The 288,358-nt window shown below is 45.8% G+C and overlaps 1 protein-coding gene across 2 annotated transcripts; it reads right to left on the reverse strand.

Moving 5' to 3' along the window:
- Positions 1-64,469: 64,469 nt before the first annotated feature.
- TMEM154 (transmembrane protein 154) lies at positions 64,470-194,947 on the reverse strand. Of its 2 annotated transcripts, none has more exons than XM_086963299.1 (6): positions 194,646-194,947; positions 131,432-131,764; positions 117,019-117,046; positions 96,769-96,854; positions 83,418-83,475; positions 64,470-65,687 (listed from the first exon to the last, which is right to left on the reverse strand). In XM_086963299.1, exons 1-6 carry the CDS (start codon positions 194,740-194,742, stop codon positions 65,672-65,674), a joined length of 618 nt encoding a protein of 205 aa, XP_086819425.1. In that variant the 5' UTR covers positions 194,743-194,947; the 3' UTR covers positions 64,470-65,671. The 2 variants fall into 2 exon arrangements, with proteins under 2 accessions (XP_086819425.1, XP_086819426.1); XM_086963300.1 differs by having other exon boundaries at positions 65,092-65,687; positions 83,418-83,472; positions 194,646-194,812.
- Between the last annotated feature and the right edge of the window lie 93,411 nt (positions 194,948-288,358).

The following is a 288,358-nucleotide window of genomic DNA, read 5'->3' on the forward strand; positions in this document are numbered from 1 at the left end:
ACCTTTGCGCCATAGCGCTGGGTGTGTACGTGAGTCTAGCATAACAAAATACCATGCCAAGACAAGTTTAAAAGCTTTTCCCATTTCGTATGTGTGCTGCACAGTGCAGCACGCATGCAAAGTCGGAAAAGAAAGGAGAAAAAAAACAGTTCGCCTGTTGGCGCCTCCTTTGATGTGGCATTGACTTTTGGTGCTAAACCCTGTCTACAATTGTTTATAGATAGGGCTTTGTGTCAAAAGACATGGGTGGCTGCATGGAAACATATATGTATCACGCATGTAACACCCTCCTGGTGCTGAGTAACTCAAAGCAGTGCTTCACGCTGCTTTGTGCGACTTTTAGGGTACTTTCCAGTGCCAAACAAGTTTTACGCTAGCAAGTAAATTCCCAAAAACATGTTGTGCTGTTTAGTATCACTTTTGTGACATTAAACCAATTCTAAATGTTTGAAAATCTACCGCTTAATTTGGTGCCCAGGCCTGTTTTCTGATCCAGTCCGACCTTGCTGTTGGACTAAACAGGAACTATAGCAGTACTAACCCATAGAGGCGAAACACGGAGTAAGCTGATTGATTACAAAGAATACCATAATACCCTGCAAGTGTCAACTGAAGTGCATTCTTTTGTTGATTGCCCTGAGTTGCCACAGCACACAGACCCTTTTCCACAAAATAACAAGGATACAATAGATGCTTTATAACTTCCTGTGCAAACAGCCTACATTGGAAAGAACACTGTGTTGTTTAATGGAATCAAGTGTTCCTAATTTGGAGAAGTGTGCTCAGATATGGGCCCCAGCTGCACTGCTACAAGGGATTTGGGGGCAGATGTACCAAACAGTTTTTTTGTCGATAACGCTGCGATTCGGTAAAAAGCAGCGTTTGCGACAAAAAAATCGGAAAATGGAATGTACATTTAAAACGCATCGCAATATTAAGGAATCGCAAATTTTGCGATTCCTTAATATTGCTTAAGCATTTAAAGAATCGCTAATTGCGATTCCTTAAATGCTATGTAAGAAGCAATTAAGTTTTGCGAATTTACACTAAGAAATCGCAAATTACCACCAACTTGTAGTTGGTGGTAATTTGCGAATTCTTTTACAAATGCACTTTTTGGCATTTGTAAAGGTGCCTTAGGGCATGTATGTGCGCCATATGCGCACACATGTAAATTTCAGGGGTGCAGCAGGGTGTCCTTAAGACACCCTTGCACCCATGAAATTATTCTCAATTTGCGATTAGCAAATTGCGAATCGCAAATTGAGAATAACTTCCCATTCCTTCCTATGGGCCTCCTGGCCCATAGAAATGAATGGGAAATTATTCCTTAATTGCAATTAGCAATTTGCTAATCGCAATTAAGGAATTTTAAGAAATCGCAAAAAAAATGCGATTTACTACATACATACCAATTTGCAAATCTCAAACAGCGGTTTCTAAAAAATCGCTATTTGAGATTCGCAAGTCTGGATGTTGATACATCTGCCCCTAAGTTTCTCTTCACTAATTCAGTTTCCTAAGACTCAATGTTTCAGCATACTTGTGGTGCCTTTCAGGAGAGACAATGCCTAGTATTTTCAACTAGACTGCATCTTAGGTTCTCCTGTGCAATCGCAAACACAAGCTAAAATATGTAACAAAATGTTACCAAGGAAAATTCCCAGAAGTTAAGATTTAATCACATATTCCCATTGATCACTTGTATCCTGTTCAAGTGAATATCACTAATTTGGAGAAGTATTGCCCACATGTGGGGCTAGAGCTTACGGTGCCATAGGGACTCAAGGGCATTTCACTGATAGATTCCAACAAGGCAAAACTTGCCTGGCATTGTTTGTGTTTCCATTTATGAAGCCCCTTGCTATTACTTTAATCTAGGAAGCTCCTTTTTGAAATGGAGCAAGGACTGATTTGCTTATGGCTGCTCCTCTTCTGTATTGTGTCCTGGACTGGAATCCCTGCTGGATCCCCTTCTTGATTGCTCCAGGAAAGGGAGACTCCACCAAGAAGCAAAAGTGCCATGCTGCACTGAACAGCACATATGAAAGCAGTCAACAATCTCCTTCAGTGGGTCCCAAATAGGAGGAAAAAACAAAAAGTGATTAAAGACCTCCTTGGCAATCATATAGCTCTTGATTGAAGATGAAGATTAATACTGATGTTATTAGCAATGCACCAAAATACCCAGACATCGTGGAACAGGAAAGTACCAAGCAATAGCATCCAGAGGTAGGACCTATATAAGTATCAACTGCAAGGCACAAAGCAATCAGGGACAAAAACAGTAGCAACAGGGTGAAGAATGGAATGACAAATAAGGGAACAAGTGTGTTGTGACACATCCATGGCTTGAAATTGCCTTATTTCATATGATTCAATAAGGTACTGCCATCACATGAAAATACTCCACTTCATCTTGGGTTGGGTGTCCAGTAACATGCTGTCTTAGAGCATGAGGAACAATCTTTCTAGCGGGTGCATGTAAACTCTGGTAAGCTCTAGGAACAGCTCTTGGCACTGCCATGGTTCTTAGAAGAGTTCTAACATAGTGGCACAGACAAGCTAGCAATACCTGAGGGGATGGAATACAATCCAAGGGAATCCAGTGGTTAAGAATAAATCAAACATTGCCATCATCAATTGTGAGCTTTCATAATTCACTTATCAAAGCCAACCATTTGAAATAAACTATATTTTTGATAAGACAAAGTATATCCCATTGTAATTGTTAGAGTTGCTGGTGCATTTAACCCCTCCCATGCTCGTGATGGAACCGTTCCGTCACGAGCCTCGGGTGGGCTGTGCTGGTGTCGGAACGGTTCCATCATGGCCCTCTCGCCGCGCCTGCACGGCACGAATTCCACGCCTGCGCTAACGTTCTCTAGCGTGGGCGGGGCCGTGACGGAACCGTTCAGTCACAAGCACAGCTCACCGGTGTGCCGTGACGGAGCGGTTCCGTCACGAACACGGGACCGCCGCGCGGCCCCCCCACCCCCTTAGCACTGCGGCGGAATAGCTGCCGCAGTGAAGGGGTTAAATAAAGTGTTTTGCCTCTCCAAATTTATCTGGAGACGTTCCTTTGCCCACCTTATTGTCCCTCCCAGGGGGTTTGCATTCCAGACAATTAGGTCTTGTCTTGGAATAAGGATGGAGGAGCTACTATCCTCTCTACTTCTGCTACCACAGCTTTCGAATTAAGGGGGAATTGAATGCATGGTCACTGTCCACCATTCTACCATTATGTTTCATTATTGGAAGGATGTCATGGCTGTTCAAAAACATTAGACCAGAGACACTTTTGTTTTCCTCATACGATGCAGTTCTTATGCTACTTGCTTGAATACTAATTCCGGTCATTTCTTTGCAATTGTTAAAGCCTATGCAACTCCTCCTCACTATTCCACCACGCTTCTGTGGAGTTTACGTTTTTTAAGTATTTTTTGTTTATATCAAGAAAAAAGGTAACAGGGATATATACATGTAGTGGCTTGTGCCAATGCAATATGGTCCACATTTACATATTCACCTTTTTGACACAGAAGACCACATACACATATCAAATAATCTGTGTGAAGATTTGATAAATGTGACAGTTTTTCACCCAATGAATGCATCCAGATGTGTGGAATGTGTGTGCCTCTGCACGCAGGTTCCACTGTTGTAGATCCCCTGAACACATGCGTCTGTAGGAGCAGGTGGGGTAAAGTGAGTGTAGGCATTGCCTGGAAAAAAGCTTCACATCTCAAATGGAGGCGGTTCGCTGAAGAAGAGAGACGACATGACAAACCAATAGAGCTTAAACGAGTGATGTACAAAAACAGCAGTAACGAGTGATGTTGCCAAACCAATGGAGCTACCAGATTCTCACAAGACTTGAGAATGGTGGTAGCCATCTTGAAAACCTGGAGTATACGTTCCTCATCATTCATGCCATCCTTACTTGGCAATCATGAATCATAGTTGCTGCAGTCTGGACTTGTTTAGAAGTTTGGAATGCTTGCACTCTCTTAATCTTGGAAGTCAACGAAAGTAAAACCTGAAGTCAGAGGAATACTTTAACAGTAGACTTGTGTAAAAGGAAATAGACAAGAACATTATTTTAGGATTTCAGCATTAAGGTTTGTGAACTATTTTGTACTTCAGCAATCAAGTAGGCAATGGGTGTTCATAATGTGCGGAAGCAAGGCCAGTGAACGTGTCATTTGAGTGGTCATACCGAGTTTTGGCCTTTTGAGAGCATCCAGCCAGTTTCTGGATTGGAGCTGCAGGCTCCTCTTTCTGGCATGGCTGCCGGCCTCCTTTCACCCTTTCTGCACCTGCACATGCTATCCAGGAAGTCTAACAGAGTACACTTCCCAGGTGTGATCATGTAAACAAAGTGCAGCCTTTTCTGGTCATGGAGCTGGCTACTAGGACGTGTGATGAGCAAAAAACACCAGCAGTTTTTGTGGTGACCCACTTCCCCGTGGACCAGCAGCCGCAGGGTCATGGCCAGCCCTGGTAATGCCGAAGTGAGCAGCCACTGATAGAGTCTTCTGGGCCGGAACATACACTGTTATCGAGAGCAGAGGACGGCCTGGGACCAGGGTTCGAATCCCGGCGCGGCAGGTTTCTGGACCAGGGTCAGCGGACTCGATAATTCTCTCGCCTCGGTGCCCACTCTGATCAGCGATCACACTCGGCAACTCTGGGCATTAGCTTGCCTCATCTTCACTAACGGCCCCACCAGACCGCCGGGGATGCCTGGTCTCACCCTGGAGATACCCATTAAGGGACCATCTCTCAGGGAAGCCAGGAAGGGTTTCGCAGCGGTCGAAGCGCCTTGGGACCCTACGGGTAAGTAGTGCGCTATATAAATGCCAATACATTTACATACATTTACATTACAAGTAGGGCAACAGACCTGGTCATTTATCATGACTAAGGGTTGCTTCAATAGAAAAAAAAAAACAGAACTCAGGGACATATTATTAAGGAACGGCGTTAAAATTATTGCCGCTTTAGCGGCAGGAAACTACTGCTAAAGTGGCAATAATGGGCTTCATAATATGCCCTTGAGAATTCCAATAGAAGCCCATGTTCTGGTGTTAACATGGGCTTCTATTGGAATTCTCTACGGCATATTATCAAGTCCGTTATCGCTGCTTTATCAGCAGTTTCCTGCCGCTAAAGCAGTGATAATTGTAACCCCGTGCCTTGATAATATATCCCTAAGTTTTTAAATCGTCCACAATTCATTTACTCAGACCTACTAGGACTGTTTGAATACGGAGAAGTGGTCTGAGAATCAGGTTGTTTTGAGGAAGGATAGTTCTACCATTTTGAACATTTTGACTTTCAGTATTGGCAAAGACTTTAGGAATTGTAGTATTTAAACCTGGGTTTTTTGATCCTCTGATGGAATAGGAAGAATTATCATGTCAAGATAATTTGACACCAATGTATATATGAGTATGTATACGGGACTAAGATATATCTACTGCCAACAATAGAGACACAAAATAATGCCTGTTAATTACATTTCCAGTGTCACAAGAGATGAGTAGAAGCTAAGCATATCTTCATCGGAGAGTGCGTAGTTACGCAGCTTAAGGTAGTTTCTTTACCAACAGAGGAGAGGCATTGATGAAAACATATAAAAGATTTTCCCTCCTGTTATGCTTCCAGTTCAGGAATAGCAACTTTCATAGAGGAACACAGAGTATTGTTACACATAGATATAGCTAAGGTATACCCAGCAGCGGCTCCTGCGCAATGGCAGAGGAGCGTCGCCACACTGTCTGGCTCAGAGCCCGCAATTTAAAAATAAAACGATGTTCTAGCATTGTTTTATCTTTCTTTTGCAGGCTCTGAGCCAGCTTGTATAGGGAGGGGCGGGACGGGGCATGCGGAGGAGGAGTGCTATGTGCACTCCCTAAGTGCGCATATGTGTTTGGCTGGCCGTCTCAGGCCGACCAAAACACACATGCACACATAGGTTTCTCCAGCCCAGCTGCATTGAACTGCTGGGCTGGAGAGAACCCCACAGACTCCCTGGTCTGAGCAGAGTGTTTTTCCAGGACACTCAGGCCAATCCCCGCAATGCTCTCTTAGTATGAGATTCAATTTAAAGAATGCTACAAGGGACTTGTTTCAAAATTATTCAGTTTGATTAGTAAGTTGTACCAAAGTAACACACTCAGTAGTATCCACAGGATAACAATCTTATTGCACAATTGTAAATAAATTAATGGAAGGGTAAAGGAGCACGCACAGAGCAAAAAAGTTATATTTCAAACAAAGTTTTTACTGCAAAAAAGTTTTGGGGAGATAAATACAAACAAATCAATTAGAGCAAAAAGTCATGAACAAAGATGGACAATGTTTTCTCTATAGTTCATAACTAAAAGCATCAACTCCTCGTAAATGAAGCAAACAACCCAAATTAATCAATAAAAAGTGGTTGTAAGTTGGTGTAAAAAACAACATTAAAGGAGATGATGAGGTGTCGACGTTTCGGTCTTGGCTGCAGTCGTCAATAAGACCATCATCAGGACGATATTTATTCAAATGCTGAAAGAACTCCCTTAAAAATTGAAAGGTGAGACCACATCCGTTGGTCTAAGAAAGACTGGCTGTCCACGAATGAATTCTTAAAAATTGAAAGGTGGGACCACATCCGTTGGTCTAAGAAAGACTGGCTGTCAAGTCAAGTCGAGAGAACAATCCGGTCGTTTTGAAACAGCAGCTCGAACGGCATATGTGTATCCTGACGGGTTCTCTTAGTATGAGAGCAGCATGGAGATTGCAAAGGGAGTCTCTGACACGGGCTGAGTGCTTGCTGAGACCAGGAAAGACGAGACACAACGCGGGAGGCAGGCGGCACCTCCAGATAAGTGATTATTTTTTTATTATTAAACCAACCCCACGTGCGCTTCCCCTTCCGTGATCCCCGTGCCCCATCCACCTGCCCCACCACCTCTTTATTGTGATGGCCCCCACTGGGTATATCCTTTCACAGTTACAAATGGATGCAGGTCTTTCATGACAGGCTAATAATATATCTCCTATTGCCTTTAGATACCCATCTCACGGGGGCGTGGCTTTGACTCCGCCGAGCATGGTCGCCTGAGCCCCGAGCTCCGGGCTGATCTCGGTATTTATCCTGACCGAGAACCTCCCCGGCGGCGCCACTGACCCGGCGTGGTTCCTGACCGACGTGGAGCACCTCGGCATCGGCCGAACAAGAGAGGGGACCCGCGGCTGTCTGCAGGCGGCCACAGAAACGGAGCCCGGACTGCGGCGGTTGGCCATTTTGCAGAGGGCCCGCTGCGGCCCACTGATCCCCGACCTCGATTGCTGAGGGGTCGACTGGGGACCCGGCCTATGTGAAGGGCCAGGGATCGGAGCAGACCGGGACACGGCCCATTGGCGGGGATAGACGCGGGCGCCTGGCGCTGGGGCCCGTGTACTGGTGGTCCCGTCTGACCAGCGGTAACGACCGGAGGTCCCGACGAGAGGGGGCTGTGGCGTCATCGCCTCCGGGCGGCGGAGTGGAGTGGTCCCGGTAGGGGGCCCATCATACGGCGGACCCGGCGGGGCAGCTACTCGGGAGCGCCGGTCTGCCTTGTTTGGTGCACCGGAACCACGGACCCCGACTGGGGAGCAGAGACACCTCGGAGCTGTGAGAGGGGAGTGGCGCCTGGCCTGCTGGGGCCTCAATAGCCATGCTGGAAGACTAGAGGCCATTGGATTTGCGGTTTGCCCAGGATCGGACGGAGAGGGGCCCTGCCCTTGGCCCAGTGCAGACACGGTTGGTGACGTCTTGGTGTCTACGCCACAGGTCCCTGGACTTGGGAGGACTTCTGGCCCCCCGGCGCGGCCCTCCTGTGCACGGGTGAGGACCTGAGGGCGCGTTGGCGCTCCCCCTAGATCTGCCATCTGGGTATCCTGGTTCTCACAGAGGGGCCGGGGTGGCCTAGCGTCACTGGTGGGCCTCATTGACGGACGTAGGGCCTAGCGAGTGGGAGCCCCCATTGGAGCACCGGGTACCTGAGGCCGGACGGCACCACCCGGAGCGATCTTGTGGACGCAGTTCCGGCTCTTTGCTCAGACCGACCTGAGGGGCGGCGGCCCCCATTGCCAACCGGAGCACACCTCGTGACAGACTCTTGGCGATTGGCATAAGTGCGAGAACCGGTGGTGCGACATGGGAAAACCACGGAAGGGAGCGGGCACGGCACCACCGGACCAGTCTGAAGATTCTCTTGAGGCCCATGACCAGCGGCTGACGGATGGCCAGGCTACAGGGCTGCAACAGCAACAGATGGACCAGATCCTCAAGGCCATAGGGGACACAAGAGAGGCGCTACGACAGGACATCGCTCAGGTCTCCACAGGCCTTGGCCTCCTGAAGGCGGACCACGACAAGCTCGCTGATCGAGTCAAGGCAGCGGAGCTGGTGCTAGAGACGCTGGAACCGGCCCAGAGAACATCGGACGCCACATTGGAGGATCTAACGCGCAGGGTGCGGCAACTGGAGAAGAGAGCGGCTGACGCAGAAGGGCGCAACAGGCGCAATAACATTCGCGTGGTGGGTCTACCTGAAAATGTCGAAGGGGGCGACATGGTCTCATATCTGGAGAACTGGCTGCGAGATGTGGTGGTCCCTGAGGGCCTGACGCACTTCTATACACTGGAAAGAGCTCATAGGGTTCCGGCTCGACCTCCGGCCCCGGGCCGCCCCCCCCGACCAGTGATAGCCCGGCTGCTACATTTCAGGGACCGGGACATTATCCTGCGGCACGCCAGGTCGGATGGCCCGTACAAGGTGGACAACGCATCCGTGTCTCTATTTCCCGATTATTCCCAGGAGGTCCAACGCTGCCGCTTCTCCTTCGTCGCTGTTAAGAGGGCTCTCCGTGACGAGGGGGTGCAGTACTCTTTGCTGTTCCCTGCGTGCTTGAAGGTGCTGGTAGATGGAGTGGCGACGTTCTGCGACACACCGGACGACGCTTGGCAGTGGTTGGAACAGTACAGAGCGGGCAAGGATGGCACGGGTACCTGGGCGGAGGCTGCGGAGGACCGACCGAAACCGCGTAGGAGCAAGCGCAACCGGAGGCGAGAGCAGAACAGGCGGTCCCCATCGGCGTCGCAGACTGAACTGGAGAGGCAGGCCGCCCTTCAGGCGGTGTCGATCATCTCTGGAGTGGTGACGGAGGCCCCGGCGGTGGACTCGGGCTCCCGGTTGGGCTCTGATGAAGCGGAGCGTGGAGGTTCGGATGGGGGCTCGGAGAAGGACCCTGAGGAGTTGCCTCAGGTCACTCCGCAGACTGCCGATGGACTGATGGACGAATGATCTCCAGGAGGCTGAGTGAAGGACAGTAAGGAGGTGGGCTCAGCCTGAGGGGGGAGACATTACCGGGGTTGATGGGGTCTTGCTGCCTGGGGCGCTAGGAAGGCCGCTGTCACCTGTCCTACTGGGGTGTTGCTGGAGCGCGTGGTGACCCTGGTACATTCAATGGGTCGGTGGTGCTGCTGGGGGACAGGGGGGAGGTCTATTCTTAGTCGGGATCGGCTTCTCCCGGTGTGGTGGGTCTCTGGCTATCCGGCAGGCTGGTGTGGAGTCACCTCCTCGATCTCACATAACTTGTGAGTCTCTGGTAGTTCCCAGAGTTTCCCTCGTTAGCGGGGGTAAGGTTTGGATGGGTAACAATTGTTTGGCGCCTGTTCTGGGGGTGGGTGGGTTGGGGGTTGGTTGGGGCTGTTGCAGGTTGCAGGGGATTGTTAGTGTGCCGACAGGGCTGTCAGGGACTGGACTCCGCTATAGACCTATTGATGGCGGCTAGATTGGAACTGAAATGTGTTACCTGGAATGTGCGGGGGCTCAACTCCATGAGGAAGAGATACAAGGTGCATGCATACCTAGTGCGCAGGGGGGTTCAGGTAGCTTTTCTGCAGGAAACGCACTTAACACTGGCAGAGGGGCAAGCGCTGCAGCGGCGATGGAGGGGGCAACTCTTCTATACTACCTATTCTGCTCATGCTAGGGGGGTGTTGATTTGGGTGCGAGCAGGTGTCCCCTTTCAGCCCATGACGACGAGGGTGGACTCACATGGGAGGTTTGTGGCAGTACTAGGGCGACTGGATGGCCGGGATGTTACGCTCTGCAGTGTTTATGTTCCAAACTTTGACCAGGCCGCGTTCTTCTCTACGCTGTCGAGGAGGTTGGCGTCTATGCTGGTGGGCACGGTGTACATGGGGGGGGACTTTAACTCAGTGGTGGATGTGGAGATAGATCGTTCCCACCCTCCGCTGGCTCAATCGGTGGTGCGCAGGGTGGCCAAGGCTCGGAGGAACTGGCAAGAGCAGTGGGGGCTTTTAGACGCCTGGCGGACGCATCACCCCGTCGATAGGGATTATTCGTTCTACTCCACGCCACATGATCTACACGTGCGCCTTGACGCTTTTCTTTGTACGGCTGGGGCCCAGGAACTCACACGCAGCAGTGAAAACCTGGCGAGGACCATCTCGGACCACAACCCTTGCTTACTTACGGTCCTCTGGTCCAGACAGCGGCAACCAATCCCCACGTGGCGGCTGCACCCGCTGGCACTGGAAGATCCGATATTTCACGCAGAGGTGCAAGAGTGCATTGAGCGTTACTTTCAAGAGAACACGGGTACCGCGACCACTAGAGCGATCGAGTGGGACGCCTTTAAGGTGGTGGTGCGGGGCGCATGCCTCTCGTCCTCGGCGGGGGTACGTAGGTCACTGTTGGCTGATGTAGCGCGGGAGGAGACCTCACTGCGGCAGGTGGAGAAGGATAGCCACGTGGAGGGGGGCAATAAGGAGGAAGTGTTGGCTGCTAGGGAGCGAGTTGCCGTCCAAGTGGAGAGGCTCCGCTGCCATGATTACCGGGATTACATGGTCCGAGCACACGCAGAGAGGGACCGGGTCGGTTCGCTGTTGGCGTGGCTGGCCAACCCTCAATCTAGGGGTACGCCAATACTATCGCTGACCACACCGGCCGGGGACTTGGTTTATTCGCAACAGGAAATCAATGACCAGTTCCTAGCTTATTACTCGGAACTCTATCGGAGCAGATTGTCGGCGTTACCGGCTGGATTGGATGCCTTCCTCGATGTAGCGCAGTTACCACGGCTAAACTCGGAGCAGGGAACTGCGCTGGGTGCAGCTATCACCCTGGAGGAGATCAGAACGGCGGTTAAGCACATGGCCAGAAAGAAAACGCCAGGGGGTGACGGACTCCCGGTGGAGTTTTACGCCGCATATATTGACCTCCTAGCGCCTCAACTACATCAGGTGTATAGGGAGGCGTGGGATCGGGGCAGGTTACCAGTGTCGACGAGGGAGGCGATTATAGTGCCGTTATTGAAGAAAGGCGGGCTTCCTACGGCTAGAACGGCATATCGCCCGCTCTCGATGCTCACTGTGGACTATAAGGTGTTGAGCAGGATCCTGGCCACACGATTATCTGTCCATATGTGCTCTCTGGTACACCCGGACCAGTCGGGCTTCATCCCCACGCGGAACACCTCGACGTGTATACGGCGCCTGATACGGGTCATGGAAGTTGAGGGGGAGGGCCCCCAGGGCGCGGCCGTGCTCTCGGTAGACATCGAAAAGGCATTCGATAGTGTGGAGTGGCCATATCTGTTCTGCGTGCTTCGTCGGTTCGGGTTAGGGGACGGTTTCGTCCGCTGGACGCGGCTGCTGTACGAGTCTGCCACTGCTAGGGTCCGCACGGGCCACTCAATATCTGCGGCATGCCCGGTGGAACGAGGCACCTGACAGGGTTGCTCTTTGTCCCCGCTCCTCTTCGCTTTGGCGATTGAACCTTTGGCAGCACAGGCTCGACAGGGACGGCATTATGAGGGGGTGTCCCTGCGCGGGGTGTCGCATTATATTTCCTTGTATGCCGACGATCTCCTGATGTACTTGGCTGATGTGGAGGCTTCGGTGCGGGGTGCGCGGGCCTTGCTCCGTGAGTTCGGCGAATTGTCGGGGCTGCAGGTTAACTGGCTTAAGACCTGTCTATTCCCCTTGACTCCCCGTTGCATCCAGCCTGCGGAGCTCGGGGGTTTGCGCTGGGAATCAGAGTGCCTGCCATACCTCGGAGTCTACATTTATCATACCCACTCGCACCTATATGAAGGGAATGTGGGCAGAGCCCTGGGGGGTATTAGAGGCAGCATGGGATTTTGGCGCACTCTCCCATTGTCTGTGGCCGGTCGGATAGCGCTGCTGAAGATGGTGGCCCTACCACGCCTGCTTTATTTTTTCCGCACGCTGCCGGTGTGGATCCCGCTCTCTTTTTTTCGGATGCTGCGGTCGATGGTGATAGGGTTTATCTGGGGCTCTGGCAGGAGACGTGTAGCTTTGAACACCTTGCTTAGGTCCCGGGAGGAGGGCGGCCTGGCGGTACCGGATTTTGAGTGGTATTACCTGGCGGCGCAGCTACAGTGGCTCACGATGGCTGTGGCGCGGGAGTTTAGAGGCCCGGACGGCCCGCAGGGTCGAATTATACAACGACACGTCCTGTCCTTCATCGTGCTCCAGCAGGGGCTTCGGTTGGATCAGCTGACTTTGGAGGAGCGCACCCTTCGCCAGTGCTGGCTTCGTAGCCAAAAACGGGCGGGATGTCAAACTCCTTATGCGCCGGAGATCCCCCTGGGCATGTGTACTGCCCTCCCGCATGGTGGGGACTGGTCGGCGCTGGCCACCTGGGAGGATCTCGGGGTCCACATGATGGGGGACTTGTATGGGGACGGTGCCCTGCTGTCGTTCCACGACCTACAGGAGGCCTTCGATCTGCCGAGGGGTGACTTTTTGCTCCATGCGGCTCTAGTGACTGGGATTCAGAAACGCTGGAGGATGGGGCTGGTAGAACCTCCCACGTCGTTGGGCTGCCAGTACGTTGTGATGGCAGATGGCGCTCATAAGGCTATCACCTGCCTATACCGGAGATTGGCGCTGGATGGGCCGCCCCCCCTGGATAGGTTGCGGGAGCGCTGGGAGGGTGACATCGGTCGGCCGATACCAGAGACGACCTGGCCCCAGCTTGTACGTAGGGCCTGGAAGGGCACGCGCAATGTTAGGTTCCAACTGGTCCAATACTTCACTCTACATAGGGCGTATTGGACGCCGGCCAAGATCCAACGGGTCTTTGGAGGCGCGCACTCGGTATGTCCTCGCTGCAATACGGAGGGTGCTGATTTTGGGCATATGTTCTGGGCATGCGCGGGGCTTGGCACATACTGGGCTGATGTTATGTTTTGCTTGAATGAGGTTACGGAACGACAGATCGATACGGACATGGGGGCCTGCCTCTTACTCTGGTTTCCACATACTCCAGCCACGAAAATTACCAGTAAGTTCTTCGACCTGGGGTTAATCCTGGCCAAAAGGGAGCTCACACTGCACTGGAAATCTAGGGGGGGACCCAGCTTCCTGAGGTGGCGGGAGTGTTTCCAGCAATGGGCGACTAGTGAAGGGACACTTAGATTACAATTAGCCAGACACGCCGCTAATGATAAAGCGCTAGATGCGGCCAGGGCATGGAGCGCGCTAGTGGTGGACCTACAGGCACTGTCAGAAGCTGATGGGGATGATGAGGTTGACGTGCCGGCGAGCCAGGAGGGGGCGACAGAGGGGGAGAGAGCGGGGACATTGGTTGAGGATGTGGCATGCTAGACCGCGTAACCTGCAGCAGGCGAGATTGACGGCATGGGCCGAACGAGATGGAGGATGGAAGGGGTAACGTGCGCGGATTGGGGCAGCGCCTGGACTCCCGCTTGGCTGGGGGGCCGAACTTGGAGAAGCTCAGGAGGAGTCGCCCGCTTTCTTATGGAGGTCTATAGTATGTCACGAGAGAGACAGTAGAGGGCACACTGACAAGGGGGGGTGGGGGTAGGGGGGGTGGTGGGAGAGATGGTTAGGGCTTTCTTGGTTGGGGATGTTGAGACGCTGCATTATTGAGCATCAGCGCGATGGAGGAACGTATGAAGCGTGACTGTGAGGTGCTACACAGACTCAATAATGATCTGTTTGGTTAAAAAGAAATTCATTTGGGCAGTAGGGCCAGTTCTTTGTTGGGGTCAGGGGTGGGGGAGAAACGGAAAAGCAGATACCAGATCGTTCTGTCGAGCAGATGTCACTGTTTCCTAGTACGATTTCCTGGTCCGGTGTTTACTAGCTATTGCCGCTCGACCTCCGGGATGCGGGTTACACGGCTGTGTAAAACTTGTTTTACAACTGGTGTAGGTCATTGCTAATTGATGAGACACTCGAAATAACTGACTGTATGTTTACTATATATCTGCAATAAAAATACAGTTTACAAAAAAAGATACCCATCTCACACTCTATATGGCAGTGCTAGGAAGTGACAATGCAGGGTGGTAGTGTCCAGTGTCTTTCAATTCTCTCCTCTCATTCCCATTCCCTGTTTTTGCTACTAGCCACCATATTCTTGTTAAATGTGGGCATTGCTGGAGATGGTGAGAGTTGCAAGAGTGCATCCCATTAGAGCCAGGAGAGGGGAGAGGATGTGGCCTAATGGCTACAGCAATCAACCTGGAAGCTGGGGAACCAGATTCAAGTTTTGGCAGGGATGCTCAACATCTTGTGATATTAGAAAAATCATGTAATCTCCCCGTGCTTAGCACAATTAATGTGTCCGTCTGTAATGCAACTGGTGCTCATGTAAAACACTAGGAAACCTTCAGGTCGAGTTCGCGCTATATAAACCTCCCCAAAAAAATAAGTTTGTGCTTTCTGAGAGGTGCCCTGGGCGCCTGGGTTGGCAAGGAGCTATGGGTATGTTCGCCAGTAAAAAAGCTGGAAAGACCTTTTGTCAGTACAACATTGCTGAATCAGTCTTTCAGGAACAGTTCCATTTGCTGACCCTCTGATTTTTTGGGACCGACCTAGTATTACATTGAATCTTCAAGAGAGGTCCTCTGTGCGTCTGCTTGGTATTCCAAGAAATGGGTCTTTTCCTTTAGTTCTGCTACATGTATTTGTAGTCCCTTGTTGTCCGACCAAAGAGGTGTCAGCTTACTTTTGTTCTGTCAATTATTCAGACAGCTTATCCTGTTCTACCCGTAGACGTTTATGTCCAGAACTACTATATCAATCTGCTTTACTAATGCTTCACTAGTGTCTTTGAAACTGCTCAATATAATGTATTGTTTACCCAATGGAAACTGTGTGACAACCATATCTGAGGATGCTAATGAGGTTTTGAATTCTGTGGTTGTACAGCATTTATTTGTGTCTGAGGCATTGATAGATGCAATTGTGGTCTCATCTCTTCTGGCTGACTAATTTGAGCTCATGATAGGTCTAGGACTTTGTACTAGATCAATAATTTACCACGTGAATGGCCAAGGTACACGCACCCCACAAGGATACACGCTTAAAAGACTGGATCGCCAGACCGGGAGAGGTGGTGGATTGGCCATCATTTATCGAGACAGCTATAAATGCCGTATTACCCCCACCACCTCACCAACTTGTGAGAGCTTACATTTTTCACTAGAATTCTCCCCCACTACCACCTTTTCTGGCATCCTAGCCTATCGCCCACCTGGCGCGCTTAACAATTTCATTACAAAAATAACAGACCTTGCTGCAAGTCTCGTGTTGTCCTCGCCCAATTTCACTCTGTTGGGGGATCTTAACCTACATCTAGATGATCCTCACGACACTACAGCTAATAATCTTCGCTCCAACTTACAAGCCTTGGATCTACATCAAAAGGGCTTTCACGCAACTCATAATAGGGGTCATCTTCTTGACCACATCTATAGCAATATAGACGCCCTTGTGGTGGAACCCCCTACACCACTACCCTGGACCGACCACTTTTTGATACCTTTCACGTGGCGCACAAACCCCCCTTCCTCGACTCTCCATCCTGCCAGACATCGAGGTAGGAAGTGGTCCTCAATCCCCCTCCCTGCATGGGAAGACGCCCTTGCTAGAGACCCACCTAGGAAGGTAACGAATCCCAACACAGCCACCAACAATTTCGATGGCTGGATCTCTAGCACACTCGATCTGGTCCTCCCCATACAATCCAGTAACTCCATAAAAAGACCCAAAGCAGCCCCATGGTACACACCTGCCCTTAAGACCATGAAATTAGCTTGCCGGAAAATCGAGAGAGCCTGGAGACAGGACTACTCCCAACTCAGGAAAACTGAATACAGAGCTGCCATTAAGCTCTACAAACAGGAGATAAAGGTGGCACAAGCTTCTTTTTACGGTGGCAAAATTAACGCAGCCGCTAATGCCCCAAGGGAAATTTTTAAAATTGTCAAATCCCTTATTTCACCCCATGCTGAGAGTCCCTCCGCCGAGGGCGCCCAAAATCGTTGTAACGATTTGGCCGTTTTCTTTTCCCAAAAAATCGAGGCCATATACTCCTCTTTTAGGGACGCTAACAATGATACGGAACCCCTCGTATCTACAACTTTCGATTCCTCTGCCCTTTGTACGCTTGATACAATCCCACTTTTGGACATTCCTGCCTTGGATAAACTCATCCCCAAAATTACCTCTGGTTCCCCCAACGATCCAGCACCCCCTCAGACCCTCACTAAGGTCACGGACATTATTCGCCCGGTCATATTGGACGTTCTCAACACATCCATCACCTCTAAATCCGTACCACCTCCATGGAAGTGCGCGATGGTGAGGGCTCTGTTGAAGAAGCCCAACCTCGACCAGAACAACTTGGCGAACTACCGTCCCATCTCCTTACTCCCCTGGCTGAGCAAACTGCTTGAGAGGCACGTAAATAACACCTTGATGAACTATTTGGAGTCTAATAGTCTTCTGCAGGCCTCTCAGACAGGGTTCCGTCCTCTGCATGGGACTGAAACCGCTCTCTTAGCGGTGACGGAAGAGGCAAGAGCTGTGTTGGACCGGGGCGGAAAAGTCGCCATCATCCTTTTAGATCTCAGCGCCGCGTTCGACACGGTGAACCATGTCACGCTATTACAACGACTGGCGGACATGGGCGTGTCGGGCGCGGCCCTGGAATGGCTGACATCCTTCCTGGCTGACCGTTTCTTCCAGGTCTTTGAGGGCGAGGCGGTGTCTCCTAAACACCCACTCAGGTGTGGGGTCCCTCAGGGCTCCTCCCTGAGCCCTACCCTGTTTAATGCCTACATGGAACCCCTAGACAGGATAGTCCATCCCTTCGGTGTGTGTATCGTCACCTACGCGGACGATACCCAACTGGTGGTCTCTCTAGACCACTCTGAGGGATCGTCCCACACCTTAGGCCCCTGTCTGGAGGCTGTTGCCAGATGGATGCAATCTTCCTGCCTAAAACTTAATGGGGAGAAGACAGACGTCATCTTATTGGGTAATCCTTCTCCCTCTGTTCTTGCATCCATCTGGCCACCATGTTTGGGCCTGCCCCCCGTCCCCAAGTCCCAAATAAAAAGCCTCGGGATCTGGTTCGATAAAGCTTTGGACTTTTCAGTCCAAGCCACAAAGACCGCCGCCACCTGCTTTGGGCTTATGAGGATGTTGCGGAAGGTGCTCCCTCTGCTCCCATTCCAGGCAAGGAGGATCCTAGTCCAGGCCCTCATACTCTCCCGCCTGGATTACGGGAATGCCCTCTACATGGGAGCTCCGACCTTTGCCACCCAGAAGCTCCAAGTCACACAAAATAGTGCGGCCCGCCTACTCTATAACCTCCCTCGCTGGCAGTCAGCGAGGAATGCCCTAAGGGAGCTTCACTGGCTACCTATAGTGGCAAGAGTACAATTTAAGGCTATGTGTATCCTACACAAAGCCTTTCATCGCACAGGTCCCGCCATTCTGCATCCCTTGGCTACTCCCTACGTCCCGTCCCGTTCCCTCCGTTCCTGCACCCTCCGGCTGGCCACTTCTGCCAGGGTCAGGAAAGCTCGATGGGGAGGCTGCTCTTTTTCCCATACTGCGGTCAAACTCTGGAACACCCTCCCTCTATCCCTTTGAGGCAACAGTAACCACCTGTCCTTCAGGAAAGCCTTGAAAACACACTTGTATGTCAAATTCTGCTGACCTGCCCTGAGCCTGCGTTAAGCAAATTCAGTCACAAGCGCTACGAGGCCTCCGGGTAGTTTAGCGCTATACAAGTGCAATTTTCATTCATTCATTTCATTCAGGTACATTCAGCCATCTGAGCTTGAGCCCTTACTAGAGTAAGCTTTATAGTTGTAGCTCCACAGCACAGTGAGAGAGTAAGATGCTGCTTCACCATTAGTCATCAGTGGTCAGATTTTGTTGTCCTTGGTGTTCATTAGATATGTTTCCAGGAATTTCATTATGGATCTTCCAATTTTTCCAAGCAAATGCGCCCATTCTGGTAGTGGTGCTCCCATAGGTTGACAATTCCACCCTCCCTTTTGGTGAGTGAGGGGTAAATGAATGGAGGAGGGGCACAACAGGGCTAGAATACACCACACGGGAGAACACCAACAGTCCATTGGGAAAAGAAGGGATGTCACTACGCCATTGCACCAGTTGAGACTAATGCCAAGCAGCGCTTGAGGCCTCAGTGTGATCTTCTACGGGACGCCCACCTACACTGAGTGGAACTGCTGACTCACCTCTTGGCAGGTCTACTTTCCCAGGTCCATCACTGTGGGCGCACAAGCCAAGGTACCAATTTTATGTGTTCATATCAGCACCCTCAGTGCATTAAGACGGCTTCTTCCTCCCTCAATCATCAAAGCAAAGAGTTTGCCTGCATCACCCTATGTGACCTGGGCTAAGATACAACCAAAAGGGAAGATGGCCTGAACGTGGTAGCAAATCTACATCAATCCAACCTGTGCTTAATTTGAGCCGATGGTTTCTGGAGAGTGCATGCCTTATACGATTGGATACCTCAGGCGTAAGTAGATAATATACATTCTGCCGTAATGAGATGTGGCACATCTGGGAGTATATAGAAGAGTTTCACTTCAGTATAAATGTATTTTAGGTAAAAGATTAACTTTGAAGATCTTCAAAGAACCTTGTTTCAGGAGTAACTTGGTGTTTGGCGAGCTATGTAAGTTCCTATTATTTGGGGCAGGTGCACGTGTTGGTCCACACTAAGATTACTCACCATTTTGGGTGACTTGGAAACTTTGCAATGAATTTGTAGTTTCGATGAATGCCCTTCCAGCAGTTCCACTCCTGTGAAGGATCTTCCTTCACATAGATTGTAGACATTGGTAAAGGTGCACTTTTGGTGTTTCCACGCATGCAGATGGGTTGTACATATACATGCACAAAATTATCTACTTGACAATCACAAAATGACCCACTGATAACAGAGAAAATATACACAAAGGTGCACTATAATACATTATGGCAGGCCTATTGGCAGAGCGAATTGGCAGTGGTGCATGGTATAAAATAAAAGACCCTTCGGATTTTATGAGGTTTATTGTGGTTTCTACAGAAACCGTTCTTGTCCTTCCATGGTCCTGAGGAGACCAATAATGATTTGGCCTGACACGCCTCGACCTTTCCTGTGGTGGGGCCTGGCAATTCAAAATGAGATATAAACAAAAGCAGGAGCAAGAAATTGAAAGAAATTATTTCAGAAACTGTTCTTTTATAGACTCATGTTTTAATGAACGGACTACCTCCTGGTGGATTAAGGGGTGGAACAATTTATATGCCACCGAACCCGGAAAGTCATACACAGAAAGAGAAGAAGGGATTTATTGTTTGTGATATGGAAATGATATAGATCACTTGCATGTCTGTTGTGTTGTCATGTTTATATTGAAGGTGAAATTAATGTATAAAGGGATTTAGGGCAATAATGAATTTTAAAATAACTATGGTACCATGCAATGTGTTGTCTTTTTAATGCTATTAATGTTTCTTTAATCTGTGAAAGGTGAATGTTAAAAAAATATTATTTTCAAATTAGTTGACGATAAATACGCTTCCTCCCTATAGCAAAATGTTCAATGATTGTTTTTTCTGTGTGTTGGATTGATATAGATTTGTTCTCACGTTCAGGCTTTCTTACTTATTTATTGTTCCTCCTCCCTCAATGGCAGCTGCTCCACGGCTGAGTCCGGGCAGGCATCCTGGGAACCAAGGTATCTCAAATTTCCATGTACCGGATATTTCTGGGTGATCAACCTCTGTAAAGCCAAGGAGGAGTACCAGGATCCATTGTAAATGGAGACTATTATTTATTGCGAGGTAGGTGTCAGCAGAGCTGAGGAAAGGCACGTCTTATTCCATTGTTTGCAACCCGAACCACCCTTTGCATTTTATGTTATACATGCAAAAAGAACAGTTCTATGCAACGATTCCGGTGATTGTTGACTTCTTCACAAAATTAGCTAATTACATTTGTATACAGTGTCCTTTGGCTGTAACCTTGGGACAATTATTGAAAACAATATGGTTAGTTACATGCGTTACCAGGTGCGAAAATGACTTGCCATCGGTCTTGTCTATGTCTCGCTTCTGGAAGTCTCACTGGTCTCCATTAGGCATTGAGATCTGCTAATAAACCAGCTACCACCGCCACACTGATGACTGGAAAGAAAGAGTCAATGAAACTCACCAATAATATGTAATTTCCTATCCATCTAGATCATGGTTTTACTGGATCAGTCCTTTATGGTTCACAGAGAATTTGCACAATCTCAATTGTCTAAGTATAACTTCCTTCATTTGCATGCATAGCTCTCATCCTAGGATAAATCCATAATCAGTCATTTAGCATAACCTAAGGGGATTTAGTAACTCCGCAGTAAACAATGCAAATGCCTCTTAAGAAAGCAGGCAAAATGCAGCTAAGCTGATCACAGCACATGTCCAACACTACTTATCCACTTTTGAATGAAGCATCACTATCTGCACAACACCATGTTTTGAGGAGGGTACTATCTACGTTGAAGCCTAGTTACATTTGTCCCTACACTCTACTCAATTAAGGTGAATCTGAAGGACATCCATCTTCAGTTCACCAAAACCACAAAGTTCTCATGTGTCATTGCTGAAGCAAGCAGACATTTGTAAGGTCATGAAGAAGGTGGCACTCTTATGAGTTCAGGGGAATGAAAATGGAGACATAAACAGATACTTAGACAAAATGTCAAGCGATGCTTTGGCACTTTATTGATTGTACATTTTATAAAGATAAAGTACAAATTCTTGCAAACTTGCAATGGTAGTACATGCTGCACTTGTAGTTTCCTTTTTTGGACATTGCAGTACCTGACAGTATTACTGCACAAATGGTTCCTGCACGTATCGCCAACGTAGTTGTTATAGAGAATTTAAAAATGTTTTTCGGGGGCGTGGCTTGTGCCCGAAGAGGATGGCGGTAGCTCCGTGACTCTCTTGAGGTGACGGGAGCAGGGACGGAGCGAACGCAGTGATTTTACACACGCTTCATCTCTGTAGTGTCCCAGTAGGGGCCTATATATGGAAGACACAGGACACGTGTATTGTAGTTGGTGGCGGCAACTAACCTGCCCACGCCCAGAGCCCTGGGCCTTTTATTGCATAACTTGCGTGTCCACGCTTACGCCTGGACTGAACCAAAGACCCCTTACGCTCCAGGGGTAAACTACATAGGAATAGTGGGAGGGGGCGTGTTCTGCAGTGGTACACCCCACTGTCAGCAACACTACATTCCTCCTTTACCTAGGGATAAAACAACCTGGAAAAATACAAAAGCACACAAATGTCTCTCTGGTCAGCGGAAGTGCTGTGACCATTAAAGCTGCTATGACACGCCGGGAGGCGTCACCAGGCGCTTTACAAGCTCTTTTAAACTTAAACTATGTTCGACAAAGTCCGCTAAACAGTCTCTGGTGCAGTCTCTGAATTTACTGACAAATCCAAAACATATAAGGCATAAAATATAACAGTCTTACTTTATTCTCGGCGGGGTCAGCCATCTAGATCATTTCACCGCCAGCATTGGGCCACAAAGTCTCGGTACCTCTGGGAAGGTTTGGGGCACGGACGTAAGCTGTATCTCGCTTGTCTGCGACCTTCCGCCGCGGCTGGGGGTGGTTCCTCTGCTTCTCTGGTCTCGGCGGCGCTGGGGACTTCAGCTGGTCTCGCTGGCTCCTCGTTGCTCGGGGTGATGTCACCTGTTAGGTGTGTCGTGGTGCTTGTCCCGGTTGGTTCTGATGGTCTGCGCGGTGGACTCAGGTGCCAGTCATCCGGTTCCGGGTCTTCTCCTCTCTCGGGTACTTGTTTGAAAAACGAAATGTTCCTTGTGACTACTTCCCCATTCCTGACAGCCGTGATCATTGTCCCGTTTACCTCGGTGACCTTCCAGGGGTCCAGCTCGAATGGCAGGTGGAACTTCCCGCCGGGATGGCGGTCTTTCACAAGAACCGCGTCCCCGACTTGAATGGGGCTGTCTGCGGCCCTCCGTCTTCGGGATGCTTCCTGGTTGTTCTTGGTGCGCTGTTCCATGGACCGGTTTCTGGGATTAGGGGCCAGCTCCCACATGGGGTGGTGTGGGATGGTGTCAGCAATGGCCCGGTTGAAGTAGAGTCAGCTTGGGGAGACTCCTGTGGTGCAGTGTGGAGTCTGGCGATATTCTCGGAGGAATTGGTAGATGGCTAGCTCCAGACAGTGACCATCGGCGACTGCAATTTGGATTGTTTTGTTCAGAGTTCTCATTAGCCTTTCGACCTCTCCGTTGGCCTGCGGCCATCTTGGTGTTATCCGTTTGTGTTTGACGCTATGGCTCTGCAGGTACTCTGTAAACTCGCTGCCATTGAACGGGGGTCCGTTGTCTGTGCGGACTTCCTTCATGATCCCGTGGGTGGCGATGATATTTTCGAACTTTGGGATCACCTCAGATGCTGCTGTCGATGTCACAATTTCTACTTCGGGGTAGCGAGAGAAGTCATCCACCACGACAAGCATGTACTTGCCTCCGGGAAGGCTGCCGAAGTCTGCACTCACTCGTACCCACGGGGCTGTTGGCCCTTCTTCGGTGATCACCGGTGCTGGAGGGTTTGGTAGGCCCGTCGCTAGGCACACCGAACAACTATGAACCACTTACTCGACTGCTCTGTCGAGCCCGGGATACCACAACTTGCTTCGGAGTCTGTTTTTAGACTTGACGATCCCTTGGTGCGATCCGTGTGCCAGCAAGGCAGCTTGCTGGGCGAGGCTGCTGGGCAGTACAAGGCGCGGGCCTCTCAGGAGACATCCTTCGGCTGAGACGGATAGTTCGTGTTTGACTTGATATAGGGCCTTCAGGACAGCTTGGGCGTCCTGAGTGCGAAAAGATGCCGGGCTTTGCAGCGCCTTCCAGTCGCCGGATTCTAATGCATGGATCGCGATCTGGAGGCAGTCATCGTCCTTAGTGGCACTTGCTACTTCCTCCAGGGACATAGTACGTGGCCTTGACCGTTCGACGATTAGCCGGACGTACTCTTCCGTGGCTGCTGCTTCAGCTGCTTCAGCGTCGGTAACTCGACGGGCGTGTCTTGACAGATAATCCGCGGGGTTCCTCGTGCCAGGCCGGTATTCTACTGTGAATTGGAACTCCTGCAATTGCAGCACCCATTTTTCGATTATCGTGGTGGGCGAGAGGACGAGCCTTGGAAAAGTGGTATGAGGGGCTTATGATCAGTGATCACTGAGAAGGGATGTCCATAGAGGTAGATATGGAAATGGCGGCACCCCCATAGAATGGCGATCGCCCCACGTTCAATTTGTGAGTAACGTTGTTCGGTAGGCGTCAGCGTGTGACTGGCGTACGCTATGGGGGCCCACTCTCCGCATGTCTGACGCTGCGATAGGACCGCTCCCAGGCCAGTGGGGCTGGCGTCAACTAGCAGTTGTGATTCGTGTTGCGGGTTGAAGTAGGCCAGGGTCGTGTCAGCCGACAGGGCTGCTTTGGTGTTCGTGAACGACTCCTGTTGTTCTGGGCCCCATGTCCAGGCAGCATTTGACTTAGTGAGGTCGCAGAGGGGCCCTGTCAGATCTGACAGATCCTTGATGAAACGCCCGCAGTATGTCACCATACCTAGGAAGCTGCGGACGGCTGTCACAGACGTGGGGGCTGGCGCGTCGTGGATGTCTTTGACCTTTTCCAGGTCAGGGCCCACTCCTTGGTCGGAGAACTTGTATCCAAAGAAACTAATGTCTTTGCGTAGAAACTCGCATTTGTCCTTGTGGAGAGTTAGTCCTCTCTCCTTTAGCCGGTTGAACACTGCTTGGAGGCGTTTGATGTGTTCTTCCAAGGTTGGGGCATGTACCAGGATATCATCGCTCACATTGAGCACACCGTCGAGGCCTTGGAGGACATTGTGAATGATGTTTTGAAACACTTCCGCTGCACTTGAGATGCCGAAGTTTAGCCTTGTATATCTCCACAGGCCTGCGTGGGTGGAGAAGGTCGTGATTGGGCGCGAGTCTGGGTGGAGAGGGATCTGATGGTACCCCGACAGCAGGTCCATCTTGGAGAACCACTTGGACCCTGCGAGCTCCCCGATGATGTCGTCGATGGACGGCATCAGGTGACGTTCTCTCTTAATTGCTAGGTTGGGGAGGTGCATGTCCACGCATATCCTTACTGCTTCAGGTTGCCTCGGCTTTTTGGCCACAACGATGGGAGACACCCACGGCGTGGGTCCAGTCACTCGCTCGATGATGCCGGCTTGTTCAAGCATCCTTAGCTCAGCTTCGACTTTGGGCCGGAGGTGAAAAGCGATCCGTCTGTGCCGGAGGGCTACCGGGGCTACCGACTGGTCAATGTGGAGTCGGACAGGGGGCCCTCCTAGGCATCCGATGCCCTCGAACAGCGAGGAGTGCTCTGCAACTAGATTGTCATGTCCTTGGGCTTGCACTGTTAGGGCAAAGTGTATGAGCCCGAGCTCCCATGCTGTCTTGCAACCAAGAAGGAACCCTGATCCCTCTTGGGATACGTAGATCTTTGTCTGTAGCTGCGTTGAGTCGTGGACCACTGTCGTCCGGAATACTCCGCACAGGCGCAACGGGCGCCGGGTTCCGTAGGCAAACACTTGCACTCTTGTGGGGTGAAGCGTGGGGGCGTCTTCGAGGCATTGGTACACGATGGCGGCCATGAGGTTTATCGTGGCGCCGGTGTCGATGAGGGCTCTGACTGCTTGGCCGTGTACTTGGACGGTGCACATCGGTTCAGTCGAAGACGCGGTTGCTAGGGTAGTGAGCATGCGCACCACGTGGACTGACGCGGCGTCTTCCTCGTCGTCGTCCAAGTCAAGTCAAAAACTTTATTCGGAAACATGTAAATCATGTCCATAAAAGTACATACATACAATACATGTTAAAAGAAAAATACACTTGACAATCGCAATCCGCTAAAAATACAGTACGATACATATAATGAAGCAAATAACACACTTTAAAAAATTTACAATGAATAAATTATTTTAAAAATTATTTGTTTAAAAATTCATACTTTTCCTAGAGCTGATGGCCCTGAGTAAATAACTAGCCGTATAAAAACAGATGTCAGGGTGATGCAAATTAAAAAGTAATTTCATTGCCGCTTTGGTGGTTCTTGCTCCAAATTTAATAAATAAAGGTTTTAAAAAGAATTTACGATATTCACTATACAGGTTACATATAAGTAGGAAGTGCTCTGTGCTTTGTTCTGAAATGTTGTCGCACCGACATGGACCTGTAGGGCGCATCTTAGTCTCAGGGAATGCAACCAATAGGTGGACCGTACCCATCCTCATCCTGGTAAGAACAAACCGATGTTGCCCTTTAGTTACCTGGGAGAGGTAAGGGTGTAGGCCCACAAATTCATTCAATTGGTTGTAACGTATACAGGTAGAAAGTTTAAGATCATCCGTGGCTCGTCTTTCTGCACAATGATTTAAAAATATTGATTTCATACTCTCTTTAGAGAGATCCGATGCAGAACAATGATCTAATGTAACGTTTAACCCAAACACATTAGAAAAGGATTCAATTGTGTATTTAATCCATGGGATTTTGAGAAAATAGTCTAGACGTAAACAATCCTCAATGATGGCCCTATTGAATGAGGTTTCGTCTTTCATCCAGACTGAACGCCATAGCATCAGAGGTCTCAACAGTAATAGATCATTTAGATGATGTAGTCCTAATTCCTTGTGGACCAAACTGTTAGCAGTGGATGTCGGGAGACACAATAATTTTTTCAGAAACATATTCTCTTCTACCTGTAATGGTTCTACCCTGGATACCCCCCATACCCCTGCACCGTAGAGAGCAGCCGAGAGACACCTGGCTTCAAAGATCTTAAGCATTACTTTAGGCCTTCTACTACCTAATTTACTTGTGAAAGAAAATATTCCATTGGCGCTCCTGATCATTTTGTCGCGCACCACCTTGTGCTCGACATCCCAGCGACCATTTTTGGAAAAGGTAACCCCCAGGTAGCAGAAATTTTCCACACACTGCACCACTTGGCCATCAATAAGATACCTATAGGGCTTTTTAGTTTTAACTTTACTAACTCCACACTCCATCACATATGTCTTGCTCTTGTTAATGACCAACTTTCTTTTTTCAATAAAGGCCACAAATTTGTCCATCAAAAGCTGTAGACCCCGAGGAGTCCTAGAGAGCAACACAGCGTCGTCCGCATAGAGTAACACGGGGATGGTACTTGTGTTTACTCTAGGGGCGTCCGCTGGTGCCTTCTTAAGGATCGAGTCTACTTCATTAATAAACAGAGTGAAAAGCAGGGGTGCCAAAACACACCCTTGTCTAATACCTCTCCTGACCCTGAATTTGTCTGTGCATTCGCCCGAAGGCCCGTACCGAACACTCGAGCTAAGCCTCTCGTACAAACGGGCCAGAAAATATATAATTTCCCTAGGTGCTCCCATTTCTAGCAAGGTAGTCCATAGTATGGCGTGATCCACCAGGTCAAAAGCGCTGCTCAGATCAGCGAAACAAAGGTAGAGTGAACCACTTTTTGCTCGGCTGTATTTCCCTATCAGGAGTTCCAGGTTTAAGCATTGTTCAATGCAACCTCTTCCTTTCCTGAACCCGTATTGGCAGTCTGTCATTATCTGATTAGACTCTACCCACTCTTCTAATCGGACGAGGAGTACACGGCTCATAATCTTGACGGACGAATCCAGCAATGAAATTGGCCGGTAGTTTTTAGCGTTTCCTCGGTCCCCTTTCTTGTGAATGGGAACTATTATTGATTCAGACCAGGTGCTCGGGATAGTATAGTGGACAGCAGCATTAAAAACTTTGACTAGTACTGGCCCCCAAGTCTCAGGTGCGAATTTATACACATCAACTGGGACACCATCGGGTCCCTGGGCCTTTCCGCCCTTACTAGCCCTGATACTACTTAGGACCTCCTGTAAGGTGATATCTAGGCTAAGTACTGGCCAAGAGCAACTTATCGGCAACATTACCATATTAGGATTAAAAATGCTAGAAAAATGCTGTACCCATGATTCCTTACCTACGTTTGAGGTTAACACGGGGAATTTATCATCTGTTAAAAAAGGGCTGTTTACTACTGTCCAAAAAAGAGTACAATTATTCGATACAGCCGCTAGATCGAATCGCTCCCAAGCTTCCTCACGTAGTTCAGCTTTCCTTTGCTTGAGAGCTAGGTTATAGTCAAATCTAAGCTTAGCTACAGCCGTTTTGTCTCTAGGTTTGATGGATAATGCCTTTTTTAGCATCTTCAGTGCCACAGTACATGCATTATTGAACCATCCCTTTGCTTTATTGTTAGAATTTCCAGCAGCCCTAGTAAACTTACCACTAATAAAAACATTGATTTTAGTAAAGTGAAAAATACAGGCCTCCATATTTGATTTCTCGTCAATAATTGTTGTAATGTCATTTAAGCAGCATGAGATAATGCAATTAGAAGTTACTTCAGCTTTATCCCCAGCCCACCTTATTCTAAATCCGTTCGGCCTATGTACCTCAATGTTTGTGATAGGGCTACTATCTGGAATTATGCAAACTTCCCAAAACCAAGTTTCAATAACAAGACAGTTATGATCACTAACCATGTGGTCTACAACCTTGACATCAGAGCTAAAATGAGCTAGTTCGGAAGACATGCAAATGAAATCAATTACAGTGTTCGCCCCTCTCCCTACAAAAGTTGGCAAGCTATCACCCTTCCCGTCCTGCTCAATCTCTAGGATCTCCATATGATAAGCGAGTAGGAAGGAGTTCAGAGTTTCTCCATATGTATTGTGTTGGAAATGTGTAGCTGGCTCTCCAACACGGTTCAAAGTGCCACACAACTTTTGATTAGAGAGAGGACAAACAGAAATGTTAAAATCTCCAACATATATGAACTCAAAAACTGTATTAGAAGCTTTCATCAATTGTTTGATTGCGACGTCTAATTCTAAAATAACCATGTGTCTGCTGGCATCAAAAACATTATTATACATATTAATCAACAGAACGTTTTTGTCTGCCTCATCAGCTAACCACAGCAGTTGGGAATTGTTGCCCACGGTAATATGCTCCTTCACCCTAATTCGCATTTTCACAGAAATCAGAATTAGCAAACCACCTTTGGCCCTCCCTGAGGTAGTTGCCACTGCTGGTAGCTCATAAGCTACAAAACCATCAAGGCCCTTAAAATTAAGACACCAGGTCTCTTGTAGACATAGGATAACGTGGCGCCGGTGTCGATGAGGGCTCTGACTGCTTGGCCGTGTACTTGGACGGTGCACATCGGTTCAGTCGAAGACGCGGTTGCTAGGGTATTGAGCATGCGCACCACGTGGACTGACGCGGCGTCTTCCTCGTCGTCGTCCATGTCGCTGCTGTTCGACGTATTCTGTAGTGGCGCCATCTGTCGTACCCTCCTGGGTGGGCCACTCTGCTTCTTCCTTTGAGACGATAAGCAGACACTTGCAAAATGATTTGCTTTGCCACACGCGCTGCAGATTTTGCCATGGGCCGGGCAGGCGCCTTTGTGGGGGGTGGCGCCTCCGCACCACATGCAGGCTTGGTCGTGGGTGGATTGGCCTTGTTTCGGCCGCCCTTTCCTGGGAGTTCTCATCCGGCTGTCTGTAGGTTGCGACTTGATGGCACACACGGGTTCCGTCTTGATTGTTACCGTTGGTTTCGGCTCCATGTGGGCAGCGCGGGCTTTGGAGAGTTCTTTAGACCGCCCCAGGGCTAGGATGTCGCGCATGGACATAGCGTCCGTTTCAAGCACCCTCTCTCGCAGCTTTAGGGAGGCGCATCCCTGTATGAATTGGGCGCGAATCTCATCTTCCGCATCCGGGAGAGTGCACGTGCTGGCTAATTTCTTGAGCCGAGCGTAGAACACATCTACGGACTCCTCTGGGAGCTGGCGTGCCTGACGCAGTAGAAAGCGTTCGTAATCCGCGCTAGCAAACGGCTCAAAATACTTCGTGATGGTGTCTCGTAGGGTGTTATATGTGTGGGGCGGGTCACCCTCCGTGATGTCCTTGGAGATGTCGTGGATGGCTTCACCCCCTAGGTGTAATAGCATTGCGTGTCGTCGCTCTGCAGCAATATCTGCCGCGATGAAGTAGTTTTCAAGCCGCTCTACCCACTTCTTCCACCGGGCAGCTTGTGAGGGGGGGTCCCTGTAACTGCAAAAGGCTCTAGAGGCGGCACGGTGGCCATGATGGCTGAAACACTGCCGATTTGGGTGACAGAAAGGGCTTCAGGAGGCTCCGCAGGCTGCTGCAGGTATCAGAAAACGGATTCTAGAAGCGCAGAGGGTTCCAAGGCTGCGTTCCGCGAGATGCGTGAGGTTTGGCAGGGTCCTTCCTCACGCGAGATGCGTGAGAAATGGTCGGGCGGCCGCGTCGCACATGCCAGGAGCGTGGTGCGGGCACTCACTGCGCATGCGCGGGAAGGCCGATGAGCCGACCGGGGGCCGGGGGGCCGAGCAAAGTGGTGCAGCCAGGGGCTGGAGGCAGCGGGGAGCAGCGGGGGCACCTGGGGGTACCTGAGGACAGCGACCAGGTCCGTGGAGCTGCGGATGACGCCGGACGGCACAGGAGGCGGGCCGGAGACTTCTCGGGCACCGGTGAGTGGCACGAGTCACTGCAGGGCTCAGGCAGGTCGACGGTGACACCGAGGCGGGCCACAGCGGGCCGTCGGCGCTCGGGAGTGCCGGGCAGTGCGCCACGTGCCGGCCTGCACGGCGCTAGGCAGCGGAGCACGCCTGGGTCGCGGTGGTGCAGCAGGGCACGCGATGGGGCGGAACGTAGACCACCTCGTCGCCAGTGTAGTGTCCCAGTAGGAGCCTATATATGGAAGACACAGGACACGTGTATTGTAGTTGGTGGCGGCAACTAACCTGCCCACGCCCAGAGCCCTGGGCCTTTTATTGCATAACTTGCGTGTCCACGCTTATGCCTGGACTGAACCAAAGACCCCTTACGCTCCAGGGGTAAACTACATAGGAACAGTGGGGGGGGGGGGGCGTGTGCTGCAGTGGTACACCCCACTGTCAGCAACACTACAATCTCCAGAATGCAGGATATGCAGTGCAACTGTTTGCAGCGCGGAAAGAATCCCTTTGGATAGATTTTCAACATCGGCAGGCAAGGTTGTGGCGCAAGTAAGTCCCAACACATTTCTGACATAGTGACACCCGCAATTTTGATGTCTCCATAGCCGCCGACAGAGTTTTCTCCAAGCGGCATTTCCCCTGACACGAAGCGACTTGATTCCTGCCAGGGGATGACTTCAATAGTTCCCCAAGCCAGCGCAGGTATATTTATGGCTTTCTGTATTTTGGAGGTCCTTTTTAAACCTGGTCACAGTGCAACACAGCTTTCCTGAATATATAGCCACCATTTTGTGCCTCACCAGCTAAAAGCTCTTTCTCAGGATGATGCCTTCTCACCCAATCCTACGAGGACTGAAAGTTGAATAAAAAACACCTGAATGCATCTTTCTTCTATCATAATTTCAAATTGTGCCTCTTATTCTCGTCTTTGTCCATATTTCAAGCCTGCAAATCCATATTTATTCGCTGGAGTGCTGTTTCTCTCACAGTCAAGACTGAACTTTTCTTATAGCATATTTCATTTCCACTGTGAGCATATTGCATTTCATGAATATTACCTATATGCTGTTTATGATGATGATTTGCTTTTTCCTTAAAAATGGCATATTACTTTGTTTATGCATATCTTTCATAGACAATTGCATGTATTGGTCATGACATATTTTTGAGGACGTTTGTTCTTGACACACAACTAATTTTATATGTCTTTTTTTTCCTGCCCTCTTGCAGCCATTTTTCATGTCATTCTTGATATCTGCATTTTAAGACCAATTTTTCTTTATTCTTCTTAATTTTATGACATTAATAGTGCTGTGTGCTCTCATTGTTTGAACAATTTGCTCAATTACATAACATCCTAATTGCCACTTTATATGTTTACATCACACAGTTACTTTTTCTGGCTTTTGTAATTTCCTATGTAACTATCGCTGATATTAGTTGCTGAAATTCATCACTTCTATTTTTGGGTAGACTGCCTAAAATTTACCTTATTTAAACTGGCATCCCGTACTTTTTTGATTCACTCTAGCTCACGCTATAATTGTTTATCCATGGATGACCCAACCAATACTTCACCTAAGGGTACATCTACATCTCATGCTTCTAAAGCATCAACGAAAAGATTGAAGAAAGATCCTCCTTCTCCACCTAAACAATCTACTTCTGTTACAATGGACTTGTTATTAGAAGAAATTAGGGCCTTGCGCCCATTTATGGAAGAGACTAATTCTAAACTTCAGATGCTCTCTGATAAATGGCTAAATATGGAGGAGAGAGTCACTACACTGGAGCAGAATTTTGGTCCTTCATCTTCCTCTACTTCCAAAGTTGACTCTTTATGCTTCCAGGTCTCAATGTTACACAAGCAACTTGAACATTTAGAAAACAGTAATAGGAGGAATAATATGGACTTTGGTGCTGTCAGGACACTTTTGGGGGCATCGTCTTTTACCTACCTGCTCCCTGCCTTCACCGCTGGTTCTTTCGGTCTCCCTCCCGCCGCCGCAGCACTCCATCTTCGCGGCTGCTGTGTGGAGGGGGACTACCCCCCCAGGCTCCTTTGCGGCGGAAGCCGCCACCGCCATTTCCGCGCCCGGAGGCGCTTTAAAAGAGAGGACAGCCCCGGCGGAGCGGGCGCTGGGAGGACACTTTTGGGGGCATTGTCTTTTACCTACCTGCTCCCTGTCTTCACCGTTGGTTCTTTCGGTCTCCCTCCCACCACCGCAGCACTCCATCTTCGCGGCCGCTGTGTGGAGGGGGACTACACCCCCCAGGCTACTTTAGGGCGGAAGCTGCCACCGCCATTTCCGCGCCTGGAGGCGCTTTAAAAGAGAGGACAGTCCCCGCGTCACGGGACCGTGCACGGGCTAAGTCCGGGCAGAAGATGCCGGGCCGGGCTAGCCCCCTAACATCTCCGCCATCATTTTGGACTAAAGCATAGCCAAGTGAACCGTCGGACATTTATTGACTTGAATTCTATATCATGTATATTACTGCAGGATTAGCGTGGAAGGGTCCTACTAATATCAATAGTAATTTGTCTGTAAATATGAACAAATCCAGCATAATGGGGGGTAGGGGTAGGGGGTGTGGGGACGTTGGATGCTTTTCTCCTACGGGCTGAATCAGTAGTGGCTAAGGAGATAGGGCTCGCAGAGAGGAGGCTCTCACTTGATCCACTCAATCAGATCTTAAATCCTGTACCGGGGATAGAGTCAACTGGAGGCAGACTTGTCTGCCCCGATTCACTGCAGGTGTTAACTTCCTTTCCCCACGATGACCTGGTGCTGGCTACACATATATCAAACACTACTTGCTCATCCACACCCAGTTCCCCTACCTCACCACCCACTAAACGCACAAGGCAGCTAAGGGCTCCACAGGTTGTTAGAGGCAAAGACTCACCAGGGAAAAGAAAAGCTAATAGTGCTCCCAAAGGAAGTCGACAAAATGAAAAACAGCTAGGAAAAAAAATTCCGCACCTGGGTTGGGAAGCCAAACTGAAATAGTAACAAATCAGTAAACCCACCCCACAATCCAAGGAGGGAGTAAGTCAACCACACCGGTACCAGACTCCATTGCGGGGGGTATCATGCCAGAGCTTATTGGGCATATGGAGGAAAGGCTCAGGGCACTTATTCATCCAGTTATGGAGAAACTTGACTAATTGACCGTAGACCTAATGTCTTAGAAAAGCATTTTTTGAAAGATCAACCTCCCATTAAAGGGACAAAATCTATAGAAGTACGTCCCGACAGTGCCTCTACACCATCGGCCACTGGCTTGAGCGGCATGCCCGTGGCTCCAGTGGCCTCAGTGCCAAACATATCGGCCCCTGCTACAGGCATCAATCCTGGAGTGAAGTCTGGTCCCGGGAGTCCTGTAGGGAGATTACACCTAACAGGAAATTGCTCTCCTAAAGAGGTATTTCTTCACCTCCCTCCGGACCTTGTCCATACTCTATTATTTTGGCAAGTGTCCCAAAAATTTCGGACAGTGAGGGGGAACATTGGTCCACACTCAAAAATAAAGCTCTCTATTTCTTGAATAAGAAAACAGTGTTAGGAGAACATCTCTTTAAAAATGTTAAGATGGCGAGAAGGGTGGCCTGGGTGGGAAAGATCAGGAAGGGTATAGAGGGAGACTGTGTTGTTGTGAGTTTTAGTTCGCCAGAATTGGTGGAGCATATCCTGAGGCAGAGATGGTTCATTTAGGATCCATCATGATTGCATTAATGTTTTACCTTTGGGTTATTTTTATCCACCTACCCATGTAGGAGCCCATAATAGGAGAGATTCAGGCAGATCCCCCCACCAGTTTCGTCCCACTGAGTAATAGATTTGAGGTTTTTAGCTCACTGGACATTAATGATTGACTTCTGTGTGAACAAGGTAAGGAACAGCTGGAAGTTAGTGTAGCCAATTCCTATAGAGTGTGCTCACCCTTGGGCCCCCATTTCACAGGAACTGAATCCCCTTGCCTTGGCAGATAGTGTACCATCTAGTAGATCTGCCAACACTAATAGCCTGTCCCAAGAGGCTTATCCAACGGGGCAAAAAGTAAGTGGAGGGCTAGCCGATGGTGGACTTCACGGTCAATATAAAATCGATGTTGATCCTGAGGTAACATCATTGGTTTCATGGAATGTGGCAGGGCTTAGAAGCAAGGTGACATCACTAGATTGGTTGTCGTTTTTAGACAGCAAGGACCTAATATTGCTGCAGGAAACTTGGTTGATTTTACCAGAGTTTAGACCTGGATTTCTCAATTTTTATGTTCCAGCTATCCCAAGTTTGCTCGGGAGAGCCAAGGGGGGTCTTCTAACGTGGGTAAGACAAGACAGCAGATATACTGTAAATCAATTGGATACAAAAAGCAATGATATTCTATTAATTCAAGTTCATTGCCCTGAATCGAAGGTTCTTTTTGTTTTTAATGTCTATTCAAGGGGTTTGTCAGGGGGTAAACCCTCGAACACTATAGAACAGTTAGATGCACTCCTTGAGTTTTATCATAAGAAAGGTAACATCATAGTAGCATGTGATTTCAATTGCTGTTTTGAACCGCTGGACAGCAATGATATAGATCTCACCTTGGAAGAAGATCGTTCATGGAATATCCCTCAGTTGACAATATTGCCAATTAAAAAGTGGACAGAGGCTGCACTTCAGCTCAAGGTCTTATGTGTTGGACAAGGGCTACGTGCAATAAATGGTAGATCAGCTTCCGACAAACATAGGGCTTTTACTTTTGATAATGGTCTACGTAAGAGCCGCATTGATTATATACTCAGTAATAAAGAGAATTGGCCCAATATTAAGGACATGAAGGTAGTTGAAAGGGTCGAAAGTGATCATTATCCATTACTCCTATCATTTAAGTTATTTAAATCTTATCGCCAGGAGGCTTCCTCTGATGGTGTTGATATTGTCCTCTCAAATGATACAAGACGTATTAAATGGGCAAATTGCTTAGTGAATCAGGATAAGATAGTGGCAATGAGGGAATTGACAATCCAGGCGACAATTGATCTCCAAAAATGTACTACACAGGAGGAGGCGATAGCAAATGTCAATCCGATCCACAACAAATTTTTTAATCAATTAAGGTTTTTTTTTATAAAAAAGGTTTCTAATAGACAGAAGAGGCAAGTCAAAAAGGAAGAACAATGGTATGGGAAGTCCTGCAGGGCCGCGTATAAAGCCCTGGCAGAGGCAGTTAAGACAAAAGATAGAGACAGAGTTAAGAGTGCCCGTGCCCTCTATAAAAAAGCCCAATACGATGCCAAATGAGCATGGGATGAGGATTATTGGAGGGAGCTTTATTGTGCTAGTAAAGAACGATCGATGTGTACCTTTTGGGATATGGTTAAGTGGGGTAGGGGGATTCAAAGGGGAGAACCATTAAACTACGTTTTGCCTAACCTCTGGGTCTCGCATTATGCGTCCCAGTTTGCATCCGTAGAAATGGTTAGTGAAACGTGTGAAGATCTTCTCCGTTTCAATAAGGATATAATCCCTTTACACTTCGAGAGAATTGAGGTGGAAAAGATACTGAATATTATCCCTAAGGGTAGAGCACCAGGACTGGACTTAGTACCAGCTGATTTATTTATGCACGTAAGGAGGTTTGGGCACCGCACATTCAATCTCTAGCAAATGGTATTGCCAATGGCTCACCCATACCGGATACCTGGAAGGGTGCAGAGATCATTCCGATTTACAAAAAGGGGGAGGGCTCAGATCCAGGAAATTACAGGCCTATAAGTTTAATAGACTTTATACAGAAGGTGGTAGCAATGCTTATTCTGCAGAGAATCCAAGGGTGGATTGAGGAGGAAGAAGTACTGTCACCTCTCCAGGCAGGATTCCGCAGTCACACAAGCACAATAGATCCAGGGGCGTAGCTAGAGCTTGTGGCGCCCGGGGCTATCCCTCAGATTGCCGCCCCTGATGAGGAGGCGCAAGGGTACTAGCGAAAAAGGACTGAGAGACACATAGTATTGCCACTAATAGTTACCTCGATCATGCAAGTTACATGCACATACATGACACAGCCCAAGGCTACACAGTTAAATACACCGGTGACCGTCAGTACAAAGGAGAACACACAGACTGCCACCCTGCAGGATTTCAGGAAGGGCCTAAAAACATGGTTATTCGATTAACGTCCCTCATCAGCAGCACTGTCCCCAGTGCCTAGATGACCTCACAGGTGATAAGTAGCGCTATGCAAATCCTGTTTGTTTGATTGATTGACACCAGATTTCCACACATCGTTTGTGCGCTATATTTTATCTGTAAAACTGTATGTCTTTGCAAGTTAGAAATGACCAGCATTCGCAGGGTTCTATACTTTATGGAATGTTCTCTGACACCCCACTGTACAACTGACAGCCATGTCTACGTTTCTGCAGTTGCAGGGCAATGCCTGCAATGTTCAGCTCATGGTTTGTGCACGTGGAGGGGTGCAGCTGGCAGCAGAAGTACGTCTAACAACAGCAGGCCGGACATAAAGGAAGCATAGCTGCCATGGTTTCAGATTGCTAAGTGTGACATTTTTATAATGTCAGCGTAACTATGAGTGACATTTTAACAACTATGAGTGACACTTTTTTAGCTAGGAAAATCAAGCAATAAAAACAACGGAAACATAAATATCCGAAATTACATCCATTTGAGCAACAAGAAACTGCAAGAAGATTGTTAAACGGCTGCAAAGCACTGAAATGGAAGGGTACACATGCAGCTTAGAGGTCACAACCCCTCAGCCGACTGTAATTTATGTCAAAAAGACACACTGAGCAATTTGATAAAAATCAATTTGCTGATAACAGCAGGGTGTGCGGTGCCGCCCTTTATTAACAACCTAAGGCTGAAGCTGTTGCATTGCTAGTCTAAGCAATTAACACTGAGACACAATAGAGCATGGGGGTGCATGAAAGCCTCAGGAGAAAAGTTTGATTAAAGTACACATAGCCTAGGGGTCACAACTCGGCTGTAGGCAGTTTTATTTCAAATATATACTTTTTGAGAGAGTGGGCATTAAAAAGCTTGAGCTATCTGACAGTACTTGCACCAGTGCATGTTATGCTGCAGGCTGTAAAAGTAGTCTTAAAAATACATATGGCACTGCACACAAGTATTTGCTTTAAAACATACTGGCACTCCTACTGACTCCTGAAGATGAATGACGTCTTGTGGCAGCTGTGCATCGAATCCCGCGCGCAGGTGCCCCCACGTGAGAAGCTTAGACAACTCCTATACTTCTGCACAGGTTTGCCGGCGACTCAGAATGCCTGCCTCACTTGAGTAAGCCACAGGTAGGCCCGAGGTCATGGGTCGAGTCGCCAGGCAGGATCTCATCATGCTGCTTTGAAGCCCAGCACTTAGCAGGCAGTTGACTGACTAAATTTAACAGCAGCCGGCATTGCCTGGAACCGCCTGTCCCGGATGGCATGCGTCGGTGGTGGGAATCAATCCATTCCTCAAGATCCCCACCCACCGGGCAGGGTCGAATAAATTGAAGCTGTCTTCCAGGCTGTCGCGCAGTTTAGAATTACAGGCCTGCCAAGTGTCACACATTGGGCGTGACGCTAACGCATTTCAGTGTGGTGTACCCGCAACACCGCACTGAAATGCATTGTCACGCATTTTTGTTACTGACCACACTCTCTGCTGACAGTGCTGAAACTTGCTGCCCGCTACGCCAGGTGCTAGCGGCACTGGCGCTCAGACACGGATTGGTGTCACTACAACGCAGGCTATTACAACGCCTGCCGTTACAACGCGGTTTTTACATCGCATACCACTACAACGCATAGTGCTTTTAAGCGCTGGATAGTGATTTATTTAATTTACTATTCCAACTCCAGTCCCCGTGGATAGTAGGGAAGGTGTTGGATAGTAAATTAAATATATTCCCTATCCTAGAGCGCCCCCCAGCGCAATGCGTTGTAATGGTTTGCGTTGTAATGGTTGCGTTGTAATGGTAGTGCGTTGTAATAAATGCGTTGTAAGTGATGTTCCCCGCTCAGACACACCTGTGTGTGCCCGGGGCCGCAGGCAGTAGACTTCACTTGCGGCCAGCAGCAGCACAGTTAGTAAACAGCTAACTCTGTGCTCTTAGACTCAGTGCTACAAATGTTACCATTTACCCTGATGCCAGTGCCTGCACGGGGCTGTCGCAGAGAGTCACTGACTGACTGCCCAATTACCGAGACCCGGGCGGGGCCTGCCCTCCGAAGTAGTTTCGTTTACAGGCTGTGGCACCGTGGATCAGGATGGACAGACGCAGGGGCACCAACACCGCAAAGTTCACTGCCGCAGCTGTAGACAAAATAAAGTGCGACCACCGCTAATAACGCAGGGCTGCCTAATTGTAAATGGATGTTCTGGCTCCAATCCATGTTTAATTCGTCCAGCAATGCCAGCCGAGACACAAGATGCAAATTTTAAATAGGACGTGGTGCTGCACGCGGCGCGGAAATGGGCGCTAGTTATGAAACTTTCTAAATGTTTAATTCTGCCAAGGGACAGCTTACCTGTGCTTGCACCGCCAGCAGTATTTGGTTTGTGCCTGCTGCCTCTCCATAGCTGCCAAGGTTTCAGATTGCTATGAGTGACATGTTCATAATTTTAGGAATATTATGAGTGGCATTTCAACGACTATGAGTGACACTTTTTTGCGAGTAAAATCAAGCAATGAAAACGAGGGAAACGTAAATATGAGAAATTACACCCATTTCAGCAACGCGACTGTGCCACCAAAAGCATATTTTCATAGCATAGCAAGTCAGCAGTAGGAGATCATGACGTACACCATAACAAACACCTTTTCAGGTTGCCCTCATATGTTATATACCTATTTTGCATGTCAGATTCCGTTCATTTAAGCTTACTTAAGGATTTTACTTTATTCAGAAAAATCAGCAGTCCAGCCTGACAAGGCCACAAACAGACAAAAAAGAAAACACCCCACACACTGTGACCTGACCCGCCATCTGGAGATCGGACTGTACTGGTGGCAGAACGTAAACTAAAGAGATAGCTGCAACCTCATCTCAGGGGAAAATCGCCATGGCCTCAGCTGCACCCTGCATGCGCTGCCAAAAAGCTTGTGTCCAGTTTAGGCTTCATTGAAGCTCCGGGGCGGCCCGCCGGTCCAGCTCCATATTATCTATAGATTCTCTTCCCCCCTCTTCCCTCCAGGGCATAGGCTTCCCCGCTGTGCAGTTCAGGGTGAGGAGCTGCGACCTGCTGCTGTGCTGCCAGTGCTTGAAAATCTACTGCTATTGTGTAGTGCACATCATGCACTTTGCAGCTGCAAACTGACTTTTTCCTGCACCGGGCAACATAAAGGAACTCTGGCCTGTGTCACCCGAGATTCAATTTGGACAGGCAGGATCCGGCTGGCATGGATCCCTCCCCCACCACCACCACTTCCCGATATTATCCTGACGTGGTCCTTTCTGCCTGGGAGTCCCGGTCAGAACCGAAATGAAAGGCCACCGGGCACTGATGCAGGGCCTTGTCCGGTATACTGTATCGAATTAAATCGGAGTAGACAGCCAAGCAATGAGAGCTGTAACGGGCACACTACAGTGATTAAAAAAATAAATAAAAGACTATCAAATTACCTGGGTACTTCTGGCACAGCGATCAAAGGAGTATTGTCGGGCCCAGCGTTATAAGAGGTTGAATGCAGGCAAAATGTTCTCCGGCAGCCGCACCTGGGCCCGAGTCATGCAGCATGATCCTTACAGGCTACAGGCACCAACTACAGTCTGTCCGGCAGCCTCGGCGGATGTACTCACTTGAGAGCCGGCGCAGCCTAAAAGTGCAGCACAAACCTTTGCGGGCGGCAGCTTACCCCCGCATGACTGCGAGACCGTAACTCGTCCCTGGCTCCCTGCCTTAGCCTCTGTGCGTGGATTGCCCGGGAGTGACAGAGACTGCATGCTCTGACCTCGCGCACACACCACACCTGCGTGCAGCGTAGAAGGTCACGTGAGTTTGCTTCAAACGGGGGCTGCGCGCGCGCGGCACTGGTGGCCCGTTGCGGCGGCCTTTAGAATTTATTTGGGGACACTGACTGACAAAGTGGCAGACAGTGAGTGTTCCCAAATAAATTATAAAAGCCACCTCAAAGGGCCACCAGTGCATGTGGCCGCCGCCTCCAAAACAGTGCCGCCTGGGGCGGTCCGCCCCCCTCGCCCCCCCCTAGCTACGCGAGTGAATAGATCAAGTATCAGCGTATCAGCCCTGAGCAGCCTGATACGCCCATACAAACCCTCACGAGCCCTGAGATCTGACCTTGAAAATCTGGTCATAGTCCCCAGAGTCAGAAAAGCTCGCTCGGGAGGCCGTCGCTTCTCGGTAAATGCAGCAAAGACCTGGAACGCCCTCCCTAGACACATCCGCACGGAACCGTCCCTTAGCAAATTCCGCAAATGTCTAAAATTTTTTCTTTTTCCCAAAGCCTCTTAAAAAATTCCCTTGTCCCTCCTCAGAGCCTCTTAATTTTGCATGGTAGCGCTGGGACGCTTACGGGCAGCCATGCGCTTCACAAATCCAATTTCATTTCATTTCATTTCATTTCAAGTTTTTAGATTTGTTTTAATTTATTGGCGGGTGGTATTGTTGGGGGGGGAGGTACGCTGTTTGCAGCATTCGTCGACCTTAAATCAGTGTTCGACTTGGTGCCTCGAGCAAAAATGTGGGCTGTTTTTGTAGACCAGGGCATGCCATTAGATATTTTGTCCTTTTTAAAGAAACTACACGAGGACAATTTTGCTCAAGTTAGATGGAACCAACTGGTGAGTGTAACAGATAAGTTCCCGATAGCCAGGGGAGTACGCCAAGGGTGCGTACTGGCCCGACCCTCTTCTCACTATACATCAACAGGGTGATCAATTACTACGAGCATCAACCCACTGATGCCCCCAAGTTGGATGGTAAGTTGATCCCCCTATTGATGTTTGCAGATGACACTCTATTAATCTCAAAAACACAACAAGGCCTCCAAAAGGCCATAGATGTGTTTGAGGTATTCTGCAAAGACCATTGACTTTCCATAAACGTGAGTAAGACCAAGTTCATGGTCCTCCACAAGTCCAAGCACGTAAGAGGGAATGTGGTCATGAATGGGGTCCAACTTGAACAGACTCAGGTTTTTTCATATCTGGGTATAACCCTCGCCTCCAAATTAGACTGGAAACCTCATACCACTCAGTTGGTTACAAAGCATGCACAGGTAGCAGGCGCCTTAGGCGCCTTAAAAAAAGAGCTACTTCTCTCCCACACAAGGCCAATTACCCCAGCACTTAAAATTTACGATGCAAAGATTGGTGCAGCAGTTCTTTACGGGGCAGAATTGTGGGGCTACAGCAATCTTGCCCTTTTGACTAGGGGCCAAAATAAATTTATACGTGGAATCACGGGCCTTCCAGTATCGACCCCCTTGATTCCTCTTTTCTATGATTTGGGATCCCAATGTCTGGAGGATATGGCCCGTTATAGACCAGTGGCATACTGGAGGAGATTGTGGGTCACCCCAGATCTCTCCCAGTATGCACGGGCATTTCTGGAAGTTAGAGATGCTGATAGGGCACAAAACATCCTGTGTATGAGAGAGGCAAGGGCAACTTATATCGCTATGGGCCTAGCCAGTTTGTGGGATGACCCAACTGCCAATACTTGTCCACCTAGAAAAACATTTAGAGAACTTTACTGGAGCATGGTTCCTTTAAAAGGATTTGGCACTTGTACCGGGCCGTCACTTACTGCGGACTTTTTGGAACTAAAACATTCAATTGCTCTCGAGGGATATTGGGATTGTATTACTGTTCCCGAGGATAGGAAGAGATACCACCAATTTAGGGTGGGCACACTACCCATTAATTCCTTTACTGCTGAATGGAGAGGTGGCTTTGACCATAGTTGCCCTATCTGTCCTACCCAACGGGAAAGTATTGGTCATATTTTATTTATCTGTCCCGAATACAAAGCCCCAAGGCAGACTTGGTTGAAACCTATCTGCTTGCAGTTGGGACTTAAAACAGGTTGTGAGGCTCTAAGGATTCTTAAAACAAATAGCTCTCACCCTGTGGTTATTGCCGTTGCAAAGTTTCTACACTGGATTTGGATAGTCTGAGCACGTAAATTATATTTACTTTAAATATTATAGTATTGCTACCCAAAGAACATAAATGGATACATATTGTACATGGAACCTTCTGTACCCCCTTCTTATTTCTCTTTAAAACATTTTTTTTATATGTAATCAAACGTGTATAAAACTGAAGTTAAAATGAATGATACACGTCAATTAATGAACTTAAATTATTTTTTAGTAGTAGTGGGACGGTTGACAATTTGTTATATTGCTCTGATGTCATTTTGTATACTGTGTTATGAAATTATCTACATGATATGTTACCTTATTAGTTTTAAAATTTTTATTTTTTATAATGTCGTCTTTTATGATTCTAAAATCGAAAATAAAGACTTATGAAATGGAATAATCTCCGCCTTTATGGTTTACCTGAAGGAAAAGAAGGTTCGGACCCACTTAATTTTTAAAAATCCTTTCCTCCAAAACTTCTTAAACTACCTGAGAGCACTACTTTGAACATTCAGAGAGCTCATCGTCTGGGTCCTCCATCACGTCCATTGTCTTCTTCATCAACACAAAAACCAAGAGGAGTGATCTTGTATTTTCTAGAATACACAGGCTTATTACAAATTCTGTCAGCGGTCAGAGCAATCAATCGCATAATTTGGTCAGGAAATTCCTTATTTTTTTCTCAAGACTATGCTGATCGGCGCAAGGAGTTTTTAGGACTACAACCGCAATTAAGATCCATAAGTGCACAGTATGGTCTTTATCACCCCAGCCTATTTAAGGTGACCATTAATAATAAAACTACCACATATGACGACCTGATAAAATTGAAGAGTTTCTTAAACTCTTACCATGCTGACACAATGGATACTTCTTCTTCATTTACTCCTAAATAGACAATTTGTGGACTTTGTTATGCTTACAAATTGTTTATGATCTTTGAATTTAGACTGGATTCATTTATCTCTTATTAATATGTACACATCTGTTAATTTATAATGCTATTGCTTACATTGTCTAATTAACCTCTTTTTCCTCCACACAGGTTGTTCCCAGGTGCTCTTTTTCCCCTATGTTATGAAGTCTGTTCGTTCTGTTCTCCCTCCCGCCTCCCCACATGGGTCTTGGATGTGTCGGCATTGTTCTGTGTGGCCTTCCATCCCTCCACCTTCCCATATGCCCTGGATTGTATGTAAGTCTTTTTTTTCAATTGCTCTCTATCTTTTCTGTACTGTTTTTTTTCTTTCTCTTTACTCCCCTCATCTGTTTTCCCAATTTCACAATCTTCTTCTCCCGTTCAGAGGCTGTTTTTTCGCTGCTTTCCCTTTTTTTCTAACTTTACTTTCCTAGTTCAATTATCTCACTCTACATACAGTTGGTTTGATGTCAATCATAGCCTAACTAGTTTAAGATGTTGTTCTCATTGGAGTTTTTCACATTTTCTTAATTTTAATCTATGCCTTTAAAACGTATTTTGTGGAATGTCAGAGGTTTACATTCGCCTATTAAATGACAGAGGGTTTTGACCCATTTGGCTAAACTGAAAGCAGACATTGCATGTGTACAAGAATCTCATTTAACATCTGAGGAATCTGCAAAACTAAAAAGAGGATGGGTGGGTGAAGTTCTCTTCTCGCCAGGTGATGGCAAACGTAATGGAGTTCTTGTTCTTTTTCGTAAATCCCTCTCTGTTAAGATTATATCACACTGTATAGATCAAGCAGGTAGATGGATATGTGTTAAATTTATGGTGGATAATCTTCTGGTCTTTTTGTTGAATATTTATGCACCCACAGTTGGTGATCCTTCTTTTTGGATTTCCCTGGTCCAACAAATTACACAATGTTGTTGATGATAATTTTATTCTTGCAGGCGATTGCAATGACATTTTGGATCAGTTTCTGGATCGGAACTCCTCATCTCCCCTTGTACCTCATAAATCTCATAAGCTATTCACACAAACAATAAAACAAAACACACTTATAGATGCCTGGAGACTATGCAATCCTACCTTGAGAGATTAATTCTTTCACTCGCCAGTGCATCATACTCAGTCACGCCTAGATTATATTTTTATATCTCACAACATTTCTCAATCGCTCACGAAGGCGACTATTGGTTCTATTCTAATATCTGATCATGCCCCTGTTACCATTCACTTTGAGGTTTTACATAAACCCAAATTGCTTTGCATATGGCGCTTTAACAATTCCCTACTTTTAGACCCAGTATTCAAATCATCACTCACGTCTTTTTTTAATGAATATTTCACTATTAATCAAGTGGATGATATGTCTTTTTATGTAGTTTGGGATGCCTTTAAGGCTTCAGCCAGAGACTTTATTCTTCGTTTTGTTTCCAAGAAACGTAAAAAAGCACAACAAACCACCAATGCTCTGCTCTCCAAAATTAAGAAATTAGAACACTCTTATTATTATTCTAAATCAAAGACCTGCTTATCTGAACTCCTACAAGCAAAATTTCAATTTAATCGAGACACTACTAACAATGCTTCAAATTATTTATTGAAAGCTAGCGCAAAGTTCTATGGTGGTCAGAATAAAGCCGGGATATTATTGGCTAACTAATTAAAAGTTAAACAAAATAAGCTTAATATAGAATCTATTTTTGGCAATGATAATTCATTAAAATTTAAGGATGGAGAGATTATAAATGAATTCCTTCATTTCTATAAATCATTATATACATCTGAAACCCTTTCCTCTGACCATACTATTTCTCAATTCCTTTCCAAAATCCATTGTTCCTCTGATATGCGTCCAGATCTCTCCTTTTTAGAATCCGACATTACACAAAAAGAACTTCCTGCCGCCTTAAAAATTCTCAAAAAAGATCAGGCCCCTGGCCCAGATGGTTTCACTGTAGAATTCTTTACTCATTTTGCTTCCTTGCTTATTCCCAAGCTGCATACCCTTATACACACCTTTTTACAAGCCGATGGGTCTACTGGATCTTTTTCCGATGCTCTTATTTGCCTCATACCTAAGGATGGTAAGGACCCCCAACATTGTAAAAATTATCGACCTATCTCCCTGGTTAATATAGATTATAAAATGTTCTCAAAAGCTCTAGCATTGCGGCTGGAATCTTAAATGCCTGATTTGCTGGTAACTGAGCAATCCGATTTTGTTAAGGGGAGACTTATCATGGACAACACTTGTTTATTTTTCGATATTCTCTCCAAAGCGTCACACTTTTCTCATCCTTAGCAGCCATAGCTTTGGACGCAGAAAAAGCTTTTGATAGAGTCGAATGGCCCTATCTTTTTCGTACACTTCAATGGTTCGGTTTTAGTCCAAAAATGATTGCTTTAATTTCTATCTTGTATTCAAACCCAAGAGCAGCTGTAGCAGCTAAGGGTGATATCTCCTCTTTTTTAGGTCTCGACTATTCTATCCGGTAATGGATAAATAGACGAGAGTATAGAGGGAAAACCAAGTTCTGAAACCATAGCGGATTGCGTCCAGTTCATGTGGTGCACTTGTGCGGAATGTGCGTCCACATCAAAGCCATCAGCCTGTCTCCCACAGACATCTGAGGCTTCCCCAACGTGCGCTCGGCCTCAGGCATTCAAGCGTGAAGCTTCCCGAGCGCGCGCTCAGCCTCACTTCTCCTCCCCCCTAATTCACCCCTGCCAGTACCCTAAGGCTGACTTCTTAGGACTGACTTTTCCAAATCTCTATCCCTCACCCCTTCTTTATTTCTTCTTTCTCTCACCCCTTTCTTTCTTTTCTCGTCTGCTTCTTTTCTATGTTTACTTCTCTCACCCCTATCGTTTTCTCTCGCTATCTCACACTTTGTTTCTTTCTCTCTCCACACTATTCTTTCCTGCTTCCCCCTGTATTCCCCCTCTCATCCTCCTTGTTTCTCTTTCATTTCCCCTCCCCTTCTATCCTTCCTGCCTCTCTTTAGCTCACGCTTCGTATTGTCGCGTCTTCTCCGGTCTCTCGCCTTTTCTCTTGTTTGTTCTCTTTCTCACCCTCTCTACTGTCTTTATCTCCCCCTCTGCTTCTCAAGTGACTGAAAGGGTGTGTTCTGAAACAGACGATTCAATAGAAGTTGGAATTTACTTGAAAAGCCCACTATAAGCTACAACATAATGCATTTAAACCTGCGAGGATTGTACCTCAGGAAGATTGGGATAACTGCTGGCTTTGCCCTTTCATGAATACATGCCCTCTTTTGTTTGGTTTCAGTGCGCCACAGTTGTCTTCTGTCTGTGTACACACACGTACAAACAAACCTGCCATATGAATGCACATGAACAAATGCTCCCATGTGCAACCTCTCAGATACATATCTACCACGCAAAAATACACACACACCTAAACAACCAACCACACAAACAAACGCACACACAACTTCCCAAATATACATACACAGTTACACACACAGACGCAACTATTCAAATACACGTATCTGGGCAAGCAAATACACCAGACGCCTCACAGACACAAACAACCACATAAATACACCTACTCTGTTTGCGTGATGTAATTCTTCACGGGGCACAATTTGAGTCTTCACCTTCTTGGTGTAACCTGCATGGGAGACATGATAACAAGCATGCTACTTCTATGATACGTGTGGCCATACTGTTACCCAAAAGATGTTCTAAGTCTTACCAATGTGACCCTGGCTGTTACTTTCTCTTGTGTGTATGTCTAGTCTTTGGTTCTGATTCTGTACTCTGAAATGGGATGGCACGCTTAATTAATATCACTCTAATTTCTATAGCATTTAGATGTATCTAGTCTTACAGGTATTCACCTTGAACCAATATTGCGTAGTCCTTAATTAAGTGTCTACATTTTCATTTCCTGTTGAAGTTTCTTGAACAATTAACCTTGTAACTGTTACTCAATTTCTCTAGTTAAAATCTTGTTTGTCATATCTAAGCAGTTTCAGATATATTCCAAAATTACCGCTACTCTGGAACCGCCACTTGAACTTGAAAGTTGACTGAGCGAGAATTCGGTCTTCTCCTTCACTCGGAATCCCTTGTTGCGCATGCGTTGTTGAATTCGCTGGTTGTTCAAGGTTTCTCAGTTTGTTTTCTAAATCACTGAGTCTGCTGAAAACACAAAAGAAACATGCGCAGAGGAAGACACTTCTTCCTCACGCAAGGCTACAGTTGAAGTGCGAAGTTCCTAATTGGAACGCGCGCCTCAACCCCTGTGCCAGTCGCGCGATCAAAAATCCTAGACCGCGAACTGACATCTAAATAATGTCCACTTGTCTGGCCATTTTCTTCTCCAGAGTTTTGTATGTACTTTAAACAATGTTTTACAAATAGCCTTGTCACTGGTATTCTTGTGTATCTACATGTGCGCTTCATTGGATTCTGCACCTGTCTATGAATTACTGTAGCTATACTCGTAGTGGAATTAGTTGAGTTAGTGGTCGTGACACACGTGCATAAATACCTTCAGTGGTTCAGTTGTTTCTTTGACTATGCGGTAGTCACTGAAGCAATATTCTCTTGGTGTTTAGTAAATATGTATACTATCTGCCCGTGACGTTTCTCTGGGCTCAGATAGCTGGACCAAGGAATGTAATGTTTATGAAATGCGTGAATGGCCCCTCCACTGTTTTCCTCGTTAGAGTCAACAAAAAACAATATAGGGTTATATCTAATGTTTATGAAAACAAAAGTCCTGTAGCAGGACCCATGGGAGTCGGGAGAGATACAGGCACAGCCTACGCTTTCAAAGTCATTGTCTTATCAGACTGTTCGACCTTCACCATCATTGGTCGCATTAGAACACAGGTAACTGGAAGCAGATAGGGAAAGGCTGGGAATTTCGAGCACATAGAGGCAGTAAAGGCCTGTGTAGCCAGAACCACCACAGCACCACTCAGCATCACCACAGCATCACTCAGCACCACCACAGCACCACTACAGCACCACTCAGCACCACCACAGCATCACTCAGCGCCACCCCAGCATCACTCAGCACCACTACAGCACCACTCAGCACCACCACAGCACCACTCAGCACCACCACAGCATCACTCAGCACCACCACACCACCACTCAGCACCACCACAGCACCACTCAGCACCACCACAGCATCACTCAGCACCACCACAGCATCACTCAGCACCACCACATTATCACTCAGCACCACCACAGCACCACTCAGCACGACCACAGCATCACTCAGCACCACCACAGCACCACTCAGCACCACCACAGCACCACTCAGCACCACCACAGCATCACTCAGCACCACCACATTATCACTCAGCACCACCACATTATCACTCAGCACCACACAGCACCGCAACAGCATCACTCAGCAACACCACAGCACCACTCAGCACCACCACAGCACCACTCACCACCACCACAGCATCACTCAGCACCACCACATTATCACTCAGTACCACCACATTATCCCTCAGAACCACCACAGCATCCCTCAGCACCACCACAGCACCACTCAGCACCACCACAGCATCACTCAGTGCCACCCCAGCATCACTCAGCACCACCACAGCACCACTCAGCACCACCACAGCACCACTCAGCACTACCACAGCATCATTCAGTGCCACCCCAGCATTACTCAGCACCACCACAGCACCACTCACCATCACCACATCATCACTCAGCGCTACCCCAGCATCACTCAGCACCACCACATTATCACTCAGCACCACCACATTATCACTCAGCACCACCACAGCACCACTCAGCACCACCACAGAATCACTCAGCACCACCACAGCATCACTCAGCACCACCACAGCATCACTCAGCACCACCACAGCATCACTCAGCACTACCACAGCATCACTCAGCACCACCACAGCATCACTCTGGAACACCACAGCATCACTCTGGAACACCACAGCATCACTATGCGGTACCACAGCATTATTATGTGCCTCCACAGCATCACTCAGGGCCTCCACAGCATCACTCAGGGCCTCCACAGCATCACTCAGCGCCTTCACAGCATCACTCAGGGCCTTCACAGCATCACTCAGAGCCTCCACAGCATCACTCACGGCCTCCACAGCATCACTCACGGCCTCCAGAGCATCACTCACGGCCTCCACAGCATCACTCAGGGCCACCACAGCATCACTCAGGGGCACCACAACATCACTATGTGCTACCACAGCATCACTGAACGCCACAGCATCACTCGTCGCCACCACAACATCACTCCGCGCCATCACAGCATCAATCTGTGCAACCATTCAACAACAACTGGTTCAAATATGTTCTCTCAATGTTTCAAGCTTTATTACAAATGTCACAAAAAGATGTCAATATTTCACTTCTGTTCTTGGATTTTCGTAACAATAAAATACACTGAACATAATCTTCACAAAAGTTATTTACAAAAGTTTAAGCTATTGCCATTATAAATTACAATCACTTTTATTTAAGTATTATTATTTAAAAAAATTAAAAGCCATTGTTATTTGTAAAATCAATACATCTAAGTCACGTAAATACAAAACATGTTGCATTACAAATGCTATAGGTCTCACATTTGCGAAAGTTATAACTATTAGCATTGTAAATGACAAAGCGATTAATTTAGCTATTTTCAAAACAAACACATAAATAAAAAAATTGTAATTTACAAGCCCAATAGCTCAATCATTCCTAATACGAGACCTATTGCATTGCAAATGCTTGTTTAACCTTGGTAGGGTAGTTAGACAAGGTTGTCTTGTTTCTCCGTTCCTTTTCAACATTGCCTTAGAACCTTTTTTACTCCGGATCCGTCAAAACAATAATATCCACGGCTTTACTTTTAAGGAGACCAGTATTAAAATGGCAGTGTATGCTGATGATGTTCTTTTGTTTCTTTCGCAACCTCAAATCTCTATCCCTGCTTTTCTGCAAGAAGTGGAATCCTTTGCGTATGTGTCTGGATATAAATTGAACAAGGACAAGTGTGAAATTTTACCCCTGACAAAATATACTTTTAGAGCTGACTTTGCTACTTCAGGTTTCTCATGGAACCCCCAATTTATTAAATATTTAGGCTTGCATTTTACTTCTTCCATATCGGGGACGGTGTCACGTTGCATGGAAAACTGAATACAAAGATTATCTTCTTTAACGTCGAAATGGCATACCCTATACCTATCCTGGTGGTGTCGTTTAGACACCATAAAAATAATTCTATTCCCCATAGTCCTTTATACAATCTCTAACATTCCAGTGTCAATTCCTATTAAACATTTTAAGAAACTCAATTCTATCTTGTCTTCCTTTTTGTGGGGAAGCAAGAAATCACGTATGTCCATCCACAAACTGATTCGTTCAAAATTGGAAGGTGGGACGAACTTTCCTGACTTTCCTCTTTATCATAAATCCTTCATACTAAGTCAGTCATCATGTTGGCTCTCCGATCCTTCCACAAACTGTCCTCTATGGACTACACTAGAACGATCTTTCATCTCTTCCTTTTCCTTCCAAGAGTATTTATCCTTCACGCGCAAACCACAATCTGTTTCCACTCCCATCCTCAAGCATACTTCCAAAATTATTCCAGAGATTCCTTTGACGTCTTTTCTCAATTTTCCTATATGGCACAATATACACATTTTAATAAATAATAAACCTATATTTTGGAAAACTTGGAGACAACGAGGGTTGATTTTGGTGCACCAATCATACAATCAAGATGAGATCATACCCTTTGTACAAGCTAGTACTATTTTTGGCTTCCCCTCAACTTTCTATTCCAAATACTCTCTCTTAACACAAGCTATCTAATCTGCTCACTTACAACATACAACATCCCATGTTAATGTTTCTCCTGAATCTGCTCATGTATATAAATTGCGTTCCTTATTACTTCATGACTCTAAAGCCTCTACTATATATAAACTTTTAGACAGTTCACCTATTCCAAGAGATAAAACTAAGATAGAATTATTGTGGGAAAAGGAACTTGACACCTCTTGGCCCGTGAATTTCTGGGATAATATTTGGCTTAAATTTAGGAAACTTGCTGCAAACACGACACAAACAATCTTTTTCATATATAATAGGCTCTTACTATCTCCCCTTGCCCTCAATACATATCATTCTGATACCCCACACACTTGTTGGTCTTGCTCGCTACCACATGCGGACTTATTCCATCTGCTTTTTACATGCAGTTTGTTCGGATTTTCTGGGAAAAGGTGTGGTCACAACTTAATTTGATTTTTCACGCTAATCATTCCTTCTCTATTTCACATAACTTTTTAGGTAGCTTGACCTCTATATGGAACGATTGTGACATCAATGTAAAAGTAATTGACCTGTTATTAGCAGTAGCCTTCCAAAAAATTACTAAGAATTGGAAAGACTTTACTAAACGTTCATATCAAGCGTGGTGGTACACTGTTTGTTTCAATCATAGGCTAGGCACCACATGTGTGTACCCGACACATTTGTCATCCAAACGTTTAGATCTGTGGGCACCTGTTAGATTATATATTGATACTAGTGCTAAATGCTCTGTTCTCCCTACACCATTGCAACAAGAAGTTACTAAACCTCCATGACTTCCTTTATGTTATTATACAGTTATAAGCATACTTCATTATATATTATAATTTTCTGAAGAATATGTAATACTCTCTTTTTTCATTTCGATGTAAGTATGATATGGTTATATTGATTGTATACGAAATATTTGATTGACTGTTTTATATCCCTGATATTTATTTAGTCCAACTGTTATATTGCAGGTAATCTCTTTCTTTCACTGTTCTTATATTTTATAATTATTGCAATTCTTTCTCCTAATAAACCTATTTTTGAACTAGAAAAACGTTTTTCATACATTCTTAATCATTACTGATTGTCACTCAATTACAAAGTAGGTTCTTTTTTATGTATTTAAAATAAATTAAGTCAATAAATAAATGCAAAATAACAAATATACTGCTACTGTTTGTTTATAAAAGAATCCAAAACACCAACTTTCCAGCCTACCACCCCAACACCTCATATTACCATTTGCCTAGGTTTAGCCATGATCCACTATGGTGCCTCTCCAGAGGCCATATAACAAGCTTGGATAGAGCTTAAATGGGCCAGGTATTGTTTTTATATGTCACAGTATCATATACCAGCTAGACTGTAAAGTTCAGTCTATTTATTTCTAACAGAATAAAGACACTCAAAATAAGTAGGAACTATAAACCTAGTCAAAACCTTTTTAGCGTTTAAAGATCCCGTTACAAATAAGGACATGCCAAAATTAATATTTATTAAAATATCTAATATGAATGTTGGAGTAACAATAAATAATTTAAACTCCTACCACAAAGCCATTTTCCCTTGCCTTTTTTAAGAGTTCATTTTTTTCATGCTTGTTCCACTTCTGTAGAGCTGAGCGAGTTTCACTGTATTGCATCTACACGCTTCCCCATCACAGACTTGGGAAAAGAGCTTCTTTAAGCATAGCAACAGTGACTCAATATAATACAAATGAGAGAAAGGTAAGAAGCATTTTTTTATTTGCTTTAGTGGTATGGTGGCGCAGTCTCTAGTTATTCCTATGTGGGTGGGATAGGGTTTTTTAAAGTCCTCTAAGGTAGTTGGACACAAAGTGAACAGCTGTTTTGAGTGGGCACCCACTTCCACTCCTGACATTCTTAGCTGTGATTATTGGGGCATCATCAGGAGGCCCCCACTAAAGGAAAACTTGCAAGAACTCACTCAAATATCTGCTACATATCAGCATGGATAAGAACAAAGATATTCTCAACCATGGGAGCTTGGCTGGAAATCATAAATTTCCTTCTCTATTTTAAAATTATTATCAAGACAAATTAAGATGGTCCAATTCATAAGAGGCAAAGGCATGACACACCAGGCAGTTATTGACCAAGGGTGGAGTAAGAGTAAAAAAGTTAAATTGAAAATCATGTGTGTTAGGACATAATAACAATAACTGTCAATATTATGGAATTGAAAATAGTCTAAAACTATTGCAGACAGAGACATTTACTTTAACAAATATAAAATACATATAAAAGTACTATACAAAAAGTAACCAGAGATATCAAAAATAATATTTTTCACATCAATAAATGTATATCTATACACATTATCCAACTGAAATACAATATGGAACATTAAAAAACGTAAAACATATGGAACAGATACATTGAGATACATTGAAATATCTAATAGCATATTGGAAACAATACTGAAATCTATTTTGGCTTGACATTTAGTCATGGAAAATTGTGATGAAATTGAGATGAGCTTTAGTTTAGTCAACAAATAAACATGGAAAGTTACATTTCAATAATTCATGTTGTACTGAATCGGGTTCATTGTTCATTTAAATTACATCTACCACGTTCCTTGAGATGGAAATTAAAATGGTAGCAACATGAAATCAATAGTACAGAGTATAAATGTTACATAATAAATTAGCCAACTGCACAACAACATGTCCGAGAAGAATAAAGATCTCAAAAATAAGTTCATGTATACGCACAAGGCAAATGTAAGCACAGATTTGAAAAGAAAATTATCAGCCTAGTATATAGATTCACCAGTGAATAATATTGGAAAATACTAAGGCATGTGTTAAAATACATGTTACTACAGTGTACCAGAAGGCTAGAAAACTAAAATGCATGCATGTATACCAATTATTAGTAAAAACAGAAAACGAAATACAAGGTCTTGATTCACAAATTTGGATATCTGATATACAAGATTTATTTCTACTCCTGTCTTAGATATTCATGTGTTGGTATTCAAAAACATTTTTTAAAGGTACCGAACCTTTAAATTAAATCAGGTGTAGATTTCCAGCAGTACGTCTGCACTCTTTCAATATTCTTTTCTTGTTGTGGAAATTTCAAAAGTGTAAGGTTAGTGCAACTGCTTCCCGTCAGACTTGAACAGTTTGTGTGGACAGAATATTGTGTCAAAAATATCGAGGACCAAAATATTGAGAAGGTAAATGCAAATAGGTAAGTATAGTTTTACTATTCTTAACTCTACATCTATGTACCTTGAATATCTCTATATATACTCTGTAATGAATTTATTACACCCCGTGAACTATGCCGATCCACGGCTGAATAACCTACATCACACACGATAGGCGAATATAACTTGCACAAAATGTGATTAATTTTGTAAACAAGAAATGTCAAATACTCGAAATTTTTGGTTGAAATGTATTCCATAGAGCCTTTCGTGAATGTTTTTTCTGAATGTAAAAGTAAAAAGTAATATACTAAGTGAAATATCTATCACGGGGGTAAACGTCAGTCCTCTTTCTATGTACATGCAACAAGGCGCTGTAAAGGTTTTAAACCTGCTTCCTTCCGTGTCAATGGTAGACACTGACGAAGGAAAACCGAAACGCGTTTGTCTGCTGAGTGTGTTGAGTAAAACAAATCTAACACTTTCCCTGCGAGTGCCGTAATTTCTTTCTGGAAAAACTGAGAGAGACGGAGCTGGTATTTTTCACGTGGGGCGCCACCACGAGAGGCACCCGCCTGCGAGTGACCCGGATCCTTGGTGCAACGGAGCTGCAATATATATATATATATATATATATATATATATATATATATATATATATATATATATATATATCATCTAAGCACACATATGTGGCGTTAGTAAACCTATATATAAAAACTTACCTTCATGATATGTTTATCCTCAATTACAACGGTTTTGGTCGAAGGCCACTGCTACAGACGCATCTGTTCAGGCTGCCTCTGCAATTAACTGCTAGAAATGGCTAAAGGAGGGCACTAGCTTAAAGCTGCTGTACAAATGTTCCAAAGCTCAACAACAGAGAGCTTTGATTCAAAATTTAGAGAGTCACCCAAGCTAAAGTGTCTTTGCTCAAGTAATGTAACATAACAATGACCCTACCCTAAACAATTGCAAATTGCTGAGGGTTTGCCATAAAGTGCAAAATACATTGAGCCATAAATGCTTGGAAGAGAAATGGATATCCTGTGAATTTTTCAGGTGGCATTAGAACAGAGGATACATAAGGCGCTGCTCCTGTTTGACTTTACTAGATTACTCCCTCCTGTATCTGGGGTGGTATTGCTACTAGAAGATGCACTGGGATTCAGTCTTCTTCTCCTGGATGTTCTGGGAGGGTTGATTGCCTGGTTTCATTTCTCTAGGAACAATGTGTGCTCTCGATAAGCAACTTCAAGATCATCGTGGATCTTGCTCATTGTGTGTGACATTACCCACGGGGATAAGGCCTCAGACCATTTCATGGGATCCGGCAATTCGTTATGAACACAGTGATTTGAGAGTTTGGATATTGAGGCCAATCCCTCCATCTGCCCCAAGAGGTCCCCTTGTACTGGGTCAAATATGTTAAGGAAGATCCAGACTAAGGAGAAAATGGGGTAAGGGGAGAAAGAGAGGGACACACGCCCGCAGACTAGTGTTCTGCAAACCCAGAATGGATTTCTGGGGCACAGTCTATCAAGGCCAAACTGGGAACAATGAGGATTCCACCTACTGGTGAGGGAACACAACTTACTAGAGGGTTAACACGATAGCATAGAAATTCGACTTAAAGGAAACACATGCAAGCAGGGGGGACGCTATAACCGTAACCCCACTCAGGAGCTGAAGACGATATGGCAATGCTGCATTTGGGGCGAGAAGGCCCCGGACAAGGAGACAAATGAACATGAGGGTAATTAAGCAGGTAAGCACAAAAAGAAGGCAGGGGAACTGGAATACCATATGGAACTGAACAGGGGAGAAAACTACAAAGGTAGAGGTATGGAACTAGCTGAGCGCAAACTGAAGTGAATAGTGAACAGCCACAACAACCACTTTTGCAGAACAAGGGAAATCTCTACAGATGGGGTTTAAATCCGTGGTTTACCACTACTGACTCAGAAATGTGCCTAATTGTGCTGGCCCTCTGGTGGCTAGGGCTGCTCATGTGGGTCTGGGAAATGCAGATTTATGGGTACAAGTGTGTATTTTTCACTGCCCAGTGTGCTATCTCTTCCAATTTCCCAGTCTTCTGTATCTTAACGTGTCTTGAGACCTGATATTTCATTAAACCTAATGGCAGATATAACATTTTTCAATGAGCTAAATTTCATAAATAAAGAAATAATAATATCAATAAATTATCCATTCATGCCTATGTGAAATATATGAAAATGCTAGGTTGTAAAAACTGAACCTAAGAACACTGCCAAGAAATGTATAAGCAAAAGCCAGAGTCTCCAATCAAATGATGTAAAATGTTTCAAATAAAACAACCCTAAATAAAAATCAAGTTAAAAAGTAAATATTACAGCATATAAAATGTACGAAAACTTTGAAAGTTATTATTTAAAAATATTTATTTTCTAACAGTAGCATGTGCATGTTTTAAGGTTCTTAGAACTATTTCATTGTATTGTTTGCCACATAATTTGTATACGATAATGAAAAATGTACTGATCAATAACGGTAATAAAACATATATTCTTTTGCTCAGAGCTATATTTCACCACCTACTTTATGCATCGAAATGAAGGTGGTTGCCACAAAGTATATTTCACCACCTACTTTATGCATCGAAATGAAGGTGGGTGCCACAAACATAGTTCATGTTACAGAAACAGCGACTGTGCTCTAACAACAGTCATCATAAACCCAAAATTAACATTTTAGGTGACCAGATATTAAGTTTCAGACATGTCAAATATAACCACTAAAATAGCTGTATGTCGTTACAACAAATTTTAAATGTATTGGTGCTATTTTTGATTTGGAAAACAAATGACAACGCTGGATATTTCCCCAACTAAACTACAATCTCAGTACGTATACAGATATTGAGAAAATATACAAATTAGTCAGTGTATGCTTATGTGCAATTAAATAACAATATTATATTACATTTAGCAGTTTGCTCTATGGAACGCTAAAAAATCTGGTGGGTCTCACAGTTTAGCACGTGTTTTTTCATCATCATTTTTGCAACAGGTATGCAACCTGTGATAAAATTGCTTTATAACTAAACTAGTATGCCTGCCTCAGTGCTCCCTGTGCAATTATAGAGTTAAAAACACCACACGAAAAATTTAAACTCGTAGCACAAAGCATATTTTAAAAGTTACTGTGCAAATTAAGACCTTTTCCTCCATTTTAATTTGTTATGCACATGTGTATAACTCAGTTTCTTGCCATATTATGCTCTGGCAACAGTTTAGTGCCGTGCAGCTACTAACTTGTTTTTATATAGTGCTTTAGAACGGATTGTCATTGCTAAGCACTGTACGTAACAGAAACTACTATTGTCTTAATTCTTGCTGTGTATTCTGTCTGTCTAATACATTTCTGGTCTACCTTCCCTCCATCCATTTCTCTATGCACATCTATTTACAGTTCTGAGATGTTGTTCAAATATTTTGTTTTTTATAAACATTTCTCTAAAACAGAATCTGTCTCTGACCTCGATAAAGGTTCAGTAGAAAATATATTTAAAGTCTTCACATGTATGCACAGCCATTGCAAAAAACTAAAGTAACATTGAGAACCCAAATACAATCGTCCATAATCTTTAAAGATTAGGAGTAAATGTTCGTGGTATCAAATTTAACCTATTAGCAAAGTACCTTCAAAGGCTTATTCTAACAAACTTTCATTAGCTTCCTTAGAGTCGAGTCAAATTCGTATTACACTTCATGATACATTCGTTTACTAATGGACAATAATCAGATGATATGGGAGTGACTGGACACTATGCATGGTAGTTTTTACTCAATTATTTGTAAAGATTTCTGAATTTTAAGGGGGGCACTCAATGATTCACAAGAATAAACATCACAATCTATGCAGATGTTAGATTTCCTTGTGCAAGATAGCTCTGTGAGTTAAGCGCATATTGCTGACATCTTGTGTAGTGAGTTTGAACCCAGCAGTAGCCACTTCTCCTTTCCTCTTTCATTGGTAAATATATTAGGTCCATTCAATTCAGTACTAGTAAGACTACTTGTTTACAGGGCTTTCACATGGCAAAACTGTGGTCGCACGTTTAATATAAGAAACAAGAAGTAGGTGCTCTTCCAGCCTCGTTTGAATAGTCAGCTGTTAAGGCAATCCAGAAAACGTATTTTTGAGTTTATGAGCATTAATCCCTACCTCTGCACGTCCTGTAAATGTTTGAATATTTTGAATTTTTCACGCTAAACTTCAATACTTATTACAGTCTTGAAAATATTGTAATACCAGCTTCATATTAAACATGACGAGCAAACGTAGCATGAGATGGTGAGTATTTGGAGGAGGGTTTAGGATTGCAGCCAAGAAAAAGTCTAAAAATAGGAGCAGACAATTCATTTGGCAGCAAATTTTCCAAAGCCGTGAGTATTTGTATGCTGCTCCATTGAGGTTGCTTCTCAATTTGGTTGTCCCCTCAGCCTATCAACCATTTGAAGAGGCAACTTATTCACTGATCCCCAGCTTTCCAGGTGTTTTGTATGCACCCCATGTGGCTCTCAGTTGGCTTTTTCTGCTGCCTTGGGGTGCATTAGCTTGTGACTCCTTTGGTAGTGGTCTGTTTTGCTCAATTTTGGTTTTCTTGTATATTTGCTCACAATAAACATGGATGCAACATTATGTTTGGTGTGCCATCACATTCTAGTGTTTATTTAGTACAGCCACATCCAGTTGGCTCCTGCCCACGGTGTAAGGATTAAAGGACAGTAGTGATGAAGTCTGGGCGTCTATTTAAGATCACCTACTTTTCGAGGCCTGATCTCTATACATTCCAAATTTATCCAGGGGCATAGCTTCAGGGAGGGTGTTTGGGATGTTATGCCCCCCTAAAAATGTATTCCGTTGTAAATGGGTACAAGTGATTTCATTCGGGTATAGTGAAATGTCTGTCCAATTCCACCAGAACTTTTTACATGCCCACACTGATAACAAGCATTTACAATGCAATGGTTTTGCCTTTGTTAAAGTTAGAGCTATTGGCATTGCTCTTGACATTATATTTATTTATGTTTTTTTAACATAAATAAATGGCATTGCCATTTACAATGCCACTAGCTTTATCTCTTGCAAATGACACACACAAACACACACAGAGCCCCCCCACACACACACCCATACAGAGCCCCCCCACACACACCCACACAGCCCCCCACACACACAGCCACACAAAGCTTCCCACACACACAGCTACACAGAGCCCTCCACACACACCCACACAGCACAAGCAGGCAACAGGGGCACACGGAGGCACAAGCAGTGGGTGCATCGGTGGAGCTGAGTGGTGGGTGCATCGGTGGAGCTGTGTCAGCTGAGTTGTTACCGAATTGTGATGGGGCTGTAATACCATTTACTGTGTAATATGGTGGAATATGGACGGAAATGGGAAAGTCACAGATGTGGCTGTAAATTTTCCTGAATGTCACATGGCATATTCCTAACTCCCAAGATGCCCCTGAATCATGTCAGACAGCTATATCCCAATCCTCGTTTTTAAGCAACACTGCTTTGCCTTCTAGGCGTGTATGTAGTCTATCTTCATTAAAAGCATGGGCTTGGAACTTTCAGCAGGGGGAGGGGAGTCTACGGGGAGCGGGCCTGGCTACAATGCAATGGTTTCGCCTTTGGAAAAGTTAGAGCTATTGGCATTGTAAGTGACAAAATTTGTATTATGTGTTGGTTTTGAAAACAGATAAATAAATGGCATTGTCATTTACATTGCCATTAGCTTAATCTCTCGCAAATGTGAGACCTATTGTACCCTACGGACTAGCTCAGCAGACAGCAATTACTACCACACACACACCCAGAGCCACACACACACACCCAGAGACACACACACACACACACACACACACACACCCAGAGCCACACACACACACCCAGAGCCACACACACACACACACACCCAGAGCCACACACACACACACCCAGAGCCACACACACACACACACACCCAGAGCCACACACACCCAGAGCCACACACACACCCAGAGCCACACACACACACACACACACACACCCAGAGCCACACACACACCCCCAGAGCCACACACACACCCCCAGAGCCACACACACACCCAGAGCCACACACACACCCAGAGCCACACACACACACCCAGAGCCACACACACACCCAGAGCCACACACACACCCAGAGCCACACACACACCCAGAGCCACACACACACCCAGAGCCACACACACACCCAGAGCCACACACACACCCAGAGCCACACACACACACACACACACACACACCCAGAGCCACACACACACCCAGAGCCACACACACACACCCAGAGCCACACACACACACCCAGAGCCACACACACACACCCAGAGCCACACACACACACCCAGAGCCACACACACACACCCAGAGCCACACACACACACCCAGAGCCACACACACACACCCAGAGCCACACACACCCACCCAGAGCCACACACACACACCCAGAGCCACACACACACACCCAGAGCCACACACACACACCCAGAGCCACACACACACACACACCCAGAGCCACACACACACACACACCCAGAGCCACACACACACACCCAGAGCCACACACACACACCCAGAGCCACACACATCTGTTGCCTTCAAAATGTTTATCAATAGAAACGGTATTACACATAAAACCACATCTGTATACTACCCAGCAGGTAATGGAGCGGTGGAAAGGTTCAACAGAGTGTTGAAAGGAACCATACAACTAGCAAACAACAACGAGTTATGTTGAAAAATGGAGGTAAAGAAAATGATTTGGGCATTCAGAATAACAACTAGGGAGAGCACAGGAATCAGCCCATTTGAAATGGAGAGGAAGAACAGCACTGTCCAAGGATAATGTAGGGTGGCTTAAGACAAGAAGGAAGGCTAATTGGTCTGCAGAGGAAGTCAGGAAGAACGTACTAAAAGCACAGAGGGCATACAAAAAACACTTTGATACAAAACACAAATGCAAACCCCTAACTATCAAGGTAGGAGATTTGGTGAGAGTAAAAAGAAGTGGGTACATTGAGAAAGGACAGAACAGGTTCACCAAACCATTTGTTATGGAAAAATTATTTTGCAATTTAGCCCTCCTCAGCGATGGGAAAGTGTGGCATACATCTGCACTATCTAAATGCGAGAAGAAGAACAGTATAGAAAACGGAAAAGAAGAGGCGTTGTATACGAACAAACCAGTGGAAGAGGGAGATCGTAGGGACTTTGACAGACAAATGAACTTTGATTGGCTGTATAAAGATGTGTTGGAAGAAGAGAGGGCAGAGAGGAAGGAACAGGAAGACAGGGCCCCTCCAAATCAGGAGCAAATAGAGTACATTGAGGAAAACTGATCTCAGCAGCAGCGAAACTACGGACGCATCCGGGGCAGAAAGTAAAGCATTTTCTGAAGAAGAACTGGAGTCTGGAAGCGGTACCACCACTGCCAAAACCACCACCAGTAGATGCGGACGTACTGTAGCTATGCCAAGCAAGTTCAAAGACTTTGCGTGCGACTAACTATGGGGGGGTGTTACCTCCCACCACTATTCTATTGTTAACTTCCTTTGGGAAGGAGATGTGTTGAGCTATGTATAACCTATTTCCTATACTGTGTCCCTTGTAGGCTTCCGTTGTCCACCGCGCGTCCTCTGGCACGTGCTCACCCTGTGACATCAGCTGGAGTTCTAGAATGGCAGCTGATAGTCAACTGGCAAACTGGTTACCTTGAAACCTGAACGGAAGCTGTGACTTTCGCTCCTGCTGGTGTGTTGTACCTGATGACTTAAATAAAATGAAGTTGTAAACCTACCTGTGTCCGGTCATCTTAACAAAGGCAATAACCTTGTTAGCTGTGAAAAAAAAATATAGGAATAGTTTGGATAGATTTAAAATACATTTGAAGCGATTTCCTAATTAAGTTATTTCAAATTAGGTTTCAAATGACAAAATACCGACTTTTGATGGATTTCCACAATATCTGTTACTTATCTAGGCTTGAAAAATACTGTTCATGCGGGTAAGATACGGATAGGTGCCACTCAGTTTTGGAGAATGCCGACAAATATCACCTAACTATACGACAAACTGGAAGATTTGCAGGAGTAAAAAACTTACTGCGCATAATGAGCACAATAGAGTTCCGAATGTTCGCTCTTTGTTAGTGAGCTTCTTAAAACAACACTTTAATACCTGTTTCCATAGAGAGAACAGGTTAACAACACCGTACAGGTGTCTCTTTAGAGCCGTCTCCAACTAGCACTAAATTAATATGTAATCCCCAACACCTGCTGTTCAGTGGTCTTTGCTAAACCACGGCAAGTATGCGGCATTCCAGGGCCCCATCGGGTCACGTGCACAGGGAGGGCTTTCACGTTGCTTCTGTTCATGTAAAGCGCTGTGATACCTCCCGGTCTAGCCAGCGCTATGTAAAACATTTCAAATAAATATCTAAGCCTGCAGAGTTACACGCAGGCTCTCGAGAAAACGTGAAGGAGTTCCGAGCGGAGGCAGCAGTCAAACGAACACTGCACCCACGCCTCTGGCACTGTGCACAATACGCCATGATGGGTTCTGGGAAAGTATATGTGAGGAAACCCAAAGCTGTCGAAACTGGTGAACGTTAGCTTACTCTGGAGCAATATCACTTAACCTGCCATTTCAGTGTAGAAACACCGGATATTACGTTCTGGACCCCGAACTTCTTCACTGCTCCTCACTGCAGAACAAAGGACGTACGGTGGTTGGATAGCGCGGTAGCACACCCCCAGTATTATTACCCCTATCAGGACATGAGACCAATTAAATTCCTAAATTTGCTAAGCTGTGAACACCTGACAACAAACAACGCTCTGAGCAGGGGTGGGATCCCAAAACTTCATGAACAATGTTTTCTCTCAAAATAATGTACAACATGCACTGTGAGAAAAGTCATCGACTCTGGGCACAGCAGTCAACAAATTAATAAATATCGCTCTTTTCCACAAACAAAGTCAAGGACTGAAAGCGTGAACCTAACACATCCATTTAATGGTAATAAAATAATGCCATTTTGCATCCAATTATAGAGAGCCGGCAATATTCAAGAGAATTGATGCTCCGTGGGGGAACAGGGGGACAGTGCAACGGAAATCCAATGCATATTCTGCTGACTGGGCCCGACTTCTCCATTTGCATCGGCGAGCCCAGAGAAATGAGGTAATTAGCGCTATTACTTAAGCCGCCATTAATCTTCGGTATGTGACCAGCGAGCGCCGGTTCCCAGCTGTAAAACACATCAGCAGAAAGCTGCAGGGGCAATGCGGGCAGCAATAAAAACATTCGAGCAGACTGCAGCCAGCGGTGGGACACAAAGCGGACCCCCTGTATCCCCCCGCAGGGGCTCAAGAGCCTCCGTGGATCTCCCAGGCATCCCGTAACCGGCACACAAAGCCAACACATCAGCAGAAAGCTGCAGGGGCAATGCGGGCAGCAATAAAAACATTCGAGCAGACTGCAGCCAGCGGTGGGACACAAAGCGGACCCCCTGTATCCCCCCGCAGGGGCTCAAGAGCCTCCGTGGATCTCCCAGGCATCCCGTAACCGGCACACAAAGCCCGGCCATGCGGGCGGCCTAGCGCCCCTAAACATAGCCCCGGCCACGAGGAGGAAGACAGGTTGGGGCAGGGGCTCGGAGGGTAGGGGAGGAGGGAAAAAAACAAACAAATAAATCGACTCACCTGCACCTTGCGACGGCGGCACTTCTCGATCGGTCTGGGAGGCGAGCAGCGACAGGCTGGGCAGCCCAGACAGAGCGGCAGGTTGGAGAGGCACTTCTCCGGTCTCCCCGCGGGCGCCGCCATAGTGCTTGCCGTCTTCCTCTCCTTCTTCCCCCGGGCTGCCGGGGGCGGGCACTTCCGGCCGGCCGCGCTAGGATTGGCCGGCCGGCCAGTCACGGGGTTAGGAGAGACGCAGAAGTGCCGGCAATGCCGGACCAGACACGGGGGCGTTCCCGGCGTCCCGTGACGTCGGCAAAAGCCAAAGAATGTCGGGAACGCCCCCGTGTCTGGTCCGGCATTGACGGACAGGCCCCTCGTCCAATGGCAAGGCTCCGTTTACGGAGCCAGCCAATCAACGACGAGGGCCGAACAAAGCCACACTACACTTCTCATCAGGTTTTCGCCTGCGCGAAAAAGCTGCGCAGAAAGCGCAGCTTTCGCCAGGCAAAACCTAAAAACACATGCACTCGCTCTCTTCTCTGTTTTGAAGGTTTTAAAAGGTTTTGATTAGTTCGAAAAATTTTGTGTTTTAAGTGCCCCTAACATCCACACTCTTCTCTCTTTCTACTTCCTATTAAGCCCCCCTCAAGTCCTGCTTCTCATATATTGTGGTTTAACAAAATATCCCAGAATGATAGTTGGGAAATCTAAATCTCAACCCCCCCCCCCCCCCCCCCCCCCCCGCCATCCCCCTCCTCCCATCTTTTTGACCAAGCTACACCCCTGGACCCATCCCTCTGCTTTTGGCACTACATGGCCTTATACTTGATCACTAACCCATATTCTACTGTCTCTTTTGCACTGGGATTTAACATCTTTGTTTAATTTTATAGAAAGCCACCACAATGTATGGACCGTGGCGAGGCAGATCAGAATCTGTGTAATCCTGTTATAAAATGTTGCAAATTAGAATCAAATAAAATCATCCTTTCTCCAGGGGCTATGGAAACGGTTTAGAACAAATGCTGTTTACAAACCTTCAGGGTCTAAGCACCGATTGTACTGTGAGTCCGCCTTTGGGGATTTTCTGTTCAGAACATTAACATAATTATAATATAGTTTGTGGGTGTAGCCATCTAAAGAAGAATGTGTTTTGCCAGTGCTATACCACACATACATAATTTCAAAACTTTTTTTTTTAAACTTGTTTTTTTCTATTTTTTGGGAATAGAAGAGCTGGTGTAAATGCTATTTGTAGCGACTGTCTAGATGCAATCTCGAAACACTCTCGGATCGTCACTCCATACTTCCTTTATGCCCTTAATCTGTCTCTGTAGGCCCAGCCTAACAGCGATATATTAACAATAAAGCATGAAACGGCAACACTGAAAGAAGAAGGCAGCAACATCGGAGTGTTAGAAATAGAAGAAAGTAAGGGTAAAGGTGAAAAATGTACAGCAAAAATAAATATGAGGTAACGTCAATAGTAAATTGTTCCTTTACAGATAAGGGACGATTTAGCTGACATAAACATAACCTTACAATAAGTGAAATTATGTGTATGGGATTCACTCAACAGTGGGCGCTGAAGGGCTAAGCCTGATGATAGACACGTCATCTCCGTGAACCTGGAAGTGATGTGGTTCTACGTTGATTCCTTTTCCTGTCATCGCAGAAGTCATACAGAACCACGCCAGGCATGTGTTTGAATGGCAGCGCATGGTTTCTGGCTGCTTTGTCAGCAGGAAATCTTGGGCTCCATTCTGTCTAGTTTTCTGGCCAAACACTCCGTACCATTTCACCTCACGATTCGTCGCAACTGTAAAAAAAATCAAATCTTTAACAGTATTCTTCTGAGAAGTCCTCAGTCGAGACAATTTAGCAGTACTGTTGTCTTGTTTTCCCCCAAAATTGTTTCCTTTTTACATTCGTAAAATCACTGATAAGTTATTTCCCTTGGGAAAGATGAGTACCTAACCTATCCCAGAAAGTAAGTGACACTGTAGCTGTAAAAACGAGCACTTTACTCCCTAAATGTGACTGTTGCCGCACATAATTGTTTAGACCTCATCAACTTTGTAGTGCATATCTATGCAAGCACCTTTATCAGGCATCAGCAATTCTACATTCACAGAAGCGTGACTCGCGTATGCCATGCAGCGTGGCAGCAGCAATAATTGCGACACCAAGGATGTCATGACAGCGTAAGATCTAACTCCGACGTGAGTGGCACATCTGATGTATTTTTGTACCTTCCAGGAGTGAGTGTACGTGCACAGAATCACATACATTTAATACTGCTCGAATATCCTCCCTGTGGCCATTATCAAAGGGGAGTGAGCGCTACTGGTCTGTAGGGGTCTAGGTATTCTCAGTGTTGACCCAAAGCCCTCCACAATCTCTGCCATTGGTGGTGTAGGTACTCACCACCGTGGTGTGTCGTTGGGATAGGTAACACGTCCTAAAAACATTATCACTTCATTTTTAACCTTCCCTCTATATACTCCACCCTTATTAAAGCTACTTTCCCTCGAAAGGAGGCAGTACTCACCTAGGGAAGCGAGTACCTAGGTGTGAAACCCAATGATGACACCGCCCACACCACAGTGATGATAACCTGCGCCACCAATGGCAGAGACTGGTTGAGGGTTTCGGGTCGACACTAAGAATCCCTAGACCCCTACAGACCAGTAGCACTCACATCCCTTTGATTATGGACATTATAAATATGGAAACAGAGTGAACCCTACAAAACTTCTACTCCTCCCCGCCGATTCGTACATATCCTCCCTATGGACATGCCCAGTGGCTACATGACCACTTTAGTGCTGCCACATTGAATCAGTCAAAATATTTGCTGCAGTCCTTGGATTTTTCTGTTCCTGGAAATTAAGATAGACTTTATAAACCAAAAGTTACACGTTGGTCCTAAATCTAGGAAAGAGGATCATCTCTTCATATGAAAAGGGATACAGCTTTGAACACCTGGAAAACTGTCTTCTAGGCACCATACTAGTTACTGAGAATCTTAACAGGGGCTGGGCAGAGGGAGGGGAATACTATGTCTGCAATACTTGTTAGTTGGGGTGAGAGCTCAGAGAAGCATTTTGTGAGGACTCTTCCTCATCAGGGGTTGGATGTCAGTGGTGCAACAATGGTAGATCCTGAGGTTCTAAGGGCCCACTTATCTCTGATTATTGCTGTATGTTACTAGTTAACTAGCACACAGTAGGGCTATTTTTCCCATTTGCACCAGGGCACAAGGTGCCACTGCTACACCAAAGATCCTCATTTTGAACTCACTGTTTCTTCTGTTTTCCCCACTCTGTCAATGGTGCAGAGAATGACCACAAGACTGCATAATTTCCACCCACCAACAGACCACGCTTGACCTAAATGTGCACACCAAGTCTGAGAATATTATTTTCCTGGAGTCTAGCTTACTCATTGTTTTCAATGCATAGTTCCACCATGCCTCTATGGGTTCTAAATGAAGTGGAAATATTTAGGCTAACTGGTGAAGTATGTCAGAAAAAGGGACGTATATATATATATATATATATATAAAACCAACACAGACATAATGGGCTTGATTCACAAAGCATTTCCCATGAGAAGGTGTGGTTTCCCCTAAAAATGTAGGAGTAAAACAGGGGAAAGACACATCTGCTTGGATAAAAAACATTTTGAATCAGGCTGAACACTGAAAGACAACAGATAATACTACTGCAGTGTGAGAGGAGATTGCTAGAAATGGTTACAAAGAACAGGTGAAATTGGTAGGGGCGATGAGAGAGTCAGGGTACCTTACGAACTGCAACAAGCATGAGTGGGCACCTGGAATCAATTCAGTCTGGTGGAATCAGTAGCCTAACGCGAGTGGTCGCTCCCCCTGCTTCCTCCCTCACCTGTGGTATTGTAGCGCCTACATTTGCTTCTTACTTGCTGACTGGGCATTCAGAAAGCAACTTAAAACGTGGATATTTGACAAGTAATCCTCCTCTCCTTCCTAAGCGCCTTGAGACCCTCTGGGTATGTAGTGCGCTATATAAATTCTTTGACTTGACTTGACTTGACTTCAAGTAGACACTGTATTGTATTGTATTATAATTGCATTTATATAGCGCTTACTACCCCTGATGTGGCGTCGAAGTGCTTTTTCCGTGAGTAGCACGCTACTCCAGAACCCTAGAAGGATTAGTGTTAAATTAGTATAGTGAAATATGAAAGTAATTTGTGCCCACTCATAGTCCATCAATAAGAAGTAGGTGGAACTGCAGTTACTTGTTTTCTTTGGAGTCTGATAACTCTTTCCTGTCAACAGGGGATTGGGCATTTTAGTGGGAGGGCACCAGCAGACTGAATGATAGTTGCTTGATGGAGATACAAAAGAGTTGGTGCTAGTTCACAATAGGGATGAGTGCCTGGGTGGGAGTGAATCCGATGATTTACTGGGAAAGAAGGAGCAGCCAGAGCTGCTGGGAAATTTAAAGATGGTATTTAAAAATGTGTAGAGGGATATGTGTCAGCTGAAACCCAGCAAGTTCAATGAGGAAGAGAGCTGTAAAGTGTTGGAGGTGAGTAAGGCATGGGTGACATATTTCAGGTCTTTCTGGGAAGGTTGAAGTGCAACCGGCCTAGAATTGGACTGTTCACATAGTCCAGCTTGGTGAAGTCCAGACCAGGCTATCTGAAAGGAGATGTGAGAGTGTATTCTGTCAGTGAACACAGTTGATGATCGCCAGAATAAAGTTAAAAAGTCTCATATTGTGGACAAAGTGGATATCGAAGATGCGAGTGCAGTGCTAGGGATGAACGGTGTTAGGGTAAGGGGGTGGGGACATTATTGTTAGGGGGGTAGTTGATGGGCAGTAGTGGATTCCATTTGTGAGCTGGTTGAGCTGTGACAGTGGGTGCTATCAGCTAATAGTTCTACAACAGGCACTGGTTATGAAAGTTTGGAGTTCATAGGTGTAGAAAGGGATACATTCCCAAGGGGGTTGACAGAAATGGCCAATGAGGAAATCAATGTACAAGGTAAAGATAAGGGGCCGTGGACTACCTCTGACGGGTCTTGCGACTTGGAAGTGAATGCGATTTGATGCATGAGAGCACCATGGCATGTAGAAGGAGGGGCCAGCAAGTAAAAAGAGATCCTCACTGGATCCTCATTGGAGCAGAAACCTGGGGTGGTTGGAGACCTGAAAATAGCTTCTGATCAACAGTGTCAGAGGCAGCAGTTGTGGATGGTCAGATCAGAAAACACATATTCTGCTGCACATTCCACTATCAATTGATGATGCTGAATCCAAACATGTTTATGATTGTGAAAAGTAAAATTCATTTTTTTAAAGGTCGTTTTTCGACTTTTTTTTGCGTTAGGGTCGTTTGCAAAAAGATATGTGCAGCATGATATCTGGGTTACACAAAAATCCATATGTTAAAAAGATACATTTGCTTTCCTACTTAAGATTGCTTTGAACCTTAGCAAACGTAGTTATGCCTCAATTTTTTTTTCTACAAAATTGAGTTGCTTGTTATTTTCAGGCTTGCCATAAAGTGTCTCCTTTCTGCAGTGCAAAACGTTATCATATTCTGCATTATGAAGAACTGGCTTAAACTTTGGTTTTGTGATTTGTGTTTGTTCTTTCTTGATAATGTGACTGTAGTTTCTAACACCACTGTTAATGGGGTGCGCTACCAAAATAATTTTTTGCATTTGTCACCCCGAGTGGGACGGATATGCCCAGACGTGGGTCCCGTGCTCTCCATGTCACTGGAGTCAAGCTATCCTGGCTGATGAGCGCTGAAAGCATGAAACCGGTCCTTGGATGCTTGTTTCCAGTCCAGGGAGGACCTGGCCTGGAAGTTCGGGTTGGATTGTTTCCATTGGGCACAGGGTCAAAACTGATTTGCATATGGCTGGGTCCAAACTGGAAAGGCATGGTGAGCAAAACAACAATGGATTTAGGCCCAGATCTCTGTACTGGGGTGAATGTATGACATTGTTCTGCATTCTGTCCATCAATTGTTCTTTTTGTATTTGTCACCTGAGTGGGACTGGTATACCCAGATGTGGGTCCTGTGCTCTCCATGCCACTGGATTCAAGCTATCCTGGCTGATGAGGGCTGAAAGCCAGAAACCAGTCCTAGGATGCTTGTGTCTAGTCCAGGGAGAACCTGACCTAGCAGTTCGGGCTGAACTCTTCCCATTGGGCACAGGGTCAAGACTGATTTGCATATGGCTGGGTCTAAACTGGAATGGAATGGTGAGCAAAAAAACGATGGATTTAGGCCAAGATCTCTGCACTGGGCTGAATGCATGACATTGTTCTGCATTCTATCCATCAATTGTTCTTTTTGCATTTGTTACCCCGAGTGGAACGGGTATGCCCAGACGTGGGTCCCGTGCTCTCCGTGCCATTGGAGTCAAGCTATCTTGGCTGATGAGGCCTGAAAGCCCGAAACCGGTCCTAGATGCTTGTTTCTAGCCCAGGGAGGACCTGGTCTGGCAGTTCGGTCTGGACTGTTCCCATTGGGCGCAGGGTCAAGACTGATTAGCATATTGCTGGGTTCAAATTGGAATGGCATGGTAAGCAAAAAAATGATAGATTTAGGCCCAGATCTCTGTTCTGGGGTAAATGTATGACATAGTTCTGTATTCTGTCCCTCAATTGTTCTTTTTGCATTTGTCAGCCCGAGTGGGACGGTATACCCAGATTTGGGTCATGTGCTCTCGATGCCACTGGAGTCAAGCTTTCCTGGCTGATGCGGGCTGACAGCCCGAAACTAGTCCTAGTTGCTTGTTTCCAGTCCAGGGAGGGCCTGGCAGTTCGGGCTGGACTGTTCCCATTGGGCGTAGGGTCAAGACTTATTTGCATATGGCTGGGTCCAAACTGGAATGGCATGGTGAGAAAAACAATGATGGATTTAGGCCCAGATCTCTGTACTTTGGTGAATGTATGGCATTGTTCTGCATTCTGTCCATCAATTGTTCTTTTTGCATTTGTCACCCGAGTGGGATGGGTATGCCCAGACGTGGGTCCCTTGCTCTACATGCTACTGGAGTCAAGCTTTCCTGGCTGATGAGGGCTGACAGCCCGAAACCAGTCCTAGTTGCTTGTTTCCAGTCCAGGGAGGGCCTGGCCTGGCAGTTCGGGCTGGACTGTTCTCATTGGGCGCAGGGTCAAGACTGATTTGCATATGGCTGGGTTCAAACTGGAATGGCATGGTGAGAAAATAAAATTATAAATTTAGGCCCAGATCTCTGTACTGGGGTAAATGTACCCCGAGTGGGACAGGTATGCCCAGACGTGGGTCCCGTGCTCTTCATGACACTGAAGTTATACTATCCTGGCTGATGATGGCTGAAAAGCCGAAACTGGTCCTAGGATGCTTGTTTCTAGTCCAGGGAGGGCCTGGCCTGGCAGTTCGGGCTGGACTCTTCCCATTGGGCGCAGGGTCAAGACTTATTTGCATTTGGCTGGGTCCAAACTGGAATGGCATGGTGAACAAAGAAAATATGGATTTAGGCCCAGATCTCTGTACTCTGGTGAATGTATGACATTGTTCTGCATTCTGTCCATCAATTGTTCTTTTTGCATTCGTCACCCCGAGTGGGACAGGTATGCTCAGATGTGGGTCCAGTGCTCTCCATGCCACTGGAGTCAAGCTATCCTGGCTGATGAGGGCTGAAAGCCCGAACCGGTCCTAGGATGCTTGTTTCCAGTCCAGAGTCGACCTGGTCTAGCAGTTAGGGCTGGACTGTTCCCATTGGGCGCAGGGTCAAGACTGATTTGCTTATGGCTTTGTCCAATCTGGAATGGCATGGTGAGCAAAACAACGATGAATTTAGGCCCAGATCTCTGTACTGGGGTGAATGTATGACATTATTCTGCATTCCGTCCATCAATTGTTCATTTTGCAAAATACTAAGGGGTATATTTGCAAGAAAGTGATGCAGCACTGCACTGCAAGCCATTTGGCTGCGTTGCGCTGTGTCACTTTCAAAACACAGAGATGCGTCATATTTACAACATGTTGCATTCCTGTGCTTTTCCCTGTGATGGTGCACAAGTGGCTGCCATGCGCCAACGCAGGCATCATTGTGCCATGGTGCAAGGGTGTCTGGGTTTTAGGGGAGATTGTTTGTGTGCAGGAAGGTCTCCCTTCCTCCGCAAAAACAATGAAGTGAGGTTTTTTCCTCTTTCTATGCGGGCTGCAGAATGCAGCACTTATATAAGGAAAAAAACCTTGTTGTAAATCTGAGAATACGACAGAATCTATGGGTGCTGCGTGAAACATCCACTGCAACACACATGGTACTCCCCTTTCACGCAAAGTGCTGCGTGAAAGGTGCCGTATTTACAAGCCCATGAAAAGCCATGCAGGGTGGCTTTACGTGGCCTTGTAAATATGGAGCGTCAGTATGCGCTGGGAGTGCGTAAAAAAAAGATCATGCACCGTCAAAGCAAGGGGCTTGTAAATATGACCCTGAGTTGGTAATATCGACATTCACTTACATCAGTTCCCCAATACTGACTACCAAAATATTGGAGAATTTAGTATACGCTTATTTACGAATAACACATGTATACTTTTCTACATAACCTCTTCTTGACAATATGTTGGTAGTAGATATTCTTATGATGTATGAGCAGGTCAATATTACTGATCTCAGTATTTTGACATACAACCAGTCATGGGTGTGACATTCTTTCCAAACACGGGGAGGCCCTCTGAAGGACGTCTATACGAATGTGGTGACTTCTGTGTTACAGTGTCTTGCACATAGGTTCTTTGAGCAACAGTCTAGTGCTGCAGTATATATGTATGCACATCACTGATAATTTGCCTCCAAATGTTTGGAAAGCCAGTTCAAAAATTGGAAAAAATACAGGGCTTGCACTGAAGGTGCAAATTCACAGTTGTGCATTTCTTCTGCGCACTAGAGAGAAGGCCAAGCAACGTCACCCTAAATGCTCAAAGTCCAGAGGACTGCAGCCCAACCACGTCTACTTGAAGTTAAAAACCATGGGCCTCATTTATGAGAAATGACGCATCGCTGCGTGAAAGCAGTGATGCGTCACTTCTCAGTGCGCACTCCTTGCGACATTCCTGATGCGTCATATTTAGTGTATGACGCATCATGTCGCAAGGAGTTACAGATACGTCAGTATTTCTGACGTATCTGTAAGCGCACAAGTGACGCAACTCCAGCAATGCGTCCTTTCACATGGGGAAAGCCCCATGTGAAAATCCTGCGCCTGCTGTGAGGCAGGCGCAGGATTTTGACGCAACGGCGTCCTAAAAGTGGCGCAGTGAAATCTCATAGATTTCACTGCGTCACTTCTACGACCCTTCCTTACGTCAATACGCCCCCCTTGCATACATTATGCCTGGCGCAGGTATAATGTGGCGCAGGGGTTTACAAAGTGACGCATCTACCTTGATGCGTCACTTTGTAAATATGGCGCAACAAGGCGCATTTTTTACGCCGGTGCGTCACAAAAAGTGACGCACCGGCGGCGTAAAAGTGACGCACAGCCTCATAAATGAGGCCCCATGTTTAGAAGCCGCGCGTGGAGGCCCAGCGCAGATTTGTTTTAGAGATGGACTGCGTTTATGACAATAAACAATCTGTTGCAGGCTGGCTTTGCCCTTGTCTATTGTGTTCATCTTCTAAAAAATGGCTTCTCTTCGTTGACTTAGTTGCGATTTTCTCATCCAAAATACTTAATTCGATTATTTAAAAATAATCATAAAAGTTCATAAATAAGGTATAAAAATCCACACGCTCATAAAATATTGCATATGAATCAAGTGGTCATGAAAGACACCCATAAAACTCTGGTTAAAAACATGCAACAGACAAGAATACAAAGTGAATCATTAATATCTTCTGTAAGTGGATAACTTTGAAAAAACAGAGGAGACCCGGTTCAGTACAATCCGGAGATTGATTGGAGCATTTGAAGAAAGATTAGGGCAGATTTACAGCTTCTAAAGCCAACTCCTTTAAAATGCTTCAATAACATTTTTTATGCCCTTCATCGAATTTAAAAAACAACATAAAAAGTATCAAAGATTGCTGTGACATTGAATAAAACACCCATATGGCCTCGGGGGTTATTTCAAGGATCGCAGAACGCATTTTTACATCTTCAGTCGATCGTTTGTTTTGCTGCTACTCCTACACATCACAGTCATTGTTTTAAGACCCAATTATTTATAAAATATATGCTAGTGAGTCTTTTTATTTTATAACAGAACAGAGAACAATAATACACCTGATTTATAGCTGCATGCAGCCAAAGCCCATAAAACAACGCCACACTGAGCATGGGCACAACAAGCAAAATGTCCTGTTCCTGGAATAGGTACGTGGCCACGTTCATGTTTGCAGGACACACCCGCTGATTAAAAGTCACATCCTGAAGCAGCCTGACGACACGCTAACCTGGCACACACGTCCGTGAATTCAACCATCAACATGGTCACACTCTGGACTGATCAGAAGTCCGCCATTTGTTGACTTGTTGGAAAGAAGCCAGTCAAAAGTGGAGATGGAAAGTGACTGCCTTTTGTGAAATGGATGGAACTCAATTGTGAGAAAAATGCTGACCTTTGTCCTCCTCTATCCTTCTGCTATCATTCCAAATCCAAATAACTGACTAACCTATCCACCACTTAAAATGTACTTGCATGTTTCACTATACTAATTCAACACCAATCCTCTATGGGTCCCGGAGTAGCGTGCTACTCCCCGAAAAAATGATTTGACGCCTCGTCAGGGGTAGTAAGCGCTATATGAATGCAATTACAATACAATACAATGTGCAGAAGCTTTTAGAGGGGACCTCTCCTCAATGCGCCTTTTGCCAAAGCGAATAATTCTGAAGCAGTTGAAGCTTCAATAGAGGAGAAATTATACTTGGCAACTACAGTTTACGAGAGAGAACCCCTACAGTCAAAAGCTAAAAGTTTGAAAAATGTGATCAGGGATGTAGGAAACAAGCACGGTGCAAAAGAAAAAGATAGCGTTTCTGTAAGTTCAATTTCACACAAATAGGGGTCAAAAAATAGTACGAGGATGAAACCAGTAAACGATGGGCTCCAATAGAAATACAAGGTTTACTACCAGGGCCCGGTAGCAGGGAGGATGTATTCAAGAAGAGATACAAGTGATGAAATTCCTTAACAGGTCCATCTTTGTGTTGAATCAATTCTAGAGGGTACATAACCAGTGTGTGGCAGAGATATAGCACCCTGAGACAAGTTAACATAGCGCTGGATCCCTCTGGAAGGGTGACGTTTTCTTAAGTGGTTCTTATGTGGGAAGGGAGAGTAGTCTAGCAACAGTGAGGTGGTTGATTGTCTATGTGCCCTCTGCAGGATTCCACATGTTCATGGTTGGAGCTCCTTATTTTTGTAGCAATTTATTTTCGCTGTTCAAGTTTCAGATGTTCTTGGAATTTAGCTCCCTTAAATCATCGCCATTCCTGTCTCAAAATACTTGTGGTTGGCGCAGACTACTGTGTCTCTAGCGACCATCAAAGGTACTGAACTGCTTCTGGTTCCATGTGAAACTGCTTAAGAGCTTTACGGCCACATTCATCATTGTAAGGTTTTGCGATTCCTTATTTGCGATTTTTAGGGAATCGCAAATAAGGAATCGCAAAATGGGATGCATGATTTTATTCGCATAATATTTGCGATTCTGTAAAAATCGCAATTTTTACCGAATCGCAAGGATTATGCGAATTCTAAAGTGCGATTTCGCAATTCCCATTGATTCCTATGGGCCAAAAGGCCCATAGGAATCAATGGCAAGGCATTGACATTTTGCGAATTTCTATTTGCGATTCGCAAAATGTTAATGCATTCCATGGGTGCAGGGGGGGTCCAAAGGACCCCCCCCCCCCCCCTGCACCCCTGAAATTTATTTTAAAGTGCTGGTTTCACACACACATGTCCTAAGGACATGTGTGTCTGTAACATGAAAGTTTTAAAAATGAATTTTTGAGCATTTTCATAACTTTTCGCAAATTACCACAAGGTTCAACCTCGTGGTAATTTGCACCCCCTAATTGATAATTCACAATTTGAAAAACAATCATGCATTGCTTTTAAGGAATCGCAAAAAATAGCAAATTTCACAAAAATGTATGATGCATCCCAAAAACTTATTTAGGAATCGCAAACGGCCGAATTTACCGATTCGCACCGTTTGCACTTCCTAAATAGGTTGATGCATGTGGCCGCTAATGTGTCCTATTGAAGGTCTCTTGCAGAATTGTTTGCTGTAGACTGCAGCCCTGCCAAGTGTCACACATCTGGTGTGACAGTAACGCATTTTTAGTTACATTTCCGCATTACCGCATGTTAAAGGATTGTCACGCAAATAAGCGTATTTAAAAGCTAAGTGCATTATCAGTACTTGAGGTTGTCACTGTCAAGCCTGACTGTCAAGCCTGATTAAAACAGAGTCTGTGGCAGCTTCAGCAGGCTTGGGATTCAGCTGAGCTAACGCAGCTTTAGTACAATGTATCCTGGTTGAATGTAACTGCCCCGGCTCGGCTCTTACTAGCAGGCTAATGTCATCACGGTGAGACGTCACTGCAGAAGCGCGCGCAGTTTATTTTGGGCGCTCGATGCGGCTGGATAGTTTGCAGGCAGCGCAGCATGTCATCATCTTTAGAGGTAGTGCTGTCTATAACTACGGCACCGTCCGCCGGCTTTAATCTGCTCGGGCACCACGTGCTAGCTATTGTTATTACCGCCCCCTTTGAATCATGAAATATCTTACTGTAGCCGATCGTCGCGGAGTGAAGTCAGTGACACCGGGGCCGCCTGGACAGACTGGAGGTGGAGGGCCCTTCTTCTGTGAGGTTAGTGACATTTTGCTATTGCCATATGTACGACTGGTCGTGGTCAGTGGGAGAGAGAGCCTGTGTGCGCGAAATTGAGATGCTGGCTGAGCCCCCACGTGCAGCTCCCTTCCACCGTACCTCGGTTATCTCTCCTCGGTGAAGCCTTGGGAGAGGTCGCGGGGCTCTGAAGCGACTGGAAAGGTTTTTTTATTGCTTGGTAAAGGAGCCCCCCACCCACTCCCTCATTGGGCCTCCTTGTTTGTTCAGAGCGTCACTCTTCCTCACAAGTAGAGGAAAAGAGATAAGAAGCAGCACATGAAGGCCACAGCGGATTTTTCACTTCTTCAGAAACACTCAGTCTGCCCGGGTCAGGGCAGATAGCACAGCACATCAAACCCCACTAGCTTCTTATTAAATAGAACAAACTGTGCCGTGTTTATTCACGGCGTTCAAATAAATGCCATTGATTACTTTCGATTTATTAGGGCATTTTAAATTACAGAGAACTTTAACCATTTAAACTAATAAAAACAGACAGTACAAACATACCTGAGAGCGTACCCAGTTCTATGTGTGAAGTGTGGCTCATCTCAATCACGTGCCTACCCAGACACCTACTAGCAAATGCACTCCATTCTAGACTTATTCTGAGTTTGCCTATGCCCCTGTCACTCACACAGTACGTCTCTGCTTTGTTTTTTCAGTTTAGTTATAGCTCAGGTGGCTGTTGAGTGAGACTGAGTCACTCAGCTGATTATAATGACATTTTCAACCACTTCCAAGCTGCTTTATCTAATTTCTATAATTTTAGCTAGAGTCTGATCAATGGAAGTTGTTTATATTTCTTACGTTTTGCAGCAGTTAACTTAGTTTCTCGTTCCAAAAATGTGTGCAATTTCTGATATTATTGTTTCCCTCCTCTTCATTGCTTAATTTTGCTCACGAGACAGTGTCACTCATAGTCATTGAAATGTCACTCATAATTACTCTAAAATTATTAAAATGTCACACATAGCAATCTGAAACCTTGGCAGCTATGAGACTGATATATCTTCACACACTCTTGGCTAGAGCTGCTGGGACTCTAAGGCTACCAACAAAGATCGACATTCAGGGGCTCTTGGTGCTAATTAGCTTCAAGTAATTTAAACTAGAAGTAGGTTAATGTTAACAAACTCTTTTATGCATTTATTTCCCCATTCCATTTTCAAGCGATCCAAACGGTAGCTAGAATTTGCAGTTCTGAAAGCTGCCACTGGGTGGCAGCAAAGGAGAGCGCTGCTGCTTTGTTGTATCTGTTCTGTTTATTTCAGTGCTCTGGGGAGGGGACCTCTTGCACATTAGAGAACAAGTGTAGGTGCTTAAACCTGCCACTTGGTGGCAGCAAAGGAGAGCGCTGCTACTTTGTTGATTTCTGTTCTGTTAATTTTAGTCCTTTTGGGAGGCACAGCTGGCACAACAGAGAACCAGTGTAGGTGGTAGAGTGAAACGCTCGGAGGTTTGGGCTTAGATGTCAGCATGCTGTGACAGCCAACTGAACCTACCTGCAGCAATAAGATCATCTTCTGTTAGAGAAGGTGATCTGGCGGTTGCCCGAGGACACCTGTGCGATCCACGTGACGTGTCTCACACCCATAGTCTCACTTACAGTGCTGCTATTACTGCAGAACAATTGTACCTGCGCAGCTTTCCAAGAAACACCTGCACTGAAGCGCACCTCAACCCATTTCTCTCCGTCACACAAGCTCAGTTATGAACAAGCCTCAGCTGCTGCTGACATAGGGTGACCAGATTCCCAAAAGAAAACAAGCACTGGCATAGCCAATAGGTCTCGCCTTTGGGACCTTCTAAGTGTTTTGCCATGCAACAGTTGATGTTGTTGCACGAAGGATATTGTGCTATAGTGCTGCATAACTAAATACTTATAAGTCCCCAAATGCGAGACCTATTTGCTATGCCAATGCTTGTTTTATTGTGTATTGAATTAATAAAAAGGTGTTGTCCTTATCTCTAAATTCGACTGACAGCGCCACCGTGTACACAGTCATTAATGCCGGTGCTGACAGTTAAGCGCAACATGGGTGGCTTGTTGCAATCAAGCTGCTGCACAGGGCCGGCTCTAGGGGGTGCGATCGGTGCCACCGCACCGGGTGCTGTCTTGGGGTGGAGGCTTCATTTTTGCAAGTATATTATCATTTTAGGAGCTCTTGCTGCTGTGTTCCTGGCCTCCAGCAACTTTCAGACATCTATTAAAATGTCAAGATAACTCTGGTGATTAATCGTCTGCGTGAAAAGAGACCGCAGGTTTGCCTATTGGACGTTTATGATTAATCTTAAGGTAGCGCAGAGGGTTAAAATGCCTAATGCTAAGAACGTGTACCATGCAGCTAACAAACTGCATATAATGTAAAGAGGTCAGTGGGTTACTGCTTCTGTAAGAGAGCTCCTTTTGTTACTTGTCGTTTATAAGTCAAAATCTTTATATAAAACATTGATCTATTAACTGCTATCAAAGAGCTGCATGCCAACTGAAAGGCATATGCGGGACCTATATGTTGTTTTGCCCAGTCTTTCATCATCCTAATCTTGCCAAAAGGGTTCATTTGGAAAGAACACAATTCTTATTATTAAAGAGAACCCCTAACAATGATGTTAAGTTTTAAATTCTGAATTTGTGCTTTAAAGAATAGGGACTCAAACTATATTGCCTACCAGTGTTGATAACATGTCACTCCTACACTAAACCTTGTAGTCCTGTCTGATGTAACATTTCCTATACACTGATTTACACAGATATGATTGTCTCTATGCAATGTGTGTTGATGTAAAGTGCTCTGACACCTTACACTGGTCTGAGTGGTGCTAGAAAACGAAATGAATCTGATTGACAGTGGATATGGAGACTTGAGGGGCACTGTTACAAGGTGGTGGTGAGGGAATCTGTTTCAGAGGTGGTCATTGAGGGGGGGGGCGCCAACAAACATTGTTGCACAGGGCGCCACCAGTGTTAAAGCTGTATCTGCTGCTGCAGTTCACCAGGAGCTGCGCCAGCAGAGCCTTTTATGGCTTTAGTAGTGCTGGTGTCTCAGGCCTGATGCCGTTCTTCGCAGACCCCCGGAACCACTTTTGAGTGCAGTTGGCACTCCCTGTCAGAGCGGAGCAGAGCGGAAGAGGTGCAGACTGCATCTGGCAAATCAGCTAAGTGTACTGGCAGAGTGCCTGCCTCATGAGATTTATGACTTTTTGTTTGCTAGAACGCTTTCCAGAAACTTGTGGTCATTGTTCACAATGTGGATTCTGCCTGTCACCCCTGCCCTAATCTCATGCCTCATGAATTGAGGTCAAAGTGTTACCCTAGCATGTCAGAAAGAAATATGCATCTGAACATTATGGGTGTCTGGAATCATTTCATCATAGGCGAACACTTTATTTCACCAAGTGAGCCGCTTTTTTGTTCATTAACACACAGGGGAGCACCTTTAAATACACAAGTTTAGATTGTGGGCTTCTCAAAAACCTCTAGTCTTAGATTTATTTGCCAATAATGTTGCTCCAGCAATAATTATCGAAGCCGCAATGTAGGGTGAATATAACTGGATCCAGTGGTGGCAGTGGGTGGAGCCAGTGGCAGTGGGTGATGACCTCTTAAGACATTTTTGTGGGCATCTGCACTTATTATTGTACAAACTAAGCACTGCCGACAACTGGTCTTGCCATCGAGGTCTGTCGAACTTGTTGGGGTGAAGGTTAACGACCTTGACCATGCGTAAAGCAAAAAAAGTCAAAACAGGTAGAGTTCTTGGTTAGACTTGAGCCAAGGAATATAGGGAATTATAGTGACATAATGTACGATGGTTCAAGCACTACTTTTTTACCATTTTAACTTCTAATTTGTTTGGTGAATGTGGAAGAGTTAGCACACTCTTCATTATAAAAAAAGATTTCTGTCAAAAGCATCAGATTTTCTTTGGGGCCAAGAGGACCACATGCCTAATGTAACAAGTGAACAGTAGTAACAACAATGCCTTTTAGAATGATTTCCAATTCCAGGAGGTAGTACTCAGAAAATCTACCAGCCAAACAAAACCAGTAGAACAAATCCTTGTGTATCCTTAACAACCTGCCTTTTGAACAGCTTTGTAACCTTAATTGTAAAGGCAGCATATGGAATATATGTTATGGTGTGCTTCATACTTTTATAAAGCAGATGACTGCTACAAAAAGACCTTCTTGGCACTGGGTGTGCCAGTTAAGTGCACTTTAATTATAACCTGAGGCTGTGTGTGTTATAGACAGTTGGAGGAGGCAGGAACAGGAGCCACAGAGTGAAGAGATGGGCTATTATGGCTATTCGGTTCCATAAGTAGTCTGGCTAACGGGAAGGAGTTCCACAGACTTCCTGATTGAACCCCCAAGTCACGACTGCCGGGCTTGCCTTTCTGACTTTTCAGACTTGAGAAAGCAACGCAAAAGCTGGCATCAACTGTTGAGTAGGATGTTATTAAGAAACGTGCGGATCAGAAACGGGAAAATGTGTATGTAGATGCTATGGTAGCTTATGCGCAGAGCCTGGAGGAAAGTCAGTGAAGAGACGATAAGATGGTGGTTGTGAGTTCATATGTGGATGCCTAAGTGACCAGATGAACACTGTCTTTTTGGATTGTATTAAAGTTAGACAGTTCCACCACACTTACAGAACTTAGGAGTGAGACAAAGAGTGTTAGGATTTAACTTAGAGTTGAAATCATTATTACCACCTCTGACATCTGAGGACCAATGAGAGGTAATCATTGACGTGAATATCTAGGTACTTGACTGAGCAAAAAGGTAAGGGAGAGAAGTTCAAAAACAATCACCAGTAGATACAAATTCATCTTGTGGGCTAGTCTCCAACCATAAAAATTCCTTAACTGTGTGGTTTTAAATTGATCATGCTGTTGCTCTGCCATTAGGTTACAACTTCACCATCTTCATAAGACCAGAGGTTGACTGGTATTGAATTATTCAATAAATTGAACTGTAAAAGCAGTCCGTAGGTTCTAATCCCATGTAAAAGATTTGTGGCTGATACTTCCTAATACCACCTTCCACCTTTCTTTTGCTATTATTAATCTGCATCAGGTTCTGCTGCATCCATTTTTTGATAAATCCCTAACAACGTATTAATTGTTCCTGGACAGGGCTACGCTAACAAAGGGAGTGACAACGCAAACACCAGCCCTGCTGGCTTGCATTTGCCAGGAGTGCACCAAAGGTCCAATTCAAAGTTAGGAAACGTAGCCATATAGGGCTATTCTTAGTTTGGAGCACATTTCTAACTTTCTTTCACTAAGATTTAGAAACTACCCTTCGAAAGTTACACCTGTTATAGCTTTCCAGGAACACTCCTATGTGAACATTTATGCTTTTGAATGAAAATGCAGCAGGTGTATATTTCCAAGTGCAGCTGCAATTGCTAACATTTGTCTTCACGGAGAAAACGTTTTTCCAGTAGAGAAGCTACTTCTTATGCACCAAGCCAATTTTGAGGGTGTTCCCTCCCCTTTTTTCTCACGCTAAAACAGGTCCACTGCTGTCCTTGGGAAGGTATAATCTTGTCAATTTCCAAGCTGCATAACCACCTGTAAATGTTTTGTAAAAACCCATAAACGTGAGTTTGGTGGCTGTCTCAATTTTTTGCCTGCCCCCCCCCCCTTGGAACCTCCACAAACCCACTGATGAGGAGGCTCACTCACATGCACAATGCTACCACACTAATGTGATTTTAAGCATGAGTAATCCAGTCTGAGTGAAAAATCATAGTTTGTGAATAACCAAGTTACACTCATTCATCCTGTCATTTGTGCATCAATGTGTCACTTAGGAGTGTATTTGTACAGAGACCAACCGTAGTGTGCAGTGACGTTTAAAAAAAATCTTTGTGAAACAGCTTCTCTGCAGCTGTCCACTGTCCACCCTCCCTCCTTGGTGCCAGTAGCGCAATGCAAAATGATAAGGCCCCCTGCGGTTTGGGCCCCATTGTGCCACAGGGGGTGCAGGAGCTTTGTGTTCGGTGCATATCACTATCAACATACAGATAAGGAAAATCTAAAAACCTGCTGTAGCTCGGCTTTGCTCTGGTCTTGAGTGTTAGGTCATTTTCAGTAAACACAGCCACTTAGGGTCTGATTACGAATTTGGCTGTGCCGCGCTGGGTCGGCCCCATTGCCACACCGCCGGGCCGCCTGCCAAATTCTGAGTATTTCTTGTGTCTGGCTGTCTTTTTTTATGTTCCCATGGCGGTGCCCTGAAAAGGGGCAGCGTAGTGGGAACGCCAAAAACAGTTCAAGTACGGCATGGACTGTGAACTCCATGCCGTGCAGGAACTGGGGTGCATACACACAGGGGGGCACATGTTGTGCCCCCTGGTGGCACCTCATGGTGCAGAGGCATTGTTTTCTCTCTGTCACGGTTTTCTTGGACGAGGCACTGCCATGAAAACCGCTGTGGAGCATATTGCAGCCTCCTGACTGCCACAACACCACCAGGGACCGCGGTTCCCTGGTGGCTGCGGTGGGTCAATGGAGGTCCGATCGCCCTATTTGTAATAGGGCAGTCAGAAGACCGTCTCAGCTGCGACCCCACGGACCCGTAATTAGCCACTATTTGGCAAACAGTAAAGAAATCTGCCGGCCTACCTTGTGATCACCGGTGGTGCCTTTCCGTCTTCTTTGCTGGGTGGATGTGCAGATTCTGCTGTAAAGGATACACAAAAGTGAGACTGTGAATAGCATGTATTATTCTCCACAAAATAAATGTATCTTATTGGTTTCTCACGGCAAAGAAATATATTTGGCAAATTAATATTCTGAATGCCTGTCCCAGTGCGGCATACCTTACTCTAATTTTAGATGTCATTTAAGGCCGGAGTCATCAAGTCACCCATTACTAAAGTCCAGTCAGGTTTTCAGGATATCCACAATGAATATTTATGAGCCCAATTTACATATAATCAATTACATGTTTGTTGGTAATTCAGAAAAGCCTGGTATTTATCAAGTCAAAACAAACTTTGTATTTGCCTTTAATAACTTTATTGTAATTTTTTCCCGAAGTTGTATTTTTTAAAATCAAAGGATCACATTTATAACTTTTTCCTTCATTTTCCTAACTTCCTTCCCCTGTACCTCCGGTGCTTTTGTTTTGGATTGTTAAGCCTTTCATCTGTCCCTTTAACCCATTTCTATTCCTTCCTTCTTATAATTACAATAGAAATGGACAAAAATAATGCAACCCTAAACTATATTTTACCCTGGCAATTTTCATACTCCCCGTTCTTTTTTAATACATTCAGCACAAACTTTCAATTCCTATGTTTTTTTCAAAATTATTGGAAGTGTGTGTACAATTGTTTTGCAAAAATCCAGTGGCAGCCGGTTGAACTTTGAAAGGGGTGGGGCATAAGACTAAATCATGAATTTGCAGGTGTGAGTGTAGCGAACAAGCACAACTGTCCCAAGAGGGCACAGAGGGTTCTACTATAGGGAATTTTGTTTAAAAATTGTCCGAAAGATTAATCTATATCACACCATAGCTTAGATGTTATTTTAAAGCACTGCAGCAGATCTCTTAAGTCTTCCTAAAATACATTTCTGTAAATTCTGTCTCACTGAAACAGTTGAAAAAGCCTCTCACCCCCAAAATCTGGGATATTGATTCAAGCTATAGAGAGGACGAGAGAAAACAACATGTTTTTCTATTTTATTTCCCACCAGCACATATGCATTTTTGGGATGGGGAGTTAAATTAATTTTGGCTTAGAAAAGCGAAAGAGGTAACTGGTGACAAGGGAGTGTTCACTAATTTTTACTGTTATGCCATAATCAGTCAAAAGTTTGTGAAATGTAATTTTGTTTGTCCCCGTTATGAAAATAAGTGGATTAAAACGTGCAAATTTTTGATGACAGAAAGAAAAACTGGCAAGTAGGCTGAGAAAGACGTAACTCATATGATACCATACATTCTATGGCATTAATATTAAACTCACTTGTACAAACACATTGGCTCCTGTTACACCTGTACAAATTCACCTGAAGCAGTCATTCAGTTAACTAATAAAAGCACAGTGAAGCACCCATTGACTTATCCCCCAAAACGGGTTCTCTCCTGCACTGGACAGGGCACTCAAGTGCTTCCTGCCCATGCTGGCTATGTTCAGAGTGGTAGTGCTATCATCTCAACTATATGTTTTAAAAAATGTTTATAAAACATGTAACTCTCGTGAGTACTTTTACAAATATTAGGCATTTCATATATATTTCATAAAGCTGAAAATTAGCCCCCTCGATGCTTCTGTCGGCCAAAGGCCTTCGCGTGCACTACCTCCGTAGTGCTGCGCACGTCCTTTGGCTGACGCGACCCCGCCCACTGCGCTAAACTGCCACACCGCGGCGGAATTGCCGCCGCGGTTAAGGTGAGGCAATCAGGCTTTCACATTATGCACACTTTCGAGTAGCCCTTTCTTATCGCTACATAAATGGCTCAGTTCCCAACACTGCTAAATGTGATTGACATGTGCACCTTATGCCAACAAGGACAGTAATACTTCGGCAAGCACAACAGACAGACCTCTCAAAAAATCTCAGCAAATCCCAAGAGGCATCTCCAAGCCTCCACCTCAACTACACACAAAGAGAGCCTCTGGCTTGCCTTCTATTCCTAATGGCTTATTTGATCTAAAGAGGCCAATGCCAGCACCCCCCTGCAACCTCCTGCACAATCATTCAGTGGCAGGTGGGTGACCCGCTGGTTGGTTTAGAATTGAGGTGGCCACATTTTGAAGCGTTCCCAAAATTAATAGGAACTGTCCAGTTGTATTTACATTAAGTTCTGCTATATAATTATTTTATTATAAATGTTAGACTCCAAATACCAGAATGCAAGGGAGCATCTGCATCGGACAAGCTACTTAAAACTAACATGGCACAACTCGGGGTAAATCCATCACTGAAATATTTATGGCATATTATTCCACACACAATGATATTTACACGTTGCTTCGTGGATCGCTCATATTGGGAGCACCTTACATTGCAATGGCATTGAGATAGAAGCTATGTCTGAGAAATGGTCATATAATACATTAATATTGTTGCCGACCTGGTGCAACATACTACTTAAGCCCTGGTGCTCATTTAAAAAAAAACAAAAAAAAACGAATTAAATAGTGGTCTGTGGTTTAAGACAGGAGTTCCCGAACGTCCATCTCAAGCAGATACCTTTGAAGCTCATTTACCTAAATTTCATTGTCTTAATGAATGTGCAAGTAACGCCTTCAGTGGTTTGCACACACCCTAACCTCAACATCCTGATGCGTGCATGTACTGTTTGCCACTTTTCTTGTTTGGGTCAGCGATCTTCACAAAATGTTGATTGGTGTTACCTGTGGCACCACTTCAGGTGTAAGTAGTCTAACCCCAAATAAAAAAGGCATCTTACCCTACGTTTTGTTTACATGCCATTGGTGGAAATGAACTGGAAGTCTCCCAAGGCAACTCCTCGCTGTTTATTTCAGACTGCCCTCGGACTCCCATCACCACTTTCTATTCCCCAATGGTCGGCAGCCCGGCCATCCCTGGAGCCGGCCTCATGCTGTATCTGCCCTATTGACACCCAGCACCAAATTTAAAATGGAAAAAATAAGCACCAAGCTTCATGTTTCTGCTGTCAGATAGGATTTTCTGGGATTTAAGCACAACACTATGTCACATTAACAGCCAAGCAGATGCAGCATTCTGTCCCCATATGTAGCCAACAGCTGTGCACTAGTCCTTCCTCGTGTGAAAGTGAGTGCTGAAAAGCAAATCAAGGTGCATCTGCTGGCCTATGACTCGTGCTTTGCATAATTAATCACTGTTTAAGTAGCGCTTGCTCCTACGCTAGTTGTGCTTCATAGCAGTCTAGATAAATCACTTTGCTATTAAGCAGTGTAGCGGAGGTATGAGGAAGCAGGGCACAGCTTCTTTCTTTTAACTTTGACCCGCTCTTGTTTGGTTGGTCACAAGGCAGGGTACGGTGGGGTTAACAGTGAGGCTTGCTGAACTGTGATTGGTGTGTAGCCCTGGCCTCTGCAGAGCCGAAGCCCACAGCGCCCGGGGCTAACTTTATTGGCGGGGGAGGTTCTACAGCAAGGAATACAATGGCTTTGCGAGCTGGTGATGTCACGAGCCTCAGGGCTGTGAGTTTGTCAGCCCGGAAAATCTAGGATTGCAGGGGCATACTCAGAGTGCATGATTTGTGGCAGCCATAAACCTGACTTGTGAATGCTGCCTGAATTCAATGTCTGCTTAGCAGACAGCCTAGGCAGTATACTGGCAGAAAGAATGTTTGACCCTTAATTGTAGAACAAAAAGCACAACTAGGCGGCAGAAAAAGAACGAGGGTGAGATGGCATGTTATATTGAGGCTAACAATAATTGTAGGCTTTTATTTCAAGAATGTTCATATTCTTTTAATTTTAATTTTTTTAAATAGTAGTTTCGAAGAATTGGTTTATCAAAAGCAGTTTTCCCTATTTATATTTTTCATATTGCAGTTTGGTATCGCCTTCTCTAGTATCAGCCACACTTAACATACGCACACACACACTTTGTTTATGATCGCACATTATCTTAAATAGCTCCACATTTTACATTCTGCTGTTTTATGTCATTTCTGCTCATGAGAGACTGGTTACCGCAGAAATTGTCTCACCAATAGCTTGCAAGACCTTTTTTATGGAAAGCATGCTCCTGCTTGAACATTTCATGTAACGTTATGGAAAACCACAGTTCGAGCATTTTACATAATTTCAAGAAATTCACACACCCATAATGACAGCATATGAACTTAGACTGAAGGCAAATGGCCTGATGTTCACATTCTGGTCACTGTTGAAGGATGCAGAATTCCAACAGTCCGCCCAATACCTGCACCCATCTGGCTAGTGATTTCAACAATGAAAACTGACACATAAGACAATGCAAATGTCCAGATATGTATCTGTACCTGTATTTTACCTGATTCGATGCAACTTCAGAGTTGACAACCGTGACATCAGAGCCGCAGGGAGTTTAAGTGATTTGCCCAGAATGGATCCTTGGGTGGGATCTGAACTTAGTTTTTGGCCATGTGCTTGGCAAGGCTTGTGCTGGCTGGGTTAGTACTGGGATGGTTATACTTGGCTCTACGCTAAACTGATCTCGAAAGATATTGGCCCGGACTCCAGGTCCAGTGGCACTCCTTTGCCAGACAAGCAGGATTGTCTGCTGGGCTGCAGTGCACTCTCTACTAGACAAATGTTTGTGGTGGGCAGTGGACTGAACTGGATTGGACTGGTTTGGCCTGCAATGGGAATCAGGTAGGGTGTCTGCCTGTTGGCTAGGCCAGACTGTGGACAAAGCAATGCAGTTTCATGTTTCATGTGACAGCCAACCCACACTCAATGGTGTCTGTGCTCTTAAAATGTTATTAACAACCAAATAACCAGTAAGATAGCTCAGTGCGCTGAGGACTCTCCACAAGGGCACACGGGTCAAAGAGTTAATCCTTTTAGGGCCAACATATCCTTGTTATTATTAATACAGAAAATATAATAGTAAGAATGCTCATCTGCCAAGTCAACATATTGGAGTTCTTTGTGTGTACTAGGTTGCACTAATTGCTTGTGACAATAATGCTCAACAACAGGCCTCGTCTTCCTCTTCTAAGTGTACATATCCAATGTTGGCTTTGACAGACATGGAATCTGTGAACATTTAAGGTGCCATCTGGAGTGTTACGGAGAGCGTTGGAGTGCCTGCCCAGTGTTTTTGCTGCATATCTCGCGCCAACACTTTACAATTAAGACCGTCTGGATGGGTCAGCCTTTCTCTGATTCCAGGTAGCTCTCACCTCCTCAAATAGGCATCATAGCATCACAGAGGCACATGCCTGTACTGGTGTTCCAATAGCACTCTCCACGTGTGAGAGACTTAAGGCATCACTGTCAGCATCACATTGCAAGAGGAATACTTTACACAAAGATGATCAGCAGTCAGACATGTATTTCACTCTTAGCGGTTACCTGCATGCAAGCCGCACTGATGTATGGCCTACTAAATAAACCTGGAGTCTAGGATTATGCGGGGATCACGTGATTTACAAAGTTAAGTGCCTGCGTCCGTGTGGATCTCACTAACAGGGACAGTCCAAACCTGTAGTGCCTATTTTTATGTGGAAAATATTAGTTTACCCCACAGATTTTTTTAGTTTTTAGCATAAATTGGGTCATTTTATACATTTTGAGAAATTGTATTAATTCCCTACATAATCTTGTTACCTTCACCTGAACCTCCAAAGTATAAAATATTAGAAAGGAAGGAGCAATGATTGGTTCAAAGGAGACATAGCCATAGTGGCAGCTAATACCATAGCCAGCAACAATGCAGGTACTGACAGAAAGACTGATCATTTTTAGTGGTAGACCTGCTGAGTTGCAAGCTTGGCTGAGCAGTGGGCACCTGCAGCAGCATAGCTATGGTCACTGGGCCCCCAATAAAATAAAGAAAAATACCACATTGTGCCTGCCTGGGGAGCAAAATTCGGGTTGGGTGGATCCTTATAGCTGGTGGAACTGCAGTGGCTGCACTGATGATATTTCCCCAATTAGGCCCCTGCATTGTAAGTGTTTTCAGAGTAGACACCCGACCCAGGGCTTTAAGTGGGCCGGGTCTCAAGGGGTCTGAGCACCAGCAGTTTTTTTAAGGGGGCCTCAAAACGGGTCTCTATCGGGCTCTGTTTTGAGCCTTGGCACAGACGGTCCGTTTTTTTCCCGGTCTGCAGTGACAGCAGTTTGCTGTCACTGCAGCGCGGAAAAAAGTGCCAGGGCGCAAAACAGCCCGATAGAGACCCGTTTTGAGACAGCAAGCACATCATGTACCCTGCTCACAAGTGGAGAAGTTACGGCATGACGTCATGCCAGGTGAGCGTTGTGGGGGAAGGGAAATCCTTTAAAGAGTCATTTTCTTTCTGGATTTCAGCAACATTGTGGTGGTGTCACCACCGGGGCTTTAAGTTGAAGCTTTTTTAATATTATATGTAACAAGCCATAGTTGCAGTTTATTTATCTCATGCAACTAATAACCATTGACAAAGCCAATAGTCCTTACTTGTTGTAGGTATGATGTACTTGTTGTATCACATATCTGGATGCAATGACAGAAACAGCAAAATACAAGTCGGGCGGCAAACTATGCTAAACACAGATTTTTACCGCAAGTGTTTTAAAGCCACGCCCCTAATTACACTGGCCACGCCCCTTTGAGAGACCCCCCAGTTTTTTCATCCCACTTAAAGCCCTGACCCGACCAGTTCGCTTAGGGCCTAATTTTGGTGGACTGGTTACTCCGCCACCAATGTGACGATATCCCGTCCTCCATATCACAAGTTCCAGAGGATATAATGGAATTGTAATAATGCAGACAGGATGTCCGTCACATTTGTAAAGGAGTAACCCTGCCTGCCAAACCTCCAAATCAAGCCCAAGTCACCCAATTACACCCACTGAAAGCAGCTAAACATGCAAAGAGGAGCCAGAGGAAACATGTGCGCCGGCATCAGGACACCCAAACGTTGAGCAGAGATGTGTGGAGGGCACATGTGAGAAGGAGTGGGAGACCTTGACTTCGGTATCACAAACTGTAGCTGAAGAAAGATATGAGTTTTGGGCAGAGGTGGCTCCTCCGTTAAGGCGGAGGAGCATCGCCCCACTATACAAATTGCCCCTGGATATGGAAAAATAAAATGGCGATAAAGTCCATTTATTACAATTTTATTTTTCAAAACCCCATCCCAAGCAGAGCGTCAGGACAAGGAGGGCAGGGCTTTCTGCTGCTGCCAGGCAGGCAGCATGAGAAAGCAGTGATAGACAGGGCACTTCAGGTTTAAAGGGTGCATGTTTTTTTGCCCGGCCGTCTTGCGTTTACCAGCCAGACATGGCAGTTTAAACTTCTCTAACCTAGCTTTCTAAGACAGCTGGGTTAGAGACAGCATAGGGCTCCAGTGACCTCAGGAGCGCAAGAGAGGTCGTTCCCTCCAATCCTGGTGCTGCTTTCATGCTGCATGAAAGCAGTGCCAAGATTGGGTACTGCAGTTTCCTGGTTCCTTATTGGATCCTGCCTTCCTGGACCCGAGCGAGGAGGATGTGACGCCAGGATTGAAGGTGCGTGTATTTTCTTTTATTATTTATTAATAACTCTCCTTACATGCCAGCAGCCACTGACATTGGGAGTAGAATGCATTTATGTTTCAATAAATTTGTTTTCGAAATATTCAGGAATGTTGAAAATAAATTCAGTAAGTGCAGTCTGCAGTACCCTGTGCCTTTTTTTTTACACTGTTTTAAGTAATATCGGTTTTTTTACCACTCGTTCCACTGATTTCACATCTGTTCCTAGGACGGATTTGAACTATTTTCCATATATTTTCACATTTTGTGCAAAGATGTTTTGTTAGTAGACTCATAAATCAATTTCAGTCAAGATCTATCTGAAGTACGTTTCCCCCAGGGGAAGAACATGTTTCCACAGGTGCATACTGAATAGTGAAAGCTGATAGGAAAAAAAAGTGAATAGAAGATTTTACTTCACTTAAAGCCAGAAGTCCTCCACAGGCTGTAGTCTGACATGGCTGGCTCTACTACTTTTGAAACGGAAACCCCTGCTGCAGGCTCTGAAACTGGCATCGGGAATATTCGTAGATAAATTAAAGCAATAGAAATAATCCTATCTACTCCCTATTGATACAACTGGCTGTGATGTGCTAGAGAAAATACTCTTTGGCTTGTGTGATTAGGGCACAAATGGGCCCAATTGAAATGTCTTTAGTACGGTGCACTCTTTAGTCTGTTTCAATGGCACAGAATAATGCAGTCAAGTCATGAGAATTGATGACCAAGAGGGCAGAACTCGAAGGAATAATATTTTCATTATTGGCCAGTAAAGAATTAGTCAAAGAACCCTATGATGAAAAGTTGTCAATGTTCCTTAACACCAAGATTTCAGAGGTGTTCCTACTGGGGAGAGCTCAGCAGTCCCCGGGTATAACACCAGGTATTCTGAGACTCCTTAATTATAGGGACTTGGATAAGATTTTGATGGCCACTAGAGAACAGATGAATATTAAGCCAATGGGATCAAGTGCATGTGCGACCTATCTTTAACCTCTAAATCAAGACCTTGGACATGTTTAAGTAAAGACACTCTTGATGAACTGACTTCTCAAAGTAACCAAAGGCCAACACTCTTCTTCAGTACATTATGATAAGCACCAGTGAGGGGCTGTGGGGAAGGTTTGACTAGAGACTTTCATTTATAACCATACCAGGAGGAGTCGTGTTTGGGTGTACCTACAAGGAAAATTTCAAATAGGAAACAGATTTGAGATGTGACCTCATAGAGCCCGGTAAGAAAGGAGTTGTTTGTTACTGAATGTCGGACATTAACTAATACTATATAGGTTCTTCACCAGGAGTTATTTTACACAGTCCAAAGTGACCTAACTGTTCGGGCTGGACTGTTCACATGAGGCACAGGGTCAAGGCTGATATGCATATGGCCATGTCTGAACTGGGGTGGTGAGCAAAAAAACGATGGATTTATGCCCAGATCTCTGTACTGGGGTGAATGTATGACATTGTTCTGCATTCTGTCCATCAACTGTTGTTTTTGCATTTGTCACCCGAGTGGGACCGGGTATGCTCAGACATGAGTCCTGTGCTCTCCTTGCCACTGGAGTCAAGCTATCCTGGCTGAAGACGGCTGATAGCCAGAAACCGGTCCTAGGATGCTTGATTCCGGTCCAGGGAAGACATGGCTTGGCAGTTCAGGCTGGACTGTTCCCATGAGGCACAGGGTCAAGGCTGATTTGCATATGGCCATGTCTGAACTGGGGTGGTGTGGTGAGCAAAGAAACGATGGATTTAGGCCCAGATCTCTGTACTGGGGTGAATATATGACATTGTTCTGCATTCTGTCCATCAACTGTTGTTTTTGCATTTGTCACCCTGAGTGGGACGGGTATGCTCAGACGTGAGTCCCGTGCTCTCCATGCCACTGGAGTCAAGCTATCCTGGCTGAAGACGGCTGACAGCCAGAAACCGGTCCTAGTATGCTTGATTCTGGTCCAGGGAAGACATGGCTTGGCAGTTCGGGCTGGACTGTTCCCATGAGGCACAGGGTCAAGGCTGATTTGTATATGACTATGTCTGACATGGGGTGGTGTGGTGTGGTGATTAAAAAAACGATGGATTTAGGCCCAGATCTCTGTACTGGGGTGAATGTATGACATTGTTCTGCATTCTGTCCATCAACTGTTGTTTTTGCATTTGTCACCCCGAGTGGGAATGGGTATATTCAGACTTGAGTCCTGTGCTCTCCATGCCACGGGAGTCAAGCTATCCTGGCTGAAGATGGCTGATAGCCAGAAACTGGTCCTAGGATGCTTGATTCCGGTCCAGGGAAGACATGGCTTGGCAGTTCGGGCTGGACTGCTCCCATGAGGCACAGGGTCAAGGCTGATTTGCATATGGCCATGTCTGAACTGGAGTGGTGTGGTGAGCATAAAAACGATGGATTTAGGCCCAGATCTCTGTACTGGGGTGAATGTATGACATTGTTCTGCATTCTGTCCATCTACTGCTGTTTTTGCATTTGTCACCACGAGTGGGACGGGTATGCTCAGACGTGAGTCCGGTGCTCTCCATGCCACTGGAGTCAAGCTATCCTGGCTGAAGACAGCTGATAGCCAGAAACCGGTCCTAGGATGCTTGATTCTGGTCAGGGAAGACATGGCTTGGCAGTTCGGCCTGGACTGTTCCCATGAGGCACAGGGTCAAGGCTGATTTGCATATGGCCATGTCTGAACTGGGGTGGTGTGGTGAGCAAAAAAACGATGGATGTAGGCCCAGATCTCTGTACTGGGGTGAATGTATGACATTGTTCTGCATTCTGTCCATCAACTGTTGTTTTTGCATTTTTCACCCTGAGTGGGACGGGAATGCTCAGACGTAAGTCCCCTGCTCTCCATGCCACTGGAGTCAAGCTATCCTGGCTGAAGACCGCTGATAGCCAGAAACTGGTCCTAGGATGCTTGATTCTGGTCCAGGGACGACATGGCTTGGCAGTTCGGACTGGACTGTTCCCATGAGGCACAAGGTCAAGGCTGATTTGCATATGGCCATGTCTGAACTGGGGTGGTGTGGTGAGCAAAACAAAGATGGATTTAGGCCCAGATCTACGTACTCGGGTGAATGTATGACATTGTTCTGCATTCTGTCCACCAACTGTTGTTTTTGCATTGGTTGGATGGAAGGCACATTGACAGAAATGTACACATAGCATGGGGGGGGTGCGGGCATCTAAGCTCTGCCCAGGGCAAAGACTAGGCAGGCCTTTCCTGGAACTTTTCTATGCACCACAGGTTCAGTACAAGGTGCTGCATTACCTGGTAGGTGACACCAGATATTTGTCTATAGTCCTTTTTCACCACCCAACTGATTATAGCATTGCAGAGTACGTAGGATCTAGAAACTTCACGCTAGAAAACTCAGTGAAGTAGGACCATGAGTGTCCTCTCTCCAACCCCCAGTGCAGTTAGGCCTCTGTTTACACTCATCTTCCCCTCTTGCTCGCGTCCTTTCCTTCCCCAGTCTTCTGCATCCTCAGCATCCATCTTCACGCTGCCCAGTCTACTTGGATATCCTTTTCTGTAGTGCACTACCTTGCTCTGCTAGGTTCATGCTGCACAGATACACATACATACATGATGTCAACGAATCTCAATGGATAAAGATAGGTAAAGGCATAAATAAACCAATGTGTGTAGTTCCAAGAAAGTCAACGTTTGAAAAACGTTAACTTTATTATAAAATTGTGTGTTGTAATGTAATTCTTGAGAACATTTTTCATCTGACCATCTTTTTCTGTGTAACTCCTAACTCTAAGCGCTAAATGAATGATGTTCCTATCCATAGGTTTTTGCAGGTGCCCTTGCTGTTCTTCTCTATCATCCTATTCGATTTCACCCCTTTGGTGGTGGAGTTCCACCCTGTCCTGCTTCTGTTTAATATCTCATAGCCTGAGAGAATTCCCCTCATTGAAATGTCAAATTAGAAGATCCACACACTTTTGCTGTTTTGAAGAATGAGAGATCTCAGATCATCCTTAGATGTATACTTTTGGCGTTCATCACAGATCCTTTTTTGTGAACGGTGTTCACCAATTTCTAGAGTGCTAGACTTTAATGTTATGTTATGTTATGTTATGTTAACTGTGTTTGTATAGCGCTCGGCTGCCCCAGCAAAGGGGCGTCCTGGTGCTTTCACTCACAGAGACCAATCCAGAAAGCCACGGCGAGGAGCTCCAAAAAACCCAGCAGCGGGAACTATTGTGATGGAAAGAGGTAATGGATTGTAGCCCACTATTCTGGCCCATCAGTCATGGGTTGCAGGCAAACTACACTGCTAGTTCAATCATGGGTTCCACTGCCAAATTCCAGTCACACTTTTCAAGCCTTTCAATCATCGTTTCCAAGTTCAGTGGATTCAGTGATTGTCAAAAGTGAACTCAGAGATAACCCAAGCATCAAATGAAGAGCTGGCTAGCATTACCAGACACCAGAGAGAAGGCAAAATACCAACACTGATTTTTCTACTACAACTCCTCACCAAACGTCACAAAGAGAAACTGTGCCTTGAAGCACAACACTTATAAATATGTAGTAAGGTTCAAAGTAGCATCTTGTATTGCTTTTGGGAGTTGGGTTGACACAATATCTACCCCTTGATTGCATTACCCCCTGACTGAAAGGCTTTTTCCATGGGAGGGCGCAGATCACCCCTGAACACTCATGCAGTAAATTATCTCACAATCCCTTTTAGCTACTCTAGGATAGTCCCATGAGACTTCCCCTTTCCCCTGTGTTTTCTCTATCTAATTTTTTTGTTTTTAGGCCTGCAAAACTTTTTTTATGATAAAAATGTAAGTTTACTAGTTGGTGGATTGGTGGATTGGTGGATTTGTGGATTGGGGATGGATGGTGGGGTATTAACTTGCAACAGATTAGCGTTATTCTCATGACTCACTGAATTCCTTCTGTGAACGAGCCTATGACTAGGGCTACCAACAGTACATGCTGTAATAGCAGCAAGTGCTTTGACCCTCTTGCATGTCACAATTGACTCCCAACTGGACCATGCTAATGCTGAATATTCCCTTCTGTGTTAAATGACAAACCTTCCACAAAAGGAGTTAAATATAAAAATGCACCGAGGCGCAAATTAAGGCAAACAAAAAACATACTATCCAGGGCAGTTGGTAACTTTGCACATGTTTTTTCAAAGGATACACTGGAGATATGGAAATAAAGCCTCATGCGTGCTTTGATATTTAGGTATATTTGCATTCTCTAACCAGACTTAGTCGATGAGAAACTAGTAATTCTGATTTATGCAGTATTAAGAAACAGAATTTATCTGTACTACCTTATATTGTGTTACATCCTTCTCTTGGCAACTTTGTATTGCTTGATCAGTCACTTCTTTCACTATCCTCTCCTCCAAGAAAGATGTTCTAAAGAGGCAGAGAAAAGACCTGAGCTATCTCTTTATGTGGGATATTGACCATTGATCCAGGAGGGACAAATATATGTCATGATAACCGATGGCCCAATAAAACTGATTCTATTAAAGTTCATTGTATGCAGTAGCGGCTCCTGGAGGATGTGCTGCAGGCGGTGAGGCGGGGTGGGGGAGGGGCAGGGTGGGGGGTAGTAAACTCCAGCATAAATAAATAAATAAAACTAATTAAATCGTGTATTAAAGGACCCGTCACTGATTGTATGTAAACTTACTCTTGGTCGCTATATGCGAAATCTGGCATGAATCTGGCTCTCCGGGACCTACGTTCTAGACCCCTGCTTTTTACATATATGAAATAATGCAATAAATGAAGATGCTGACATGCTACCACATACCATTCTTGCTTAGACTGTTCATCCATTCATCAAGCTCCTCCATTTCTATCTCCATGACAGATGGCAGGTCATCTTCGAAGATAGGGCTGCAGTGAAAAAGGAAATCAGAATGAAACAGATTGGATCTCACTGATCCTCCGCATGCCACCTAAAATGCAGCAAATTCCAGGCCTACACGGATTAATCCAGGCCATCCCATTTAGGTTTGGCAGATCTGAACTCAGGCTTGCTTGAAGTTTGAGTCCAGGAGAGGCTGCACTAAAGGTAGAAGTGGCATGAGCTCTTTATTAGTGGCTACACCATTAAACGTGTCCATTGTGTACTTTGCATCAACCACAATAATAAAAGGAAGACCTTCCTGTCTCTCCTCCAATTAGAGGTGGGAAAGAGAGAAAAAAACTACATTTCTGTAGTCTGGCTATCATTTACAAGTACACTTTTTGATTTAAAATTGATCCAACTTAAAAAAGTTAGAAATGAGTAGTATAGGTTGTACACTACTCGTCACCATGCATTTTTTGACAGGTGGCCACGCCCCCTTGGCCCCGCCCCTTTTATAAAAAAAAGTTGATATAAAAATTTTTTTGATATAAAAAAAGTTTGATATAAAAAAAAGTTTGATATAAAAAAAGTTTGATATAAAAAAAGTTTGATATAAAAAGTTTGATATAAAAAAACTTTGATATAAAAAAATGATATAAAAAAAAAACCTTGCGAAAAAACGGCTTAGGTAAAAAAAAAAACATGACATGCCCGGACATGCCCGGGCATGTTCGGACATCATTTTATATGTAGTTAAAACATGCCCGGGCATGTCTTGTTTTAGAGTTTTTATGGGGGTCCATAAGCAGGATATGGGTAATGTAGCGACGAATTACAAGGCTATTTTATATCATCATATTATTGAAAAGAATGATAACGCATTTTAGATACATTTGCTTTTATTAAATAGTAAATCAAAGCTCAGAAAAGTTTTATTTCGGGGTAGTATTTACAATTTATTGAAATCATGTTTTACATAACAGAAAATTACATTTTATGTCATTACAGTTTTATTATATGGAATTACGTATACTTGACAACATTTTAGTGACAATAGAAAAATTGAAAGAAATTCCAGCTTATGATTAATAAGGTAACGGTTGTTATCAAATACATTATGCTGAGCGGCGTATAAATCACAGTATCAGAAGCAAACATAAAATCAGAGGAAGATACATAAAAAAAGGAATCACATCTTTTTTTGGTACCCACTAATAATCACAATAGCTATAATACAATTATAATGTATAGAAAACACAAATTCTAGCTTATCATTATTAGTGAGGTAACGGTGGTTATCAAATACATTATGCTGAGCGGCGTATAAATCACAGTATCAAAAGCAAAACATAAAATCAGCGGTAGATACATAAAAAAGGAATCACATCTTTTTTTTGGTACATGATAATAATCACAATAGCTAAAATACAATTATAATGTATAGAAAACACAAATTCTAGCTTATCATTATTAGTGAGGTAACGGTGGTTATCAAATACATTATGCTGAGTGGCGTATAAATCACAGTATCAAAAGCAAAACATAAAATGAGGTACATAAAAAAAGGAATCACATTTTCTTTTTGGTACACAATAATAATTACGATAGCTATTTAAAAAAATGAATGAGGTATCGGTATTCATGAAATACATTAAGCTCTGTGTTATATAAACCGCAGTATCAGCAGCAAACATAAAATGAGGTACATAAAAATCAAGAAACCAAAAAGCATATTATCAACACTCAGTAATATGCGGTATGGCCACCAAGCATATAATCATTCAAAACTACAAGGATTGATAAAAAAATGAGATAGCTACATAAAGCAATATTTAGTTACCACAGTAATAATCACAGATCTCTATGATAAATCCGGGGTGCTATTCAGACAACCAAGTCGGTCTCTTGAACAGTTTTCTTTTTTTGGGCGGGAGTGCTTGGACGGGGGTGGTTATGGGGTCATGAGCTTTATCAGAGGTAACTCGGTAGGCACGCGAGGGTGCTCTATGACGGTCATGTGAAAACGGTGATGCGGGGGGAGAAGGAATAACAAAAGGTGCAACAGCGTTGTTCTTTAAATCTTCTAAGTAGATACGATGACCGACGTTGCCTAGCACAGATGTCGGTATGTTCAGTTCTGCTAGACTCTGCATGAAGACATCCCAACCGACAGGCACTTTATTATTAGCGAAAGAGTTTGTTTGGGTGGCGCCTCTGACCAAATCATGCAGGTTTGAACCGCGAATAACATTACCTTTATAAAGAAGTTCCCCCTTATCATTCCAGAAAGCAATGTCTTTATTTCGATTAATTTTATTAAGAAGTAATTCGGCTTTCTTTTTGTGCCGGGGTTTAACATTGTTAATAACTTCATTAACTAAATTAAAGGCTGGCGTTTCAGGTTCTCTGACGGTAGAAACCGGGGGCTCATGACTTCGGGGCTCATGACTTTCAGGCATGAATAAAGTCAGGCCCTCTTTTTCCATTTTACCATGATGGACAAAGTTCAGGTACTTTTGAAGGATGGCGGTATAAAGCTTGGCCTTTTCGTGCACCGGTAAATTGCTACGCTGAAGAATTTCACGCATCTCGACGTCCAACAGATCGGTGGCTGATTTTCTAATATCAGTATCAGCGCTTGGGGGACTTCGCATTTTGTCTAGCTGATGTTTAGGCACGAGATACATTTTTTCAAAGTGAGCCATCACCGGCGGCGCAGCAGTCCTGAGAGAAGCGGAATAGCAACGCCTAGCAGCGACCCTATGAAGCCCCCAGACTGCTTGACAAGACTTTTTTTAGTTTTAATAGAGATCCTTTTATTGCTCAGTTTCTTAACCAGATTTCTTTTCTTTTTAAGCACTCGGGGCTGCTGAGGACTCAGAGGGACATTGCCCTTCAAGGTATTTAGGGCTATCTCAGAAATTGCTGCTACTAAATCGTCAGACGCCGAGCATAGAAGAGCTTTTCTTTGTTGCGGTGATGATGAGATCAACAGTCTTAAAAGAGCTAGATTGCGAGCTATCCGGCTGGACATGGTCGTGAGATTGTCGGAGCTCTAAACTGGGGCTATGCTTTCTATCTATCTTCTTTTTATAGATGGGTTGGACTTTTTTAGAGTATAAGCCACAGGAAGATTCGGTGGGAAAAGACCGGTCCTTAATCTGTAATCCTCTGGCGTGCCGGCGTTTAAATCTACAAAAAGATAACCATAGGGCCTCTGAGTGGTATCCTCAAAGGCTTCTAGAAAGAAATTAGAGCGACCCGGGTACATCTGTCTGGCTAGAGTAGTTATTTGAAGCTTGTCTCGGGGGTTTTTGAAAAGCACCATGTACTTGGTGTTCAGAGCGATGGTCCGCGAGCTCTTACCTTGACAGAACACGTTTTGCACAATGTATAAAATGCTAAGATTCCGATGGTGAACATACTGAGTAAAAGCTTTTTCAATTTCATCGCTGGCACAAGCAGAGGACATTAGATCATCTACAATTAACATATTAATGCTAGAGGGTGGAAATAAATTGTCATCATTTAAGGTGTCGGGGAGCCCCTCGACAAATTTGAGTTGCGGAAGCTTTTGCGCGAGTTCTTGATAGAGCTGCTGCCAACAGGAATAGGCCCACACCACGTTGGTGGGGGGCTGCGTCAACATTTGATGCAACTCCCTCGCCTCTTACTTCCACAACAAGATCGCGGACATACACAGCAGCTTTAACAACCAACCAACGCACACCATGACCGAACAACCACACCCCACCACCACCCTCCACGCCTGGACCCCGATCAGCACCGAAGACACCATCCGCACGATTAACTCCATCCACTCCGGATCACCGACCGACCCCTGCCCTCACCACGTCTTCAACAAGGCCGACGCTGTCATCGCACCCCACCTGCGAGACATCATCAACACATCCTTCGACACCACCATCTTCCCCGAGAGCTGGAAACACGCCGAACTCAGCGCTCTACTCAAGAAACCAACAGCGGACCCCACCGACCTCAAGAACTACCGCCCCATCTCGCTCCTCCCGTTTCCAGCCAAAGTCATCGAGAAGACCGTCAACAAGCAGATGGCCGCCTTCCTCGAGACGAACGGATCCCTCGACCCCTCACAGTCCGGCTTCCGAGCCAATCACAGCACCGAGACCGCCCTCATCGCCGCCACCGATGACATCCGAGCCCTGATGGACAATGGAGAAACAGCGGCCCTCATCCTCCTAGACCTCTCCGCGGCATTCGACACGGTCTGCCACCGCACCCTAGTACGGCGCCTCAGCAACATCGGAATCCAGGACAAGGCGCTGGAATGGATCATCTCCTTCCTCGACGGAAGAACTCAGAGAGTCCGCCTACCACCGTACAAATCAGAGGCCTCCGAAGTCATCTGCGGCGTCCCTCAAGGATCATCTCTGAGCCCTACCCTCTTCAACGTCTACATGAGCCCCCCTCGCGGCCATCGTACGCAAACACAACCTCAGCATAATCTCCTACGCCGACGACACCCAGCTGATCCTCTCCCTGACCAACGACCCCACCGCCGCCAGAGCCAACCTGCACGAAGGGATGAAAGAGGTAGCCGAGTGGATGACGACCAGCCGCCTGAAACTGAACTCGGACAAGACGGAGGTCCTCATCCTGGGCCCCTCACCCTCCACCTGGGACGACTCCTGGTGGCCTCCCGCCCTGGGCACCGCACCCAAACCGATAGACCATGCACGCAACCTGGGCTTCATCCTGGACTCCTCCCTCTCCATGACCAGGCAAGTCAACAACGTCTCCTCGGCGTGCTTCAACACCCTACGCATGCTACGGAAGATCTTCTGGTGGATCCCCACCGAGAGCAGGACGACCGTCACCCAGGCCCTCGTCACCAGCCGACTGGACTACGGCAACGCCCTCTACGCCGGTACCACCGCCAAGCTCCAGAAGAGACTCCAGCGGATCCAGAACGCCTCAGCCAGACTCATCCTCGACATCCCACGAACAAGCCACATCTCCGGACATCTGAGAGACCTTCACTGGCTCCCCGTCAACAAAAGAATCACCTTCCGCCTCCTCACCCACGCACACAAAGCCCTACACGACCAAGGCCCGAGCTACCTCAACAGCCGAGTCAACTTCTACGCTCCCAAACGCCACCTCCGATCAGCCAATCACGCCCTCGCCGCCGTCCCCCGCATCCGAAGAGCGACGACAGGAGGAAGGTCCTTCTCCTACCTGGCCGCCAAGACCTGGAACTCCCTTCCGACCGACCTGCGCCTGACCCAAGACCACCTCTCCTTCAGGAAGAAGCTGAAGACCTGGCTGTTCGAGCAGTAGCGGCACCCCCCCCCCCAGCCCCCCCCCCCCCCAGCGCCTTGAGACCCTACGGGTATGTAGCGCGCTTTACAAGTGTCATTGATTGATTTTCCCAAAGTTTTTTTACAAAATAACTTTTACCAGAATTGGAAGGACCCACGAGGATGCATGAGAATGGATGCTGTAATCTAATATCCATACTTTAAGCAACCTTTAATAAACTATGCACTCCAATGCAGAAAGCCTTTTTTACTCGCTAGACCGTTTTCACACCGAGGCAGGATGACTCTTAAAAGCCGTAGGGCAGGGTTTTATAGTCATCTTTAAGAACGCACTTATCAAATACAACCTTCAACGTTTTACGAAGAGGGCGGGTCTCAATATCCCAACGTTTTTTAATTCTTACAATGCTGGGGTGTTGCACTACTAAGCTCTCAGCTTCTGGGACACATTCACCTCTTTCGGCGTGCTTAGCATATTGAGTGACCAGCTCTTTTAAGTTTTGAAAATTAACTTTTTCACGGTTCTGAACATTGAGGGTGATCCCTTTTACCTTCAAGCAGATTTTACCGCCTGATAAGCGGTACCCATAAGTTTTGGGTCCGGCTGAAACAAACTCAGCGACGTGTTCATCGGAAGGTGTTTCGCTAGTGAGTTCCCCAAGATAGTCACCCAACGGGGGGTCAACATCACCCTCTTTGCTCACGAAAATCACAGATTGTGTCGTGGTAAAGACAACGGTCTTGAAGCAACTCCAGGAGCTTATACAACTCTAATCTAGCATAAGCGGTGGTGAAACTGGCAATAAAAATGTTGGCATTGCATGAAGGCGGGTAATGTTCTTTGGTATACCGCCAACACAAGCAAGCGGTATCATCATCTATGAACTCGCAAGATGACACTTCGCGGTAGGTAGTAAAAAAGTATTCGTCAAATTCATCCGGCTCAGTCACTAGTGTAGTTTCTGAACGGTCTTCTCTCTGACCCAGTTTTCCCCATAGAGAATTGAGAAACAGTTTAGCAATCTGTCTTTTTGTGGGGTTCACGCTGATTTTTTTAGAGCGCAAACGAATACCCTCTTTCTCAAAATATTCCCTTCGGTACTTCTGTTTCTCCTCATTATCGGTACACCACTGTGGGTAACCCGAAGCTTCTTGCTTGTCTCTAAGGTGCAAATTGATGTAGTCGGTGAACAGATCATGAGAAACATTTTCAAAATGCCATATCTCGTAAGTTCGATCTATCACATAGCCTTTTTTCAGCGCTACATTCACTTCTACAGTGCACCAGGTGCCGGTCAGAGCACGTTCAGCATCAGAGTGAGCACACAGGGAGGTCTGTCTGGCTTCTGTGCAGGAGCGGCAGAGGGTAAATAGTAGTTTGCCTTCAAATCTGTAAGGAAGCACCGGGAAAAAAAGTCCTCTAGGGGGTTGAATTCTACATCTGATTAGACCAAAATACCTTTGGGGGTCTCCAAAATCTTTATAAATGATCTTAGGATGTCCTATTGGGTAGACTTTTGTCTTGTTTACAAATGGGTATAAGCTGGTAAAATCATAGTAAAAAATCTTTTCATCATCAGAGACCTTTCGGTAAAGAGTAGTGGCGTTGGTTCGCCCTCCGTAGAGAGAATCCCGCGGTTTCAAGGGCTCTGGTAAGTCACGATCCTTAATAAAAGTCTGCAGCTCTAGATTACATGTTATCTGCTCACGCCACGAGTGTTCCCAAATACTTCTCACGTTGAAGCCTCGTCTTTTTAAAAACTCCTGTTTAATAGCTGTGCGGTTAAGCAACTGACCGTATGTACAACCTGTCATCTTGTTAAAATCGTTTCTTGCATAGCAAATTGGGCAGCCGTGAAAAAAGCATCCATTAAATTCAAAGGCTGTAGGGACCCCGTCAATATTGGCATAACCATCTAAAAAATAGGACCCAATTTTAAGCTCCCCGCCTCTCAAAGCGTGACGGATGGTGATTTTTTCGCTGTATTCCAAATACATCAACCACTGAATAGCCGGTGTTGAGAATCTCTTTTGCTGTCTGTGATAATTATCACGAGGTAGCAACGCTAACGTGTAAGGTTTTAAAAAGCAAAATATGAACATAGCCAAGCAGACTGAAGCCAAAGTGATGTACTGAAAGGGGTCAATGAAGTCATCATAGGCATACTCGTTGGCCTGACCGGGGTTCACCAAGATTTGTTTCTTAGACATATCTATGACACCTTCTCTAAAGTGGATACAGGCCTCTCTTAAAATGTTCACATCTTGTTGACAGTAATGAGACAGTTCCTTCTTGAAATCAAATACCTGATCTTTGTTTGATTCATACCAGGACAGGAATTCTGTTTTCTCAGATGGTGACATATAGTTTACACCATAAAATTCTTCTGAGGGCATAGCGCCAACGTAGTTCTGGTTCTGCAAAGTGTTAAAGTAATGTGGGAAATGACCTTTGAACTCTTGGAATCCCATAGCCTGAGGAAGTTTACTGAGTTTCATGGGGAGGAAGTTAATAGAGTCTATAAACCTGATATTGAGTACTTTTGTTGTAACGCACATGAGTTTACCACCCTGAGTGATCAGTGACATTGCCACTTTTTCAAGCACTAAAGCTTTCACTACAAAATAACAGTCATATCCTTTAGAGAAGGTGTCATGGATATGTCTAAGAAACAAATCTTGGTGAACCCCGGTCAGGCCAACGAGTATGCCTATGATGACTTCATTGACCCCTTTCAGTACATCACTTTGGCTTCAGTCTGCTTGGCTATGTTCAGATTTTGTTTTTTAAAACCTTACACGTTAGCGTTGCTACCTCGTGATAATTATCACAGACAGCAAAAGAGATTCTCAACACCGGCTATTCAGTGGTTGATGTATTTGGAATACAGCGAAAAAATCACCATCCGTCACGCTTTGAGAGGCGGGGAGCTTAAAATTGGGTCCTATTTTTTAGATGGTTATGCCAATATTGACGGGGTCCCTACAGCCTTTGAATTTAATGGATGCTTTTTTCACGGCTGCCCAATTTGCTATGCAGGAAACGATTTTAACAAGATGACAGGTTGTACATACGGTCAGTTGCTTAACTGCACAGCTATTAAACAGGAGTTTTTAAAAAGACGAGGCTTCAACGTGAGAAGTATTTGGGAACACTCGTGGCGTGAACAGTTAACATGTAATCTAGAGCTGCAGACTTTTATTAAGGATCGTGACTTACCAGAGCCCTTGAAACCGCGCGATTCTCTCTACGGAGGGCGAACCAAAGCCATTACACTTTACCGAAAGGTCTCTGATGATGAAAAGATTTTTTACTATGATTTTACCAGCTTATACCCATTTGTAAACAAGACAAAAGTCTACCCAATAGGACATCCTAAGATCATTTATAAAGATTTTGGAGACCCCCAAAGGTATTTTGGTCTAATCAGATGTAGAATTCAACCGCCTAGAGGACTTTTTTTCCCGGTGCTTCCTTACAGATTTGAGGGCAAACTACTATTTACCCTCTGCCGCTCCTGCACAGAAGCCAGACAGACCTCCCTGTGTGCTCACTCTGATGCTGAACGTGCTCTGACCGGCACCTGGTGCACTGTAGAAGTGAATGTAGCGCTGAAAAAAGGCTATGTGATAGATCGAACTTATGAGATATGGCATTTTCAAAATGTTTCTCATGATCTGTTCACCGACTACATCAATTTGCACCTTAGAGACAAGCAAGAAGCTTCGGGTTACCCCCAGTGGTGTACCGATAATGAGGAGAAACAGAAGAACCGAAGGGAATATTTTGAGAAAGAGGGTAGTCGTTTGCGCTCTAATAAAATCAGCGTGAACCCCACAAAAAGACAGATTGCTAAACTGTTTCTCAATTCTCTATGGGGAAAACTGGGTCAGAGAGAAGACCGTTCAGAAACTACACTAGTGACTGAGCCGGATGAATTTGACGAATACTTTTTTACTACCTACCGCGAAGTGTCATCTTGCGAGTTCATAGATGATGATACCGCTTGCGTGTGTTGGCGGTATACCAAAGAACATTACCCGCCTTCGTGCAATGCCAACATTTTTATTGCCAGTTTCACCACCGCTTATGCTAGATTAGAGTTGTATAAGCTCCTGGAGTTGCTTCAAGACTGTTGTCTTTACCACGACACAGACTCTGTGATTTTCGTGAGCAAAGAGGGTGATGTTAACCCCCTGTTGGGTGACTATCTTGGGGAACTCATTAGCGAAACACCTTCCGATGAACACGTCGCTGAGTTAGTTTCAGCCGGACCCAAAACTTATGGGTACCGCTTATCAGGCGGTAAAATCTGCTTGAAGGTAAAAGGGATCACCCTCAATGTTCAGAACCGTGAAAAAGTTAATTTTCAAAACTTAAAAGAGCTGGTCACTCAATATGCTAAGCACGCCGAAAGAGGTGAATGTGTCCCAGAAGCTGAGAGCTTAGTAGTGCAACACCCCAGCATTGTAAGAATTAAAAAACGTTGGGATATTGAGACCCGCCCTCTTCGTAAAACGTTGAAGGTTGTATATGATAAGCGCGTTCTTAAAGATGACTATAAAACCCTGCCCTACGGCTTTTAAGAGTCATCCTGCCTCGGTGTGAAAACGGTCTAGCGAGTAAAAAAGGCTTTCTGCATTGGAGTGCATAGTTTATTAAAGGTTGCTTAAAGTATGGATATTAGATTACAGCATCCATTCTCATGCATCCTCGTGGGTCCTTCCAATTCTGGTAAAAGTTATTTTGTAAAAAAACTTTGGGAAAATGCGCATCAAATGTTGACGCAGCCCCCCACCAACGTGGTGTGGGCCTATTCCTGTTGGCAGCAGCTCTATCAAGAACTCGCGCAAAAGCTTCCGCAACTCAAATTTGTCGAGGGGCTCCCCGACACCTTAAATGATGACAATTTATTTCCACCCTCTAGCATTTATATGCTAATTGTAGATGATCTAATGTCCTCTGCTTGTGCCAGCGATGAAATTGAAAAAGCTTTTACTCAGTATTTTCACCATCGGAATCTTAGCATTTTATACATTGTGCAAAACGTGTTCTGTCAAGGTAAGAGCTCGCGGACCATCGCTCTGAACACCAAGTACATGGTGCTTTTCAAAAACCCCGAGACAAGCTTCAGATAACTACTCTAGCCAGACAGATGTACCCGGGTCGCTCTAATTTCTTTCTAGAAGCCTTTGAGGATGCCACTCAGAGCCCCTATGGTTATCTTTTTGTAGATTTAAACGCCGGCACGCCAGAGGATTACAGATTAAGGACCGGTCTTTTCCCACCGGATCTTCCTGTGGCTTATACTCTAAAAAAGTCCAACCCATCTATAAAAAGAAGATAGATAGAAAGCATAGCCCCAGTTTAGAGCTCCGACAATCTCACGACCATGTCCAGCCGGATAGCTCGCAATCTAGCTCTTTTAAGACTGTTGGTCTCATCATCACCGCAACAAAGAAAAGCTCTTCTATGCTCGGCGTCTGATGATTTAGTAGCAGCGATTTCTGAGATAGCCCTAAATACCTTGAAGGGCAATGTCCCTCTGAGTCCTCAGCAGCTCCGAGTGCTTAAAAAGAAAAGAAATCTGGTTAAGAAACTGAGCAATAAAAGGATCTCTATTAAAACTAAAAAAAGTCTTGTCAAGCAGTCTGGGGGCTTCATAGGGTCGCTGCTAGGCATTGCTATTCCGCTTCTCTCAGGACTGCTGCGCCGCCGGTGATGGCTCACTTTGAAAAAATGTATCTCGTGCCTAAACATCAGCTAGACAAAATGCGAAGTCCCCCAAGCGCTGATACTGATATTAGAAAATCAGCCACCGATCTGTTGGACGTCGAGATGCGTGAAATTCTTCAGCGTAGCGATTTACCGGTGCACGAAAAGGCCAAGCTTTATACCGCCATCCTTCAAAAGTACCTGAACTTTGTCCATCATGGTAAAATGGAAAAAGAGGGCCTGACTTTATTCATGCCTGAAAGTCATGAGCCCCGAAGTCATGAGCCCCCGGTTTCTACCGTCAGAGAACCTGAATCGCCAGCCTTTAATTTAGTTAGTGAAGTTATTAACAATGTTAACCCCCGGCACAAAAAGAAAGCCGAATTACTTCTTAATAAAATTAATCAAAATAAAGACATTGCTTTCTGGAATGATAAGGGGGAACTTCTTTATAAAGGTAATGTTATTCGCGGTTCAAACCTGCATGATTTGGTCAGAGGCGCCACCCAAACACACTCTTTCGCTAATAATAAAGTGCCTGTCGGTTGGGATGTCTTCATGCAGAGTCTAGCAGAACTGAACATACCGGCATCTGTGCTAGGCAACGGCGGTCATCGTATCTACTTAGAAGATTTAAAGAACAACGCTGTTGCACCTTTTGTTATTCCTTCTCCCCCCGCATCACCGTTTTCACATGACCGTCATAGAGCACCCTTGCGTGCCTACCGAGTTCCCTCTGATAATGCTCATGACCCCATAACCACCCCCGTCCAAGCACTCCCGCCCAAAAAAAGAAAACTGTTCAAGAGACCGACTTGGTTGTCTGAATAGCACCCTGGATTTATCATAGAGATCTGTGATTATTACTGTGGTAACTAAATATTGCTTTATGTAGCTATCTCATTTTTTTATCAATCCTTGTAGTTTTGAATGATTATATGCTTGGTGGCCATACCGCATATTACTGAGTGTTGATAATATGCTTTTTGGTTTCTTGATTTTTATGTACCTCATTTTATGTTTGCTGCTGATACTGCGGTTTATATAACACAGAGCTTAATGTATTTCATGAATACCGATACCTCATTCATTTTTTTAAATAGCTATCGTAATTATTATTGTGTACCAAAAAAAAAATGTGATTCCTTTTTTTATGTACCTCATTTTATGTTTTGCTTTTGATACTGTGATTTATACGCCACTCAGCATAATGTATTTGATAACCACCGTTACCTCACTAATAATGATAAGCTAGAATTTGTGTTTTCTATACATTATAATTGTATTTTAGCTATTGTGATTATTATCATGTACCAAAAAAAGATGTGATTCCTTTTTTATGTATCTACCGCTGATTTTATGTTTTGCTTTTGATACTGTGATTTATACGCCGCTCAGCATAATGTATTTGATAACCACCGTTACCTCACTAATAATGATAAGCTAGAATTTGTGTTTTCTATACATTATAATTGTATTATAGCTATTGTGATTATTAGTGGGTACCAAAAAAAGATGTGATTCCTTTTTTTATGTATCTTCCTCTGATTTTATGTTTGCTTCTGATACTGTGATTTATACGCCGCTCAGCATAATGTATTTGATAACAACCGTTACCTTATTAATCATAAGCTGGAATTTCTTTCAATTTTTCTATTGTCACTAAAATGTTGTCAAGTATACGTAATTCCATATAATAAAACTGTAATGACATAAAATGTAATTTTCTGTTATGTAAAACATGATTTCAATAAATTGTAAATACTACCCCGAAATAAAACTTTTCTGAGCTTTGATTTACTATTTAATAAAAGCAAATTTATCTAAAATGCGTTATCTTTCTTTTCAATAATATGATGATATAAAATAGCATTGTAATTCGTCGCTACATTACCTATATCCTGATTATGGACCCCCATTAAAAACTCTAAAACAAGACATGCCCGGGCATGTTTGAACTACATATAAAATGATGTCCGAACATGCCCGGTCATGTCCGGGCATGCCATGTTTTTTTTTTTTTACCTAAGCCGTTTTTTCGCAAGGTTTTTTTTTATATCTTTTTTTATATCAAAGTTTTTTATATCAAACTTTTTTATATCAAACTTTTTTTATATCAAACTTTTTTATATCAAACTTTTTTTATATCAAACTTTTTTTATATCAAACTTTTTTTTATATCAAATTTTTTTTTATATCATTTTTTTTAATAAAAGGGGCGGGGCCAAGGGGGCATGGCCACCTGTCAAAAAATGCATGGTGACGAGTAGTGTACAACCTATACTACTGAAATGTATTATCATTTTACAAAGTACAGCCGCTTAGAAATATAATCATATATGACATGACTTTCAGGTGTGTCACTAGTTTTCCCCTGGCTTTGAAACCCTATCTGCGCTACGTACCATCTCAGTCTTATCTAATCTTTAGCCACATCTTTTAGTTTCGTTTATTCACGTTATAAGCACCAGAATTCAAAGAGTGATACGGCGTGAATGAGTTATTAATGCCGACAACGGGTCAGTGTGGTGGGTAGGGGTGGGGGCGGGTTTTACACTGGGGAGCAGCAGTGGGCTGAGGGATGGAGGAGTGCTGTGCACGGAAGCGTCTGTGCAGAAGAGGAGGATGAGGGTGCAGCAGGCAGAGACATGTGGCTGTGGTATCGGTCTAGTGTTTCAGGTGACCGGAACCGGAAGGGGTGAAGCGGAAGTTGTGGGCGGCCATTTTATTCTGGCGCCAACCGCACAGTGTTAAGACGTGGTCCCGGCGCTCCTGGGAATAAACCAGAGTTAACTCACCCAAGCCTTCTGTCTTTCTTATGGCAATAACATTGTTACAGTGGCATTCTGTGAATGTGAGCCTCTCTTCTTAGAAGGGATTGAAATGGCACCAGAGACAGGAGGGATTCTAGGCATAGGAAGCTGTGATTTGGAAAAAGAGGGGTGGCGTCAAAGACGTGAGTGGTTCTGGGTATGGGCAGTGGGCTCCTCTTTGCTGAGGATGGGAAGAGATGGCAGCAGGGACATGGGAGCAGAGATATCAGGAGCTCTAAGCATTCAGGCCTCTGTCCGCAAGAGGTGTAGGGACCTTGCAGCAGGCAGAGACATGAGGGATTAGGAGCAAAGGAGCCCCATAGCTGATCAGGAAAAGTAAAATAAAAATACATTTGTCCCAGTGGCGTAGTCAGTGTGCAATGGGCACTGGCCTCGTTTGAATGGTGAGATACAGCAATATTCAGAGTCAGGTGGGCCCCTCAGCCCTCTGAGCCTCGGTGCTACTGCACCTGCTGCACCAATGTTGTGTTCTTTTGCACATACAACTAACATCCATGGACGTCATTTAGGGGTCGCAGCTGCGACCCCTGGCTTGCTCCTCGCAAATCCTGGAACTGCTTTTGTATCCACTAGCCTTTGAGGTGACAACATTTGTGTTGAAAATACAGGGGCGGCTCCACACTTCTCACTTTCTGCCCATTATTCATTGTACTTTTAGTGAATAATGTTCTATTATTCACTATTAGAGTAATAAAAGTTAGCACAATTATCTGGAATGGGACCTCTGGTGGCAGTTGAGGTAGGTACAAAATGCTTTAAATATATACTGTGTGTGTGCTTGCGGGTGAGAGTGTGCTTATGTGGGTGAGAGAGAGCATGGTTATGTATAAGCATGTGTGTATGAGTGAAAGTGAATGAGGGTAAGTGACAGGTAGTGAGTGAGAATCCGTGAGATCATGTGTCAGCAAGCAAGTATGAGTGATTCAGAATGAGTGAGTGTGATTAAGAGTGTCTGCAGGTGAGTAAGTGAGAATGAATAAGAATGAGTGTAATGGAATGTTAAGAGAGTATAACTGATCCCCGCTTCATAATTCTGTTGTCATTAAGCTCTGTTGGGGATGGTCCACTCTGTTATTCCACATTCCGCAGCAGGTCTCAAGCGACTCCATTACCTTTCCTTTGATTAAGTTATCCTCATTTTGTTGTGCCCTATGTCTGCAGTTTGGCCTATGATATACCATGTCTAGAACCCCTAAAAGAGAGTTCAGTGGTGAGACTCTCTGACATTGATACGTCCCCTATACAGACACTGTCACGAGTCTTCTCTCAGTATCCTATTGAATGGCTCACCTGTTTACACTGTGCTGTACTTGATATTGCATCACTTGTAGGCAGCTATGCATGGTGTCTATGCTTTGTTCATGCTGTATGTTTAAAATGAGAAAATGCCAACTAAAAAAGATTTAAACAAAAAAAAAGAAAGTATAACTGAGAGTGAGTGTAAGTGTGACTGAGTTAGAGTGAGTGCAAATGAGCGCGAGTTAGTGAGTGAATGTGAGTGGGAGTGAGCAGGTGGTGTTATTCTTGAAAGCCTGTCCTTGGCCCTCACATACTGACGGTAATTCTTGTCTCAAAGAGACTCCTGTGGCAAAATACTGGTGCTGGCAAGGCCATTCTTAGCATGACAGACACCTGGGACAAAACACTGGCACTGACACACTAGAGATCATTTTTGACATAATAGGCACCCATGCGAAAATAGTGGCATACTAGCGGTCATTCATGGCATGTGGATCATCCATGGAACATGTTGGCATACTTGAGGACATTCTTGGCATGGGAAACTCATGGGAAAATGCTGGTGCAAGCACATTGAAGGTAATACTTGCATAAAGGACAACCTGACATATGGGAGGGTAGCAACCATGACAAAATGCTGGCCCTCACGTACTGGGGTGATTTTTGACTGAAAGGTCACCCATGGTATATGAACAGCATGCATGGAAAAATTCTGGCACTGGCATATTCTATATAACTTTTTGTGTTAAGGGCAGCCCATGACAATATGCTGGCCATGGCACAAAGCAAGTATTTTTGACATATGGGGCAACACAGCAAATTATAGAAAAAAATTAGAAAAACTCCTCGGGAGTGTCAGGTTTCTTTGGCTTAGCATGCCATAAAAGGCTTTGAATATTTGATGGCTTTTAAGCATATTTATTTGAAAATTGTACTTTAAAATGTATTTTTGACCGCATTCTTTAAAAAACATTCCAGAAGGGAAGAAAGCCCCTAGAAGAGGTGTGGCTCACAAACTTCGTTCACTTGCTATGATTCAGGTCAAGTATTACACTCCAAAACTTTCAAAGATCAAGTCAGCATCCTAATATAGGTGGTATCTAAAATAAACATGTGTATGCGTTGTGCAGCTATATTTAATATGCGTTTATTATGGAACTTCAGCATTGTCAATTATTATGATGTATCGGGGTAAAGGCCATGTGACATGCCTTCTGGAAAATTATGGGTCAAGGGCCATAGGCTGTCACTTCCTGGGATGTAATTAAGGATAAAGGGTATGTAATGTCACATCCACTACCCCAGGCCTTATGGGGAATCAATGACTATGAGAAAATCTAGCACTTCCATCATATTTCCCACCTCTTAGTCCCATTCTTTAATTGCCCCTTACCTCACCTCTTATCCCTTAGCCCAGCTTCTGTGCTTAGTTTGCTCAGGTTTGTTGCACTTCTTTTTCCCCAATGAAAACACTTCTTTCAACAGAAATTTGTTTAGGTTATCTATGGTTTAAAATTACTGGACATGCTTAATTCTTTCTGGCCTGTAAGTGGTAATAAATACAATGCTTTTTCCTTTGTCACACTTGGCTTGTTTAATTCATTTGATTTGTTTATTTTCTGTTTTCATGTAGTCCTGATTTTATTTTCGGTATTATGCTTATTAAAATTGTAATTACGTCTTCAGTTATTATTTCTACATAATGTATTCATGGCATTCATGTATTTACATTGTTGCAGTTAAATATTACGACCTAAACCCTTTGCTTACTGCTTCCCTTTCTGTCAATCTTCTATTTTTACTCATATCTCTCCTTTTTTGTCACTCTATATAGGACATTTGGTACAACATGCCTTGTTATCTAGAAAAGCCCCACCTATCTCTCATCAAAGGTTGTGAACAAATAAAAAACGGTCTTATCTTTTTATGTGTGGAGATGGCCGAAAAGATACTACTCGTAAACTATCTTTGTGAATAGCAGACAATCTAAAAATTACACAAAAGAGTAAGTTTACCATTGTAAATCAGGCCCTGCAAGCTTTCACCTCAGTATTCTGGTGATTGTCCCATCACCTAGGCAAATTTAAGAGACCGCATTCTAGGGTTTCCTTGGCTTTCTTGCTTACGTATGGCACGATCTCTCCTTGTGGTATATACGCTTGAATTTGATAGGGACACAGAAACATGATGCACACTTACAACCTAGGGGCATGCATAATTTAGATATAAAGCTATATGACTGCACAGCCAATGCTTTATTGCGATTTTAAGTCTACATTGGCTGTGCATACTTCACACCCAAGACTTCTACTCAGTGCAATAATCTCTATTGGTGTTAACAGTCTTCAAAGTCTCTCAATTAGAACTCAATAAACATGGATTAATGGTGGCAGCCACTCTTGTTTAACACTACCTCTAAAGGGGTTGCATTAATTTAGCATTTCCGGATTTCAATTAAAACCAATTATAACTGATACAACACCACCAAGGGAATATTTATTTTTCAGTAGAAACTGACAAGCACAGAATTTTGCTGCCCCTGTTACTGGTTTGGCACCCTGTGGTGTTAAACAGTATAAATGCAGCCACAGTACTTTTCTATGATGAATGCTCCCACTATGACCCACTTGGGCCATGATAAGCCACTTAGTTTGCCCGTGTTCATATTTTCAAGGTCCCTGTACCTCCTAGGACCTACTTCCACTACTGTTTTGGGAGCATCGCTTACATTATATGGCTTCATCTCACCGCTCACTGCATGTTGCTGCATAGTGGCCAGCAGGTTCGCAAAGCAACGATCACCTCTGTAATTACACCCTCTTTCATTAGTAGTGGGTCAGAGTTTTACTTTCTGTAAGCTCAGGTAAGAGGACTGTGGCAACAAAGATTGCTGAACATATAGATGCCTCCAGAATCAAAGTCCTCCCTAGGACACTGCAGTAAATGCTACTGTTCTTAGATTTGCAATGTGATTGTCTAAAAAGCTTGCCCTTGGGAGTTTCATGCCTTCACATAGGAGTATGAGGGGCCATATTATGAAGAGGTTTACTGATCACGCACCATGGAAAGAAGCCTGTGAGCTTGTTTTAGTGAAACTGCACTGCTTTTAGTGCATACTTTAACTCTGAAAATGTGGGTTAGTGTATAAGCTGTAGGCAGGACAGTTAGTCGTTTTCTATTATGTGCTGTAGGTGGCGCAATCTCAGCAAAACATATGCATGGACCTGTTCTGAGCCTGCACAGTAATGTAGATACAGCCCCAGGGTCACCAAGTCTAACTTTTATTCCCATTGTTCCGTGGCAAAAAAAAGCTTGGAACTTAAGGTGGTAAAACAATACCTGACACTTGGCAACATCACTTGGGCAAAACACTGTGACTGCATCTAATGGAAACAAATTGAGCTGAGCTTGTTCTTTCCCAAAGTAGGAAAATACACTATAAAAGTACACACCACACAGAATACAAAGGTAAGGTGTCTTGAGCAACAGTCACAGATGCCCGGCTGGAACTCAGCCCTCGCACTGCTTTCAAAAACAGCGACCTACCAACGTGCCTGGTGAAAATCAATGCGTTGAGGTCCTCAAATAAGCCACAAACCCCAGACACATGCACCAAAGATCATGTTTGTTGTGAACTGCACATGCAAATGACTCAAGGCATCCTGCATGCGTTGAAAGTTCTTTATCACCTTAGCTGCTTCTTCTTGCAGCAACACAGTTTTCTGTCACCAAAGTCCCTGTAGATAACAGCATGCATATAATAATTTTCTAGAAAGTTGTGACCAGATAGGGTAGAAATAGGCCCAGATCAAGCAGTAAAAATACGTGTATTAATCCAGTTCTTTCTTGGTCTCCTATGTTGAAAGTCTTCATTCAACACATCTTTGTCATTTGTCTGAAGAACAGAGCAAGGGGAAGGTGTGTACAATACCCAAACTTGATCTTCTATCTTCTGCAATCAAATTGTAATTGTATGCAAGCATATTTGGCATTTACACGTGTCCTTGAGATGGAATGGGCCTGGACTGCTAGAACAAGGGATTTGAGTACTGGAAAATTAGACTGGCAAGGAGTAAGAGAAATATTAAAAAGTTACTTGTAAGAGCACATTTAATGGAAGGGTACAGAGAGGCAGTTAGGAGCATGAAAGAATGTAGGAATAATTGACAACAGGAATGAATGATGGAAGAAAGGAAATGAAAGCAAATTAATTTTTAAGTACTGAAAAAACACCATACATGTAATTATGTACAGAGTAAAAAAGAATAAACACTGAAACCCACTGATTTTTACAATTTCTGAAAACATTAGAAAACACAGAAAAATCCAACCAGAATTCACAACAAGTAGAAACTGAAAACAGGCTAACAATAGTGACTCAAAAACACATTGTACACATTAGATCACCTTCCAATATACCATCAAGGTAGGTATATGTTTACTATGCTCAACTTCACTTCTAAAAAACCATGATGATATTGTTGAAGTCAACGTAGTGGATGCAATATTTTTGTTATGCCTTATACCACATGTGATATACTAACCACTCTTCACCATCAAAACCCTTCAAATTTATCCATGACTTTTCTGAACTTGCTTTGGCTGGACAAATGGATTCAGGAAGTGCTTAATTTGAGCTGGTGGTTTCCTGTGCACAGCACCAGCACTTAATCATCAACACTGGCACTTTTGGACACATTGATTTATTGGGTTAGGTGATTTGCCGAGAATCACATGATTTTGAGATGACACCAAGACGAGAACCTGGATCCCCAGTTCCCAAGTCGGCAGCTTTGGCCATTAAGCCACAATCCATCCCCACTTTCATGGTTAGTAGTTGGTTCAGTTTTAGGTGGCAGTAACAGGAGAAATGGGCTGGTGCAAGCGGCACTTATTTTTTTTTTTACAAATTAACCACTGGATTCAGGTGTGACAATGAAGGGAGACCTTGCTCACATAGCATAATCATATTGGGCTCTGATTACTGAACTACAAGTAGTGATTTCTTTGGAGGCTATGATAATTTCCACACCTTTGTAGTTTATATACATTGTCATTATGACCTACAAAATGCATAAAGTATTACTATCAAAAAATGAATTTGTTTTATATATTTTACCTTTTAAAATCTTCCGTTTCAGAATTTTCTGAAATACAAATATAGAAGAAATGATTACACAGGTATATTAAAAAACAGAAACATGTATGAATAGTATATGGCATGTGTGCAATAGCACAAACATTGTTACATTTGTTATAGGATTCGGCTGGCAATCAGTGGTACTTAATTATTCCCTTCTGGTTTTGGTGTATTGTTATGTACACTTATGTGCATAATGACTCTCATTATAATGCCCAGTGCATACAAAATGCTTGAAGTAATATATATTATGATTGTTTATGTTTATTTTGCTTATAATGTGCACACTGCATAACGAAATTGCTTCTATGCACAGAGGTATGAGATGGTATGTGTTGCGACATTCAATAAATACATTGCAATGGGACTATTAAGCAAACAAAGAGAGACATAGAAACTGGAATGAGGGGCAATATATGCATGGATGAATGGGAAGCTGTGATGTGTTGATCATGGAAGAAGACTGAGGTTGTCTACATCAAGGTTTGAAGCGACATCATAGATCAGACTGAAGCTCAAATGGACCATGACATATATTGAAACTCTAACTTTTGATCCTAAGTCTCACTCAAACAGGTGTTTAAGATCTTATACTCTGGTAAGTACTCTTCTAGATCTGTTATGTGGGAGTACATTGTGGTTTGGCAATCTTTTTTCTTCTCTTCAAACTATTGTATGAGGCTTTCTACTGCGCTCTTTTCTGGTTTTGTATGTTCACATAACTGAGGGTATCCCGTGTTATGGCTCAGCTCGGTGACCTCCCTAACCTAACCTTTACTAACCTTAACCTAACCTTGAAACCAGGAGATTAGTTTGTCTGTTACCACTATAGTTAACCATCCAAATCTTATTCCCACTGAAATCCCTTTTACTGGAATGCAGCATTCTGCCTGTTTAATACAGGCCAGAGTCCCACGCCAGTCCCACTGGTGAGAAGAGTAGAAGTAAAAAAAAAATATATATATATTGAATTTTGCTACACAAATAAAGGAGCAAGCCTTAAGGGGCAACAGGCGTGCACCCATGGAATGGCAAACATGGAGAACCAAACCATCCCCCTCCCCCAGAGAACATTCAACCAATACATTGTGAGGAATAAAGAAGAAAAAAGGGAAGAAGAGACCGCGGAGGAAGTACATATACAGATGGCACATTTTCACCCATTACAACACCTGCAGTCAAACGACTAATACATTTGCCTCTGTCCCACACCATCTCCCAGCACCTCCAAGAAGCGATAATTGTAATTGTAATTCTTTATTGTTGGATTATTTAAAATCTTACAATATTGTAAACACATAAAATTTACTGTAATGTATAAAACTAATAAATGTCATTGCACCATAAAATTCATTAAATTTCATCATACTACTTCATTTTAAAAACTTAATCACCTAATTTTGTTTTCGCTGTTAGTATGAACCTCACAAAGGTAGCATTCATACCTATATCATTAGATTCAAGACAACATTTCAATGCATGCTTACATGTCCTTATTCCACTGAGATTAAAAGGGATTTTAAGTAAGGATCTTCTTTCATTTTGGAGTCCGGGACAAATACATAAAAGGTGGACAATGCTCCCCTCTCTCTTTTTACAAAGTCTGCATAATGTGCAACTTTCAGTGTTTTTCCACGGGGGAGATGACAAAGTCCCGGGAGTATTCCAAATCTTGCCTTGAGTAGAACTTGTTTATTTTTTTCCGACCAGGGTGTTTCCAAATATTGTTGTACCTTCTTTTTTTTGTATCCATTTATTATTGTCCAAGCATGTTTTCTTTTTGTTAGAGTATCTTTGTCCTTTACAAGGGATAGTTGGTTTGTAGTTTTATTGATTATTTTTTTGAACAATGTGTTATTTATCATATTATTCCAGAATGTAATAACCGCAAACTCCTCTATCGCTTCCTTAAGATAATTCCATGCAGTTGACTTAACATTATTATTTATTTATTTCCACAACAACTGGGATATCTGATTATCATGATAGTTTTTTATCCGATTCCAGGTTTTAATGAAATGACCCTTTCTCACATAGTATTGGTTGCTTAGACCAAACTCCAGTCTAATTTGTGCAGGCGGGGCATTCATTGGGAGGTGGAATAATGATTTGTATGTTTTAGATAGGGCACTATTTAATAATTCAGTATCCTTTCCCATCAATGATTCACTGCCATATGTAATAGTTGGAAGCAGTCTAGCCCCTATAATCTTCAAAAGCGGCCCATATGTGAGGTTGCCAAGTGATTTTTGTAAGATTCTAAAAGCGGCAGTCAAGGCGTTTGTCTTCTTTTGGATATCCCTTTTTTGTGGCTGATAGTTGCCCTTCTCATCAAATAGCACACCCAAATACTTATATGCTTCAACTTGTTCCAGTTGGTTGTTCTCCATGTACCATTTACTTTTACGTCTTAGTTTTATGTTCTTGGTGACTACCATGATCTTGGTTTTAGTTTTGTTTATCTCCATCCCGTTTTCCTTTGCGTACTTGAATGTTTGATTGATTAAACGCTGTAGTCCCACTTTAGTATGGCTTAGTAAGTTGGCATCATCTGCATTGAGCAAATTAGAAATATGCGTACCAGCTAATTTCAGAGGGTGTGCGTTTAATTCATCCAAAGTCTCACTTAAGTCCGCCAAGAACAAATTGAAAAGGAGTGGGGCTAATACACAGCCTCGGTTGCTGGGATTTCTTTTGATAGAGTTTGTCCATCTCTCATCCTCCCCCTAACCCAGATTTTACTATACAGGAGCTGAATCAGTTTCAACAGACCATTGGAGTGTTTTTTTCTTGGAGCTTTTTCCATAATAAGTTTCTTTGGAAACGATCAAAGGCAGATTTAAAATCTACAAAGCATAGATACATGGGTTGTTTGATTCTAATTGCTTTATCCATTAGTAGAGATAATGCCAGGATATTTGTTGTTGTCCCCAGCCCTTCAATAAAGCCTGTTTGATTGAGAGGCAATATCTTATTTTCTGAAGCCCATTCATTTAAATTAGTTAGCAAAATTCTGGCAAACAGCTTGGCATCTGTGTCTTGTAGGGTAATAAGCCTATAATTTTCCGGAAGTGCCCAGTTTCCTTTTTTAAAGATTGGTGTAATTAAGGACCCTCGCCATGACTCAGGGATGACATCTTCCTGTATAATTTCTTTAAATAGCTTTTCTAAATATACTGCCATAGATCTGGATTTTCTTTGTAGAGGGCAAACGGGATGCCATTTGGTCCAGGTGCACCATCTTTTTAATTAACTTTATTAGTTGTTCCTTTGTTATTATAATTGGTGCTTCCATGTTACAGTCATAACTGTATGCCTCCAAGAAGCAATACTTGATCCAGCCACCCCAGACCTTATAACATTTTCGTGGGAGAACATCTACTGGCATTTATGAGTTTTTCTGCTGCCATGTGGATATCAATACCCCATCTCCATTCCTGGAGCATTGGACAGCCACTCAACCCCCACTATCGGGCTACATCCCTCTTTGCCACTACCAGCCCGAGGCCACAGTATAATAGTTTAGCCCTGTGAAGGTCCACATCATTAGGGATCCCCAACAGAAGGAACTTTGGATCAAGTTCACCCATTCTCCAAGGATAAAACTGAGTTTCCCGATGATCGCCGCCTAGTAATCCTGAATTAATGAGCATCCCTAGACTTCACCCTGCATCGCAAGCAGTTCAGGGACTCCCCCTTCTCATACTGTGTAATACATTTAAAAGGATTTTAACTGATATCTTCATGTGAATATAAGTAAGCCTGAATTGTAGTTAGACAAACTCATTTTACCTGTCTACTCCATCAGTCAAAGGCTGTATTCAATTGAGAGACATGCGCAGGTATTCGGATATCATATTGAGGTAAAAATATTGATTTTCAGAAGTATCGGATTTTTAATTTTGTGACACAGAAATATCGTGTGCACAGATATTGTTGACAAAAATATTGATTTTGAAAGACAAGGAATATTGTTTTTTAAGTTTCTTCTGTGTTTTAATAATATTTTAATTGTATATGTTTTATATTGTTTGTTTAATTGTTGCTAAAGTTTTTAAATATAGTTTGCAATTTTAAGGTATTTATATTTTTAATTTCATTGTAAAATAGTAATTTATCGTGTCATAGCGGGTTGTGAGGTTCATAGGGGTGCAGGGTGGGTAGTTAATTAAGCATAATTAATGACATTTTTTTATTTTAATTCATTAAGTATAATTCATTCATAATTTTATTTGAATTAATATTAAATATTTATTTGATAAGTAAATTGGGTAAATAATATTCTTTAAGTTATATTTTAGGTGCAGGTTGTTGGGTGTGTAGGAGTATAGGGTGAAAAGTTAATTAAATAATAATTAATTATTGATAAATTATTAATCAATTGTAATAAATTATGTGAATTATGTAATTATAATTATTTTATTTACGTTTTAGGTGCAGGTGGCTGGGTTTGTGGGGGTATAGAGCGGGAAGTTAATTACATAATAATTGATTAATTATTAAAATAATTGTTAATTAATTATGCAAATTGTGTAATTATTATATTTCTAAAATTTGTATATATGGTAAATGTGCTTTGCTAGGTATGTGGGACTAAAGTGTGGGAATGTAATGAAATAAATGTTAAATAACATTATTTCCTTATATTAAGTTATTGAAAAAATATTGTAATCGTTTAATTGTTTTTTAATATATATATTTAATTTTAAGTTAATAGTTTTATAATGTTATGAAAGTAATACCTGTATTAAAATAAGGTATGTGTTTGAAGTGAAGTATCCTCCCTACTGTTGTACATACTGAAGTGGGAATAGTAAATGTTACCTCTCCAGAGTCCAACGTTTTCCTTACTGTTGCACCGACTGGAGTGGGAATAGTAAATTTGACCCCTCCTAAGTCCAATGCTTTCCATACTGTTGCACCGATTGGATTGGGAATAATAAATGTTACCCCTTCTGAGTCCCACGCTTTCCCCACTGTTCCACAGACTGGAATGGGAATAGTATATTTTACCCCTTCTAAGACCAACGCTTTCCCTACTATTGCATTGAGTGGAGTGGTAATAGTAAATTTTACTCCTCTGAAGTCCAACACTTTCCCTACTGTTGCACAGACTGGAATTGGAATTGTAAATGTAATCCCACTGAAGTTCAACATCTTCACTAGAAATGAAATAGTGTAGGTATCATTCCTAGAATTTGAAATGTTTGCTCATGTTGTTTAAAATTATGTTATCATGTTTCTGTTTATTCAAAATTGCATTTCATAAATTAGTCATATTTGTAATATATACTATATTTTTAGTAAAATATATCTTTTATATTGCTTACTTTTTAATGCGTATTTTAATTGCTTAAAAAAATAGTTTATTTGTTATGATTTTTAATTGAGATATATATATACACACACACATATATATACTTGTTATATTTTAAATTAAAAAACTAATTTGTAAATTAAAATATATATTAAAATTATTATTTTAATAATAGTTTTACATTTTGTATGTGTAAATAAACATACACACATACATATGTGTGTGTTTGTTTGAATAAGTATATATTTATTCAAAATGTTTATATTATTACAATGAATGTAATGTATATTATATTACTGTTACATGTTAATATATTTAATGTTTACTATGTTTAACTATATATATTTTATAAAACAATATTTCTGTATATATTTTTCAATATTAGCATCCAACTATTTTTTGAAAATATTTTTGACAGTTACATTATAATTATACTAAAACTATATTTTTGTGCTGGATATTTTTGACATGATATTTTTTACCACGATATTTTGAGTTTTGATATTTTGTCAGTGAACTAGATGAGCAAAGTGCTGGAGCAAAATGCTAATTTAAGGGTTAGATGTATGAAGCCTTTTTGCAGTCGCAAATGACTGCAGAATCGAGCTGTTTGTGAACGCAAAAAGGCTTTTTCTAATGTTTCAAACCCAACAAGCAATCTAGTGACACATTACTGAATCATAATTTAGGTTTACAACCAAGTAATGATTCGACTATTTGGAAGGGGCATGTTTAGGGCATCCCATCCAAATACTAGAATGTAGCTGTATATAATAACGTTTTACGACTGAAATGCAAAACATTTGTACTTTACAACAATGTTAAAGTTGGTGGTAACCCATTTGCAAATAGTAAGGGGTCCCCTTGGGACTCTTTCCCCTTTGTGCCAGCTTGGATTTAGAAGCAATGTGGGAACTGTGGAGCAATGCTTGAATATAAATTTAATATTGGCCAAATACACCATTGCCAAAAAAGCCCCATTGTATTTGGGGTTTATGGATTTAAGTTCTGCTTTTGATTTCGTTAATCGTTCCCGTTTATGGACAGTTTTGTTAAATTATGGGTTAGATAAGTCACTTGTTTACTTTTTGGCCCACTTACACTGTGACTTGAAAGCCTGCATGAGAATAAATAATGACGGCGAAGTCTCAGGGAACATTTTAATTGGCAGGGGGGGTCAGACAAGGCTGTGTCTTGGCCCCCCTGCTTTTTATCTTGTATATAAATGAATTAAGTAATTCCTTATGTAAATTAACAGGTGATGTCCCCAATATTAATGGTAAACTACTTCCCGCACTTCTTTACGCAGACGATGCGGTCCTTATGGGCCGCACACCCAATGCAATGCGTATTTTAATAACAGGTTTTGTTTCATATATGGCTGACTTGGGGTTATGTACTAATTTTAATAAATCCTTCATAATGTCTTGTGGTCCCAAAAAGCATAATATCCGTCAAATTGTGTCAGGGAATAATGTTTTAAAAAGCACCAGCACTTTTCCTTATTTAGGTTTGTTGTTCTCTGATTCTGGATCTTGGCAGCCCCATGTGTCGCCCAGGGAAGGAATAAAATGGGTAAAGCCATTAATTCTATAATTAGCCTCCATCAACCCAAACGCGCCGAGGTAATAATGCCATTGTTACAAATTTATAGAACTTAATGTCTGCCAACTGGAACCTATGGCGCAGAGGTGTGGGGATACTCAAATAGTACTAATATACAGATCGAAGAGAACAGATTTTGCAGGAAGGCTCTGGGGGCGGTTATCTCAGCTCCAGCTTACATTTGTCATATGGAATTGAATCTTCCATATACAGAGGATTTCATAAGATCCAGGCCCGCCCTATTTTGGCTGAAAATATAGCGGAACCCTGCGGCCTCTTTGACCCAAGAAATCATCATGGACTGTTTAAAATGTGAGCGGGCTAACCATATACCCTGGCTTAGGGCAGCAGAGAGAAGTTTAGTAAGTGTGGAAAAGGGATATTTATTTTCTTTGCCCCTAACCATCGATTGTACCCACAAGAACTCAGTAAAAAGGGCATTGTATGACCTATTTCGAAAAGATAGAGAAAAGACTGAGCATCTTAAGCGATCTATTATAAAATATATGCCCCTTCTGGAACCATGTGGCAGGCCCAATAACACGCCTCAGGGTTACCTTCGAAAAAAACTGGGCAGATGGAATAGGAGCCTGCTGTTTCGTTTTAGGGACGGACGCATTAAACAACTACTCTGCTTCCCATTTGGCTTTAACAAAAATCTGGGGAATTTGCACTGTCCTTGTAATTTAGGTTGCAAACAAAGCCTTTTACACTTTATGCTTTTTGTGGTTTTTATGCAAAATATACCAAAATTTATCTAATCCCGTATTTCAGAGAACACGGTCTGATGGACTTTAACTTAGCATTTAGAGATCTATTGATGCTAGGCTCTGATGATGTAATCCTTAGAGTAAGTTGTTTTCTTCAGTCTGCAATTCGCTCCAGTGCTTCAATGAACATGGTCTGATAAAGAGATTTACTGTTACATCTTTGCAGCTTGCACTATTGTTCAATAGTTTATATATTGTATATTTGCACTAGGAATCTTATACCATCTTTTAATCAATTGTTTTATTGATGAATTGTTGTGATGTGCATGTACTTTTATGGATGTTTTTTTTCATATCCGAATAAAGATCTTTGACTTGACTTGACTCTTTCCCCTTTGAGAATGTTTATTGAATATTTTTTATTTTTCAACACATCCCATTTTCTTGAAAGGAAAGGGCCTGAATTAAAAAAAAGGATTGCTTTATTTAATAGCAATCACATACATTTTGATCTCCTGGCCCCAGCAGGTCACCATCCTAAAGATGGCAGCGAATCCTAGTGGGACACTAAATTGCCACGGATGTTAACCTGAAAGTTCTATCTACCCTAATGGACAACTTTGTGCTGTAATGTCATATACTTTAATGTCTAATGTCTCTGTTGCACTTTTACCAAGGGGGGGGGATAAGGGATTTCATGGAGGGCTGCAACAAGGTGTGCACGCTTTTCAAGCCTTGCAACTTCACAGGTATTAAAGCTCTAGTGCAGCAGTTCTTAACCTTTGGTCTGGTGACCCCTGGAGACCGCTATGCTTACTCAGGAGGTCCACAACTCAGTAGTGGCCCGTGTTTGGGATGAGTGGTGGGGTGGGTGTGTGGTCAGGGGGGTGGAAAGGAGTCAAGAAGGGAGGGGGCAAAATAAAAATTAATAATAAAAAGAAAAAACGTTCGTTCAGCCGGCCGCGATCTGCATCACGCTCCTCTGCTTCGCTGCTTCAAGCACACGTGGGGTTGGAGAGAGGTTCACTGCGCATGGTGGTTTGGCCGGCCTGATACAGCTGGCTAAACCATCATGCACAGTGAAGGGAGTGCGCCACCACACCCCTCAGTGTGGTCAACCCCCAGGTCCCACCAGCAAGACTCAGCAGGAAAGGAGGAATAAAACGAGTTTCGTTTTTTCCCTTTCCTGCTGTTTTTGGGTGGGAGCAGAGCTCCTCCGCCATAGCGTAGGAGAAGCCGCTGCCACAACTACGTAGAAAATTAGATAATATTAAAAGATTAATAAAGTGTGAAAAAAAAGAAGCAACATTTTTATTTTAAATGTTACAGTGTGCTGTAATTGTGAAGGAATTTGAAGTTGTAGGCTAAAAATTGAGTTGGTGTCCTTAAATTGATTTCTGGGAGCAGTGCAAATGCATCAATTAGAATACAGTTCGGACGATGGGTTGTGTCAGTTGAATTTAGAAAAGCCCCAACCTTCCTACATTTACATTTTTATATATGATCGTGACTTACATTTGTGAACAGTCGGAGTCCCTGTCCTCCAATAATGACCCTATGGGGGTGCCAAGATCCCAATAATGATTCAGTCGGGTCTCTGGTTTCCAGTAATGATTAAAAGGGGGTCCACAAAAGTCAAAAGGTTAGGAACAGCTGCTCGAAGGTATTTAGGATCCGATTAGGATGGCGGTCGGACTTATGTCTGCCCGCCACCATATCAGGGATCGGGACCGCCCGAGGATGTTGGCAGTCCCTCAGTAGGCATTTTGATGCAACCGCCACCACGGCAGTCGCAATGCCAATAATTTGCAATGTGGCGGGTGCTGCTGGCTGCAGCACCCACCGCCATGCAAAAAAGGGACACTTTACATATCCATAACCATAGTTGTCCCCCAGGTCCTGTGTTTGGGGGCCGGGGGCTAAGGGGGACCCTCAATGTCCCTTTCCGCCAGCCTTTTCATGGTGGGTTAATTGCCATGAAAGGGCCGGCTGAAAGGAGCATCATAATGCCTACAGTGGTGCCTAGCTGGCACTGCCACCATCATTTTTGGCATTACAGACAATCCGACGGTCCGATGGGCTTCTTGAGCCCGTCGGATTAGTGTCCGACGGTCTTTCCGCCCGACTGTCCACCCGCCATCCTAATGTGGCGGGCGGTATTCTGTATTGCAATGGCAGTCCCACAGCCATCATAATCTGGCCTGAGTCATAGTTTTGGTTATAAATGCAGTGCTTAGCACAATCTTTTCAGAATACGTCTATAGAGATCACCTCTTCTCACCACTCCTGAAGGCCAGAATCACTTGCTCTGTTTGCATAGCATGGTCTGCTTTTGGTTGTTATTTTAAGAGATTAATACCCTGTATGATCTTTGCAGTCTAAGGAATGATACAAATACAAAGGTAAGACAAGCAGTATGCTTTAATTAATACATTCGAAAAGCTAATTTGGAATTAACAAGTTAAGAAGTTATGCAAAATGAAAAAGAAAATGAAAGATCCAAATTCGAAAGACCCCAAATAAAAAAATTAAAGTGAGGTCATTTTATCAGTTGTGTAGGAATATATATGTTATCCATGAAGAAAGATGTCATGGCCAGTGTCCCTTTATAATGCAACATGTTTTAGAATTTAAGACCGAGAAACACCTCTTGTCCTGGGCGATGCATAACATTAGATACCTGAGGCCTGCAAAAGTTAAACCCCCATTTAAGAGGCTATAAAATAAATGTGTACATTTATATTATAAGGGAAATCCCAAGTAACACCTGGGCCCACCAAGGTACAGTCCTAGCATATCCTAGGCAGGATACTACCTGATATAAACATTGTCTCATAAACATTGTTCACAAAATTTCACCCACTGGAGTTAATAATGGAAAATTGAAACCCAATGGTGGATCTTCTGCTGTAAACAATATTTAAGACTAAGGGGCTCATCACGATGTCGGGCAGAAAGCCATCGGCTAACACCGACTCGGAATCGGGACCGACCGACTTGTGGTCGGAAGTTCTGACCACCAGATTACGATGTGAACGAACACTGTTCGGTCATAGTCCCATTGTTCCCTATGGGAGCTCGTGTTCCAACTACCAACCGGCCGTAACACAGGCTGCTAAGGGGAAATGGGGTGTGTGTGGAAAACCCTGCACCCTGTCACAGGCACCCCATGGTGCTTGCCACATAGTGCAGGGTTTTACAGGGGGGTCCCTTTGGTACCTCGTCAGCTTTGCTTTCAAACGTAGGCCGCAGGGCCAAGGGTGCCCTGCCAGGGGACCCCAAAGTCACTTTCAGATAGCCTTTCCATGTCCGACAGGTCGACACAGAAAGGTTGTTGGAAAACTACATTGTAATCCCATGGGTAAAAACACTGTCCATAGGGGTGTACAATGCTGAAAAACGGGAAGGGCGCAGGCAAACTCTGCTACGCAGCGGTTGACGGAGCTTTAGTCAAATTCTGCATTCCAATCGGCGCACGGAGTTGGCAAAACTCCATGAACTCCGTCAGCGGAGCGAAGTGTATGGCCCACACTTAGCAGTAGGGCCGATTAAGGAGGGATTTGGAGGGACAATGCAGAGGGAAAATTAAATAAATAAATAATTTTCCTTCGGCATCGCCCTTGAAATCCCCCCCCACCACTGTTACCTGCACTGACCGCAGCTGCACACAACATACCACGACTTTCAGAAGATCTAGTAGGCCTTACTTTATTTAGCTGGGAAGCATGACTACAGTTAGCAAGCCTGCCTGGAGCATTTTGTAGAGTTCCTGATTATTTTCCTGTGGATTCAGTAGTCGTGCTCTCCCTTCTGTGTGCTGGTCAAACATGGCTCCATTCGCGCACACATATTAAATTGATGTCATGCTACCACACTCCGCTGATACATACAAGCTCGTTAAGGGGGGTACAGATGCACTCCTAAGCCTAGCACTCTTTTTGAGTCATTTTGCGTCATTCCATCAGTGAATAAAAATGAGCTCACACCGGAGTCTGAAGCAGGGCCTCAGTGGTCTTATCTGTAAAGTCAGTGTAAAATGTAACGCCATTTAATTAGCTTAGTTCTTGCATCGTTCTTTGGGCTTGTTAATTCCATGAATTCCATACTTAATTGTGATTTTAAAAAAAGGACCTACCAAGACCTAAAATGACAGTGAATATTTATATACACGCACCTCATTCACCTTAGTGTAGCTAAACATTAAAATCAGGAGCAGTAATTGCATCAGTGGGGGCTCCTCCATTAGCAATTCAAAGGAAAAATAAAATTATAATAACAAGAAGTTATTATCAATTTATTTTTCTTTGCTCCAGCTAGGTCGGGCGGGGCGGGCTGGCTCACCGCAGAGAGAGCGAGTGGTTTGCACTCCCTCCTTACGTGCGCATGGCGGCTTGACCACTAGAGCTGATAAACCGTCATGCACACTTGACATGTTCTACATTAGGCTGTATTGCACAGCTCATGGAAAACATGACCAGCCTTCCCAGGCAGCGTCATGATTGGCTGGGGAGTCCAGAGACCTGATTGCTTCCGGTGCTGCCAGCAGATGGAGGAAAGTCATGTGGCAGTGGGAGAAGCGTGCGGCAGCGGCTGCATTGGTGGAGAAGGTACGTTTATTTTTTTGTCCACATGCCACCCCTGCCCCCACCATCCCCGTTCAGAGGTAGCCACCCCTGAATTGCATTAATTATCGCAACGGAATGCAAGGGTGGCCACTATGAATTGGTCCGCGGTAAGGAAACCACATTAAATTCATAGGTAACTGGAACTACATTAGTCTTGATGTTTTTGATAATACCCCATACACTAGCACTCCTCTTCAGAATTACCCAGTTCATTATAATAATCAACTGGGTAATTCTAACCCTAACGGCTAGAGCGGTCGACCTCGAAGCTGGGGAACCGGTTTTAAGTGTTGGCAAGGACACTCAGCATCCTGTGATTCTGAGCAAATCACGTAATCTTCCCGTGCCTAACAAAATAAATGTGTCTGTGTGTCACGCAACTGGTGCTCATGTAAAGTGCTCTGATACCTTTGGGTCAAGTTTGCGCTATATTAAACTCCCTTCCCCCAAAAAGTAACAGAACAAGAGCATGTGCCCTATGCAGGTAATGACAAAATATTCACTGTAACTGCACTCCCTAGTCTTCATTAAAAAATGTATACATACATTTTGCATGTTAAGAACTTGCTGTGCCAGTTTGCGGCTTGATCTTACTACACTTTAGAGGGTAATTCTCACACTACAAAAACACAGCCACTCACCTGGCCTGGAAGCATGCAGTTGCAGCAGTAGAGAACCTGAAAAAACGAATGCTTCTTTCAACCTCAGATTCGCAGCCCTGACGTTACACATGAGAATAGGGGCATGTGACTCTGCAAGACACATGACCAATCACTGTACAAGTTAAAAATGAATCCACGCGGTGATTGGTCATGTTCTCAGTGTTGCTCTCATACTGTTTTTAGTTGTAAACAGCATGAGATCAATGCAAGGATTGGTAGGGACATGTGCATCCAGCGCTCCAAAGGAAACTGATGGAGCTGCTCTTGTGTTCCCCTGACTCCTCAGCAGAACAGGTTCAAGAGGCCTAAATTGTGCATGTCGGGCTGGTCAGAGTAGGAGACCAGTCTCACCTGGCATGCGCACTTGACTTAATTACGGCTGTCTGCCAATCAGATTGTCCACTCCCTTCCCTGCTCAGACACAGGAGCAACACAACTCCTGATACTTCACTGTGGTAAATCAATCTTGTTTTTAATTAATGTTATGCATGTGGTAGCTCTCAGCAAGGGTTGGGGGTCAGCACCCTAACACTCCAATAAAGGTCCTGATACTGTTTGCTCCGCAATTGTAGTATTTTTTTGTTCTCTACAGCACAGTTTTTGAAACATATAAGGCAAAATGCATGTCAACAATGTTTATTTGTTGTTCCTTTTACTGGACATACCAAGGAAGCTTCTGGTTTGAAAACATTGCAAGTACATAGTTTTCAGTAACTATCCCTTTTTCCAAGTTCTCAATAAAGCAAACAACAGTTGATCAAATCCCTAAACCCAGGCTATCTTCAATACTTTCCCATTGTACCATTACTATGCCAGGGCTACGCTAAAGAGTGGGAAAGCGACATCTAAACAGAGTTATGCTGTATTGAATTATGCAATTTAAAACATATTTACAGACCGAAAACACTTTAAATAAATATGAATAACTCAAGGAAGAATTAAGAATGTTTTCTTGTGGACTTTCTTGGGAGCTTAATGTACTTCCAGATCTAGTCTAGAATTTGTCTATGCTGCTTCAAAGCAGAGCAGACCAGAACAATATGCATCGTCAAGTCAGTTCAGAGGAAAGCAAAGAATCCTAAAGTGGATTTGTCCAGCAGCTTGGTGGCTAGTGCTAAGCGGCTAGTGCTTACATTGTGAAAGATAGGTTAGCATTAGAGTTCTTTAAAGCAATTCTCTGATTATGTGATGTCAACGCTGGATACATCATGCAGAACTCTGGAGTGCAAGGAAGGTAAAGTCATCTAGCATGTTACATAGTAAAGTCCCTTTTTGAAAAGAAACATTCTATTTTCAACCAACATGGACTTCGCTTCGTGTTTAAAGTAACTAACATTCTACATATAAGCCCCTATCGACCATATACGGAAGAAAACAATTAGCTTAGGAAGTAGAGCGTTGCCTAGATTGCAATGTACTCACCAAAAACCAGAATAACATTTTCTCTGCTTAAAGAAAGAAAGTATTACTTGCCTGGTGTAAATTTCTTTCGTTTGTGGCAAATCACCAAGGCAATGACCACCACAATCAATAGAAGCAGTACTATTGCAGGTATGCCGAATGTTAATATGGTATAAATGTCTGTATCTGTGTTTTCTGAATTGCCATTTTGTGTTGAGTTCACATCAAAACTGGGTGTAGTCTGTTCAAATCCAGATCCAAATTCTTCTCCATCTATTATCGCGTAGGAAGTCAAATCAGCACTATTCGTTGGTATTGTATCTACAGCAAGCACCGATGTGGTTGTTAGATAGGACATGTACTCAGTTTCTGAAGACTCTCCATTCTCAGAAGTAAACACACTATCTGAAAACAAGTATAATAAAGAGCGCAGTTATTGTATCATAGTGCTGTAGTTTCAAAAATATACATTGACTCTATGAGTCAGCATGGATATGACTTGCTATTGTTTAATATTTCTCCTGAAAGCAGCTTAAGAATGCTTGAGGTTTGGCCAAATACAAACAAACTAGATGGCATTTTGATAAGAGGAGAAAGACCATCGCTCATTATAGATGCCAGAATACAAGGGCTTGGTGCATCCTTTCACAAGTAGTTGGAGGTGAGGAGAGGGTTGTGGGGTTCGCCTCAGGTTTACTCAAAAGAGCTGAGAAGTGCTATTCTGTTGTGGAATGGGAGGCACTTGCCTGTGTGTGGGCCATGAATAATTTTAAGTTTTATCTGCATGGTTTGCCTTTTGTTGTGAGGAGAGATCCTAGGCCTCTTGTCCAAATGTTTGCTGCAGAAATACTGAAAATACCACTGCCCTGATAAAGAGATGGGTTGAGAGTCTTATGGAATTCAACTTCCAGGTTGAGTATTTGCCAGATCAAAGGAATGTTCCTGCCGACTGCCTGTTCAGGTTACATATAAAGGAGGGTGACAAAACAGAGGCAGAAATTCCTGTATTGTGGGTCAAGGAATCAGCCTTGAACAAGTCAGAGTGGGGATTGGAGGTGAAAAGGATCCGGTTCCTAAGCTGGCTTCTGAATATGTCATTGGCGGTTGGCCAATTTAAGTGGAGTTCCAGATCATGCTAGGGCATTTTGGAGTATTAAAGAGGAACTGAGCATAGTGAGTGGTGAGCTCTACCTAATAGATAGACATATTCCCCCAGCCGGGTTGTGTGAGAAGTTCGTCAATCTGGCCCATGAAGGGCAGTTGGGCCAAAATCTTACTAAAGCTAGAGTAAGCGAGTGCCTTTAAAGCCAGACATTGATAGGCAAGTGGAGGGTTTTGTGAAGGATTGTTTACAACGCACGGGGAATGATGACATCTAAAGTGAACCGGGTCTGGTGGCTCAGTGGACTAATGCGTCTACTGCAGGGGCCTGTGTTCGACCTCATGGTCACAGGTTCAAATCCCGGCGGGTCCACTCAGCCTTTCATCCATCTGAGGTCGATAAAATGAGTACCATTGAGTTGGGTAACAACAAACATCTGTTATTCAGCGCCAAGATACCCGTAGTGGTGAACGTGCGCTTTACAAATACACATGTTATTTGCTGTCACCCAATGAGTGGGGTTTCCTTGCTTTAGTAGATTACGCTTTCAAGTGGGTCATGGCTTGTTGCTTTAATTTAGCCACCACCAGGAGTGTATTAGAGTTCCTGAGGAGTGTACTTGTGTGTTAGGTTGATCCCAAGACCATTGTGACAGACAATGGGGTTCCGTTTATCTCGCATGAAATGAGAGATTTCCAGAATGATCTGTCTTTTGTTCATTTTTGCACTGCTCTCTATGCTCTTCAAACAAATGGCCAGGTAGAAAAAAATTTGTCAACTGGGGAGGGCTAGCGAGCAGACTGCTTTGGACAATAAGTTACCGCTCAAGGTTGGTTGTCCTATGTGGCAAACTGTCGGCACATAGGAATGCGCCAAATAGCACAACAGGAATTTCGCCTTAACAAACCTTGAAGGGGCGAGTGTCTGGATCTAAACTGAATCCTTTATGGTTGGGAGGGTGGTGAAGCTGCTGTGACCAACAAAGTAATAGCCAATCAGGACAAGTACAAAGAACGTTTCGATGACAAACATTGTACGTGTGAGCGTGAATGCGGGATTGGCAAGTTGGTTTTTGTCAAGAGACCTACATGGTATCCAAAGGACGAGTCTAAATTAATGGAAACCAAGAATATTGTAGAAGTAAAAAAGAATTTGTTGGTATTAGATGGGATTGGAGTGCAGAGTATGTCATGTTTGGCAAGGTCTTCGTGGGAGGAACCTGACAAAATATGTGATGATGAGGTTGGAGAATAGGAGAGGGGCAGTGGTCGCAGGAGAAGTGTACTGGTTAGAGGTCAACCACCTAATTTCAGGGATTATGACCTAACTGATTAGTTCCAATTTAGTCACTATGCCTGGCAGGTGCCATGCAAGTTTTGTCCAGGGTTTCTTGATCCTCCATCATCCAATACCCAGCTAATGAGCTAATTTTATATGTGAATCTATGTATCATTTGTCTTTATTCCTTGCTCATTTTATCTTTAATCTTTGTAACTAGCCGTGCAAATCCTTGCTCCCTTAGTTAGTCTTTTACATGCTACTCCTTTCTCCTTTCCTGTCTAATATTTTTATTCATGTGTTTAATATAATGTAAAGATGTTTTCTCATTATTGCGGGGGAAGATGTGTTTTGACCTAGCATGCTATCTCTTTACATACAAGGTGTCATCAGGTGGAATCCTGAGTAGCAGAGATTCCTGATAGAGCAGTTAACCCCTTCCACGCTGATGACGAGCTGGGCTCGTCATGGCGTAAAAGGATTTGGTCTATAGGCTGTGTACATGGTGGATGCATTAAAGGACGTGTTTGAGCACTTCTTGACAGATTGTCTTATGACAAAGCCAATAATCCTGAATCCACTAAAGTCCCTTTCCAAAGCAGTCTACGATGGCTGGCCCGTACTTAGCCATCACTTGCATACGGTTTATTTTTTTTATTAGGGTTTTAGAGATAAGTTTACAACATACAAAGTTACCATGCTAACAAATTGCTTTTTCATTAGAATACATCACAAAATAGCAATGACACGTTACAGTATTGTCATCAATTGTGACATTGTACCGACACCTCCCACTAGGTATGATTTTTGCAATTTCCAGTCCAGTCCATTGGCTCTTGGCTTGGAGCTCTAAAGAAATCTTTGGGACATTATTTAGCTGCATTAGCATTCGGTCAGGTCTCTTCTGGCAATAGGACACATCCTGCAAGCATTCATTCATGCATGGCATGGTACATCGCCACCCACTGGCAGTGCCACCGTTCTCTTGGCCAGGATCAGAATCATAGCCACCAATCAGCTGGTGCCAGTTGGGATATAGCTAATGTATCCCAGAATCACTACAATTGGCATTCTTGGTACAGAGTTATAAATCACTTCATCTATGAGGACAAAAGTCTGATCCGTAACACACCCCCGGCTAGCTGCATGAAGTTGACATCTACATAGCTACATGCATGCAACATGCTTCGGCAAAAGACCCATCTGATAAAGCCCAATGGGTGTGCTGTAAATTCGTTGTGGGAACTTGACATGGATGAGTCACAGTATATAACTCTTTTAAAAATTGTTTTTATTAGTGAAATACATTGTACCTATCAGTTGCCTAGATAAAGCAAAACCATATATATTCATTTACATAGTCAATCATCACACCATAATTCAGCATAGCAATAGCCAAGATAAGTTACATCTTGTATTCCCGGCATGCATCTGACACACCGCTCTATGACGTGATTTCATGTAACATTGGTATTCTGCACACACTTTCATGTCCCGTCTATATCGTCGACTTCGGATAACAACAGTCGTACATGTCCTAGGTCTACTGGTCTGTATGCTCCCAGAAGGCCTTGCCTATTCCTACCTGGTATGCGATTGGTCTCTTACTGTGTCCCTATATCTCGCCTTTGGGTTTCCCCATTTCCTTATTCACTAAGTATGTTTGGTATGATCCCCAAATTTCTGTGGGGAAGTCCTGAGGTGGAAGTAATTCGATGTATGTATCTGACTGGGTGCTGCAATATACCATGTCTATGTGCCATTCTGCCAGGGGGAGGACCAGTCCTCTTGCTCACCTCATTACCACTCTGTGTTTGGCCAGCAGTAGACCTATAGCTTATAATTTTCTGTCTTCTTTATCTATTCTTCTGCCAAATCCCAGGAAGGCCAATAGTGGGTTCATATTCATAGCAGAGCCTGTAATAGCCTCTAGCTTCCGAATGACCGCCTTCCAGGACTAGTAAATATTTGGGCAATGCCACGCAACATGTACAAATCCAGCCTACTGCCACTAACATCGCTGATATTCCGTTGTGTCTTGTAACCCACATTTGAATAGCGTCTTTTGTGTGTAATATACTCGGTTGAAGTATTTAAAATGTATGAGCCTGTGCCGGCCATTCATCCTTAATCACAGAGCAACAATACCTCCAACAGTCATCACCAATAGTTCTGCCTATATCTCTTTGCCATTCTAATCGTACTTTTGTCAATCCCAGGCATTCCCGGTCTGCGGGCCTCCTGCGCATAAGCGTAAAGTTTTGTTACTAATTTGGTGGGGGTATCTGATTGTATCAGGGAGGAATGTGCCGGCATGGCCGGAGGCTCTTGCGTGTCCTCACCCAGGCGGTCTCATAATGTGTGTCGCACTCTAAAATACTGAAAACGGCTTAGTACTGTCATTGGTTCTGCCCTTTCTCGAAATGTCCTTCACAACCCTCTGTGAAATAAGTCCCCCATTTTAATAATCCCTAATTTTTGAAATGCCATTGCCACACTCCCCCCTTACCCTATCTGAAACCTGGAACACCGCACCACTGGTACGTGAGGGAGTACGGGAGGGAGCCAGGCTGTCTATCCAGCAGTTTCCACCAGACAGAAATGTGGTGTTCAAGGAACCAAACACACCATGACGCCTATGCAGGGTGCAAAATAATGTCTGAGGAAGCATATGATGGTCCGCTGCATCTCTCTCTCTTTATATATATATGTGGTAAGTCATGTGGGCCGAGAGTCAATATTATGCACAGGTATCCTGTGCCATTTTGTAATAAAGCTCAAAATCGGGTGCATATATGGCGATGGCCATATCATTTGGCATGGTGAGAATCTCCCATTTCATGCATGGTGGTTTCCCAGTCCAGGCCAGCTTGATCATCAGGGATCGCAGCATGAAAAATAATGATTGCGAAGGTAGTATTGGAATGTTTTGAAACAGGAATAAAAATCTGAGGAAGATAGCCATCTTCATGATAGCAATTCTTCCAATTAGCGACAGTGGCAGTTTAATCCTGTGGTTGAAAACATCTTCTAATTTGTTCTGTGCTTATACATAATTGTATAGACTGTAGAGGAGTCTGTGTGAATCTGTATGCCCAGATACCGGACAGACTCCATCGTCCAGCACAGTGGGAATTCTAATGCAAGTGGTATCATGGACGGGTGAGTGGTAAAATTATAGATTTTCACAATTGATGTTGAGGCCCAAGAGGCCACCACCTCCCTGAGGTTAGGGCAAGGTTCCCCTCCAGGTTCTTGACATAAATCAAGGTGTCATCTAATTATGCCTAGACGATAAAATTGTAACTTGGAATCACAGCCCCCTGTGTCCGTGGTATTCACTTAGAGTACACACCAGAGGTTCCGCCACCAGCGCGTACAGTAGAGGTGATAATGGGCACCCCTGCTGGTTACCTCTAGAGATATCCAATACTGATGAGACAATACTGCCCACCTGAACTCGAGCCACTGGTGCTGTGTAAAAAACCTCGACTCGGCACCGGAACAGCTCACCCACTCTTTTTCTGCAGAGAACAGCTTGCATGAATTCCCATTCAATAGAGTTGAACGCTTTTTCAGTGTCTAAGAAAATGGCAGCAGTCCTTACCTTCGGGTCTATTTGTTGTATAGTTCTAAAGAGTTTACGTAGGTTATAGGTAATGCTACGGCTGGGTACAAATCCAGCTTGTTCTGGATGTATCACTCCCGGCATCAAGAGCGCTAACCTGTTTGCCAATACTTTAGCATACAACTTGGTGTCAACATTTAAGAGTGAGAGGGACCTGTATAAAAATCACTCATTGGGTTCTTTGCCCGGTTTTAGGAGAATAGCAATTAGGGCCCCTCGCAATGAGGGGGGCATTATGCCAGTTTGTACCTTTTCTTCATACAATGTGACCAAGTGTGGTATAAGTAAGTCTTGATAAGTCTTGTAAAAGGCTACTGTGCGCCCATTCCTGCCTGGCGCCTTTCCAGATTGCATGGTTACGAGTGCAATGTACACCTGAGTGGAGCCTAACAGTGCTATCAAATCTTCTCAATGTTCCATAGTTAGTCATGGCATGACTAAGTGTTCCATATAGCCAATGGAAGCCTCCTCATCCGCCGTAACATGTATGTGATACAGTTCCACATAGTATCTGCGGAATCTATCCACAATGTGTTCTGTGTCATGTATTGGTAGTCCTTCCTCATCTTGTAGGTCCACAAACCCCTGCCTCCCACTTGGGGTGCATTGGGCCGATAAAGTGGTCCCAGGATGTTCCCCCTCTCCATATATCCGGGCTGTTGTGTATTTGCCCATGTGTATTACTTCGCTATTGGCTGTGTCATGATATTCCCCTATTTTAGCCTTAATCTCTCCTAGAATGGTGTTATCACCTGAGCCCTGATGTGTCCAGATCGGCTATTTCTCCCTCCAGGCGCGTCAATCTGCTCCTCAAGGATTTTAACAGTCCTGCCTGCTTTCATATTGTAATGCCTCTGACGTAAGCTTTAAATGCCTCCCAAACTGTGGCAAAGATGTCTACAGAACCCACATAGTAGCGAAAAAATCTTCCATTGACTGCGCTAGTTCTGCCTTAAAGACTGGGTCAAGCAGAGAGTAGGGGGGAACCGCCAAGTGGATGTGGTGGCCCACTGGCCACAGTGCTCCAACTCCAAAACTACGGGTGAATGATCAGAATATGTGCTTGGAAAAGGCTCGCAATTGCTGACTCTAGACACCAGACTCTTGGACACCAACCAGTAGTCTATGCAAGTGTGTGTGTCATGTTCAGCGGAGTAGTGTGTGAACCCAGCACCTGTGGGATTACGATCCCACCATATATCTATTAATCCCACCCACTCTGCTATCTCCAGGAGGTGCCTTGGCAGCTGCTGCGGGACATCGGGTGGACCTCTTGAGCGATCTAGCACAGGTTTAATATACAATTGAATCCCCCACATTTGCAGTAGATCCCCCAAATTGGTGCAGTCAAGCTCTGAGGGTGTGGTAGAATTGCGGGTCTTCGTGGTTGGGACCATATATTCCTACCAATATTATTTCCAGACTATCTTTGTGGCAGAGAGCCTCCACATATCTGCCTCCCGGGTCCACATACAACTCTTTCAGTTGAATTTCGGATCTGGAGTCTAGCCACACTAAGACCCCGCAGGCGTGCAAGGAATTCCACCTGTGCAAAAACGGGCTGCAATCGTTGCGAGGTTAGAGTCAAGCTCCTTGGAGTCAAGTGGGGCAGTGTGTCATTTAAAGTGTGCGACTACCTTCCGGATCCTTCTGTGGTCATTAAGACCTCTCATATTCCAGGTGAGGAAGTGGGTCCATGATGTGCCAGGTTGGTCTACAGCCATTCACCCTGGGTTTTTCTGCTTGTGTCGATGGTCAGCGAGTATCGGTCATGGTCAGTCAAATAATGCACTTCACTCTTTTCAATAGTATCCAACAGAAAACAATCTCCCTCAACTTGACTCCTGTGCTATATGCATCCAAACCTTGCATAGCAAAACTTCATCCCAACCCCACCCCTCTGGTAATCCATTAACTAAACATAAATAGAAACTATAGTATGCCTTTGGTGGTAAACACATGGGGGTGGATTTCACCGGCCGTAAGGCTACTGTTCCGGCCTCTTTCATCATGACACCAATAAGTGTAAATGGTATAACTATGAGACACAGGATCACCATTACGCTAAGAGGGGTATGTCAACCTTCCCCAACAGATCTTTATTATAAGGTGCACAACACTGACGCTGCAGTAACATGTTGTACGTACACATGGACCAACCAATTCAAAAACGGTTAGATAACACAATGCTCATGTATGGAAATATCTATCTGGTTCTTCTTGTTATAGTATTTTTCACAGCAACTAATGTACTGAACCATAACTGTCGTAATGAATGCTAAAACCCAATAAAAAAATGTAAACAAAAAAAAGTGTAAATGGTATAACTAACAAACACTGTTCGCAAAGATACATAGGCCATGATCCTAGGTATCTAGCCATTCAGATCTCCCAGCTTCTTATTACACATCAGGCCCCAATTAGCATTGTACACAATGCTTTTCTCACATGAAGTGCCATATTTCACTACACCTACATATTGCAGGTCTGCATCAGGGCTGGTATAGAAATAGCATCAGTTTGCATTCAACGTGAGGTAACTTCCCAACCCTCTCCATACCCCAATGTTTTGGAAATCTTTCAGCATGGTATGTTACTAAGACATCAGAGATGTGTTAGCCACCTATGGTCAAAATTTCCAGCAATAGACTCTTCCTACTGCCGTTCCACATGTCCCAAGTTGATTCATAGCTGCAGGTGGCTTCTTATTGATACTCCGCATCCTACATGTCATTTTCCTCATTTGATGCCTGGCGGGGTGATACTCGCTTGTCTCCACTTCCTACCTTTTGTTTGAAGAAATGGATCACTAGCTTAGGGTCTGTGAAATAATGTGCCTTTCCTTCCAACATTACCAGCAGCTTAGCTGGGTACAACATACTATATTGCAAGTGGAGTTCGCGGAGCTTCCTCTCAACTGGGACAAACAACCTTCATGCCTCTTGGACTTATGTGAAGTCTGGGAATGGGGATAATTAAAGGCCTTCATTGTTCAAGGTATTTTTATCTCAAGTGATTTGCACAGTGTGGCATCTCGGCCTCTTTAATTTAAGAGTTTAGCGATTATGGGGCGAGGAGTAGCCCCTGGAACCAGCATAGGCACAAGTGAGCTGTGGGCTCGCTCCACTACAAATATCTTTGTAAAAGTGTCTCTCCCAAAGAGAGTGGTGAAGAGATTCTCGATGTATTGTTCCAAGCTTCCTATGTTGGTTGCTTCTGACACTTCCACTACACATATGTTATTCCTCCTGGATCTTGCTTCTAAATCTTCCATTTTTGCCTGCAGGGTGTGAAGAGCTTGTCCACCCTCTTATTCACTGAGCTAGTGTATCTTCTGCATCCGACACTCCCTTCTCCACTGTGTCTAGCCTCTCAGTGTGCTTATCTAGTCACGTCGTCATCCTGTCCATTCTAAAGATGAGTGCATTGGTCTTGTCATTGATTTTTGTTTCAGCTCCAAGTCCCCCACAGAGTCATGTAGCCATTGTACTCGCACTACCCCCGTAGGAGGTAGTATGGGGTTATCAGCAATGTTCAGGCCAGTGGAGTTGAGATAGTCCTATCGGGCCCTGCGAGTAAGGCAATTCCAGGTCCATACTGTACATTGGACTGTGTCAATTGTGTCTTAGGGCATGTCGGCTCAATGCAAATATTTATAATCACGGGGCATGGGTGGGAGTTGTCCATTTCTATTGCAGTGTGAAGCACATACTGCGCGGATTGAGCTAGTGGGGTACATGTTGGGAGGTGCACAATAATAGTACAATACTATATCAGAAGCACTCAATCCTCCCTGCTCAAAGGGGAAGGTCATTACCTCCCACGTCATTCTTGGCTGCCAATAAGCAGTCGTGACTCCTGCAGGTAAGCATGGTAGGGCAGGGGCGGGGTATGCTCCGAGGGGGGGAGTCAACAGATGACGGAATAGGGAAAATAAAATAAATAAAAACATTCTATTCCGTCGTCTGTAAACTTACAGCGCTTACCTGAAGGAGCCGAGATTACCAACAATCCCACACTAATCTGGTCAAAAGAGATTGAATGCAACTGAAGTTCAGCCTGGTGAGTAGAATGGGGATATTTGCAAATAAATAAAGAAGCTTGGGAGTATGACCATTTTTGCAATGGCTATTCTCCCTGCTGATAGGTTTCATTTTCGAGGCCCCACCCATTAACAGTTACATATGCAAGTTAGCATCATGTGTCTAACTAATGAAGTATATACTAATGCCTTTACGTTATTTTTACTCTTCATGTGATTATTCATTTATACGTGTGGTGATATGCAGTTTCCTTAGCTTAGCTTGTGTGCCTCCATTTTGAGTATTCCTCTGTGTTTGCGAGTCACACTCGCTCACTTCCCCCCTCCCGTAAGAATAAGAAAAACCCTAATGCAGCAGTTTTTAGTTTCTCAGCTAACTGTGGCCGAAACTAACAAGTTCCTTATCAGTAATGTTCTCATGTACCAGAGACGCTGAGGCCCGGCTCCGCGGCCTTGGGCAGAGATATCCAAATGTTGCCTTCGCAGGTGCAGATGCCTCTTGTATGATGCCATTGTTCCTCTCTCTGGGGTTCAGTATTTTTCCAGAAGGGGCGTGTTTTGCTTCACTGTACCATGTTATAATGTATTGCTGTGATGATATGAGTTAGTCCTCTCGGCGCACTCTTTGGGGTGAGGTCGGACAGGGCCCTCTCATATGGGAGTTTGTGGCCTAATAAAATTACCTTGTTTATTCTTCTCCACTGTCCGGCTGACTTCTTACTGAGTAACTATAGGTGAGTGTGGTAAGTCACTCGGGTGGATTTGAGCCACTCTTATCAGATGGCGCCCGAACAGGAACCCCGCGATAAGAATCTTTCTCACCCGTAGGTGGGTAGGAGAAGACCGGGGACCCTCTGGTCGGCACGGTGGGTCTGGGTACCCACTTTGATACCGAGCTTGGTTCTCGCAGCGCTGCCCCACCGTGCTAATCGGGAGAGGTCCCGGTTCGGGATCCTACGCCGGGGTCCGGAAGGCGGAACCTGGAGCTGACCGTGTTGGTCCTGGCAGCCGGAGGTGACGAACGGTAGAGGTTGGTACCGCATACGGAAGGTGAGTGGTCCGTCTGCTGTTTGAAGGAGCTGGAGTGCTCCGAGAGACCGGGGTGTCTCTAATGGTTTGAGGAGCCGGTGCGCTCCGGCGGCTAGTGTGCTCCGGGGAACTCAGAGTGCGAGTGGCGCTCTGACAGACTTAACGGGAGTTGTGGGGACGTTTGTTTGTGGTCATCCGACCGGGTGACACTGTGGTGGAGGCGTGGCTCATTGCGGCGGGTCCCGGACCTTACCCCGAACGCCTAGGGTGGCGATTTGGTAGGTGTGGGTTCTGGGCCTCCTGTGGTAAAGTGCGCAGCGATTCGTAGTGTCGCCTGAGTGGTGGATGTGTCCCCTAGCCTCAGAACAGTTAGTATACTGTTCAGTCTGCGGTAGGGTCCAGGTTCCCCAGGACTTGGGCAACGGGCCTTGTCCCATTTTGGTAACACGTGTTTGGCAGGATTTTGATGTATAGAATGTATGTATGTTTTTGAATTTAGCGTATTTAATATATGTGTGGATGTGTTAGGAGCTATTGTGTAATAGGAAATTAGTGAACAGAGATAAAAGAATTGGTGAGAAGGTGCGATTGCATTGGTGTAAAGATGCCGTGCTTTAGTAAGTCGCAATGTTTCGGATGCTGCTGCCGCGCATCGGATTCTAGATTGGCCGAAAGCCAGCCCGCCCCGGTGGAGGGCTCCCCTAATTTTGATATGTATGTGAAACATGGATTGACCCCGATTCTCGTTGGTACTTTGTGGCATAGGTATACCAAGGACAATGTGGATTTGCAGTGGCCCTTAACAGGTTCCTTTGATGCGGCTAAATTAGACTATTTACAAGACAAATTGTTCGCTAGGCATAGCCGTCAGAGCATGTTTGACTCATTACGGATGTGGCAGAAGGAAGTTAGAGAACGTCAGTCGAGGGAGGAGAAGGTGGCCCAGAAGAGGGCGGCGCAGACAATTGCACAGAAAGTGAGGGAGCATACAAAGAAAGAGAATGAGCAGCAGATCGAGCGCACAGATAGGCTTTTCAGGCTGAAGGAAAATAAAAGTTATGTAGTGCGAGTGGATGAGCAGGACGAGATGGAGGATGTTTTGAGTACCCGACCCCCTCCCCCTTATGCCCCGCAGCCATTATATCCCATGTTGCCGGGCTCGGCTTCCTCTGGGGGGCTTTTGGACCCGCAAGTAAGTGCCCCACACTCGTCTGGTGCGTCGTCTTCTGTCTCCCCATCATTGCCAGCGCCCCTTGTTTCTTTGCTCGCGACAAGCTCACCCGCTCCCTCCCAGTTTCCCTCAGCACTCCCTGCTGTCTTTGCTAGCGCTACTCTCAGTCAGGGGCTGTTGACGCCGACTAGAGGCATGGGAAGTGGGTTGCTCTCCCAGGTGCGAAAATTGCTTACACGCTCAACAATTGGCTTAGATGAAAAAACGGTGGTGGCTAAGCAAGCTTGTCAGTGGGCCAGGAATAATATTTATTCGTTTGCGGACATCTGGTCCACAATGAAAGATTTTGAGCCTCTGATGCAACAGCATGCTTTGTGGCATATGTCGACAACGTTGATAGCACTATGGGAACAGGGGTATGGGGGAGCAGCACCCGCAATTTTACATGATATAAAAGATGGAGCCTATAGGGCTAACACTGGGGTACGGGAGGTGATGCGAAGTTTAAGATACCTGTTAGAGTATAGAAATGAATTACCATCTGCAGGTACACCCCATTTTCCCGGGATACATCCAATGCGTGAGGTGCACCCTATTTTTCACCCAGAAGCCCCCGAAGTGGTAGATCCAGTCACACATGCTGTCACTAGGGCTCGTGTAGACGCCCATTTCCAAGAACAGTGGGTATATATGCCGTGGAAAAGGAGTGAGGTGTTAGCTTTGAAGGCTCAGTTGCCAGATTCCAGAAAAAATCTGACTGCCTATTATAAAGAGTTGACAGAAGCTGCGTCCTCGACTGTTATGACTTTAGCGGACATTGAATTATTCTTTGGATTATTAGTCCCGGTGGACGTGTGGAGGCAGGTGAAGGGCACTGATCATACGGAGGAGCTGGGTGGTGCATGGGTGGAATTGCAGGATTGGGACAAGGAACGAAAGCCAGGTGAGAAGCCGAAAGCAGAGATTTTAGCTTTGCCAGGGCGGATTATTAAGTATATGCATTCTCTCATCCCCCCGAAGAAGGTGGACTGGGATAAGTTGACAGCCTCTAGACAGAAAAAGGATGAAGCTGTCTCTGATTTTTTTACTAGGTTTGAAGAGACTTTTATGGACTTCAGTGGACAGGATATGTCACAGGATGGAGGGTTACGACTTTTCGTTAAAAGGTTTGTAATGAACTTGTTACCGGAAAAATTGGCGAGGTTGCAGGCGTCGGAGAGTACGTGGACGACGACCACGCCCTCTGGCATTCTAAGCATGGCTCAGTATTATGAACATAGAGAAAATGAGAGTAAGGACAAGCAAGAAAAGAAAGCCAAGGATTTGAAGACAAGGGTTTTGTTACAGCAGGTGTCCAGAGGTCGGGGCCGGGGTGCTTCACCTGCGGCAGCGGGACGAGGGGGAAGTGATTACGGAAGGGGTGACAAGAGAGAGCGATTGGGACAGAATCAGTGTGCAAAATGTAAACAGGAGGAGCACTGGTGGAGAGATTGTCCCGAGTTTCACTCGAATGCGGGCCAAGGCAGAGGGCGAGGTCGAGGTGATTTTCGAAGACAGGATGGGCAGTCTGAAGGTGTAGGGAGACAAGGAGGGAATTGCTTCGATGGCAACAGGGATCGACAACACTTTCAGAGGGAAGGTGGAAAGTACTACAATGATGATTATACGATGGATGATTTGACAGGATTCTCCCATAACTAGGACAGAGCGAGGGACCAGTTTCTGTGGATGTAGATCAACGAGGACCCTATGTGACTGCAGATTTGTCAGGGTCCCAACAGAAATTCTCGGTAGATACGGGTGCTATGAAAAGTTCAGTGGCTCGTTCTCAGGTCCCAGGGGCAGCTCTGTCTGGCAAGAATAATATCTCTGTGGGGTTCTCAGGTACTCCGGTGATCAGCCCCGTCTCTAAACCTCTTACTCTTACGATTGGCCCTTTCACTGTAGATTCCCCTTTTCTACTGACTTCCAATTGAGGTGAAAATTTGTTGGTTCTAGACTTGCTGAAGAGATTACATGCCACCGTTTATTGTTCTCCGGATGGTGTGTACCTCACATTGGGTCCTACCGTTGCGCGTGCACAGCAATGTTTTTCCAAAGATGAGCCTCTGCCGGCTGAATTTGAAGGGGTACCAGAGAGCTTATGGGCTAACAGCGATACGGATGTGGGAAAAATGGATATTGCCCCCGTGTCTATCAAGGTTAAAGTGGGAGCTCAATTGCCAAGAATACCCCAATATAAGATATCTAGGGATGGCGAAAAAGCCCTATTGCAGATAATACAGGATTTGATTCGATCGGGGGTCGTGGAAGAGACGGACTCTAACAGATGTAAAAGTCCTATTCTTCGGATTCTTAAAAGACGGTCAGCTGATGCCAAAGATGATACGCCTGATGTCTATAGATTTGTGATTGACTTACGCCACATTAACAAGGTGATTGAGCCCCAGTACCCAGTGGTTTCCGACATTACAAGGATTTTGACAATGATTCCCCCATCGGCTAAATATTTTTCTGTCCTGGATCTGAAGAATGCTTTCTTCAGTATTCCTGTACATGAAGATAGCCATTATCTCTTCGGATTCTCATTGGCTGGCCGAAGTTTTAGATTTAGGAGAATTCCTCAAGGATATACAGAGAGTCCCAACATTTATAGCCAGGCATTGAAAGCTCAATTGGATGATTTGGAATTACCCACAGGCAATGTTCTGTTACAATATGTGGATGATATTCTCATCGCATTGGACGGGGAGGACGGCTGTCGGGATGCTAAGGTTAAACTGTTACATCATTTGTCGCACAAGGGCCACAAAGTGTCTCTTCCTAAATTCCAATATTGTCGAACGGAGGTAACCTACTTAGGTCATCTCCTTTCGAAGTAGGGGAGGAGGTTGACACCGGAGCGCATAAAAGCGATAACTAACATGGCTGTACCTAACACGCAGCGAGAGGTGCGCGCGTTTTTGGCCATAACTTCGTATTGTCGCCAGTGGATACCCAATTATGCTTTACTAACAAAACCCCTAATGTATCTGACTACTAAAGAGGTACGCGAACCCCTACCCTGGACCCCTGCATGTCAGGGAGCCTTTGAGTCACTAAAAACTGCTTTATGTTCTGCACCTGTTTTAAGAACACCTGATTACCAGAAGCCTTTTGTGCTTTATGTACATGAGGCGGAAGGTTGCGCGTTGTCTGTCCTAACACAATGTTTTGGGGGGAAACAGAGACCTTGTGCCTACTTTTCTGCTATGCTCGACAATGTGGCAAGAGCGCTGTCGAGCTGTCTGCGGGCCACAGCGGCTGCTGCGGTCTCTATTAGACAATCGGCAGGGCTCGTGCTGGGTTCAGACCTCACAGTAATGGTACCACATGCTGTGGATATTCTATTGAACAGAACGCAGACGCAGCACTTAACTAGTGCTCGCCTTACTGGTTATGAAATGACACTATTCGCACCCCATGTCACGATAAGGTGATGTGCCACTCTGAACCCAGCTACGTTACTACCCATACCATCAGACACAAAGGACGATGAAATACATGATTGTTAGTTTCGGATGGAGGAAGAGACGAAAGGGAGAATTGACCTGACCGATACACCCCTAGATGACCCTGATGGGGAGTTGTATGTTGATGGGTCTTGCTTTAAACTTGCAGACGGTACATCGACAGCAGCATATGCAGTTACGACATTACAGACAGTAGTGGAGACTTCTAGGATTTCATATCATTCGGCCCAGGCTGCAGAAATAATAGCCTTGTTGCGAGCGTGTGAGTTCAGTGAAGGACTGGATGTGAATATCTACACTGACAGCCAATACGCCTTTGGCGTGGCTCATAGTTACGGGCGACTGTGGGCATAACAGGGGTTTTTGACATCACATGGACAGAGAATCCAACACGGCCCACTGATATTACGACTACTGACAGCATTGACGCTACCCAGACGACTGGCTGTGATAAAGTGTAGTGCACACAAGGCGGGGGTGGATGATGTAGGACGGGGAAACGCGTTCGCAGACCAGACAGCAAAGGAGACAGCTAGGACGAAACTCCCACGAATGTTTGTGGCAGGACCAGCTAGATGGGTACCAGATGCTAATATGTTTGCAGATACTGTGCAGAGCGTAAAGAACATACAAGAAAAGGCGACTGAGGACGAATTGAGGACATGGAAGGATGGTGGGGGACGATTGGATTCTGATGAATGTTGGACAGATGTGACAGAAAAAAAAACATGGTTACTCCCAAACGCATATGTCCTCCCAGTGGCGACAATGGCTCATGGACCAGCACATATTAGTGCCAAGGGTATATGCAAATTATTGGACCCAGTGTGGAGCAACAAGAATATTTCTAAAGTTGCTACCCATTTAGTACAACAGTGCATGGTATGTTTGAGGCATAATCCAGGAAAGGGAACACCTGTCCCAGTAGGCAATTTCGCCCCCCCCTTCTTTCCCTTTCAAGGTGATTCAGATGGATTATATTGAAATGGAAAGGGTTAACGACCTCAAATATGTCCTGGTGGTTGTATGCTCTTTTAGCAGGTGGGTGGAGGCATTCCCAACAAAAGATTGTACGGCCATTTCCACAGCCAAGATGTTGATAAAGGAGTATTTCTCCCGATATGGCCTGCCTCGAGTGATCTGGAGTGATAATGGCACATCCTTCAATGCTGAATTGATGAAGCAGATATGTAAGGGTCTGCAGAATTCTCAAAAGTTCCACGCAGCCCAACACCCTCAAGCTGCGGGACTGGTGGAAAGATTTAATGGAACGCTAAAATTGAAGATGGCCAAAATACAGGAGAGTACAGGACTCCGTTGGCCAGATGCCCTTCCCTTAGCCTTACTTTCTACCAGAGTGACAGTTAATTCCAAAACGGGTGTCTCCCCTCACGAGGTGGTATTCGGCCGCCCCGCTAATGTGTGGGGAGTACCAAGACCAAAATGTTTTTCAGAAATTGAGCATCCTCTGTTGATAGACTACTTGTATGCTTTGACTAAAGATCTTCGTTCTATTCACCAGCAGGTAGCAGACACCCTGAAGCCGTTGCTGGAGGGGCCCGGACATGCCATACAACCCGGGGACTGGGTTGTGGTGAAGAAGTATCAGCGGAAGTCTTGCCTGGAACCAAGGTGGTCGAAGCCGAGGCAGGTGCTCCTGACAACACGCACCGCACTTCGAGTTGAGGGTCGAAAGGCGTGGACCCACGCATCTCATGTAAAGAAGGTTCCACTACCATTGCCGTATGACAAATGGGTGAGAGATGGTGTTGCTGACCAAGAGTGTGAAGTGATACCAAGATACACACCTTTCTCTGATGCCTCACTGAGGGGAGAGGAGCTGAGTACAGAAAGGAGAAAGAAAATAATTGTTGCAAGCTCCAAGGCTCCCATTGAGAATAGTGATCAGGCATCGAAGGACGCAACACTTTCCAAAGACATCCCCATTCTGTTCACAGATCCTGAAGTGCGAGGGAGCACTCGCTATAATCTGCGGCCCAGAAAGGAGAAAGGCATGAGGGACTAAACACTGGAAGAAGGGCTTAGATAGGGTGCTGGAACAAGTAGAGGTGTGGACAATATCTTACAGAATAAGCTTAGTGTTAGGGACGGACTAGTAAGAGCCCTGGTGTTTGGCCGAAGATTCTGTTTTAGAGACATTAGAGCGGTGTCTGGGCCCAGATCAGTGCTCCTGAGTTGCTGCAGCTGTGCAACTCCAACGAGGGATTAGGGAACGAACAATAGGAGTCTACCTGTGAGGCTTTAACGGACACAGGGACGAAGATCCCTTTTTAAGGGTTGAAGAACCGCTCTGGCCGGTTTTGGAGTGCCTGGGACTATTTTTCTAGTTTAGTTTTTTCTTTTTTTGACTTTTGATTTTTGATAAAAGAAATGTACCCCTTTGGCCGTCCCGTCCCCGACGAGGAGCAGCCTTTTGCGGCTCCTCGTAGACCCGAGCCTGATTCCCCATGGTTGGCTTTACCGCGCAAAGGAAAAATAGTGGTCATTGTAAACTGCTTATTGCCTTCATTGCGATTCTTGGAATATTGTTTTTTCTGGACAAAGCCTATCCTGTACATGTGTTTTCCCCTACACCTTCTGCCATTCCCGAACATAACATGATTACTGTTGATTATGGTGAACAAAGTTTACGTAAAGGTTATAGAGATAATGTTTTTATTAAGACTCTACATCATGCTCATGTGACCGATTGTTGGGATTGTGGATTGTTACCTTCTGCTGCTTATAAAAAAGATAGATTCCTAGCACTTCCCCTGACACCGGTGAATAGTTGTGTGGGGTGGTACACTTTGATTGGTATGGTCAAATATTTTCAACAGCCAGATTTCCTATCTCCCTGACTATCAAACAGAGGATCTACTATGACAATGCGGGTACGCCCTATGCCGCTTCTTCTCTTGGACAGTTGTTTACTGACGGACGTTTTGATCAAACATTTTTGGAGACATGTTCGAAGAAAGTAGGACTATTCATGACTTAGTCCTCTCGGCGCACTCTTTGGGGTGAGGTCGGACAGGGCCCTCTCATATGGGAGTTTGTGGCCTAATAAAATTACCTTGTTTATTCTTCTCCACTGTCCGGCTGACTTCTTACTGAGTAACTATAGGTGAGTGTGGTAAGTCACTCGGGTGGATTTGAGCCACTCTTATCACTGCAAGGGACAGTGGCAACCCGGCCCATGCAGGGATTCTTTCCTCCAGCCACACCACAACCTTGCCAGATTTGGGACATGTCTCTGGTAATCCAGATCCCAAGATACCTGACAGACTTGACCACCCACTGAAGAGAGTACTCCATAAGGATCTTTGCTGTGTTTTCAGTTAAAGGGAAGATCACAGACTTCGACCAATTGGTGGCAATCCCAGTAAGTACACCAAATTGAGTGAATTCACGCAACATGGGTGCAAGATTCTAGGGAGGATCTTTTACATAGATGGTCCCGCACTCTGCCTAGATTTAGACAACAAGCCTCCATACCATAAAATGTGGCCTCGGTCTGCATAGTGTTGCCTCAAGATGTTCCATGGGTATAATAGGATTGAGGAGAGCGGGCACCTTTGCTGAGTGCCTCTGTCAATCACGATAGGGTCAAAGACTACTCCATTAATCATGAACCTGGCAGTGGGCAGCATGTGCAGAAGCCTGATCCACTCCAGGAACAAGGAGCTAAAGCCAATACATTGCAATAATTTAAATCAATACAGCCACTCCAAAGAATCGATGACTTTCGTAGCTTCAAGAAAAAAGGCTATAGCCAAAAGCTGTTGGTTTAGAGTGCGAAGCAGTGCACAGAGTATATGTAGATAGCAAGTGGTATCCTCCGAGAAAGAAGACTGATCCCTTCGCACAATATGGCGGAGGAGGGGAAGAATTCTGTCCGCAAACGTTTTTGAGGGAATTTTATTAACAATGATTATCATGGATAAACATTGGTAAACTGTCTTGAGTTGCATACATTAAAATGCTTATCAGGTTTCAGAATAGTGACTATTTGGGCTTCCCGAACTGAGATGGGAAATTGACCATCACCAACTTTATCCGCATATTGCTTGGAGAATTTGGCAGTCAGGCCATCCAGGCCAGGGACTGTGTAGCCCGGCATGCTGTGGATTGCTTGAATAATGTCATCTGTAGTAAAAGCCACAGTAACTTTATAGAGTCATACTAATCGGTAAACCTGTCGGGCCCTCCACCAGTAGAGGTGTAGAGTGTTGCATAGAATCCAAGCATTATCTGGTTGATATCTTCTGAGGCGTTGCATGTTTCCCCAGCAGGACACAGTAGCTCTGTGATGTATTTGCCACTCCATTCCTTTTTGAGCAGGGTTACAAGAGTCCTGCCCGCTGTTTCCCTCACCGAAAAGATAAGCGTTGGCTTCCCTAAGCGGGAAACATACCTCACTTTCAGCGCTTTCTTCATATTCAGACAGTTTGTTGTAGAACTTTGCAACATATTGTGTGTCTATTGTATTGAAATAGTGAAGCCAAAGCTTCCGCAGCTCGCACTCTAGCATCTGCTGGTGCGCACATAAGTTTCAGAGGACTCTGGACTGCATAGAGATACATATACCTCTTCGAGCACAAAGGAGGACGCCTGTTTCTCGAGGGACTGCAAGTCCCAGGGAGTCTGCTGGTTTCTGCCCGCACCTGAATGTGCTTGCCTGCTGCTATTTAACTCCTCGCCACTCCCGCTTTGCCGGAGCCGCTTCGAGCACAAAGTAGGACGCCTGTTTCTAGAGGGACTGCAAGTCCGAGGGAGCCTGCTGGTTTCTGCCCGCACCTGAACCTGCTTGCCTGCCGCTATTTAACTCCTCGCCGCTCCGCTTCGAGCACAAAGGAGGATGCCTCTTTCTAGAGGGACTGCAAGTCCCAGGGAGCCTGCTGGTTTCTGCCCGCACCTGAACCTGCTTGCCGGCCGCTATTTAACTCCTCGCTGCTCGCGCTTCGCGGAACGAGTACAGGCGTACCGGGCGAAGCCTGGGCCAAGGGCGGGCCAGTTAGAGTCCGGACGAGGCCGGGCCCCCTCTAAATCCTGCAGCTCTCCAATGTTAGTCCATACTTGGTTATTGTTGCCCCCCTGAGGGTATTGACTCTTTGGGACTTTTGTTGATATCGTGCCCAGTGTATGATGAATACTCACGAGGGAAAGGGGAGGAACTCCCAAATCGGCGGAAGTGTGGCAGGGACCCTGGACCAATTTATAATCAGAGCCAGTTCAGTCTTAGCCTATGAAATTGCCCGACGCTTATCTCTAGGGGCCAGATGTAGGAAAATCATATTTACCGACTCTGAAATACCGAATTTTACCGAATCGGTATTTCATAGTCGGTAAATATGAAGGGGAGAGATGTAGGTATTTCCAGATGTGGAAATACCGAATCGTTTGAATTCGGTATTTACCGATTCGGTAATTACCGAATCGGTATTCCCTATTGATTCCTATGGGCTGTAAAGCCCATAGGAATGAATGGGAAATACTGATTCGGTAATTACCGAATCGGTAAATACCGACTTTATCAAGGGTGCAGGGGGTGTCACTTTGACACCCTCTGGCACCCCAAAAATAGGCATGTGCGCCATGTGGCACACAGACATTCCCTAAGGGCATGTCTGTCTGTCACATGGCTAGGTGTGCATGCACACAAGTGCATGCACACCTGAATTCGGTATTTTAACACCCAATTGGATTGGGTGTTAAAATACCGAATTTGTAGGGCCTTTGGGACTCAGAAGAGTCCCACCTACATCTGAGATTTACCGAATCGGTAAAAATACCGATTCGGTATTTTACAGAATCAGTAAATTTACCGAATCAGTAAATTTACCGATTCTGTAAAATAATGCCCCTACATACCATTTCTGTAATACCGGTCGGTAACGGCCGAAAATACTGATTTTCGGCCGTTACCGACCGACCTACATCTGGCCCTAGATCCCTTGCAATTAAAGCGATCGTCACTGGGCGGTTTGATGTCTGCACGCTCACCCGAACGTTGTCTGGCCACAGGCACAGATCCTCTTCACTCGGCAGGAGGTGTTAGCCAGTCTCCACTTGTACTGCTGGATATTTCTACAATAATGGAGTCTCCAATTAGCCCTACACCTGTTGAGTTGGTGCAAGAGGGTATAGCACACAGCACTTTTCCACGCATCACTATAAGGTATGTGCCCAAATCCAAAATACAAGTTATGGAACCATTACCGGAGCCGGCTACAAAGAGGAAGCTGGGAGGGGGACCCCCAAAAGCAAAAAAATGCAAAGATGCTAAAAACGAACAGGAATGGTGAGTCTGCAATTTTAATACCCCTACCGATAATTGAGCCTCAGTCTACCACTCCTGTATGAGACGCTTAAAATTTGGTGTTTCCTCGCTCGAAGCTGACGAGGGTTTATGAGTCAGAATGGGGGCCTTAGTTTTGGCATCTGTATCCCCAATCATCGATAGACTGACATTGATTGAGGAAAAATGTACTAATTAACTAATTACCTAATTTTGAACTGTCTGTTGTGTCTAATCTTGGTTCTATCAAGACCTCTCTGTGAAAAAATAATCGGCCATCTGAAATGTTACCAAATGTGTTGTGTAACCCTGTAAATGCTAAACCCCCATCCGCCATTCCTTCAACATCTAATTTAATGCTTTTATCATCTAGTAGGAATTGCTTTGACATTGGTGCAGTGGCTCTGGGAGGTTGTGTGGGTGAGACAGGGAATACGTCTAGCGAATTTGCTCAGCTTACTCCGAGTACCCCTAGGGTGGAGGGAAGTAGACCCTGTGTTAGGGCAGTAAGTAACACCTTACCAAACAACTCTACTCGTGGTTTAGACAACCAATCTATTACTGTCCCTGGGCGTTCTGGTCGCGATTCCTTAGCAGCGCATTATGGATTGGCCAATAGTTTTTCAGAAAATGAATCTAAGGTATTTCATCTCCCACCGGCCGCCACTCCTTTGGTGGTGGTTCTGAGGAATGTACCAACCTTATAAGCTGGGCAGACTGAAACTACTGGCCAGTTAATGGCCAAAACAATGCACTGGCTCACTGTACATCTGAAGGAAGCTGGAGTATGGGACTGGGATATTTGGAATCAATTGATAATGGCCAGACGCTCATCTTGGGTTGGACATTCCACTAAGGATGGTGGGGGGGGGTAACTGTGTGGTTGCCAATTTCAGCAATGAGCACGTAGTTAAACTCCTATTGGAGTCCTTAGGGAGGAGAAACAAAGGGTACTGTCCCAGACATTTTCTCTTTTGCCCCTAGGGTTTTTCTACAGATCTCGTTATTATTCCCAGACAGGAGGGGGGGGGGGGTTGTTGTGCACCTTATAGGGCTCCAGCCCGGCCCTTTGACCTTAATCTAGTCAAAAGATTTGCTCCTTTGTCTGACTTAGATGCTTGTGATTGACTGTTACATATAGTCCCACCAGTAATAGAGAATTCTATTATTCAATTCGATGCTCCCCATGTGATAGACTCAAGCCCTCAGTTAGTAATAACTCGTGGGTCACAGTATACTGAGGATTTGGTGCCAATAGAACAAGGTGAAGAATTAAAACCCAGCACACTAAGCATTTTATCTTGGAATATTGCTGGTCTACTATCAAAGACTAGTTCCTCTGATTGGTCTATTTTCATAGAGTCCTATGATGTTATCGCCTTCCAGGAGACTTGGTCTCTGAGCACGATTTTTCGGCCAGGATACTTGGCATTTGGTAAACCAGCAATTGCAAGTTTTAAAGGTTGTCAGTACGGATATCCAGGAGATCCACCCTGAGTATGAGCCCGAGTTTATATTGATAAATGTCTACGCAAGAGGCTGGTGGATGGGATGGCCTCACCGACCATCTCCAGCCTGGACACATATATTAAATCATTAAAAGGGTCATGTAATCAGGTTATTGCGGGGGATTTTAATTGCGCGTTCGAGCCACTTGGCTTAGAAGACGGGAGCCTTACTAGTGATGAGGATGTTATTTGGGATGTTCCATCTTTAATGGTCCCCCAATTAAGAAATGGACAGAAGCTGTCCTACAGTTAAAAAGTTTAACATTGGAGAGGGGGCTTTGGGCTGTTAATGGAAAATCCAAATCAAAAAGTAAAGGCAACCCCACTTTTATTAATGGGCTAAGAAGTAGTAGGATCGACTACTTCCTTATTAATTTAGAATTATGGCAAAGGTTGAGGGATATGGAGGTTTTGAAAAGATCAGAGAGAGATCATGACCCCCTGATATTGATATTAGAGGTAAAGTGCTGCTCATTCTCGAGGGGTAGTACGGATATTGTAACAGCTGATGTAATTATGTCTCACAACTGCCGTAGATTAAAATGGGCACAGGTCTCTGAGGATGAGGGCACTATGATCCAGATTAAGTCAACACTCGCAGACTGTCTTATAGCCCTCTCGCCGCTTGACTTTAATGAGGCCACTCTCCCAGCCCTTACAAAAGCTCATCAGGCCCTGGTTGCTAAGATGAAATCTTTTTTTACAAAAGCTAAAAAAAGAAACAATATGTACCCTATACATAAATCAGAAAAATGGTCTGATGGGGCATGTAAAATAGCTTACAGGGATTTGTCTAAAGGGATAAGGGTAGGATCAACACAGGAGGTAAGGAATTTAAGGTCTGAATATAAGGCAACCCAACAACGGGCAAAGAAGGCCTATGATGAAAATAGATGGAAGGACTTGTCAGATGCAAGTAATGGGAAAAACTGGTGTCGATTCTAGCAATTAATTAAGTGGATTAGTGATAATGCCAGTCTGGTACCAGTTAACAATGTCCCCCCAGAAGTGTGGGTCGCACATTATCAGACCCAATTTTCATAGCATGCAAATAGCCCTGGGCATTACCAATGCGTAGTCCCGGAGTCAACCCTAACCTTCACCCTAGTGGAAATTGAGCGTGCTCTTGATGGGGTAGCAGTAGGTAGGGCCCGGGGCCCAGATTGAATCCCGGCGGATATAATTAAATCTGACCAGGAGAATTGGCTTAAATATATTTTTATTATTTATACCAATGGTTTGGCTAGAGGTGCCCACATCTCGGAATCCTGGCGTGGGGCTGAAATTATCCCCATTTACAAAAAAGGGGATCGTGCCAGCCCAACTAATTATCGGCCCATAAGGCTTATAGACACCATGCAAAGAATGTGGCTAGATTAGTGCTAAGTAGGGTAAATAGGTGGATTGATGATAACGAAATCTTATCCACCTACCAAGCAGGATTTCGTTCCCATGTTAGCACTATCAACCAAGTTTTTAGATTCATGTTGATATATCATTTATCATACAACGACATTAGTTTACTCATGCCCAAGTCCGATGGGGTCAACAGGGCAAGTTAACAGACTGTTTTCCTGTAAACAACAAGGGATGTGTTTTGGCCTCTACCCTTTTCTCGTTGTTCATAAATAATGGTATCTCATACTATACTGAATATCCTACGGACGCCCCTACTCTTGCTGGATCGAAGGTTCCTCTTTTAATGTTTGCAGACAAAACTTTAATTTTGTCTAAAACACAATCTGGTCTGCAAAGACCCCATGATAGATTTAGTCTTTTTTGATCTAGTAGTCAATGTTGACAAGACGAAGTTCATGGTCTTGCATAAATATAAAACAGTGAAAGCCAGAGTAGAAATGAACAATGCGTCCCTGGTTCAAACTGACTCCTTTACATATCTGGGCGTTACCATGGGCAAAAGGATGAATTGGAAGCCACAGATTGATCTGTTAGTCTTAAGGCATAATCAACTAGCAGTGGCCCTTTTAAAAGAACACCAGATACCCCAAACTAAAGCAGTAGCACCGGTTCTAACTATATACCAAGGGAAGGTTAGAGCTTCAATAATTTATGAAGCGGAACTATGGGGCTTCGAAAATCTAGTTCCATTAGTCCTAGCTCAGAACAAGTTTCTGAGGGCATTGACCGGCCTCCCTCAATCGACACCACTTAGACCTTTACTCTCAGATCTGGGATGTATTTCCTCTGAGAAGGCTGCGGGTTTTAGACCTCTTGCCTATTGGCGAAGACTTTGGACTACCCCAGAGTTAGCTCCCTATGCAAAAGCTGTTAAGTATATTAGTGAAGCTGATAAATCCAGTAAAATCATATGGTTACTAAAGATTAAGGCTACTTTATCGGATATGGGCCTCAACCATTTGTGGGAGGACCCATAAGGGAATTCTTTCCCCTCAAAAACAGAATTTAAAGCCTTATATAGGGACATGGTCTGTCAGAAGTCTCTGACTCTGGTGAATAGTGTTTCCCTAACAGGTCTCTTCTTGGATCACAAGAGTGAATATAGGCTGGAGACCTATTGGGATACCATCACGAGCCCTGGTGACATGAAACTCTATCACCAATTTAGAGTGGGCACTCTCCCCCTAAAATCCTTTACGAAAAAGTGGGGGATTGATCAAGATACAAAATGTCACATTTGCCCATGTCAGGAAGAGACCCTACCCCATGTTCTGTATGTGTGGCTTGCATACTCTGGCCCTCGTCATAAATGGCTCAAGCCGGTTTGTATTAAAATAGGAACAAGATCTTGTCAAACGGCTTTGCATATTTTAAAAAACTGATATTAAGGAAGTCGTAGTTATTGCTATGGCTACATTTTGGAGTTGGACTTGGGTCCTTAGAAGGAATAGTTTGCATGGTACTACGTAACATTATTTTATTGAGTGCTGCTGCTTTCTTAGTCTCTTTTAAACTAATTTGCTTGTAATAATGAAGTGTCTAACTAAACCTTGTGTTATTATGGATTTCAATGTTTTTTATTATGAACTCTTTTCTGATTGTAAAAAGGACATATAATTATTTCATAGCATTGGTATGTTCTTAAATTTTAATGGAGCCTTGTTATGAGATGCTTTTTAATATTTTTTAAAGTTATTTCTTGTTTTTTAACCACATTGTATTGTCTAAATGTGTCTTTTATCATTGTTTATGATAAAATTGAATTGAACATGTACCTCTGATATTGACCCTGATGGCCACCCAGAGCACACCAGGGGAGTCCATCATGCCAACATTGTGCACAAAGACCTCAACAATGGCGCTTTGTATCTCAGCATTGAAAACGGGGGCTCTGAGTACGTTTGTGGGAAGTCTCCAGGTGAAAAATGGTCAGGCAGGCTGACGGACAACAATGTTAAGATAACCAGCGCATGATCCAATAGCGTTCAAGCTAGGTGCTAGATGCTCAACACTCGGTGTGCGTGCAGACATCCTGCGTTGTATAATTGACATACAGTTGGCACCATATGCAAATGTTTCTGATGACCTGCAGGTAATAAAGAACAGAAGTGGGGAAAGGGTTGATGTCTGAAAATGCCCTGCACATTCTCACATCTTTTTATTCCAGGGCATGCAGGACCATGCTTATGGTAAAGCCTTGCCAGTTAATCTCATTGTGTGTTTCAAGCAACCAGTTAATGCAACTTGTTCAACCATGCTTCTAACAAGTCAATATGAATAAAGGCTACCCAAGCTCTTGGGCCTTCAATTACAAAAGTTAATCATTGAGAACTACTGCTGAGGATTCCACTTCTGATGTCTCTTTTGTCCTTTTATTTTATTTTAATTTTTTATTAAACTCTGCATGTATCCTTGTTAATTTTGAGTTCTATAAGAGTTGACAATATAGAGTAAACTGAAGAACAGTAGGATAGGGAGGTTGAGATTTTAGTGGATGGGCATCTCCCAAAGCCTATGGTCTTCAGCTTTCTCAGTACTATCTGTGAGTGCTCTCTTGTGACTCAGAAAGATTAATTTCCATGTTTAACTGAGAATCTTTTCACCATTGTTTCTTGTCGGGTATATTAAGGATTTACTAAGGGACACTCTGTTTGTGTAACCTGCACTAAGGGCCCAATTACGAACTGGCGCTTCAAGGACCGCCAGACTCATAGTGGTGTGGTGGTGGCTGTCGTGCAACCACCACATTACAACCCTTGTGGTTGTGCCGGCCTGGGACTGCCAACTCCGCCAGGAAAGCATTGTCCCTGGCAGTTGTGCTGGGATTAAGAGGCATCTATCTATATCTTGTCCTACCTAGCATATTATGACTTTCATCTCTCTACCATTGATTTCATGAAAACAGTGGTAAAGATTTAGGAAAGGGGGCACTGCAGGGGCCCCTTGTGGCTCATGCCTTGTGGGTGCACACATGAGGGCTCAACATGAGCCCCCTGTGTGCATACACAGAGGTTTCAGCACGGCATAGACTATCGAGTCCATGCTGGTCTGGAACTTCCTTTGGCATTCTCATTACGGTGCCTTTTTTATAGGCACCGCTGTAGAAATGGCAAAGGAAATGCCAGCCAATGACTTAAAAAATTATTATTGGGTAGGTGGTCTTCACAAGGCTTTGGCGCCAAAGTTGTAATCAGGGCCTAAGGGTAACTGGAATAAAACAAATCTACATGAAGTTACAGACCTGTGTCTGCAGTAATTATCTACAATATTCAGTTGTTGCGTAACTGTGAATAGGCATGACTGTCAGAATAATGTACTTTCCTGTTTTACCTCATATTCATTGATTGGCCCTTGCAGCATCCATTGTGATTGTCATGCATCTGCCACGTGATGTAACTGTGAGAGTGTGAATGAAGTCCTACTCTACACAGAATATGCTACACTGATTGAGAGGAGGCATGTTCATTCCAGAAATTCATGAGTATTGTGCTCCATATATGGGGCCTTAGCAGAAAAGAGTCATGTTTGAGTGCAAGTGTGAGTTTGCAAGGTTAAACAAGGACCTGTTGGCTGTGGCGTCTGCATATTCTTTGTCACAGATGGACTACTGAGAAATTGTGAGCATCCTTATTTGTTGAAGCAGGGAAGCCTTGCGGTAGCCCTCACTGAGCATTGAAGGCTATTGGCAAGATAAGCGGCTCACTTTAAATTGACCCCTTCATTTTTGCTTAGGCCTACTACTAAGGGATCACCAGCACATCGCATGACCTGGAAATATAACGAATTTGCTATATCGCCACAAACAAATGACATTTCAACAGTCTAGACAAGCAATCATAACAGAATAATATCTGTGCCTCTATTTCAGATCAAGGAGCAACTGCAAGTATTTTAGCCAAAACTAGGTAAAAGTCCAAAAACCACTCTTCGCTTTTACGTGATTCATGTTCGCTGAACTGCTTGGGCATTTTCCTGTGTAATGATCTCTCAAATCAACATTGGGCAACTACTGCTCCACTAAAGGACTACTTTAGCTTATATATGGAACAGTTATTCTCCACTTTTGCTAAGGGTTAAACTTAGGAAACCAGGAAAATGGCCTAATACACCAAAATGGGTAATAAAAACATCTACAACACCTTAAATAAAGAAGCAAACATCTGGATAAGCAAGCAAGTAATTAAATTAATATCATTTAAACCTGCCAGGGGCAAAGACAGAGAAGTTGAAAAGCACGTGCTGCTTGGCAAGAAGACAGCTGGAAAAATAAAATACTCCCACTTTGAACCATAAGGCACAAAATGAGCGTGCAAAGTAGGGGATCTGATCCCTTACTCAGAAGGTTCATGGGAAATGATACCCTGAGAGAGTTTGACAAATATGGTGACAAATGATGCATTTTACAGCACCATTTTCAAAGAATTTGGTCTATAAAGTTACACATTTCCAGACAGTTCTTAAAGGCAGTCATGAAACAATCCAAAACAATGAAGGATGGCATAATGAAGGTATCCTTCGTGATGGGTGTTGGGAAGTCACGATTATCTCTCCCCCTAGAAATTGTTGATATTGAAATACAATTTTTAAATAGATTGACAAGAAATGTCATAGGCTATACAATCCACTCTGAAGAGGCATTTATGAAATATTCCATATGGTTTCAAAATGAAGCATTTTTTATGATTTATACCAGGATTGTATTACTGAATATTGATAATAAAAATATAAAAATATCAAAGACGAAGGAGCTCATTACAATGCTGATTTGACGCTCTGTAGGAGTGGAACCGCCCGAATAGTAGTCGGCAGTTCAACCCCCTTGTTTACAATGCGACCATCAGCACGGCTGTCAGAAATATGCCTTTTTCAATTGCAGTTTGTGCTATGGCCCAGATAAGGGCTGCAGCACAAGCTTCAATTGAAAAAGGCATATTTTTAAACATCCATGGAGCATAGATGTTTTGGGGACACCACATGTACCACCAGGCATCATAGTGGAGGCCCAGGGGTGTGCAGGGACCCAGCTAGGGGCCTCCAAAGTCCCTTTCTGTCTGCCTGTACATGGCGGCCGGACCGCCATGTACAGGCCGAGGGAAATGGACATCGTAATCTCTACAGTGGTGCCTGAAGAGGCATCACCCCTATTATAGGGATTACGTCTCACCGCTGCTCAGACGGGCTCCTTGAGACCGCCGGAAAAGCAACAGTCGATTCCTCTGCTAAAAGCCTCCGACTGCCACATCATAATCCGGCAGTAGGACCACTTCTGTAGATGTCGGTAGACCGTACCTATGGCCTGTTGGTGGCAGGCCCACCTACATCAGAAGAAAGCCTAAAAATAGCTAAACCCCAAAAATCGGCAACCCTATATTTACAATTAAAATGACCAAGATATTGAATCCAAAATATTGTTCCACAAAATTATCTAAAGTTGAAAACTATTTAAACACAAAATAGAAATAAAAATACTATAAACTTTTTAACTTAACATTGACAATAACTATTGAAATCCAAATTATAGACGTAAAAAGACTATGGGGCCGATTCCGATTTGGTAAAATCCAGTCCGAATCGCCTTACGGATCGTTTTTTTCCCGTACGAATCGTATGCCGAACCGTCCCCTTACGTACGATGTAGTACGATGCGCACCCAATGCAGTTCTCCGTACAAATCGTACTAAGGACCGTACGACTCAATAATGCGTATGGATCGCACTCGGAACACGCAGTACGTGATGTCCATACGGATCGAAGCAGCTTTGTACGACCCAGCAAGTACGATTTGTATCGACAACACTCCGTACGACTCTTTTTTTGCGGGAGCTGAAAATGTCTGGAAAAGCAAATTTAACCTCATAATGCGTACGGAACGGACCAGGTACGGTGCGTACACCCCATGATTGCAGGGGTACGGTGCGTCGGTGTACGGTGCGTACACCCCTGGATTTCAGGGGTACGGTGCGTATGTCCCCTTGTGTACACCCCATGTATGTTGGTGTACGGTGCGCAGGGGTACGGTTTGTACCCCCAAAGGCCGTAGGTGTACGGTGCATACACCCCATGCGTACACCCCTTGTATTTAGGGGTACGGTGCGTATGTGAATGTGTGGCTCTCCGTACGAATTGCCTATACGCAACGTGTTCTGTACGAATCGCGTATTCATTACCCGGTCCAAGTCGTACTTAGCGGGTAGTACGGCATGTTTACGAATCGTACGGTTCACTGTGAGAGTCTAATTCGTACGGATTTAGCCTTGTATTTCGTACAGTTCGCACGGATTCAGACGTATTTCTATCCTACGGATCGTACTACGTGATTCAGACGGATTTGTACGAATCGTACGGAAACGGCTTCGAATACGAATCGTCGTACGGATTCGTTTCCCAAATCGGAATCAACCCCTCTATATTTTTTTAAATACTAAATATATAAAATTATAAGTAATTTTACATATCAAAAACCTACACATGTTACTTATAAAATATGTAAAATATTAATATTGTAAATTTCCTACAAACATATTCCAAGCGCTATCTAGTCAAAACACCCCTGAATCCTGGAACCATAAACATCCTTCAGTAGTTAAATCTCCTTGCAACAACTATCCTAGACCAGTCCCTGAGCTCTTAAAACTACTTGCTACCCTTATTCTCCACCCATCCGTGAGCCCTGAAAACTGCTTACTGCCACCCATCCCTGCACCCTAAAAACTCATCAGTAAACTATTGAATAATCATCCCGGCACAATAAAAAAGAATTACGAACTCTATACAATACTGACACCTGTGCCCCAAAAACAAATCATTAGCCTGATACAAAATACATCCCCATGCCCGAAACCGAATTAGTAACCCACTGCAAGATCCATCCCTTCGTCCAAAAAACAAATCAGTAACCTGGTGCAATGCCCATCCCTGCGTAGTGAAAAGGAATCAGTAACCAGTTGCAATAGCCATCGCTACTTCCTAAAACGAATTAGTAAACCATTGCAATACGCACACAAACACCCTAAAACTGATCAGTAATCCGTGCCATACACATCCCTGCACCCTAAAAACCTAATCAGTCCACTGGTAAAATACCCATCCCTGCACTCTAAAGATAAATTTGTAACCTGATGCAGTACCCACACCAGCCCCCTAAAAACTAATTGTAAAACCCATCCCTGTGCCTTAAATGTACTGTAACAAAGACCAATTCTTGTCCCTGCACCCTACAAGTTAATCACTAACCTGTGCAATGCCCATCCTTCTGCCATAAAAACTAAGTAGCAGCCCCAACACTCACACCAACAATCAGTAACCTTTTGCAAATCCCATCCCTGCACCCTAAAAACTAATAAGTAACCCAGTGCAACACTCATCCCTGCATACTAAAAACTAAATAGTAACAGCATGCAACACCCATCCCTCCACCCTAAAAAGTATTACTTAAAACAATACAACATCAATCAACCGCCTATAAAACTTAAAAAAGGAACAGACAGTAGCATTTATTTTTCAAAATATAAATATATATATTTTAAATCTTGACTTTAGTGCACTACTCAGAAACCCTATAAAACCCAACAACCCAAAAGATAATTAACTCAAATAACCTTAAAAAGATAATAAAACAAAAAAAAAATGTAAATATAAAAACAAAATTATAACATTGTAATCCTGATTTAAACTGTTATACTCTACTCATCAAAAACCCTATAAAAACTCAAAAACCCAATGAAAAATAATATAAATAACCTGTAAACAATTAATATAAATATGATTCAAATTAAAACCACAAAACTAAAATGTAATATATTATTTACAATTTAAAATGTAATACATTAACTAACTCAGATACCGATAAATCCTCAAATCACAGCATACAAATAACATAAATAACATATAATGAATACAAACCTAAATTAAATTGAAATCCTAAAAAAGTCAAATGTAAAAATATGATTACAATGAACACTCCAATGTACTAACCATCTAAATACCTATACAATGCCAAAACTGGAACCATAAATGATATAATCACATTTGTAAATTATAAAATTCCCAAATATATTTATAACATTTTAGAAATATAAATTACAGTACTTTAATCAAAATAATTAATTAAACTAAAAAAATAGAAATCTCTCTGAAAATATGTATATGGAGATGTACATGTATATGTGTCTGTAAATTTCTATATATACATATATATATATATATATATATATATTTATAATTAAACTCTAACATTCACATTTAAAATAGATATAAACACATGTAACTTAACTTTAAAAATATATAAAATATACATATAAATACATTAAAACACTTTTAACAATATTTATATATGGCAATATTTAAGTTTTAGATACCCAAGGGCCAGATGTAGGTCGCCAATTACCGGTCGGTAACGGACGATTTCGGCCGTTACCGACCGGTAATTGGATTTTGAGCTGTAGGGCCCTTTATTTTACAGAATCGGTAAATTTACCGAATCAGTAAATTTACCGATTCTGTAAAATACCGAATCAGTAATTTGACCGATTCGGGAAATTCTAGATGTAGGTAGCACTGTTTACAGTGCTACAGGCCTTCAGAATTCGGTATTTTACCACCCAATCCAATTGGGTGGTAGTCAAGTCAAGTCAAGTCAGAGAATTTATATAGCGCACTACCTACCCAGAGGGTCTCAAGGCGCTTAGAAAGGGGAGGAGGATTACTTGTCAAATATCCACGTTTTAAGTTGTTTTCTGAATGCTAGGTGGTTCTGGGTGAGGCGAAGGTAAGCGGGGAGTGAGTTCCATGTTTTAGCAGCCAGGTATGAGAAGGATCTGCCTCCCATGGTGGTCCTGTTGATGCGAGGTACAGTGGCGAGGGCTTGGTTGGAAGAACGTAGTTGGCGTGAGGGGGTGTAGAAGGACAGTCGTGAGTTGAGGCATTCTGGTCCGATGTCGTAGAGTGATTTGTGTGCGTGAGTTAGCAGTCGGAAGGTGATTCTCTTATTGACGGGCAGCCAGTGGAGGTCTTTCAGGTGACCGGAGATGTGTTCGTTGCGCGGGATGTCTAATATGATCCTGGCTGAGGCATTTTGGATTCGTTGTAGTTTCTTCTGGAGTTTAGCGGTAGTACCTGCGTAGAGGGTGTTTCCGTAGTCCAGTCGGCTCGTGACTAGAGCATGGGTGACTGTTTTCCTTGTTTCGGTGGGGATCCAGCGAAAAGTTTTTCTGAGCATGCGAAGAATGTTGAAGCAGGATGAGGATATGGCGCTGACTTGTCTGTTCATTGAGAGTGAAGAATCCAGGATGACGCCTAGGTTCCGTGCGTGGTCTGTCGGGATGGGTGCTTTTCCAAGGGCTTCCGGCCACCAGGAGTCGTCCCATGCAGAGGGGGATGTACCTAATATGAGGACTTCTGTTTTGTCTGAGTTCAGTTTCAGCCGGCTTTGTTTCATCCATTCGGCAACTTCTTTCATTCCTTCGTGTAAGTTAGTTTTGGCGGTGCTGGGGTCATTGGTGAGAGAGAGGATAAGTTGAGTGTCATCCGCGTAAGAGATGATGTTGAGGTTGTGTTGGCGGGCGATGGCCGCGAGGGGGCTCATGTAAACGTTGAAGAGGGTGGGGCTGAGTGAGGATCCTTGAGGTACGCCACAGATGACTTCAGTGGCTTCGGACTTGAATGGTGGGAGGCGGACTCTCTGGGTTCTTCCGGAGAGGAATGAGGTGATCCATTCAAGTGCTTTTCCTTGTATTCCGATGTTATTGAGGCGTTGTAACAGGGTGCTGTGGCAGACTGTGTCGAATGCTGCAGAGAGGTCGAGGAGGATGAGGGCGACTGTGTCTCCATTGTCCAATAGAGTTCGAATGTCGTCTGTTGCTGCGATGAGGGCGGTCTCAGTGCTGTGTTTTGCTCGGAAGCCAGATTGTGAGGAGTCGAGGGATTTGTTGGCTTCGAGGAAAGCGGCGAGCTGGTTGTTGACGGCTTTCTCGATGACTTTGGCCGGGAATGGGAGGAGCGAAATGGGGCGGTAATTTTTGAGTTTGGTGGGGTCCGCTGTTGGTTTTTTCAGAAGGGCGGTGAGTTCAGCGTGTTTCCAGTTTTCCGGGAAGGTGGCGGAGTTGAAGGAGCAGTTGATGACGTCTCGGAGGTGCGGTGCTATGACGGAGTCTGCTTTGTTGAAGATGTGATGAGGACAAGGGTCTGTGGGGGATCCTGAGTGGATGGAATTCATCAGGCGGATTGTGTCCTCAGTGGAGATTGGGTTCCAGTCGTTGAGGGTGTTCACGGGGGGAGAATGTTCCGCAAATGGTTGGGTGGGTTGGTCTCCGGGTTGGTTGTCGAAGCTGTTGTGGATGTCTGCAATCTTGTTGTGGAAGAATGAGGCTAGGGAGTCGCAGAGGGCTTGAGAGGGGGTGATGTCGTTGGAGTTGGCCGAGGGGTTGGAAAATTCTTTGACGATGTTGAAAAGTTCCTTGCTGTTGTGGGCGTTGTTGTCAAGTCGATCCTTGAATGCTGTTTTCTTGGCCTTTCGGATTAGTTGGTGGTGAGTGCGGGTGGCGTTTTTGAAGGCGTCCTTGGTGCTAGTGGATGGGTCTTTTTTCCAGGCCTTTTCAAGGGAGCGGCAGAGTTTCTTGGACTTCTTAAGATCATCGTTGAACCAGGAGGCCTTCTTGCTACCAGGTTTGCTTTGACGTTTTTTCAGTGGTGCTAGGGTGTCGGCGGTGTTGGATAGCCATAGGGTGAGGTTGGCGGCGGCTTGGTTTGGGTTAGAAGAGTGGGCTGGTGTGTTTAGAAGGAGCGATGCGGAGATCTGGTCGGTGGTGATCTTGTTCCAGTTTCTTTGCAGAGTTGGTTGGAGGTGGTTGGTGGGTTTTGGCTTGTTATAGGTGAAGTGAACGCAGCTGTGGTCAGTCCAGAGGAGATCCGTAGTGTGGCTGAAGGAGACATGGTTGCTGGAGGTGAAGATGGGGTCTAGTGTATGACCTGCGATGTGGGTGGGGGAAGTGACTAGTTGTTTAAGTCCGAGGTTGGCGAGGTTGTCCAGCAGGGTGGTGGAGTTGCGGTTGTTGGTCTTTTCAAGGTGAAAGTTGAGGTCTCCCAGAAGGATGTAGTCTTTGGAGGGGAGCGCGTGTGGAGTGATGAAGTCCGTGATGTCTTCACTGAATTTTGCACGGGGTCCTGGTGGTCTGTAGAGGAGGGTGCCTCTGAGTGTGGTCTTGGGGTCGATGTGGATCTGGAAGTGAAGGTGTTCGGAGTTGGCGAGGTTGGCGTCAGAGCTGGTTGAGATGCGGATAGATTTCTTATGGACGATAGCGATGCCTCCTCCTGTGTGGCTGGTACGGTCCTTGCGTGTGATCTTATATTCTTCAGGGATGGCAATGGTGATGTCTGGGGCGGAGGAGGCGTTCATCCATGTTTCTGTTAGGAAGGCGACGTCTGGAGAGATGGTGTCTAGTAAGTTCCATAGGTCAATGGTGTGCCTGAGGACCGATCGGGTGTTGAGCAAGATGCATTGTAGGTGGTTGGGGTCGGGAATCTGTGGTGTGGTCGTAGCGGAGATGTTGTCGGTGCCGCTGAATTTGCAGGAGTAGCAGGAGAAAGGTCCATGAGTGTGTCCAGGAGCGGCTTGGACGCAGTTGGGGGCGCGACCGGGGTTAAGGGCTAGGAGGGTGGCGGCATCGTAGGTGATGCGGGAGGGCAGCGCAGCGCGAGGGGCAGGGGGTCTGGCGCTGGGCGCGGTCCAGGCGCGGACGGGCGTAGACGGGCTTACCTTTGGCGCACCTTCGGCGCGGATTGGGCGCGAACGCTGCGCGTGGACGCTGCGCGTGGGAACTACTGTCATATATGGCTAGTGGAGGGGGAGGGGCGAGGGCGTCTCAGCTGGGAGGCGGGTCGGGCACACGAGGAGCACAACAACAAACAAAATGGAGGCGGAGGGGGGAGCAGAGCGGAGCGCTATTGGCAAACGCGCAAACAATGTAAAAATACAGCAATTACAATGAATAATGTGAGCGCTAATGAGGCAAAGCGGAAAACAAGCAGGCGAGATACAGAGCAGCTTAATGAAGTCAAACTGAGCACAGCAGCGCTACGATACCAGGTGTCTGCCAGGGACACTGGGAGCGACCACTCGGACCGTGAGGAGGAGCGAGTCACAGCGTCTAGAGGGTGAGGAGCGCTATTTCAAGATAGTGGGAGGGCGTCTCAGCTGGGAGGCGGGTCGGGCACACGAGGAGCACAACAACAAACAAAATGGAGGCGGAGGGGGGAGCAGAGCGGAGCGCTATTGGCAAACGCACAAACAATGTAAAAATACAGCAATTACAATGAATAATGTGAGCGCTAATGAGGCAAAGCGGAAAACAAGCAGGCGAGATACAGAGCAGCTTAATGAAGTCAAACTGAGCACAGCAGCGCTACGATACCAGGTGTCTGCCAGGGACACTGGGAGCGACCACTCGGACCGTGAGGAGGAGCGAGTCACAGCGTCTAGAGGGTGAGGAGCGCTATTTCAAGATAGTGGGAGGGCGTCTCAGCTGGGAGGCGGGTCGGGCACACGAGGAGCACAACAACAAACAAAATGGAGGCGGAGGGGGGAGCAGAGCGGAGCGCTATTGGCAAACGCGCAAACAATGTAAAAATACAGCAATTACAATGAATAATGTGAGCAATAATGAGGCAAAGCGGAAAACAAGCAGGCGAGATACAGAGCAGCTTAATGAAGTCAAACTGAGCACAGCAGCGCTACGATACCAGGTGTCTGCCAGGGACACTGGGAGCGACCACTCGGAACACCTGTGCCATGTGACACACAGACATGCCCTTAGGGCATGTATGTGTGCCACATGGCACACATACACCAAGCCTGTACTTGGGGTGCTAGAGGGTGTCAAAGTGACACCCCCTGCACCCTTGTAAGATTCGGTATTTACCGAATCGGTATTTCCCATTGTTTCCTATGGGCTTCATGGCCCATAGGAATCAATGGGCAATACCGATTCGGTATTTACCGAATCGGTCAATACCGAATCATACAGATTCGGTAATTCTAAAATTAGAATTACCTACATCTGCCCCCTTCCGATTTACCGACTCTTAAATACCGAATCGGTATGATTCGGCATTTAAGAGTCGGTAAATCGGAATTACCTACATCTGGCCCCAAAACTTTTATATTATTGTGTAAAATAGAAAACTGATAAAGTTCCCATTGATGATATTTACCTCGTTATAATTATACTCTTGATATTCTGTCTTCAATATACTATATACAACTTTGAAATTAAGGGTATAACCTATAAAACTTTATGTTTCTCTTTTTGATTTGCATTGCCTTTTGTATCCTCATCTTCCCTCTTGTAAGTACATTTGCAGTGGCATATTATGGCTACAAATTTACCTGGAGAATCAGATCTCACCCGGATGGACTACCTTTGCATCACATTGGGACCGATGGTGGCAAAACGGAACGTAGCCAGGCTTTGGGGGGCTGATACAGCACCGTAATTCAGTGAATGCAAGCAGGACATGAACTGGTGTATGAAGAAAGTTTATGAAAGTAGTGGTTGTACACACAAATGGACCAAAGTATGGGGTTGTCCACACAAATTGACCAAAATATGGGGAAATGGAATACCTATCGAGGGAACCATTGTACTTCTGTTGTAAGTGCCTCTCGAAATGCTTAGAACCGGGATAGGATGGATATTTTTGCTATTTGCAGAGGATAAAATGGTGGCTGAGGAACCATCAGAAACTGACTGAGAATTCACCACTATGTGCCAATTTACTTTTTTCCATCATGCTTGTACCACATGTCACCTGGCTACTTTTTAGTTTACTTGCTAATAAAACGGATTTAAAAAAAAAGATAATTTACCTTTGGGAGCAACGGAGTAGAAACAAAAAGTTAAACAGCGCTCACACTATTAGGGCCTAATTACGAGTCTGGCGGTACGAGGAACGCCAGACTTGCGGGGTGCGGAGGTTAGCGGTGCAGCCTGTCGGGCCGTCATACCACAAGTGCACTGCTGCAGCCGCCAGGGAAGTGCCATTACGGTCAGGCCTCAATAATATGCTGGTGGTGCCGCTGCAGCAAAATACACACAATTGATGAACACAATGCAGAACAAATCAAAACATTCACCCCCAGGCAAGAGATCTGCGTTAAATCCATCATTCCTTTGCTCACCATACCACCCCAGTTTAGACCTCCAGTATTTTCCTCCTTCTTACAACCATTCTTTGTTTCCTAGGCTGTAATCATATTTATTTTTTTATTCTTTGTTTTATGATTTCTTGGTTTCTAACCATTCTTTCCTTGAGTTTTTTAAAAGTTCGTTTTCCACTATCCTTTTCATAATTCTACTTTCTTTCCATTTTTCTTTCGTGCTCTTCTTCTCTCCTTCCTTTGTTCCTCTTTATTTTTCTATATTTCTTTATTTCTAACTTTACTTCCCTCGTTCTATTCCTTTCGTTCATTCCATCCTATCCATTCTACTTTATTTCCATCAATGATTCTTTTGTTCTTTGCATTCTTATTCCATGCCTTCTTTCCTTTATTTCAGACTCTCTCTCCACATTTGTCCTCTCCTCATTCCTGCCAATAACAATAGCATTTTGCACTCAGTCTCTGTTTGGCTCCTTTGGCTCACCCTGGCCCCCACCCTTCAGTCCTCTGATCGTATCATCTTTCTTGCGGTGTTACTTAAGAGCTTCTGCTTCTGTCTCAAGACCTGTGAGCCCAGATCTTAGATGCAAAGGACCATGAAGCAATGGAATGCTCCCACTCAAACCACACCCTGCCCTGCGGAAAGAATGCATACATAACATGCTTTGCAAATGTGCTGCTCGCTGAATGCACACTTACAAAGGAAAACGGAATAGCTGGTAAATTAGAGTATTACGAGGTTGCAAAATGGGCGAGCCCAGCAGGTGGCCAAGGATAGTAGTGCAAATGAGTGGAACATCCACGAGAAAGCCCATTCAACAATTGCAAATGTGGAGGAAGTGATTAGCCATACTTTCTATGATCTCTCCCAACCAAGTGATGCTACTGTTTCGAACAGGAGCAAAGTTGTATAGTGATTGGAAAATCAGGCTACTGGAAACAGGCAATTGTGTCATCGCCGTGTTTTTACTTAAATATGAAAATGCAGTATTTGCCACACAATTGATCAACTGTAGCTTCATTTTTAGATTTTAATGTTTCTGGATCAAATGGATGAAAAGTTGTTAAAATTGTTCAGCATACACCGTAGTACCCACGGGCATACTTTGTTTACGATGCACCGCACTACCAGCTTGTTTTTTTACAACTCTTGCACCAGCTCTTTATTGATATTATATGCATCACGCACAACGTATACACCTTTCACCTGGCATATATAACTCGCAAAAGTTTGATATGTCTCTGCATGGTTTGGTGAAAACGAACAGATTTTGAGTAAAAAGAAAAACTGCGGCACTTTCTGAAAGTTTCCTGGTCACTCGAAGCTCTTAAATGTAATTAGGCACTGAAACAAAATGAAGACATTATTACCCAGATAGTCTACACGTACCCAGCTGAGGTACTGGTGGAAAGTCTTGTGTCTTCAGCAGGAAACTAAAGCCTAAAATGCACAAACGTAGTTCAAACAAGGTGGAAAAATGATTCCTCCTTTGTCATAAATCCATTTCACTGGTCACAACAGTTCCCATTCACGTCACAGGTACTGTTTCAGAGCGTCATATCTCTTAAGTTTGCATTCTTTTGGTTTTCATATAGCGCAAACATACCCAAAAGGCAGCAGAGCACTGTACGGGGTTAAGGCACAGACCCCGTCAGCGAGTGATGGGAGAAGGAACTGGGTGGAGGGAGCACAGGTGGTGGACTATCACGGCATCGCGAAATAGTGCTCAGCCATTGCACACAAGAAAAAAATGACATAGAGCACTGATGAGCATGAACGTGCAAATATTTCTCAATAATAATTAAGGTCAGTATGGATAACATTGATATTGTCAGGCTGTAGGGGGGACAGCCATCTATCGTCTCTTCAGTTTCTCTTCCTGACGAGTCCCGGAAGCAGGAAGCACACAGTCTCCCCTAAGTCAATCACAACACTACATGACAGCAGCATCGTGATTGGTCTAAGTGCTGTGGTTCGGCGCTCAGACAGGGACTGGGAGGCTGTGCATGTTCTTCACCCGGGCTGTGCAATGCAGCTGGGTGAAGAACATGCAAGTGCATGGCTGTTAGGTTGGCCCAAGACGGCCGGCCAATCCGTCCTGCGCACTTAAGAGAGTGCCCGCCACTCCTCCCTCTGGTGGCTGTGCTGGCTGTGATGACACCCAAGACCCATCCGCCCCAAAACTGACTCCAGCATGAAGAAATAAAATTATAATAACATCATGTTATTTATTATCATTTAATTTTTCCTTTTTTTGCCCTGCTGAAAACAGGGAGGGGGTGCTCGTGGGAAATACTGCTGCTACTGCTTATGATGCAGGGGGCTGATATTGCAGCACTACTGCAAAACCAGCCCCCACCGGTCCAAACTGGCCCCCCCACCCTTCCCGCCCACGAGAAAAACACCCAGTGCCCGCCAGTCCAGCCCTAGCTAAAAAGCAGTGGGCGACACTTCTCTGCCTTAGTGGAGGAATTGCAGCTGCAATACATATATAAATATTAAATGTTTCAAGAAAAACATTAGGCCTAATTGAAGTGGGTCATTCTGTACCCATGATAAAATTGCTCATGGGCACCATGCCATTGAGCTAGTCCTTGCAGTAAGGATGCCACCGAACAAGATACTCATGGGGAAGGGGCAATGTTTTAATCCGGTGCATTTCTTTTGGATACGATACACTTCACCAACTGCAAATTAAAATTGCATGTAGTATGGCAGAAGAGGATGTGATGGAAGAGCTGGTGCTTGACAACACAAATGGTTTTGCTGAGTACTTCAAACAATTTATGTGATGCAGAGAAGCCCCATCAAGTGACCACCTCCACACTGTGGGCACCTTCCCACCGAATTCTCCAGTATCCTGAACTGTCCTCAGATGGGTCTTCTTTTTCAAACGTGCATATGGTTCCGCCACCATTATATTTTCTACTCCAAGTTCTAAGAAGGAAGAATGATGTGTTTAGTGACACATGAGCTTTGTAAGAGAGACACTTCCTGATATCGGTAAACTTTTGTCGCAAAGAGCTCTGCAGTGATGATACCCCAGTACACTGCCAGGGGTAGAAGCTGACTGTAAACTATCACATAAATACCTGACCATCTTCTTGACCTGGTTTGTTTTCTGTTGAGGAGACCCGAACAACGACTGGCCCAAAGTCCAGGAATCCTATGTGTCCCTATTGTAGCTGCTCCATGCACTACAGAACATTGCTTATAAAAATACAAATATTTGGGGGGCAGTTTCAAAGTATAACATACAGTTATCCCTCTGCTCCAATTTCGGCAGATATACAGAGCACAGATGGTTGTCTACACTGGTGGCTCCTCCACTGAGGCAGAGGAGTGTTGCCCTACTATGCCGGTCGAAAAAGGAAAATATTTAAAATAAATCATTGTGTTTACCATTTTATTTTTCCTCTTTCTCAGCTGGGTAGGGGCGGGGCTGCTCTGCTCTGGTTTGCCCACTCCAATTGCGCAGGATGCTTTGGCCATTCGTCTAGGGCCGGTCAAACCATCAGGCTGTATTACAACCTGCATGGAGAACATGTCCAGCCTCCCATTCTATGGCTGAGCGCCAAACCACAGCGTTCAGACCATTCACAACACTGCATTGCAGAGTTGTGATTGGCTATTGAGAGGTTGAGAGCCGGTTGCTTACTGCTTCCTGCCCTGGAAGCGGGTGAAGAGGAACAAGAGGAGACGGCGGCGCCAGCAAACAGTTAAGTGATTTATTTAATTTTTTCACCTCCCCGCGGCCCGGCCCCCCCGCCATTAAATGCCAGCCGCCACTGGTGTTATTAACAATCCAGAGACGTTCCTCTTCATGCTAGGCCAACAAATTTTTTTGTAAAAGTTTTTTTTTTTGTAAAAGTTGTCAGGCCAACAATTTTATGCAGTGAGGGACACAGACAACCAGGGCACATCGCACAAAAAAGCCAGGTCTTCAGCTTATTGTGGAATTCAAGAAGAGAGGGGAAGGCACTGATATGGAGACGTAGGTCGTTCCATGCTTTAGGAGGGATGTAAAAGAGCGTGTGTCCTCCTGATCTGGTTCTGTGTATGCATGGGATGGTTATAAGTAGGATTCCTGCAGAGCGGAGGCGTCTGGATGGTTGGTGGAAAGAGATGCGAATGTTCAGGTAGCGGTAGCCTGAGTTGTGCAGGGCCTTGAATGTGTTTGAGGAGCTTGGATTGAGTGCATTTTTTTCATGATTCTAAAGAATTTCCTAGAACAATGAAGAAACAAAATGTGAAAACATAACAGATGCTATTACTAACACAACTGAAATTTACCATTGTTTAAAAAACAAGCATAGAGGCATGAGATCAGGTGGCCCTAGGAAAAGGTGAGCCACTCTTGCCTAGATCAAATATATTTTAAAAATCTAAAAGAATTCTAAGAGTGCTAAGGGGAGCTGGGCATCTCAAAGCAGAACAAATCCACTAACTAGATTACAGTTAAAAGTAAAAGAAACTCAGTTTTGCAAATAAATCACAGGCAAAAGCACAGAACCAACAGTATTGCATATTTAGGGAAAAAAGCTTTTAGGGACAGACAAAATTATAAAATATCTGGAAGGGGACTGCTAGGATGGAGAGTCCCTCATATGGTGATGGACGTGTACCTCTGCCCTGAGTTCCTCAGCCTCATCCTGGATCCTTGGTCATGAGCAATGGTCATGAGCAAACAAACTAGGCCTCTGTCATGGACTGCTGTCTGCTTAGGCTTGGAGGGGTGCTTAAATATATGTGTGCCTGGTGAATCTCTAGTCATTCCCTTGGCCTGTGTTTGGGGTTATCAGGTGTGGAGGCTGTCCTATTGTGATAGACTGCTCTCAAGAGGAAGAGCACAACAAAGGAGTGAGCACCCCAACTGAGCAACCCCCGGAACACGAACTTCAAATGCAGAAACAAGTGTGTCTGGAAATAGATTATAAAATGGGAAGATTGAAATTCCCAATTTATCAAACTGAATATGCATACCAGAGTGCAGAAACTCACCTCGAGTTTCATCTGTTGTGACCAGGACTGGGTACCGTGAGTCTGCCAGTCTCCCATGCTGGGTGAAGGACGAATAAGTCTCGCCTGGAGCCTGTAGCACCAGTTTGTGCCTGATTCAACACATGTGAGGTGAAAGAGATCATTTGAAGGGAGTGAGGTGCACAGGGGATCCTGTTGCATGGATCCTAGGAGAGGATTGTGGGATTCTGGGCCGTCTACCACAGTGATTGGGCTGCCGGCCTTTGTGCCAAAGCCCGCAATACTCTTGCCAGGTAGGGGCCACAGTTAAGAATTAGTGTTAGAACCCTTGGTAGTGCACTGTGAGAGATGAAGACCACTGCTCGACACAGTGCCATGACCCAAAGAGGGCTGTCACCTTGTTCGTGCCACTCATGACCCTTGCATGGCAAGTGGGGGCCATGCTGAAGAGAGGGCCGTCTCCTGGTATGTGCTGCTGAGACCCTACTCTTGTTTCAGGAGTAAGGGACCATGAAGGAGGAAAAATGCAATTTCCCTGACCCCACATGCAGCTGAGAAGACACCACTTGGTGTGACACATGGAGAGTAAGAGCAACAACTTCAACTTACCCGTCTGGAAGCATCAGATCCCTGTCCCCAGATCCCAGGAGAGACTAATCGCATTGAAGGGGCGCTGAGGACAGCAACCGGACTGGAAAGCTGACCTGGGTAACACTAGTGGGCTTCCCTCAAGAACACAGTATTTATTGTTTGCAGTGAGTTGTATTGTACATTGTGTTATTAGGCAAATGCTCCTTTTTAGATCTTGCATAGGCAGCGCATGCGCTGCCTCTCTGAGGCATTAAGTAATCAGTATGTTGGGTGAAACTCCGCCTATTGCGGGTAATTTCTGTTGCTGCTCACCATTAGTTTAACTTTGTCATTGCTCTTGTTAGATGTTTTTTCATCAGCTGTTGATGCGATACTCACTTCTGTTTAGTCCGAAAGCAGCAATGCCTAACTTCTGTTTTCGTCTGCTTTTGTGTCTTCATGTGTAGTCCGTGAGCACTATATTCTTTTAGGCGGCCACAATCGTTCATGTAACGTGGCTGGTTTTCGATTTGTTGAATTGTGAGGTTTTTAATGTACTTTTAGCGCGATCCGCTTTGAGTGCAGTCGGTTTGTACAAACCCACTTCTTTAGAAGCTTGCCGTATCTTGTCTCCTCTTACGTTCAAAACATCGGCACCCCATCGGCACAGCAGTGAAGCCGTAGCAGGCAGCTTGCATCCCTGCCTGCCTGCTGCCACATTCATTATCGCTGCTTTTGTTCTGCCAACATATCTGGACCACAGTGACCATGGCAGTGACGGCAGCAGTGAGGAGAGGTGGAAGATTTGTACTTTAACTAGGGGAAGGCTACCCATGCCCTCCCCCCTACCCACTCATAACGCAGTCACAACACGGAAAAGGCTCCATGGACCACATCATCACAGTGGACCAGGAGGCTCTTGATTGTTCCTGTGGTGGGTGAGCGGCAGTTAACTACTGTTGCTCACAGTTACTAGTTCGATTTCTATAGCTCTAACTCTACCATTCCAAAATGGCCAAACCTTGAGGGACACTTCCTAGTTCTTATTCCCTAGAAAGTCCGTTCTCTATCTCGAATGCATCACGTAAGTACACGAGGTTGGTAAAACAGCACCCTGCTCCTGTGCTTTGGCGCCACACCATTGTTTGAACTCTGGCTTACAGGTACTTGGTTTTTGTGGGTTGCATAATGTATTAACTTTTATTATTTTTAACCCATTGCAAGTCTTTGCTTTATGCCGATATTTGCACCCACTAGGAATGAGCGTACCAAGGAATCTGTACCGCATTTGTTTAATTATTCTTGTCTTTACTTTGCTTGCTCCAGTGCGGTTCATGCTTGTCTCAGGTGCGACATGCAGCCAGCGAGATCTGTGAGGAAAAAAATTAGTAATATGCGAATGACATGAATGTGCTATTCACATGTACTGACAATGTGGTTTTGATCAATAGTTAAAATTCCATAAAGTGCATTTTATGTAATTTTAGTAGGTTTATATTCTTTCAAAATGATGGTCAACATGTGCATGTCACCACAACTTCTATTTCCTGTGTTATCAAACAGGTGTGTAATGCAGCCACTTTACAAAAATCATCCATTTTATTGGTTAATATGTAGTGATAGTAATGGTATCGCACATCTCATGAATACTACATAGCAGCACAGGAATGTCACAAGCCTGAGCTCACCAGTGAATAATACAAAATGTACTTGTAAATCTTATCTCCCACCATAAGGGTAGCATTCAGTGTTTCAGCAATAGGGTCAAAGTCAGTCTTCGAAATGGTACAGCATGCTTCACATGGGATGCCCCTGATGGCATATGTTTTGGAACGGGCAGTAGGAATACCACTGGTGGTAATTTGTTATACCACCACACCAACCATTATAGTGGAAAATATTAAAAGTGCATCCCCACTGCTGCAGTGTTGGCTGCTCCTCTGTTCATTTGTTGGCGCAGTGCCCTGCTATGCCAGTCCCTAGGGAGTGCCTCCTTCAGGGAATGGGAAAATGAGAACAAGGGAAACCCTACTCATAACGGAACCAGGGTAATGCGTTTATCCAGAAAACAATGGTTCCTGTGGCATTTTACTTATCTGATACTTAATGAATATAGCAAGCTTAATAGCAATTCAGTCATTAGAGGAAGGGTGGCAAAAAGAAAGAAGCACAATTGTACCAGTTTAAAACATTTTGTTGTATTTCAAATGAAAACGGATAGTACTGTAATTTTGCTGCGACATACATATAATGTACAAAGTGCAATGTGTCCCAAGTGATATTGTGAGCGAAACAAAAAACTTGTACAATTGAGTGAGCTATACAAGTTTCAGCTGTGACTATTTACAAAAGAAGGAAACTTTGACTCAAGGCAATCATTTCAACCAATTGTTAAACAGCGGCTATACAATCATAGGCACTGTGTTAGTCTGGTTCGTTTCCTAATGCGTCAATGGCGTTTCGACCCTTAGAGTCAGGGTCTCGTCAGGACTGGGCAGTGAGGGACGTCTACAAAGAAAATAATGTGAAATTGTAATTCTATGTGTAGTCGCCATGAATATTATGTATTCACTGGAAGAAGATGAAAAATTATCTTGCAATGGGGTGTATTCCAGAATATAACCCATGCGTGACAAAGTAAAGTAAATTTACTTACAGTGAACCCAGCCGGGCACTGTCGAGAAGTGAGCAAACAAAGAGAGGCAAAGGGTTAGCCACATATCAGAAGATGTAAATTGTACAAGGCACAGTAGGACTAGTCCAACCGCTCGAATTACCACTGTGTATGACAACTGGTAACGCGTCCTATTTGAATTATGGCGGTCAATGCCGTCAATGCGCAGGGTATTCAAGAATTACCTGTGGTAAGAAACGCTGTCATAGTAAGGTAATAAGATTGTTGAATGTGCCAAAAGGTCACTGTTTACGATAGTGATCATCTTCATACCTGTGCGCTTTCACGATCCAGCTCAATCGCTGCCTCCGATCGTTTGTTTGATACAAAGTTTGTGATCCGCAGTCTCACGTCATCACGGTTATAACGTGATACGTGACGTGCGTAGGTAGTCACGGTAGAGGAAGGACTCGAGTGTGTTGTTTACAAGTTCGAGTCTGTAAGCTTATGTGTTACAATTAGGTGGTATGTCACAATGGGGGCATGTACAAACAATGTACAATTTTATTGTAACACATATGGGCACTCTAGCTTTCATCCAGTACAATGTTGCGCATGTATACACGATTACAGTGTATAATTTTATAGGACTCGATAGGACTCGAGTTTGTTTTTTACGAGTCTGGTTTCACGATCACAAAAAATTGGAACATCATTAAAAGTATTGACCCTGATATTGATGTACCTTTATTTGCGTATAAAAGAGCAAAAAATGTAAAAGATCATTTGGTCAGGTTATCTACTGAAACAACCGCTCAGAAAAGTGGGACGCTTGAATCATCCTGGAACCTTCCCCCTATTCTTGGTCATCACCCATGTGGCAACTGTGTGATCTGCCCACTAACATGTAAAATAACTAATTTTAAACATGGGGACTGTGATCATAACCTTGATTTCTTTTCAAATTGCAATACACGAAATGTTGTGTATTGCATCTGGTGTCCGTGTGGCTTACCCTATATGGGGCAGACTCAACAACTGATAAAAGCCAGAATAGGGCAACATCGTAGCCGCATAAGGAAATCCGTTCTGTCAGCACCTCTTGTTGCCCACTTCAAAGAATTCAATCAATCTGCAGATGAAATGAGGTGTCAAGTCGTAGATATTGCAACACTACCGGAGAGAGGGGGCAACATTGCTCATATATTACAACGCCGTGAATGTCACTGGATTGATAAAATCAATTCAATAATTGAAGGGTTGAACTCTGCTGATGAATGGAGGGGTTTTGTCTCTACCTTGACTTAAAACATACATGTCAATAACATTCCCTATGTTCCTGTAAATTTCGAATTTGTTATGCTGTGTATCACACTGATGAGATTTGCATCTGTATGTTTTGTATGGCTCTATATCTACCTTGAGATCATGTCTCTTCTGCATGCTAGATAATGTATATACCACTAAAACATGTGTATATAGTTGTTGATTCTCAGAGGTATGAAATGCTCCCTCGTTTATGTAGACATTGGTTTAATAACATTGTTCCAATACATATATTGTAAACTTGTATACTTGTGCAACACTGTGCTGTATCAATATGAGATGATAATTTTAATGCCCATACATGTTGTCATTACAATAGGCTGTCCGTACATGCTCCTATTATAATATGCCAACACTCGCAATCCTAATTGTCAGCACATAAACCGTGAAACCAGACTCGTAAATAACACACTCGAGTCCTATCGAGTCCTAGAAAATTATACACTGTAATCGTGTATACATGCTCCACATTGTACTGGATGAAAGCTAGAGTGCCCATATGTGTTACAATAAAATTGTACATTATTTGTACATGCCCCCATTGTGACATACCACCTAATTGTAACACATAAGATTACGGACTCGAACTTGTAAACAACACACTCGAGTCCTTTCTCTACCGCGACTACGTACACACGTCACGTATCACGTTATAACCGTGATGACGTGAGACTGCGGAACACAAACTTTGTATCAAACAAACGATCGGAGGCAGCGATTGAGCTGGATCGTGAAAGCGCACAGGTATGAAGATAATCGCTACCGTAAACAGTGACCTTTTGGCACATTCTTCAATCTTATTACCTTACTAAGACAGCGTTTCTTACCACAGGTAATTCTTGAATACCCTGCGCATTGACGGCATTGACCGCCATAATTCAAATAGGACGCGTTACCAGTTGTCATACACAGTGGTAAGTCGAGCGGTTGGACTAGTCCTACTGTGCCTTGTACAATTTACATCTTCTGATATGTGGCTAATCCTTTGCCTCTCTTTGTTTGCTCACTTCTCGACAGTGCCCGGCTGGGTTCACTGTAAGTAAATTTACTTTTCTTTGTCACGCATGGGTTACATTTTGGAATACACCCCATTGCAAGGTAATTTTTCATCTTCTTCCAGTGAATACATAATATTCATGGCGACTACACATAGAATTACAATTTCACAGTATTTTCTTTGTAGACGTCCCTCACTGCCCAGTCCTGACGAGACCCTGACTCTAAGGGTCGAAACGCCGTCGACGCATTAGGAAACGAACCAGACTAACACAGTGCCTATGATTGTATAGCCGCTGTTTAACAATTGGTTGAAATGATTGCCTTGAGTCAAAGTTTCCTTCTTTTGTAAATAGTCACAGCTGAAACTTGTATAGCTCACTCAATTGTACACGTTTTTTGTTTCGCTCACAATATCACTTGGGACACATTGCACTTTGTACATTATATGTATGTTGCAGCAAAATTACAGTACTATCCGTTTTCATTTGAAATACAACAAAATGTTTTAAACTGGTACAGTTGTGCTTCTTTCTTTTTGCCACCCTCCCTCTAATGATTGAATTGCTATTAAGCTTGCTATATTCATTAAGTATCAGATAAGTAATATGCCACAGGAACCATTGTCTCCTTCAGGGAATGGGGCAGAGGGAAAGGGTTTAAAATGGCAAGCAGGGAGCAGTGACTCCATTCAAATGGGCAACTTTTCTTGCAATAAGAACATGCCCACCCTAGCTACTTTTAGGAGGGACTGTGCCTTACGAAACCGGACTGTTAAAGCAGCGTTATTCTGCATTAAGTCACAATCATTACATCTTACTAAAGGCGTTCATGTTTATTTCCATGCAGAAACAAAGCAGTTTTTAAAAATACATTTGAGAATAAACCAAGCCGTAGGCCAACAGAGTCAACACATTGTCAGCATCTTCAGCATCCTCTAGCTTGTGTTTTTTTTTCTTTTTTGGACCTCTACTGAACAGGGAATCCCCAATACTTAGTAGTCACTAACTTAGTGACTACTAAGTATTGTAACGCAGGCCCGTCAGCATTTCTCCTCACTTGCCCTCCACGTTGTAGGTTTACATAGGAAGTTGCCTATACAAGTGCTTAATAATAAAGTGCTCGATACTTGTGTCCTCAGTGTCGAATTCAATAGTGCTGTATCATGCGTGTTTGACACCATTTGGGCACAAACACAAGTGCCTCAGGTTTATATATTTGCATTCATAGATGTATGGATAACATTTCTACCTCACTATCTATACATTAACTCACTGTTTCATTTATTTCGCAAACTTCTGTACCGATACTTTGACAGGTGCATCCGTGTATCTTTTAAAAAATGGCTGCCTAGTCCGTTTATTAAATGACCTTCAACCACCTTAATTTAGTTAGTTACTGGTACTTAAGATTTGATAAATAAAAAATTATGTTTCTTCTTCAGGAATACGGCGTTTTTTATTTTTCTGAATTTGTGTGCAATAAAAGGTTGCCTTTCTTTATAATTATGTTTAATCACTTTTAAACTTGGTATCACAAACCACACAAATACACTCCACGCAATGCCACATAATATCAATCCGCATACTTTTACTCAACGCCACACATTTCCATGCCACATAGTTCAACTCTACACATTTACATTCTACACCACATAATTTGACAACATACCACATATTTCAACTCAACAACACAATTACACAACACACCAAATACATCTAGTCCGCACCACAGAATTCCACATCTAGTCACAAAATTCAAAAGCACGCCCCATAATTAAATTCCACTACATACCACTCCACAACACAAAATACCATTACACATAATTACACTCCATAACACACAATCCCATTCCACATAATTCCAGTACACTAAATACCATATAATTACTATCTACATAATTCCACTGCACCCCATGCCACTTAATTCCACTACATAAATTCACTCCATACAATTCCACAATCAACAATTCCAATCCAACCACTAATAACTCCACTCATCATCACATACATCCATTCCAAGCCAAAACACATGGGTAAAAACAATATCATTTACAAACCCAATATCTATAAATCTTACAAACGTGAGACCTATTGAAGTGCAAATGCTTGTTACATAAAAGCAAGCATTTGACATGAACAATCATTTTTGGGGTTGATGAATGTATCATGGGTTGAAGGCATATTTGGCCCAGTAGCTCAAAGCCCATAGTAGGGGGGCCCGGGGACATCAAGAGTAAAAGTTAGTCTCCACCACCTCAATTGAACATGGTATTTCCTGCTTTCCCCATGGGCCTTTGAAAGGGGTTCTGACAAGGAAAAATATTTCAAGCATGCCTAGTCACAAATCATGTGCTATGCAAACAAATGATCAACGGAATGCTGAAAGAATCGGTCCAGAAGATCATAACCTGTCTTGTTCTATCAAGGGTACAGGCCTGGATAGAGGAACACAACATTCTTACCCAACTTCAAGCTGGGTTTAGACCTCATGTGAGCACCCTGGACCAGGCATTTCGCTTTATGCTATTGCACTGGAAGACGGTCACCCTGGGCAAAGGAAACTTATTTGCGGCCTTCGTTGACCTTAGGTCTGCGTTTGACCTTGTCCCGAGGGCCGGGCTTTGGAACTGCCTATTAGATATGGGCATGCCTCCCATTTTGGTCCGCCTTATAGTGAACCTCCATGCACAGACATACGCATTTGTAAGATGGGGCAAACCTGGTGAGGTGACAGAGAACTTTCCAGTGGCCAAAGGTGTCAGACAAGGTTGTGTTTTGGCACCTACCTTGTTTTCTCTATATATCAATAGAGTTACCAAGTTCTATGACAACTTTTCCACGGATGCTCCAAGCTTGGCTGGCATGAAAATCCCCCTGCTCATGTTCGCTGACGATACTCTCTTGATTTCACGAACTAGACAGGGCCTGCAGAACGCACTGTCAAGGTTCGAGAGTTTCTGCAGCGAACATGAGTTGGAGGTGAACGTGTCCAAAACCAAATTTATGGTTTTAAGGGGGCACAAACAGGTTAAGGCCAGGGTTTCCATGGGGGATAACCCCCTGGAGCAGACAAAGTACTTCACCTATCTGGGAGTTACCTTTAGTGACACCTTGAGTTGGACCCATCAGATCGAGCTTATGACCATGAAACACCAACAGTTGGGCAGGGCTCTGATCAAGGAACACAAAGGGTCATTCACGAGGCCTATGTCGCCGCTCATTAAGATTTATGGAGGAAAGGTTTTATCAGCAGTCCTATATGGTGCGGAGCTCTGGGGTGGAAGTAATTTGGATTCGCTAAAACATGCCCAAAATAAGTTTTTAAGAATGGCTACAGGTCTGCCTCAGTCGACACCATTAATCCCCCTTCTTTACGACCTGGGGTGCCACACGGTGGAGGATCAAGCAAGACTTCGCCCACTAACATTCTGGCGCTGCCTGTGGACGACGCCAGAACTCCATCATTATGCAGAAGCCTGCCTCGAGGTAAAAAATAGCTCTGGCGCCACAAAAATTGGATGGTTTAGAGACCTTAAGGCCACCCTACTTTCTCTGGGTTTAGGCGAATTGTGGTCCTCGCCCGAGTCAGCCAATTTCCCATCAAAAAATGAACTTAAAAAATGTTATTGGGAATGGGTGACTCATAACATGTACTCAAAAATGAGCTCGAGCAGTCTCACTGGACTGTTTATTGTACATAAGGACATTCCCAAGTTAGAAGGGTACTGGGACACTATTACAAAACCTTTGGACCGCAAACTATATTTTCAATTTAGATGCGGTTCACTTCCCATAGGGGACTTCACTAAAAAGTGGGGAACTGATAGATTGGGGTTTTGTCCAAAGTGTCATGGCATTGGGGAAAGCCTGAATCATTTTTTGTACGTGTGCCCATTATACTCAGACCCCAGAGCCAAATGGCTTAAACCGGTATGTAGACTCCTAGGTACCAGATCGGCTGTGGAAGCAATGAGATTGTTAAAAACTAACCTGGATCCGCTTATTGTTGTGGGGGTTGCTAAGTTTCTCGGGTGGGCCTGGGTGCTTAGAAGCAGGCTTATTAAAAATAATCAAGTGGTGACTGTTTAGATATCATGTATTCTATGGATGTATGGTCGTGCTTGACCCCTTTTTAAACTTTTGTATAGTTCCATAAGAAGCTGATTAGATGTCAATGATTTAATACTTGTTTTAAATGTTTTATGTGTTTATATTGTATTGTATTTTATGTCTTTTTTGATGAACTAATCGAATAAAGACTTCTTGAACTGTTAAAGCATGCCTAGTCACAAATCATGTGCTATGCAAACAAATGATCAACGGAATGCTGAAAGAATCATACATTCACCCAGTCAAGAGATCTGGGTTAAATCCATTGTTCTTTTGCTCACCATGCCACCCCAGTTTAGACCCAGAAATAGGCAAATCAGTCTTGACCCTGTGCCTCATGGGAACAGACCAGACCAAACTGCCAAGCCAGGTCCTCCCTGGACCGGAAACAAGCATCCTGGGACCAGTTTCAGGGCATTACCCTTCATCAGCCAGGCTAGCTTGAATCCAGTGGCACAGTGAGAGAGGGACCCACGTCTGGGCATACCCATCCCACTTAGGGCGACAAGTGCTAAGCAACAAATGATGGATGGAATGCTGAATGAATCATACATTTATCCCCAGTCAAGAGATCTGGGTTAAATCCATTGTTCTTATGCTCACCATGCCACCCCAGTTTAGACCCAGAAATAGGCAAATCAGTCTTGACCCTGTGCCTCATGGGAACAGACCAGATCATACTGCCAAGCTAGGTCCTCCCTGGACCGGAAACAAGCATCCTGGGACCAGTTTCAGGGCATTACCCTTCATCAGCCAGGCTAGCTTGAATCCAGTGGCACAGTGAGCAAGGGACCCATGTCTGGACATACCCATCCCACTTAGGGCGAAAAGTGCTAAGCAAACAAATGATGGACGGAATGCTAAATGAATCATACATTTATCCCCAGTCAATAGATATGGGTTAAATCCATTGTTCTTTTGCTCACCATGCCACCTCAGTTTAGACCCAGCAATGTGCAAATCAGTCTTGACGCTGTGCCTCATGGGAACAGTTCAGACCGAACTGCCAAGCCAGGTCCTCCCTGGACCGGAAACAAGCATCCTGAGACCAGTTTCACGGTATTACCCTTCATCAGCCAGGCTAGCTTGAATCCAATGGCACAGTGAGCAAGGGACCCACATCTGGGCATACCCAGCCCACTTAGGGTGAAAAGTGCTACGCAAACAAATTATGGACGGAAAGCTGAATGAATCATACATTCAACCCCAGTCAAGAGATCTGGGTTAAATCCATTGTTCGTTTGCTCACCATGCCACCCCAGTTTAGACCCAGCCATATGCAAATCAGCCCTGACCCTGTGCCTCATGGGAACAGTTCAGACCGAACTGCCAACCAGGTCCTCCGTGGATTGGAAACAAGCATCCTGGGACCGGTTTCAGGGTATTACCCTTCATCAGCCAGGCTAGCTTGAATTCAGTGGCACAGTGAGCAAGGGACCCACTTCTGGGCATACCCATCCCATTTAGGGCGAAAAGTGCTACGCAAGCAAATGTTGGATGGAATGCTGAATGAATCATACATTCACCTCAGTCAAGAGATCTAGGTTAAATCCATTGTTCTTTTGCTCACGATGCCACCTCAGTTTAGACCCAGGCTTATGAAAATCAGTCTTGACCCTGTGCCTCATGGGAACAGTCCAGATCGAACTGCCAAGCCAGGTCCTCCCTGGACCGGAAACAAACATCCTGGGACCGGTTTCAGAGTATTACCCTTCATCAGCCAGGCTAGCTTGAATCCAGTGGCACAGTGAGCAGGGGACCCACGTCTGGGCAAACCCCTCCCACTTAGGGGACGCAAACAAATAATGGACAGAATGCTGAATGAATTATACATTCACCCCTAGTCAAGAGATCTGGTTTAAATCCATTGCTCTTTTGCTCACCACTGAGTCTCCAGCTAACCACTGCTCCATGAGGAGAAGACAAAGCCTATCTGGTCAGGTAGACTGCTGGAATTCTCCAAAGGAAATGAAGTTAGGCGTATTTGAAAATATCTGGTTGTCTTTAAGTAAGGGCAAAGTGTGGTGCAAACATGGGATAATAAAGAGCTTAGATACATGCTCTAGGTTGCATAAAGCACATTCAAACAGGCTTTCCAGTGTTTGTTATCCTTAAACTGGCAATGTTTATTAGAAAGAATTGAGACTAGAATAACTCTGGTGCACAACAAGAAGCCCCAGATAGCAAGCCAGATTCCTTAACCCACACTTGAGGACAGAGACATGCAGTAATCACTGCAATAACGTATAATTAAGCATCATAACTATTTAAAGTACTCAAAGAAAGAAACATATAACTTTAAGATTCAGAAAATACAACATAGTGAGCAACCTCAACCAATACATTCACGCCAAAATCCTAAAAATAAGAACTAACATCACCAAGCCTCTCACTATTCCATAATCCACAGCAATATTTAATTACCCTAACGTATAGTTACTTAAACGCCATGGAAATGCCAGTAAGAAAACCTCACTGGCATTGAAAGCATTGCCTCTTTCTGCCTTCCATGCTTTAAATGACACCTAAATTGACATGCGACAACCCTATCCCCTGCTATGACCAACAGAGGTATCTTTTCACTTACCAACAATGTACTTCAAAAGGCACCGGTGACCACAATGCGTAAGACAATGCAAACACCACTGACTAGGCCAAACGCCCCTTCATATTTAAACTACAGTTTTATTAGCAATATCTTAAATATTGGGGAAATTAATCATTCTTCATGACCGACAATTTGGATGTCAGGTTGGGGCTGGGGAGGATAACAATAACCCTAGTAGACAATCTATAGTATCCTATTTCGTGTCACTGGTCTAGGTTCCTATATTAGTCAAATGAAAACAAGAGTGGATGACAGAGCTCTTAAGGTGGCCTAGGCCATGGTGAGCCAAATGCCAGGTTCTCAAATTCAGATTTAATTAGCTGACTAAATTACTTCCACTAATTTTAAGGGTCAAGTTCATCGCCGGAATGGGAACCGAAACTGGCCCTGGCAAACTGCTCTGCTGGCCCCCAAGGGGTGGTGGGGAGGTTCGGCCCGAGCTGTTTGCTAGTGCCGATGTTGCAGGACCCCCGTAACACAAACTGCACCCCAGATGCCCAAAACTTGCCCTCACCGTTGTGGCCCTCAGAGGAAATGCCCGGTGCCCACTACGGCCAGTCCAGCCTTGGGCAAGTTGTTCGGGCTTGGTGTCTCAAATTTCTGCAGCCAATCCACAGGTTCTTTCCACCTTCATCTGGCAATATTCAATTTCGTATCTACTGATGTTCATCTTAGGGTGCCTGGGGGAAGGTGAGGACGAAACAATTACTGATGTAACTTGGGCTCTTCAAGAGAAATATTTTATGGATTTGTGTAACTACCTTAACCTCACCACCTTTTGGGGACTGACAGTCATGCAAGTGAGCAAAAATGGGTGTGGATCACTCTCTTTTCTTCAATTTCAAGATAGTCTTAACTGTACGTCTGGGCTCTTTGCATAATTCCAGTACACATTTTGAACATCAAATAAAGAATTGTCGATACCAACACTTGACATTATGATCCATCTAACCAACAACACTCAATGCTGTGTGAATAGATAATTGTAATCCTGTTAAACCTAAAAAAGGTAACACTTTCAGAATTTACCATAATATTCTAAACCTAAGAAACTGCACACTGGGTGGTCCTTGCCATTCAGAGTCTAAGAACAAAGGCCATCCTCTGGTGATTCTAACATCTACAAAAGAAAAAAGGGAGCCTAGATTACCACTAGATTACCACTGAAATCTGCATTTTTGGGCAGATCATAATTGAAACATACACCTAGATTTCTGCTGATTAGGTGGATGTATGACGTTACCACGCATACTTTTACCACGCATACCTTTACAACGCGGTATTTACAACGAATACCGTTATAACGCATAGCGCTTAGAGGTGCTGGATAGTGGTAAGTATAATTTTCTATTCCAACTCCAGTCCCCGTGGACACTAGGGAAGGTGTTGGATAGAAAATTAAACGTATTCCCTATCCTAGAGCGCCCCCCAGCGCAATGTGCTGTAATGGTATGCGTGGTAATGCCTGCGTTGTAATGATAGTGCGTTGTAAAAAATGCGTGCTAAAGGTTGTATACCGATTAGGTTCTCAACAGACTGGTCCTACTACATCAGGCAATGTGAATGGTGGTGGGTGCTACCTCTGAGCCCACCAGTTGCATTGCAATTTTGAACTGATACAATGGAAGTCTACTGTCCATCATCCCGAAACGGTGTCTACACGCAAGTCATAAATGTCCTCCTTTCTCGCTTATTCATCTAAACACATGCTGAGTGTCTTCAGCACACATGTAAAAATCCAGACCACTTTCTCTGATGACCCCACGTAGCGGCTTCAGGGATAGCCTGCTGATGGCAATGAACAACATCCAGAATATTGCTGTGAGTGTTCAATCTGACTGATACAGCCATGAAAGATCCTTACTCCCCCATTCAAGATCTCACTAAGATAAACATTTTGTAAAGCACAGTATAAAGATGTCACAAGGAAAAGACTAAAACAACTTCATCTATTACAGAGCAGCTAAGTATTAAAATTTTAAAAAGATGACACAGTGAAAGTGAACTTTCTTCCCTTGTACCAGCCATAAGTTCAAGAAACAAACACACTACAGACCCTATGAATGTTCAGAAATCTACTCACACCAAGAACCCAAAGAGGGCATCATAGGTACCACAGAGTTTAACAGCTATCAACAGAAATGTGTTGCTGGGTCTGATGGCTCAGTGGACTAATGCATCCACTGCAGGAACCTGTGTTCGACCTCATGGTCATAGGTTTAAATCCCGGGGGGTCCACTCAGCCTTTCATCCTGAGGGCGATAAAATGAGTAGCATTGAGTTGGGTAACAATAAACATCTGTTATTCAGCGCCAAGATACCCCATCAGGGTTGAACGTGCACTTTACAAATACACACGTTATTGTAGGTCATCATAGAAGGAAGTAGAATACGCTGAGTTGGAATGAAAAAGCCATTCGCATGGCTGAAGATGTACACCCCTGCCCTCAGTGCCCAACTGTACTGTTTGGATCCCTAATGCTGATGTTTTGTCATAGGTAAACACGAATCATACGTGTGCACCAGGACACAGGCCTGTCTCATGGATTGCAGCCGTATTCGGGCGGGAGGGGCACCCAAAGTGCTACCCTCATAGTGATGGAAGGATTCCACCTTCACCAGGAGTTAAGCAGCACGGTGGGGGCAGTATTCTGTGTAATGGTCAGTACTGGTGAACAGGATTTTTTTATTGAGTGTCACTGGAGTGAATCATACAGGCTTACATTACATGGAGGACCCTGGGTTCCATTTGGGAAGCCCAGGTCTGCCTTGTGAAGACACAAGGAGTAGACAAATTCCCTCAGGCACATTTGTATACTGCTGCATTCCTGTGAGCTGGATAGGACACACTGGAAGAAGGGAGGAAGAGACACCCCCTTTACACTTCAAAAGATTGTTCTTTGATTCAGTAATACATCACAAGGAGGGGGCCTGGGCACATCTCAGAAAGGAGTTGGGGCCGATAAAGGAATCTTAAAGAGTAAGGCTGGGACCCCGGATTAAGCTTTTGATGCACATATCACTGTGGCTGACATCCAGGTTGGAACTCTGGTCACTCCCATGAACTGTGTTGTGGGATAATCTACGTTAGAGTCTTGCCTGATGTGACAGACAACCTTTCAAGAGGAAAGAAGAAAAGAAAAATGCACGCTTCAAAAAAGAAGTTGAACACCAACATAAAACTTCAAAGATTCAGACCATAAATCACATTTGGTATCTGGAAAAGGACTATAAGAAGCAGTGCCTGATACCCCAAAATATTTCTTCTGCCATGAGGTCAAGCAGGCTGTGTGAGAAGGGGAAGTTCTGTAAGACTCCTGCCTGTGACCAGGACTGGGTGCAAAAACCTGCTAGTCTCCCTACTGGGTGTGAGGACATCACACAGGAAAACCAAGACCACCTGCCCTGGAACCTGGAGCACCTAACTTGCCAAGATCAGTGGGCCAGAAGAAGAGACTGAGTGTACATTTGGTGAGTTGGACCCACACTGCAAGGGAACTGCCCCTGGCTGACCACTGAGGACTGCCGCTGATGACGAGAACGACATTGGACCCTTGCCGGCTCTATTTGGGAGCTGAAGAAAGGTTCTCCCTAACCCCTGCTGGGTAAAGCCACCTTACCTTGTGTTTGGGAGCTACGAATGGCTCTGACAAGTGAGACATCTTTGATAGCGCTGCTCAGAAGAGAGAGCTTTCATGCTAGCTGCTGTTGCATGGGCTTCCGGTAGCCTGACTTTTCTGAGCAAAGCTGGCTCGCGGGTGATCATACAGAGGCCACCCTTTTCACCGCTGAACTCTTCCATTCTGCGAGAGCGGGTAAGATGTGATCTGGGCCAGTTGGGCCCCAGGGGACTCGCAACTAACAGTGCTGCAGAATCACAGACGCTTCTGACTGAAACCGGAAAAGTCAAAGAGGCACTCTTGAGTACGGACAAGTAGAGTACATGTTTCGGATGTGGCCACCAGTGAAAGGGGAATCTCCCCAACACGTTACACAAAGGAGGATGGGATAGAGATTTGCTTGACAACTACTAGAGCCCCAACCTCAAAAGGATTGTGTTATTGCTTCTGACTGTTTTATTCTTTGCATTTGTAGAATTAGAAATACAATACTACTTTTTCTTATAAAAGCAAGTATTTGGCTAGACATTGATTTGTTGTCCATACTGTTTGCACTTTGAGTTATGAGTCATGTTCACTGACCTGTATCCACATCCCCTTCCACCTGAGGAAGCCTTGACTGCTAAACCACAGCTATCATTCAGAGTCAAGTGCAGAAGGGATACTTGGCCCAGTTGCTTAGGATCCATAGTAGGTCGGGCCCTGGGACATCAGGTGTAAAAGGCATCAACCACCACGGTTAGGCCAGTAGCCCCTGCATGCCCTGTGACCCTCTGAAAGGAGTTCTGACACACTGGGTTTAGCACTCAGCTGCCACCAAGACCTTTAAGATTGTGTGAAGTACCCAAAAAAACACCATGCTCAACAAAACCTTCAACTAACCATGCTCTCCATTACTGGTGTAAACCTTTGCCTATCGACCTTTGTCAATTTTATCCATTTCTTATCAAGGAAAACCGAACAATGAAAGGCCATATTCACTTTGCAGTGCATAAGCCACTGCAGGGGCATTCTGAACCCCTCATTTTAGCAGTTACAGTTGGGGGGGGGGGTTCTTCATGGGCCTCATTTATCTGTAATTTGGCGAATAAAAGCTCATAATTAACACTAAAAGATAAAAATGGAAAGAAGGATGGATAAGTGGATGAATGAGTGGGTGAAAATATGGATGAATGAGTAGGTGAAAGGATGAATCAATGAGTGGTTGAAAGGACCAGTGGATTGAAGGATGGATGAGTGGGTAAATGCATGGCTGGTTGAAAGGATGGATGGATGGATGACTGAATGGACAAAGGTATAGAGGGATGGATGGGTGGGTGTGTGAAAGGATGGAGGGTGGGTTAAAGGATGGATGTGTAAAATGACAGACATTGGGTGAAAGAATGTGTGAGTAAAAGAATGGATGGTTGGATGGATGGATGAAAGGATGGATGGATGGGTTGGTGAAAGGATGAGTGGGTAAAATGATGAGTAGATGAGTGGGTAAAAGGATGGGTGGATGAGTGGGTGAGAGGATGTGTGGGTAAAAAGATTGGCGGATGAATGGGTGAGACAATGGGTAGATGGGTAGATGATAGGAGAACGGAGTAAATGGAAATTTCAAACGATGGATGGATTGTTGTATGGTTGATTGATGAATGGATGGATGGATGCATACATGAGAGGATGAATGGATGGATGAGTGAATGAAACTGGGAGGGTGGATAGATGTAAGGATGGATGGGTGGATGGATGGGTAGGTGGGTAAAAGCATAGATGGATGGGTGTATAAAAGGATGGATGAATGTGTGGGTGAAAGGACAGATGGATGATGGGTTGATGAGAGGATAGGAGGGTAAAAGGAATGGGGGATGAGTGGGTGAGACGATGGGTAGATAGGTGGATGATAGGATTACAGAGTTAATGGAAATCTTGGAGGATGGAGGGATGAGTGGGTCGGAAGGTGAAAGGATGGGTGGATGAGAGGATAAAAGGATGGGTGGATGAATGGGTGAGAGGGTGGGTGAGTGAACAGATGAGTAGATGGGAAGGTGAGAGGATTGGAAGATGGGTGGATGAAAGGGTGGCAGAGTAAGTGGGAATCTGAGAGAATGGATAGATGGACTGATAAAAAGAAATCTAAGATGATGAATAGATGGGTGGGTGAGATGAAGGCAGAGTAAACAGAAATCAGAAAGGATGGCTTGGATGGTGATAGGATAGCAGAGTAAATAGAAATCTGAGAGGATAGATGGGTGGGCGAAAGGAAGGTAGATTAAATGGAAATCCGCGAGGATGGGTGGCTCGTCGAGTTAAAGGATGGCAGATTAAATGGAAATATGAGAGGATGAGTGGATGGATGGCATGGTAAATTGAAATCTAAGAATATGGTGGGTGGCAAAACAAAAGGAATTCTAAGAGGATGAATGGATGGAAGAAAAACAAATTGATGGATGAACAGCTTCAAGTGATGGATGTGTAAAGCAAATGGGGGATGATGAGGGTGGCTGTATATTTGAATGGATGCCTGCATAGATGATGGATGTGTGAATGGATGGATGAAATGGCCAATGGATGTATGGAATGGTGAAAGATTGAATGATGGATGAAAGAATGAATGGTTGACAGAATGTAAAGGTGAGACAGTGGATGTTAACGGGCAGATGGAAGGCTGAAAGTATGACTTGATAGATGTTTGGATGAAGAGGAAAGCGAGCTGTTCTAGGGAGAGTCAAGCTCACTTTCTTCGCTTGCTTGGTGCCATCAGAGCTTTGGTTCCAAGTGTTAATTATCTGGCTATTACCTTGATCCACTGAAAAACTCTGCATAGAAAACTTCCTAAGTAAGTACATAACAGTACATGTAACAGGTATGTCTGTGTTTCATTCACTTCACAAACACGCCCCCTAATTGCACACTCTCTCCTGCTCCAGTGCATGCATGCCAGTGAAGCCTTTTTTTACTGCTCCTTGGTACACAGTTGATGTTTGTTCGAACTTCACCCTATACATTTCGTTTCAGCGCTCTTTGATGATGCGCTACTTTAGACACCGTGTGCAATTTTCTAAAAAGCGCAGTTTGTTTGACAATAAGCACCCGTCCGTCAACAATCCAATACAGTAAGTGCAGGGTGAACTCAGAGTGGTCAAATTCGATACAACACAAGGCAGCAAGAAACATTTAAAATGTGATTTGAAGGCAGAAGGGTGGAACCAGTGCCTTCAGAGAGAAGGGCTTGGTTCCCAGGGAGGTGCCCTGCCGCCGAGATCCACAGCCCCAGGCAGGATTCAAGTCTGCGGAGTTTAACCTAAAAAGAAGCCCAGTTCTGCATCGCTTACCTGGCGAGGACAATGCCGCAGTGATCAGGAGCACAAAGGATGCCGCGAGCCCCGGTCCCTGCATGTTACCTTCCCTCTTCTCAGTCAAAGCCGACATTGACAAGCACGACTCCTTGCAAAGAGGAACGAGAGCATTTCCTGTTTCCTGCACGGCTATCAAAGCGCATTCTCTCGGAAGGATTACTTGTCACTGTGTTTTTTTTTAATCATTAGGAAGTGATGCAATGTAGTTCAGGCTTGTTGTACTGGCGATGACTTGAAGCACTTTTTGAGCATTTTGCTCATGGTGAATCACCTGCAGCAGCCCCGGCCCGCAGTCCTGCACAGACATGTCAGGATTGGAGCTGGTTTCGGTGTTCACACTCCTTTTTTGTGTTACGATATTCACAGGATGTTCTCTGTCTTTCAAAACTAAAGAAACTTTGCTTCAAAAATGTGTGTTTTACCTGTTCTACTTTCTTGCGACGAGTGAGATGTTTCATACAAAAAGAAATGGAATGAAAATGGAAGTATTAAAAGTTCAAAAATGGAACCTAAAAAAAGTGAAAGTAAAACTGCAGCTCAACAAGAATTCGACACTGCTAAATTCACTAAGGACAAAACAGTGGATTGACATTACAAGCAAAATAAACGGCATCAAGTGCTGAAAAAAAGAATCAGGGAACAAATGCAACTGATCCACCACGGTCCACAGAGTGAGAGCCGTGGGCTTCTTTAGGATCAAAGCATATGAAGGAACATGTATAAAATTAAACTTGGACGGTTTATCAAGTATTGAAAGAAAACACATGAATTATGAAAGAATAAACAATTGAAAAACTGTATAGCACAACTGTGTAAATTAAATCACCCCGAGGTGCTTAGGCCTAGGAGGAGTCGGTTGACAGATAATTCAAAAGTGGGGAACTTCATAGGAAGAAAGACAGCCTTGAGTTTAGGGCAAATAACAAGTAGAAGCTAGCCTCAATTTGCGAGTGCTGGCTAGTGGCGAGTAAGCCTTGGCGGAGTTCATGGATACTCCAAGAAGTGCAAAAAAAACTCTGCAGCGCTACGCGGAGAACCGCAAGGAGTGGAGTGAGTTAGAAAAAATGCAGTTTGCAGTAATTTTCAGCACCAGATGTTTGTCCACGCTGTGAAATTATCGTGAGCAGCTCCATGCACAGCGCAAGCTGGTGCTGCTTCCTTTTTGCCGCTCAAGTAGATTTTCTACTCGAGTTGAAGCTTTCTCAAGGCATAAGGATGGTTTCTCTACTTGAGCGGTCACGAGCATACGCTGCCACACGCATTGAGAAATCCGACCGCCCGCGTTGAGAAATCTCACCGGGAGGTTGATTTTCCCCGCTCGCAAACTTGACGTTGACGAGAGCGAATGAGGAAAAATCTCACTTGGAGGTTCATTTTCCTTGCTCACACTCGCCAACTTGATGTTGAGTAGCGCGAGAGAGGAAAAATCTCCACGCCTGCATGATGGGGTGTGAGGAAAACTCCACAAACTCCGTGAGCGGAGTGTAGTACACTGCCCAGGCTTAGTGGAGAGGAGCATGGCTCTTGCATGTTGCTTGCAGCTACAGAAGTTGTTAGGTTTTTATATGATTTGCAGATTAGGTGCCCCCTGAATCCAGACACAAGAGGGAGGAGGAGATGAACAGTAGCACTACAGGTACAGTAAACACATTGGCAGTGCCATAGAACAGGTGGTGGTGCCAGCTTTTATAAGTGCATGTGACCCAGGTGCGCAACGCCCATTGGGCTCAAAGGGCTTCAGCCCCGCCCTCGTCGTGTTTGGCAGTCCGGGCTGAGACAGCTTACCGGGAACACACAGCTGCACATTAGTACTTCACAGGTCTTTAAAAGACCATTTGCTTCCAAGCATCACACAGGCAACTGCTGTGGTTGGTGGATGATGCGGAAAACCGGGTGAGACGCAACAACCTGCGCTTCGTGGGATTTAGAGAAGGAATTGAGGGGACGAATGTGGCGAGCTATTTACACTCCTGGCTCACGGCGATCTTCCCACAGGCTGCATTCTCGAACTGTTTTGTCATAGAAAGGGCACACAGGGCCCTGCTGGTGAAGCCGCCGGAGGGAGCGCGACCGCGACCGATCATTGCACGCTTTCTTAATTTTGCAGATAGAAACCTCATATTGAGAGAAGCCAGAAAGAAGGGTGAAATTCGGCTGGAGAACACGAGTATCATGATATTCCCAGATTACATATTTACAACAAGGGGTGGTGAGGGACAGAGTCTCTGAATTAAGCAGAAAGCTCTCACCCAGTCAAGAGATCAGGGCTAGATCCAACACCGTTTTTTAGCTCACTGCACCATCCCAGTTTCAGAACCCAGATTACAGCCAGGAGGTGCAGAAACAAAGACGCTCTTATGACTCAGTGAAAGCAAAATTACGGGAACTCCACATATCATACATGCTGCTCTTCCCGGCAAAACTGAAAGTAATTTTCAAAGGCAAAACGCACTTCTTCAACCGACCAGAGGAGGCATGGCACTGGCTGGAAGAACGCCCGCTCCTGCGCGAAGCCGAGGAAGAGGTAAACAGGATTCGATCTGAAATGGCGGCCACCAGGTTCCCAGAGGTCCCGGATACCGAGTTCCAGAAGGTATTCGCATACATCCCCGTACCCTGATCCCTCCGGGTCGGGACGTGGGGGGCAAAACCCAACAACGTCAACGGAGAAAACTGCGCCACCGGGATCCAGGTTCAGCTGCCTGGTGAACCACACTGACTCAGAGGCGGATGAAGACTTGGGTGGCCGCACGTCGGATGGTGAAGAACCGGCGGAACAATCCTTACATCCTCTAGTCATAGCAATCCGAGAGCTGGAACGGGGAGCGTCCGGTACGCCAGAGGAACCGGACACTGAGACGCAAGACCACACAATCCTGATGAAGCATGGAACTGATATCCGGACTAGCAGCACATCGCCACGGGGGCACGCAAGTCACGACCACTTACCCCCTTTGCTTAGACTCGTCCTACTATTGTTTGCTTCTTGGGTTCTTCTGTCAGTCTGCTTTATACGGGGAGCTCTGTACTTTCATTCACTTGATAGACAGAGAGCCCCCTGGGTTGATCAGATAGAACCTTAAAGATAGCTTAGTTGGGGTACTTCATTGGGAGGGCGACAGAGCTTCACCACCTGAAAGTCCAGTTGGTTACCTGTTATACTGATGGAACCGAAGGGGGGGGGGGTTGCGGGATGTTGCACAGTTCAGTTGGGGAGGGTGGGCGGGGAAGAAGGAGGAACAGTCAGAATACACACAATGCATCTACACCAGAAACTGATCACACTGAACTATCCACTGCTCGATTTGGCAGGTGATGTAGATGCGCCACTGGAGTGCGACAGGGGGTTTGGTGTCCTGTCGTGGAATGTGAACGGGCTGGGTTCTAAAATTAAAAGAGGCCTAGTGAACTCATACCTTAAGAGACTAGATCCGGATATAACCCTACTACAGGAGACCCACCTCAAGGGCACTAACTGCACCTTCATAGCTAGAGGTCGCCACAGAGTTCTGGCTCATGTGGGCTACACAACTGATTTGCGAGGGGTGGCTGTCATTATAGAGAAAACTACACCATTCTGTACTACACGCACCTGGATAGATCCTTTAGGGACCTTTGCTGGAGTCCAGGGGACATGGAACAGACATACATACACGATCATTTCAGTATATGCACCACCCAAGTTGCAGGCAAATGCGCTCAAGTCCCTTGCTCACATACTCCTGGAGACGGCTGACACCATCCAAATCTTCGGCGGAGATTTCAATGACGTAATGAACATAGAGCAGGACCGGTCAGGGACAGCGGCTAGAGGGAGGACTCAGACCGCCCTATCCCAACAGATTGCCAATATAGGGCTCACGGATGTCTGGAGATGGTTGCACCCCACTCAGTTGGCCTACTCATACTACTCGGGAGCACATAAGGTATTCTCGAGACTAGACTACATATTCATGTCCAGACAGTACCTGACGGTGAACGCCACTGCAGATTACAATGCGAGAGGCATCTCCGACCATTCCCTACTGATGGTAAGGGTGGGACGAACCCAGGGTACTGGGGGGACCTCCTGGCGACTCGCAGCCTGGGATCTTCAAAATGCGGCTATCCTGAGAGGCTTGAGAGCAGATAGGTTTATGATGCTGAGAACGAGGGATCAGTAGAATCGAGGGTCACCTTCTGGGAAGCCCTGAAACCGGTAATGCGAGATAGAATACATATTAGACTGGGGGAGGAAAGGAGAAAACTCCAGTCGGAGGTCACCGCACTGGAACAGACTATCCTGGGCCTAGAGAGGGAATACCAGAGTTCATAAAATGCTGAGACTCTTAGACGTTTGATTGATATTTAGAAACAGTATAGGGAATTGGTGACTAACGAGGCTAAAACTCAGTCCCTAGCCACCCTCCACCGCCTCTACGATGTGGGGGATAAGTCGGGCAAACTACTGGCGTGGTTAAGCAAAAAGGAGCGCGCGACTAGATGGGTGGATCACATTAGGAACACAGATGGGATGCTTGTTAGCTCCGATGCACAAATTGCTGAAACATTCGCTACACACTATGAACTCTTTTACGCAGCCAGGGATTTGGGGACAGGTGAGGATGCTCTACAATATATGGCGCAGATGGACCTGCCTCTGCTGTCTCCTGAGACCCTCCAGGCTTTGGAGGCTGAAATTACTGTAGATGACATATCGGGAGCCTTAGCCAGATTGCGACCGGGTAAAACACCGGGACCGAATTGTTACCCGGCGGAGTTTTTTAAACGTACGGGGGACCTTTTAGTTCGTCACTTAAAGAGCCTCTTCGCTGGGGCTTATCAGGAGGGGAGGCTCCCCCCAGACCTCTCCCTGGCAACAATCGTCCCAATATATAAAGAGGGTAAACTACGAGAGGACTGTGCGTTCTACGACCCATTTCCCTCCTCAAAACGGAGGTGAAACTCCTGGCGACTATTTTGGCGCTCTGACTGAGGTCGGTGATCCCAGACCTCGTACACCTGGACCAAACAGGCTTTCTACCGGACAGAGCAACGAGATTGAACCTTAGGCGTACTCACAATTGGCTGCAGGAAGTGAGGGAAAGACAAGAACCTCATTGGTTTCCCTCCCTTGAAGCTGAGAAAGCCTTTGACGCGGTCCATTGGCCGTTTCTGAATGCGGTGTTGCAAAAGTTTGGTTTCGGCCCCAAGTTCCAGAGGTGGGTCCAGCTCCTTTATACCGCTCCAAGAGCCAGGGTGAGGGTGAATGGGAGGCTATCGCGTGAATTCCAGATCCAGAGAGGGACCCGTCATGGCTGCCCTTTGTCCCCCCTCCTCTTTACACTCACTATTGAGATACTTGCAGCCAAGATCCGTCAAAATACGGATATCTCCTGTTTTCGGAGATCTGACATGGACCCCGCACAAGAAAAGATATCCCTCTATGCGGATGATGTACTCTTGTATATCACTAATCCGGAGACCACTGTCCCGGAGCTCTTCCGGGAACTAAAGCAATATGGTGGGCAATCAGGATACACAATAAATTGGCATAAATCGATCTTGTATGACCCTGGGGGAAGAGGCCGCTGGGGGACGCTGCCGGGGCAACTACTGACGACCGTCGAGGGCTTCCAGTATCTTGGGATATACATCACACTAGATAAGACACAATCATTCCACAAAAACTTGGAGCAGATTATACTGAACTCTACGGAGGATATGGACGGCTGGAGGCAGCTCCCACTCACACTTCTAGGTCAGGCGGCCATGTACAAGATGATTACCTTACCCAAGTATCTATATGCCCTACAGAATGAATACTATCTACTCCTGGCGACGTTGATTGCTAGAATACACGCGGACTTGAGGACCTTTCTCTGGTTAGGTAAACAACCTAGAGTGGCCTTGAATACTCTCCAGCGCCAACAGTACAGTGGGGGATATCACTCCCTAACCTGGAGGCCGACTACTGGGCGGAACACATGATACCAATAAACGATTGGCTACATGCACCGGCAGACCACCCCACTTATGCCCTGGAAAGGCTTAAGATGTTATCACAAAACTTCCTATATTATCTTTATGGGGGTGCTAGACGGGAACCGCTCCTCTCAGCGACGACAATCACGTTACTTGCTTGGACTAAGGCCACAAAACGCATGGGATGTGATAGGAAGCCCACCCGCCAGACTCCGCTATGGCATTGTAAATGGTTGCCGGAGCTAAATAAATTACGAGGCTTCCGAAGATGGGATGACATAGGCATTTCTACCATAGGGGACGTGATTGCCAAGGGGGAACTGAAATCCTTCTTGGCCCTAAAGACTGAGATTGGACTTCACCACACACAGCTCTTTAAATACAGGCAGCTGAGGCATGCTTGGCAGGCCCAGAATATCCAACTAAGCGACATCCCGGAGTATGCACCACTGGAGGGCCGGCTCCTTCAGGAACAGATCCAGTGGAAGGCGGTCTCTCTCACATATAAAACTTTAACTAACAACCTGCTAGGTGATCTGGCGAAGCTTAGACAGACATGGGAAACGGAGGTGGGAGATATGGATGACCTTGATTGGGACATAGTGCTAATGCATCCCCGGGAGGTAGCAATTAAGTCCAGCCTACGCCTTATTCAATTTAATGTGCTACACAGAACCTATTATGATAGGGTGCGACTCCATAGAATGGGGAAAATAGAGGACACGAAATGCCTTAGATGTCGCCGAGATGATGGAGACTTCAATCACACCATATGGACATGCAACATGATACAGAATTACTGGACACACATCTTCACAGAATTGGGTGAGGTTCTGGAGGTCCCGCTCCAGCAAGAACCCAAGCTGGCATTATTGGGTATGACCAATGACGTGGACTTACCGCGTCCTGTCCTCATCTTCCTGGTGCCAGCGCTAGTGATAGCGAAGAGAGATATAGCGAAATACTGGGGGTCAACGGAATCACCAGGATTAGAGGAATGGAGAAGAGGGTTGGACCTTTACATAGCAGCCGAGAGAGTGACTTATAAAGCAAGGGGGTGCCCGAAGAAATTCCATAGGGTCTGGGCCAAGTGGCGACACTACCATGGATTAGATGGGGGTTATGAGGGAGGGGAATTAAAAACCTGGCTACTCGGTCACGAGAACACCTCCCGGAATATCCCGGGTGGGACACAACGAGATACTTGTACTTTGAATTTATGGACGTTGAACCAGTGTGTTACGTATTGTGACGGAGATCTACAACTTTGGGGTGGGTGGGCGTGGGCGTAGAGGTATATGTACTGCTAATTACATGACTGTAATGTTGAGTTATGAAAAAATGCAATAAAAATATTTATAATAAAAGACCATTTGCTTGTTTTTTGTTTTTGTTTTTTGGAAAACCTTAATTGCATTCCAATACTTTTACAAGCAAGGGCCTACAACCACAGGGGCCGTCCGCTAATTATAAAAAAATAGAAGCAAGTATATTACTATATGTCACAGCTCTTCAGCCGACATCCCTGAGGCCCGGCAGCGATTCAGAATAAAGTTCGTATCCAACGCAGGATCATGTCTTAATTTATGTTTGTTTTTTGTTTTTGTATATAAAAGAAAAAGAAAGAACAATACCCAAGGCAATAGTACACTATACACAGACTTGTGTTCATACGGGAAGGACCTCTGAGTGCAATGTTATTCAACATATAACTGGAACAAGGAGTCGGGGTCAGCGGGGAAGCCGGTAAACAGTAACATAACGTGAAAGATACATGGAATGTCAGGTCAGGGGGAAAGGGAGACATCTAGGCTCTCAACGAAAGGGGGCGTACATATATTTCCACGATAGGCATTCCACTGGTTCCAGACCTTATTCCATGTCCTAGGTCTACCCCTTGACATATATACAGTCTTTTCTGTAAACATGCACCAATCCATATTTTCCTTCCATACCGATACAGTGAGCGGCCGCTGGGAACCCCACAACTGTGCAATGTCTCTCTTGGCAATCATGTTCCCAAGGGTCGCCCACCGGGTCTGAGCAACATTATAATCATTTGGTTCCCCCACATTCAAAAGACATCGCCTGGCTTCAGGCAGCAGCAAAACTCCAGTGACCCTCTCCATCACTGCATGTACACGGTTCCAGAATGCAACCACCTCTGGGCACTCCCAAATTATATGAAGGAAGGTTCCAACCATTCCGCAGCGACGTTTGCATAACCCATCAGTAGAATAACCCATACAGACCAAACGAGGGCCAGTGACATACACACAATGGAGAATTTTAAGTTGAACAAGGCGGAGACGGGCAGGAATAGCCCCCTCCTTAGGTGAGGATAACACGAACTGCCAATCCTCATCGTCCAGTTCCAACCCATCTCCAGTCCAGACCTCCCTAGGACGTACAAGGAGATCCGCCCAATTGTTGATCAGCTTCTTGTATATTAATGAAATTGTGCTATCGGGCACATGACCATCAAGCACGTGGTCCTCGAGCGGGGAGGACTCAGGGATATTGACGCCGACAGCGAAAACCGAAGTCAAAGCGTGGCGAACCTGTGCGTATCTGAAAAACACCCTGTCGCTCAACTCGTATTCTGTCTGTAGTGCCTCAAAAGTCTTAATTTTGCCCTTAGCCCAGAGGTCGCCCACCCTGCTAATACCAATCATGTCCCATTTCTCAAAACCTTTAGTTTTCCAGATGCATCCCAATCGTTCAGACGCATACAGAGGAGTTGCACGAGTCAGTCGATCTCTTCAACCCAAAGCCACATTCGCATCACGCCAGACTCGTACAGCAATCTTGGTAGGTCCAGTTAATTTCCTCCCTGCTACGTTGGAATAGAGTGCCCTATTATAGTTCCTACCCGGTAACAGATGCTTGTCCATCTCGAATGCCGGGTTTGGGCTAGGTGCGTACATTGCGTGGTTGATCGCACTCAACTGAGAGGCCCAATAATACCGCCTGATATCCGGAAGCGCCATACCTCCGTCGTACCAGGGGAGCGTTAACTTAGCAAGGGCAATGCGCGCACGTCCGTCCCAAACTAGCCGCCTCTGTAAGCTCTCCACCTCTCGAAAATAGCTTGCCAGAATAATGTCGAACGAATTCTGGAGCGCGTACAAAAATCGTGGCAGGGACATCATTTTAAAAAGTGCAGCGCGCCCGAACGGTGACAATTGCAGTCTACGCCAGCGAGCGACGTCGAGTTTCTGTCTCTGGAGAGGGGAAGCAGATTGCGTTCATAGCTGACAGCGGGGACCAAAGATATAAAAATCCCCAAATATTTGAATCCCGTCTGCGAGACCTGGATGGGAAATCTACTAGGCAGAGGGGGGAGACCACCCAACAACACATAGACACAGGATTTAGTCCAATTAATGACTAAACCTGAGTTCTTCCCGAATGAAGTGAGCACGTCAAACAAAACGTTAAGCGATTTTCGGGGGGAGGTGAGATACAAGATATCGTCTGCATAGAGCGATACTCGATCCTCAAAGTCCGGAGTCCACTGGATACCCTTTATCGAAGGCTCCCATTGCAGCCAGACAACCAGTGGCTCCAGAGCAAGTGCAAAAAGTAGAGGGGACAACGGGCAGCCCTGCCGCGTACCCATCCCAAGGGTGAAAGAGTCCCATACCCGGCCGTTGATGACCACCTGAGCCAGCGGTTTCTCATACAGAAGTTTCACCCACCCGATGAACCCAGAACCGAAACCAAATTTTGCGAGGGCGGCCCAGAGATACGGCCATTCTATAGTGTCAAAGGCCATCGTGGCGTCTAAGGAAGCCAAAATGGCCGGCTCGTGAAGAGACGCCGCCCTCGCGAGGACGCCATGTAAGCGCCGCAGGTTAAGTGCGGTGTTACGATGCAGGATAAAACCAGATTGATCTGGGTGGATCAGGTCACTAATCACCGTGATCAGCCGGTTAGCTAACAATTTAGCTAGAATTTTAGGTTTGGCGTTTAACAGCGAAATGGGCCTGTATGAAGCACAGCGATCCCGCGGCTTCCCCTCCTTATGAATAACCACGATCGTAGCTAGACGCTGATCGCGAGGGAGGGAATCAAGGTCTCACGACTCCAGAAACATATCTCGAAGATACGGTGCAACTTTATCAGGACGCAATTTGTATAGTTCAATGGGCAGACCATTGGGACCCATAGCCTTGCCAGAGCGAACGGAGCGAATGGCGATAGCGATCTCGTCCGCCGAAAGTGGAGCATCCATTAAGTCTCTATCAGCCTCCAATAGGCGCGGGAGTGCAATATCGCGTAACAACAGATGAGAGTCTTCCTCTGCTCTATCAGAGACCGGAGAGTACACCGTTTGAAAATAGTCAACAAAACACTCAACAATCTCAGTCGGATCTGTAACACACACTCCATCAGGTTTCTCAATCACGGGAACCACACGACTCACCCTTTCTTTCTTATCGAGCCACGCAATCAATTTACCAGCCTTGTCCCCAAAATCATACAATCTGCCCTGTGGTCTTTATTTATTATTTTAGCAGCGTCAGTCACCAGGGATCTGTAATCTAGTCGTTTCAGGCCAAGGGAGTGCAGTTTAGCATGAGTCACGCCAAATTCCAGGTCACTCTCCAACTCGGCTATCTCTGTCTCAAGACGAACAATATCTTCATTTTTAGTTTTCTTAGCCCGAGCAATTAACAATAGAGCCTGTCCACGAATAACCGTCTTGAAGGCCTCCCACAATGACACGGATGAGGACACAGACCCCACATTTTCAAGAAAATAGTGATCAAGGGACTTTACCAAATCAGAGCGGGTCTTGGGGTTGTGAAAATTCCAGGGGTTTATGGGAGCAACCCGTCCTTCACCACACACTTTAGTATCCATGCAGAGCCACAATGGGGAATGGTCTGATATGCCCTGGGCGAGGTGTCTGATCTCCCTGATAGAGGGGGATTGCGCCGCTGGCATCAGGACGTAATCAAGTCTGGAAAGACTGCCGTGGGCCCCAGAATGGAAAGTGTATTGCGTCTGCTCGGGATGCATCAACCTCCAACAGTCCACCAGAACAAAAGTCTCCAAAAACCCACTCAGCCATGATTGAGACTTGGTAAGGTCTCTAGGGGGGTGGCGATCTACACTGCCAGAGACGACCGAATTGAAGTCCCCACACATAACCAGGATACCTTCGGGAACCCCAACACTACATGCCCAATATCTGAAAAAGTAGAGGTCTGTAGACCTGGCGGGACATATACGGTAATCAGTGAAACAGTCCTACCCTCCCATCTGCCGGTGATGGCGGCGTGGCGCCCCTGTCATCGAGGATTAAGTTATCTATTTCCAAAGGGAGAGAGGACCGAACACGGATGCCCACGCCCCTAGAACCAGAGGTGAACCCAGAGTGTGCAACAAGACGATACCCCCACCTATTCATGGCGTGACACGTATTCCCAATCAAATGTGTTTCCTGTAGGAGAACGATATTGGGGGATAGGCGTCGTAGAAATTGTAGCACCACTCCCCGTTTTATTCTATCACCCAACCTGTTGACATTCCAAGACATTAGCCTCAACCCACTACCTCCCATCCCAGCAAGAAATGCAGAATCCACCCCACAACGAACACAGTGACCGGATCACAGAAGAGAACAATACGTTGCCTTGAGAGAAAGAACCAATACACAAACACCCCCCCCACCCTCCACCTTGAACCTGTTACAACTCCCCCCACCCTGCACCCCTACGTTAGACTAAAAAGCCATCCCAACTTGCAGTGTGCCTGTCGCCCTGACATAAACTAATCTACAAGAAGAAACCCGGAGGAGGAAAGAGTCTTGTTTCCCCCACCACCCTCGGTTATGCAACGATAAAACATAACAATATTAGAATCATCGAACCCAGCTGTGTAAGAAGTCAAATGTTCGGAAGTCGGGAACCACAGTGTCACTCTTGCTCCGGCTCGCCACCCTCGGCACCACCAGGGTGCTCAGTTCGATCATTCCGGGTAGGCAGAGAATCCAGCCAGTCACTAACACCCTCAGGACGGTCAAAGAAAAACGTCCGGTCCTTGTATTCAACACGAAGTCTGGTAGGGAACAGCATAGCATATTTCAGGCCCACTTCTCGCAGTCTTCGCTTCACTCCCTGAAAACCCATCCTTTGCCTTTGAACAAGCTGAGTGAAGTCCGGGTAAAAGCTCACTGCAGTGTTTTCGAACTTTACCGGGCCGCTCACCCTCGAGGCCTGGAGGATAGCGTCTCTATCTCTGAAATGGAAAAGTCTGGCAATGATAGGCCTAGGAGGAGCACCCGGCCTCGGTTTCCCACCCGGCACACGATGGGCACGCTCCACGGCGAAGAATTTGCTCAGTCCTGTAGGGGCAAGGTGATTTAGGATGAGGTCTTCCACCAGGAGATCTGTTGAAGGATTTTCGGGGTTTTCAGGGACTCCAATGATGCGTATGTTGTTGCGTCATGCCCTGTTTTCCAAATCCTCCAGTCAGTGGGAAATGAGGTCGTTGGAAGATCGCAGGTTACCCATTTCAGTCTGTAGGTCTGACACATCAGCCGTGAGGCTAGAGGTCTTCAAATCCAGCGACTTAACTCTTTCGTTGGTCTTAGACAAGTCAGCTCTAATCAGGGTGACATCGATGGCCACCGCGTCAATTTTAAGAGCGAGAGCTTCATATTGCTGGCCGATGGTAGACTTCATGTTGGCAATGGCGCCCATGACGTCCTGGAGAGACAGTTCGGTCGGCACAGCCAAGTCTTCCTTGGCTTCCTCCGGATTACGGCCGGTGCCACCGGGGGACCCTTTGGGCTGGGTATAGCGGTCCATGACGTTAGTTTGAGTCGGTCCCCCACGAAGAGGCGCCTTGGTTTTCCGCTTCTCATTGTCGGCCCTGTTAGCCATCTTGGAAGAAGTACCCCAGAGGGGCCCGTGAAACCTGGTGAAAATGGCCGTTCGCGGGCAAATCACCAAAAGTCTACAAAGGTGGGCTCGAGTAGCAGAGGTGACAACGTAGCTCGGTACAGGAGCGCTCTCGACCGAAGGCACACGATGAAGAGGCAGAGCCAGGCCGGACCTCCGACAGACCGGAACCGTCATGCGATCTGATAGAGCCAGGACCCAAAAACGAAACTGAAAGTCAATTCCAGGCTACTGGGGGAAACCCCTCAGCCGTTGTTGTTCAACTTCGTCCCGGCGTGCCAGCTTGCCAAGCCCCCGGCTTCACCGTGAGGTGGGCCTCAAAAGTTCAGATCGACGTAACTGCGGTTCCCGAGTCCAAATTAAATTCTCGAAAGAGCAAAAGTGTCAGCAGAGGTTCATCTTCAATAACCCATCTCCAGAATCAGGATAGATTCAGGATATTTGCGAAGGGCGGCGAGGGTCCCGGGAGCCCTGTGCTCACGCGGCCATCTCAGATGCTCGCGTAGCTCCTCCGACCATTTGCTTGTTGATGAGGTGTTGGTGTTGTTTTCACCCCTTTCTAGAGCCCCTGAATCTCCACCCTGCCTATTGCTGGACAAATGAGCCCCCCCCCCCGAAATTTTTTTATTAGACCCCCCCCCTCCCAATTTGGCTCTAGTTGCGCCGCTGATGTGACCCTAGCAGGGCTGTCTTCATGGCTATTTAAAACGCTTAGGAACTAATGTATTAAAGTTTCAATTCATGAATCGCAGTTTGCGAAAAATACTAGGGCGCAAAATGTGATTCCAAAATGACGATCCGCAAACCTCATCTGTAGTGCGATCACAAATTGTTATGATGCAATTCGGTAAAAGTTGCAAATTGCGAATGTCGCACCTGCAGTCACTGATGTCATCACCAAACCAGGAATTGAGCCAGGTGGAGTGTGTGTGAGAGAGGACAGGGGCAGATGCTCTAAGCCCTGAGCTCTTTGCAGCACCATCCAAAGAAGGGGAAAGGGCCAGTCAGGAGACATCTGGAGAAAGCGGAAGTTCAGCCAGCTAAGCAAGATATCCTAGTAAAGGAGTTTGACGCAGAGAGGGTCAAACTATTGGCAGGCCCTCTCTGAATGTTCTAAAGGCCACCAAAAAAACGGATATGGGAACGTATCAATGCCGTGGGAGTGACCAACAGGACACAGATGAAATTTGAAGTCGTTGCTATGAGTTAAGACTATGTACTGTGGGAAGAGTGGCAGCATGGAGATCTCAGGCTCCTGTCACTGGGGGCCCTAGCACTAAACCCCCTCCCCACACCAGCGGAGAAAATGAATGCCACGACATTTTATCAAAAGTCAATTACAGGTGTCAGTACCATAAACGTCTGCTCCAATGGCCATCAAAACTGGTAAGCCTTCAGTGCAGCATGCCAAGGAGGTAAATGTGAAGGTACCGGAAACCACAGACACTCATTCAAACACACATATACCTGAGTTCACTTCTCAAACTTTTGACAAATGCAGCAGAAATTCCACATGAGGCGTCACGATTCCCGAACATAATGCATTTTAGAACTTGTACTACAAATATGCTTTGCCATAAGAAAAAAATAACAATGACAAGGTAAAGCTGAACAAGCAATAATTTGAAGTCAAGCACCTATAAGTTTTGATTCTCCCTCATCTTTAGATTCTACCCTGATTTTATAGCAATTTCAATTAGAAATTATCATAATGCTTTCTACTGTAAATAAAGGCAGTATATTCACTTTGTCAAATACAATCGCCCTGACTACACTGTCTGCACAGAACCATCTACACAAAATGTCACCGGTGGGTCCCAGGAGAAGAGATAAAGGACAGCGCACAGTCCATAACCCCCATAGAAGTACAGCAAGTACAGCAGACTCAGAAAGGCACACAAGCATGGCAACGAGACACATGCACTGGGCGGAGTAACTGAGACACCAGGAACAAGTGTCATCACAGTACCAACAACTGTTAGTGTCTCAGCACCACGATCCATGTTGCAACCAGTACCAGCCACTGCGAGGCCAGGCAAGACAGTAGCAGCCAAGAAGCAGCAGCTTTGGCACAGCATTTCCGGAAGCTTGAATGGGGTTTTGGGGTGGGGTGGGGCGGCCAACCATCGGGAGGCCTGCCACCCCCGGGGGGCTCTGGGGCCTGGAGGGAAGGGGGGGGGGGGGATTAGGAGACCACGGGGGGATTCTGGGACTGTTAGGCTGGTTGGGCTGCCTTGGGGGGTTTGGGGTCTTTATTGGGCTATCTTTGGGCTGGTTGGGCTGTGGGCTTTATGTACAGCCATCTTGGGTCACTAACCACCATTTTAGTGGCAGTGACCCAGCAGCCGGAGGGGACCCCTGGTCGCGAGTTGTTTCGTGTGTTTTTGATCCCTGGTTCAATTTTGTGGGGCGTTAGAGGAGTCCGTGGTTATGTGTCGCGTGGTGTTGGCAGGCTGCTCGGCGATGCGGGCGGCTGGACCTCCTGCGCCCGAAAGTTCAGGTAAGGCCGCCTCGGCGCGCTGCCAACGGCGCTGCGGCAGCTGTGGAAGCGTGTGAGCCCCCGCGTCCTCGGCCGCGGAGGGCTTGCGAGGCCGGTGGGAGGGGCGGGAGCACTGTGGAGGGCGGGCGGCGAGGTCAGGAGCGGCAAGGACGGGATGGGAACAGGAGGGGGGCGGGGGGAAAGTCGGCGGAGAAGGCGCGGTCGAGGATAAAAGGACAGGCAGTGCTGGAATTTGTGGAGGGGGAAGGGGGGGAGCGGGTGGGGAGGCTGTGGGGTAACGCCACAAGGGGGAGAGGTGGCGGGGGAAGTAGTACAGCAAGGGCAAGGAGAGGGGATAAGCCTGGAAGGACAAGGAGCAGGGATGAGGGCAGGGGAGGAGAGTGGGGTGCTGGAGGGGATGGGGGGGCGAGCTCACCTTTATTGATTGAGGAATCTGAGGAAGAGGGGGAGGGGGGGAAGGGGGGGCGGACACCGCTTTAGACTGGGGGTCTTCGTCCGGTGAGGACGGGGACATGGTGGGCCCAAGCAGGCTGCCGTCCCTGGTGGGGGGGGCAAGGGGAGAAGAGGAGGGGGGTGGAGGAGGGGGCGAGGTCGGGGGCATGGTGGGTCCAAATAGGCCGCCGTCCCTGGTGGGGGGGCGAGGGGAGATGGGGAGGGGGTGGGGGAGAGGGCGTGGGGGGGAGTGGCCTTGGGGGAGGCCAGGAGTACCGGGGGGAGAGCGTGGGGGTAGCCTGGGGGAGGGGCGGGGAGGAGTGGGGCTTGGAGCGGCCAGAGCGCGACGGGGTGGGGGTGGAGGGCATGGGGTGGTGGGCCGAGTTGGGGGGGTCCGGGTTGGGGGCCAGTGGGGGACCCACGGCAGGCGCCTTGGGGAGAGTGGGGTGGGTGGGGGATGGCGGGCCTGGGGGGGTGTGGCAGGACCAGCCGGCGACGCAAGGAGGACATTCGGCAGGTTGGGGGAGTGGGCCGCGCAGGGGATGGGGTGAAGGGTGAGACGTTGTGGGCCAGGGGGTCGTTGTTTCCCCGGCATGCTGGACTCCACGTTCTTTCCTGGGCAGGAGCAGTGGGAGAGGCGCTCGGGTGAGCAGCTTGCGGCTCCGGTCCACCAAGAGGATGGACCGGCTCTGCCTTTTACGGGCGGTCGTGCTCCAACGTGGGACCCGGCAGGAGAACGCATCAGGGAGCAGGGCGCGAGAGGTCCCCGTCGCCCACCCCCGAAGGGTCACAACGGCCGCCGGGGGGCAAAGGGCATGTGGCGAGATGGTGAACGCTGAGCGCGGGTCATGTTTGGCTGACAGAAGGAGAGTAAGCGGAGATCTGGGTGCATTGATGAGCGTATGCCGGGAGAATGCGGGGTTGAGTCGAGTGGAGATTCCAGTGAGTGAGCACGAATGGTGTGGTGACAGAGGGGGTGAGTCAGAGGAGGAGGGGGAGATCAGGGATGGGGGGGAAGTAATGATGTTGACAGTGTGTTGCAGGTTCGACCGCGGCTGGACGCGCCCAGGGTGACGGCCCCCTCAGCTCCACAGGTTAGGCGGCGGGATCCGGAGAGGACGCCGACGTTGACGCCAGGTAAGATGGGAGACGGAGCGGGGAGTGGTTTGGGCAGGAAGCGCAGCGCGCAGGTCTCGGTGGGGACGGAGGCATGGGAGGAGGACCCGGTACGGTTGGTGAAAGGGCGCTATGTGACGGATGCGGGGGTAGGCACGGACGGGGCGCCACCGTTAGGGATGGCGGAGTTGGCGGACGCCGGAGAGAATGGAAAGGGAGGCGCAATGGCGGGTAGCGCGGCGGCGGGCACGGTCGCCGGGGGGAAGGAAAGTTGCATGGTGCCGGTGCGTAAGCTCCCGTACATGGGGGTGACAAAGCCATTGGGGGCGCATCTCTCCATAGCGACGAAGGAGAAGATATGGAAGGGGGAGTACGTGGAGATGTTGAAGCTCCTGCACAGGGAGCTCACGGCCAAGGAGGGGTCTAAGGAGGAGGAACAGGAGATGGCCAGGCGCCCTAAGGTGCCGCTGACGATTGACAGTTGGTCGGCGGCGTTCCTTATATACGCTAGCGTATACTGCGAAAAGTATCCGGACAGGTCCGTGGCATTGTTCAAGTATATGGACTTGGTCCGGAGGGCGCATGTGACATATGGCGGTTACGCTTGGTCACACTATGACGAGGAGTTCCGAGCGTGAATGGCGGCGGACCCGGAGGCGATGTGGGGAGAGCTAGACTCCGACTTGTATCAGCAGACGATGGGGGGGCGAAGTTCGGTCGCACGGTATATACGGCGAGTGGGCTGCCTTTGGTGCCGTCTCCCTTTTTGGCTCGCCCCACCCGGGGAGGGGTGGGGCAGGGGAAGAGCTCCGGCCAGGGCTCAATCGGAGCTTGTTGAGATTTCAACAAGGGGGCATGTGGCCAGCAAGTGTGCCGTTTTCGGCTCGAGTGCTCTAACTGCAGACGTCGGCACCCAGTGTTGCGCTGCTGGGGAGTTGGAGGCGCCCCGGGACAGCAGTATGCGGCGGCGGGACAGCAACACGCAGCGGCGGGCAACCAAGCGGGGGACGGGGGGGAGGTAGGGGGGGCAGGAGCTGTTGGAAAAGACTCATACGCCGGTTAGACTGTACAGGCTGGAGCCGTTGCTGGCGGCATACCCGCGGGTGGACGATGCAGCGGTGCTGCGACGGGGCTTCGGGGAGGGTTTCCGGTTGGGGTACGAAGGACCTCGGATTGCGCTCTGGGTGGAGAATTTGAAGTCGGTCCACGCACAAAAAGGTGTGGTGCGGGAGAAGCTGTTCAAGGAGGTGAGGAAAGGCCGGATGGCTGGCCCCTTCGCTGTGCCGCCGATGCTAAACCTGATCATCTCCCCCATTGGAGTGGCCCCAAGAAGGAGCCGGTGCAGTTCCGGCTGATACAGCACTTGTCGTGGCCGGAGGGGGCATCGGTGAATGACTTCATATCAGCGGAGCTCGCTTCGGTCACATACTCATCGGTGGATGTGGCGCGGAAGATTGTGGCGGCAGTAGGCCCGGGGGGCGTTGATGGCGAAGTGTGACTTAAAATCGGCTTTCAGGTTGCTCCCGGTGCACCCCGAGGACTACCAATTGTTGGGAATCCAATTTGATGGCGGCATATTTGTAGACAAGGCCCTGCCAATGGGGTGCTCAATTTCATGTGCGTTATTTGAACGGTTCAGCTCTTTCCTGCAGTGGGCTTTTTCCTGGCGCACAGGCTCTGGGACGGTGACGCACTATTTGGATGATTTCTTTTTGGTGGGACGGCCCAGGTCGAAAGGATTGTCAGCGACTGCTGCACAATTTTCAGGACTTCATGGGTTACCTGGAGGTTCAACTGGCGCCAGAGAAGACGAACGGTCCGAGTATGGTGCTGTCATTGCTAGGCATAGAGCTCGACTCCGCAGCCATGGAAGCACGCCTACCGGATGACAAGAGGGCGGCAATGCTGGCGTTGGTGAGCGGCATGTTGAACAGGCAGAAGGTGACGGTACGGGGGTGCAGGTGCTGTTGGGTCACCTGAATTTTGCATGTCGGGTGGTGCGCGCGGGGCGGACGTTTTGTCGGTGGTTGGGCTTGGCGTTGTCCGGCCTGGCGTTGACGCATCATCATGTCAGGCTGTCGACGGGGATGAAGGAAGATTTGCGGATGTGGCTGGCCTTTTTAGGCCGGTTCAATGGGGTGCCCATGGCGCCTCCGGAGGACTGGGAGTGGGACGTCACAATGTATTCAGATGCGGCGGGGGTCGGGGGTTTCAGTTTGTACTGGGCGGGCCGCTGGTGTGCTGAACAGTGGCCGCCCCAGTGGCAGGCGGGAAGCCGGAGCATCACCTTCCTGGAATTGTTCCCGTTGGTGGTGGCGGTTTCGGTGTGGGCCCGGGAACTGGCCCATAAGCGGGTCCTGTCCCGAGTGGACAACATGTCGGTGGTGCAGGTGGTCAAACGGCAGTCGGCGCAGGACGCACAGGTGCTGAAGCTGTTGAGGGTGTTTGTTCTGCGCTGCCTTGAGCATGACATACTGCTTCAGGCCCGACATGTGGCGGGGGTGGACAATGTCATTGCGGATGCTTTGTCCCATTCACAGTGGCAGAGGTTCCATGGGCTAGGTACGGAGGCAGAGGATACCAAGACGCCGGTTCCGGGGGAGCTGTGGTCGGTGGGAGATGCAGCGTCGTTCAACTGGTGAGGATGTCGGTGACGGCGTCCACTTGGAAGGCATATGTTCAGGCCTGGGAGGAATTAGAACAGTCAGGAGCGGTAAGGCAGGGTGACCGATGGCGGCGGGAGGAGCAGGTGGTGCGTTTTATTTTGGCCTTGATGGATAAGGGCTTGTCGAGGGTGACAATTGCGGGGAAGTTGTCGACGGTGGCGTTCATGGGGACGATGTGGTGGGGGGTATCCCCTGTCGGCGGGAGAGTTGGGGGCACGATTGTTGGAGGGGTGGGCACGAGATAGAGGCGCGCGGGTGAGTCAGAGACGGCCCATTACGGAGGATATGCTGGGGGGACTACTGCGGGCGTTGCCGTCGGTGTGTCGCGATGAGGGGGAGACGGTGTTGTTTGCTACGCTCATGTCCTGGCTGTTCTTTGGGGCTTTTCGAATTTCGGAATTGGTGGGCCTGAAGGGGGGGAAAGGGGTGCTCTGGGGGGATGTGGAAGTGCGAGCGAGGGAGGTCGCGGTGCGTTTGCGGTGCTCCAAGACGGATCAGCATGGGGTGGGGACCTGGGTGGTGATGGGGCCGGGAAGGCTGGACGGGGTGTGCCCTGCGGAGTGGGTTGAGCGTTTGGGGGCTGGACAGGGGACGTCGGGGGGGAAGTTTTGGACGCGGGTCAGACGGATGGGTGACGGCAGCCCAGGCGTTGTGGGTTCTGCGGCACGCCCTACGGTGCATGGATGAGGACACCAAGGCTTTCGGAATGCATTCCTTTAGAATAGGGGCGGCGACGGACGCGGCGCGTCAGGGGTGGGGGGGCCGAGGATATCAAACGTCTGGGCAGATGGAAGTCCGATTGTTACAAGACGTATGTCCGGTTGCGGGGGGTAGGCGGGACGCTGCAACTGGGACTTTTTTCTGCCCTGTCTTGTGTGTCTTTGCAGGTGCTGTGGCGGGACCGGCGGCGGAGATGATGCAGATATACATTGTGGGGCATTCATTTGTTAAGAGAGCAGAAAGGGTTGCGGGGGGTAGGCGGGACGCTGCAACTGGGACTTTTTTCTGCCCTGTCTTGTGTGTCTTTGCAGGTGCTGTGGCGGGACCGGCGGCGGAGATGATGCAGATATACATTGTGGGGCATTCATTTGTTAAGAGAGCAGAAAGGGCTGAATGGGACAGGCATCAGAACCTGAATTTGGAACTGGACAACATTGACGGGGCAAAGGGGGGATGCGTTGGCACAAATTGATGCCGGTTTTGAACGATGTGGTGCGAGGAGGGGTGTGTCCGGATGTGGTGATGGTGCACGTGGGAGAAAATGCCTTGGTGGTGAGCAAAGGTCTGGCCTTAGTGAAACAAATGAAAAGGGACCTCCTGGAGATTAAGAAGAAGTGGGCGGGGTGTCACGTGATATGGCCGGAGTTCATCCCAAGGAGGGTCTCGAGGGGGGCGGAGCACCCAGGGGCTATAGATAGGGCACAGAGAAAAATAAACAGAGACATGAAAGACTTTTGTACGAAAGAAGGGATTTGGCGTATGGAGCACCCGGAGCTGAAGTACGGGGCGGTGTCTTTTTTCAGAGAGGACGGGGTTCACTTATCTCGTTACGGGATGGAGCTGTATATAGTTAAAATGAAGGAGGCCATGGATTTGGCTTTGGGGGTGCGTAGATATCCAAAGGGGGGGGGGGTTTCTATGGGGGGGTCGAAAGTCACTAAGTGGCTTTCGAGTGGCGCTTTTCCTAGAGTTAAAAGGGGGTTAAGGGTAGGAGGCCTGGGTTTGTTTTGAGAAAGGGGGGGATCACTGAGTTCAAGGAAAGTACAATTTGGTAACGAGGCATGGTTCAGGTGGTATGCAGTGGATATGTTGTGGGTTTTGTGTTATGTGAAATGGGGAAAATCATTTAAGAGAGGGGGTCATTTTCTCCCACGTGCACCATCACCACATCCGGACACACCCCTCCTCGCACCACATCTTTCAAAACCGGCATCAATTTGTGCCAACGCATCTCCCCTTTGCCCCGCCAATGTTGTCCAGTTCCAAATTCAGGTTCCAAGGTCAGGTAATTCTTATTTAGTGAGGTGTAGTTTTGTTCGGCACAGGCCAGGTTTGTTTATTTAGGATGCACCTGCTTCCAATAAAGCGGCCTTTGTCACATTTTATCCCTTGTCTTTGGTCGTTTGCTTGCACTCCCCCCCCCCGCCCTCCAGTGTAGGCCCCAATGGGGTTTTGGGGGGGGGGCGGCCAACCGTCGGGAGGCCTGCCACCCCCGGGGGGCTCTGGGGCCTGGAGGGAAGGGGGGGAAGGGATTAGGAGACCACGGGGGGATTCTGGGACTGTTGGGCTGGTTGGACTGCCTTGGGGGGTTTGGGCTCTTTATTGGGCTATCTTTGGGCTGGTTGGGCTGTGGGCTTTATGTACAGCCATCTTGGGTCGCTAACCACCATTTTAGTGGCAGTGACCCAGCAGCCGGAGGGGACCCCTGGTCGCGAGTTGTTTGCCACCCGCCCTCCCGGATTTTCGCTCTGGGGTCGGGGTTTTTTCCCAGGGGCTTCCGTTTCCTGTGATGGTCAGTACCCCTCTTTCTTTCTGCATAGGGGGGAGGGTTGGGGGAGGACTCTGTTCCTTAAGAGGAGTTTTTTGGGGGTATGGTGCATCAGGTTTCCAGATGTTGGTGGTTATCGGGTCGCTGGAACAGGTGCTGCTGTGCAATTCAGGATGTTGGCGCTTTTCCTAGAGTTAATAGGGGGTTAAGGGTAGGAGCATGGGCTTGTTTTGAGAAAGGGGGGATCACTGAGTTCAAGTAATGTACAATTTGGTAACGAGGCATGGTTCAGGTGGTATGCAGTGGATATGTTGTGGGTGTTGTGTTATGTGAAATGGGGAAAATCATTTAGGGGAGGGGGTGGGGGGGTGGTCAGGTAGTTCATATTTAGTGAGGGGTAGTTTTGTTCGGCACAGGCCAGGTTTGTTTATTTAGGATGCACCTGCCTCCAATAAAGCGGCCTTTGTCACACTTTATCACTTGTCTGTGGTCGTTTGCTTCCCCCCCCCTGCCCTCCAGGGTAGGCCCCAAAGTGCCATGTTGGAGGTACAGAGACTAGCATGAGGCCATTTGTGAGCTAACCTGCAGGACGAGGGGGGTTACAGAAGCAGGTCAATTGACTTTAATGCCACGACAGGGATCATGATACACAAATCACATCAGATGCAGTGGAAACAATGTGTAGAGGTATGGTAGAAGACGAGAAAGCACAAAGGGGAAAACAACAACACTCACAGAGTCTGCTTCAGGCATGCTGGATTCTGCTCACACACATTACATCCGACGTGCATTTGGACGTGTTTGAACACATGAAAGTGAAACACTGTTGATTCACACTCCTCCCCTGTAAGGAGTACTGCTTTATCCTCCCTCAGACACCAATAAGCAAAGGGTAGCACCCATGAATCATGCAGGAAAGCGCTACCAAGCGGTTTGAGGCGTCAAACAGGGGAGTTTTGTTGCCAATGGTATGCCGTAGGAGTATAAGTGATGCTACCGCGCAGCGCACACATGGAAATAGTCTCAGGGGAGGGAGGAGTAGCTGTTAGCTTAAGTAATACACATTGATCCCACAAATTTGCCTGGAGCACAACATGGCAGACATGAATCCAAAGTCGCACACATCAATGCCACAAAACTTATAGGTCTGCAAACACAGCTTGCAGATTCACTAATTCACCCATGTATCACTTAGCTCTCACAGGTGATCATGGATATGCACTCTGCCCGTGGATGATGACACCCCTCCGAGGCCCGTACACCCCGGACCAGAGGCAGTACAATGTGGCCCACAAACGCACCAGGGGCATTGTTGGTCGCACGTTTGGTGTGTTGAAATCACGTTTCAGGTGCCTGGGCATCACAGGTGGGAGACTCCTGTATGGCCCAGAGAAAGTGTGCAAGGTGATCAGCGCATGTTGTGTATTGCACAACATCTGTGTACGCACTAATGCCCCATGGATCCAGGTGCAAGATGCACCAGACGATGATGAGGGTGATGAGGCAGGTGGACCACACCCCACTGCTCTGTTTATCGCTGATGATTTTATCGCTGTTGGGCCCATTGCAACTTTTTTCATGTTCAGGTTTCCTTTTTTTTTTTTTTTTTTTTAAATCTTTATTAACATGAAGGCATATTAAACATTTAGTATGGCACATTAAAGCTTTTAGATTCGTATTTATATGTTACATTTCTGGAAGTTATAGTACGTATTACATATTCTTCATCCGTGATTTAATCTACCCACCTAAAATCCTATATATGCGCTTCCGTATATCCATATATTAGTCATCAGAGTTTATCAATTTTCTCCCGCTATGTGCTGCCTAACATGAGCACCCCTCTTACAAATCCTAAGAGAAACCCCCCCCCTCCAAACGTGAGTCATCACTTTTAAGTACGTTTCCACACATTTCTCCCCATCAGCAAGTCTCCATGCCCCTTTGTTACCTCTCAGGTGAGTTGTTCCAAACCTTTGCTGCATTTGGTCCGTTCAGGCAGCCACCCTCAACCCCATCTGTTACTCATCTTCCCCCTCGGAGTCCAGGTCGTCTCCTTCCGGTAAGGGTTCACATATCTAACCCCTATAAACATTCCATGCTGCCCACACCTTGTTCCATTTGCGGGGGGAAGCTCGAAGGACGTAAACCGCTCTTTCCGTAACCATCAGGATATCCATGTTTTTAGCCCAACTGTTCGCAGTGGGCAATTCCGGAGCCCCCCACTTCTGTGCAATATCACGCTTAGCAACTGTCATGGCTAGTGTAGCCCAAAGTAGTCCATGTCTATCTAGGTCGTTGGGGTCCCAGATGTTTAAGAGGCACTTGCGTGGTTCTGGCAAAATGGAAATCTTAAGTGTCTGGGAGATTGTGCGCATTATTTGGCTCCAGAATTCCTGTATTTGTGGACAGTCCCATAATGTATGAAATAGTGTTCCCTCCTCCCCGCAGCCCCTCAAGCAAAAGGGATGGGGTGCTCTATGTATTTTGTGGAGTAGCGTTCTGGTGTAATAGATGCGGTGTAAAATTTTTAGTTGCACCAGTCTGAACTTTGCCGAAATGCCCACTTCTCTCGGGGTGGCCAAGAATTCATTCCATTCCGATTCATCCGCCTCGCCTATCTCTCCCTCCCATTTTTCTTTAAGTTTCAGCGTGGGGTCCTCTATGTTGTTGACCAGTTTTTTGTAAGTGAGGGAAGTCGTGCTCTGTTGCATAAAGTCTGTCAATAGTCTATCTTCAAGTGGGGAGGATTCCGGTAAATCAGTGCCCGCTGGGATCGCCAGGAGCAGTGCGTGCCTAATTTGCACGTACCTAAATGTTTCAGTGTGTCTGAGGCCATACTGCTGCTGGAGTTGTGGAAACGCTACTACCGTGTCCTTGTCCCAAAGGTCCCCCACCGTGGAAATACCTATGGAGTCCCACTGCGCAAATCCTTTACACAATCTAAGGTTTCCTAGTGACCTCGTGTCCCATAATGGTGTCATTTTGGTGATTCTTCCTTTCCAGCCCAGTCGCGCCTGCGCTATATGCCAGAGGGCCGCCGTATGCTGTGTCGGACCGCGCAAATGTTTGAGTTGCGATTTATTATATAGTACTGAGAGCATGCAGTCCGTCCCCAGCTGTGACCAGTCTGCCCGGTATGCTGGGTCGTCTCTTGGGGTGTGGATCCATTGGTTAATTATTTTAAGTTGAGCTGCCCAGTAATATAGCTGAATGTTGGGAAGCGCAATCCCTCCCTCATACCAACTTTTTACCAATTTGTCGTAGGCTATACGCGTGGGCCATTATTCCAGAGCAGGTTGGAGACTAACGCAGCAATTTGTTTGAAATATCGCGGTGGGACAGGATGCGGGGTGTTTTCCAATATATATAGGAACCTGGGGAGTGCCATCATTTTATACAAGGCTGCCCTCCCCAGGAGGGTGAGGGGCAAGGTCGCCCAGTGCTTAACGTCTGCACGTAGGCGATCCATAGGTGGTTTTAGGTTGTTAGCAAAGAAATCTGCTTCAGAGTGTGTGACAACAATGCCCAGGTATTTAAAGGAGGTCGTCGGCGCTGCCAAGGGGCAATCCTCCTGTAGCCTTGGTGCCGGGCCCTTCAGCGTGTATATCACCGATTTTGACCAGTTCAGGGTATAGCCTGACGACTTCCCGTGCGTGTTGCAGAGTTCCAGCAAGGCTGGGATCCCGTTGTCAGGTTCAACCATATAAATGAGCATGTCGTCTGCATATAGGGAGATTTTATCCTCCCATCCCTCCTCCCATTTAATGCCCTTAAATAATGGCGTTGTTCTAATCAGGATTGCTAAGGGTTCGAGCACCAACGCGAAGAGTAAGGGTGACAAGGGGCACCCCTGCCTAGTCCCTCTGCCCAACGGGAATGTTGGCTAGATGTGGCCATTAGCCACTACCTGCGCAACCGGTTTTGTGTAAAATAGTCGTATCCAGGCTATATATTTCGGCCCAAAGCCCATACGTGCAAGTACCTCAAAGAGATATTCCCATTCTACTAGATCGAAAGCCATTTTGGCGTCAAGGGAGAGAATTACAGCCTTCTCCGAGAGGAGGTGTGAACGGGCCAGCACTCCACGAACCCTCCGGAGATTCAGCGCTGTACTCCTGTGGGGCATAAAGCCCCATTGGTCGGGGTGGATCAGGGTGCGCAGGTGCGGCATCAGACGGTTGGCCAGAAGTTTAGCCAGCACCTTGGCCTCTACATTAAGTAATGATATCGGGCGATATGAGGTGCATTCAGCTGGTGGTTTTCCCGGCTTTGGTATCGCTACAATCGTGGCCGTGCGTTGATCCAGCAGCAATTCCGCCTTTTCCCTACTCTCCATATACATGTCCAGTAGGGGTCTACTGAGTTCTGAGGCCATTGACTTATACCATTCCACAGGCAGTCCATTGGGACCCAGCGCTTTGCCCGATTGTAGTGCCTGAATTGCCAGCTGAATTTCATCCTCTGTTGGGTCTGCCTCTAGGTCTTGCATATTCTCCGGTGTTATGCTGGGGATGACAATGTCCGCCAGTGATATTGCTGCTATCTGCGCTGTGACGACATGGTCTGGGGTGTATATTTTTTGGAAATGACTTGCCAAGGTGCGCACAATTTCCTCCGGATGTGTCAGCTCTGGGCCGTCAGCAGTACGCAGTCTCTGAATACCTCTTGCACCTCCCCCTCTCTTATCTAACCACGCCAGCATTTTCCCCGCTTTGTCGCCCACATCATAAATTCTATGTATAGTGTTTGTGATGTAACCCTGCACTGTCGTTTTGAGGTGGGCCTGGTATTGTTGTTGCCGTAACAGCAGCGTGTGTGTCGTGGCTGGGGAGGGGTTCGCCATATGAGCAGTGTTTGCATCGTTAAGTGTCAGTTCTATTTCTGTGAGTTCTCGCCGGGAATCCCGTTTGTGTCCCGTTATGGCTGCTATTGCAGTACCTCGAAGGACGGTTTTGTATGCTTCCCACAGGACTGATGGCGAAGCCACCGTTCCAGCGTTTTCAGCAAAGTAATGTGTTGTCGCTAGTTTAAGTTTCTTCCGAATTTTAGGGACTTTTAGATAATTCGGGTAAATTGGGTAGATTCTAGCGCATTTCTTTTCTCTGGTGGTAAGAGTTATAGCGATTGGTGAATGGTCAGATATGCCTCTGGGCAGGATGTCTACTTTGTCCACAGACCCCAATCCCACCCCCAGGAACAAAAAGTAGTCTATGCGAGATAGGCTATTATGTACGGCGGAGTAAAAAGTGTATTGGGTTGCCGCGGGGTGTAGATGTCGCCATACGTCCACAATGCCCAGGGCTTCTAAAAAGTCAGGGAGCGATGCAGTCCCTCTTGAGCGGTTTCTGGTGGGAAAGGTGTCCATCGCAGGGTCTATTATTGCATTCAGGTCACCCCCTATGATTGTGTCTCCTTCAGGGAGGTCTAGGAGGAATTTGCCCAGGGCAGGCAATGCTACTGAGTGGAGTGCCGGGGGGATGTATACGGATACCACATTAAACGGCTTGCCCTCCCACTGGCCATGTATAGCTGCGAAACGCCCCTGGTCATCCGTCGCGCGGTGTGTAATTATAAAGGGCGATGTCTTTTTCATTAGGATCCCTGTCCCCCTGGACCCGGAAGTGAATTCTGCATGTATTGCCATTGTATAGCCGCGTCTATCAACCGCTTTGCATGTCGTCCCTGTAAGGTGTGTTTCTTGGAGCAGAACTATATCCGGGCCCTGGAGCTTAATGGCTTGTAGGACCAAGCCCCTTTTTATTTTGTCCCCTAGGCCTCTGACGTTCCAGGTTAGCATGCGCAATGGGGGCACCCCTACAGTCACAGGGGCACCCTCAGTGGGTGTAGCTTGAAGTGGTTGGGCCATTTAATCGTTGGGATAGTGTCGCGCGCAATGTGTCGTTAGGTTCAGTGCAGCCGTTGCATTGCGTGATGATGCATTAGAGTATGCCGATACTTAGAGTAGTAGTTTATCGTGTGGATTGAGTGATGACTATGAACAGAAACGTGAACAATAAAACTGTACCCCCATTCCCCCTCCCTGCTCCCCTGCTCCACGGACAAACCCCCGCCCGTTTCCCCAACATTGCAGAGTGCTTTAGTCCTTCCCCAACTATCTTACTTGCTCGTGGGGTTGGTGAGTCCCTTATAGGCACCAACTGCGCCCACCTTACTCAGCTGTACCAGGTCCAAGGTCCTTCGCGTCACACTCAGTTCTTCCCATATATAGGCAATCTTCAGACCGGAGCCAGTTGTCCAGAGTCAAGCGGGTCTTGTGCAATGTCAGATTCCGTTGCTGCCGTGTCATCTTGACGAGTCGAGTGGCTGGTCTGGCTGCCCATTTGCTTGCCGTTACGGTGATTAGGCCGATCCCTGTGTGGACGGTGATGCTGCCCCACTTGCCTCCAACCATCCAGCCAGTCTTGTGCTGCCTCCGGTGTGTCGAAGAACCACGCCTTTCCATCTGCTACTATCCGTAATTTGGCAGGAAATAGCATGGAGTATGGCAATTCTCTGTCCCGTAGTGCTTTTTTCACCTCTGTGAATGATTTGCGGCGTCTGGCCACCTCCGCCGTGTAGTCCGGGAAGAAGGATAAGGTTGCGTTCTGGATCTTAACAGGTGGGGAGACCCTCGCTGCTTGTAAGATTGCATCCCTGTCTCTAAAGTTGAAGAATCTGGCCAGCACAGGCCGTGGCGTTGCTCCTGGCTTAGGTGTTCCGCCTGGAACTCTGTGTGCTCTTTCCACTGAAAAGAAGTGGGATAGTCCTTTGGGTTGACGTTTGGTCTTTATGAGATCTTCGATGTAGAGGTCCATTGCACCCTTCCCCTCTGTTTCCGGAAGTACAAGGATGCGTACATTATTTCTTCGAGAACGCCCTTCTTGGTCGTCCAGCTTATCCTGTAGAAGTTTGGTGACTTTCTCCATACGTTCCATGGCTATTTGTAGTTCCAACGTGTCTTCTACAAGAGATTTCGTGACCACCTCTACCTGGGATACTCTTTCAGTCATTTTTTGGAAGTCCGCTCGTAACAGCGTGACTTCAGAGGAGATGGAGCCCACCGTTGTTTTGACTTCTGAAAGGGTTCTCATAATGTCCTCCAGCGTTACTTTCTTGGTCCCTTCCGTTTCTTGGGTAGCACCCGTGGAGTTGCGCCCATTACTTTGCGATTGTGCGTGATGGTTGTATGCAAACTTATCCAACTTGGCCTGCGTGGATCCACTCCTAGTTCCTTTGCCCGCCATGACTTCGGGGCTTGCGGAGTCCGGGGCCGTCTCCCGCTGTGCCGTGGTCAGTGTTTTGCGACTCTCTTTGTCTCTTGCGTGTGGGTCAGGGAACAGCGGGTCGGCGTGCACCCCGTTATGTCAAGTGTCTGGTTGAACTGTCCTCTCATCCACCTACCGATACTGCATCGATCCCTCTTCGGTCATGCTACATACCAGTGATAGCGAACTTTCGTGCCGTTTCCGTCCGGTAGGCCGCTGAAATGGCTGTGGTGACTGCGGTGCCCCGTTCCGCTATACTCAGTGTCGAGCGCGCCGTGTCGCTGTCTGTCTTCGATTGTGCCCTGAGCAGGGACGGTTTCAGTAGCCTTTATGGTGGGTCTCTCGGGCCGGACCAGGTCAGCCGCCGCCCCGCCAGGCGTAGTGTCTTTCCGGGTGCTCACAACACCTCCGATTTGCCACGTATGGTGTTATCACCACTGGTCCGGCCGGAGCCCCACCAGGGTTTCTCCCGCTTTGGCGTTTAAGACCGTTGCACCCCTACTGGGCCAGGATTGCCACCGCTATCTTGCCAGGATGGGCGCTGCCAGCTCCTTTTGTGTTTTCGCGCGTGTTAGCGCCGTATCTATCCGTCCCCCGGGGGCACCCGCATTCACTGCTATCGGCCAATTCCCGGTGTGCTCGGCCGCACTGTCCTAGAGGGTGAATGGAGTTTGTCTCACCCTTTGTGGCCGCCGGTGATCAGCCGCGGCCGCTCTGAGCATATCGTTGTCCCCCTGGGGGAGCTCACCATCTTGCAGCGTGCCGCCGGCCGCTCCGTCCTCCGTCCATCTCCGTTTCCGCTGCCTCTCTTTTGCCCCCGCTTGTAGGTGTCGGTAGGTGTGCCTGTGAATCTCAGCCCTCGGCAGTGTCCCAGAAGGTGCCTCTACTGTGCTGGCCTCTGTGGTGGGCGGTCTCGTGCTCCCGGGGAGCGCCTCCTCAGTCAAGCCGGCCCGGTCTCACTTCCGCCGGGGCCGGAGGATCACACAAGGTCGATGCTTCCTTCCTGTTCACAGGCCCCAGTGCGCCAGTGCGCGGTTAGGCAGTCTCCGGTCTTCGGTTTTCGCCAAAAGTTGGTCTGGTGATGCCGCTTCAAGCCCGGATCTGATCGCTGCCGCTTCGGGTGGGTAATGTAGCGGATTTGTGTGCTGGATTAATGATTAGGCCGCAGTGCCTTCAGGAGCTCTCACGCTATGCTGCCGCCATGCTTGGCTGCTAGCCACGCCCCCCAGGTTTCCTTTTTTAACGGCGTCCCGGTGAGTTTAACGCAGACATTTGACGAGTTGTCGGAAGACTCTCGCCTGTTGCCGGAATGTTGTGAATACGCCATTAACACGGCGTTAGTTTCCCGTAATAAACGGCGTTCTGTGCACGTGCGTTCTCCTAGGTTTGCGATGATTATCACACGTTCTTGAGAATAACCCCCTGAGTCTTTAATATTGTGCACCCATAATGACATCCTTTACCGCAATAAGAGCTGTTTTTCAAAATATCGAGATTTTAAAATGGTGCTACCATATTACCACAGCAAAAATATGAACAACTAAAATATTGACTAGTTTAGTATATGTAGATAAGTACTGGTTTACTAAACTCCACATCTACATTCCTTGACGGTATATATTATTTTTTTCACCCAAAAAAACTAAGGTAAACTTGCTGCTATAGTTAGGTGAAAATTTCAGTGCCAACGTATCATTTTGAACAAAAAAAAACCGAAAATTCCCCAGTTATAGTCATTTCCAGTAACTATAACTCATGCCCTAAGGTCACTATAACTAGCAACACCGCCATGCACAGTGTTGCTTTCAATCAAGTCATTCCAGATATTGCATTGATGTTATTAACCGATTCCATGCCTTGGACATAACCGCTACTTCCAAGGCTGTGGCGCTCCAGTGCCAAGGGCATAACCATTACGTCCAAGGCAGACTATTTAGAAATACCTCTGTTGTAAACAGCAGAGGGATTTCCATTTTTTTCAGTCTTGGGAGCTGGGTAAAGTATTCCCCAGCTGCCCAAGGCATTTTCTTATCACTGTAGTGATGATCCACGCGCATGGCGAGCCAACTTCATTAAACTATGTGAAATCAGCTGTTTCACTGCCTACGTGCTCCTGGGGCTATATCAACCCCCGAGCACGTAACCAGACAGGAGATATATCATTAGAAAGGGGAAAATCCACCAACCAGACACCAGGAAGAGGGAACGGCCCCATAGGAAAGGGCATTTGCTCCCCCATATAAATTTGGCCATATTCAGTTTTTCTGCCCCTGGGGGTAGATGGTGGTGGTAGCCTCCAATCTGCCCCCTTGGGGGGAGGGAGGGTTGCAGAAAGCACACTAGACACCAGGAATTATTTTTTGGGCGGAAACTTAGGGATGGGGCTGCCCTAAATGGGCATTATAATGCCTCCCACCCCTTCCAAAAAGTGGTGCAGTCTTTCTGCCCACCCTAAGGTGCAGATGGGGGCAAAAGACCCTGACCTGCCCTCCCTGGGGGACAGAAAGCCCACTAGGCACCAGGGAATATTGTTTAAAATAATAATGATAGAGGGGTGTGGGCTCCCCACCATGGTCATGCAAATCCCCCTATTCCAAATACAAAGAGACAGTCTTTCTGCCCCTCGTGAGGTAGATGGGGGTTATTACCCCCCGTCTGCCTCGGGGGGGGGGGGCAGAAAGCCCACTTGACACCAGGATTTTTTTCCTTTCTAAAAGAGGGGTAGAAGCACCCCAGAAGGGGCATGCTAAACAAAAGGGACAGTCTTTCTGCCCCTCTGGGGCAAATGGGGGTTATTAACTCCGATCTGCCCTCCAGGGTGTACAGAAAGCCCACTAGACAAAAGGTTTTTTATTTAATTATAAAAGAGGGATCGGGGCTGCCCACAATGGGCAAGGCCATGCCCACACCCACAATTATAAAAACAGAAGTCTTTCCTCCCCCGGGGGCAGATGAAGGTAATTGCCCCCGATCTGCCCCTCCCAGGGGGGGCAGAACATTCACTAGGAACCAGGGATTTTTTTGTTTTGAATATGTAGGGATGGGCCTGCCTAAAATGATCATGCCAATGCACCCAATCCCCAAAAAAGGGACGGTCTTTCTGCCCACCCTGGGGGTGGGGGGCAGATGGTGGTTATTACCCCCGATCTGCCCCTGGAAGCCCACTAGACATCAGGGATTTTTTTTAAATAAAGGAGGGGTAAGGGCTGCCCATAAGGGTGATGCCAATACCCCCCTAAAACATTCCCCCAGTCTTTCTGCACCACTGGGGGCAGATGGGGACAATAGCCCCTGAGCTGGCTCTGGGGGTGTGAAAGCCCACTAGGCATCAGAGATATGTTTATTTGCATGTCGGGGAGCGGCCCCATAGGCAAGGGTTGCTCTCCTTTGTTTGTGAACACATTTTGGCTCTTTCTGCCCCACCCCCCTTGAGGGCAGAACAGCAATATTTTTAGGCTCACAGGCTCCTCTGTCCCCAAGAAGGCAGTAAGCCACTAGACACTAACAAAAATGTCTGTGTGTGTGTGAACTGGAGTTCGGCTGATGTTCTGTGTGTACTGGCATTTTGCTGGCTGTGTGTGCACCTGCATTTTGCTGGTGGTGTGTGCGGACTTGCACTTATTTAGCCGTGTGAGTGAACTAGCACGTGGCTGACAGTGTGCATGGACTGTCACTTGGCTAGGGGTCTGTGTGGATTGCACATATCTGGCGGTGTGTGTGGACTGTCGCTCAGCTGGCCGTGTGCGTGGACTGTGGCTTGGCTTGCAATGTACATCAATGGCGTTTGACTGGTAGTGTGCATGGATGGCGCTTGGCTGGTGGTGCGGCTTGCATGAATCCCCCAGCATTGTATTACCCAGAATTCCCTGCAACCCTTAAATTTAGCTAAAAAGTCACACGTTTCTCACATTTCTGTGTGGTAAAGTTGTGCCTCTGGGTGGTGGGAAATTTGTGCTGGTGAGGTGATCTCACAACCTTATCACATGGAAATGTGAGAACATTTTTACTTTTTAGCATAATTTGAAGTTTGCAAGGGATGCTGGGTATGAAAAATTTGGGAGATCCATGCAATCTCACTTGTGTGGGTGGGCCAAGTGCCTTCTACAGGGAAGGGCTCAAAACTTATTTTTGAGGCATCAAAATTATTTATTGAAAAACAACCTGGTTTTGCATTTGGGCGCTGCATCTTTTGTCCCAGGCTCAGTGGCCATGTAGGGACACCTACCATTCCCAGCTATTTCTGAAAATTAGACACCCAGGGGAGTTTATGAAATGTGGCTTGCATGGATGCCCAACATTTTCCTGACATTTCTATGTGGGAAAGCTGTGGGATCATCAGGCTGACAGAACTTTCCTTCCACCCAGCCTTCCACCAGGTCTCCCGAGTAAAACCACAAGTGAACTACCATTTTTATCGGGAGACTTGGGGAAATGCTGGGTGGGTGGAGGTTTGTGGCTCCTTGCCGATTCCAGAACTTTCCATCACAGAAATGTGAGGAAAATCGTTTTTTTAAATTTATTTTTACAAATCTTGAGGTTTGCAAGGGATCCTGGGTAACATAAGCTGGTAAGAGTCTCACAAATCACCACATCCTGGAATCAACTGGGTGTCTAGTTTTGAAAAATGTACAGGTTTACGAGGTTTCCCTAGGTGCCAGCAGAGCTAAGGTTCAAAATCCACAGCTAGGCACATTGCAAAAAGACGGTCAGTTTTCTGCGGAAAAATGGGATGGGTCCATGTTGCGTTTTGGGCCATTTCCTCTCACAGGTGCTTGGCCTACCCTCACAAGTGTGGTACAGTTTTTATCGGGAGACTTAGTGAAACAAAGAATAGTAGAACAAGTGTTATTACCTGTTCTCTTTCTACGCATTTCAACCTTCGAAATTTAAGACAGTGTGTAAAAAAAAGACATTTTGAAAAATACCCTTTAATTCACATACTAGTATGGCTACCCACAAATTCAGTGATGTGCAAATCACCACCGCTTCTAAACTCCATATCTTGTTCCTATTTCGGAAATACATAGCCTTCATTGGTGCCTATTTTTCACTTGTTATATTTTACCAAATGAATTGCTGTATACCCGGTAGAGGAGGAAAAACCATTGCAAGGTGCAGCACAGTTATCGGCTCTGGGTACCTCTGGTTCTTGGTGAACCTACAAGCCCTATATATCCTTACAACCATAAGGGTCTCACAGATGTAACAGTATATTGGTTTTCAAAAAATCTGACATAGTATGAAGAAATTAAAGGTGAAAATGTAGGCACAAATGGCAGTTTTATTCAACTCAATTTCAAAGTTTCTATCATTTCAACGGTTAGTTTCCATAGAAAAACCTTGAAAGATCTACACAAATGACCCCTTGTTGAATTCAGAATTCTATCTACTTTTCAGAAATGTATAGCTTTCCAGGATCCATTATTGGTTTCACACACATTTCTATCACTAACTGAAAGAAGGTTAAAAGCACAAATAGAAAAATTCTGCTTGTTCCTGAAATCTGGGAAGATGGTGTATTTTAGCACCACAAACCCTTCTATGATACCATTTGCAGGGGAAAACCCATATGCTTTCTTCTGCAGGACTTTTTCACATTTTTCTCTCAAAAACCCAAATTTAGCAGTATTTTGGCTAGTTTCTCGGTCCCCTCAAGGGAAATTCACAAACCCTAGGTACCATTAGAATCCTGATGATATTGGAAGAAAAGGACACATCTTTGGAGTGCATACCTTATGTGGGTAAAAAGTTACAGTGTCCTAAGCCCAAACTAACGCAAATAGCCAAAAAAGGGTGTGTCACGGGGGGCAGGGAGGCCTGGCAGCGAAGGGGTTAATGGTATCCTCGAACATTTCATGAGTGATGTAATATATGGGGCAATTAGCAGACCAAAGGGAATGCATGGTGTGGTGCTGGGCGCAGAAGTGGCCAACCCCACGAAAACACTACAATTAGAAGAGGGCAAAACATGGCACCTACGAGGCCACACCAACTGTAATTCAAGTAACGTCATCTACTTGATTACATGTCCGTGTGGTCTCAGATACGTAGGGATGACCACCAGAAAAATTAAAACAAGAATAGGTGAACATCGTAGTAATATCCGATGTGGCAGGAACACTACAAAACTGACTACCCATTTCCTTGAGCAAGGCCATTGTCCAAACGATGCTAAATGGGTTATAATTGAACAGTTGAGCTCTAAGAATGAAGGTACTTTATATGAAAAGGAGCAACGATGGGTATACCGCCTTTCTACTCATAAATATGGCCTAAATGATGATATCCCATGGGGATCAGTTATGCGTAGATAGACAACCTACCATCCCTGTTAATTAATTGTCTGTCAATAGTCCGTGATTTCTTAGTTTGGGGGTACTGAGATAAGAATTGATACTTTCTCCCTAACACAATGGTTTTGACTAACTATGAAGTGACTAGAATTCTAATACACTGTCCTCTAAGGGCAAAGAATTTCATCTGCCTATCCTATCTCAAGGCATGATCTATGCTACCGTTTATATTTGACCCCCACTTACTGGGTTCCTCGAGGTATTTCTCACATAGGTTTAACTGTTCGTCTTTAATGCGCCCGAGTGTGTCTGTAAACAGACGGGCGCCTTTAAGATTCTGACGCGATCACCTAAGACACGTGATCACGCGCTCCGCGTCACACGCATCCCGTCTCCTTGTTTATATCATTCGCGGCTCCAGTTCCGCGTTTGTTGTAACGGGCGGCGGACGTGGCCGCGTGTAGGTTATCCAGCGGGGAGCCGTTTGGAGACAAGTAAGTCCCGTCTTGGTCTTATTGAGAGCCCAGCATTACACCTATAGCGGCATTGCGAACTTCATATTGAGACGCCTTCTTTGTTTTTCACGTTAGAAACCCAAACGTGAAGATTTCCCCCTGCCGCTATGCCCATGGGGCACATCACTTCACGATATTAAGTAAGTGTTTGGCTGATTCTTCCTCTCTAGTAGTCCACTGCGCCCCACATGCTTCTTGTACAGGTGTTTTAAGGAGTTAATACTTCTAGCTTCCCAACCATTCATTTGGCCATCCGAGCACTGTTTTTAGGCAACTATTCACTGCTGATAAATATTTGAAACACCACAGACAATAACATGACGTGGTTTGTATTTTTAAATGACTAATACATATATGACTAGCATACTCCTTTTTCTAAATTAAATGAAAGGGGATAGACAACTGCTAAAGTTTGCATATATATTGTCTAAAATAGTTGTGTGCACATGCTTAGAGTTCATCAGCGTAAATGTATTTTTGTAAGGGTTCACAATTTGGATGTCTTTTTATCCACCCATACAGATTACTATCGTTTCTCCTACAATAAGGAGTGAAATTCAAATTGAGGAAGATTTTCCTATAGGAGCTTCGACACCTACAGGTCGTATTGTTCCATGTAACCTCCACTGGGTCCGAGCGCTTTAGCGTGCTCTGATCAGTGAGCGGTACTAATTTTCACACTTGGTCCTGATGAATGCTGAGCGGAGTAGTGCTCATAAAGCAGAAACATGTTGACCACTTTTTAGTTTTGTTTTCTTCACTTTATCAAGGGACTGATTGGTTCAAACTTGCACAGCCTTTCAATAGTCCGGGAAAATTATCATATTTTCTAAACACTGGTTTTAATAGAGTTAGAGCTACCCTCCTATTAAAATAATTTTGAGGAGTAGTCCACACTCTTTTTAACTCACTTTCACTTTCCCTAGCTAACAATGAGAGCCCAATGAAGACAACCGGCTACCAGTGTATCACTGGGGCCTGAGGGTTCTTTTTAGCCAGGCCTTTGAGCACGTGCACTCTGTTTTTTCCTGCTGATAATAACATTCTCTTCTAATAGTCCAGTAGTGCCTGTTCAAATCCTCCACTTGCCTACTGTGTTGAATGTTTGTATTAACACTCTCTCGTTGTTTGATATATTGATTTGATGAGGGGCATGGGAGTGTCTATTCCGACCCTTACTCTCTTGTTGATTGAATTATTCAACCCCACAGTTGTACACAGCTGACTATGTGACGTAACAATATACATGGTCCCCATCTCATGTGAGCGCCATACCACTGGCAGGGTACAGCCTTTTGTCGTGGGCATGCGTGGGGTTGGGCACATGATCAGGCCCAATGCACAACTTCCCGCTGGGTGCCCAACCCCAACTCGCTCACAACCCAAGGCTCATTGTGTCCCAGGATGCTTGTTTCCGGTCAGAGGAAGTCCTGGCTTAGCAATTCAGGCTGGACTGTTCCCTTGAGGCACAGGGTCAAGGCTGATTTATATATGGCTGGGTCTGAACTGGGGTGGCGAAGTGAGCTACAAAATGTAGTAAGATCTCCTAGGAACATTAATTCAATGACCCAGGAGACTCACTTTTATTTAATATTGCTAGGGGGCTGCTGTACTGTCTGCAGCTACACTCAAAATTAAAACAATAGTTGGCTCCACCAAGCTGACCCGAAAAGTAAAAAGGCCCTCACAAGCCATCATGGGGCGCTTCTCTGGAGTCGAGAATAATAAATGAGCAGCTCCTGTTTTTTTTGTAAACAAATGTTATTGCCTTTTACACGTTATACAGCAGGTCCTCTTTCAGTGGCGCCAATAGGTAGGAAGCAGGATCTGTTTAATGCATCACAATGCAGTCCTTACTTGGTATTGTAACCCCAAGTCCTGAGTTTATCAGTCACACATTCAGTTGGAGAATGCTTCCGCATACAAACGAGAAAATTCCCCCCTCCCTCCTCAACCAATAACTAAAACCCCCCTCCTGCCCGCACTGCTGTCTCCCTACTACATCTTTTGATCTCAGATAGGAGCCTCCCCCGTGCCTGGGATGTGGGTGATGGTGCTTCACCGGAGCTCCTCTGTCGCATCTCTGTCCTCTCCTGTGTTGTTCTGTTAAGTGTTCCTCCCTCTCAGGATCTGTATTGCTATTCAACCCTAACCGGGCCCCTGGGGGTTTTCTATTTGTGGGGGTCTCTCTGGGGTGGAACTGGAAGCTTCAGATTCTCCACCATCTTTCTTTAGGTCTGCCAGCAACACCTCCCACTCCTGAGCTCGTTCCAGCTTGCCCACACGTCTTGCATTTCTAAGCAAGACCCTGGCCTTGCACCCGGCCCATTTCACCAGTTCACGTGTCCATCTGTGCACGTTGGGGACTTCCGGTTTCTTCAGCTGCTAGTAATTTCCCGTTTTTCGAGGATAAATTCAAGGTCCTGAAACCTATCTGTGGTCTTGGTTTTTGCAGTGTGTGGGAACAGGTTGAGCAATACATGGGCTGGTGTGCAGGGAACCACCCTCTCCGTTATTCTAGCCATCTCCTGTGTGATTTCCTGCCAGTACTGCATTAAGGAGGTGCAGCTCCACATCATGTGGGTAAAAGTCGCCCCCTGCGTGTCACATTTCACGCATCTAGCGTCTGGGCCATCGAAATAGCGGTTTATACGCTCTGTGGTTAGATATGCTTGGTGAAGTATATAGAAATTTATCAGACTAAACCGGGCGTTTCGTGTTACTTTGGTTGTCCATTCTAGAATATTGTCCCAGTCTTTGTTGGCTAGCGGCCTGTCAATGTCGTCCCCCCATTTGTGTCGCAGTCGGTCCAGTGGTTGTATGGAATTGCGCCCTATAGCTCTGTAGAGGCATGCACCAGGCTTGATAGTGCCCCCAGCCTGGCTTATGCATTCACAGGTGGTGTGTCATGGCGGTTCCATTGTACCTGTTCCCCAGTGTCGCCTCATGGACCCGTGACCTCCCCATAGAGCAGAAAATGCCCCTGTGGTATATCTCGGTCAGCGCTGAAGTCCTCAAAGGAGAGAAGCTCCCAATCCTGGAAGAGAGCCCCAACTTTCGTTGCCCCTGCTTGAACCCAATCATCTATTCTCTGGCACTGTCCTCCATGGGGAAGGGTCTCCAACAACGAAATTGCTGTTTCTGGTGAGTATGGACGTTTTGTTCTAGTTTCCTGCAGGCATCTGCCCCAGCAGCGACGTATCACTCCGTGTTCATTACTGCGGACCTGCTGGGGCTTAACCGTCCCAAGCAGGGTGCGGAACACACTGGCTGTATCCGGGGTGAAAGGTGGCACCCCCTGTCCAGCTCCCTGCTCCCCTCCAACCATTGTGTGAGCCTCTGCAGCTGGCCTGCCAAATAGTAGGCCTCCATATCAAGAACAGCCAAACCACCACGCGACCTAGGCCACTTTAGAGTACGAAGGGCTACTCATCTGCGCCTTGTCCCCCTTATGAACGCAGAGTACAGCTCCAGGAACCATGCCGCCGATATCCACACAGGAAGCGTAACAAAGAAGTATAGCAGCCGGGGTAGAGCCACCATTTTAAGCAGTGATATGCGGCCCATTACTGAGAGGGGAAGCCTACCTCAGAAAGCCATAGTGTCTTTGAGCGAATGTAATGCCCTCCCTATGTTGCCTTCTTTCACATCCTCCATGGTGTGGAAGATGTGTACTACCAGATAACAGAAGCAACAGGGCTCCCACCGCAGATCACCTAGGTTCCAAGGTGGCCTCATATCCCTCACCAAAGGGAATAATCTGGACTTCAGCCAGTTCACTCACAGCCCTGACGATGACCCAAATTGTTCCATCATAGCCTTTGCTCCTTGATATTTCTTCCTCTGTGTCTTTCAGAAATAGGAGGAGGTCATCCGCATTTAATGCTATTTGGTGCCTCTGCTCCCTCAACTGAAGCCCCTTGTAGGCCCCTCCAGCTCGCACTATGCAAGCTAATGGTTCCACAGCCAGGGCAAAAAGCAATGGGGAGAGGGGACACCCCTGGTGCGTCCCATCTCTCCACCTGGTACTGCTTTGATATTGCGCGTCCCGGATCAGTATATAGTAGCGGCACCCAGCATATGAACCCCAGTCCTAGGCCCATTTTGTTCAACACGGCATATAAGAATCACCATTCAAGGCTGTCGAATGCCGTTTCCATGTCAATGGCGAACACTACCCCTCCCTGGTCCGCAGTCGCTCGAGTTCGATAATGGACAGCAGTCGACAAATATTTAAGGTTGAGGAATGAAGCCTGCCTGGTCATGGTGCACCAGAGGTATCATGTAGCACCTTGCTTAGAATTTTAAAGTCGAGATTTAGCATCGACAAATTTCTGTATGCTGCGCAGTCCAAGTGGAACTTGTCCAGCTTCAACAGCGGGATGACCACCGCCTACCTAGTGGTGCCTGGTAAGTGACCTCGCTCCCTCACCTCCGGGTACATCTCCGCCAATCTGGGAGACAGCTCTCCCGCGTATGCTGCATAAAACTCAACCATGGCCGGCGTTTTCCCCCTTGCCAGTTCCTTAATAGGTGCCCGGATTTCGCGTTCTGAGATATGAGCTCCTAAGAGCTCTGCATCCTTGTCAGTTAGCGTGTGTAACAGGAGGTCTGCCAGGTATTACTCGACTTCCCCTTCCCCTCGGGCCCTGAACTCTTATAAAGTTTCTCATAGTAGCTGCATAACCTATTGTTGATGTTGTCCTGTCGGTATAGATAGCGCCCCTCCAGATCTGCCAATTCTATAACCGTATTCTCCCTGCGGGTGGGATTACCGAGCCACACCAGCAGTGTACCCACCTTGTCTCTCTAGGCATGGGTCCTGTCCATGTATGCTCGATAGCCAAAGAACCTCAGTCTCTCTTCCTGCACTGCCACCTCCTCCTTCGCCTCAAGCAACTCCTGGCTGAGGTCTGGATTGTTTGGGCATTTGCGTTCTGCCTCCCTCAAATCTCGATCGGCCCATTCCACATCAGTCAGTAGTGTACGTCGTACCCCTATGGACAGTGCCATGCAACGTCCCCTGATCACTGCCTTAAAGGCCTCCTATTCTGTTACCCTGGAGTCTGTGGATTGTGCATTGTCCGCAGAGTATATGGTGATTTGTTCCTTAATCTCATGGTGGAACACTCGGTCTTCTAGTGCCTCAGGCTTGAGGCGCCAGGTGGGGATGGGCCGCAGTGTGAATCCCCACTGTAGTCTAACTGATAGGGGGTTGTGGTCTGACACTGTTCGAGTGAGGTACTCCTCGCTGCGGAATCGTGTGTGCATGTCTGGAGAGCATAGGAAGGTGGCCAGATGGACGAGTTCTTCATGTATATGGGAAAGATGAGAGTATTTCCTATCTAGTGGGTGCATTCGCCGCCACGTGTCCACCGGCCTCCAATGAGACTGCCTGTCCCTGAACTTCCTGGCTATCCTATGTACCGGGGCATGCGCAAAGGTGGGTGGGAACGGTCCATGACTGGGTCCGCTAGACAATTAAAATCTCCCCATAACAATTGACCCTGTCATGTAGGGCGCCAGAGAGCCAGATATGTGCTCAAAGAATGTCCCTTGGTCTGTATTTGGGCTGTAAATATTTATCAGTGTGATGACTTGCCCTCTGGATCTACTATGTGTCCGGTGTGTTGGAAGGGGACGCCCGCCCTGATCCAGATCAAGACCCCTCTGGCGAATGCCAAGAACATAGTATAGTATGCCTGGCCTCTCCATCTACGGTGTAGTGCCACCCCTTCGGTAGCCAATGTGTGCGTTTACTGCAGCATTGCTATGTGAACCCCTCGCCTATTCAGATGTGAGAAGATTTTGTAGCGTTTGTGCATAGAGTGAATCCCCTGGACATTTCAGGAAAGGAGATTATATTCCATCTGATTGGGCATTATAGATCAGCCTTTCCACCTCCGTCTGGCCTCCTCTGCCCAGCCCAAGTCCCAGCGCCCAGTGTTGCATGGTGGGATCCTCTGTGCAGCGGCTCTTAACCCCCCATAATGATAGACAGCAGTGTCCCCAACTTAAAACAATAGAACACCCCCAGCTCCCCCTCCCCAGGTCAAGTAAGCAACTCTCTCCCATCCAAACTGCACTCAAGCATACAATCAGGCTAAAGCGCAACTTTTGGGTGGTGGCTAAACTTCAGCTCGCTGGGAGGAAAGCCTTCCCCTCTGCCCCGCCAGGTCCCCCCCTTCCAATGGTAAGATTGCATGGTGCTCATCCTGAGCCCCTCTAGCTCTTGATCCAGTCTCTAGTCTGTGTGCCCTCTCTTCCCCCGAACCCTAAAGTCCAGCAGATACTTGTGTGGCAGGCTTAGGTTAGATCAGGTCATCCGCCGTTCTGGGAGTTACCTCTGGCATTGTCTGGCTGGTCTCGCCCATCATGCTTGAGCTGGCTTTGGAGTCCGAGTCTCTCTGTTCCTCCCCCAATAGGGAGGAAGCACCCTGTGGGCCCGCTGTACTCAGGGACGCTACCGCCGCCACCGCTCTCTCCCTGTCCCAGCGAGCCTCCTCCGGGTTTGGGTGGCCTGTGGGCTTCCCCCCGACAGGCTTCTGGCAAATACAGTGCATGTTGGGAAAGGTAGCCCGAATCAAACCCCAATGGGTTCTCCAGAAACACATGAATGCACAGATCTCATATTTCTGCCCATACTGTCTGCATCAAGCTGTCCACACGCATAGTCAGGACCAAGTTTCCATAGGAAGAGCATTTTTTGTTTTGCTTACACTGATATGCATATGGCTGGGTCCAAACTGGAATGGCATGGTGAGCAAAAAAACAATGGATTTAGGCCCAGATCTCTTTACTGGGGTGAAAGTATGACATTGTTCTGCATTCTATCCATCAATTGTTCTTTTTGCATTTGTTACTCCGAGTGGGACGGTGTAGAAAAGAAGCGGCCCTTACCTCGACCGGGCGGCGTGCCCGCCCCACATCCCTAGACCACGGACCCGGCCATGGCGCGTCCCTAACAACCCGGACTCCTCCCCTCTCTCTTTCCCTACCGGAACCAACGCCGGAGTGTGCAGGACCGGAAGCAGTTCACCTTGACCCCGGAAGTCCATCCCCGGACGAAAGAAAAGACGGAAGACAGGAAGAGAAGGCATTCCGAGCAGCAGACCCGAGGCAGGAGGAAGCAAGCGAAGAACCCAAGACTGAGAGCGGAGGCAAGGAGAAGATTCGTGGCGAGGACGAGGAAGAAGACGTCTGGTCTGAAGACTGGTGGAGTCCTCAGGAGGTGGCTGGAGAGCGGCCGTAACTCACAGGAGAGTTACGGCGGGGCACGTGAGTACGCAGTTACATCTTCTCAGTGTCCCTTCTGTCCATAGTTGTACATAGCGTGTAGGTTAGAGCACCGTAGTTTGCACCTCCTCACTGTAAATAGTTACACCTTGTGCTGTAGAAAGACCCTGTCCCCCTCCTCACCACATCACCCGCTGCCCTCCCCTCCTTCTGACTCTCTCCTTCACACCCCTTCCCTCCGTCCTACCCTCACAGTCAGTTCTCCGGTCATACACATCCCCGGTGTCAGTGGCAGAGTTCAACCGTCCTAAGCGAAAGGACTAACAGCCCTGTACCTTCTCTCTTTTCATACCTCCGAGGGACACCAGAGGACGGCACAGGACCTGAACACCCTCATCCAGCCGGGAACACCTTCCGAAGACGTCCCTCAGGGAGGAAGACTGCAACCCAACCTACTGACCCTCACTCCTTACAACTTGATACCCTGTGTGTCCAAATCAATAAATACTGTGAACAATTGCCCACTACATCCGGCCTCCTCGCCTGATTTTCCGGTCCGCCCGAACCCCTTCCCCACAGTTGGTGTCAGAAGTGGGATCATTCGGAGGCATGGAGGAGGCTGTTAAGAAGTTGGCGGAAAGCCAGGAGGCCCTAGGAAGAATGATGGAACAGTTCCTGAAGACAGCCGAGGATGATCGTGGACAGCTACACGACGTCCTAAAGGGCCAGGGCACAGCACAGGATCAAGCCATAGGACGTCTCACCGATGTCATGGGACAACAAAGACCTGTTACCTCACTACCCTCAGTCGTATTGCAGAAGTACGTGCCGGGCAAAGACTCTGATTTCTTTTTCACAAACTTTGAAAGGCTAGCACAAGCTGCCGCCTGGCCTGCAGATCGGTGGGGCCATTATCTGGGTCCGCTGTTAACCGGGGAACTCCAAGCGGCCTATCAACAGGCAAACGTCCAGGGGCAAACCCCTTATCAGGACATTAAAAAAAGCATCCTGGAGCGACTCGGGATAGATGACGAAGCATACAGGGTTCGCCTAAGACAGGTACAGGAAGGGCCCCAAGAGACACCTCGGGCTTTGTCGTTCCGTATTCAGGATCCAACTAATCGGTGGCTGAAGCCTGCAACTGCCTCGAAGGAGGATATCCTTTCGAAGATCTACCTAGAGCAGTTATTAGCCTCTCTTCACCCGGCTACCCAAAAATGGGTGCGACAGCACGCCCGCCTAACGCTAGAGAGTGCCGTTGAGATAGCCAGCGCCTACAGCAGGGCACAAGACCTCAACAAGAGTAAGGAGGACCACTCTTCCCGGACACCACTAGGTAGTCACCTCCGGCCCCAAAGACCTTCCCTGCCCAAGAAACCTGATCCTGTTCCGTTGCTTCATTATCCCGTGCCCCAAAGACCGATCCATCCAGGACCTCAGTGCTACCATTGTGGTGGGTACGGACATATGGCCCGCACATGCCCGCAGAAGGAGGAACCCATGGACATTGGATTTGCACGGAACTATGTATGTCTTACCAATGAAGCCGCTCCTCCCCCTTACAGGTGTCCGGTGAGAATAGACGGTCACCAAGTGTTGGCCCTTGCTGACTCTGGATGTCGCCAGAGTGTCTTACGGCCCCAGGAATTACCCACCCCTGTCGGCCCAGTGACCGGCACGGTGGCCATTAAATGTGTGCATGGCGATACAAAGAGTTATCCAACGGCCAGAGTGCGAGTACAAGATCCCGCCAATGAAGGAAGTTCGCTAACAGTCAGCCTAGTGCCCAATCTCCCAGAACAAGTCATCCTGGGCAGTGACTATAGTGGGCTTTCTCGCCTTCTTCATAAAACCTCGGACTCTCTGGAAAAGTGGTGGGCCGAAGCCCCGTTCTCCCGCATTCCTGCCTCATTGGGGCCCCCTCCTAAAGCCCCTAAAACCAAGAGCCAAAGGAGGAAAGAGAAAAAGGACTACACCATGGCCTATCCTGTTCAAGTGGACCCCCATCCCTGGGAAACCGACAGAGAGTTCCGCGCGGCCCAGCAAGAGGACCCTATGTTACAGGACGCTTGGGGGCGCGCCCTAGACAACGAGGACCCGCTACAAGTAGGTCCACATTTCTTCAAAAAGAATGGGCTCCTATACAGGAAGGAAGGACCCCAGCAAAACTCCCAATTGATCATTCCCGGTCTTTTCCGGGACAAGGTACTGTTCCTGGCTCACAGTCACTTACTGGGTGGTCATTTTAGTGATGAAAAAACGGGACAAACCATCCTGGAGAAGTTCTATTGGCCTGGGGTGTACGGACAAATAAAACAATATTGCCGGGAGTGTCCGGTATGCCAGAAGAACAGTCGTTATCGACCTCCTAGAGTTCCTTTACAACCGCTCCCTCTCATCGATATACCCTTTAGTAGAGTAGGGATGGACCTTATAGGACCCCTGCTCCCCTCTAGAGGTGGTCATAGGTATGCTCTGGTCTTGGTGGACTACGCCACCCGCTTCCCTGAAGCAGTCCCACTACGCCAACCCACCACGCAGAACATCGCTAAAGCCCTTATTTCAATTTTTTCCCGGGTAGGGTTTCCCCAGGAGATCCTAACGGATCAGGGAACCCCTTTTGTCTCCTCCCTCATGAGGCAAGTCTGTTCCCGTCTAGGAATTAAACAAATAAGAACCTCGGCCTACCACCCCCAAACTGACGGCCTAGTGGAACGCTACAACGCTACCCTGAAGACCACCCTTAAGAAACTGTTGGGTCTAGAGAGTAAGAGATGGGAAGAGATGCTCCCCCTTGCGCTGTTTGCGATCAGGTGTAAAGTCCAAAGCAGCACCGGGTACTCCCCTTATGAGCTCCTGTATGGGCGGGCACCACGCACCCTGTTAGACATGGCTCGAGAGGCGTGGGAAGCAGAACCAGACCGAACTAGACCCTTACCTGAATACGTAGACAACCTGAAGACCCACCTTGGACAGATACGGGAGATAGTGAGGCAGAATATGGTAATCGCACAAACCAACCAAAAACAGCAGTATGACAAAAGAACCAAACCCCGTTCCTTTGTCCCCAGGGGGCTGGTACTCCTACTTATACCATCTTCCGATCACAAACTACTAGGGCAGTGGCAGGGCCCATTTTCCATCCTACGACAAGTAACCCCTGTCACGTACGAGATCGAAACTGACGCTACTCGAGACCTATCCCAGATCTACCCTGTGAACCTCCTGAAGAAATGGGAGGGACCCCGTCCTGTCCTCTCATCGACCCAAACACAACAAGCACTGGCATTGCCAATAGGTCTCGCAGTAGGAAAGTTGGAGCTATTGGTTTTGTAAATGACAAAGCCCTTTATGTTTTTAACATGAAAAAAAAATAAAAGGCATTGTTATTTGCAATGGTAATGGCTCCAACTTTCCTACTGCGAGACCTATTGGCAACGTGAGTGGCGTTGCGTGTGTGAGTGGCATTGCGTGTGTGATTGGCGGTGCGTGTGTGATTGGCGGTGCGTGTGTGATTGGCGTTGTGTGTGTGAGTGTCGTTGCATGTGTGAGTGGCGTTGCATGTGTGACTGGCGTTGTATGTGTGAGTGGCGTTGCATGTGTGGCGTTGCATGTGTTATTGGCATTGCATGTGTGAGTTGCATTTCATGTGTGAGTGGCATTGCATGTGTGAGTTGCGTTGCGTGTGCGAGTGGTGTTGCATGGATGAGTGGGGTTGCGTGGATGAGTGTCGTTGCATGTGTGAGTGGCGTTGCGTGTGTGAGTGGCGTTGCGTGAGTGAGTTGCGTTGCGTGAGTGGCATTGCCTGTGTGAGTGGCGTTGCCTGTGTGAGTGGCGTTGCCTGTGTGAGTGGCATTGCCTGTGTGAGTGGCGTTGCCTGTGTGAGTGGCGTTGCATGTGTGAGTGGCGTTGCATGTGTGAGTGGCGTTGCCTGTGTGAGTGGCGTTGCGTGTCTGAAAGTGGTGCTGTGTGGGTGAAAGTGGCTTTGCGTGAGTGAGTGAGTGGCGTTGCGTGGGTGAGTGTGGTGTTGCGTGGATGATAGTGGGCTTGCGTGGGTGTGAGTGGCGTTGCGTGTCTGTAAGTGTTGCTGTGTGGGTGAAAGTGTCCTGATGTGGCTTGGCGCAGGAGAAATGCTGCTGCTGCTAATTAAATGTAACTAGGGTTGATGTAACTAGGGTTGAAGGCATGCGGTGGAGCTGATGGCCTATTTGTGGGGCGCACGTACTTTCTGTGGATTCTGACAGTCTGGAGTGCTGACTCTGGCGGCTCGGGTGTTTCCCATTGTCTTTTTTTCCACCTACTGGCGCAGAAAGAAGCCAAAACAGTAAAAAAACATTTCACTTTGAATTACTGTCCCAGTCGAGATAAGCCCCGCTGCAGAGGATGTTTCCTGTAAGCCTTCCTCTCTTTTAGCGATGGACGTGATGGAAATAAGAAGATAATACCATGCTCTGAGAAACAAGGGAACTCCGAGACAGTTGAAATTGGAAAAAGTAGTTTGAAAGTAAAAAGAAACAAGAACGAGCATCTGATTGACTGATGCGGAGGCAACGACGAGAAAGGAGGCATGGTTTAGACAGGGCGGAACTGAAGTGCTGGCGGGCATAAAGGACGGCCATGCGAGGTGGGAGGAGATTGAGGCGTCCGCAGCTCTAGTGTGGCAGGCAGATGGCGGAGGGTAGCTGGATGGGGGCGGGAGAGCCTGGGGCGGGAATGCGAGCGAGGGGAGGCGGATTAGGTGGGAAGCCGGATGGGGGCGGGAGACTGGTGGGGGGGCGTGCCTGTGGGAGGGTGATTGAGAAATGTTGCGGCGGATTAAGAGGGAAGCCTGATGGGGGCGGGAGAGCCTGGTGGGAGGGCGTGCCTGTGGGAGGGTGATTGAGAAATGTTGCGGGGGATTAGGAGGGAAGCCTGATGGGGGCGGGAGAGCCTGGTGGGGGGGCGTGCCTGTGGGAGGGTGATTGAGAAATGTTGCCGATGCGCGTGCATGTTTAATCACGTGGTTCACGTAAACTGCATGAAAACCGCGGGGCTGAAAGCCCTTTGGTTTCATGATGTTTTCGCCACTTGAATTCTCGCTCCGCTCGATGCGCTTGCGCACATCGATAGGTCGCGAGACCTAAAAACCACTCTCATTCGAGGTTTGCATTGACTCGGATTTGCCGGAAAAAAACAAAGAGGACCTTAGACGGTCCTTAAGCAGCCTACAAGAGTGTTTCTCCCCTCTCCCAGGTCACGCCACCATAGTTGAACATGCCATACCCACGGAGCCAGGCAAAACAGTAAGGCAAAGGCCCTATCGGATCCCTGAAGCTCGCCGACTTGTCATTAAAGAAGAAACAGATATGATGTTAAGGATGGGCATCATAGAACCGTCCATCAGCAGCTGGAATTCGCCAATCGTCCTGGTTCCCAAACCCGACGGCTCAACCAGGTTCTGTATAGACTTCAGGGAGGTGAACAAGGTCTCGAGCTTCGATACCTATTCCCTACCCCGAGTAGACGAAATGGTCGAGCGCATCGGTAAGGCCAAATATATAAGCACCCTTGACTTGTGCAAGGGTTATTGGCAAATCCCACTTAAAGAGGAAGATAAAAAGAAAACCGCATTTTCAACCCCTGAAGGCCTGTTCCAGTTTAAGGTTATGCCCTTCGGGCTCCACGGAGCCCCGGCTACATTTCAGAGGGCAATGAACCTGGTTCTACAGCCCCATTTTCATTACGCAGGCGCCTACCTGGGTGACATCGTCATCTACAGTGACAGCTGGGGACAGCACCTAGACATGTCATATCATCACTGAAACGACATGGATTCACCATAAACCCCACTAAGACTACCCTTGCTGCCCAAAGCGTGAAATATCTGGGATACCTGTTGGGGGAGGGGGTTATCAGACCCCAGGACAACAAGATAAAGGCCATCCAGGCCATAGCCTTTCCTCGCACCAAGAAAGAACTCCGTGCCTTCCTCGGTCTGTTGGGCTATTATAGGAGATTCATCCCCAATTTTTCCCAGACTGCAGCCCCGTTGGCGGACCTGTTAAAAAAAGCCACCAGAACCGAGGAGTCTCTACAACATCCCACTTCCCAGGTCCAAAAGGCGTTTCACCAGCTCAAACACTCCTTAATCTCCGAACCGGTACTCATGAGCCCTGACTTCACACAGCCCTTCATCCTACAGACGGACGCCTCAGATCAGGGTTTGGGTGCAGTCCTTTCACAGAAGGACCCACAAGGGGCCGAGCGGCCCATCCTCTACCTTAGTCGAAAACTCTTCCCTCGCGAGATGAATTACGCAGTAGTTGAGAAAGAGGCCCGAGCGATCAAGTGGGCAGTAGAGAGCCTCCGGTACTATCTGGAAGGGCGGGAATTCATCCTCTACACCGACCATGCCCCCCTGGAATGGATGGCACGCAATAGGGGCCACAACGACAGAGTGCTCCGTTGGTTTCTGTCCCTGCAACCCTACCGGTTCAAGACACTCCATCGGAAAGGGACAGAACAGGGTAACGCGGACTACCTCTCCCGTTATCCGCATCTCTCCACCCCTACAAAAAAGACTGCTAGGGAAAGGGGATTTAGAAAAGAAGCGGCCCTTACCTCGACCGGGCGGCGTGCCCGCCCCACATCCCTAGACCACGGACCCGGCGATGGCGCGTCCCTAACAACCCGGACTCCTCCCCTCTCTCTTTCCCTACAGGAACCAACGCTGGAGTGCGCAGGACCGGAAGCAGTTCACCTTGACCCCGGAAGTCCATCCCCGGACGAAAGAAAAGACGGAAGACAGGAAGAGAAGGCGTTCCGAGCAGCATACCCGTCGCAGGAGGAAGCAAGCGAAGAACCCGAGACTGAGAGCGGAGGCAAGGAGAAGATTCGTGGCGAGGACGAGGAAGAAGACGTCTGGTCTGAAGACTGGTGGAGTCCTCAGGAGGTGGCTGGAGAGCGGCCGTAACTCACAGGAGAGTTACGGCGGGGCACGTGAGTACACAGTTACATCTTCTCCGTGTCCCTTCTGTCTATAGTTGTACATAGCGTGTAGGTTAGAGCACCGTAGTTTGCACCTCCTCACTGTAAATAGTTACACCTTGTGCTGTAGAAAGACCCTGTCCCCCTCCTCACCACATCACCCGCTGCCCTCCCCTCCTTCTGACTCTCTCCTTCACACCCCTTCCCTCCGTCCTACCCTCACAGTCAGTTCTCCAGTCATACACATCACCGGTGTCGGTGGCAGAGTTCAACCGTCCTAAGCGAAAGGACTAACAGCCCTGTACCTTCTCTCTTTTCATACCTCCGAGGGACACCAGAGGACGGCACAGGACCTGAACACCCTCATCCAGCCGGGAACACCTTCCGAAGACGTCCCTCCGGGAGGAAGACTGCAACCCAACCTACTGACCCTCACTCCTTACAACTTGATACCCTGTGTGTCCAAATCAATAAATGCTGTGAACAATTGCCCACTACATCCGGCCTCCTCGCCTGATTTTCCGGTCCGCCCGAACCCCTTCCCACAGACGGGTATGCCCAGACATGGGTCCCGCGCTCTCCATGCCACTGAAGTCAAGCTATCATGGCTGATGAGGGTTGAAAGCCCGAAACCGGTCCTAGGATGCTTGTTTCCAGTCCAGGGATGACCTGGCCTGGCAGGTCGGGCTGGACTGTTCTCATTGGGCGCAGGGTCAAGACTGATTTGCATATGGCTGGGTTCAAACGGGAATGGCATGGTGAGCAAAAAACGATAGATTTAGGCCCAGATCTCTGTACTGGGGTGAATGTATGACATTGTTCTGCATTCTCTCCAACAACTGATGTTTTTACATTTGCCACCTCAAGTGGAATGGGTATGCTCAGATGTGAGTCATGTACTCTCCATGCCACTGGAATCAAGCTTTCCTGGCTGCAGAGGGGTGAAACCATGAAACCGGTCCTAGGATGCTTGTTTCCAGTTCAGGGAGGACCTAGCTTGGCAGTTCGGGCTGGACTGTTCCCATGTGGCACAGGGTAAAGATGGATTTGCATATGGCTGGGTTCAAACTGGAATGGCACGGTGAGCAAAAAAACGAAGGATTTAGGCCCAGATCTCTGCACTGGGGTGAATGTATTACATTGTTCTGCATTCTGTCCATCAAATGTTGTTTTTGCATTTGTCACCCCGAGTGGGACGAGTATGCTCAGACGTGAGTCCTGTGCACTCCATGCCACTGGAATCAAGCTATCCTGGCTGAAGAGGAATGAAACTCCAAAAACGGTCCTAGGATGCTTGTTTCCAGTCCAGGGAGGACCTGGCATGGCAGTTCGGGCTGGACTGTTCCCATGTCGCACAGGGCCAAGACTGATTTGCATATGGCTGGGTTCAAACTGGACTGGCATGGTGAGCAAAAAAACAATGGATTTAGGTCCAGATCTCTGTACTGTGGTGAATGTATGACATTGTTCTGCATTCTGTCCATCAACTGTTGATTTTGCATTTGCTTATAATTTTGGCGTTGTTTGATGAACCTTCATGAAAATTTCCAAACTAATTATTTGCTCATATCTGCTCCTATGTTGAAAGTTTGGGGGTGATTTGTCAAGGGGGATCGAGAAAAAAAGGGGGGTCCCAAAACGTGTTTTCTCCATGCAATTTGCATAGGAAACTTTAGACAAGGCTGCAGGTCGAACGATGAACGGAATTACCCCAAATTTGGCAGGGAGAAGGGTCTTGGTCTAGAAAGCACGATTTTGTTTATTTGGTGTAAATCCGTTCAGTAGTTTTGGCGAAATATCGAAATTCACAGATATCGATATTTGGGAAATCTGCCACCTGATTGGCTGAGGCGTTATGAGCAGAAGCTTGCTGCTTATTGGCTGCGAGCGGTGCGAGCGGTTGCAACTAGGAAGTGTTGGCAGCCATTTTGTGATTCCGTTGAAGTGAGTAAGGGGAAAAAAGGGCAAAAAGTAGGAAAGAGGAGGGTAGGAGATCTGTGAGCTCTGTGGGGTGATTAGGGTGTGCTGTACAGGGAGTGTGAAGCGAAGTATTCACCCCTACCGGTGTGAAAGTGCTGTTTTGTGCAGAGTGAGATGGTGCTGAGGTGAGGTGCTGATACACTTGGGGATGAAACAGTGCGCCGAAACCGTGAGCTGATTGCTTTAAACTGATGTGCTCTAGGCGCTGTAGCATAGTGGCCGCTGTAGCATAGCTGTGCATGTGGTGTTAGTATGCGTTTAGACTATAGCGGAGTGGTAGGCAAACTACTCACTTCTACCGGTCTGAAGACTCAGGGATAAAACCGTGAGCCTAAGACATGAGCTGATTGCTGTAAAGTGATGTGCTGTGGGCACTGTAGGATACTGGCAGCTGTAGCATTCCTGTGTAATTAGTGTTAGTATGCGTTTATACTATACAGGGAGTGGAAAGCGAACTACTCACCCCTACCGGTCTGAAGACTCGGATGCAGTATTTTAGCAAGCAGGAATAAAGAAATAATTGTGAAGAATATAATGCAGAATGTTGCAATACCACAGAACACAAATGGTGAAATCAGGAATGTCTAAGAAAGTGTCTGTGTGTAATAAAACGATAGAGTCTGCAAGTTATATAAAAAGTGTCTTTATTTAAGTGCCATAAAATAACCACTGGTGTAAGAGCTAAGGCATCCAGCTGAGGCAAACTCCAACCGCTTCTGCTGAATTCAAACGTAAGCTCCTGCATCAGTGAATTCCACATTACATGTTACAGTTCCATGTGACATAAACAATACCTATTAGACATGAATGACTCTAAATTCTATAATGAAAATAAAGGTAGGATATGGTTACCACATGTATCCTTTAAGAAAACAAACAAAAAAAATATTGCAAAATGTAATCATCAAACTTCTTAGGTACTCTGGTATTCCTTTTTTGTAACACAAAATTATCAACAGCAGAACAGTCAGCAATCTCTTCTACAGTAGATGCAATCTGGTGCGTGTCAGAATTGGTAATAATTCTACCCACAACTGAACTTTGAGGAGGAACACAAACATGGCGCTTCTCAGAATCACATTTGGTACCCTTCTCATCAAACCACACATTATTGTCATCAGCCCTTTCAAAAGAACATTCTTGTGCAAGAGCTAAGGCAAGGAGCTAAGGCAAACTCCAACTGCTTCTGCTGTATTCAAACCTAAGCTCCTGCATCAGTGAATTCCACATTACAAGTTACAGTTTGATGTGATATAAACAATAGCTATTAGACATGAATGACAAAATTATATAATAAAAATAAAGGTAGGATACGATTACCACACTGTGCCAACCAGTTCCTAAACAATGTTGTGTTATTTGATCTTGATCGCCAGCTCGTGAGCAGAGGCTGAGGATGAGCTAATTTGTGTGAAAGGGCTTCGTGAATAAAAGGCAGGCAGAGAGACGTGTGCACAAAGAATAGACATGGTTTCAAAATGGATGTCAGGTTTAGGCTAATTTAGCAAGTAAATAACGTATTTGCATAGGTCATACATCACCCATCCCAGGTTAAGCTGGATTCATAAGGAGCAATAATGAAAACAAAGTTCAAATGTCTAAGCATACTTAGAAAGTTATTATATGAAAATAGTTCAATTGAAGTGTATTAAAAAATGTATAGAAAAAGGTCAAAAAAGTTGGAAAAAATCAATCCAAGAATAACGTGAATTTCTAACAATTCTTTGAGATTGCAGTCCGGAAGTTCTTCAGCGGCTTGAGATGCGTAATGTTCCGAGAGGCGATTGTTGCCATCGTGTGAGAAAAGCGAAGCAATCCAATTCATATTCTCGAAGGGACAGTAATGTTCTTCGAATGTTGGAGCTGCTATTTGAATTGACAGGCAATCTGCGATGTTGTCAAAGTTCGCACGTTGCAGGAGATCTTTCGCGGCTGCACAGAAATCCCATTCCGCCAGGATACCTTTTTGCGTTGCATCCGCCATTTCTCCACTGCCTGAAAAATCAAGTTCATGGTTTTCAGATACTCCATTACCTGCTGGATATTAGGGAGCGATTGTTGGGAAGTTGGCAAGGCATAAATCCATTCGCCAGTCAAATGGGCAAGTTTTGCAATAGAAAGATGGTTGCACGCAGATTGCATATGTGTAAATAAATGTCATGTTTTAGCTGACTCTGATAATAGATAGAGGCAGGCGGCCGAAAAGTTGTTCCATTTTTTCACGGTATTGATGTAGCTTTGCGTAGAGGCGTATTCTGTTGGACATGCTTGTTACCACAGGGTATAAAGATAAAACAATATCCCAAAAGGTATAAATGTAAAGACAATTTATATTGTATGCACAAGGCATTACATGGATCAGAACAAGGAGACACTTATTCAAATGATTTTGAAAAAATAAATTTTTTGTAGTTTTGATATTCAAGCAAAAAAGGCAAATTTCATGTAGGAATAGTTATGTACAGCACACAATCAGGTAATTGAGGTGACAACCGGAAAAAACTTGGTGCACAGTATGTACAAGTGATGTGTGGCAACTCAAGTGAAAGAGTGAACAGCGGCGGACGGCGCAAGGTGAGCAAAGTGAAATATTTACAGTGAATAGCTCGAAAAGTGACATAAAATCTGTGATTTTCTATAGTACAATTCGTAATTTCAAATGGAGTCACAACAGAGTGCGCCTGTAATTTGCGCTGTGAGGTCGACGAGGTTTCGGTCCTTAACCAATGCGGACCACCTTCAGGACGGGGTTGTCTCGTTACAGGTGCTGTGGGGCAAGAAGGGAAGAATTTAGGAACCAGGGTAATGAATGGCACACAGGTGAGGGGGTGGTAGTGGGAATGGAAGGGGACATGGAGGGAAGTCCGGGCAGGGAGGGAGTTTGAAGGAGGGGTCGGAGTGAATTGATCTCATAAGAGAACGGGGGGAAAGGGGGTGTGGAGGGGGGAGGCGAAAGGGGGTGGGGCGGTGAGTGAACCAATCACCAAGTTCGTCCAACTGGTCTGGGTGATCGTAAGTAAATGAGACAGGTATCTCTTAACTAATGGACTGTAACACAATTAATTGCGTGTCGCAGAGCCCCAGTGAAATGTATAATTCATTTAATGGGCTGCCATCAGAGGTATGCAGGAGGTAAAGGAACTCATCTATGGGCCGGGATGCGGTGACATGGCAAAGGAGACCCGAGTTGGTCTTACCTGAAAGCGAAATTGTCTCGGCCTAGATCGGAAGGATCCGGCGAGGTTCGTGTGCGGTCGGAGTGAGCACAGCCACAGCGTCTAAAAATTACCGGAATCTTTTGTCACAGAGGGCGTCACAGAGCAATCAGGGTATTTTCGTATTTCGGCAGCCAGGGACCTGCAAAAAGAGCGGATCCGTGAGGACCGGTCTTTTGTAATCTTAAAGGGGAAGGGGAGGGTGGGGGCTGCGTGTGAACATTACCTGAATGGTATGCAGTGTCAAAGTCAGCGTCTCAAAGGGATCGCAGCAATTGGAAGATCGGCACCCAGGGACCTGCAATTAAATGGATCCATAAGACCCAGTATATTGCATTTGCGGGAAAAGAGGGAACAGGACAGCCTCAGGGATTACCTGAATTTTATGCAGAGTCACGGAAAGCGTCGCGGGACGATCGCGTGGATTAAGTCTTTCGGCAGCCAGGGACCTAAAAATAAGGGAGTCTGTGAGAACCAATCTTACGTATCAGTTAACGAATTGGGTAGGACGAGAGCGCGTCTCAGTTACCTGAATTGTTACACGGTTCGAGGGCACAGTAAATGCAATCGGGCGTACCAGCCAAGGGTCAGGGAGCCTTCTGTAAGCGTATAAGTTGCTTCCAGAGTGAAACGCCGAGTGTAGGAGGAAGTTTACTGAAGGGCGTGGCATGATGTCAGAGGGGGGCGGGGTCAGGAGCTGGTGGGCCTGGTCGGGCAGTTAACCATATATTTGCAAAGGTAGTGTCAGGGCAAGCCTACAGTTAATATTGGTATAGGCTGGACGATTCTTTCGAGAAACGAGTAAAACAAACCTAACAGAGATGTATTGCTCGCACTTGTACAGACTAGATTTTTCAACAAAAATATAGTATTTACCAGAAATGAAACAGTTTAAACATACCATACAGTAGTGTATACAGAGTTCACAATTATAATCAATACATAACTGGGTCGATCTACATTGGAATTTTAAATGTAAACAATAGGGGACCCATAGATTATGTTGGGAATAAGGATTATTCACCACCTGAAATATGGTCTATGAGGGCTCCCTGCAAAAACAGTGGCGGGCGTTATTAATACCCAACCAGAAGGTCTGAAGGTCTGAATGGAGGGAACAACTAGAGGGTGATGGTACTGTTCCACTCGTCAAGTGTGTTCAAACCAGAGGTGATGGAATTACATAAGGTCATCCACTTGCATTCTGCTTTGTTTAGAAGGATCTTAATGTCTCCTCCCCGGGCAGGGAGAGAAGGTTTGTCGATCACTTGCCACCTGATATCTGTATCTTGGTGGCCCAGATCCAGGAAGTGTGAAACCAAGGGAGCAGTGAGTACTTTACAATTAATCCTGCTTTTATGCTGGATGATCCTTTGTTTTATCATTTGGGTTGTTTGCCTTATATAGGTGAGGTTACAGGGACAAGTGATGGCGTTAATTACGTTCTGCATTCTGCAATTAGTGTGACTTTTCAATTTGTAGGTATGTTCTTTGTAAATGAAAACCTTAGTGTTTTGTGACAGTTCGCAGACGCTACAGTTTTGACATTTATAGTGTCCAATCACTGGATCTAATCCCCATGCAGCTGTGATAGTGTGTCTTTCGCTGGTTTGTTGTGGCCATGTAATGGCATGTACCAGGTGGCTGGCGATGTTTCGGCCACGTTGATAAGAGAAAAGGGGTAACTCCTTGAAAGGTTCATGTGCTCGAAGTATTGGCCAGTTTTTGCTAATGATTTTACTTACTTCATTGCTGTGCGGGCTGAACTTCGACACAAAGGGGATCCTGTTCATAGTCTTTTTGGGCTGCGGTGAAAGGGGCATATCTCTATGGCAATACAGGCTCTTTTCCTGGCTTGGAAATCCAAGCATCGTGGGTAGCCTCTGTGGATAAGTTTTTTTGTGAGGACATCTGCTTCCTTAAAATAGTCCTTCCGCCATTTTCAGTTACGCCGAAGGCGTAGAAATTGTCCATAAGGTAATCCATCACGTAAACCTCGGGGGTGGTAGCTAGAGTACGCCAAAAGAGTTTTTTTCTCCGTGGGTTTACGAAACAGGGTGGTGCCCAATTTCCCATCTTCTGCATGGATTGTGACATCCAAGAATGGGAGGTCGTTGGTTTTGTTCTCACTGGTAAATTTAAGATGTTCCTGGGCTTGATTGGGCCATGTGGAAAAATTGTTTAAAGCGAGGTTGTCTCCATTCCAGATCAATAGAACATTGTCTATGTAACAACGCCATAAAAGTATGTTGGAAAAATGTGGGTTGGCAGGAGTCAGGATCACAGATTTCTCCAGGATGTGTACAAATAGAATCGTGAAATTTGGAGCAAAGCAAGCGCCTATGGCGACACCCTTAAATTGTAGGTAAAAGGTGTCATTGTATTAAAATTAATTATTTTGTAGGGCGATGCGCAATAATGACATGATGAAATCAGTGGGTATCTTAGTTGGTTGTGGTCTAGCAAGGAGAAGTGTCCGAATCACACGAAGGCCCTCATCATGTGGGATGTTAGTATAGAGGGATTCAATATTCATACTAACTAATAATTGAGATGTAGTGTCGAAGGGTTTATCCTCGATTGTGCTTATTAAGTCAGTAGTGTCACGAATGAAGGTATCAGTTCAAGGGACAAATTCCTTAATGAAGGCATCGATGTATTTGCCCAGAGGTTCCAGGATAGATCCACAGCCGGATACTATTGGGCGTCCTGGTGGGTTATGCTGGTCTTTATGTATCTTGGGCAGGACATATAGCACAGGAGTTCTGGGACTCGAGTTGTTCAAATTTCGAATTATTTTTTCGTGATGATATTAAAGTCCTTTGCTTCATTTGTGACTGTTAATATTTTTTGTCTGATATCTTCCAATGGATCCTTCGAGAGTGGTTTGTAGTGATTTCGGTTAGAGAGTTGTCTCTGTATTTCCCGATCGTATTTATTATGTCCAATTACCACAATTCCCCCACCTTTGTCCCGGTTGACGATCTCTGTGTTGTTTTTTCAGAGAGATGAGGGCTTGTTTTTCAACCATGGGAAGATTGTATGGTGTGAAATGTGGTTTGGACTTAAGATTCATGACGTCCCTCATCACCAGATGTTCAAATGTGAGAATCTCCGGGGGCATTGAGTTTGAGGGAGGATTAAAGGTAGAGGGCGGTCGAAAGGACGAAACAGTAGGGTATGAAGAATCCTGTTTGTCAATAAAGAATTGTTTGAGTCTGATCCGTCTGAAGAATTTTAATAAGTTCATTTGTAGTTCCAAAAAATCTGTGCGTTCAGTGGGCACAAACGTGAGGCCTCTAGAAAGGAGGGAGGTTTCTTCTTGACTAAGCCGATAGTCGGACTAATTGAAGATGGGTATTGAAAGATCACCATTCACTTCTGCTTCAACCTGATTTATTGTGGGGGCCCCCATTGGTAGTATCGATTGCGTGTTTGCCGATCCCCCGCAAATGTTGGTTGGTATTGTCGGTTTCTTGCGGGACGGTTTGGTGGTGGAGGTTGGCCGCGGCCGCAGGCTAAAAAACCGTTTGGTAAAAGAGGTTGAGGTCTGTTGTTAATTCCAGTTGTACTCGGACCCTGACCCGGATTAGAGTCCTCTGCAGAGGTGTTAGGGGAGTCAGAGAATGTAATCCGTTGATTATTCCGGAGCCGTCCCCAATTACGTGTTTTTGCTGGAGTGAACGGAGTGTTATAAAATTTGTCTTTTAGATACGGATAGGTTTGCTCCACCTTGTAATATTTGATATCCTTCTCGATTTTGTTAACCTTTTTATTGTGTTGAAATGTATTAAAGGTTGCAATAGTCGAGGAAATATTTTCTATTAGATTCTTGGCATCTGTCAGTGCTGGATCAGCTAGGATTAGTTTTTCCAGTTCAGCTATTTCTTCCAGTTCACGGCGGCTGTGTTCAATGGCAGTGTCAATACCAAGAACCATCTAATGTCTGGAACAGGTGGTTGCTAAATGGCTGAATTTGATACGAAATACAGGGTCTGTGGTGAAAATGGCCGGGGTATTGCGGATCTGTAATCCTACCGGAATCTCTCCTGATCTAAGGTAATCTTTCAACATGCGAGCATGTAAATCTGTTCGGATTTGTTTCTTCTTAAATTGTTCAAGCTTGTCTAGATTTGCCCTGGAGGTATTGGGTGTGGACGTGGAAGTGGGTAAAGTAGTTGTCCCAGACAGGAGAGAGGGACCAACCATCAACAATTGAATATACTCTTCTGAATAGGTTAAGGTCTCCTTAGACATCGTATGTGTCCTAATTAGTGACACACCGAGTAGATCTATTTACTTAGATCTAGAATTATATACCACAGGGGTATAAACTCTCGCAGCTCGACAGCTGGTCACAATCTTGTAAGGAAAACAGGAGTGTGACCCATAAACCAATCGGGATTAGGGTTCAAGGTATAAAGATAAAACAATATCCCAAAAGGTATAAATGTAAAGACAATTTATATTGGATGCACAAGGCATTACATGGATCAGAAAAAGGAGACACTTGATCAAATGATTTTGAAATTTTTTTTTTTGTAGTTTTGATATTCAAGCAAAAAAGGCAAATTTCAGGAATAGTTATGTACAGCACACAATCAGGTAATTGAGGTGACAACCGGAAAAACTTGGTGCACAGTATGTACAAGTGATGTGTGGCAACTCAAGTGAAAGAGTGAACAGCGGCGGACGGCGCAAGGTGAGCAAAGTGAAATATTTACAGTTAATAGCTCAAAAAATGACATAAAATCAGTGACTTTCTATAGTACAATTCGTAATTTCAAATGGAGTCACAACAGAGTGCGCCTGTAATTTGTGCTGTGAGGTCGACGACGTTTTGGTCCTTAACCAATGCGGACCATCTTCAGGACGGGGTAGTCTCGTTACAGGTGCTGTGGGGCAAGAAGGGAAGAATTTAGGAACCAGGGTAATGAATGGCACACGGGTGAGGGGGTGGTAGTGGGAATGGAAGGGGACATGGAGGGAAGTCCGGGCAGGGAGGGAGTTCGAAGGAGGGGTCGGAGTGAATTGATCTCATAAGGGAACGGGGGGGAAAAGGAGGGTGTGGGTGGAGGGGGTGAGGGGGAGGCAAAGGGGGGGCGTGGAGTGAACCAATCACCAAGTTCGTCCAACTGGTCCTGGTGATCATAAGTAAATGAGGCAGGTATCTCTTAACTAATGGACTGTAACACAATTAATTGCGTGTTGCAGAGCCCCAGTGAAATGTATAATTCATTTAATGGGCTGCCATCAGAGGTATGCGGGAGGTAAAGGAACTCATCTATGGGCCCGGATGCGGTGACATGGCAAAGAAGACCCGAGTTGGTCTTACCTGAAAGCGAAAGGGTCTCGGCCTAGATCGGAAGGATCCGGCAAGGTTCGTGTAACTGCCCAGGGACTGCAAGGAGAAGGAAAAGGGGGATGAGTCCACCGAGCCCTGCTGCGGTCGGAGTGAGCACAGCCACAGCGTCTAAAAATTACCCGAATCTTTTGTCTAGTAATAATGGGCGTCACAGAGCAATCAGGGTATTTTCGTATTTCGGCAGCCAGGGACCTGCAAAAAGAGCGGATCCGTGAGGACCGGTCTTGTGTAATCTTAAAGGGGAAGGGGAGGGTGGGGGCTGCGTGTGAACAATACCTGAAAGGTATGCAGAGTCAAAGTCAGCGTCTCAAAGGGATCGCGGCAATTGGAAGATCGGCACCCAGGGACCTGCAATTAAAAGGATCCATAAGACCCAGTATATTGCATTTGCGGGAAAAGAGGGAACAGGACAGCCTCAGGGATTACCAAAGGGGGCGCAGCCTTTTTTTACAAGCAAAAATAGTATTAGGATGCCTGCAAAAAGAGCGAGAATTATGGGCACTGTTACTGTTATTCCAGAGATGATCGAATTAATGAAGTCTAGTATTATACCTAAAAAAACGTTTGAAAGCCTGTGACAAGGCCGGAGGAGACAGTGTTAAAAAAGTGTGCCAGATGTGTTGAAAATTGTGTAACTATTCCCAAAGTGTAATGGGAGGTTTGTATTTAAAAGGTACTGTATTTTACTTGAAGTTCATTCTATTTGCAGTCGACAAATTTCTTTTGCAGAAGTGAGGGACACTTCTGTTTAAAACAAAAGCGCTTCCAGTTTGCTCAGTTTAATTAAATCTGTTTTCAAAGTAGGTGTTGATTGCCAAGTTGAACTTTGGGAGTTACTTTGTGTGGGTGGGAATAGACATTGCCACTGGAAGTTACTTGGTTTGAAACAGTAAGGACATACGGTATGCCAGCTCACATTCTGTAGCAGTCCATGTTATTAAGAAGCAGATAACTGCCATTAGAAAGCTGTGTGAATGTTGGTCTGATTGTGGGAGATGGCGTGCTTTTAAGAAAGCATGCAAGATTGGGGGCTGTAAGCTTAGAAGCGTCGTACAGTTGGACATTCTTGCATAGTAATGAATGACTGCCATTGTGGTCGCACTTTTCACCTGTGAGAAAAACATCTGTATCCTCTTTAAGACAGCGATATGTAAATGGGAGAAACCACTGCTCATGAATAAATGTGCTAGCTTATATAATCACATACAACATGACAAACAACATGTACACCTAGCAGACACAACAACACTACGTACTGTGGGAACCGTGGCTAGCCATGTACACAAACCAAACATGGCATGGCGCCTGTGCCACACAATGCAGAATGTGGGGAAAGGTGGCATCAAAGTATGTGCGAAGGTAGCAAGTGATTTTCGATTATAAAAGTATATAATGCAAAGTGTTGAGGGGATGTGTCGGACAGACTTGAGTATGCAGAGCACAGACATGTACATGTCCACATACACTAATGGTCTATTGAGTGAAGTGGACAGTGGACGCAACCATGATAGTACAGTCAGTAGGGAAGATTACAAAAACATAGCTCGTACGTGCCCCCTCCCCCCCAAATCTTTAGCATAGTGGGCTGGCTCGGCGTACGCAAGGCAAGCGTAAGGGTATGAATAAAAGGCCCGTTTCTCTGGGTGAGGTTCTTTTCCGGAATGGCGAACGTGTCTGACAGGTCTGCGCAGCTTACACCTTCATGAGGCTGACGCCGTGAGCGAAGGTGGCTGCGTGAATGATGCTCTCAGCCTGGTGGTACACAGAAACCGCTATGGCCGCTGCAACGCACATATGCCCGACAGTCCACCTTTCAACACCCCCTGTATGTGAAATAGGGCCCACCACGTGCCGGCAGAAGCTCCTGGGCCGAGGTCTGTGAGCTCGGAAGGCTTCTGAGATCAACGCTTGCTACCGAGAACACAGGCACACAGTGTCCAGCCTGAGGCCCAGCACCGTGGAGTGCTCTGTATACTACTAACACAGTAGTCCAACAGGTACCAACAGTGGAACGGTGTCTTGATCCCACAATGGAGGATGTTAGAACTGCATCTGAGAGTGGCGATGAAGGTACTCCCTTCAACCAGATGCAACCAACTCTAGGTCCCAACAGTGGAACGGTGTCTTGATCCCACAATGGACGATGTCCGATATTACCTGCTACTTTTTTTTCATTCAACTCCCTCTTTTGAGGTGCATCACACTCTGTGCTTCCGTAGCTAACTGCTACACATGATTATTGGCCTTGGCCGACTGCAGTCGCTGGACTACACAGCGGTACAGCAGATCCGAACAGTGAAACTGGATCTTGATTCTATGATTGAGGATGTCAGAAGTTAAAGTCTGTGATGATTTCTGTGTACCCCATCCGTTCAGGTGCAACCAACTCCGTGCTGCCAATTCCAACGGCACGTGGCTGTGAGCCGTTAATGACTACTGCCTCTGGCCTACACTGCGGTCAGCAGGGCTCACAATTCAGATTGAGTGGTGATTGTTTAATTACAGAATCCAGTAGGCAACTAACTACAATGTCTATTGAACTATACACAATATCCTTTTAGTATACTTGCTCAAAGAACTTTTTTTAGATGAGTTATAGGTTTACTACAATGACCAAATTCCTATTGGTAGTGGAAAAGAACACTGAATAACAGTCTACACTGTGGACAGCAGAGATCGCAATTCGAATTGTTTTGATTTATTTATTGCAGAGTTTTTTTAAATTTATGTTGCTGTATTTTGTGAAGAGGAAGTGAGAAAAAGTATTCATGGATGTCTGTGTTGACTACTGCCTTCAATTTACACTGCAGACAGCAGTGTTCACAGTTCAGATCGAGTCCCTATTGTAGATGACGCAGTCCTGTAGGCAAAAGACATTGCTCCAGTGCGCTCTGTCCGCACCACGCATACGCATCATTGCAGGCTGTGCACACGCATTTTGTTGCTTCGTGTATTACAAACTGGGCAGTTCAAGTCAACGCCACGTGGCTGTGGGCACTTGCTGACTGCTCTCTCTGGCCTACACTGCAGACAGCAGTGTTCACAATTCAGATCGAGTCGCTATTGCAGATGATGCAGTCCTGTAGGCAACAGGTATTGCTGCTAATACGGCCCACCCGCAGCACGCATCATCGCTGGCTGTGCACAGGCTGAATGCTTTTGATGTGGCTATCTGAGTGCACTAGAACTGATGGATCATAAAGGATACAATCTTTTTGTGTATTATTTCAGATCTACTGCCTGTGTCTCAGCATTCCACAAGTTTTGGTTCTTTTATGATAGAGTCTTTTGCGTATTATTTCACATCTACTGTCTCTACCTTACTGCAGCACAAACTATTGACCCTTTTAATATTGAATCTCTGTGTGTGATCCAATGATTACTGTTGTAGTTGATGCTAGCAGCAACCATTCCCTGGGGGCTGGTTTACACGCACCCCACAAGCATCCAGCACAGACGTCACTGGATAGGTGACCGTGGTAATAAAAAGGAGTCGAGCGCATGTGCCCGTAGCCACTTCCACTATCTATCTGTGTCTGTGTGTTTATTATCTATGCATGATACTGCCCCTGGGCCGTACCACATTCCATTGTGCTGTGGACAGCGTATGCAACCATGTTACCTCCGGCAGTGGGGAAAACTACGGTTATGTAACTTTTAGGTGCATGGCTATCACAGGTGGAAGGCTACTTTACAGACCATGAATATTGATGAACATGATGGTTGCATGTTGTGTGTAGTGTAAGATATGTGTACATAGCAAAACGTTTAAAAAAAAGCTCTCTAAGCAGAAGAGGTGTGTCTTATCAAATGCTGTAGAGAGAATGACTAAAATGGGTGGCGTTCTCCAATTGCTACAATGGGAAATGTTATGAACTAATCAAATGCTTTTTTTTAGGTCACATGGCAATCGGGCACCCAGCGAGCAAGGAGACCGCACCCGACACGATTTTGAGTAAACATATTTACCATAATATATGTTTATTACAGTTAGAAATATATAAATGTTTAAAATGTTTTAGATTATCGCTTGCTTTCATATACACTTTAAAGTTATTTAGATATAGTTTTTGAGACATAAAAAAAATGAGGTAATGGCGTATCAGGCGCAACATCATACGTCTATGACGTAACACAGGGTCTGGCAGCATGCACTCGTCGCATACGCAAAGCGCTGCGGGCGGGACCCCATCCCTACATGACATAACGCGCTGCTTGGTACTACGTAGCCGTCGCATACCAAAGTAGCAGCTGTCGCGACCTCATACGAGTTTAGCAAAATGGAGGATAGGATTCGTGTGCTGATGGAGCTTGGTACACCACCGGTACGGGCCTCCAGTTTTCTCCCCCAAAATATATATATACATACTTTTTTTTTATTGAAAGATATAAAACATTACATAATTTTTAAAGTTAAAAAAAGGATAATATGACAAAAAAAATGAAAAAATGTAGGTTTTATGAATATTAAAATATGAAATTAACATTTAAAAAACTTTCGAAATTCACAGAAAGAAACCATAGGTTTTACAGACGTTATAGTTAGGAATTAGCATTTAAAAAAACCTTTGAAATTCACTAAAAAACCATAGGTTTCAGAGACGTTATACTTAGTTAGACATTTGACTCATATAAAACCAGAGAAATTCGCCCGTTATAGTTAGTTGAGCTAACTATAACTCGCCGCCCGCAATGCACTACTGATGACGTCACATATTACATCACTCATGACATGTTCAGTGACAACACACCCATACACACACTAACTCACCCATACAGTCGTTCTCAGATGCACTTTTGAATCCATACAACCATTGAATCGCCCACTCAGACATCTATGCATAGAGTCATACATCCCCCACCCACCCACACAGACCCTCAGGCACCCATACAGATACTCAGACAAGAAATCAATAACCCATATAGACACTCATGTAGCTACTCACAAACCCATGCAGCCGCTTACACACCAACTGAGAGACTAATAGAGACTAATAGAGACTTTCACAGAGTTTAGTCACTAACCCATGCATTCAGTAAGACACATTCAATCACTGGCTTATACTTCAGTCACACACCTACTAAATAATCCCTTCAGGCACTTGTAAATCCACTCATTCTTCAATACACCTTGGCATAGATATACATGAAAAATATTTAAACTTTACAGAAACACACATTCACTTGGTGATGTCATCAGTGATTTCATTTGAGATGTCATCAGTGATGTCATCACTGATGTCACTGACCATGTCATGAATGATGTAATATGTGACATCATCAGCAGTGCATTGCGGGCACGCGAGTTATAGTTAGCTCAACTAACGAAAGATAGCAACAAGTCAAGCTACTCATCAAGAGCTGAATCGAAAATTGCCACCGGTAATATTGCTGTCATAGGTAGCATCCTGGAGAAGGGACAGATGGATGGCTCGGCTTTCTTTTTGTTGCTCATGTAGAAGTTGAGTAACTGCTTCCATTTCAAGATAGGGCACTAGGGGCTGCTCCGTGTGTGATTCCAAGATGATTTCAGTTGGACAGTTTATGCATTAGAACATAAGTTTTATTGTTTAGCATCCATTTCGCAAAATGTGAGCTTACAGTGCTCTGAGTTCAGATAGCCAGGCATGTCCCATTTAGCGTTCAAGAGTTCCTCTGCAGATTTGCTCAGCTGTAGTCGTGTACTACATGTTGTTGATTTCATTGTTGGAACATGAGAAAGATGATGATACCACAGCTGATTAGCAGTTTGATGATTGGATATCCTTAAAAAGGTTGGAGAACTGAAAATGGATGACTGAATCAGTCCAAATACTGCTTAAAATCCAGTCACCAGACCAGATCTAATGTTTTTAAAAAGATGCATAACACCAGTGGTCACAGGCAAATTAAATATTGCTTATGCAATATCTGCATGATGTGTCTGGTATTGTGTGTGTATTAGCCTCTGAATTTCTGAAGCAGTTTGTCTGTCTGCAGATTATAAACTTCAACAGCTGAAGTCAAAGGGACTTCTCTTTGTAACAGAGCAGACAATAGCTTGTTCAGATCAACAAACCACATATATGTCATGCTTATACTAGGCCAAGGGATGTCCCTAATGGCATTTCTAGGGGGAGGATACAAGTTTCAACTGCTACACTTTATTGTTTCTGAAACAGTTAGCAGGCCAGGTTCCAACCCACAACAGGTAACATTTGATAAAAATAAATGAGAACCATTATTCAGTAGTTAATGATATGTGGGAATTAATGCAATGGGGTAAACAGATAAAACAAACCCTAACCCTGGCGTGAAAGTGCTACACGTTCTGCAATATTATGGTGTCATACAGAAGGGGGTGTCCAAGGGGATTCCTACAATTTGCTGTAGTAATGTACACAGGGTCACCCTCATGTTCATGGAAACAGTTATGAGAAAAAGGAAACGTCCATCAATGGAACGATTGTGAATTTGGCCTCGTTTTATACCAGTCAATTGATATTTATTTTTGACTGTCATGAAAATGACATGTTGTAATGGACAATGAGATAATGCATCTTCAACTTGTTCTATACTTAATAGGGTGTATTAAGATTCTTTTTTTGCCTATGGTTTTTTGCATGAGCATCAAATTATATGGTTCAAAGAGGGCTGTTTTATTGAGAAGTTGCCAAGGCCTGAAACCTGATCTAGGTGTTCGTTGCGCCCAATTTATGTCTATAATTGCTCTTCACTAAGCCTGTCCATATTTAAATATATGCAGGTCTCCTTCCAAGTGATCTAAGGCTGATATCAAAATGAGAGTTAATTAGTAGACTCTTTTAGAAAGTGTCTGCATTCCATTGCCAATAACTTTAAAAACAGGTTGCATGTTTTCCTGATCTATTTGCCTAGTTCTTTCTATAGCTTGTTTGTCTGAATATTTGTTTAATTCATTAAATATGGCGTATATTCCTGTGGCTAGATATCTTATTTTTCTTTTATGATGTGGTACCGGAACAAAATCAGAAAATTCCATGTTTTCATTAATGGAGGAAAAGTGTTTCTCTCACTGTAAAAAGACTAGAGTGCTCTAGTCATGGTTGGCATAGCTTACCCACACTATGGGCCAGATGTAGGCAAATACTATTTACCTATTCTTAAATACCGAATTTTACCGATTGGTTATTTAAGAATAGGTAAATAGTATCTGTTAGAACTGGCTATTTCTGGTAGGCTAAGGCTGACGCCAAAGCCAGGCAGAAACCACCATTCTAGTCAGGGCAAGGAAGTCACACGCCAAGATAACCCCTGCTCACCCCCTTGGTAGCTTGGCTCAAGCAGAAAGGCTAAACTCGGAGGCAATGTGTAAAGCATTTGCGCCAGCGCACAACAGCAACAACATACTAGGCACACCACAAAAGAGACTCCACACAAGGTTATTATAAAAATAACTTTTGTATTGTAAAAAACACATCAGATAAAATCACACATATACATGGTGCCGACTGGCACGGGTAATATTCACATGGGATTATTTACAAGACAGGGCCACATGGGCCACTGTCAGATCAGATATAGTACTTCTAGAATAAGAAATAATAAACATAAAATGGTAATCACAAAGATCACAACCAGTATCCACTGGTAACAGAAACCAGGACCTTACTAGGACCACCTGTACTAAAAAGGACAACCACCTAAGAATAAACACATTTAGGGGTATAAACCAGAACACCTTACCCATGATGCATAAAACACATTCAGAGGAGTAATAAAGAGAAACGCATGATGCCTAAAACATTCAGAGGTGTTAAGAATAAAGCACATGATGCAATAAAATACATTCAGGGGTGCAGCGCAAGAAGACACATGATGCCTAAAACATTCAGAGGTGCAGCGCAGGAAAAGAAAGACACATAATGCATAAAAACATTCAGAGGTGCCAGAGCCATACATTAGCGCAAGAATCACATGATGTCTAAAAACATTCAGAGGTGCAGGAATAACACATGATGCAAGAGAACACATTCAGAGGTGCAATAACCATATAATTGCGCAAAGACTCACATAAGCCACTACCTGTGGCAGTCCCTAGGCCAACTGGCCGTTTGGGGCAAAGATGCCCTGAGTCCAAAGTCAGGGTGCGCTGCCATGCCGCTCCAGTCAGGGTTGCGCCACTGGCGCAAGACCTAAACGTAGCAGGTGCCCACTACTTGCTGGGCACCTGAGGACAATCACATAACCTAAACGGTGCAGCTGCCCACTAATTGCTGGGCAGCTGGGATGCAGAACTGCGGCAGGGCTCTCACTAGCCCTCAGGCGCAAACTGCGCCACGCTGGAGCCACACAGGCTCTGGACGCACTTGGAGCCACACAGGCTCTTAAACAATTATAGGCTCCTCGAGCCCTCGAGGCTCTTAACCAATCCCTCGCAGGCAGGAGGGGGCGGGCACCGGCAATGTGCCCCGAGGCCCCCTCTTAACTAAAATGGCCCCCAAGAGCCTCTCATGGCTCTAAATAACTATGGGCCCCCTAGAGCCTCCGTGGCTCTAAACACAACTGGGCCCTCTGGGGACGGGCAACGACAATCTGCCCCGATATGCCCCCTTCGTTGGAGTCCCTCGGACTCATGAACACGGAAATGCCCCCGGAGCCTTCTCAGGGCTCGTTTACACAGATGGGGCCTTTGGAGCTTCAGGCTCCGCTGAAACGTTGGGGCGGTCCACTGCCAGCTGGGGCCGCCCTAGTGCTCTCGCCCCCTGTGCCACTCTACGGCACCAACAGCCACCGCATCGAGCCCCCCCAGCCCTTCCAACTCACCGGGCTGTCTCCTGGGCGGGGCTCCTCCGGGCGGCGGCCTCTCTGCTGGGCGGCGGCTCTCCTTCATTCTCGGGGCTTCCTCAGCACACGGGAGCCCTGCAAGCGCCACCAGCCTTCCTTCCTCGTCCTGCATCGTCTCTCAGCCGCCATGCTTCCTCTTCTCTCCGCCTCACAGGCTGCGGGGCGGAACTTTCGGCCGGCCACGCTGTGATTGGCCGGCCGGCCACGCTGTGATTGGCCGGCCGGCCAAGCACTTCCGGGTCGTTTCAGGCACTCTTAGGCGGGGGCTCAATTAACCGAGGAGTGGGCTCCCTCGAGTTAAAATATAAAAAACAGCAAATAAGCGAGGTGGGCACTCGCTAGGACCACCACAAGCAGGGTGGGCTCCTGCAAACTAAATAAAGCGCTCCAGCGCTATAAGTGAAAATAGAGCGCTCCCAGCGCTACAAGCAGTATAAAGCGCTTCCATAAAGCAAAACGCGCTTCCAAGCGCTAAGAAGGACAAATCCAGCGCTCCCAAGCGCTATGGCAAAGACAAAGCACTTCAAGGTGCTTAGGGGGGCAGAAAGTCCAGCAAGGCCCCCCCCCCTCAGCCCAGGCAACGCAGAGGGGTCCCCCCCAAAAGTCCAGGAAAGTCCATCAGAAGTCCAGGAGCTGGGCAGGGCTCAGGGATTCCCCTGAGCCCCAGCAGCAGCATGCCCCTGGCAGATTCAAGTTAGAAACAAGAACATTTTGGAAGGGGACACAGCCCCTTCTTATACATTGAAAAGTCTTTGAAGTCCTTTGAAGCAGGCAGTGTGAGAAGAACCAGCTAGAACTGGTTACAGGGAAGCCCCTTCAGTATCAGGGACAGAGGTGACAGTCGCCCAGCGGGAGATGGAGCCAGCTTTGTAGTTAGGCAGGCACAGCCCTTCACTATCAGGTGCCATCTCCTCCCGCTTCCCTGGCAGCAGATGCTGCCTTTCATCCATGGGCTGACTTCAGCTCTTTACACTGTACCACAGTGAAAAAGTGCGCAGAGGCCTAAAATCACCAACACCAGGTTCCAGAAACAGCTAGGAAAAACAAAAAGTCTAGGGGTGAACCTGCCTAAAGGGCCGGGTCCAACACAATCTAGGTAATTTTTCGGTAAATTTTACTGAATCTGTAAAATTCAGTATTTACAGAATCAGTATTTACCGATTCGGTAATTGTCATTTATTTCTTATGGGCCTGGAGGCCCATAGGAACAAATGGCAATTACCGAATCAGTAAATACTGATTTGGTAAAAGGGGGAAAACATTGAAGGGTGGCAGGGTGTCACTTTGACACCCTGTTGCACCCCTCAATTGTGTATAGGTGCACATGTTTATTTATTTATTTATTTTTAACATTTCTTAAGCGCGAACAAATGCCCGCAGGCGTCTCGGCGCTAAGGGCATTTATGTGTGCAACATGGCACTGAAGCAATTTGCATAAAATTGCTTTTTGTTTTTTTTCCCGTTATTTACCACCAACTTGTAGTTAGTGGTAAATAACGAATCCTAACTTGGAAAAGCACTCATTTAAGGGCTCCCTACATTAGGAATTCTGTAATTTACTGAATCAGTATTTAAGAAATCGGTAATTTACAGATTCCTTAAATAACCGATTTGGTAAATTACCGAATCCTTAATTTCGGCCCCTACATCAGAAAAGCCTATTACCGGTTGGTAACGGACGAAATTCGTTAATTTCGGCCATTACCGACCGGTAATAGCCTTCCTACATCTGGCCCTATATGTGGTAACTACTACAGGTGTTTATGTATTATATCCTGGATCATACACATTGATTTTAGGTCCAGGAGTGTTGGAAAGGAAATGCTGCATGCATGTATTATAATCATAAGGCACTAAGGCAATTCTTTAATAGGAAATTGGGTGGAATTATAGGTGCCTGTCTGTATTATATAAATAATGTCTGATTGGGACTTATTCAGTTGAAATTGCCAATTACTGAAAATGGTCAGGATAGTTTTGTTTAGAAAGATCATTTCTTTCAGTATTATGTGGCTCTAAATAAGATCTGCTGAAATTTGGTTACTCAAATGCTTTTTTCATCAGTATTTGCTTTCCGATACTCATATCCTGAATAAGCAGGTTTGACTAAACTCAGTGGAGTAAATCAGCTTGATGGTAGTGATTAGATTTTTGGGACAATGCTGTAGCTCATGAGTATATAAGAAGGCTGAAAGATATGATCAATTAGCACTCCGATAGTAAGAGAATTTCTGTAAGAAATTTGGATGTCTTTGGATGTGGAGCCTCACAAGTTTCCCATTGTAGGTAATTGAGTACTTCTCTCGGATAGCTAGAACTATGTATGAAATAATGTGTAGTGTAGTTCCTATATTCCCAATAGGCTCTGTGCATTAGAATAATATATCCTATAGATGTGACGTAGGACTTAAGTTGACTAGGTCTCTATCGAATATATTAGACTTAATTGTGAGTGCCAGCTAGCTCAGAGGTCACTAGAAACTTTCTCGAATACACAAGAAGGGATTCGTTTCTGACAACCGCATAAACATGGCAAATTTGTTTCCCCAAGATAAAACTAATCTTCAGAGTCATGGAAACAATAGATAGATATTTCACTCAGTCAATCGTGCATGCTTCGGTTCATCCAAGGTGCCGAGAAATAGAGAGAAGGGCATTTTCAATAAAAGTATTTATTGAACAGTCTTCTTTTTCGTGCAAAAGAAAGGAACTGCTACAATCGTAATACTGGCTGTAAAGTATAATGCGTACAGCAAGAAGAGTATTATAAAATAATACTGTAAAAGCATGGTATGGTTTCTAAGCCATAAAATACATACATAAATAACAAAGACTAAAAGTACTCAACTGGTGCTTCTAAAATACGCCTACCCCGATGTACCTAACCTAAGTCTAGTACGAGGGGAGAAGTAAGCATGGGTTTAGTTTCTTTGCCAAGAATCTATCCAAGATTTCTCTTAGGGTCTAATCAGCTCCGTACCTTGGTTAAGAATGAAGGAGGTCTGGTATCTCTGTCTCGGGACTCAATTTCCCAACACCCCTCGAGGGGAGCTTGGAAACACTGGAGCTGGATTCTCAGCGAGAGAAAGGCCTCTCTGTCAGTGAGTCAGCTGGAGGGTCGGCTCCCTTCGGGGCTTGCTGTAGCGAGATGCGTCGGGCAAGTAAATAGTCGAACTGCTCCAAACCACCGTGTGTTTGCTAGGGCAAGTTTGAGCATATTTATACCTTGAAGGTGCCTGGTTTGACATAAAGTTGGAAATAATAACGTCACCAAAGAATGGTAGTTCTTTGAAAACTCCATGATTTCTAGGACAAATCAATATTCAAGACAGGGGATGTCCCTGACTGCTGAAGCTGAGTTTTCCAAGAAATCGTTGTAGCTTTTTGGAACTAGTGGAAATAGCCATGCCTGTATTAGGACTGCATGGGCTATGTCTAAACATGGGTATGATTTCTAAGCCTATATAAAGGTAATGTGAATTATACCTATATAAGGGCATGAATAGGGAAAATTACACTAGGATCCTAAAACGCTATGCAACACCCTCTCCACTTTATTATGTTCAATATTACTAAATACTGAGCAAAAACATATCTAAAGCATGTTTTTACAATCCCACCCAAAATACATAAAATGCATTCGAAAATGGTTGTACATGAAAATGAGCATTTGTGCTGTACGCATATAAAAAGCATTATTTTCATTCAAAGCATGTAGTGTGACATTGGAAAAAACGCTTATTAGAATGAGTCATGAAATAACATTCCTGAAATGGCTCTGAAATACAGAAGAAAAGTCGAGACCATTTCATGACAGAATATATACAAAAATGTAGGTTACGGACAAGGTCAAATATTGTCTTTTGGAAGTGTTACTTTAAGCAAATTACTTTGTGCCAAAAAAGTTCAATTTGGAAAAAGTTAAATCGAAGAAAAATAGAGTTCTAAAGTTAGAAGTTTTGTTTTGAAAAGTGATGGTTGATTTCAGAATTCATCCGAACGCTAAGTGCCAACTCAAAAGTCATTCTCGCTGTTGGGAGAAAACATCAAATCTTCTAAGTTTGAAAAGAATTTGTCTACTACTGTAGGTGAAAGTTGGACTACCTCGTTAAGCAGATCAATTTTACACAGATGAGAAGCATCGCCGTCAGCGTCAGTCGCATTAGCAATGTTCGTCGCAGATGGTACCTGTGTGCCTGTTGCTCCACGTATCTCACCGCCAGCTTGTTGTGCTGGTGAGACCTCCATGAATGCCGTCATCAGGATTGGTAGCCGATGGGGACAACACGATGCATGAGCCGTTACCGAACCAAGCAAAGCGGCAACATCCGTTGGCAGTGTTGATGGAAGTGTTAGACAGATGTCTAGCACGCTTTCTTCTCCACATAGCAGGCATCGTAGAACAGGTAAGATGCAATCTTGCCAGATTGGTCTGAATGAAAGAAACAATGTTATATTCAGATCTCTTAAACGAGCCAAGCCCAAAATTTGGATTATGCGCTCACGACACTTCATTGCCAGGAGAGTGTTCTCAATGGTAATCTGTGCGTCGTTGGTGGATTGACTTGCCATATTGAAGCAGAAGTAGCAAAAATTAAATTCCTGCTGCGAGTCCAAAAACGAGAGGCAGTCTGCCAAACACTGAGTGCACGAAGTTTGGAAATATGCTCAGGACTGCTTCAAAGGGTGATAACAGTCCTGAAAAAATCGTCTTGAATACATGTACAATACCACTGGTATCAGACATGTTTAAGATACGACCTAACATTTCTGCAAAATGTATGGGGCAGTTTGTTGATAATAAGGCATGTATCCCTGCAGAGGACCTTGCAACTTGCAGATCATAGGTCTCTTTAGACGAGGTCAGTGGCACAGTTTTTTGTAAAAGAATGGCTTTCATTCTGCTTAAAGTATCAATTCGAATAGAAGAGATGTTCAGTGAAGGCCATAACGGCGACTCCCCGTCTGTCCTGCTTTTTGGAAACAATACTTGCATACAACAAGTGACACTGGCTGACACACGTATGAGAAAGGCAATTCCTGGCATCATTCCACAACAGCTGTGATCATTCAACATTATGTAGCTCCCATTGGAAAGCTGCCTAAAATTGGATCTATCACTACTGCCGGAGAGCCTTGCAGATGGAAGGATAAGTTGGTCGAAGAACCATCACAGGCCCCGTGTAAATTAATACCCTGACATAAAAGTGTACCGCTAAGTGCGCCGTTACATTGTGTACCACTAAGAAATACTTCTTTTTCCCCACTCCAACATTTGTGTTTGCATGGTAACTCCCAGGTTGACTTAATGTATTCTTTACCCAACCTTTCATACAGGCCTGCTGGTATGTGTTTCAAGCAATACTGAAACTGGAAAATCGTCACTGGCAACGTACTGGTGCCATGTATTATCCATTCTATGGCTGGTTTCTCAGAAACAGTCAAGGTAATCTTTCCAGTTTTCCTATGCCCAGCACCATATAGTCTGCCCTCCTTTGTGCCAAAGAGATTTGTTTAACTGTAAGGTTAAATCCAGTAAACAATGACGCGGTGTTGATTAGACGCCTAGGCACATAGCCTGAACGAAGATTTTGTAACGTCCAGCCTAGCAACATTATAGAACGCAATTGAGACTGTCCATGTTGTAACATGAGCAAGTCCTGTTTCATTATGTCTATGGCAGAGAATACAATGCTGTCCAAAGAATAAATTCTGGATGACAGAGTTGTTAACCCATTGTCAACAACAGAGAGAGCTTTCTATAAATTAATACCATCATTTTCTCGTATTCGTTCCGCAGTTTCCATTTGCGTAACTTTCCATGCTTCATTATAAGTTGCATTAATACCGGCGTATATGAAACGCTTATGACGTGGTTTATGAGGCCCTAGTAAGAAGTCTCTCAAATCAACGCCATCTTCAAGTAAAGTTAAGTGTTGTTTAACCTCTGTAAGTGTAGATTTTTGTATCTACTCAAGGCACAGTTTTCCTACACTGTAAGTTGTTACTATCCCTGGATGTTGTCTCTGGACATATCTTGGGTCTGGCCTAGTTACTGTAAACCCTTGTGTCTTGTTCAGGAATCTAGCTTGACAGTTATAAGTGTTACTGTGGGCCAGATTAACCATTTTTTCCAATCAGGATCAGTTCTGTCTTTTAGTAAAATAGGTTTTACGTCAACCTCTCCCTCTGAAGTGTTTTAACTATCAGCTGTAGGTACAGGTATGGACAGTTTGTTTAAATCTTTTATCTTGGCTATTCCAAGATAGGACGCCTGTTGAACAATGTCATTATAAAACATTATTTGTTCAGAAATAATACAGACTCGAAATAAAGATTCTACTACCTGTACTTGCCAGTCTTTTGAGCCCCAGACAGTTTTTGTTTCTATGTTGTCACTCCAAAAGTCAAAGTCTAATGAGGACAGCTGGGCATAGAAGGCTGCTGAATAAATTTGCTTTGTGTTGGTTAGCATACTTTTCATTCCTGTCTTATTGACATTTTTTAAGTAAAATGTTTTCGGATTTGTGGTATTAAAACCTGAGAAGTATGGAAATTTGTTATAGAATGTTTTTGAGCTATCTTTTGGTGGCGTTGGACAGTGTTCAACGCCACCAGTATAAACATTTCTAGGGCTTGCAGATTTGTGCAAGTAATGATGACCATAGTGATTATAACAATACATTTGTGCATAATCTGATGAACCTTCTAAGTATTCATGTTTTGTAAATTTAGCAGACATCTCTAAATCTGACATCATATTATTAACAGTCTCAAAGTCCCAATCATCAGAAAATGTGCTGGGTGAAAAAACCTTTTTCGAACAACAGCAGTCCCATGCATTCATGAATATATGAGACAATAAATATAGACAGAATCAGTTCTATATTTTGAGCTACATGTCCAGCTGGACAGAGGTCTTTAAGTTTACTCAATAAACAATGAATCTGTACAATTGGAATACCTTCAACTAATCACCAGTGTGGTACACAAGCCTGTGCCCAACACTAACGGATCAAATACAGAAGGTAGGTTACAAACATAGAAGGGCTTTTTTTTTTTTTTTTATTTCTGAAATTCTTTATTGTATATAGAAAAATATAATTTTACATACATGGAAGAGGCTTATACATGAGTGGAAAGAAGAAAAGAGAGAAAAGAAGAGAGAGGGGGGGGGGGGGGGCATTACATACTCTTGAGATCGTTCGCCAGTTCGTGGTCTCATAGTCCAAAAGTCTCATAGTCTGGTAGTCCATATTGCGCCCATTGGTATACCTTGGCGTCTGTTGTCAGGCGGCTTGCTCCCCGCGCCACCCCGGGGGACAGTAGAGAGAGGTCTAGGTTATAGGTTATAGGTTGAGTAGGAGATGTGCTCGGTGCTCTGTTGGCACTAGCCTATTTCGGCCTGTGGCCCCAGATGTTCATGGCGGCTTGTGTGATGATGACAGGTAGTGATCTAATGATCCCCACATGGTCGACTGTTTGTGCGTCTTCGGTGTGTATTTTGCTGTTATGTTGTCCGCCCCCCTCAGGAACGTGACCCAGTTGAGCCACGCCTGTGGAGACGCCTTTGATGTGTCCTTCCAGTTAGTTAGGACGACTTTGACTGCGGCTGTCAGCATGAGATCTATGAGGTCCCTGTCCTCCGTTTTTGTGATCGCCTGGGATGTAAACCCTAGTGCTAGGCCTGTGAGGTCTGTTTGTATGTCTGTGCCTGTGATCTCGTGGATAAGTGTTCTGATCTTCCCCCAGAAGTCCTTGATTTTTGGGCATTTTAGTAAAAGGTGTTCTAAGTCTCCCCTTTCTTCATCACAGTTCCAGCACGCGTCGCTGTCTCTAATGCCTACAGTGGCTAAGCGAGCTGGTGTCCAGTATGCCTTATGTATCAGCCAGAATTTTGTCTGGTTCAGCGTGGCCGTTATTTTTTTCCGACTGGTGGACCTCCATAGCTCTGCTCTGGCTTCCTCACTGAGTGCTTGACCTGCTGCCTCCCCCCAGAAGTTCATGACCTTGTCATTGAGTCTGGTGTGTTTGGGGCTTAGGATCTTGTAAAGGTGTGCTACCTGGTGTCCCAGTGTGTTCAGACTGTTAGCCAGCTGTATTATCGAGGGTGTCTGGGTGTTGAGGTTAGCCTTCCTTATTGCGACCTTTATCTTCAGGAAGTTGTATAGTTCTACGCTCTCTAGGTTGTACTCTCCTTTCAGGGTGTCAAATGTTACGTCGGCGCCCTTTTTCTTAAAGTCATTGGCTGTGGATATGCCTTGGCTGTACCAGTCATGCATGTCTAAGACCTTACCCCTGTATTTTAGGGATGGGTTGTGCCAGATTGATTCGAAAGGCCCCCTTTTGATGCTCGTATTTAGCAGTTTGTCAATCTTGAGCAGAGCTCGTTTTGTGTTCCTGAGTATCGGGTTATCTTTTATTGCCGGGTGTTTGGTGGCCGTGAGGAGGGTGATGGGTTTCATGCCGTTTAGCAACCCTTGTTCTAATGTTAGCCATGCCGGGGTGTAGTCCTGTCTTGGGTCTAGCCAGTGCAGTCCCTGTCTAGCTAGACACGCCTCGTGGAATCGCTTGAAGTTTGTTATGTTTAGCCCCCCCTGTTCTTTTGATAGTCTAAGTTTTTGCATACTTATTCTGGCCCTCTTCCCTCTCCATAGGAAATCATTCAGTATCTTGTCTATCTTTTTGTGGAAGTCCTCTGTGTTGGTGAGGGGTAGCATGGCTAGCATATAATTGAGCATTGGTGTGATCATCATTTTAATTGTCTCCACCCTCCCCCACCATGTTGTGAACTTTGGCGACCAGCCGTCTACCTTGGCCTTGATTTTCTGGATTATAGCCTGTTCGTTATGTTCTAGTGTCGTGCTCAAGTTCCTCTCGAAGAGGATACCCAGGTACTTGATAGGTTTATTTTGCCACGCTAGACCTGATGTGCCGAGTACTGTCCTTGTTGTGTGGATGTTGAGGGGCTTGCATTCTGATTTATCCTTGTTAAGTTTGTACCCTGAGACCTGGGCGTACCTCTCAATTGTGTCTGTCAGTGCCTTGATGGATCTCTCTGGGTCCTCTGTCATTATTAGCACGTCATCTGCGTACGCTGCCAGTTTAAAGTTTTCCCCTCCTATTGGCACCCCCTTTATGTCTTCGTTAGTTCGTATCATTGTTAGGAGCGGTTCTATCGCTAGTAGGAAGAGGCCGGGTGAGAGAGGGCAGCCTTGTCGTGTGCCTCTGCCTAAATTTAGTGTGTTTGAGGTGCCTCCGTTCACAACCACTCGCGCTTTGGGGCTGTTGTAAAGCGCCATCACCATTCTTCTGTAGTTGGGTCCTAGCCCGAACTTCCCCATGCAGTGATCCAGGTAGGGCCATGAGACTCTGTCAAACGCTTTTTCGGCGTCCAGGGCTATCATGACGGCCGCTTTGCTGCTCTGGGCCGAGTGGTTGATGATATGGCATAGTAGTCTGGTGTTGTCATGGGACATGCGGTTTTTGAGGTATCCTACCTGGGAGTTGTGTATGAGTTTTGGTAGGTAGGCGTTAAGTCTATTGGCTAGTATCTTCGCGTATATCTTGCAGTCTACATTTATGAGTGAGATCGGCCTGAAGTTCTTCGCCTCTGTCATGTCTTTCCCTTCCTTTGGTATGACTATTATGTTTGCCTCCGCCATTGATGGAGTCATGCGTCCTTTGAGGACGCACTCCTCAAATACCTGTTTCAGAGTGGGTTGGAGTGTTGTCAGGTGTTGTTTATAGAACCCAGCTGTGAATCCGTCCGGCCCTGGAGCCTTGTTCTCTTTGAGGCCGACCGTGGCCTTCTTTATCTCATCCTCTGTGACCGTGAGCTCTAGAATGTCTCGTTCCCTGTCTGTTAGTGTGGGTGTAGCTATGCTTTTGAGCAGTTCCTCGCCCCCATCTTCCTTTAGTGTGTCATCTTTTGTGTAGAGACCCTCATAGAAGTCCCTGAAGACCTCGAGGATGTTTTTATTGGCGGTCTGGGCTTTGTTGTGCTTGTCTTTGATTGCCCCAATTGTGTGTTGTTTTTGTTTCCCTTTCAGGTAGCTTGCTAGGTTTTTCCCCGCTTTGTTGGCGGTGCAGAGGTTAATTGACTTGTATTTGTTGATCCAGGTCCCTGCTCTTTCGCTCAGTATCCTGTTGAGCTCATACTTCCGTTTGGTTAGCTCAGTGAGTGTGTTATTGTCTTCCAGGCTGGCTATGTGGCTGTTCTCTAGTGTTTTGATTTCTTTCTCTAGGTCTGCGATCCTATTGTTTCTCGCCTTGTTCATTTTCCCTTTTATTGTCATTACTACCCCCCGTATGGTTGCTTTAAGAGCATCCCATAGTACCTCTCTAGGCGTCTCTGGTGTGTCGTTGATTGTCAGGTATTCTCGGATTGCTGTGTCTATCTCTGCCTTCGCTTCTGTGTGTTGGAGGAGGCCGTCATCAAAACGCCACCTGCGTGTTGGCTTTTCATTGTGTCTGCCTGATAGTGACAGGCTTATGTGTGCGTGATCTGATATGGTCCTGGGTCCGATCTCTGTGTGGTCTATTAGGTGTGTGTGTGTTCCTGACATCAGTATGTAGTCTATCCGACTGTAGGAGTTGTGGGGGTTGGAGTAGAATGTGTATTCCCTGGCATCCGGGTTGCTTAGGCGCCACGGATCCTTCAGGCCTAGTTTCGAGCACAGGTTCTTGAGGATGTTAGGGCTAGCGGTTGTGTGGCGTCTGCAGGGGTGCTTGTCTATAGCTGGATCCAGGACTTGGTTAAAATCCCCTGCAACAATCAATAGATCTTCCATTGGTAAGTTGTGTAGCTGGGCACCTATCCCCTCCCAAAACTGTTTGTCTTCACTGTTCGGGCCGTAAATGTTTGCGACGTGGTAGGTCTCTCCTGCTCGCTTGAGGCTGGTCACTAGTGTTCTGCCCTGGGTGTCAGCTTGGTAGCTAGTGATAGACAGGTTCGAATTCTTGCTTATTAGTGTTATTACCCCATTCTTCTTGTTTTGTGCCGGCGATCCCACCACCTCCCCTATCCAGTTGGCTCTTAATCGCAAAATGTCTGCCTCTTCTAGCCTGGTCTCTTGTAACACATAAATGTCGCTCTTAAGTTTCCTTAGGTGGTCAAGCACCTTCCTTCTTTTAACAGGGCTATTTAGCCCTTTGACATTTAGGGAGACTATTTTGATGTCTGACCCTATGCTGCTCTGCCCGTTATGTGTCATTAATGCTGGTGTGCGTTCGCTGTGCTGGTGGGCTTCTCTTAGGATCATTTGTCCCCCTAGCCATGTGCCTGTTTATGTGTTCCTGTTTCTTTGTGCTCCTACTTGGTGCTGGTGTGAAAGAGAAATAAAAGATGCAAGAGATGCAGAGAAAGAAAAGATAGTCAGTAAGCCCATGTACAAAACCTCCCCCTCCCCATTTCCCCTCCTCCCCCCTCCCCCACTCTCGCCTTCCCACCCCCCGCCCTCCCTTACTTGCAAAAAGGGTGTGCGACGACAAAGTTCCTCTGCCCGCATCATCCCTGAGGTAGAGTTGGTTATATCTTTGGCAGTTGTGTTCTTCCATGTTCGGGTTTCTTTTTTGTCTTTTAGCCCTTCATTCTCTCAGTCTCTATCTGCATCTGCATCTGGGCTTAACCTTCAATCCTATGTGCTGCATATACGCTGCTCTGTGCGTCCTGTCGGTCCTCACTGTTCGCTTCTTTACTCTAATTGCTCCTCTAGCGGCGACGCGCTTCTCTTTGCTGCCCCTGGGCTTTTGTTCTCTTCCATATCTTCCACTGCTGGACCTTGAAGATATTGTTTTAGGGCCTCCGGGCATTCGAAGAACAACGTCTTCCATTTGTCTGTCACCTTGAATTTCGTCGGGCTGACAAAGCTGAACGTGGCTCCTCTTCTTCGCAGGGTGTCTCTTTGCGCCAGGAAGCCTTTCCTTAGTTCCACTGTCGGTTTCGAATAGTCTTGGGTCAGTACTATCTTGCTGCCAGCCCATGTTAGATTCTGATTTTTCCTGGCGAAAGCAAAAATGGCCTCAGTCTGATTGAGTCTCAGCGGGTTACAGATTATCGCTCTTGGGCCTCTGCCTGTGGTTGGTTTTCCTGCTGGTATTCTGTAGGCCTTTTGTACCTCAAAGCCTCTCTGGAAAGTGATACCTGTGAGTTTTGGGATCATCTCCTCCAGCATGGCGGAACAGGAGCCTGCCTTATCTTCAGCTCCCTCTGGCACTCCCAGTATTCTTATGTTGCCCCTTCTGGCCCTATCGTCCTTCTCCGCTAGCTGTTTTTGTACCGCCTGCGTGGCTTTTCTCAGCTCTGTTATCGCCTTGGTGTTCCTGCCCGTTTCATCTTCTACCAGGCTTACTCGGCTTTCTGCAGCTTCTATTCTTGTGTTTGTTTTGTGCAGGTCCGCTCTGATGGCCGCCATCTCCAGTTGCATGTTCTCCAGCTTGAGTTTTGTCTCTCTTCCCACCTCATTGCCCTCGTTTACCTTCCGCAGGATCGTTTCCAGCGTTACCGGTTCTCCTCTTGCTTTGGTTGGGGATCCTTGGTTGTCAAATTTCGGTTTTTTCTGTTGGTCACCTGCCAGCTTCCCGTCGCTGCCTGCCATTGTTCGGATGCCCCTCCTTGACAGGATGTTAATCAGTCTTCCTCCTGCTTGCACCACCTTGGGTGTACTCGTTGTTTGTGCCTTTACCGCCTTGGGTTGGACAGCTTGTCTGTATCTGCTTGGCTCTCTGATGTGTCTTGTTCTCGTTTTTGCTTTTGCTCCGGCCAGTGTGCTGGCTGCCTGGTTGTGGCTCGCACGGCCACTGGTCCGCTGGTCCCTTTTGCTATTTTCGGCTTCGCTTGGCTTCGCTTGGCTTCGCCTGGCTAGAGGGGGTTGTGCTGGGGTGCCTGGGCGCTTTTGTCTTGACAGGCTGGGTATCTCGCACCCCTCCTACTGCTCAGCGGTCTTATGAGCTGCGCTGTATGTTTCCTCTGTTTCTGTTTCTGTGTGTCTTGTGGATATGTGGCCCTCTCAGGCTTGGGGTGCTTGCTCCTGGCTTCTGGCTTCTGGCCCTGCTCGTTGCCTCTCCGGGGCTGTGTTTCCCGCTTCGCCTCAGTTGCGGTTTGGCATGTCGCGGGTCTTCATTTCGCGCTGTTTTCTGCGGGTCACCCTTAGTCCGCCTTAGTCTGCCCTTAATGCAGCCCCACCTTTCTTGGTGTTGCCCCGCATTCGCTGCAACTGTATATTAGGGCCCCCTGTCACGCTGTTTCTGCGTTGCGCTGATCACCCTTAGTCTGCTGTTTATGCAGCCCCCCTTTCTTGTTGCTCGGTGTCAGTGCTAGTGTCAGTGCTAGTTGGCACCCTCCCCCTTCGCTCTTGCGTCCTCTGGAGCACCCTTCTGCTGTGGCTGATCTGTGTTAGACACTCCTGCCTCCAGCTGATCCGTTTGTTCCGTTTGTCTTTGTGTCCTTGTTATTTGTGTCCTTGTTATGCCCTTTGTTATGCCCCCCCTTCAGCGTTGTAATGACTCCTCCGCTTCTGGCGCGCTCGACACACTGCCTCCAGCCTCCGGCTGATCCGTTTGTTCCGTTTGTCTTGCCTTGTTATTTGTGTCCTTGTTATGCTCCCCCCCTTCAGCGCTCTGATGACCTCTCCGCTTCTGGCGCGTTAGACACTCCGCCTCCAGCGCTCACCTCCGGAGCTCTTGCCGCCGCCCTTCGCGCCTTCCTTGAGCTCCGCTGGGTCCCGCTGGCGCTCTCTGGCATTCGCCTCTCCTGTCTCACCGTCACTCTTCTTGGCTGGTATTACTTCCGGTTGTCTGGCTCTTCCGCTTCCGGGTCGCTTGGCAGCCTACCTTTCACCTTCCGCTTCAGATCGGGGAAGACTTCCGGTAATGGCGCCTCACCTCCGCTCACTTCCGGCTGCCTGGCGTCGACCCTCCGGGCTTCGCTTTGAGGACACACCGCTTGCAAGGTAGGGGGGCACTTACTCTCCGCTCCTTCCTTCCACACTGCAGTTTGGCTTCTTCTTCTTTGTGTTGTCGTCCCTTAGGTGGCTCTCGCTATCAGTCAGCTGGCCTCGCACGCTTCAGTTGCGGGTGTGTCTTGGGGTTGCTCCGGTCCCTCTGAACAGCCTCGGAGGTGCCGCGGTCGCGTCTCCGACACGGAGCTCCTTCACCTCACTTCTTGTTCACCGCTGTCCTTCACCCCTCGCTTCACACCGCCATCTTGCGTCTCGCTTTGTTGCCTGCCCGGTATGTTCGTGGGCTAATTTCTCCGTCGTTGTTGTGCTTCCCGTTCTTCCTGCTCTTCGGTTCGTTGCGCAGGACCTTCCTACACCTTGTGCACTTTCTATTGTTCCGTGGTAGTCGGTATTTTCCTGTTTGGCTGGTGGTTTTCCCCTCAGGGGTGTGGAGCTGCCGGACCTAGACGACCGTCTCCATTGCCGTCCAAGCCACGCCCCCCCACATAGAAGGGCTTTTAAGGCAAACAAACGTTTTCTGTATGAAATACAGTTGTACAGAGAAATCAACACAGCACCATTACATTACATAGCAATCACGTTTTGTATTGGGTGCTAGACAGGTCGACAGCGTTTCGGTCCCCCTATTAATCATAGGAACCATCATCAAGACATTTGAATAATGCCTTAACTTTATTAGCCTTTAATTGCCTTAGGAGGAAAAAATGGAGAAAAAGATGTATACATTTAATTACGAAGGACTAAAATTATTTTAAATCAAGTGACTTGCGGTGAAGGTGAACCCATTCTCTTAATGTACCCATGGGTTGGGACAGTTTTTTGGCAAGAACCGTGAGAGTTTAAGGCGGACGTGTCGCTTGGGTGGTGATTTAAAATTCGAAGTTGTTGACCTAAGTGGTTCGGATGTGATTATCCAATAGAGGTCGGATTCAAGGTAGGCGGTGAGGAAAACGAACGGTTAAAACGGGCAGTGAATTAACAATGCTATGAGCAGTCGAATACCGCATATCGTGCCTATATGGTGGGCGCAGCGAGGTTGACTAGCCGAGTGTTGCCGAGAGTGCGGAAACAAGTGCGGGTGGTTAAGGAGACTGGATAAGCCTTATCGCGAAGAGAACTTAGTGAAAATGGATGCAAGGCTTACCCGGGCACTCGTGTGTGACCGGCAAGGAAGTGTAACCTGTATTTGGTTCAGCAGCCCTGAAATAAGGGAAGTTGTTAGAGAGGGAAGGACAACCAGTGGTAAACAATTACGCGCTGGTTACCGTGGAGAACATCTTACCAGGATCAGGCGCGTTTTTTACCGCGTTACAATATCGTAATCCGACGGTGCCAGGATACTACCTGTCGGAGAACAAGAGCCATCAGTATAATGTGGCTAAGAACGTGAACGAGGTGAGAGAGCTGCGGGCTGCTGAGAACTTACCGGGTTAGTCGGTAATTCAGTATGTTGCCTGGCGTGCTCGGTGGGAGGACGAGAGGAGTTAAAAAGTGGGTTGAGTGAAGCCGATTGGTATAGAATCAGGGGGCGTGCCGGAGCATCAACATAAACAACGGTCACGAGACTGAGCGGCCATGCTGGGTGAGGAGGAGTACATACCAAATGTGGAACAGTGCATGGTGCATGGTGAAAGTGAATTGTTGTTAAAAATACGCTAAAACAAAATATTTGAAGTTAGAAAACAGGGGGGTTACACAGGACAACCAATGTTCTGCCAGGTCAGAATATTCAGATTCAAGATTGCGATTCATAGTTCAAATGAGGGCAGTCCATTCCTCTTGAAGGTTCAGTCCAGAGTTCAAACTGTCCGTTTTCAGTATCCATTTGAGCTCTTCTCTGTTGAGCATTCGAGTTAGGTCACCGCCCCTGGGTGGGATGATGACTTGTGTAATCACTGTCCAGCGGATTTCATTTTCCGTGTGGCCTTTGTTGACAAAATGTTCGACCAAAGGAGCATTCGGTGTTTTGCATCGAATCCGGCTTCGATGTTGAGATATTCGCAGCTTGATTTTCTGCTTGGTCTGGCCACTCAGGGAAACCTTGGTTTGATGTGGAATCTTCAGCTCGGCCGGACCATAAATGTCATAATCAGTTCTGTCCCATGCTATACCACTTGGTATAGGAACGGCTGGGATGTTCACTGATGACAGGTCTCTTTGTTCACGATGAGATGATTTGTGTGGCTTCAGGAACAAGTTGATTTTCTTACTTGCTGTGTCCATCTTACTATATTTTCCATCTATCAGCTTTCCTAAACGTAAAACAAGAATGAGCCAAAGTAGGAGAAAAAGTACACCTAACACAATCCAAAATTCAACCCATGGTGAAACCAGATAAGTCTTTTCTAGTTTCTGAACAAGTGCTGTTATTTTGTTTTTAAAAGTTTTGTTTGCTGGCATTGTTTCGGGCTCACTGCGATCCTCAGAACATGTATCAAAGTTGATGAAATAGCCAGAGGCAGTTCTGTCAATTGTTGGTATTGCATCCGGATTACTTGAAATCGCTGGAGAAGCTTGGTCCCTTGTCATATTAGTATAGTCAGAGGCTATATCATTGTAGACAGGAGTGTCTTGACGAACTGTTATTTGGGTTTCTAGAGGCACAAGTTCCATTGCTTTGTTGCGTAGTCCTTTTTTTCTTACTGCAGATTCTTCAAAGGTGATGATTCTCTCAGTTTGAACCTCCTCGATAGTAGCCAGATTTGGTCATCTGCTACATCTTTGAAGTCCACTGGGCCTGCTACTTAGGGTCGAAACGTCGAAGATCCCCGCTTTTATTGTTGCCTGCACCCCTTTCCCTGCTCTTTTTGAAAACTAATACTCAAACTGTATGATTCATATATACGTGGGGGCTGGCATAATACTAGGGGAACAGAACCTTAGTCCCTCTTTAAAATCATTTGTTTATCCCTGTTATTCACTTTTTCTTTTTCTTTACTTTCACTTGAGCACAAAAACCTTTGCACTTTCTACTGCGCCTGGCAGAATTCCTCCAACTTTTTGAGTTTTTGTAAATATGTATATATGATTGTGAAATAAATTGCGAACTTATATTGCTATATACAAACTCAGTGTAATACAATTTGTTTTGGGTGTTTAGGATAATACTGCAAACGCATTTGGCTTGTTGTTTCTGTCTCCTTCCTTTCCAGGATCAAGTCCTACAAAGAGTAAAAAATGAATAATTCATCTATATGTGTTTGAAAAATTGTGTCTAGGACCACTCTGTTTTTATACCATACTATTTATTATTGGACACATGGTGTGGTTTTACCAGTCAATTGATACGAACCGGTTCTCCTGTCTTCCAGCAAGGGGCGGCAGTAACACTGTTCTTGATCCGGGGATTGCTAGCACAGGTACTGGTTTTCTGTATGAAGGCCCAAATTCCTTCTTATCCGCGAATTTTTCTCTGACATGATCGCCAATCTTTGGGACCAAGACAGGCCTTGTTGGGACAGTTGATTTTTCTTCAGTGGTCGTTGGCTTCTGTAATGTGTTGCTTAGACTTCTTGTTTCATTTAAGTCCTTCAAAACAGCCAAACGGTCTTTGATAGCAAAGGGTTTTTGTTCTACCACTGAAGTATGCCGATCGAGGTCTTCGACAATCAACCTAGTACCAAAAACAATTTCATATGGAATGATTCCACCCAGAGAATTTCTTGGCAGATTGTTAAGACTACGTTGGATGTTTGACCCACCCGTCACCCGAGCCTAATACGCTAGCTGTTATAGATTGCTTTATGTCACATTTTTTTCTTTCCACAACCGAATTTCCCTCAGGATGGAATGGACTTGAGTACGGCAATGCAACGCCCAAGCTGGCCAGGGCCTCCTTGTACGCTCGAGAGCTAAACGCAGGACCCTGATCAGAATGTAGCGTGCCGATTCCGTATGTGCCGATAAAGACTTGCAAATCTTTCATAACAGTTCGGGCGTCAGCCGAGTGCTGGGGCCACATCCAAATGAATCTTGAGCATGAATCCACTGCGACCATGATATATTTATAGTTGACATCCCTTTGGAAGGGACCACTGTGGTCCAAGTAAAAGCACACTAATAGTTTACCTGACATTAGAAGGGGCGTCTACGCCGGCCGTTTCACTGTTGAAACTTTAATTTTCTGGCAGATTTCACATTCAAAACAAAGTTTCGGGTCTTTTTCCTCATGCGCGGCCACCAGTATCTTTGCTTTAATAATGACACTGTGGCGGAAACACCTGCGTGTGCAGAGGCAAGTCCTTCATATGCTGCTAAAATTAGTCCTAATCTGTGTTCCATGTTTGGAATTACTCTATCTCCCACTCCAGGGATTCGAGAAAAAGGAACATTATTTGCATCAGTTATATAGGAGTACTTGAGTAGAAAGCCTTTCGGTAACGTTATATTACTGTCTTTATTGGAAGCAAGTATTCATTATAAGACTGGATGCAGTAATACGAATCGCACACTATGAGTGTGGGGAATTCGCGATCAGTTTTTTCCAGCGCCATCTTGAAAGCTTGTAGTTCAGCTCGCTGAGCTCTACAATCTCCTAGGGATTGAGTTTTTGTGACCATAGATCTGAATTTACCTTCGCACCAGCGACCTTTAACAATCGCGCACGCAGCACTATAAGCTTGTTCCCCCCAATTGCGGGCTGTGCTGATCCGTCAGTATAAATTATACATTCTTACTGTTCTAGAGGGAGAATTTCAGTCGGCAGGGGACATTCTTGTTCATATTGTAAAAATTCTTGAGTTTTCATGTAGGGGTCAAAACGTATTCAACGTCTGTTGCAGCAAGAGAATTAACCCATTGTATACATCTTTGATGTAAAGCCTTTGCATTCGGAATGCTTGCTTTTGTCACTGCCTCTAAGGCAGGTACAGGAGAAATGACCTTTATGCGTTTCCCTGTGCGAGAGCTCTCTCTTTTGCTACTGCAGTCTGAACCGCTGTCAGAATTTTTTCTGTTGAAGTGAATTTCATTTCAGCTTGTGTGTACAAGTGTGATTTGTACTTTTTCTCCTTCATTAAAAGTTAAGTACGTGAATCCGCATCTTCCTGGGATGATTCGGATTACAAGTTTGCATACGTTTACGCGTGTCTGTAAATGTGTTGCTGCTAACATGTCTGTTTGCACTGTACGCAAAATGTCCGTGTGTTTTTAAGTACAATTTGTTGTTTAAAATCAGGTTTGATTAATTCATAGAGAGGTTTAACCCTTTCTGCATAGTTTAGAATGTAAGTTCTTTCGAAATTCAGGAAACCTAGAATTGACTGTAAGTTTTTCAGCGTTTTTAGAGGTTGGAGCAGCGCACATTTTTCTAAAAAGTTTGCTGCCAGGCTTTTGCCTCCACTTGAAAGTTTGTATCCTAAGAATAGGACATTGAGGTGGGCAATTCTTGATTTTTTAAAGTTGAATTTGTACCCTTCAGATGCGAAACCAAGTATTATAGTGTTCACTCTGTTCAAGTGCCTATCCAAGTCATTGCCTGTCAGATAGATGTCATCGACATAAGATAATGCCTCATCATCATACGTTTGGAATAATTCTGTTACTCTAGCTGAAAATAACCCTGGACTATTCTTGAATCCCTGTGGGAGAGGACAGAAGTGACGCTGTGTCTCTATAATTGAGAAAGCGGTCATGTATCTGCTTTTAGGTGCGATATTTTGACAGAAGAAACCATATGAAATATCTAATGTAGTTTTATATTTTTTGCGCACAATGTTATTCATCAGTGCATTTTGTACTGCAAATGTTTTGCAACAAGATTTTAAATGTCTGTAGTCCAAAACTAGACGATATGTATTATCTGGTTTGGAGACAGGAAACAAAGGATTGTTCATTAATGAGGTGCATGTTTCAATCACCCCTTGGTGTTCAAGTTGATCTAAGATCTCCATGACCTGTTTTTTAGCTTCTTGCTTAACCCCTTGTATGCTCATGACGAGCTCAGCTCGCCATTGCATACAGCGCTCAGGTGCTCATAACGAGCTGAGCTCGTCATGAGCCCCACCCACGGGGGGAGAGCTGGCACTCCCCCGTGGGTGCCCGATCTAAATCATTTTCACTGGGATCCTCCCCGCCCGCGTCATCAATGACGTCAGCGCGCGAGGCGTGCTGAGGTCATTGGAGGTTCCCTTTCTCCTCCGACTTGCAGGGAAGCCATTTGCTTCCTGCGCGTCGGAGGAGAATCGGTACGTTTTGGGGCTGGGGAGGGGGGGATTTAAACTAAAGAGGCATCCGGGGAAAGGAAAGGATTTTCCTTTCCCTGGATGCCTCTTTAGAGCATTCCTGCTGCACAATTGTGCAGCATAAATGCCCACTAGACGCCAGGGATTTTTTTTTTTTAAGTTGGGCAAAGTTTGTTGGTTTGGGGGGGGCAGAGCTAGCCAAGCTACGAAATGGCGGCGCCTTGAGCGAGCTCCTCCGGGAGGCAATCAACATAATCCTTATCCTGCACACATGACTTAGCACAGACCCACGAAAAGCGCTGCCATCATCGAAACAAAAGACCCCCTACCTCTGCTGCAATGTCTGGAGCGTTCGGCGGAGTAGAAGTGCGGGAGACGCCGATTTGAGGCCGGTGTGATATTGGGCCCGGAGCCCCGACCCACAGTTTGACATCAAGCCGGTACGCACAGCATGCACGCCGGGTCGCGGCTGTCGGCACTGGCAGGAGGTCAGAGGTGAAGAACTCGACCTCTTGCTGGGCACTTGGTGGGGTCGGAGGGCCAGCGCTGATGATACTCAACATCATAGGAGCGGAGGCAGTCTAACTACGTCCCGGGCCAGAGAAATCCATACTTCTATAGTGGACGAGGCAGGAGGATCGGAATGGCCCAGTAGGTGTAGAGCTCGGCTGACGCCGTGCTCGGCGTGTAAAGATCAGAGCAGTGCACATATTGATGGGCCATCGTATATCAGTGGACATGGTCTCTGGAAGGGGACATACACTGAGTCTGCAATACCCGGGGGACGAAGTGATACAGTGCCATAGCGCGAAAGCCCATCCCATCTGGGGTCTACAGTTGAGCGCTTGTGTACCGGTGTGCACGGACGTAGGACTCGTGGCTCACGAGCACTACTACAGGGAAGGAACCGGCACTGTGGGATTACCGGCGAGTGGTACAAGGAGCCCAGAGCTGCTGCCATCCTGAAGAACCGGCATGTGCGCAAGATAGAGTTCGCCTGTTGCGGCGCTGGACACTCTCCCCCCCCCTGCACAGAACAACGTGAAGACTACCAACCACGCATTGGTCACTTGGCGTACCAGGCTAGTGTAGGAGAAGGGTGCATGACCGTGAGGAGCGTGGCGATTATCCTCCATAACCGGACACCCTTTCTGGAGCTGTCACTTCACTCGCGGTTTACGGGGTTTCCCCCGCCTGATATAGAAAAGTAAACAAACTGCTGTTTCTCCTGGGGCCAACAACCACCAGTAGCAGGAGACGACTTCTGTGGCCTTTCACATAACACCTGTGACCTTGGGACCCTATACCTACACGGCGTGCCTTAAGAGAGGGTGGTAAGTTAGACAACACAACAGCAGGACCTACCTTAGTGCCAAGAGGGGGAAACCTGACAAGACCCAAACTAAAATCACGTTTGACCACTCCAAAAAACAGGTGGAACAGCCCGGAGACGGCCAACATCACACCCAGTCCATGATGACCTCATCCGGTGGCACCTCGTCGGATAACATCCAATCAATGTTTCAAACCATCCAAACCGCACTGACCAACATAGATGGCAAAATCGACTCCCTCACACACAGAGTAGATCGCATGCCGGAGAGATTGGACAGGCATACAGAGAGGATAGATATGGCTGAACGTAGAATCTCAGATGTGGAGGACTTAACACCCAAATTACGGCCAAACAATCTGGGATTGACAAACAACTCGCTGCGCTTTCTGCCAAAGCTGAGGATTTGGAAGCCAGATCCCGAAGAAGTAACATCCGCCTGATGGGTATTGCGGAAACCACAAATACGGGCTGCATGGAAAAGTACGTGGAGCAGCTTCTGATCAAGCTAATGGGAAGAGACACCTTTTTGGATGTGTTCCTAATTGAAAGGGCGCACAGATCCCTAACTCTCAAGCCTCCACTGGGCACCAGACCGAGACCCATCATAGCTAAATTACTAAACTATGGAGACAGAGATGCGGCATTGCGGAAAGCACGTGAATTCGGCGCCCTACGCCACGAGCGCATGGACATTGCGATCTATCCGGATTTTACGCAAACAGTACAGGAAGCACGGAAAAGGTATGGCCCGGCGAAACAAAAACTTTGTGACCTCCAAATCCCATACGCCATGCTGTATCCGGCACCACTTAAGATCACGGACGACAGAGCCACGAAAATCTTCAATGAACCAAAAGATGCCATGAAATATCTGCAACAACGGAAGCCAAAAGGAGAGCGCAGATGATCGCCTCGGGACGGACCTGCAGAAAATGGGCCACTATCCAATGTCGAGTGATGCACATCTGACGGAGCTGGACATACCGGACCTGTGATATGGGTCTGGCCTCTCTGCTTCGGCTGAATCTCCTGAGTCACTAACTGACACTTTGGCGGGCCTAGCCATATGGGTCGATTGAGTGGGGGTGGGCTGCCTGCTGTGGCACTGCGCAATGAACTCTGGTCGAGCAGAGGAGGCTGGGACGACGACACGCCACACAGCTAAGTGACCAGTGAAGGAACAGTGTTGATAAACAGGGACAGAACTTACTGATGATGATATGTTGAAATTAATGTTTTGCATAGTTACCAATAAGCATATACTGCTGTTGAATAGGGTATAGAGGGTCTGTCGACGTTGTGATGCACAGTAACGAGTCCATAAGACCTCCCCCTTCGCGCATCTATGCGAAGGTATAGAGTTTGGCAGCTACCGCCCACTCGTGTCAACCACACTTGTTTCATTTTCTGGGGATTAGTTGAATTCTATGAGGGGAGGGGGGGTGGGGGTTGTTGATTGAGATGCAGGGTATTGTCTTCGTTGTCACGGGAATGACGGAGTGGGAGGGGGAGGGGAGGGGGGGACCAACACAAAAACCACCGAGCGGCAACAGATGGGTCCATGCCACATGCTCATGCTTAATGTTTCAGATTTTAATGCTCACATGTACAAGTAGGCAGAGATATATGGCGACAGATGTGAGACAAGTTAGAACATTGACTTTAATGTCCTGGAACGTCAGGGGCCTACACAATCCACAAAAAATACGCAAAGTACTCGCCTATCTAGACAGACATAAAATAGATATGGCATGACTCCAAGAAACACACCTTACACCACGCAGAGAATGTAAAATAGGACACAGATGGGCACAATATCAGTTAGCATCCTCCTATTCAAACTATGCACTGGGAGTGTTGATACTGGTTAAGCGCACAACTCCGTTTACACTTATACACGCACTTACTGATGACCAGGGAAGGTATGCCATTGTGCGGGGCTCCTTCGCAGGTACAGATCTTACGATTATATCGGTTTAAGACCCCAACGTAGATGACCCACTGTTTTTTGAAGACATTTGGACCAAACTTAGAGACATACAGCCCACGACTATAATCTGGGGGGGATTTTAATACATGCCTGGATCGCGCCCTGGATCGGTCATCGGGCGCCTATCGATATGGTAGACGTGCAGCCAACTCTCTACTAGAGGGCATCAAGGACTGGTCCTTAGTGGATGTTTGGAGAATGAGACACCCAGGGTACAGGGAAGGGACTTGCACCTCAACGACACATAACACCTGGTCAAGATTAGATTACTGGCTGACTACCAGAGAGGTTAGTAATTGGGCCACGGCGATAGAACATCTGCCTAAAACACTATTGAATCACTCCCCGGTCCGGTTGGAGCTGGCTATCCCCACACACCCCCCCAGACAATTCACGTGGCGACTCCAGCCATCTGCGCTAAAAGATCAGGTTTTCCGGACTGACCTAAGGCAGGCGATACTAGACTTCTTTCAACTTAACAGGGGGTCAGTAAACAG

This window comes from Lissotriton vulgaris, chromosome 3_1, assembly GCF_964263255.1.
Source record: "Lissotriton vulgaris chromosome 3_1, aLisVul1.2, whole genome shotgun sequence".
Lineage (NCBI taxonomy): Eukaryota > Metazoa > Chordata > Amphibia > Caudata > Salamandridae > Lissotriton > Lissotriton vulgaris.

Coding starts and splice junctions, on each gene's coding strand:
- TMEM154 (XM_086963299.1), bottom strand. CDS start 194,742: ATGTCGGCTTTGACTGAGAAGAGGGAAGGTAACATGCAGGGACCGGGG. Junction 117,047..131,431: donor ACGAAAGAAATTTACACCAG/GCAAGTAATACT, acceptor TTTGTATTTCAG/AAAATTCTGAAACGGAAGAT. Junction 96,855..117,018: donor GAAACGGAAGATTTTAAAAG/GTAAAATATATA, acceptor TTTTCACTGCAG/CCCTATCTTCGAAGATGACC.